The 243,793-nt window shown below is 36.0% G+C and overlaps 1 protein-coding gene across 2 annotated transcripts; it reads right to left on the bottom strand.

The window, feature by feature from the left end:
• Positions 1 to 478: 478 nt before the first annotated feature.
• On the bottom strand, positions 479 to 220,487 carry ACYP2 (acylphosphatase 2). Of its 2 annotated transcripts, none has more exons than XM_020996282.1 (4): positions 220,397 to 220,487; positions 196,668 to 196,684; positions 189,308 to 189,417; positions 479 to 951 (listed from the first exon to the last, which is right to left on the bottom strand). In XM_020996282.1, the coding sequence occupies exons 2-4, from the start codon at positions 196,668 to 196,670 to the stop codon at positions 837 to 839; spliced, it is 228 nt and encodes a 75-aa protein (XP_020851941.1). In that variant the 5' UTR covers positions 196,671 to 196,684; positions 220,397 to 220,487; the 3' UTR covers positions 479 to 836. The 2 variants fall into 2 exon arrangements, with proteins under 2 accessions (XP_020851941.1, XP_020851940.1); XM_020996281.2 differs by lacking the exon at positions 220,397 to 220,487 and adding an exon at positions 220,147 to 220,356.
• Between the last annotated feature and the right edge of the window lie 23,306 nt (positions 220,488 to 243,793).

Below are 243,793 nucleotides of genomic sequence, written 5' to 3'. Positions count from 1 at the left end.
TATGTACCACTGATCTACGGGGAATTCTGTAGTTTATGTTGCCAATTTTGTTTTCAAATTAACATAGCATATTTCAGGAGGTATTCTAGATTCTATCAGAAAAGTCTAATAAATTACCCTTATTTAGCCTTTTCACTTCAGACAGATCCAGTGACAGCTCCTTTTCTAGTACTATGGAAGTTTTGCCAGACAAACATGGTCTGGAGTTTGTGACTTGGACTAATGCCTCCCAGGAATTTTATGAAGAGCTCTTTATTCCACAAACAATATCAAATAGCTATAAAACTAGATGGTTTTAATCAGTATTCATATTTAGCTGGATTTTGTTATGGATGTTGAACAAAACCAGAAATAAGTATATACTGAGCTTCACATAAATTTATTTGAAAACTTTGGATTTTCTACTAGGATATCACTAACATCCAGGGGATTATTATTGAAGATTTTAGAATGCAAAAGGATCAACAGCATATACAAGTTTCATTTTTAAATAGTTAACTTTATTATGTGATGAATAGTGAAACAATATTCATATTGTCACATTCATTCAACTCCCAGGCCTTGCGGGCCAAAGTTAAACTAGATACTCATACTATACATTACAGATATTTTCTCATTTTACATTCTACTTTCATTTTTGTAAAAATATTCAAGTTAAATTATTTCAGTGCCAGGCATTTTTAATAACATTACAGTTTTACATTTTTTTAGAACAAATTTCCATTGTTCAAATGGAAATACAAAGCACTACTATTCCCTTTTATGGATTTAATACAGTATGGAAGCTATTATGGCACATAAGCATTATAATTTTATTCTAAGAACTTCTTTCTCCACTAGTATTTAACGCTAAAATTAGTGTACTCAAGTTCAGAGATGGTCTTTTCATTGGAAAAGTCAGCCCGATCAATACGAGAACTGGGGCTCCCAACTTTGCTTAGCCAGGTCTTCCTGTGGATTAAAAGAAGAAAAAAAAAGAAAAGTCTTTTTTAGCATGTAAAGTCCATTTTAGTGGCTGAAATGACATTACAATAAATATTAATAGGATTTTAAACAAAACATTTTCATAAAAAACCTTTTAAAAAGTTATATTTCCTATATCATTCTAATAATAGGGTAGATATGTATTATATCATTAAATCTGGATAAAATAAAGATACTGAAAACTTGAGTATGGCCAGTTCTTGATTATTTATTTGAGAATTTCCCATGGCAGTCTATTAATACCAAATTTTCTTTTTAGCAGTATTAATGTACTTAGAATCTCAGAATCTGAATTGGAAGAGACCGCAAAGTGATTCAGTCCAATTTGTACCTGAAAACAATTCCCTTTTCAATATACCCAGGTTGTCATCTAGCCTTTGTTTTTGGAAGACATCTGTCTATCTCACTTTGGGACAGCTCCAATTGTTGAAAAGTTTTTCTGTACATCAAGCAACTTTGACTCATTGCTCTTAGCTATGCCTTCAGGGGGCATGCAAAACAAGTCTAATCCTTTCCCTCCATGACAGCCCTTCAAATACTTGAAAATACTCATCATGTATAAACATCTCTGGCTCCTTTAATTTATTCCCATATGGCATGATATCAAAGTCCTGCATCATCCTTGTCGCCTTTGTCTGGACATTCTCCAGCTTATTAATATTCTTTGTGTAATGTGGAACTAAGAATGGAATACAATATCCTAGATGTCATGTGACCAGGGAAGAGGATGGTAGGACTACTGGGTTATCTCTCCTTTTCATCTACTGTAGGTACATTAAGGAATTAAAATTAATTTAATATTGGGCTAATGTATCAATTCTCAAATTTTTTTGGTCTCAGGACCTCCACAGAAGCTTAAAAATTATTGAAGGTCCCTCAAAGAATTTTTGTTTATATATGTTACATCAACTGACTCTATATACACTTAGATAAGTGTATTATAAATTTTACTGATATAAAGGATGTATAGCACACAATTTACAATAAAAGATATAATACTTCTTATTGTAAATTCCTGCTTCTGTTTTTTTCTGACAAACTCTTGTATCTATAATCAATCTATGGCTACAATATAACCATGATTTAACAAGTGAAATTTCACTTTAATCCATTAACTCTTTTCTCAATGAATTTATTGCTATTAAATTTGTTCTGTGATCTACAATTCAACTATTTCTCACCCTCATACAAATTACATTTATTAAACTGAAACCTCTTTCAGCTTCAGCACTCCTGACTACAATAGGGATAATTATCTTTTTAACTTCTTGAATAGCGGCAAGGATTGGAACACTGTTTGATACTATATCATTATCTAAAAAGAAAAATCTCCAAAATCATTCAAATCAATTTCACGTTTTAAAATTTCACTTAAATGATGCTATTTTTTAAAACCAGCTAACCATGATGAAGTTAGTTCTTCCTAAGGCCAAGTAGATGGTTCTATAAATAAAAATAATTAATTTTTTCTGTCTAATAAAAGACCCAAGTTCATGTGTTTAATTATATTTTCTAGTAACATATTCCTAGGAAAAGCATTACATTTATTATTTTTATTAAATGAAATATCTTTTAACTTCTTAGCCTTAATCAAATTTTCAACAGGAGATTCCTGCTTCCAGTATGAATCTTTAAATTTTCCAAAGATCTTACATAATCCCTGAAAATAGACAATCATGTGTTGATTAATTTTTGTGTTTTCTGAATGTTAATTAAACTTGATTGTAATAAAGTAATGAAAGTTCTTCAAGAATATAAATCATTAAAACAAGGTCTTGCAAGAAATTAATGTTAGCTAGTCTCCTTGCCAAACCAGAATAAGAAGAATGGAGAAAAATGCATGTATGACATAGAATATGTGTGCCATATAGGAATAACAGTACATAAACTATATGCTGTTTGTTTTGGTTTCAGTACTTCACCAATTTTAATAATTTCAATTTCAAATTCTTTAGCCACAGTCTCTAGCTTGATTTTTATTTAATTGGTGATAAGAATATATTTTATCTAGGAATATTTTAAATATTAACTTTTTATTTCAGATATTTCAGATGTTAAATTGTCAAGTGATAATTTTAATCAATGATTTAAACAATGCCAAATGATGATTTTAGGAACATTTTTACACCTTCATAGCTACTCTAGACTTTATTACCAGTTTTATTAACACCACCAGAACAAAAATGCCATTAAATCAGTGTTTAAATCTTTATTATTAAAAACATCATCATTGAAAATAGACAATAATGTATTGAAAATATATTTTCCTATGCTTGACACCAATTCTTTTTACTTTGAAAACCAGATTTTTTTAACTGCTACCTTTTGTTTTTAACATCATCAAGATTTCCTCCTGTATTGCTTCTCCCAGGGAGTCATCCCTTATAATAAAGAATTAAAATGGAAAAAAAAATCCTGCAAAACCAATCAATCAACTCATAGAAGAAATTGAACTTTATTTGCAATTGTCCACACCCATAAAACTCCCACCTCTGAAAAGGGGTGGGAAGGTGTTTTCTCATATATCTTGGGGGGGGGCAAGCTTGCTCTTTATTTTTGCGACACTAATTTTCAACTGGTTTTATGATTGTTTTTCTTTCCTCTTACATTGTTGCAGGCATTATGTACATTGTTTTCCTGGCTCTGCTTTCTTCACTTTGCATTAGTTCATCAGTTTTTCCATGTTTCTCTTTATTTAACATGTTCAATTTTTTTTCTTTTTAACTAAATTTTGATTGATGTCTTCTGCTTTTCATATCATCACAGTTATCATCATAGTTATCCTTCCCCCATCCCTCCCAGATAGCCATCCCATATAACAAATAGTATTTTTTAAAGACAAAAAAAGGAAAAAAAATTATCAGAATTGACCAATTCGTTGAAAAAGTCAGAAAACATGTGCAACATGTAACACCTGTGGACATCCCACCTCTTCAAAGGGATGAGGTTGGGGATATCTTCTCGTATCTCTTCATTTATGTCATACTTGATCTTCATAATTTTGTTATTCTTTATAATTCTTTTAAAGCAACAAATAACATTACTGGTGTAGGAGCTGACTGAACTTCACACTAGCTATGTTTAACAACCATTTTGGAGAATTCCTGAAGATTTAATAATAGGCTCTCATGAGCCAGTAGGAGCTGGCTCCAATTTATCATTAGTTATATCTATCAAATATTTACCATATTAAAAATTAAACATCTTAGTACTAATATGAACACAGTTTTGACCTCCTTGACCCCCTGAAAAGATTTCAGAAACCCCTAGGGGTCCTTGGAACTCACTTTGAGAACCACTGGGCTAAAACAAAACACAGATAAATTTTGCTACAATCAGCACAAATGGTTATGTGATCTTTTTGATCTGGATGTTTCTTCTAGTAATGAAAATCACATCCTATCCAGTCCAGCACAACCCAAAGGACACTTGACTATGTTTCCCCATAAGTCTGCTATGGGAACACCCACCACCATCTTTACATTCTTCTGCCAGCACAAGGGTAACTGCATAGCGGTTGGATTGGCCACTTGTCATTCTTTGATTTCAGCACAGCTTTTTCAATCACACATTTTATTCCTGATCTCCTAATTTATTTATTGTTTGCAAACTATAGCCCGCTCACTCACACCCATTATATACCTCCCCAGTGTTCACATTATGTTAATAATTTTCCATTTTTTTTAGAGTTTATTGTATGGCTTGCAGCCATACAATAATATCAGCAGGCTATTATATAAAAATACAGTCCTTTATTTCCAGGAGAATACTGAAGTTATTAAAAGAACTCTGTGGGGCACCTAGTGGTGTAGTGGATAGAGTGCCAGGCTTGAAGCCAGGAAGACCTTAATTCACATCCAGCCTCAGACATCTCTATCAGTGACCCGGGGCAAGTCACTTAACCTTGTTTGCCTCAGTTTCCTCATCTGTAAAATGAACTGTAGAAAGAAATGGCAAACCACTTCAATATCTTTCCCAAGAAAACCCCAAATGGGGTTACAAAGAATTGGTCATGACTGAACAACCCAACAAAAAGAACTTTGTAATTTTCTGAAGGCAATCCTGGAGATATTCCAGGACTCTGAACCCAACCCCTTTAAGAATAGCAGTGTTCCCTCAACCCATCAGAAATATTTCCAGCCCAGCCCCAGTAGTCATCATGATAGGGAGGGCAAATCAAACTACCACCACCACCACCTTGTTCACCATCTTCCCTCAGATTCTAATTGAGACAGCTCAACTAAGTCTTGGGAAGAACATCTTGGGAAGCTACCCCTGTGAAGCAGCCTGGAAACTGCTTGGGCAGGTACTATAGCCATGTCAATTGAAGATCCAGAAGAGAAAGTTCTTGCCACCAAAGTCCTTGGCAAAATGGTTTACCATCAGAAATGGCTATGATTTTATCAATGGAAATGACATAAAAAAGAGGCATTACCAACAGCTGTGCTGCTGTATCCAAAGGACCAAGGGACCTTTTTTATCTGATTTGCAGAAGAAATGTCCCATATCTATTTTCTCACTCATTAGACTACAAGCTGCTTGAGAGCAGGAATGTTTTACTTTTCTATTTGTATACCTAATGCTTAGCATAGTGCTTTGCACATAGTTAAGTGCTTCATAAATGTTTCCTACATTCATTCATTTAATCCAGTCCAATTTCTTCTTCATATATAATTCTGGGCCCAATTTTTCTATTTATATTGTCTGTCCTAGATGCATTTGTCCACACTGATGACGTTCTAAATGTCAGAATCTGGGCAACAGACCCTGTGCCCCCCCCTTAAATTTTATTTTTATTTATTTATTTTTTTTACTGATTTGGTCTTTCCTTATAGCTGGTCAAAGTCTTTTGTGCGCTTACAAATCTCTTCCAGGAGAATCTACAATGTTTTAGGTCAATTGTATGTTAGTAAAGATGTGCTCCCTTGTAGGATATCACTTGTGAAAGCCTCCCTGTTCCCTACTAATACTCTCATTGAGGAAAACCTTAAGGCATGTAGAGGAAAGTCTTAGAAAGATTTTGTAGAGATGTCACAGTAGTAATAGAGGTCAGTAGTTGTTGATACTCTCTTGGTCATCTTTTTTTTGGTATTGATAAGGTTTGAGATTTTTCCACACCTTTGGTATCTTACTCTCCCTTCAGATACTTTGTTACTTGGCCTATTAACATGCCCACAATTGTGTCACCTCTAGGAAGCATCTTCTCAATATCCACTTGGCCCAATCTGTATGCTTTTGCTTTCTTTGTTTTCTTCAGTGCCGCTTCTGCTACATGTATGAATACATTTTGTACTTAGTGATTTTGTTCTTGAGCATGAAAGTGGTTGGTATAAAATCTTTGCAGACCTTTTCTATTTTTCTTCTTTGTTTTCCTTTCCATTTTCAACTTTGAATGCCCTCAATGTGATTTTGCTTAAATGTATCTCTTGCCCTCACTTCCACTACTCTGTTTTTTCCTGCTTCTCTTTGCTCTAGTGGGTGATACTGCTTATAATCCTTCATCGTAATTCTTCCCACAAGTTTCTAATCTAACACAGTGTCTCTGGTAAATAAACCTGGTGTTTGATGAATCAGGTACTTACATGGATGGCTCTTTGGTCTCTTTGTTTTGTTTATGGATTTGTAACTCCCATAAAATAATGTTTCCTGTTGTCAAACCAAAATTTCAGTGTGAGCATTTACAACTCAGAAATTGGCAAACACTACAAATCAGGGCTTGATTTTTTTGCTTTGTTGGTAGTCTAGACAAGGGCCAGGAACCTGTGGCCTCGAGGCCACATGGGGCCCTCTACGTCCTCAAGTGTGGCCCTTTGATGGAATCCAAACGTCAGAGAACAAATGCCCTTAATAGAAGGATTTGGACTCAGTCAAAAGACCTCACCCAAGGACCTAGAAGGCCACATATGGCTTCGAGGTCAAAGGTTCCCCACCCCTGACATTCTAGACTTAGGAAACCAATAGAGAAAGCGCTAATAATGCAGATTAAACTTAAAAGTGTGTGATGTACACATTTCCTCTCAGGCAGCTGGTTGTTAAACATTCCCCCAGCATTCTAGACTTAGGAAACCAATAGAGAAAGCGTTAATAATGCAGATTAAACTTAAAAGTGTGTGATGTACACATTTTCCTCTCAGGCAGCTGGTTGTTAAACATTCCCCCAGCACACTCTTGGATTAAATCTATTCAGTCAACTTCTTTCTTTTCTTCTCAAAGGAATATTTTTGAATGGTTCTTATACTTAACCACAATTTCCATCTTCTGATTTTATTTATATCAAGAATGTCAAGATGGATAGACTTCATCTCTTCCAATAGTGTGCATGCTTGTTGCAAAGATATCACATCTCAAGAACCAACAGCCAGGTTAAAGGAGCCTCAGAGATAAGGATATGAATTGATGCTAAACTGTTATCTACCACTTGATTCACAGTTTCTGGATTCCTGACTCAGCTACTGATTAGGGTAGGTAATTCAAATACTAATTCTGCCTCTTCTTATCATACCTTCTTCAGCTCTTGTTTAGGGCAGTTTAACTGGATGTAGTTGGTTTTGCTCTCTATTCATGCTCAGTGGGATAACCACGTTGACAAAGTGACATTGCCACATTCCCTGCATTTCCCAGCACCATGCCTTTACTTGTACTCATCCCAATAACTGAAATAGCCTCCTTTCCCCTTCTTATCTGTTGAATTCCTATCCATCTTTTAAAGTCTAATTCACATCTTCCAAGAAGCCTTCAGCTGGTAAAAACCTCCCCCTCCAATCTCCTAAAGCACTTTGCTTTAAATTTCTCTAATGCATTTTATAATCTTTGTTTGAGTCATACCTATACTAGTTGTAAGCTCCTTGAAGGTAGGGGTTTGTTTATCTCAATTTTTTATCTCCCTATTGCCTAACATGGCAATCTGTACACAGTGAACACTTAACATTTATAAAATAAATGAATGAATTCCATTAATCAAGAAAAGGAATATTATGACTGTAATTATTCACATCTCTCTAACTTTTGTTCCTCTTTACCTGCTTAGACATGGGCTAAAATAGCTTGATGAATTTCTGAAGTAAGGCTCTATTTGAAAATAATGACTTTAATGATGTTACCTTTGCAAAGAGACCCATAAAATATACTGTTTGTTCACATGAACTGAAAGAGCTTCTCAAATTATTGCATTAAAAGTGAGATGGGTAAGAATACTATCTACATATCTGCCCATGACTAATGTGAGCTCAAAAGTTTTAGGTAGGCAGGAAGCTCCATGCTTCCCAGAATCATGACATTCAGTAGCAGGCTTCCACCTTCTGTTTTTCCTATGCACTCTACATATTACAAGCACGCTTCAGATGATATTCAAAGTGATTATGGCTATCATGTTTAGTTACAGGAAATAGCATTGCCATGAATCATTAATAGCACTAATTTCCTAATGCTTGCTTTTCTACTCTTACAAAGAAGGGTGAAAGCTAAAGAATATTGGAAACAACAACTGCTCTTGGTTATAGACCTGTCAGAACTCTGTCAATTTTAATTTCTGAAATTCCATTACATTCTATCAGGAATATTCCATCTCATGACAGTGTAAGACAAAAATTACATAGAGAGGTAGCTGCAGGTTTTTAGGTCCTTCAGGCTGAGATGTCAAAAAAGCAAGTAAAACTGATGCCTTACAGGAATGTTAATAAAAAATATTGTCACACACAGAAAATAACTGACTGAAATCTTCTTATAAATTATACTTAATTTCAGAAGTTAAGAGTACCAGTAATTTCATGTAAAAACCCAAACAAAGCTGTTCTTTCATCTCTGGCTCACATAATTCCAACTTTCACATAAAAAAAAAAGACTAAGAAGTCCTTGTGTATAGAAAGTGTTTGTACCAAAGTTAGAAATGTCAAAAACTTTGTGAATTTTTGCTCTGTTTAAAATGGTTCAAGAAACACATCATTCTCTTGGATCCCAACGTCTATGCTATCATGTTGCATATCTGTGCCTGGGAAGTAGAAATAATTTGCCATTGGTTAAAAGGTACAGAACATTCAATATATATTCTGTAGAACTTTTGTTATCTCAGTACTATTATGTTCATATGCCAGTAGTTTTATCTTTCCCAGCTGTATTTCCACATGATGCTTTCTCTTAGGCACACAAGAAAGGTTATTCCTAATGAAAAATTCTTTTTTTCCTTTTCCAGCCAACAAACATTTATTATGTGCTCACTATTTACAGGTAGGCACTGGGAATGGGAGAGGAAATACAAAGATTATTATCATTATCATTTTTACTGGTAATGCTTCATTTCAAGGTTTAGAAAGGGCTTTCCCCTCAATCTAAAGCAATAATTATTCTGTTTGCTGATGGGGAAATTAGCTAAATTTCTATAGTCTTGTACGCTGCTCTAAAGGGAGCAGTTTCTTTTTTCAAGTGAATAGCTTGTTGCATTGGGTTTTTGGTTCACATCACTTTGTCATTTCTTCTTCAACTGGGATATCTCACATTTGATCATGTTTATTTGATTGTCAAGTTTTGTCATTTTACTTTGACTACCAAAGTTTTCCTTAAAACTTCTTCTTTTGGTTTAAACTTTTGAAAACAAACATGGGCCTTAAAATCATCACTGGAGCTACTTGACCATGTCCTAAACCCAAATCACTCTAGCTCTCACTGACTGACCAATAATAGGTTCCAGCCCAAGCCTCACTTGGTCACTGTTTGGTTTTTGATGACTCAGAGTGAGTGTAAATAGCAATTGTTTCTCTTCTGGCTAGAACCCTGAAGTTCTTCTCCTCCAAGTTTGATTTTTTTTTTTGAGTAGGCAAACTAGGTTATCTTTTTCTTCATTTCTTACCTACCCTAAAATAACTGAATGGGTCTTGCCTCGGACAAAATTAACCTGAGAAAGACCTTAGCTTAAAAAGGTTGAGGTCTTCAATTGCATCTGGGGTTGTCTTCAGTCATCCTGATCTATGTCTTACCACTAGACTCAGATGACCCTGGAAGACACTTTGAGACTGTGCCTCAGGTAAATCCAATTCACTTACAAGTCAAGACATTACCCTCCTAATGTCATTGGTTCTCTTTGAGAACAAAGAACAATAAGAACAACAAAAAACATTTTTCCCATAAAAGTCCTTTGAGTATCAACTTCTTTAAACCAAGTTGTGATTTTCCTTTGAGTACATATGACATATTTATGGACATTTATGAATGTTGAATAATAAAGCATTAATTGTTACTATGTGCTAAGAGTTACAGCTACAAACATAAACAAGTGAGAGATCCCTGACCTCAAGGAATTTACATTATAACTGGTGAAGACAATACAAAATTGAGAGTAAAAAGGGGTGGAGACGTGTCAGTGGCAGCATGATCTGGAAATGTTCTGGTTCTGGGCAACATAATACGAAAGTTCACCAATCAAAGTCCAAGATCTTGGCAGGCAAAATCCACATGATGCTAGCAGTATGTGGTTAAGGAGGAGGGCTGGAATGGAGGCAGCGTGGTTTGAATGGTCAGGAAGTGACATGGACATTTAGTTACAAGTAAGAGAAGACTAAAGTTCACCTATTAGATCCCATGGTCCCAGAGGCAAAGTACAGGTGGTTCTAGTGGGATGGGGTGAAAGAGAAGAGCCAGACTGGAGGTGGCATAGTCTGATTTCTTGATGGTACTTTGGTACTAGTACTCCTGTATTGAATCATGGTGACTAAATTGATAATGAGGTTCTTTTCACTGTCTTAGGGATCTAGGACAAGCTCTACTCCTGCCTCTATCCCTATTTCCCCAAGCTGATTCTTCAGATTTTGGCTTCTTGCACTCCAAAAAAATGCATTCTCTTTCTAGTAAACACATCTCTCACGTGCATCCATGCTACAGTTATAACAATAGATAAGGGCATTTCTTGCCCTAAATGTCCAAAGACTTTACACCTAAAGTTATTAACTAAAACAAGCAATTGTTAAGTGTATTCTACGAGCTAAGAACTGTTCTAATATTGGGGATACCAAGACAAAAAAATCCTTCCCTTAAAGAGCTTACATTCTAACAGGCAGGATAACATATATAAGCATACAGAGAATATTTATTAAATGAGTTGATGGTAGAGTTTTTGTAAGGAAGGGTACTAGCATTAGAAAGAATTAGGGCCTGGAGTCAGAAGACTCATCTTCCTGAGTTCAAATCTGGCCTCAGACACTTACAAGCTGTATGACCCTGGGAAGGTCACTTAATCCTCATCTATAAAATGAGCTGGAGAAGGAGATGGCAAACCATTCTAGTATCTTGCCATGAAAACCCCAAATGGGGTCACAAAGAGTCAGACATGACTGAAAATGACTAAACAACAACAAGGAAAGGCCCCATGTAGAAAGTGGTGCTTGAACCGAGCCTTGAAGAAAACAAAGAATTCCAAGAGGCAGGAGTGAGGAGGGAACGCATTCTGGTCTTGAGGGGCAGCCGATACAAAGGCATGAAGATGAGACTGAGTGTAGTGTATACAGAATAGCAAGTTTTGGTTTGTATGGCTGGGCTGGAGTGTATAGAAAGGAGCGATGTGTGCCTAAGACTCTAAAAGTAGAAAGGGGTCAGAACATCAGGGGTGGGGAATTTGTGGCCTGGAGGCTACATGTGGCCCTCTAGGTCCTCAAGTGCAACCCACTGACTGAATCCAAACTTCACAGAACAAATTCCCTCAATAAAAGGATTTATTCTGTGAAGTTTGGATTCAGGTAAAAGGCCACACCCAAGGACCTAGAGGACCACATGTGGCCTTGAGGCTGCAGGGTCGCCACTCTCAGTCAGGTTGTGAAGAGCTTTAAATTCTGTAGAGAGTTTATATTTGATAATGGAGGTCATAAGAAGCCACTGATGTTTGTTAAGTGGAAAGGAGGTATGATATGGTCAGATTTCCATTTAGGAAAAATTACCTTGGGGACTGAGTGGAGGATGTACTGTAGTAGGGAGAAAATTGAGTTAGGAAGACCAAATAGGAGGCCATTGTAGGAGACCAGGCAAGAGGTGATGGGGCAAGAATGAAGGTGGTAGCTGTGTGAGCGGAGAGAAAGGGATATCATGAGAGATGTAGTGACAAGAACCAGCAACAGAATAGATATGCACGGTGGGGAGTTAAGGATGATACTGAGATTACAAACTTGGGTAATCAGAAGAGATGGTAATATTAAAGGCATGGTGGGATTTACCTTTTCTTTCTTTTTTAAAGGATGGAGGACACTAGAGCCTCATCATAAGCAGCAGAGAAGGAACTAGTAGATAGGCTTCAATTTATTTTCTGACAAATAAGAAGCTAGTGAGGATTTTTTCCAAAGGGCTATGAAACTGGAAAATATTTAAATGACTTATCAGTTGAAATCATTGCTAACTAGTGAGTCTTCAGAAGAATCTTTTTCTCATAAGCATATTACGGATGAAACCCAAGTTCTATCCAGACAGGACAACATATAGAGTGTTTAAAGACCTGCTAAGGACTGTTTTGTAACATTCTCATATGTTAAATTTTAAATGAACACAAGGTATCAGAGAAAGAGACACTTTCAAATCTTGTTTTTCAGGGATGGAGGTTTCAGACGTGTAATTACACTGTGCAGGGCATTCCCAGGTGTAAGGATTTCTTCAATTAGTACCAGAGCAATAACTGGTCTATAAATAATAGTGGTAGTTGCCTGGGGGCACTGAGAAGTTCAGTCAAATCAAATCAGTGAATGTTTATTAAGTGCCTACTATGTACTAGGCATTGTGCAAGGTGCTGGGGATACAAAAAGTCAGTCTTTGCCCTCAAGGAACTTACAATCTAATGGGGGAGACAATATGAAAACAAATCAATTCAAAGCAAGCTATATATGGGATAAACAGGAAATAATTAATAGATGGAAGGTGCCAGAGTTAAGAGGGCCTGGGGAAGGCTTCCAGTAAAAGATGGGCTTTTTGGTTGGCACTTAAAGGAAGCCAACAAGGTCAGTAGATAGAATGGAGAAGGAAGAGTGTTCCAGGCCTGGGGGACAGCAAGAGAAAATGCCCAGAGTCAAGAGATGGAATGTCTTTTTTTTTGTGGAATAGCCAGGAGGTCAATGTCATTGAATTAAATAATACATGATAAGGAGTAAGGTGTAAGAAGACTGTAAAGGTCGGAGGGGGCTAGGTTATGAAGGGCTTTGAAAAAAGAGCATTTTTTATTTTATCCTGGGAACCACTGGAGTTAATTGAATGGGGGGAAAGAAAGAAAAGGGAAGTAATATGGTTGAACCTGAGCTTTAGGAAAATCACTTTACTAGCTGAATATAAGATGGATTGGAGAAGGAAGGCAGACCCACACCAGGCTATTACAATAGTCTAGATAAGAGGTGATGAGAGCTTGTACTAGAGTCATGGCAGTGTCAGAAGAGAGAAGGGGACATATGTACATAGATGTTGCAAAGGTGAAATTGATAGGCCTTGGCAACAGCTTGGATATGGAAGATGCAAGACCGTGAGCAATCCAGGATGACTCTGAGCCTGAGAGACTCAGAGGATATTAGTACCTCTACAGTTAATAAGGAAGATAAGAGGAAGGGAAGGTTTAGGGGGAAAGATAACGAGTCTTGTTTTGGACATATTAAGTTGAAGATTCTACAAGACATCTAGTTCAAGATGTCTGAAAGGCAGTTGGAGATGTAAGATTCCTCCAATTTGAGGCAGGATAGGTAGATTTGAGAACCATCAACAAAGAGATGATAATTAAAACCAAAAGAGCTGATAAGGTCACCAAGTAAAGTGTAGAGGGAGAAAAGATGAGGGCCCAGGACAGAGCCCTGCGGGACCCCTACAGTTAGAAAACATGATCTGTAGGAGGATACAGCAAAGGAGAAAAAGAAACAGTACTCAGACAGGTAGAAAAAAAACCAGGAGACAGTGGTGTCCCAAAAATCTAGAGAGAAGACAGTATTGAGGAGGAGAGAGTGATCAACAGTGTCAAAGGCTACAAAAGGTCAAGAAGAATGAGAACAGGGAAAAGGTCATTGAATGTAGCAACTAAAAGATAACTAGTAACTTTGGACAAAGCAGTTTTAGTGAAATGACAAGGTTGGAAGATAGATTGTAAGGAAGAATTGTTGGGGCAGCTGGGTGGTGCAGTGGATAGAGCATTGGCCCTGCAGTCATTGAGTTCAAATTCAGCCTTGCACCATCCACTTGACACTTGCTTGCTAGCTGTGTGTCCCTGGGCAAGTCACTTAGCCCCAGTTGCTTACAAATTTTTTTTTAAAAAGGAAGAATTGTTAAGAAGAGAGTTATGGAAGAGAAAGTGGAGGATTTGCCTAGGGTCTCACAGATAGTGTGTATCAAAGTTAAGATTTGAACTTGGGTCTTCCTGACTCTAAAACTAAGCCACTTTTCACTATGCTATCCAGACTCTTTACTCTTTCAACTCTTAAGATAGAAAAATCATATTGAGCTTAGTAACTCACTCAAAGTTTTTGCTCCATGTAAAAATACAGAAAGACTTGCTACAAATCCTGATTTCCTGTATAGAGGGAATATATCCTAATTGAATCAAATAGATTTGTTGGCTACAAAGGAATTTCAAAAAAACAGAAAAAGATGGCCCTCCAATGGTTGTGCTATCCATGATGAAGCACTGTAGTGAGGTTGGAGCCATGCCTTGGATTCATTCATCTCCTGGAACTGCTTTGCAAACTTTAAAGCACTCTATAAATGTCGATTATTATTGTTAATATTATTCAAGATGGAATACTTTGAAATTACTCTCTCTGACTATAACCTCTTTACATCTACTTGTTTGTGATTTCATTATGACTATTTTCCCATGCTCTTGCAGCCCTTCAATCCCTTTCTAGTTTCTTGTGTCTCCTTACCAAGGTTTGGGTCTATGACAAGTATACAATAACATAAGGTAGAACATGATTAAGTGCCATGTGGATGATACAAAATGTCATAGACATACAGTGGAGAAAGAGGTTTTTTATTCTGGCTAAGATGTCTAGCTTTTTGTCCCCCATACTCCTATCAAGCCTGATTTTCATCCTTATTATGACCTCTTACAACAACAGCCTTTTACTCTATTCTGTCTTATCCATCTGGCTTTTTACTTTGATGAACTTGTGATTTTATTGGAATGGCTACTCCCACCAAAGTTGCAGCCACAATCTTTCCATACCTTCTCTTAGAGTCCAGTTCTTTTCTATGTCCTTCCATAAATCCTCCTTAAAGGACCCACCCAGTACACTAAAGAGATTTTTCTCATTCTTTGAATATCTCAGGGGTACTCATGTTCCAGTTAGCCTGCCCATTTGTTACCTGTTATTCTTGGTACATTACTAGTCCACTCTTTGTTAGTCCTAAATATATGCATGTGTATAATATATATGTATATGCACACATATAAACATATATATATATATATATCACATGTCAGAAAAAATATCTATGTAGATATATAGGCTGTCCCCAAAGTCTTTAATAGTTTAAAACTGTACTAAGACTTTCAGTATACCCTGTATATCTATCCATCTGACATGTAGATATAGATATGTCATGTATAACTTTTGTGTCAGAGACTTTCATGACCCATAGAGGTCCAAAATACTTTGAAGGATTTTCTAATTTTCTAGCTCTTAACACCTACATGGGAAACCTAGGAAAATGTATATATACATGGTCTCCCCTCTTCCCTTTTGTGCATCAAGTGTATTAAAGTCAACTTCCACTTTGAAAGAAAAGAATGTAGTTCACGATGTTAGATAGATAGATATACAGATATGGCTATGCAGATATGGATACAAAGACACATATATCAGGTCAGATCCTATTTGGAAAATTAAGCAATCCTTTAAATGATTCCATACTTGCAATAGGGGCAGTTAAATGGTGCAGTGGATAAAGTGTTGGGCCTGGAGTTAGGAAGACCTAAGTTGAAATCTGACCTCAGATACTTACTGGCTGTGTGACCCTGGGCAAGTCACTTAATCCTGTTTGTGTCAGTTTCCTCATATGTAAAATGAGTTGGAGAAGGAAATGGAAAACCATTTCAATATGTTTGCCAAGAAAACCGCAAATGGGGTCACAAAGAGTCAGACATGACTGAAATGACTGAACAACAACAAAAATGTGCCAGGTACTGTGCTAAACTTTTGGGCAGCTAGATGACACAATGGATAGAGTGCTGGGTTTGAAGTTAGGAAGACTCATCTTCCTCAGTTCAAATCTGGCCTCAGATACTTACAAGCTGTGCGACTGTGGGCAAGTCACTTAATCCTGTTTGCATCAGTTTCCTCATCTGTAAAACAAGCTTGAGAAAGAAATGGCAAACCGCTCCTGTACCTTTGCCAAGAAAAGCCCAGATGGGGTCATGAAGCATCAGGCACGATCAAAATGACTCAAAAACAATAATACTGGCCCTTTAACCCAGCAATACTACTGCTAGGTCTGTATCCCCAAGAGATCATAAAAATGGGAAAAGGACCCACATGTACAAAAGTATTTATAGCAGCTCTTTTTGTGGTGGCCAAGAATTGGAAATTGAGGAATGGCTGAACAAGTTGTGGTACACGAATTTAATGGAATATTATTGTGCTATAAGAAATGATGAACAGGCAGACTTCAGACTTCACAGACTTGGCTCTTCTCAGCAATGGATCTAAGACAACTCCAAAAGACCCATGATGGAAAATGCTGTCCACATCCAGAGAAAGAACTATGGAGTCTGAATGCAGATCAAAGCATAATATTTGCTTTTTCTCTCTTCTTCTTTTTTTTTTTGTTTATTCTTTCTCTTGGTTCGTCCCATTGGTTTTAATTTGTCTTTACAACATGACTAATGTGAAAATATGTTTAATATGAATGTATATGTGGAGTCTATATCGGATTACACACTGTCTTGGGGAAGGGGGAGAGGAAGGAAGGAGGGGGAGAAAATTTAAAACTCAAAAGCTTATGAAAGTGAATATTGAAAACTAAAAATAAATAAATAAATAAATTTAAAAATAAATAAAAAGAAAGCAATGTCTGGAGATAAAAAAAACCCCAACAATAATACTTCCATTACTGCATCTCTATAATACAAATATTCTTATAGTGCTGCTATATGGCTATTAATCATGACACATCATCTTGAAACCAAAAATGCAAATAACCTAAATGGCAATGAAAAAATGAATGGTGGACACATTATCAACAATAACTTGTATATGAGAAATATGTGTGTGTGTATGTGTATATATACACATATACGCAGGTTGTCTCAAAAGTTTTATATATAGATATCTGCATATCTATATAAAATACATATATATGAATATACACATATGTTATTGTAGATAGATATACAGGTATAGAGATAGCTATATATGCCAAATATTTGTCCCAAAAATGTTATATATAGATGTACAAACATCTATATATAGATCTATATCTAGCTAGCTAGCTAGCTACTCTTCTCACATGTGAATCATTGTTGGTAATATGCCCAACATTCATTTTTCCATTGCTGTTTGGGTTGTTTGCATTTTGGGTTCTTTCATGATCATGTTCCATGACTATAGCCACACAGCATCACTTGATAATATTTATATTGCAGAGATGCAGTAATGCAAGTACAGGATCATTTAAAGAACTGCACAGGAGGTAGATGGGTGGCCCAGTGGATAGAGCACTGGGCCTGCAGTCAGGAAGACCTGAGTTCAAATCTGGCCTCAGACATTTACTAGCTGTGTGACCTTGGGAAAGTCACTTAACCTCTGTTTACCTTAATCCACTGGAAGAAGGAAATGGCAAATCACTCCAATATCTTTGCCAAGAAAACCCCATAGACAGGGTAATGGAATGGGGTCATAAAGAATTGGACACGACTGAACAACAACAATAAAAGAATTGTATAGTTTCCCAAATGGGATTTGACAAGACCCCTTTTTCTTATGAATTTATGGGCCCATCTCACTATGTTCCTATTTAAAATATACATATTCTTATGCTAACTGATTGGTTTCTTGTCCAGCTGCACTTTTCATCTTGGCAGTAATAATTTTAAAAATCCACTCTGCTATTCTAGTTTGGGTGGCTAGTTCAATCTCTTATGCACTGCACATATTTCATTAAAAAGGTTTTATAGCATTATTGCATTCCATGCAATTAACAAAATATCATCTACTAACAGGAGCATTAGGAGAATCTTGGCATGAGTCAGAAATTCTTTTGTTTGCATTTTTTTTGCAGGCTTTCAGCCATGAAACTGCCTGCCAACACCCTTGGTGAACAACACTCCATGTTTTACACCTTACTTGAAGACTGGAACTTGAGGACTGGCCTGCAGAATAACATTACCATCATAGTCATGTCACAGATTTTCACAATTTTAAAGTATGGGTGGAATGAACCTGAGCCAAGGAGAATTTTCAAGCCTGAATTTTGTTCCACCGAGTCAAAAATAAATGAAAAAAATGCAGAGGTGTTTTATATTCTATAGAAATCTCAATTAGTTGTTATACTACAAAGATGTAATCAGTCATAGAAGATTATATGATAAAGCTATTTCCTTGAAGATATGGTTATCATTTGCATAGACCATTCTCATAAAGATTTTATATCAGTTCATCAATAAACATTCATGAAATGCCTACTATATGTAGGAACTGTGCTATACAAAGACAAAATGAAAAGTCCCTGCCCTTAAGTAAGCTACATTTTATTGCAGGCAACAATATGTACTATAAACAATCAACTATAAGTATAAGAATGGGGGAAGATTGGTTATTCAGTGTTTGTTCTAAAAAAGTTCAATGGCTTAAAATCTTAAGATGAGTCCACTGTATGATGTGGCTGCCAAAAAGCTAATGCCCTCTGGTGTGCTGTGTTAAGAGAGGCACAGTTCTCTGGAGGAGGAGGTGAGAGCACCAGCATACTCTGCTCTGGTCAGGCTTCAGATGTTTGGAGCACCATATTCAGATCTTGGCACCTGGGTTTAAGAAAGGCATTGTTAAGATGGAGAGGGTCTGAAGGAGGACCTTGAGTCCATGTCATATGAGGTTCAGTTGAAAAAACTGAGGATGTTGATCTGGGAGAAGAAATCTCCAGGTGCAGAGGTGGGGATCATAACCGTCTTCAAGTACCTGAAGGGCTGCAATGTGGAGGAAATACATACTGGCTCTCTTTTGCCCCAAAGGGCACATACAAGAACAATGCGTAGAACATGCAAAGAGGCAAATTCAGGCTTGATGTCAAGAAAAAAATGTCCTAACAATTAGAGATGTCCAACAATGGAAGAGGGTGCCTCCCTCTCCTGAGGGCTTTAAGCAGGAGCTGGATGACCCCTTCTTGGGTATGTTATAATGGGCATTCTTTTGGTTTTATTAGGTGACTATTGAGGTTCCTTCCAAGTCTTAAATTCTTTAATTCTCTGAAGCATGCCTGGAGATATAGATAAAATAAATACGAAGTAATTGTTTCTTGGGAGGGAAGCCTACAGGGGAGGTAGCAGCTGGGGGGATCAACAAAGATCTCAGATTCAAGGTGGTATTTGAGCTAAATTTTGAAGGAAACCAGGGATTCTACAAGGTAGAGGTGAGAAGTGAAGGCACTGTAGTGCGTGTGCCACAGTAAGGCCAGCGTGGCTAAAACACATAATTTGTGAAGGGAGAGTAACGTATATCATAAGTCTAGAAAATTTAGATCCAGGTTGTAAAGGGCTTTGATGTCAGAGGAGTTTGTGTTATACCTTAGTGGTACTAAGGAATCACTGAAGATTATTGGGCAGGGGAGTAACATGGTCAGCTCTCTGCTTCTGGAAAATCCCTTTGGCAGCTGTGTGGAGGATTGGATTGGAGAAAGGTAGGGAGACCAACTAGAAGACTACTGAAATAGTCCAACAGAAAAGTGATGATGAAAGACTAAACTAGGGTGGTGCTTGTTGAAGTAGAGAAAAAGTAATACATTCTGTTTTGAACAGATTGAGTTTGAGGTGTCTAAAGGACATCCAATTGATGATGTCTGAGATTCGCTTCATTGGAGGTCTTCAAACAAATCATAAGTGAACACTTTGGGGTACACTGCATACTGTGTTTGTTGTTTAGGTATGGGTTAAGCTAGGTGGCCTCTCAGTTCTCTTCTAACTCTGATACTCTGTGCTTCTGTGAAAGTTTCTGTTCTTTGAACCTTGGAAAACTGAAATGGTTAAGTACCATTGCTGGCAAATGCATACAATCACTCCATTTAACTTGGGGGACTTTAAACTTTGGCCATTTCCAAACCAAGTACCCTGCATTCTAGCCCTCCTCTTTCCCCACCAGAAGCTAGACTCCTGCTCTTGGGCCTCTGATCCCTATAGGTGAGCTTTCAATTATCTTACCCAGAACCAGGTCGCCATGCCACTTTCTAGCCATTTCCCAACCCTCATCATACCTCTACTCCATGCTTTCTAACTCTAACTCCCCTTTATATTTTGTCTTCTCCTCACAAATAACAGGGACTGTCTTGCCTGCTTGTATTTGTATCTTCATCACTTAGCAACCTGCCTGGCACATGGTAAATACTTAAAAATTTCTTTTTCATTCACTAGCGCTTTTCATTTAAACTGCTATACTTACTATTGACAAAGAACTTCAATCTCACATCACCACATGCCTTTTGGACAGTTCCACTCAGATGTTCTATATATGCAACTCAAATTCAATACGTTTGAAAAAGAACTCATTATCTTTCCCTTTGATTGTACCTCCTCCTTCCTAACTTTCCTATTTCAGCTGAAGGCCCTGCCATCCTTCTGTCATCTACATTCATATGATGAGTCATCCTTGACTCTTCACTCTCCTTAACAACTACATGTCTGTTCAGTTGCCAAGATTTGTGGTTTTTACCTTCACAACATTTCTTAAATCTGTCCTATTCTCTATATTTAAATGGCCACCATGTTATCACTTCTTTCCCGGACTATTACAACAACCTCATAATTCCTTTCCCTACCTACAGTTCACACTCCAAATCAAGTCAAGTCAAAAAGAATTTATTAAGTGCTGACTGTGCACCAAGCACTATATTAAGTGCTAGGAATACAAATATAAGTAAAAAGAATGACATCCCCTGCCCTCAAGGAGCTTTCATTCTGAGGGAAGAAGCAACACACATAAGGAAGCTGAAGAGCAGGGAGGCAGATAAGGTAGCCATGCAGGCAACATGGCGGAGAAAGAAGTCTGAAGGGAGAAGTAGAAGTCATCGAGACTTATGAAGGGGTGAATATGGCTGGCTCAGCTCTCCTTAAAATGGAGGTTCCAAGAGAAAAAGGAGCTGAAGGGGAAGAGTGATCTTCCAGGGTAAGAAGGATGCTGAGTCATGGTGGAGAAAGAAATTTGGAGTTAGGAGTGGAACCCAGAAAAGAATAGAGGGAATACTGCTCCCAAAGTGGTTTTCCTAATGCACAGGTCTCAGGCAAAATTTCTACATAACAGTTTTACTTGAAGGGCTGTTTCTTTTGTTTGTCAATTATTTTTGGATAGGGACCCTTCCACTATATTATAACCAAGCTAATTTTAGGATTCAGCTTCTGCTTCTGAAACAAAAGTGATCATGTCACTTCTTTACTCAGTAAATTCTGGTGGCTCTCTCTTGCCTCTAAGGCCAAATACAAATGTCTCTGTTCAACATTTAAGGCTATTCACAATCTGGCTATAACCTACCTTTCCATCCGTATTACATATTCCCCTACTTCATGCAGGCACTTCTGGGTCCAGGCAAACTGGCCTTTCTGTTTTTTCAGGCTGTCCCTCATCTCTGTAATGCACTCCTTTCTCCCCTCTGCCATTCAGAATCTCTAGTTCCCTTCAAAGTTCAGGTCAAATGTTAAAATACAAATTCCTTTTTTGGCATTTAAAGCCCTTCAAGGTCCTGCTCCAACCTGTCTTTACAGATTAATTTCACATCAGTCCCCTTAACACATTCTACATTCTAGCCAATATTTGACATTCTATCTCCCACCTCCATAACTTTGCACAGGTGTTTCTCCATTCCTGTAATGTTCTCTTCACCTCTGTCTTTTGAAATCTCTTGATCCTTTCAAGACCCAGCTAATGTCACCTCATGCAATACATCTATTTGGATTTCCCCGGCTGTTGGGCTCTCTCCCATATGTCCTCAAATTATTTCATGTTTATTTTTCATATATTTTTAAAAATTTATATCTCACATTTTCCCCGTTAGTAGGATTTAACCTCCTGAAAAGCAAGGGCTATTTTTGTGTCCCAAGCATCTAGCACAGGGCCTGGTACATATTAGATACTTCATAAATATCTGCTGTTGTTATTGTTTTATTAGCAAAAATATTAGTGGAAAATATGCTAGACAAATACAATGACTTTATCAATTTGTGGTTTTATCTAGTAGAAAATGGCAAAATAAGAGGATGAGAGAAGAGAAGCAAAAAAGGAAGAAAGGAAGGATAACAAGAGGAGAGAGAAGAAAAATACATCTTGGAGATGAAATACTGCTCAAATTTAAAATATTTCAAGGCATGTTCTTATTCTACATGTTCTACCACTAACAGAGGTACAAAATTTCCTCTGGTGACAGCATCAGCAATTTGAGGAAACAAAGCCATATAGAAATAGAAGTAGCTATGTCCTCATGACAGTAAAGAGGTCTGTCAATGTATAAAGCAATTATAAAAATGCAGAAGGTGGGCAAAGCCAGCAGTTTTGAAATAACTGCCTTAAATTATGGCCTCATAGCAATGACTGGAAGTATCATTAAGAGAAAAAGTTTCAGCATCGCTTTGATGGTTATCTAAGACTAGCCATATTCTTCTAGGAGAGCCAAGGTAAAATGCATCATCACCCAAGGTACATTTCAAAGACAGCAGGTTCAACAAGATACATACTTAGGTGAGTTCAGGTTACTATTTCTTAATTCGCCTCCTGTGTAAACTTGTGCAGGTTTTTGTGTTTTCTCTTGTGAAATTCAAATCTCATGAACTTAATCTTGCCTATATGTCTTGGGGAGAGTGGAGATCTTTGCAAGAATCATTAGCCTTTATCTGTGGGTATCAGGACTGGAGTGGTAACATGACCTGGGCTTGTCAGATTACAATGGCAAAAAAGTTTCTGACAAACTCCAGGCCCATACTCTGCCGGCTAAGAGATTGCCTGAAAGTGTCTAGCTGAGGTGGGTGTTCTCACTGCTGACAATCATAGCAGAGTAGAAAGGATGAAGGCAGTTAGCTAAGAGAACAAAATAAAAACATATATGTTGGAAATAAGCTATACTGTACTAGTACTACAGGGTGACCCTGTTATATAATAGTTTCCCTTGAAAGGTTTTTTCTTTCCTTTCTCAGCTATTTTTGGATAGGGACCCTTCCATTATACTACAACCAAGCCAAGTCGAGGAGTTAGCTTTTACTTCTGAATCAGGAATTCCTGACATAGGCTCACCATGTTGGATGGTCCAGACACAATTATTCAAGGGAATAACTATATGGTTAAGAACTTTGTTCACTTTCATCTTGCTTTTCAACCCAAAGAGAAGAAGGGGGCTATTATAAGAAGGTGGCTATCATAACTCTAATCCTACCTCTTTCCCTGCAGAAGGCATAGGTATGCCAGAACTAAGTGGTAAGGGTTAAGAGGGAAACAGGAATGGCCAAATGCAATTAGTGGGGTGAATTATACAGGTAAGGTTGGGGGTAGTATTGAGTGGAATCTTATAAAGCTGAAAAGGTATAGGGGAAAATGCTATTCATTCACTGATCAAACCTTATCAAGTAGCTACTGTGCACAAAGTATTAGACTATTTGTTTTGCGCTGTTTTAAAAACTATTCAAGGTTGAGGAAGCCTTCATTTTCACTTGTTTCTATTCCCTTGAGAAGGCTGTATTTTATTCTAGGCCTGAGATACAAAATTGTTTAAACCATCTGGCATGGTAACATACTACTATAATTGCACAGGTTGTCAGCCTCATCAGTATGGCCAAGAAATTTAGTGTCTTTGGAGGCAAATCACCCTTTTAGAGATGTCCCCTCCAGAATAGGATCTGGCTACTTTCAAAGTATGTTTTGTTTTTAACATCAACTGGGAACAAAAGGAAAGAAAATTATACTTTGCTGTATTATTCAGTGATGTTTAAATGTGTTTTCAGTAGTTCATGTGTTTTCAGTAGCTACAAAAGATGGAAAGTACAAGTTTGTCTCTATTAACAGAATAGATGTGTCCTGAGAGAATTAAATTTTATAAAACAAATCTATCTTCCTACTAGCTTTATTATAATTTTAAGGATTGGTTCTCTGAAAAGAAATTAGCTTGTGGTACAATGTGTTCAATAAGTGAGCAGAGATATTCTACCCATCAGACATTACAAAAAACATCCATTGTATGCAGATGAGTCATGGATGAGGGACCTACCTGCTGAACTGATATGAACAGGCTTTCAGGTGTTGATTCTATTTCTGTAAGGGCAGAGTCACTTTCTGACCCCACTGCTGTGAAGAAGAGCTTCTCTCCATAGTTACATGTGTCATAAATGTATCACATTTTCTATTACAGATTAAAAAAATAACCATTTTAAGTACACTGATGGAAGTGAGGGTTTGGGATGTTAATGTGTTAATGGATCAGGAAGCATGAACAAGGAGGACACAACTAGTAAAGAAGAGAATCTTCTTAGAAAAGGTGCCTCAGAGGAACTATTTAGTCATTTAAATCAAGAGGAGAATTATCAGAATATTTAAGGAAAAGTGTAACAACATTGTTAAAGTGAAAGAAGTCTATCATGGACCCTGACAGGGCAATGAATAAAGTATAGTCTCACAATTCAGGGAAACAAACAACTACCTGAGGATTGAGAAAGTAGTTTCAGGTTTTCTGGCGGTGAAGCCAAGATGGCAGAGTAGAGAAATGCTCAGCCAACTTAAGAGAAGCATATGAAACAGAAATTCCTAGGGACTCAATAGAGTTAAACTGTTTACCCTTCTACATGGGAAGATGATATATATATATATATATATACCTATACATATACATACATACACACACATACATATATATATACATATACATACATACACACACATACATATATTATATATATATATATATATATATATATATCTATATATATCTTCTAAGACCTTTATCCTTATTAAGGCAGTTAGAACTACACAGAAAAAGGGTGTGGGAGTGAGTCAATTATGTTGGGATGGTGTAAAAAAATAATAGATGAGAGAGAGATGTCCTGGGAGAAGGGAGAAGAAGAATGAGTAAAATTATCTTAGATAAAAATGAAACTGTGTATAATCTTTGACCCATAAATACTATTACTAGTCTGTATCCCAAAGAGATCAAAGAAAAGGAAAAGGACCTAAATGTACAAAAATATTTACAGCAGCTCTTTTTGTGGTGGCAAAGAATTAGAATTGAGGGGATGCCCTTCAATTGGAGAATGGCTGAACAAGTTGTGGCATACAATTGTGATGGGATACAATTGTTCTATAAGAAATGATGAGCAGGGGTTTCAGAAAAACCTGGTAAAACTTATATGATTTTATGCAAGGTGAAGAGAGCAGATTTGGGAGAACACTGTACACAGCAACAGGAATATTGTAAAGATGACCAACAACGAAAGACTTAGCTACTTTGTTCAAGACAATGACCCAAGACAGCTCGAAGGACCCATAATGAAAAATGCTGTCCACATCCAGAGAGAGAACTGATGAACTCTGAATGCAGATTGAAGCACGCTTTTAAAACTTTTCTTTATTTTTATTATTTTATTTTGTTTGTGCTTTCTTTTATAAAATGGCTAATATGGACATATATTTCGAAATCAGAGAACTTCCTTCTCAAGAAGGGGGGAGGGGCCAAAGTGAAGGAGAGAATTTGGAACTAAAAAGTTTAAAAAAGTGATTTAAAAAAATTTTTACATATAATTGGGAAATATTTAACAAAACATATAAAATAATTTTTTAAAGAAATGACTATCTGTAACCAAAAATGTGAGATGATCCCATATTTAATCTATAGAACAGCTGAGATTTGTTTTCAGCATAATAAAAAAGTTTAAAATAAACAAGGAACCTTCCATACTGATTATAATTCACTGTTCTCTTTGCTGCTATAATCCATTCACATTAAATAAGAAGAAAAAACGCTAATTTTAAACTGAATTATCCCAATGAGTTGAATTCAGAGAATCTCAGCACTAGAAGAAAAGTCAGAAGAGTTTTGGATCAATCTGTATCTGAACAGGAATCACTTCTACATACTCTCAATAAGTGGTTATCTAGCATTTCCTTGAAGAGTTTTAGCAAGGAAAACATAATACCTCCTAAAGCATCCTATTGCACTTTGGAATAACTATTATTGTTGGAAATATTTCTTTGCATTGAGCTGAAATTTGCTTCTCTATAACCTCCATCTATTCCTTTGATTTCTGCCTCTGAGGCTAAGCAGAGTAATGTGAATCCTTTCATATGACAGTTATTCAAATATTTGAAGATAGCCACCATATCTATTCTGTCTTCTTCAAATTAAACCTATCCAGTTCCTTCAATCAGTCTCTTATGGTCTTATTTACAGAACCCACCATCATCCTGGTCATCATCCTCTGTATGTGCTCCCATTTATCAATGCTCTTCCTAAAATGTATCATCTGTAACTACATAATAGTTAACAGAATAGCTAACATTTGTATAGCACTTACTATGTGCCAGGCACTGTGGTTTTCAACTATCTCATTTAGCTTCAACCTTACAAGGTAAGTGCTATTATTATCCTCACTTGAAGATGAGAAAACTGAGGTAGAGGTTAAATGACTTGCCCAGGGTCACATAGGTAGTAAATGTCTGAGGCTGGATTTGAACTCAGGTCTTCCTAAGTCCAGGGCAGCTAGGTGGCACAGTGGATAGAGCACCAAACCTGGAGTCAGGAAGACCTCAGTTCAAATCTAGCCTGAGACACATACTAGCTGTGTAACCCTGGGTAAGTCATTTAACCCTATTTAGCTCAGTGTCCTCATCTGAAAAGGAACTGGAGAAGGAAATGGCAAACCACTCCAATATCTTTGCCAAGAAAATCCCAAATGGGGTTATGAAGAGAATAGCACAATAACAACTGAACAGTAACAGCAACAACTTCCTGAGTCCAGGCCCAGAACTTACTTCATTATACTAGAAACAGTCTGACCAGGCCAGCATACATAAAGATTATCACTTGATCATTCTTCATTCTACATGATGCCTCTTTTAACGTAGCCTAGATTATATTGACTCTCTTGTTTGCCCCCACACACTGTCCATCTAATTTGCTAAGTTCATTTTTGGATGCTGCTTCTGTCATCTAATGTTAGAAATATCACCTAGCCTTTACATTATCTGAACAATTGTTACCTAATTTCTTCATCCAACTCATTGATCAAAAAGGTTGAACAGCCATGGCTAATACAGAAATATGTTTTGCATGAATTCACAGGTTTAATTGATATAATATTGCTTGCCTTCCAACAGATGCAAGAGGAGTGAGAGGGAAGGAGAGAATTTGGGACTCAAAATTCTTTTTAAAAAATAATGATTTAAAATGAAAAAAAAAAAATTTAAAAAGTTGAATGGCACAGGACCAAGGACAGATCTTGAGCACATTAAGTCAAAAGACTTCAACCAAGTTGACACTGATCCATCGATGACTACTGATCATAGAATCAATAGAGTTTTAAGTGACATTGGAAACCAACTAGTCATACTTTTTTTTTAATAGATGAGGAAAGCAGGGCCCAGAGAGGTGTTATATACACACACATTATATTTATATTTATAACCATACAGTTAGGTGAATTCCAAACTGCTTAGTCTTGAGACTAAAGAGCTGCACGGACCTGTGGAAAGGGGCTTTGGAATCAGAAGACCTGGCTTAGAATCTTGGCTTTGCCAAAGGCAAATATACACACATACACACACGTCTGGCCTCAGACAATTACGAGTTGTGTGATCCTGGGCAAGTCACTTAACTTCTATCTGTCTCAACTTCCTCAGCTGCAAAAATTAGAACAATAGCACCTATCTCCCAATGTTGTTGGGAGGATCAGATGAGTATAATGTTTGTAATGTACTTACTACAGTGGCTCTCTGTGATCATATTTCCCTTTCTAAATACTCAAAGACCATCACTTTAACATTTACCTTTCTTCAGTTCCATACAACTTTTCCTGTTTGCTAGTCTTTCAAAGATCATTGATAGCTGATGATGAATCACAAATGCCAGTTCTTTAAATACCCTGGTATCGATATAGTTCATCTCATGCCTTGAACTGGCTGAGGGTAATTAGGGGATCCCTTATGTTATCCTCACTTATCTTGGATTTAAACTAAATGCTAATAGTTTTTATTGTTCTGTATATCAGTATTCTAAGAAAACTCACCTTGGCAGAGAAATCAGAATGAAATTATAAGTATTATTTTTCCTTCTCTTTATCCATCTTGAGAAGTGGTCTTATCCCTTCTTTTGCTGCCAAGGTAGCTGTAAAAACTCTTTTCTTGTCCTAAGCAAGGATGAACTCAACTTGAACCTTTTGTGATCTTGACATTTTTCTTAGAGATCTTAGGGGACCATGCCATACTTTTAGATTTATTACCAGTTCTTCTTCTATCTTCCATAAATATTTTTAATCTAGTTTCATTGATGAATTCCTTGTGCATCCACCTGAGCCTTTTTAGATGGTTTTTACCTTTTCTTCCTAATCATAATTAATCTGATTTTATCTTCAGAAATGTCATTTTTGAGATCTTCCCATTCTTGGACTGTGCCTAGCACACAGTAGGTATATAATAAGTGTTTGTTGATTGATTTCACCTGTAAAATTTTAGGTCAAGTGTTACTATCTGTCCTTTATCTGAACCCTTTGAATTCAGCTCTGAAATCTGGGTTCATGCCAGACTATGCCCAGATTTTCTCTTTCTCTCTCTCACAAATTCTAAGATGAAGTGATCACTTTTCCCCAAGTTTCCCATCAGTGATACTTTAGTGCCTCTTCATGGGTCTAAATTAGGTCCAGAATAACATTTACTTCATTGTTTCCTCTACCTTTTAGATAATTATTTGTTTATTGAATTCTTAGCTATCTAGTGAGGTCACTTCTGTCCTATACCATCGCTTTGCATAATAAATGCCTGTATTGCCCCTTCCTCCACTTACCGCTTTCTAGAGTTTTTTGTTTTGTTTTTGTTTTTTACTTTTTAGGCATTTGGGGTTAAGTGACTTGCCCAGGGTCACACAGCTAGTAAGTGTCAAGTGTTTGGTCTGAGGCCAGATTTGAACTCAGGTCCTTCTGACTTCAGGACCAGTGCTCTCTCCACTGCGCCACCTAGCTGCCCCTTTCTAGGGTTTTTTGGAAGCAGCAATTTATACAGCCAGCTCAAACAGCTCTCAGGTAAGTCAGGGCATAGAGAAACAAGAAAGATGAGTAAGAACACTTCAGGTCTTAATGGGAGGTTCTAAGCAGGTGGGAAATGGTCCTGTCTGAGAAGTGGGAGAGAGGAGATAACTTAGGAAAATTCATCCTCATTCACCTAGGATATAAAATTGAAACTCGTGTGATCAGGATAATTAGAAGGCTGTTCCCATAGTACCAGAAGGGAGTCTTTGTTTATAATGGAAAGGGCCTATGGGACCAGGTGTTAGCAGGAAGAATCAACAGCTTGGTGTCACTAGGCTTGAAAAGCCCTTACACTATTAATCTTTCCCTTAGTTCAGCTACTGAAGAGCTGGCACCATCTCCAAGAAGGAGCAACTGCTAGAGAGCATCTGTGGCAGAGAAAATAGTTCAGATCTGTCCTGACCTTGGGGGTGAATGAATGATAACAGAATTTCTCCTAGACCAGATGCTTAAGAATTGCACCATCTCCTGGGGGAAGGAACAACTGCATCAATGGAAGAGAGCTAAACAGCCCTGAACAAGGTATGGCAGAGCCAGAGTTGTGAGTACTACTAACCTTTCCCCTCTAGGAGTAACATCAAGGACAGTACTATGAACCACAGGGATGGCACATATCTCCACTGGGGTAGAGGTAATAAGGGGAGCTGATGGTCATCCCTTGGGAGAGTGCCATACAATGATATTCTGAGGTTCTACTTGGGAGGCAAATGAATCAGAGAAATAGAGAACGCCAAATTTACTCAGATCCTTCAGGTTAGGAGGAATCTATCAACAAGGATTATATTTAAAGCCTACTTAGCCCCCTCTCAGTATGAAGGTAGGACCTGTGATTCTGTTGGCATGAATACTACCCTGCACTGATAGAGATTTCAATCTCTTTACGGTTTAGTAAAAGATCTTTTTTGGGCTCAAGCAAAAAAATACCATAATAGCTAGGATTTATATATCACCTACTATGTACTAGATACTCTGCTAAGCACTTTTAAAATATTCTTTTATTTGATCCTCATAAGAACCATGGGAGGTAAGCACTATTACAGTCCTCATTTTACAGTTGAGGAAACGGAGACAGAGGATAAGTGACTTATCTAAAGTCACAGAGTTAGTAAGTGGCTAAGGCCATATTTGAACTCAGGTCTTGACTCCAGGCCCACTGTACCACTTAGCTGCCTCTATTATCCTGTAAGCAGTCCAGTGCTGAGTATCTGTGAATTGAGGTGGGTTGGTACTTGGCCAACAGATAGAAATGTTATCATTGGGCCCATACTTGAAGATTTTCTAGTTTTGTATGATCTATATAAGAGCTTGGCAGGATTGGCTTCATTGGCAAAGTCCTCAAGAACAGAGTCACTTCCATACCACATCAGACTAGGACTTCTGTGGAGGTAAACATCAAACTTTCTAAAGCAATCTCTACAACCATCTAGTTCTGTGTTACTATTACTCTCCTCCATTCTCCTTTATCATTATTTTGTACAGATCTCTCTTTGGAATTGATCAAATGGCTCATACCTCCTTTCTGGTTTTAAGATAAGCATGAAAAGCTGTCTCATATCCAAGAACAGGGTTATTTTTTTTTCTATTTTACTCCAATTTAAAACACCTTTTGGTCTATACTGTGATTATATTGGTGTAGAGAGTCCACAATGAGGAAATTACTTTTATCAATGCTAATTATCCAGCGAATTTGCAACATAGAGCTTTTTTGATTGTCTTATTGATATATTATTTTGCATTATATACACTTACAAATTTCTTCCCAAACTCCAAAGGAGATCACTTGTCACAAAGTTAAACAATTAAGAAAAACCAACAATACAGTGACCTCATCAGAGAATTCATGCAATATTCCACATTTGTAGCATCCACCTCTTTATCTTAATTTTTTACTGATTTCTCTATTTTCTCTTCCTCTCATCTTATACCTCACTGAAAAAAAGAGAAAAGAAAAACAAATTCCTTGTAACAAATACGCACAATCAAGCAAAATACATTCCCTCAATGGCTATTTACAAAAATGTGGCATGTTTCATCTTCAATCCTCTGTAATAATAGAAGGCTATTGTATTGGTCGTAATTCTTACAACCTTCAAGGTTGTATGTCTTTATAGTATTGTTGTTATTCTATCAATTACTCTACTAGTTCTGCTCATTTCATTATTCATCATTCAGCCAAAATTGTTTATTTGTATAATCTTGATGTTAGAGTTCTGGTTCTGCTTACTTCACACAAGTCATTCCAAGTCTCTTTGAAATAATCTATTTTCTCATTTCTTACAGCACAATAATCTTCCATCTCATTCATATACAACCATTTATTCAGCCACTCCTCAATTGACGGCCATTCCCTTAGCTTTCAGTTTTTTGCCACCACAAAAAGGACTGTTATAAATATTTTTGTACATATTAGACCTTTTACCATTTCTTTGATCTTTTAATGATACCTGGAACACTAAGAGGTTAAGTGGTTTGCTTAGGGTCACACAGCATGCAGAATGTAAGCTAATTGTGAACAACAATAATTTCATTCTTTGAACTTTCTTTGTACCGGTACTCCAAAGTACCTAGAACAGTACTTGTCACACAGTAAGTTGTTGGTGCAAAGCTCTTTAGTCCTGTCCTACTCTTTGTGACCCAGTAGACCATATCGTTCATGGAATTTTCTTTTCAAGATACTGTGGTTTGCCATTTCTTTCTTCAGGAGATTAAGGCAAATAGAGGGTAAGTGACTTGCCTAGAGTCACACAGGTAGTAAGTGTCAGAGGTTGGATTTGAACTCAGGTCTGCCTGACTCTAGGTCCAGCATTCTATCTTCATTGAACCACCTAGCTACCTCCTTCTCTAGCTCATTTTATAGATGAGGAAACTGAAGCAAACAGGGTTAAGTGACTTGACCAGGGTCACACCACTAATAAGTGTCAGAGACTGGATTTAAACTCAGGTCCTCCTGAGTCTAGGCCTGGCACTCTATCCACTTCATTACCTAGGTGCTCATGTGCCTCCTACCTGCTCCACATAGTAAATATTTACTAACTTTTGTCATTAAGTCATTTCAGTTATGTCTGACTCTTCATGACCCCACATGGGGTTTTCTTGGCAAAGATAATGGACTTGTTGATTAATTGAAAGGAGAAATTTCAACCCGGATTGTTTTATTTCTTGCTGCCTCTCCAATAATATTAATGTTTCAATTTTACTCTACTCCATTAATAGCTAGCATTTACAAAGCACTTGAAGATCTGTAAAGCCTTTTCCATATTCACTCTAGACTCCTGTATTCTAAAAACTGGATTACTTACTGTTTCGTATATACAACATTCCATCCTCTACCTCCACGTCTTTGTACAATCTATCCCCCCATGCTAAGAACATTGTCACTCCTCACCTCCATCTCATGCAATTCCCATTTTCCTTCAAGAAGCAGTCGAGTGCTTCCCAATTTTGCCAGAAATTACTCTGTATCTACCTTGTATGTACTTTTTGTACTTAATTTCTGTGAATGTGTTATTCCCTCCCCATCCCCACACCCAATAAGGCAGGGACTACTTTGTTTTCTTGTCTATATACCCAGCACCCAGACCAGTTCTGTCCACTGTTGTAGATTTTAGTTTCCAAATCATGATATATTTATTAAATTTCTGATTATGGTAATATCTTCTGTTTGCATACTTCCCTATACTGGTATCTTTGCCATATATAGTGTGAAGGTAGGGATTTTTGCTGGAATGTTGTTTGAGGGTGGGCATTTCTAGCTCCCGAATCCAGGACATTTTTTTTAACTTTTCCCAAGTATCACACAGGGTGACCTACTCTGCAATAAACATTCTTGGCTTCAGAAATATTGGTAAGCACACTTCCAATCAATTAAGAGACAGAAGGAAATAGCCAAGAAGCTAAGATAGCTAAGCACTTAAAGGCACAATGGGATCTCACTAAGTGGTGTGTCGGGTTTCAACAGAGAAATAAGAGGTCTAATAAGAGGTCTTTTTTTTGGTTTGTCTGGAAGCTGAATAACTCCAAGAAGGGTATTGTCTATAAAATGTAATCTAATATAAAGACAAAATAGAAAATTGGAAATATCGGTAAATGTTGTTTTTAAAATGTTTCTCTACAGTTTGTTTCATGTTTATTTTTAAATCATGAATATGTTTTTATTTTATTTTGGGATTTAGGGTTTCTCTATCATTCACATACTTGGAATAGACTTAAATACTTAGTACTGAACAGATAAATATATGCTATTCTTACACTTAGAGATAGATACACAGTATGCAAGTGCTAGCTGCTTAAATTTTTTTTCAAACCCACAGAAGATGCTGAAAGGATAAATGTTGATAATCAATACTCCATTAGGGGATAGAAGACATATATTTATCTTTTATTTTTAAGCACCCTCAGCAGATTTAAATGGGAAATAGCTCTAGCAAATTTCCTTAAGGGACTGGCATAGAGTTCTTAGAGGTAACACTGACCTGGGAATCTCAGACTTAGATTTCTAGCACTAACTGCAGCATTGATTTACTATGTTCCAAGGTGGGCTACACTGTGGTATTCCCCTGGGAAAGCACAACACAGAGGTCCTGATAGCCAGGAAATGAGAGCAATGGCAGCTAGAAACATTTAGTTGCTGCCAGAAGCCTTAGGTCACACTCCAGGAAGCATTTTGATTATCTTACACTCCTTATACTTCTGTTTCCTCTGTGATTTTGGGGAATGAGTATAAAAAAATACTCTAGGCATAACCCCTTACTGATACTATTGTTAAAATGATCTTAGAGACACATCCCATTTATTCTGTCTTAAAGATATAATTTCCATTGTGAAGATCAGGAAGGAGAGGCACAAGATAGGATTTTTTTTTAACTCTAAGAAATGTATTCTGTGGGGGCTGTTGCAGAGGGGAGAAATTATCTGAGAGAAGAAAACTGTGAGACACTGAGAAAGAGTTCAATTGGGTTAGTAGAAGACAATTCATCAGAAAGTTTAAGATGACAAAATGCAAAATATTGGCTGCTTTTCTCAACCATATATGTGTGTGTGTACATGTCCTTATTTTCCCCTTCTATTATATACATATATTCACATATATATACATACTATGTGTGAATGCAAGGAAGTATATACATACATATAATATTTAATATATAATTTTTATACACACACACATATATGGTGCAGTGAATAGAGTGCCTGGCCTGGAGTCAGGAGGACCTGAGTTCAAATTAGGCCTCAGACACTTACTAGCTGTGTGACCCTTGGTAAATCACTTAACTTTATTTACTTCAGTTTCCTCATCTGTAAAATGAGCTAGAGAAGGAAGTGGCAAACCACTCTAACATCTTTGCCAAAAAAAAACAACAAATGGGGTCACAAAAAGTCAGACAAGACTAATTGAAAAAAGTAACAACAATGCATATACACACTGGGGACGTTATTACAGTACCTCCTGAGGTTGGGACTAGCTCTGAATATCTCATTTCTGTGTAATGATTGATGGCTGACAAGATGATTCATATCTTGGCAGATGTTAAGGGGAAAAGCTGATAACCACATGGTATCTCCAGTTGTCAAGGGAAGGAGCTTAGGCTCTTACTTCCTGAGATGCTACATGGTTGGGCAAATCGTAGTTAGAGACTAGTTCAGGGTTAAAACACAAAACTATTAAAAGGGAAATCCTGGATTGGCATCAGGTTACCATGCTGGGACTGGAAAAAGATATCTAAGGTGAGGACATAAACAAGATATAGTATCAGGAATTCAGGAGATCTGAGTTAGGTTGAGAAGCCAAAAATAGGAGCTTAGGGTCACACAACCAGTCCACAGTAAAGGCAGCACTTCATCACAGTCCATCTTTACTCCAAGACTAGCTTTCTATCTATTACGCCACGCTGTCTCTCCTATGATTAGCTACCACCATGTCATTAGCAGAAAAATTAAGTTAACCATATTAAGCTCAATGTCAACTAAAACTTCTAATTCTTTTCCTTATGAACTATTGCTAATAGAGGCTTATCTTTTTATAAGTTTGCTGTTTACCTTTTGCATCTAAGTTCTAAACTTCATATTTACTCTTATCAGATTATATCTTGTTAATTCTGTCCAGTGCTGCAACATGTTAAGATTATTTTGGGATTCTAAATCCCTCATTCAATATGTTGGCTATTCCTTAAGTCTTTATGTAATCCACATTTAGTTATGCCTTATAAACCTTCATCCACGGCACTGAAGAAGTATTGTACAGTACAGGATTAAGGCAGAACCCTGTGGGGTGCTACTAGAGACATCCCTTAATGGTATTAATAAATACTCTTTCGTACAGTTGTTTAACCAGCTATTAATTCACAGTGCTTTTCTGTCACTCAGCTAACAACTCTTCTTGTCTTCAAAGATAAAATGAGAAACTTTACCAAGTATCTTAATGAAATCCAGCTATCCTACATCCACAGAATATATCTGATCTCTTCCAGTTTATATTTTTGCCAGAGAAGGAAATCAGCTCATTAGTGAAGCCCAGGCATGGTGTAGCACCCACCATGCTGGCAATATAGCTATAGCTCATGCTCAACAATGTATCCGCTCCCCCCACCTTCAGTCTCGCTGGGCTGGCCCAACACGCACAGGCTAGCAGGCAAGTCGAGGGGTCTTCACGGGGGTAAAGGGTCTTAGCCCTGTCCATTGTCACTCAGCTGCTACTCAACCTGTCTCAGAACACTGGTGGGGCAGCCCTAGGGTAGGGGGAATACATTCCTATTAATCGCTGCTTTCGCTCCTGAGACCTCACTGGTGTGTTATTCATTTATAGAAATACAGTGGTGTCAGTCAACACATCACTACTCAGGGTTAAACATGAAAAATATATTTAATAAAGTCAAAGCAAAAAATCATCACAAGCTTTACTTGTATATAGTAGAAGGCTGAATTAAGAATAATCATAGTTTTTTAAATTAAGTAATATTTCAATTACCTGAAGAGAAGTAATAAAATATTACTGTCTACCCATAAACCTGGGTCTCATTCTACATTATACAATTAATCATGGAGATTTTAATGATTAATGATATTAATTTATCCTTTAAGGTTTTTTAAAAATTTATTTATTTTTAGTTTTCAACATTCACTTCCACAAGATTTTGAGTTTCTAATTTTCTCCCCATCTTGTCCCTCCTCCCACCCCAAGACAGCATGCATTCTGTATACCTCTTCCCCTAATCTGCCCTCACTTCTATCTCTCCCCACCTTCTTTTATCCCCTACCCCTTCTATTTTCCTGTAGGGCAGGATACATGTCAATACCCCATTTCCTGTAATTCTTATTTCCCAGCTGCATATGAAAACAATTTTTTTAACATGTGTTTTTAAAACTTTGGGTTACAAATTTTCTCCCTTCCAACCTCCCCCACCCTCATTGAAAAAGCAAGCAACTCAATACAGGTTATACATGTGTAGTCATGCAAAACACTTCCATAGTAGTCATGTTGTGAAGAACTAAGTATATTTCCCTTCATCCTATCCCACCCCCATTTATTCTATTCTCTTTTGACCCTGTCCCTCCTCAGAAGTATTTGCTTCTGATTGTCCCCTCCCCCAATCTGCCCTCCCCTCTATCATCACCTTTCTCTCTTGTCCCCTTTCCCCCTTACTTTCCTGTAGGGTAAGATAGATTTCCATACCCAATTGTATATGTTATTCCCTCCTTAAGCCAAATCCTATGAGAATAAGATTCACTCATTCCCTCTCACCTTCCCCCATTTCCCCTCCACTGTAAAAGCCTTTTCCTGTCTGTTTCATGTGAGATAATTAACCCCATTCTACCTCTCCCTTTCTCCTTCTCCCAGTATAATCCTCTCTCACCCCTTAATTTTATTTTCCAGATATCACCCCTTCATCTTTAACTCACCCTGTGCCCTCTATTATCTATCTATCTATCTATCTATCTATCTATCTATCTATCTATCTATCTATCTATCTATCTACCTATCTATCTATCTATCTATCTATCTATCTATCTATCATCTATCTATAACATAATTTTTTCCCTCCACTACCCTAATACTGACAAAGGTCTCATGAGTTAAATATATTTTCCATGCAGGAATGTAAACAGTTCAACCTTAATAAGTCTCTTATGCTTTCTCTTTCCTGTTTACCTCTTCAAGTTTCACTTGAGTATTGTATTTGAAAGTCAAATTTTCTATTCAGCTCTGGTATTTTCATCAAGAATGCTTGAAAGTCCTCTATTTCACTGAATGACCATTTTTTACCCTGAAGGAGTACACTCAGTTTTGCTGGCTAGGTGATTCTTGGTTGTAATCCTATCTCCTTTGCCCTAGAGAATATTATATTCTATGCCTTCTGGTCCCTTAATGTACTGGTCCCTTAATGTAGAAGCTTCTAAATCTTGTGTTATCCTGATTGTGTTTCCACAATACTCGAATTGTTTCTTTCTGGCTGCTTGCAATATTTTCTCCTTGACCTGGGAACTCTGGAATTTGGCTACAATATTCCTAAGAGTTTTCCTTTGGGGATCTCGTTCAGGAGGTGATTGGTGGATTCTTTCCATTTCTATTTTGCACTCTGGTTCTACTATATCAGGGCAACTGTACTTGATAATTTCTTGAAAGATGATGTCTATGCTCTTTTTTTGATCATGGCTTTCAGATAGTCCAATAATTTTTAAATTCTCTCTCCTTGATCTATTTTCCAGGTCAGTTGTTTCTCCAATGAGATATTTCACATTCTCTTCTATTTTTTCATTCTTTTTAATTTGTTTTTTGATTTTTCTTGATTTTTCATAAAGTCACTAGCTTCCAATTGCTCCATTCTGATTTTTAAGAAAGTATTTTCTTCAGTAAGCTTTCCTTTTCCATTTGGTCAGTTTTGCTTTTTAGGGCATTCTTCTCCTCATTGGCTTTTTGGGCCTCTTTTGCCATTTGGGTTAGGCTATTTTTTAAGGTGTTATTTTCTTCAGTATTTTTTTGGGTCTCCTTTAGCAAGCAGTTAACATGTTTTTCATGATTTTCTTGCATCACTCTGTTTTTCCTCTACTTCTCTTACTTGCTTCTCAAAATCCTTTTTAAGCTCTTCCATGTCCTGGGACCAATTCATATTTTTCTTGGAGACATTGGATGTAAGAGCTTTGACTTTGCTGTCTTCTTCTGGTTGCATGTTTTGATCTTCTTTGTCACCAAAGTAAGATTCAGTAGTCCAACTCTTTTTGCATTGCTCGTTCATGATCCCAGCCAATTACTTGAGTTATAAACTCTTTATTAAGGTAGGGGTCTATTTCCAGTGTGGAGAATGTGCTGTCCCAAGCTTTGGTGGCTTTGTGCAACTGTTTTCAGAGATACTTCTAGGAACCTGTACATTTTCAGTTCTTCCAAAGTGCTATGATCAAGGGCGAGGTGTTTACTCCTTTTCTGGCCTGTGCTCTGGTCTTTGAGTGACCACCACAAGCACTCTTCTGTCTTGGAACCGTGAGGTTTTCCTCTCCACTGCCACTACTAGCTCCACCACGCCAGTGCTCCTCCTTGCCCCAGGACCACCACCTAGAACTGCGACCCAGATCCAAGCAAGGACAAAGCAAGAGAATCCTGCACCAGCAAAGAGATCTCTGCATTCCCCCTCTGATCAGCCACTCAATTCCCCCTCAATCTGTGGGCTGGAAGCTCTGGAAGCAGCCACTGCCCCTGGGCCAGGCTCAGGGACTGGGGCTGAGACTATCTGCTTTTCTCTCTCACCGCAAACACAGACTTTCCCCACCGACCTTCTATGTTGTCTTTGGCATTTGTGGGTTGAGAGCTGTGGAAACCACCACAGCTGCCTGTGATTCAGTCCTCCGAGGCCTGCTCCAGTTTCATTGAGGCCTGTGTGACCATGTGGAACTGCACTCCTCTTCCCGCCTGGCACAATTTACCTTTCTGATCAACCATCCAGGCTGTCTTGGCCTAGAAATTTGTTTCACTCTGTCTTTTTGTGGGTTCTGCTGTTTTAGAATATGTTTAGAGCCATATTTTATAGGTATTTGGAGGGGTTTGGGGGAGAGCTCAAGCAAGTCACTGCTTTTACTCTGCCATCTTGGCTCTGCTCCCAGTCAGTGTCAATATTAATTTACATTTATATAATTAATCATATTAAAAATAAATCATCACTAACCACATCATCATCTCAATAGATGTAGAAAAACTTGACGATGTTCAAGATTCTTTTATGCTAAAAACCCTATAAAGTATAGGCGTAGAAAGATCTCATTTTAATATCACAAAAACCATCTAAAATCAAAAGTAAAGGAAATATCATATGTAATGATGATACAATAGAACCTTTTTCATAATGTGAGAGTGAAGCACATTCATTTGATATAGTTTTGGAAATGCTAGCATTAGCAATAATACAAGAGAAAGAAATTTAAAGACCAAAGATAGGTAAAGAGGAGATAAAACTAACCCTCTTTGCTGATATGATGATTTTCTTAGAAAATCCTATAGAATCAGCAAAGATACTAATTGACATAATTAATAGCTTCAGCAAAATAGCAGCCTACAAAATAAATCCTTAAATCCTTGTAACAAAATACAAGAAGCAACAAAAGGGAAATTTCATGCCAAATAACTACAAAATATATAAAATATCTGGGGGATCAACATCCCAAAGGTCACAAAAGACTGGTACAGATTCAATTACAAAGTGCTCCTTAAAGAAATTAAGAACAATTTGAACAGCCACAGAAGTATTCAGAGCTCATGGGTAAGCCATGCCAATATAACAAAAATGACAATACTACCAAATTAACTTATACTTTTTAATGTTATGCCAATCAAATTACCAAGTAAGTATATTATAGAACTTGATAAAATTCTTTTTAAAAATTAATTTGGAAAAAAGGTAGACTATCAAGGTATATGAAAAAAAAGATGTAGGCATGAAGGGAAAACCACTTCCAGAATGCAATCTATATTATAAAGCAGCAATCATAAAAACCATCTGATATTGGTTAAAGAATAGAGAGATGGATCAATGGAATGGCTTAGACAAGGAGATTTAGAAATAACAGATATTTGATAAAGTTGAAAACAAAAATCACCTAGACAAAAAAATCCTTATTTGATAAAAACTGCTGGGAAAACTAGAAAGCAGTCTGACAGAAAATACACTTATATCAACACCTTGCATCATATTTTATAATATATTATAAGTGGATATATAGTCTAAATATTAAAGATCATATAAAATAATTAGAAGAGAAACATCATATACTTCTCAAAATTATGGGTAAGAGATGTATTCTTAACCAAATAAGAGATAGAGGCAATTACAAAAAGATAAAATAGATAATTTTGATTATTTAAAACTGAAAAGATTCTACATAGATAAAATCAATGTGTCTGGAATAAGAAGCGAAGTGGCTGAATGGGAAAAAAATCTTTGAATCAAATTTCTCTGATAAGGGTTTGGTATCCAAGATATACAACCAACCTACACACACACACACACACACACACACACACACACACACACACACATACATATAGATATGAATAACAGCCCTCCCCAATAAAGTCAAAACATATGCAGTGCTCAAAAGAAGAACTGCAAAGTATTTACAACCACATGAAAAATATTCCAAATCACTAATGATAAGAGAAATGCAAATCAAAACAACTCTGAAGTTTCATTTCACACCTTGCAAACTGGCAAAAACGGCAACAGCAACAATCAATGCTGGAGGATCGTACAAGAATAGACATACTAATAGATTGTTGGTGGAGCTGTGAAATGGTATAACCATGTGGGAAAGCAATGCAAATAAAGTGACTAAAACGTCCATGCCCTTTGAACCAGAGACTCCGTTACTGGACTTATAACCCAAGGAAGTCATCAATAAGAAGAAAGTCCCCATATACTCTAAAATATTTATTGCAGTACTTTTTGTAACAGCTAAGAACTAGAAACAAAGTAGATGTCTATCAATTGGGGAACAGTTAAACAAATTGTGGTACACAAATATAAAGAAACATTACTGTGCTGTAAGAAATGATGTGTATAATGAACACAGAGAAACATGGAAAGATCTATATACGTTGATGCAGAGTGAAGTAAGCAGAGCCAAGAAAACAATATGCTCAGTAATTACAACAATATGAAAGGAAAGAACTACACACCAAAAATCAAAAGTAAATGTAACAAAATTAAAAAGATCAATTAGGACTCAAACTAAGAGAGATGAGACAACAACTTCCAACCTACTCAAGGAGTAGGGAGGTCCATAGGTGTTACTTATTGAACTTTTTTCATGGAGGTAGGAAACACACAGGTGTTATTTATTGAAGTTTTTCAATGTATCTATTAGTTGTGCTGAATTTTTTTTCCTCTCTGAAAATTACTCTTTGTCACATGGGATGGTTCTCTGGGAGGGCTCAAAGGAATACTTGGGATTACAGAAATAGAAAACATCAATAAAACTTACTTTAAAAAATGAACCTATTGAGGGCAGAGGCAAGATGGCAGAGAAAGTCTGGGACACATCTAAGCTCTCCCCCAAGCCCCTCCAAAGACCTTTAAATAATGTCTCAAAACAAATTCTAGAGCAGCAAAACCCACAAAAAGATGGAATAAAACAATTTTCTAGCCTTCAACAACTAAGGAGGTTAGCAGAAAAGATATGTTGCACTGGAATGAGAGTGGAATGCAATCTAGTGCAGGCCAAGCCCCAGCAAACCAGCAGTAGATCTTGAGGGCAACTGAAACAGTGGTGGCAGTGGCAGTTTTCAGACCTCTCAGCCCACAGATGGTAAGCGGGTCAGACAAGCAGTCAGAGGGAGGTGATAGATTTGCTGCCATCAGGGGCAGGACTCTGTTCCATTGCCTGTACATGGATCTGGTTCTCAGTTCTGGCGGGGGGAGGAGCACCAGCAAACCAGAGCTTGTGGCAGCAGGGGAGATGGGACACTGGTCACAGTTCCAGGGTTGAAAAGAGTGCTTATGGTCATTCACAGAGCAGAGTACAGAACAGGAAAGTAGTAAACACACCTTTCCCTCGATCACACTACCTCAGAAGAATTGAAAACTTACAGGTTCCCAGAATTATCTTTGAAAACAGATGCACAAAAAACCTAAAGCTTTGGGCAGTGCCCCCTCCACTCCAGAAGCAAAGTCCCACTTTAGCATAGAGTTAAAAGTCAAGAAATAGGCTGGAAAAATAAGCAAACAGCGGAAAAAGATCCTGACTATAGAAAGTTACTATGGTGACAGGGAAGATCAAAACACAAACTCAGAAGAAGATAACAAAGTCAAAATGCTACATCTAAAGCCTCAAAGAAAAATATGAATTGGTCTCGGGACATGGAAAAGTTCCAAAACGATTTAAAAAATCAAGAGGTAGAGGAAAAATTGGGAAGAGAAATGAGAGTAATGCAAGAAAATCATGAAAAAAAAGTCAGCAGCCTGGTAAAGAAGACACAAAAAATACTATAGAAAATAACACCTTAAAAAACAGAATATGCCAAATGGTAAAAGAGACATAAAAAACCCAATGTATTCTATAATCTTCTTGAAGATTGAAATTAAACTAGTGGAAGCCATCTTTTTTCTCTTTTTCAAAATGAGATTTACTGATTGATCTAAAGAAACAGTACAGAGTTACCTGACAGCTATGTTTTAACTTTAGGGATAACAGATACAATCATTTTGGCCTAGTTCTATGAATGAATTTTTTAAACCCTGTAATAAGGAAGCCATGACTTACACAAAATATTTTTCTTTCAGCAAGCTCTCATTATTTTTGGCCTAAAAATCAAGTAGTTAATTAATTTAAAGATCATAACTACATATAATAAAGGAAATAACAATTTTATTTTTAGAAAGGCAAGATTGGGTAACAAAAAGATTACTAGAGTTGGCATCAGTATAGACTTTTGTTCAAATTTCAGATCCAAAACTTACTAGCTTTGTGATCCTGGGAAAGTCACTTAACCAAGATAAGCCTCAATCTCATCATCTGTTGGACTTTACAATAATTACAACATTTATTTGGACTAATTACCAGCAAAAATTGGTCTAAGGAAAGTACTTTGCCAACTTTAATGTTACATGAATGTGAGCTGTTATTAATGAGTTTTTAACACACATAAAAATTTATCTTAACTTCTACTGAATTTAAATATATAAACAAGAATATAACGGAATAATAAAAGCAGGCAAAAGAAAACAAAGTCTTGTTAATGACCATATATGTTCATAAGCTTCTATAATTTGCCAATGCCAAAGTAAGAGATGTGTATATTGATATTACTGAATGAAAAAAAACATTATTAAGCACTTGTTATAATGCTAGATACTGTGCTAAGCAATAAGGATAAAAATATTTTAAAAATTAGACTTTCTTCATAGTGAGTTTACATTTTAATAGGGGAACATAATACTTTTAGAGGAGTGAGAGTCAGGGAAAGGAGTTTAGTCTGGGGTTACACAGGGATGGTGAGTTGATTCACAGGGCAAAGGGCTGACATACCTAATTTGATTCATTTTTATAAGCTTTTATTGATGTCTTGTCTTTTACAAGTCATCATAGTTTTGTCCAGTATCCCTCCCTCACAGAAGGCTTACAAATATTACAAAGATTATTTTTAAGGACAAAAAAAAAAGGAAAAGAGGAGAGGAAAACAATCAGCACAAATGATCAATGCATTGGAAAAGTCCCAAACATGGCAATGTACAACCTCCAGAAAGGGATGGGTTGGTGGGTCCTCTCATATCCCTTCATAATTCCTGTTTTTGTAACTATTGAAAATTGTATTGATTAAATGTTTCTTGTATGTGAAATTATTAGGTCTAACCTTTTCATCTGTTCAGTGGCCTTTTTCCATTTTATTGGGTAATAACATCCATTTACACTCAAAGTTATAATGGTTGACTTTTGTTTTCCCTCTATCATACTCTGCTATATTCTCTTTTATCATTAAGAAATACAATCTTCCATAGTTTACTAAAATTAATCCAGTTATTGTATTTATATGTATATATATGTACATATATGTATAAATACATGGAGAGATACATGTAGAATCTTCTATTTCTTCCTCAACAGAATACTAAGTACAATTCCTAAATTTCTATGTTTATCTTTTTAAGTTTTTCAAAGATTCCATTTCTATGATTTTTACTTATCCAGGATGCAGTAGCCTCTAATCACTTAAAAGGAGTTTTTCCTGTAGGTAGGACTTTGAGTCCTATAAAAATAGAAATTTATTCTTGAAATTTTCTGAGACTTCTTTGTTATAACTTTTCCTCTGGGGAAAAAAAAATGAAAGTCCTAAAGGAGGCCCTTTCGATGTTTGCTCTGCTTTTCTATTTTTTGAGCTTGAAATTGAATGAAAAGAATTAATTTATTGGCAATTTGGACACCATAAGATGTAACTTCACTGAGGTTGGCAACTGTTTATCATTTTGTCTTTATATCCCCAGTTCCCTGTGTATAATAAGTGGTTAGTGAATGCTTATTAAATTGAATTGTATAAACGAAGCTTTATATACTAGAATTAAATTATTATAGTAAAACATCATTTAGTGGTTCATATAATCATTTTTTAGGTTGGACTCTACAAATTTTAAATCCTTCTAGACCAGTCTATTGGTGCCTCATTAACATAGCTCATGGAAGTCTATGCAAATTATAGACTGCTAATATTTCAAGGAATTTTAATTACTATGGAACTTAACTGGTATGTCCCATGCTTTTACAACCCTAGCTTAATAGTAATTGATTTCCTCGCCGCACGTAGTCAAACGGAGCTGACCTATGTCGTAGAGCTTGATTCCTACTGCACTATTCCTTGGTATTATGATTAATTAACTCATGGTGCTTTTGATACAAAGGGTGCTTACCAATAATCATTGACTAGGTTGCTCTAGCCGAATGCCATAGATTTCAAACAGGGTTTAGGTATTTCCCAGTTGGTAAAAGTTCTGACATTTATGCTTACCATTTGTCCACCCTAGGGAGTGAGTATGTGAACAAGAAATGGTGTTTGCTTCTATATATAGCCTTTGCTAAATAAATCAGCCAATTTGAACCACTTGGAAGTGAGTATTTCCTATTGGCATAATCCTTGACTCAATCCAGAATTAACTGGCTTTATCAATATTGGCTGAGTAGTTAGCATTTAGCTGATTCAGTCAGACCACATTATGCTTGTTTAAAAAAAATCCAATTTTGTTTGACACGTTCAATCCTTGATTTATTAAGGATTTATTTTTCTTTATTCTCTTAACATTTTTTAAAAAGCAAAGTCAACTGGAGTAACATTGTTTTAGTTAGAGACTTCTAATTTTAGCAAACATTCCATAGAAGTCCTATTCTGCTGACTCATTCGCACATGAAAGTGATTCTAGGCTATCAAAGGTTATGCAGGTGAGTTTTAAGCTTTGAAGGTTCTATGAAGTCCAAAACACTTTGCATATGGTCCTGACGAAAGGTTGTGTCTGTTGTTCAAATACCAGCAGGTTGACCATTAGGCAATTACTCCTCTGACTACAGCAAAATGAATAGATTTCAGTCCTCTGAGGTCTCTTTCTCCTTTTACTATGACAGCATAGAGTAGCGTTGGTAAACTATAGCCCATGGGTCATATTCAACTGCTATTTGTTTGGGTTTTTTTATGGTCTTTAAGCTAAGAATGTTACATCGGTAAATTAAGTTTTATTATTTTTTTGAATGTTAAAACCATCCTAAGCTCTAAGCTTGTACAACAACATAGAGTGGGTTGGATTTGGCCCATGGGAGTATGTATACCTCTGGCGTAGTGCAGTAGAAAACAGGGTATCAAGAATCATACATTTTTAGCTTCTCTATAAACATTAATTTAACCATTATAACTCAGATTATGAAATTCTAAGAGGTGGAGGCAAGGAGGGGATGCATTTTAGGCATAGGGGACAGTCTATGAAAAGGCACCGAGACAGGAAACAAAATGTCATGTATTAGGAACAAAGGATGAAAAAGCAGAGAAATGAGTTCAAGAGTTCAACTGAACCATATCCATATAGACTTTCTTGCTATGTATGAATATAGAAGGCATTAAGTTAGATAAATGTAAGGATAATTCACAGGTTCTTCTTGGGCAATTGGGGGAGCCTCAAGACATGTCAAGGGGGAGGAAGAAGGGAATAAGCAAGCATCTGTTATGTGTCAGGCACTTTGCTAAGTGCTTTATAAATCTTATCTCATTTGATCAACCAAATCAGAAGTGTTTATTAAGTATCTACTATATTTCAAGCATTGTGCTAAATGCCAAAAGTACAAAGAAAGGCAAAAATATTCTCTACCATCAATGAGCTTACAATCTAACGGGAGAGACAACGTGCAAACAACTATGTACAAAAACCAACATATCCAGGATAAATTGGAGATAATCTCAGAGGCATTAGCATTAAAGAGGACCTGGAAAGGCTCCTAGAAGGTAGAATTTTAGCTGGGACTTGAAGGAAGCCAGGGGATCCTAGAAGTGGAGATGAAGAGGCAGAGAATTCCAGGAATATGGGAGAACCAGTGAAAATATAGAGTCAAAAGATGGAGAAACATTTCACAAAACAGTTGGGTCACTTCATACAGCAGTACTTATGATGATCAGAGGCAAGGGGCTCATCATTAAGATAGTTACAGTTTATGTGTCAATATGTGCTAAAAAAAATCAATGAATCTTCAACAAACATTTGCTAATCATCTACTCTTTGCCATGATTATGCTAGGAGCTAGGGATACAAAGACAGAAATGAAACAGGAAAATAGGAGCCTACAAACCAGACCAACCAGATCAACCCAAGAATATTTATAAATGAAACTGAAGGGACGATAAATGTGAAATAGAACAGACTAGTCAGTGTTCCTCTAGTGATCTATTCTCATCATCGACAATAGTCAAACTACTACGTATTGCCCTAACTCAGGGATTCTTTACTTGGGGGTCTATGGATATATTTCAGAGTACTAATAAACTGGGATGGGAAAAATACAAATTTATTTTCAATAACCTCTATCTGAAATTTTGCATTTCCTTCCATTTTGAATGTAGGCAGCAAACCACAGTAATATTAGCAGTAAGTACCTGTGACTTTGTCAACCAAAAGAAAGCACAGATATTTTCTTATCACAGTAGTTATTGTGGATGAGTATAAATATCATTTATACTCATTATGACTTTGTAATCCTATGTATTTTATTTATGCATTTAAAATATTATTCTGAGAAGGGGTACATATCCTGCCAAAGGGGTCCATCATGCAAAAAATGTTAAGAACTCTTGCTATCAAGATTTGATTGATATGTTAAATGAAATGAAAAACGGCATTCAAGATAATTAAGTTGGGAAGATTTGCTGAGCCTATCCAAATATTACACAGAAGAAATCTGTGTTGGAGGTAATGGTGATGCATTTTCAAGATATTTTAAGGAAAGAGAAATTTCAAAGAATAGAAAGGTATTTTTACTCCTCAAAAAGTGATCAAGAAGACATTCTGTCTTACAATAACAGAGAATAAATGCTGATTTTAAATAGCGCTATAAAGTTTGCAAAGTGCTTGCAAGGCCTTATCTCATTTCATCCTAACAACAACTCTGATGCCTCATACTCACAAAATATTAGTCAGAATACTCTATGAATACAAAGGATATCCTTGATAAAAATATGAGCAAAGTATATACTTTGATATGCTGTATATTGATATGTACAAAGTTGATACTTGAAAATAATTTTCTATGGCAGATTGCATTTTCATAATCACATAATTGACTTAGAGGTGTGGAGATTACAAGATTCTACTTTATTTTTACCACCCCAGGGCCCAAAAAAGCCTTTGACTTAATAATACAACCTTAATGCCTCTTCTCCAAGCATATGTCAATATCACATAAGATTTCTTGACAGAAAACTTTGCTCAGTGATCCTCTGGTAAGTAATTTTAAGTAAAACATAAAAACAATGAGAAATATGCTTGCAACCATCACAGATGATGTCTTGCACAAAAGGTAAGTAGAAGAGGTTCTCTTGGTTCTCCTGTTTGTGTATGACAGTGTGCTGTTAATATCAAGTTCCCAAAAGCTACAGGCTCTCTTCAATGAGATCTATGGCCATTTAAAAATATTTACTAGTTTTTTTTTTCTGTGTGGGTTTCTAATTTTAGTTTTTCTTTCTATTGCCTTTGAATCACCAACAATTTTGTTTCTTTGGAGGCTGTGTTGCTCCATGTACAATGGGAATACTGACCAATGAAGAACTAGGCCTTAGGGTATGCTTAGATTTTCCCTTCTTGGAGTGTTATGTAGATCATGCACAGATATTTTAGATTGGAACTTTGAAAGCTAATTTCATCCTTAATGATTCAGAGTTATTCCTATGTGATAATGAAAAGTGTTTTAATTGCCTTCAGGGATGGAAGGACTAATTACTAATGAAAAGTTGAACCAGAACTGAGTGTGCATACAAAAAGTTTGAGTAGATGATTTCTCACTCTTTTCCCTGGTGATTTTTCAGGATGACTCCTGTGAGCTGATAAATGAATAAGGAAGCTAGACTTTTTTTTCTGCCACCTGGATGCCATCTGTGCCTAAACATATGTTTCTGTTGTTTATTCTTTACTGATCTGATGTGAAATGAGGATCCTGAGATCAGAATGCCCAGTAACTGGTGAGTTTCGGGGGTCTTCAGGTTCATCAGTGGTCCTACCACAGAAAGAAATTGGTCAGAGGTCCAACTGATGACCTGTGTCATTAGCAGAGTCAGCTGGAGCAATAGTGGGTCTTTGAAGACAGAGAAAATCATTGAAGATGAAGTTTAAAGATAATCCCCTGAAGAGAGCAGCTGCATCATGGATTCTAAAAAGGTACTAATCCTTGGAGCCCAGCAGAAAGCTACTTTATCAATCAATTAATCAATAAAAATTTATTTTTTAGCTTTAAGAGGATTTTTATTAATTTATTTTTTAGTTTTCAACATTAACTTCCATAAGCTTTTGAGTTTTAAATTTTCTCCCCCTCCCTTCCCAAGATGGTATGCAATCTGATATAGGTTCTATATATACATTCCTATTAAACATATTTTCACATTAGTCATGTTGTGTAGAAAAATTAGAACCAATAGGAGGAACCATTAGAAAGAAGAAACAAAACAAAATAGAAGAGAAAAAAAAGGAGCAAACAGTATGCCTCGATCTGAATTCAAACTCCACAGTTCTTTCTCTGGATGCGGATAATGTTTTCCATCATGAAACTTTTGGAGATGTCTTAGATCCTTGCATTGCTGAGAAGAGCTAAGTCTATCAAAGTTAGTCACTGCACAGTGTGGCTCTTATTGTGTACAACGTTCTCCTGGTTCTGCTCACTTCACTCAGCATCACTCCATACAAGTCTTCCCAGGTTTTTCTGAAGTCTGCTTGCTCATCATTTTTTTTTGTTTTTGTTTTTTCATTTCAGTCCCAAATTTTCTCCCCATCTCGTCCCTCTCCCCACCCCAAGATGGTGTGCATTCTGAATACTCCTTCCCCTAATCTTCCCTCCTTTCTATTCCCCCCCCTCTTATGCCCTTCCTTTCAATTTTTCTGTAGGGCAGGATAGATTTCTATACCCCATGGCCTGTATATCTTATTTCCCAGTTGCATGTGAATACAATTTTTAACATTTGTTTTTAAAACTTTGGGTTCCATTGCTCATCATTTCTTACAGCACAATGGCATTCCATTACATTCATATACCACAACTTGTTCAGTCATTCCCCAATTGATAGGCATCCCCTCAATTTCCAATTCTTTGCCACCACATATAGAACTACTATAAATATTTTTGTACATATGGGTCCTTTTCCCATTTTTATGATCTCTTTGGGACACAGCCTTAGAAGTGCTATTGCTGAGTCAAAGGGTTTGCACATTTTTATAGCCCTTTGGGCATAGTTCCAAATTGCTCTCCAAAATGGCTGGATCAATTCACAACTCTACCAACAATGGATTCATGTTCCAATTTTCCAACATCTTCTCCAACATTTATCATTTTCCTGTTTTGTCATGTTGGCCAATCTGATAGGTGTGATGTGGTACCTGAGTTGTTTTGCATTTCTCTAATCAATAGTGATTTAGAGCATTTTTTCATATGACTATAGATAGCTTTAATTTCTTCATCTGAAAACTGCCTGTTCATATCCTTTGATCATTTCTCAATTGGGGAATGACCTGTATTCTTATAAATTTGACTTAGTTCTCTACATATATTAGAAATGAGGCCCTTATCAGAGACAACGGTTGTAAAAATTCTTTCCCAGTTTTCTGCCTCCCTCCTAATCTTGGTTGCACTGGCTTTTCAATAAACATTTATTAAGCACCTACTATGTGCCAGGCACTGTGCTAAGTGCTGGGAAATATAAAAAGGGGCCTAAGGTTGTCCCAGCCCTTAAAGAGCTCACAATCTAATGGAGGAGACAATAAACAAATAAATACATACAGGCAAGCTATATAGAGGATAAAGAGGAAATAATTAACAGAGGGGAAGTCCTAGACCCCCACACATACACACATACCAACTAGGGGTGGGAAGAAACTTCCTGTAGAACATGGAGTTTTAGTTGAGACTTAAAGGAAGCCAGGGAAGTCAGGAGGTGGAGAGGAGGGAGAGCTTTCCAGACATGGGGGAAAGCCAGAGAATATGTCTGGAGTTGATCATCACACAATATTGCTGTTACTATGCACAATGTTCTCCTGGTTCTGCTCACTTCACTCAGCATCAATTCATGTAAGTCTTTCTAGGTTTTTCTGAAATCCGCCTACTCATCATTTCTTATGGAACGATAATATTCTATTACTTCATATACCATGACTTGTTCAGCCATTCCCCAAACGATGGGTATCCTCTCAATTTCTAATTCTTTGCCACCACAAAAAGAGCTGTTACAAATATTTTTGTACATGTGGGTCCTTTTCCCTTTTTTTATAATCTCTTTTGGATACAGACCTAGGAAGGTATTGTTAGATCAAAGGTATTTTTATAGCCCTTTGGGCATAGTTCTAAATTGCTCTCCAGAATGGTTGGATCAGAATGGTTCACAACTCCACCAACGATGCATTAGTGTTCCAATTTTTCCACATCTTCTCCAATATTTGTGATTTTCCAGACAGGGACTCTCTTTTTCTTTCTTTGTATCCCCAGCACTTAGTATACTGACAGGCACAAAGTAGGTGCTTAATAAATGCTTGCTAATTGATGGACTGACAAAATAGTGAGAGTGAGGGACAATGAGTGGACAGGCAAATGTTTTACTGGTAAATTAAAACTAAATATTAAAAGATTCATTGGAAGGACTTGAATGTGTTGGGTAGATAATCTATGCAGTTTTTTAAAGGATATTGATGAGAGTAACAAAAAGAGGAGAAAGTGCCACTTAATACCAATCAGTATTAGCTTAGGCAAGACAATTAACCTCTTTGGGCCTCAGTTTCTTTATTTGCAAAATGAAGACATGGAATTAGATATCCTTTAAGGTATCTTCCAGATCTAAATCTACAATAATAGTTGTATTATTGACTGCCTTCCAGAGACACCTCTGGAAGTTGTTAGGATTTCATCATAGAGAGGCCAGGTGTTCTTAATAACTTCAGAAAGGTATATGCTTTGACTTCTTTTTAAATGTTAAATTTACTACTATTCTTTTTTTTTTTCAGGATGAAGATTTCCTTTTTAATTATCTGAGACATCTGTCACTGTTTTCCCCCGTGTAACCCACTTATCATCCAACATAAAGTTACATGGTGTTACCTATTGACAGTGTGGGGTCTGCTAACCAGGAGCAGGTGTCTGAGTTTAGACTCCAGCTCTCTCAGTTACTTTTACGTATTCTTCTGATGTTTTCTTTATGTGTCTTTTCCTCATCATCATCTATCGATTTCTATTTATAAAAGGAAAATAACGTAATCTGATTGTCAAAGTATTCTGATGTGCTACGAATTATTTACTCTACAGATAATTTTATTCAGCCCTTTTAATTTTGAGTGATGTAATACTCCCATTGTATCTTTGATGGCTTTTTTACTATTATTCTTCTGTGCCATTTTGTTTTGTTCCTGTCAGAGAAATGCCTTTATCTTATCCATTCCTGTCTATGTTTAAAAAAGGAAAACAAACAGATCACACTTTTTTAAGTGATTGGGGTATGCTTCCCAGCTCCTTACCTTCATATTGACTCAAGTAGGTAGCCATGTTCAACTCTTGTAAAATTATTTTACTTAAACCTGAGATTTTCATGACCTACACATTCATAGTTACTGAAAACTGTCCCTGGCAATATCTAGTGGAGAATAAATAAGAAGGATGAAGGCAGTTGAAACGTCTGTTGTTTAGTAAACTCACTACACCAAAATAAAATGAAGATAAGGACTGGCCCTCAACATCAGAGCTTTGTGTAAAATGATCTATGTGGCTAAATATCTCCAGCTCCAATTCAAGCAGAAGCATTTTTTTCTTTTTCCATTTTACCTGGGTAATTGCAGCTACTAATGAAAACTAAAGATACTCAAGGGAAAAATAGTCAATCATCTCAGCAACTTGAGAAAAGTTCAGGCTTACAAAAACCAAATAAATTCAGGATAAGGGGATGAGGGAAGAGTGATGGAAAAAGTTGAGGGACCCTGAAAAAAGCCAACACATCACTTAATGCAGTTCCATCCTCCACTGTCCGTAAAAGGGCTCCCATTCCATCAAATATTCTATGTGTCTCACCCAGTCTTCTTACCTTTCACCTTCTATTCCTATTCATCTGTCATATTTACTCACTGTCAAGAAGAAAGTCTGTTTTCCTTTCTGAAAACCACTTCCCTTTTGCACAGCTGGTCTCTGTTTCCATTTATGGATCTGCATTAAGGCTGCAGATCTGTCTGTCCCTGCATGTCTGCAAACCCATTAAGGCTTTATCCTTTAAAAAGGATATCCTTTAAAAAATCCACATAGTATGTTTTATGTTTGTTGTACTGAACTCAGGCCAAATAACTCCTAGAAATTGTTTCAGGTCAACAAATAATTCAATCAACATATATAATCTAAGAAAAACATTCTGGTTGTGCCATGAGACTGAAAAAGCAGCAGAGAGGAGGGTGAACAATTCAGTCCTTTGTATGATACTATAGCTACTAGTTTGTATTGACAAAGTGACCTCAAGTATCTTCATAAAATATGTAATCAAGATGTAAAGCTTAATGGTGAAAAGTCCTGAAGTTCAATGACATTTGAAAAAAAAAATGTAGAGACATAAAATCCAATTCATTCAATTCAACAAATATGCAATAAAGTATATATTTATTGTAAGATATTTGAGTCTGCAAAAATGAATCAACTGACAAATTTGCACTGACCCTAACCATATTTACTCATGCCACTACCTCCTCTCACCTATCTTCTTCAGCAGTTTACACTGTTACTTGGAGCCACATGTGGGAGTATCAGGCCCAGCAGCCACATCCCATAAACTGTCTCAGCAGGTGGAGAGTAACTGCCAGGCCTCACATCTGTTGGTGAATTAAGGGAATGCCTACCCTAAGCATGTGAAGACCTTCCCTGGCAGAATGTGCTATGAAGTTCCAATGACCACGAAGGTGCCTGAAGCAGGTGCTGTGGAGCACTTAGAGCTCAGTCAGACATTGAAGACACCAAGGTCATCCACTGCATCCTGAGCCGTCACCAGTTGTCTTGACTTTTGTTCTGCCACTGGACTCAATGACTCAAGAGAGAATGAAACTGACAACTTTGTGCAGCTCTACCTCACTTAAATCCGATTCATGTGCAAATTAAGATATCACCCATGATGTCATTGGACCTCTTTGAAAAAGGATAAAAAATAACATCATTATTACTAAGTTGGGAGAATACTTGCTCCCTTGTCAAAGGAAATTTTCAAAAACGAGTTCTTTCACAAATATATTTTCATAGAAATAACAGATTAACATAGAAGTAATATAAAAAAGATAGGATTCACTCAAATTCTTCCTGAGTTTTTTTTAATCAAGTCTGATTTCTTTTAAGGGTTTGAAATAAAGGATCAGCTATGAGTTGGTTTCTCTGTGTACTGAGCACAGAACAAGTTCTGGGAAAAACGTGGGAGCATGGCTCTGATCCCCAGAGCACAGCACAGCATCCTACACCAATGGGGACCCTGATCCTGCAGACCCTCACAGTGAGCCAAGAGAGGCTGAGTCAAGCAGAAGTCTACTGAAACTCCCAACCAGAAAGAAGTCAATAGACTCAAACCTGAGTCAGAAAATTGCAGAACTCAGAACTCAGTGAACAGGCCTCCCCCTGGACTATACCACTTTAGAGGCACTGAAAGCTTCCAGGTCTATAGTCAGAGCTGTAAAAACAGCAGAAGGATTTAAGAGGACAGAAACTCAGGGCAGACATTCTCCCTCCTACCCTCCAGTAAGCATATATGGCCCAATACTAACATTAAGTCCATAGTCAAGAAGCTGGAAGAATTTAAGAAGCTAGAAGAATGAGCAAACAAAAAAAGAATCTGATCATAAAGAACTATTAAGGCAATAGGGAAATTCAAAACACAACATAGAAAAGAATGACTCCAAAGTATCTACAAGCAAAACTTAAAGAAAAGTTCAGCTTGGATACAGGTACAACATGAATTTCTAGAAGAATTAAAGCAAAAGTTAAAAGAAGGAGCTAAAAATTTATTTTAAAAACCAAGTGAAAGCACTGGGGGAAAGAATAGGAAATGAGACAAGAACTAACGAAGAAAGATATAAAAAGAAAATTAATAGCTTGGAAAAAGAATTACAAAACCTTTTGTTGTTGTTCAGTCAGTCATGTGTGGCTCCTTGTGACCTCGCGGACCAAAGCACGCCAGGTCTTTCTGTCCTCCACTGTCTCCCAAAGTTTGTCCAAGCTCATGTTCATTGCTTCCATGACAGTCTATCCACAGCATCCTCTGCCATCCCCTTCTCCTTTTGTGTTCAATCTTTCCCAACGTCAGAGTCTCTTTCAATGAGCCCCATCTTTTCATTATGTGGCCAAAGTTTTTAAGCTTCAGCATTTGATCTTCCAGTGAATAATCTGAATTAATTTCTTTAAGTATTGACTGATTTGATCTACTTGCTATCCAAGGGACTCTCAAAAGTATTCTCCAGCACCACAATTCAAAAATGTCAATTCTGTGGTGTCCAGCATTCCTTATAGTACAACTCTCACAGACATACATTGATACTGGAAAAATCATAGCTTTGACTATATGGACCTTGGTTGCTAAGGTGAGGTCTGTGCTTTTTAGTATGTGGTCCAGATTTGCCATAACTTTCCTTCTAAGGAGTGAGCATCTTTTAATTTCATGGCTGCAGTCACTGTCTGTAGAGATCTTTGAGCCCAAGAATAGAAAATCAGACACTGCTTCCATTTCTTCTCCCTCTATTTGCCAGGAAGTTATGGGACCAGTTGCCAAGATCTTGGTTTTTTTAGCCATTTCTTTTGTTTAATTTTTTTAATTTTTGGGCAATTGGGGTTAAGTGCCTAGGGTCACACAGCTAGTAAGTGTCAAGTGTTTGTCTGAGGTCACATTTGAACTCAGGTCCTCCTGACATCAGGGCTGGTGCTGTATCCACTGCGCCACCTAGTTGCCCCTTTGGGTTTTTTTTTCTTTGATGTTAAGCTTCAAGTCAGATTTTATAGTCTCCTCTTTCACTCTCATCAAGGAGCTTCTTACTTCTTCACTTTCTGCCATCAGAGTGGTATCATCTGCACATCTGAGATTGTTGATATTACACCTGACAGCCTTAATTCCAACTTTGATTTGTCCAGCCTGGCATTTTGCATGGCATGATGTACTCTGTGTATAAGTTAAATAAAGTAAAAATATAAAGCCCTGTAGTATTATTTTTGCAATCTTACACCAATTAGTTGTTCCAAGTTCGGTTTTAACTAATGCTTCTTGATCTGCATACAGGTTCCTCAGAAGACAAGTAGGATATCTGTACTCCCATCTCTTTGAGGAGTTGCCACATTTTGTTGTGATTCACACAGTCAAAGGCTTTAGTGTAGTCAATGAAGCAGAAGTAGATGTTTTTCTGGAACTCCCTTACTTTCTCCATTATCCAGTGAATGTTGGCAATTTGGTCTCTGGTTCCTCTGCCACTTCAAAAACTAGCCTGTACTTCCGGTAATTTTCTGTTCACATATTGCTGAATCCTAGCTTACAGAATCTTAAGCAAAACCTTGCTGGTGTATAAGATGAGCACAAGTGTTTAGTAATTTGAACATTCTTTGGCATCATCCTTCTTTAGAATAAGGATGAAAACTGATCTTTTCCAATCCAGTTGCCACTGCTGAGTTTTCCAAATTTGCTGGCATGTTGAATGCCGTACTTTAACAGCATCATCTTTTAGAATTTTAAATAGCTCAGCCAGGATTCTGTCACGTCCACTGGCCTTATTGTTAACAGTGCTTCCTAAAGTCCACTTGACTTAATTCTCCAGGGTGTCTGGCTCTAGATCAGTAACCGCACCAACATGGTTATTGGTGATGTTAAGATCTTTCTTGTATAGTTCTTCTGCATATTCTTACTGGAGAAGCTAGGTAGCACAGTGGATAGCATCCATGGCCAAGAATTCAAATCCAGCCCAAAAGCTTACTAGCTGTGTGACCTTGGGCAAGTCATTTAACCCTGTTTGCTTCAGTTTCATTATCTGTAAAATGAGCTAGAGAAGGAAATGACAAACCCCTCTAGTATCTTTGCTAAGGCTTTGATCGTGAAGAGTCAGACATGCCTAAAACAACTGACCAACAACATATCCCTGCTGCTTCTTCTTAATCCAAACTCTCTACTATGTCCTGTTCATCTTGGGTAAACTTGCACAGCATAGCTCATAGTTTTATTGGGCTACACAAGCCCCTCTGCCACAACAAGGCAGTGATCCAGGAGGGTTACAAAGCCTTACTGAAGAAAACTACTAGAAAATTATAAGTTGCTAAATGAAAACTATTGACTCCATGAGACAGCAAGAAATAATAAAGCAAAGTTTAAAAGACTGAACAAATAGAAGAAAATGTGAAATATAGGAAAAAACCAACTGAAACAAGTTTGGCAAAGTTGCAAGATAAAAAATTTAAAAAATAAAAGAATAAAAGCACACAAATCATCAGCATTCCTGTATTTTGCCAACAAAGCACAGCAGGAACAGACAGAAAGAGAAACTCCATTTAATCTAAGTGTGAACAGTGTAAACATTTGGGGATCTACCTGCCAAGACCCATACATGAACTATATGAACACACTTATAAGACACTTCACACAAATAAAGACGTATCTAAATAGTTGGAGAAATATTAATTGCTTACAGGTAGGTAGAACCAATATAATAAAAATGATGAAACTACCTAAATCAATTTACTTATCCAGGGTCATACTATGGAAATTACTAAAATTTTATTTCATAGAGCTAGAAAAGATAATAAGAAAATCCATCTGGAAGAACAAAAGGTCAAGAACTTCAGGGGAATCAATGAAAAAAAAAAGGTAAGAATAGGCCTAGCAGTACAAGATTCCATACTATACTACAAAGCTGTAATCATTAAATAATTTGATACAGTGTAGAAGAAAAAGAGAGGTTTATTAGTGGGTGAGATTGGGTACGCAATGTACAGAAATAAATGAACACAGTAACCTACTATTTAATAATCAAAGATCCCAGCTAGTAGGGCAAAAACTCAAAATTCAATAAATACTACTGGGAAAACTAGAAACTGATCTGCAGAAACTAAGTATAAATCAGTATCTCACACTACAAAGTTCAAAATGCCAAGTGATTTAGAAAAACAGGGTGACAGCATAAACAAATCAGTGGATTATGAAAGAAATTAGTTATTACATCTATGGATAGGGAAGAAGTCATGACCAGACAAGGGAAAGAGAGATTCACAAGAAGTAAAATGGGTTAATTTTTATTACATAAAATTAAAAAAGTTTTTGCACAAACAAAACCAATGCAGCTAAAATTAAAACAAAAACAGGAAACTGGATAAAATCTCTGCAGCAAGTTTCTTGGATGAAGATCTCATTTCTAAGACATATAGGAAATGGAGTCAAATTTACAAGAATAAAAACCACTTCACATTTGATAAAAGGTTAAAAGATAAGAGACAATTATCAGAGGAAGTAATCCAAGCAATAAATAGCTATGAAAAAAATGTTGAATTACTAATTATTAGAAAAACACAAAATAAAATAACTCTGAAGTTCTACCTTATACCCATCAGATTGGCTGAGACACCAAAAAAAGGAAAATAACAAATAGTGATTTCTTGTCCCAAAATCTTGAGTCTTTGGGTTTTTAAAAAACAAGATTACTATAGTCATTTATTACTGAGTATTATGTACTTGATCTATTTCACTGATCCACCACTCTATTTCTTAGCCAGTACTAGAATGTTTTGATGATTACCACTTTGGATACAGCTTGAGATCTCCAAATTGGGTCATGAAGAGTCAGGCACGACTGAAAGGACTGAACAATAACTGCTTAACCACCTTTCTTCAATTTTTTTTTCATTGATTCCTTTGATATTCCTGAGCTTTTGTTCTTCCAGATGAATTGTATTATTTTTCTAGGTCTATAAAATAATTTTTGGCAATTCGATTGGTATGGCAGTGAATAAGTAAATTAGTTTAGGTAGAACTGTCATTTTTATTATATTGGCTTAGCCTACTTATGAGCAATCATGACTATATGTATATATTTAATATAATACATGTTGTATTTTCTTGTTTTCTTAATGGACTGGAAAGAAATAAGAGATGGAGAGAATTTTAAATTGAAAATAAAATTGAATTTAAAAAAGAAATTTTTTTTTGCTTTAGAACTATTTCCTTAAAATTTTTTTTGAGTCACCTTTTAACTCAAAAAACTTTACTACCTCAAAGATGGCTACAGAATGAAACCCAAACTACTTAAGACCGGCAATCAAGGTTTTCCATAATAGGACCAAGTCCCATTTCTCACTATTATCTGACAGAACCTTACATTCAGGGTAAACTGTAGTATTCACCATTCCCTAGATAGGCATTGTATTTTCCCCACCTCTGTGACTTTGCTTATTCTATATGCCCTTTGCTTGTCTTCCCATCCCATTGAAATACTTCGAGAGCTTCCTGGGTCACCTCAGCCAAAAGAGATCCCCTTACTTTGCACTCCCACAGCATTCTGAATCACTCATAGCACTTAATCGCATCCTATTTTGTAGCTACAGCAATTTGGGTAGATGTTATATCTGTCACCATAAACTTTATGCTGGCTGCTTTAGGGCAAGGATCATGACTTTCACATTTGTATTACATTTCAGCACACTGCTTCACACACAGAGAGACTTGATATTTTATGAATGAATCATGGGGAGTATGTGTCATCTGCTTGGCTTGTAATGGAAACACACAAGTGGGTGTTTATGAACTATGACTTTTAGTGGATGTTCACCCCAAATATGATGTTCCTTGAACTTGAAATGATGTTCTAGGGTGTTATATTTGAGAGGCCCTGAGTGCTAAAGAATTATTCAATTCATTCAATGCTCTCAAAGCACAGATTTCCTAAGCAAGAAACAAGCACCTGCCACTATCCTCATAATATTCTCTGCGGTTACACATTTAGTTGGCTCATGGAAGCCTTTGGAAAGGTTGCAGTTGTGCTGAGCCTTTTAATATGAAGATTAGTATAACATTTTCCATCTAGAAAGAAGGAATTTAACAAAGAAAACTAGGAAATCTAGAGGACATTTGGCTGGGAACTTAAATATATAAAGGTCTTTCCTTAGCATAAGCATATTGAAAATTTTTCTCTCTATTGTTGTTGCAAGTAGAAATATGACCAAACTGTAGTCATTCATATTTAATTAAACTAGGGCCTACCAAGAGCCAATTTTGATTAAATGACTGCTATTTGCCTGCCCTACAAAATGTGTGTCTCATTTCCATTTTTGGTTTGTGTGCACAATATGGTACTCTCTATTCACTATATCTCATCTTTAAGAACATAATCGAATGGGATGTTCCAGTGAAGACTCCTCAATGCAATTAAAGTTTGGGATAAGGCTGAGTGGGATGAGGGGTCCCACGAAAACTTCTTAGAAGAATAAATAGAAATTGTATTAGACTCAAGGCAGGTATAGCAGCCCGACAGGCCTAAGTTTTGATTTACTAGAAATCACCTGATTTACGGGAATTCAACCTCAAGTACCTCCCTGCCCCATGCCACTGTTAAGTAGTTAAAGTTTGCCAAGCCTGAAACTCCTGAAGAAGCCCCCCCTGTATTTTGTTGATGCACTTGTTGCTATATTTCGGTCATGGTGACCTGGCTATAGTGTCTAGCTTGACTGCACATCTTTAATTGCTTCTTTGGTATTACTTCAGCAAACTAAGCAATACAGATATGTATATTGTGTTCATTGTTTTGTTTTCAGTTTCTATGGACATTGAGACTGTGAGCCAAATATTGGCCAGTTGGTGGGAGGGGGGAATTTGCCCATTAGGGCTATTTAATCAAGTCCTTTGCTCCCATACTTTGTCTCTCCTCATCAGATCATCCTGGTGGAGGGACACCCAAATCTCGAGATTTGATATGTAATAATAATAATAGATTAACTTTCTGTTTCTCCTTGGATACCTCTGTGTGTTTTTTAATTTGAGTGGCATCCCACACATAATGATCCCACAAATTCCTGCTTATGAGATATGTAAACTGTAATGAGACTTTTTTTTTAATATTGCTACAAAGGAAGGCATAGGATCCTCAAAGCCCAGAATGTATGATTCTATAATGTCAATCTTTGGGGCAAATTAATATCTAAAATAGGTTACAATATATTGTCTTGATACACTAAAGAAGATCACTGCCTCCTCCTACCTCCAGCTCTGTCAAGACTTTTGTATTATCCATAGTTATCAACGGAATGAAAACTGGAATTGGCAGCATTTACAAGAGGCTGGTTTTGTTTTTTATATTAGACAAAGACAAAAATCAGGAAATGAAGCTATAAATATTCTCTTTTCTGAAAATAAAAGAAAATTAGAGGAAAATAAGCATTTTGATCTAAAAATATTTAACCATGAAAAATTTCAAAAATTCATGCAAAGTTTTCCTATAAAAGGAAATACAGAAGAATCTAGTTAGGAGTCAGACTGTTTCTATTAAGCCACAGTATTGCAGTAAGAGGCAACATTACATAAATAAATAAAGGACTACTTCTCCAACATGAATACAAAGGAAAATGATGTAATCAGAGCACCAGGTTTATGCCACAACAATAAAAGATGTCAGCTTGCATTCTAAATGTCTGCTTTATGATTCTTAGAACTAAGCCAAAATGTGTGGATGAGCTTGCAAGCTGACAAACAGGCCATAAGGCAAGAGAGATTTATTTCAGTAAAAGTAAATTATGTGTGTGTATAGATAGATAGATAGATAGATAGATAGATAGATAGATAGATAGATATAGATATAGATATATAAAATAAAATAAAATTTTTTTTACCATTCTGTTGCAAAGTATAGCAACCTGAGTTGTCCTAAAACAGCAAAGGGAAGATCATTTCCATTCAATTTTTAGAAAGGATACATTCATAGTGGGTATAATTATTAAACCTCAAGTGCTATTTTGGGTTGCCAAAGAAGGAACAAGGATCAGTTTTAAAATGCCATAGCAACTTGAGCTTAGAATTTCCCACACTATCTAGATCATTTTTTAGATCCACCACTTTAATTTTTGAATTGCCATACTCAGTAAAATATGACAAAATATAATTTTCAGGAGGCATTCCTTGGTCTAAACTCCCTGGCCCAGAGTCAAATTTGGATATCTTTATTACATCACAAAATCACAGATTTGGAGTTTGAAGGGACCTTAAGGCAATGGAATACTAAGACCTGTAGTCAAGAAGACCTGAGTTCAAGCCCAATCTTAGACATTTAGTAGCTGTTGTGATCCTGGGCAAGTAAATTATCTATCTGCCTTAGTTTCTTCATCTGTAAAATGCGGATAATAACAGCACCTACCTCTCAGGATTATTGTGAGGATAAAATGAGATTATATTTGTAAAGATCTTTGTAAACATTAAAGTACCAAATAAATGCCAGCTGTTATTAGCAATAACTATAATAACAATAATTATCATTTTAATTTCAAACCCCTCATTTTATAGACAAGGAAACTGAGGTCCACAAAGTTAAAGTACTTTGCCCAAGACCACGTAAGTAGGAAGCAGTAGGGCTGGGATTTGAACCCAGGACTGTTAACCCCAATCTGGTGCTCACGTGACTAAATTTAACATGTCTACATTTATTTATTAAAGTTTCTATGGACTTGTATGTATAAGCTCAGATTTAATTTCTAAAAGATGGTCAGACCAATGACTAAACTATATTTACTTTTGGTTATGTGGGGCCTTCACTATTCCTCTTCTCCATGTGTACTGAATATTATTTTTGTCCAACAATTTACCTTCACATCCCCTAGTAGGAGGGCAAGGGATGGGGAAAAACAGGTGAAGCTCAAATGAATCAAGTCAATTTCACTAGGCAGGAAAGGATAAAAAAGTCAGATGAAATGGGCACTCCAATTTATTGGTGGATTCAATTTATCAATCCCATATCTCAGCAATCTAAGTTATCAATTATCAGCTGTATTTGGCTGTCTGGTCTTAGTTGAGAAAAATGTGTTTTTTTAATTTTAATCTTAATTTTGCTTTTTTGGTGAGGCAATCAGAGTCAAGTGACTTGTCCAGAGCCACACAGCTAGCAAGCATCAAGTGTCTGAGTTCAAATTTGAACTCAGGTCCTCCTGACTCTAAGGCTGGAGCTCTAACCACTGCACCACCCAGCTGCCCTGAGAAAACTTTTGAAAAATTATTTCAACAGTTAAAGTTATGGAAGGAAAGACAAAACCAACTGACTCTATCCTGCTTCTTGCACTGAAGCAGGGGTTAAGAGAATTTGTTATTAACTTGTTTTCTAGGTTTTGGAGAAGTAAGTGCATTATGGGGAAGAGATCTTATATTTTTAGCAAGGAGAAAAAAGGATAACTATCAGATTACAGACAATTCCATTTAAAAAAATTCAGGATCTCAAAATTGACAAAAAAGAGCACTGGTTTGTTTGATAAAACCTAAGACCTGAAACTTGACTTTATTTGGGTGACTTCTGAATGACCTAGGCCTTATTTGCCTAACATGGCAATTGAGAAAGGTTAAGCTTTTATTTATAATCCTTTGATCATTATTCAGTTTCATTTTAATATACTTTCTGGTTGATCAGTATTCAGACAAATATTACAATAAGACCTTAAATACGTATCTAGTCGAGGATATTACAGTTACTTGAAATAGAGATTATTATTGCAGCATAGCCTTTTCCACTTAATCCTTTCAGAATAATTCTTTTTTTAGATCTGAAATTCACAGCTTAATATATATCCCTCTTCCCATTTCTGCTGTGTGGAAGTACTCCTCTGACAGAAGGCATCTTAATGTAGCATGAGAGTGGGGGTGGATGGCATAAGAAAAAAGACATCATTGCTGGAAGTCATGCCTAACCATTCTAGCTCTGACTTTAAGATCCTATGATCTAGCAAATTACCATTTTAACGCATACCACTTTCAGGACCAAGGGTTTGTTCTGCTTAGCTTCTAGCAGATAAAATGCCCTCTCTCATCTGGCAGGTAGCCTACGAGGACATAGAGAATAAAGGTAATTTGCAAAGGTCAAAAGTAGCTTGTACATCATTCTGATTGCACAGGTGTTCCACTAATGAGTCGTTTAGAAATTAACAAAGAAAGGAAGTGTTACAGTTCAATGTTACTCAAAGCAATGCCAAACTGACTCACAAAAGGGAGACTATATACATCTAGTATGAAAAAGGGCAGTATATTTAATAAGGAGAGGGACTGGACCTGTGATTTCATTGGTACAGAGAACTCTCAGGTGAGGAAACTTGTCTGCCACAGCAAAGTCAGCACCTTTTTTGCAAAATAGAGTAATCATTAGACTATTGAGAGGTTAAGTGATTTGCCCAGAGGCAGAGGTGGGACTTGTACCCAGGGCTTCCTCATTTCAGGGCCAGCCTTCCTTATAATGACATGCTATTTCTCCAGTAGTTTAATAGAAATAGTTATAACTACAAATGTCAGTTATCAACTCCATCAAAACTGAGGTCATTAGGACAAATGTATTTCAATCTCCCAACCAAAAGTCCTATTTCTCTACGCTGATAATTTGGTTTTATCAGATTCATGCTCCTTTGAATGCTGTGCATTATAAAATACTTTAGGCCAGTGGATCTCAGCATTATAAAAAAGTTTGTATACCATGGAAGAAACTCTGCCTGTATTATTGTTACTAAGTGGCTTAGTCCATTAAAAAGAACTTAATCCTGGATACCTTTGGTAAAATACACCAAAGTACTTTGCTTCTACCTTGCATTAGCTTAAGGGTTTTACTCATACATCTCTCATTTACTCTATATTTCACTTGGTTTAACTCAACTAATGTGACTGACGGTAAAAAGTCAACATGACATTTTTCTACTTGTATAAGACGTCCCCATGGGTGGATAATGTGCTGAAACCAGAACTGGGAATTCTGGTAGTTGTAATCTGAAGATATGGCATTCCTTACCCAGCCCTGTAATACACTGGATTCACTATAAGTCTAGGTAGGGATGGGGAGGGAAAATGCTCCTTCCACAGGCCTGGAAGCTTTTGCATTGCTCTGAGAGTTCAGCAAATGAGAGTCAAAGAGGACTTAAGTCTAAAGTGGATCTATAAGACAGGCAGTTGCTTGGATAGATGGGAGGAGACTGAGAGGTTGGCAGCACCAAGAGAATGGATATTTGGAGTGGGACTAACAAAAGACAGTGATATGGCTAGTCCTTCCCTTGCTCACTGCTCTACCTATTGAAAGAATTCTGCAGAGAAGTGGGGCTGGACTGTTTCTCTTTGACAGGCTGTTGGACTGGTGATATGTTTCAAATCTCTGTCTCCTCTCCCTTTTATCTTTTCCTGAAAAGGGTGAGCATACTCTTTTAAGTATGTTATATGTTCTGATTTAGTTAGTTCCTTTGAAAGTGCTTTTCCTTACATATAATACATGATCAATCTTGACTACTATGTATTGCATGTCTGTATGTTTAATCTGTGCTACACAAAGAGGAATGGAGGATACCAGTGGCTAGTTGGAAATCGCAGAATTTAAATAGGTTAGAGATCTAAACTTCTATTAGAATATTGGAAATTTTCCTAACAGGGGATTCAGAAAACGATATGAAATTACTGTGATTATGATTTTATTAATAACTTTTGGTCTCATATAAGCTCCTGAATTGATAATTGTGAACCAAGGGCCTTTTTACTCCTTGGGTGGAAACATGCTCATTGTTGTAGCTGGGTATGATGGCTCACTGTGAGTCTCAGGAAGACTCTTAAGAGGAGGAAGAGAGAGGTGGAGATAAGGACCAAAAGGAAGACTACACCTTTGGGCTGGCCCAAGGAAAGACAAAGGTATTGTAGGAGATGGAATTTTGTAAACTAAGCTGTTTTGCTTCCACAGATGTTCTTATCTTAACAAAGGGTAAAGTCCCAGGTGGATAGAAGAATGTGCTTGTAGATAAGTATGTCTTGTTTGGCAAACACAATGTTTGCACACATCTTGACCAAGAAAGAATTAGGAAAGCTGAGACATGATAAACAGCTCAAGCTCAAGGGGTCATCCTCCAGTCACAATCCCCCCAATACTGCGCTTGCTCAATAAGGCTCATGGTGGTGGGGGTGGGGGGGTAGAACATACATGTTAGAGAATGTGTAAAGAAAAGTTGTAACCTGGAAGAATCTGGACCAATCCAGATTCCGATGGGAAGAGTAGGACTAATGCACCATTATAAAAGGTCTGTTCTTGCTCCTGTAGGGCGTGTCTGATCCTTGAGAGTAGAGCACCCACTTTTCTCAAGAATCATAATAAATGCCTTCTTCTTTACACTCTACTGTGTGTAGTCTTTACTTGTGAGAGTGTGACTGTAGTAGGAGGAGCCACCTCAGTAAGGCTTGCAACCAGGGAATCAGTAGGCCTCAGCAGCTGGCCAGGGCTAACTCCCTAATCCTGCCTGGAGGTCTGACAGTTATCACACATAGGTTATTTCTCACAGTATGTGCTAGGAATACAAGTCTTCCCCTTTCTCTTGCCGAAAAGAGCAAGAGCCCAGCCAACTCTGCTGTACTATAACACCTACTTTGTTACACTTGTATTGCTTTAACGAAATTACAGCAACAAGAGAAAATTATTCTGTCAATTTATGATTTTGCCTAGGATTGGCATGACTTTTTTTAATCTGGTAGATAATTAATTATATGGTTGTTGCTAGTATATTTGTGTGTGTGTGTGTATGTGTGTGTATGTATATATGTGTGTGTGTGTGTGTGTGTGTGTGTGTGTGTGTGTGTCTGGGGTTATAAAATGCTACCATTCTCATTTATTAAGAGTCACAAGAGAAAGACAACTAGACCAGGATGCCAATATATTGGGGGGGGGGTGCTTCTTCCACAAGGTGAATTAAGACATGCAGTTTTGGCTTGAAGACCTTCACTGAGGGGAACCCACAACAGCCCATTTCTATTTGAGACAGCTCTAATTATTAGAAAGGTTTTTCTAACATAAAGCCAAAAGCTGGCTTTTTGCAATTTCCACCTGTTACTTCTATGAGCATTTTTTTTTAGGCAATTGGGGTTAAGTGACTTGCCCAGAGTCACACAGCCAGTAAGTGACAAGTGTTTGGTCTGAGGCCAGATTTGAACTCAAGTCCTCCTGACTTCAGGGCCAGTGTTCTATCCACTGTGCCACCTAGCTGCCCCGAAGTGATTTTGTTTGTTGTGGATTTTATTTTTTTTGCTTTTTGGTGAGGCAATTGGGGTTAAGTGACTTGCCCAGGGTCACACAACTAGTAAGGGTCAAGTGTCTGAGGTCACATTTGAACTCAGGTCCTCCTGACTCCAAGGCCAGAGCTCTATCCACTATACCACCTAGCTGCCCCTTCCACCTGTTACCAGTACCAGACAGAACAAGTCTAATCCTTCTTTTATATCATAAAATCGTACATTTATAGCTGTAAGGGACCTGTGAGGTCATATATTTCAATTGTATAACTGAAAACAACTTAGTACAGAGAGGTTGCGTCTGGCCCAAGATACTTGCTGCAAGCAAGAGAGCTAGGACTGAAAGTCAAGTCCTCTGAGTCCAAATAATCATTCTTTAGATATCTGAATATATCTATCATATCTCTATCTCAGCAGTTCTGTTCTCCACACTAAATATCTTTAGTTATTTTAACTGATTCTCAACTAATCTATGAAAAAATGGGTAGATGCGATTTCTAAGGCAGGATAAATAATAATATCTGGAAGTCCATCAAAAATGGGAATGGATCATTAAAGAGATAGTTTCCCATAGAAAGGAAAGTAATATTACAAAAAGCCAGCCAGCATTGCTTCAACAAGAACACGTCATGTCAAAATATTTATTTCTTATTTTCATTTTTGATAGGGTTATTGAACTGGTAGATTGGCAAATGTTGCTTTTAACAAAGCATTTGATAAAATATTTCCTTCTATTTTTGTGTAAAAGATGGAAGGATGTGCACTGGACAGTAATAAAGCTAGATAAATTAAAAACTAGTTTGTTGGTTGAACTCAAAAATAGCTGTAAATGATGAAAAACCATGTGGAAGATTGCTACAAATTACTAATAAGGAGATAAATGAAAACAAAAACAACTCTGAGGTTTCATCTCACAAGCAGCAAAAAAGCTTAAGAATTACTTCCATCCCCTTGAAGGACCAATAGAGTTCACCTATTGATGGTATCCACAGAAAAAGAATGAGAGGGCAGGGAAAAAGGGAACAGAGGTAGAAGAGGCTCTGCTTATGGCCTGGAAGGGAAGGGGGTGCAAACATGAACCCAGCCCCTCAATAACGTGTAGGCATGGCAGCCTGTTTGCTTCTCCTCAGTGATGTTCCCTAGAGCCTTATTTGTTTCCCACACAAAACTAGCAAAGTTCCTATCACAGTCCATCCAGGGTACTAAGTTCAGCAGAGTGTATGATGTCTCTGATGCACACCAACAACTGTATGTGATAGGACCTTAAAGTGCAGAGCCTTTAATTGTCTAATTCTGTTCTCTGCAGACCCCAGACCACTCAGCCAAACCCACAGCCACCAGCCAGGGAACAACTGTCCCATTGGCCAAAACTCTCTCACATGCTAGACATGTAGCTTATAGCTCAGACCTTGTCAGGAGCCTCATTCCTCAGGGTGTCCTTGGATTGATGGTCACCAAGGTGCAATTGCATATACTTCTTCATAACAGGAAAAACCATCAGTAAATCTAGCAAATCAATCAAAAAGAATCAAAAGATAGTCCCTGTCCTGAAGGAGTTTACATTCTAATGTGGGGGTTAACAACATGCAAACACATACATACAAAGTAAGCCATATATAGGATAAATAGGAAATAATTAATAGAGGGAAGTTGGGGAAGGCACCCAGTAACATATAGGGTTTTAGTCGGGACTTAAAGGAAGCCAGGGAGGTCAGAAGTCAAAGCAGAAGACGGAGAGCATTCCAGGTTTGAGGGACAGGCAGAGAAAATGCCCTAAACCGAGAGGCAGAATGGCCAGGAAGGTCAGTGTCACTGGATCAAAGTGTACATGTCGGGAAGTACATAAGAAGGCTGGACAGGTAGGAGAGGACTAAGCTATGAAGGGTTTTGAATGCCAAACAGAGCATTTTGATCACGAAGGCAAAAGGGAGCCACTGCAGTCTATCAATTTTGGTGGGGGAGTGTCACACGGTCAGACCCATACTCTCAGAAAATCACTATAATGGCTGAATGGAGGATGGATTGGAGTGGGAAAGAGACTTGAGGCAGATGGATTCACTATTAGGTTATTGCAATAATCCAGTCATGACGTAATGAGAGCCTGCATTAGAGAGGCAGTGTCAAAGGAGAGATGAAGTTATTTTCAAGAGATGTTGCGAAAGTGAAATCAAAAGGCCTTGGCAACAGATTGGACATGTGGAGTGAGAGACGGCAAAGAATCCAGAGTGATTCTTAGGTTGTGAGCCTAAGGGACTGTGGGGAAGGTGTTGCCCTTTACAGTAACAGGGAAGATAGAAATGGGGGAGGGTTTAGGAGGAAAGATAATAAGTTCTGTTTTGGACATATTCAGCTGAAGCTACCTACTAGTCATCTAGTTCAAGATGTCTAAAAGGCAGTTGGAGATGCAAGATTGGCGGTCAACAGAGAGTATGGAACAGGATAGGTAAATTTGAGAATTATCAGCATAGAGATGGTAATTAAATCCATGGGAAATGATAAGACCACCAAATGAAGTAGCACAGAAGGAGAAAAGGGCCCAGGAAAGAACCCTTAAATCTATGGTTAGGAGGAATTATCTGGAATAGGATCTAGCAAGAGAGCCAGGGAAGAAGTTGTCAGGTAGGAGAGAGTAGTACTTGGAAAACCTGAGAAAAGAGAATATCAAGGAGGAGAGAATGATCAACAGTGTCAAAGGCTACAGAGAAGTCAAGGAGAATGAAGATAGAGAAAAGGCCACTGGATTAGGGCAACTAAGAGATCATTAGTAACTTTGGAGAGAGTACTTTGCATGGAATGATAAGGTTGGAACCCAGAATGTAAGGGGTTAAGAAGAGAATGAGAAGACAGATGACTTTACATTATAGATGCCTTTTTGAGTAGTTTTTGGAAGTAAAACAAGAACTTATGAGGGTCTAGGTCCTTGTAGGCATGGGTCCATTGAACTAACATTAAAGGCAAAGCCTTAGAGCCTTGACTGAAGGCCACTGCCTTTTATGTCACTAGATAATCATTAAAAAGAATTAAACTTGGTTTTGAATGTACCATTTCCACTTAACAACAGAAGCCTCTTGTTCTTTACTATCTTGTTAGAAGAACCATCTTGAATCACTCAACTCATAATGGGCAACTCTGAAGAAAGAGTAAAAGTATGACCGTCTATCATCTATTTAGTAGGGGCCTAATAACAGTTAAATAACTATTTTTCACATGTGAGTTGCCATTTGGGAGAACTTATGGCTCTAGAAACCTAATGGTAGTTTAACCTGATTACCCCTTCGTAACTGTCAAAGGTTCTACTCTGCCTGATCCTTATGAACTAAAACTTCCAAAATCATGGGCCCCACAGGATCACAAAGACTCAAAGGGAGAGACTTCAGCCCACTTTAGATCTTCCAAGGCTATATTCTGTTTCAGTTCCCACACATAAAAAGGAACATTTGCAAATAACTTGGTAAATAGAGGCCATCAAAATACATGGGAAATACAAGTTTTCCAAAACCCAAAGAGTCAAGTTTCTAGGCTTCCTTTTTAGTCTGTGGGGGAGCAAATGTCAATAACTTATTATGGTTACATCCAGAATCATCTGGATTTTCACTCATTTCATGCATTCCCACAAAAAATTAACTGAGAATTTTCTTAGTGTTGATCTTCTAACCCTTGTAACTCATACAAGCAAAGAGCTGATCTTTGGTCATTGTCACCATAGTGTCAACATAACATAGTCAACGTAATGTAAGGCCTGCCAACACTACATAGTCAATATAATGATGGATGTTAGGAAGACAGACCTCTTTCAGGTGAGTGCCCACCAAATTATGACAAGGAGAATTTAAATATCTCTGAAGAATGACAACTAAAATCTACTGTACTCCTCAGGTCGAAGCAAACCGCTCCCAATTACACCCAGCCACAGGAATGGAGAAAAAGGTATTAATGATATTAATAACACCATACCACTCACCTGGAACCTGTGTGACTTAGCACATCAGGCTGACAAGGTCATAAATGGCAACAATAATTGGCATAACTTTACTTAGCTCCCAATAATTTGTCTATCACAAGGTATTAATTATCTTTCTCCTTGACTGGCCCAAAGGAGATATCATAAGGGGAGTCTGCCATAACAAAGTACTCCAACTTCTTCATCTCCATCACTAAGGAGGAAAAATATCTTACAATACATTCTCTGACTTGGGATCAATATCACTTAACATTAACTACATGGGATATTTCAGGAAATTCCAAAGCTTTCCATTTGGCCCTGACCACAATAACTGGCATGGAAGCTACAGTAAACAGTCACAAAACTACTGACGCCCAAGAACTCATCAACAGTCATAATATACCTCATCTCACAGAAATACAGAATTGAGAGGTGGAAGAAGGGATGTCAGTGGCTAGCTATTCTAACCTACATCCACTTCCTCTGATCAGATACCACAACCAAGATCTAAACAAAAAGTGTTTCATTCTCCTTCACTTGAGCATGGTTCTCTCAGGAGTCTTCCTTCAAAACACTCCAGAGAAACTGAGGCATCCATGTAAAGTCATTGAGGCAGCCCCGGTATAACAGTAACCTAGCAATTAGTATCTAGCAGCCCTTTATATGTTTGGAATCCCTCACCTCCCTTTCGAAGCCACAGTGATTTGGCATAGGGCTTCCAGTCTTCCTGGTGCTGTTGTTAAAATAGGCTGAGACACCAAGACTTTGCCTTACTCATTCTAACAGTACCTCAAATATGGATACAAAGACTTGGGTAGCTCCAGATAGCCATGTGGCTGGGGGGAGTGACTAGGTGAGTGAAGGAATGACCAAATGGAATAGAATCTTTCAGAGACTGTCTAAGTTTTGGTGGGGCAGAAGGATCCTTATTGTCACAGCCCCAGATGTCCCAGTATAATTTCAGTAAAATCAGTGTTATAGAAGTCTTTTAAAAAATTTCATGCTCTCCCTTGCTGTGCCCCATTAAGGAAGCTGATATAAAGCCAATTCCTCTTTAGAGGATCAAGTATAAAATATTTTCCATTTTATCCACCTAAAAAGAGACAAAGAACAATCCCCCTCTAGAATCTCCAGTTGATTCACTCTCTTTGTAGAAGAAATATCTATAAGCTCTCTCAGGCATGGAACTCTGAAACTGACAAAGACTTTAAATTGTATCCATTATTAGATCACACCTTCATTAGCCATTGTTCTAACAGGTTTGCTGTTTAAACTTCTCCTTCAAATGCCAAAGCTCCTTGATGTTAAAAGCCTGCTCATCCTCACACTCTCCCATAAAGGAATTCAATCCCTGGGAAGTTATGGGGGTTGGGAGAAAGTAGGATAGTGAAAAGGTAAGTCAGAGGCTCTTTTACCATCTGTTATAATTTCCCTTCACCATCAGCCCCACTTCTATTTTCTCGTTCTAATTTTAACATGGTTGAACTTACTCTCTAGAGAAACCTCTGGGTCAGAGATCATGCATTCCACCTGTAGCCTCTTAGTTTCTGCCTTCATTAGCACCATTTAAAAAATTTCTCATTAATCTTTCTTGCACCTTCAAAGTATAGTCTTTATAGATCAAAAGCTCATTTACCTCTGACCCTAATTGCCTACTTTGCAAAGATAATTTATTTTCATTCTCCCTATGTTGGCAATTCAGCCTCTCTAGTGCTGTTAACAAGAGCCAGTGACTATTCAGTTTCTCTTTCCTTAGCAAGGCTCCATCCTACCCACTTACAAGGTGAACAGGAACTTTCTCTTTAAGTCACAGAAAGGGCTCCTTATAAATTCCCTAACAAGATTTGAGCTACTACCAAAACCAGGGTCCTATATCTGACCACCAACTCACATAGGGCTCCCTTTCTTTCACTATATCTTTCTTTCACTTAAAAACTGAATTTCACCACAAAGCCACTGTAAAACAACACTTTTCATTATGCCAAATATTCTGCATCAGAACTAACCTAGGCTAGTCCAGTGATTTAGGCTTGAGGGTTGTAATGCAATGACATATTTATAGACCACTGGGCAATAAATACAACTTTATTAATTAGAGATTAAAAGAACACAACCTCAGAATTAAAAGGACATTAAATACTACTTCCCTCTACTTTCACTTCGTATCAGGAACTCAGGAACAGGCACCTCAGGTAGGTGGAGCTCAGAAATAATCTGACACAATTTTCCCCAGGCTATGCTTCTTATATGCCAAACATGCCCAACTATCTGCTGCCCCTTTGACAGACTAGCCAAGTTACGAGCCAATGGAGGGTCACCTTGTATATAAAATGCTGGCAATGGCTACCCATAGAAAAAGAGGGGAAAAAAGGTTCCAAAAAAGGTGGCCTAGTAAAGAAACAAACATCACCTTGCACAGCTCCCCCTTAGTCATGGCCCCCAGCTTCCCGTTTACTGTCCACACAAAACTAACAAAGCAGAGGACCACAAAAGACCATGAAACTATGTCATATAAGGATTATTTGTGGAACTGCAGATATTTAGCCTGGAAAACAGAAGAGTCAGGGGATATACAACAGGTATCTTTAATGGGTTGTCATGTGAAAGGGAAAATAGACTTGTTCTATTTAGAAAATGCCCCGAACCAGAAGCAATGGGTAGAATTTACAAAGTTAAATATAGGCTAGATACCAGGAAAAATTTCCCAACAAACAGAACTCTTCAACAGTGGAATTACCTATCTACAGGTTCCCCTAAATTAGAAATTTCCCAGCAGATGCTCGATGACCACAGCCGACTTTTTGATTATGACTTCATTTTTGTCACTTTGCCACTATTAAATGCCATCTTATTGGATTTGTATTGTCAATACCAATTATTTTGGAAGCAGACATCAACATCCAAAGGCACTGCAGTGCAAGTGTGCCAAGATACATTCCATTTTGCAGAGACCATGTACGATGAACATTACCAATATGTAGAAACCAAAGAAATTTCTGGATACAGAAAAGAGAATCAGAAGCATACTGTGGCCTAATGATCTGAGGTGATACGGTTCACAAATGAAGCTAGATTAGACTTTCTCAAATGCAACATCAATGGTCAAAAGATGTGAACTAATGGTTTTCAAAAGAAGTACTGCAAATTATCAATGATTACACAAAAGATTGCTCTAAAAATCACTAATAAGAATGAAAATGCCAATGAAAACAACTATGATGTTTTACCATACATTCAAAGAATGAACAAAGCTGAGAAAAGATGGAAAAAGTCAACATAAGAGAGGCTGTGAGAAGACAGGTACATTAATACACTGTTGGTGGAGCTAGGAGTTAGTTCAGCCCTTTTGGAAAACAATCTACAATTATGCACCAAAAAAATCACTGAACTATATATTCTTTGACCCAGAGACACCTATTCCTGGACAAATACCTACGGAGACCAAAGACAGAAATAAAGGTTCTATATATACTAAGATAATAATAAGAGGAACTCTGGTGGTAAAAAAAAAAAAATTGGTGCCCATACAATGAGGAATAGACAAATAAATTGTGATATAAGAAAGTAATGTAACATTATTGCATTGTAAGAAAGGATAAATATGGAGAATTCAGAAAGAATGTGGAAAGATTTGTATAAATTGATGAAGAGTGAAGTAAACATTTATCTGAATGAGCAAGCCAAGACATCCATATGATATTTTATATTCCTAAAAAAGAGTTATTATATTTTTTCTTTAAATTTTTCATTTTTAATATAAGAAATTGGGAGTAGCTTTAAAGTTTCTAGAAATTTTACATCTCATATGAAACACGTTATTCTGAAAAGCTGAGATCCCTTAATAGGGATAAATCTAGTTCTATAAGTACTTACTTCATCTAGAATCTATCTGCCATTCACAGTGGCAGTCTTGAAACATACAGAATCTTAAAATTTTGGAGCTAGAGACGACTTGAGAACACGGGTTCTTAACCCTTTTGTGACATTATCCTCACTTCAGTATAAGGAAATCTATGGCTACTTTCTCATAATGTTTTAAAATGATAATATAAAATATTTAGGATTAAAAAGGAAACCAATTATATTAAACTACAGTTATCAAACATTAAAAAAATTCAAATTCATGTATACCAGGTTAAGTACAATCCTCTCAATTTTAAACATAAATAAATCAAAGAGAAAGTTAAATAACTTGCTGTAGATCATTCAGCTATTTAATAGCAACCTGGGAACAATTCTCCTGCCTGCTAGCTCAGTGCTGTTTCCATTTTCTGTTCACAGCATAGCAGAGCTAAAAGAAATCTTAAGAAATTATTTGATCTAGCCCACCTCCTTTGTGTAGGTGAACATTTAAAACATCCAAAAGAGATACTTGATTTAATCTTTAAAAGACTGTTTCAAAGGAAAGAAAATCTTATTTGACTTATAAACCATTTTATTCATCTTGGCTACTGCTACCAATATTACCTTTGATGGTCCTATCACCTATATTCATTTGTCATTGTTCATTTGTTTTAGTCATGTCACTCTTTGTGACCCCATTTAGAATTTTCTTGAAAAAGATACTGGAGCAGTTTGCCATTTCTTTCTCCAGCTCATTTTGCAGATGAGGAAACTGAGGCAAACAGGGTTAACCAGGTGTGACCCAGGTCACACCGCTAGTATAAGTCTGAGGTAGAATTTGAACTCAGGTCTTCTTGACTCCAGGCCTAGTGCTCTATCCACTTCATCACCTCTCTGGCTTATATGCATTTGTGGAAAGTATTAACTTAATCATACCCTAAAACTTAAATTTTCATGTTAGCTTCCATGAAACCCAAACACCAACCTTTGGTTGATGCCAGGGCCTTTTACAGCAATATACAGAATACTCTTTTTATATATATGTACAGGATACTCTTTATACACACACACACACACACACACACACACACACACACACACACACACAAATACACATTTCAGGCATAATTGAGTCTGTGAGCAGAAATTGGAACACATAAACAGGGAAGGAAATTGGGTGAGAATGAAAGGGATAAGACAAGGCTGAAAATGAAGGTCAGGTGCCAGACCAGAAACAATTCAGACCTGGGGAATTGCCTGGGAGTACAATGATTAAGACAGAGCTTAGGACTGGGCATCAGATCAGCAGTTTAGAATCAGAGTGCACATATGTACCATAGACCTGAACAAGACTGGAATTAGTCAGATGGCCTAGAATCCAGAGAGAGAGAGATATCTAAGGGCAATGAAAGATGGGTAGTCCAAGTAGATCACCAAGAGCTCAAGAGTCCATAGTAGCAAACAGGTGGTTTAAGGTTGGTAAGGGTTCAAAAACCTAGATAAATAATCTGGGCAACAGGGGTGGGGTCCAGGAATCTATAAAGCTATTTGTGTCAGAGGTGTCTGGAAACCAGACAGTCAATTCAGGTACTAGAGAAGTCAAGACCCAGACAAACAATTCAAGCAGCAAAAGGGAGAATGACCCTAGGCATAAACAACAGGAAGATCTTGGTAACTGAAGGCAAGTTATTATAGTTAAGGAGCTTGTCATATACTTCCTGACAAGGCAGAAATAAATCCCAAGGTAGCAGAGAGCCCGCATGTGATAAGTCAATACAGATGGCTAGTGGGTAGAGAAAAGAGTTGATCCTGACAAGTGGCAATGAACCTAGATACACTGTTGAAAAGTTGCACGTAAATGGAATTTTTGAAAACAAAATTATTTTAAATGCAACAGGAGAACTTTTTATTTAAAATGCTATAGTGAGCAGGGGGATTGTTAAATATTATTTAATATGAATAATGGACTGCCCAATATATTTGATAAGCTTGGACTTTTATTATAAGGTTTTCTCTAAAATAAGATCACTTGTGCTTTTTGAATCTTAAAATGTATAGATTAATGTTGCAATTCTCTTTCTACTTATTTTACATGTTTCTAAGGTGCTCTGCCTCCAAAGGTGCTCATACCCTGGTCAGTGCTTTATTAGTATGCAAACTCTGGGAGCTTTTTCAGCTCTAGGTGTAGGCCACACTGATGAACTCACATTTCAGGACCAGCTTGGCTAAGTCTGGAAAGGCTCATTAACAAAAAGTTGCCCACCTGCCTGATTTTTTTTTTTGACTTTTCTAACTCATGAAGGCCATCTATTAAAGTGCAGAGAGAATGTAATCTGCAAAAATGGAGCCCATCCCCACCATGATGATGTCATGGATCCTTCTGAAGTTGAAGAATAACTATGATACAGCCATAATGATACTTCATTGATATCAGTGGCTTCACTAGAATTGAAATTCTTGCATTACTGGTCACAGAGTCCACTTGGTTCAATTAAAAAACAAATATATGTTCAGGGACTGCTAAGGAAATAGTACCCACCCTCAAAGGGCTTAATTCTATAGAGCTATTACCATCCACAATAATTCAATAAATAATGAATAAAAAAGTCATTATGTTTATATGGTTTTATATTCTGCAGGATGATTATTCTAATATCTAATCAGGTCTATGCTCCAAACCTTTCCACATTGATTACATTAATGAGACTAAATTATAAATTTAGATTAGATACTGAGATTACCTGAAAGAAAAGAAAGTAGATTGGAGATGTCAGGAGGAATCATAAGTGTGATGGACTCAGTTTTTAAGCATATTAAGGAGTGTAGATCATATCAAATGAGTGACAGTGGACAACTTTTCATTGAGAATAGGATAAAAGTCAGTGAGTGAGCTTAACTATCAGCAAAAGTGACTTAGGTAAGGCATAAAGATAAATTTAATGACTTCAACAATTTTAAGATACTAGAATATATCTTAATTATCAAGGAGGGTTTTATGGTGATCTCTAGAAACTTAAGGGAAAAAATAATTAACTTTCAGAATGAAGTTCTGCCTGGAGGTAGGGAAATAGATCCGATGGTTTCTCTCTCTCTTTTTTTAATAAGTGGTACCAAAGTACTTAAGCAAGCTTATTTTGATGTTCTACTTAAGTGAAAAATTTCAAACTGAGCATAAACAACTTTTAACAGTATTGTTTCATCTGTTTTTCAATACTGAATAGAATTGAACATTCCAATTCCAAATGGAGACAGGAAATTACTATCTTTAGTTAATTAGAAACAGATCCTTCTCATACTGAGACAATATGTACATCTAAGCCCACTAAAAAGAAAAAAAAAAGCTTTCTCAATCAACATCCATTTTTGGTTATCATGCCTGATTCTTAATTATCTAGGCTAACATTTAACATATAGTTATGTAAATTATAAAAACTATGTAACCCCAAACACTGTGCAGAAACAGAAACAGGATTCAAGTAAAATACACCACATTTTTGACAGCCAAAATAATAATATACCTGACAGCATCCTGGTATGGCCCTCTTCTAATGATGCATTTTTATTGTCTTATCTATGTCTCTACTTCCTCATAAGTAAAAGGGAGAAGTTGAACCAGATGATGTGATCCATTTCAGTTCTAAATTTTATACTTTTTGGCCAGGGAATTGGCCTTGCGGTCAGGAAGAGCTGATTTCAATGTTCTTCCTCAGACATCTTTTGCTGTTTGATCAATTCACTTAACTTCACTAGAACTTAGTTATCTCATGTAAAGTAAAGGGACTGGATTTCATAACCTCTAAGGTTCTTTCCAGCTCTAATCTATGAACCTTTAATTTAGGGAACTTTCCTTCTGGAGTAGGAAAAAGTTTTCAACAGGCTTGATTTAGCACCCTAGCTCTTTAGACTGAAGGAAGGGTCATGTATTCCCTAAGACATCTTATGATGCCATTTAAGCCAACAAAAATCTTGACAGGGCAAGAGGTTGGATATATGACAAAGATATGGTTTAGTGATTTCTGATGCCTACATGGTTTCACAAGAACTATATCAGCCTAGAAGTCAAACAGATATTCAATAATTGGCATTTAGTTTTCTTTGTTGTATCCATTTCCCGCCCTGCCCTCCCCTCCAAGTTCTTAAGCATCTGACATTAACTCACTCATTTTCACAATAATTCTGTGGCTAAAGATGTGTCACAATATCATCATTATTATTACTTACCAATAAAAAAACTGAGGCAGGAAAGATGACAAGTAAGTGTGAGAACATTTATCAAAGTTAGAATCTTCTGAGACCAAAGACTAACTAGTTATTTTTATTATCTTACCGACCCAGTCAAATGTTTGCTTCCTCTTCACAAGATTTACACATGTAGAACTGGAAGACATATTAAAGATTATCTAGTTCAGTTACCCCAGTTTATAGATGAGGACACTGAGGATTGGAGTACTGGAATGATGTGGCTATTGTAGTGCTTATTTTGCAGAACTGTTTCTCTCTCCAGCTCTCTCTTTCATTATTTGTTACAAAAGATGGCTCTCTGGGGAGGGACAGGGAAGGGAAGGGAAATAAAAGTCATGTAAAAACAAATTATACCAATAAAAATACATTCTCTCCAGACTCTCTTTGGTCCCTCCCTCTTCCATATGATTCCTTCATAGAGAGATTTGTTTCAGACACTGTAATGAGCCTTACTTGGACCTTTCTGAATTGAAAGCTAGGTTATTTGAAGACCCTGGAGTTAAAACATTTATTCCTTTTTAAAAAATAATAAATTTATTTATTTTTAGTTTTCAACATTCATTTCCATAATATTTTGAGTTCCAAATTTTCTTCCCATCTCTCCTCTCCTCTCAAGATGGCATGTAAATTGATATAGGCTCAACATATACATTCATATTAAGCCTATTTTCACATTAGTCATGTTGTAGAGAAGAATTAAAACCAATGGGAGAAACCACAAGAAAGAAGAAACAAAAAAATGCTTCAATCTGCATTCAGTTTCCATAGTTCCTTCTCTGGACAGCATTTTCCATCATGAGTCTTTTGGAGTTGTCTTACATCCTTGCATTGCTAAGAAGAGATAAGTCGATCAAAGTTAATCATCATACATCGTGGCTGTTACTGTGTACAATGTTCTCCTGGTTCTGCTCACTTCACTCAGCATCAGTTCATATAAGTCTTTGTCGAGGTTTTTCTGAATTCTATCTGCTCATCATTTCTTATAGCACAGTTGTATTCCATCACAATCATTTACCACAACTTGTTCAGCCATTCCCCAACTGATGGGCATCCCCTCAATTTCCAATTCTTGGCCACCACAAAAAGAGTTGCTATAAATATTTTTGTACATGTGGGTCCTTTTCCCATTTGTATGATTTCTTTGGGATACAGACCTAGAAGTGGTATTGCTGGGTCAAAGGGTATGCACAGTTTTAGAGCCTTTTGTGTATAGTTCCAAATTGCTTTCCAGAAGAGTTGGATCAGTTCACAACTCCAACAATAATACATTAGTGTAAAACACTTATTCGGATCCCTTTAATGGCTTTTGGTGCATACCTTTCTTGTGTGTGTATAGAAGTTGCATATTGCTTTTCATTGAATTGATGAAATAAACAGAAGGGTAAGATATATTCAATTCAACAAACTCTCAGTGAGCACCTGCTGTGTGCAAAGCATTGATCAAAAAGTTCTATGTTTAGTAAAACAAAAGGAAAAATAGTCCTTTCCCTCACAGAGTTTACATTCTATGAGTGTATACAGCACACACAGATTAGCAAGTACAAGATAATTTTGAGGAGAGAGAGAACACTAAAAACTGGGAGGCGAGGTGCAGTTGGATAGCAATGACTTACTGCAGGAAGTGGGACTTGAGCTGACCACTTAAGGAAGAATTCTAGAAGGTGAAGACAAAGAAGGAGTGCATTCCCTGCATAGAAGACAGCCAGCACAAAATTAGGGGTGAGTGAAAAATAGTGAATATAATGTCATTCTATAGATTCCAACTTCTAAACATTTATTTGTACTGATCACTTACTATATACATTATTGACTATTAAGCTAGACTCTGTGGGAAAGATGCAAATATATAATTCAGGGTTTTTTCCCTTAAGGAGAAAAATGAAATTTTCTGAGCTAATGAAAATGATATTGCCTCTGATGACCACTTGGGTAGCCAGCTAGTTATATAGATAATTGAATTAAATGGTTTTTTTAAAAAAGTTTTCTTGATTTTTTTACATCATTGTCATTTCTTAACAATCCTCAATCCATCCTCCGGGCAACACAGAAATATAAAAATATAAAACAAATTAACATTCTGACCAAAAAAGAAAAAAAATCCACTATATTTCGCTCCTGTCACCTGAAAGGACAGAGCAAGGTTTCTCGCCGGCTAAACTACAGCACCAAAGCCAGAGCTTTTGTTATTGTTGCTATTGTTATTGTTACATATTGCCAGATGCATAGAATAATGGAAGGGATGGTAAGCTAAGACAGTAGAATAAAATATCCTTGCCACCTTTCATTAGTTTTTGTTCTGACTCAGATTCAGTTGAGTGCCAAGGTGAAGAGGATCTTGAAAATCTTTCTCCCTATCCCCAAAGAAAAAAATTGTGTATTCATATATTTATTTTTATCTATCTTTTATAGTCTTACATACATAAATGTTATCTTGCCACTATAATGTAAACTCCATGAGGGCAGCAAATGTTTTATTTTTGTCTTTCTTTCTCTGACCCCTAATGCAGTAAAAAGTAGGCACTTAATAAATGCTTGTTGATCAACTGACTGAAGCTTAAGGGACCAGATTCTATACAAGTCCCGTGGAGTTTCCTTGCAATAGCACCATGAATGGGTTTTGAAGGCACAGAATCCCCAAAAATGGTTCTACGGAAAGTACAGAGTTTCTAATGCTGTGTCAGAGAATTGTCTTAGACAACAGGTAGTTCAGCCCCAGACACAGACAGTTTAAAGAAAAGACAATTTTAGTTTGGGTGTACCCTGCTGGATTTTTTTTTCTTGAGGCCCTAAGATGAGAGTAGTAATTCATCAGCTCAATAATGGACAAAAAGAATAGTCAGCCTAACCTTATCAGGGAGAGGTATTCAAGTCATTGCACCTTAGTAAATAGAACTCAAGATGGCCAAGAGGTGGCACTAAAGAGCTAAAGCTCAGAATCAGTTGTAAAAGAGCTGTCCCAGAATCATGAGCTCAGTGGAGACACCACATAGCGATAATAAGATCAATGAATAATAATAGCTAGCATTTAAATAGTGTAAGAAATGAGTATTTTCCCTTATATTTAATAACTAAGTATTGTATTAGGACCAAGGTCTTTTTTTTTTTTACTTTCTTATCCAGAAACCATCCAGCGTGGAAATCTCTCTTAAAGATCTAATTGGACAGTAAAAGAAATTCTAAGTTTGAGATAGGTGGTGCATTCCTGTTTATGATGTTTTCTCAGACAGGTCTGGGAAGTATTGATTCTCCCTTCTGTCAGACAGGTGATATAGAAATTGATATGTCTCTTTGATCAAGATTTGGGTGATTCAAGTCATGTACCCCAAGAACCTCATTGTAATATAGTCTAGTATCTCATTGTACTATTCATTTCTCATTAATTATTAACCAATCAGAGTTGATGGCCACCCCTAAGCAACACCTACTCTTCAAAGAGCATCAAAACTGTGAATTCACCACCATGGGGGTCTTTAGTTTAAGAGAGATGGCCAAATGACCATCCTTTTATCAATAAGCTAGTTGGCCTTATTTAATAAAATGATTAAATTACCCAGAAACAATGTCTCTCAAACTTTTTAATCATCACAATAGTTTTCTTTTTAAATAACTAAAACAATGACATTTAATGGGAGCTGGGGGCATGGTTACAATTACAAAGTCCAACACAAAACAAGGATAGGGAACTAGGTGGGAAGTTTACAAAATAAAGGGACCAACAGTAGGGTCTGGAAGGAAAGATGGTCCAGAGATGCCTGATCCAGGCTAATACTGCCCTTTCCATCTGTCTTGTCTGTGTTCACCCCTTGAGTCCATCTTGCCAGGTCCAAAGCCACCTCTGTCCCCTTCACCCTGGCCCCCTCAGAATTCCCAATGGTCCCACCTCTGCCTTGATACCCTCCACAGTCATAGCCACCTCTGCCATCTCTCTGATCATTTCCAAAATTACCCCCCATATGAGAGCCTCCAGGGCCCTCTCCAGGTCCATCAGGTTTAGGTGCCTTACACTGGTTATACTTGTTTCTCCAAGAAAAGTTCATATTCTCACACATGGGATTAGGACACTTCCAATCTCCAGCTCTCTGCTGCCCTCCACTACCACCTCCTCCACTAGGGAATCCTCCTTGGCTGCCACCACCACTGCCACCACCTCTAAAGCCTCCATGGCCCATGGGTCCTCCATCCCCATGGCCACCATGGCGATTGCCACCTCCTTGATTAAAGTCTGCTCTTCGAATAGCAAAGGGTTTCCACAAAATTCTTTGCCATCAAACCAATCAATGGCTGTCTTGGCAGAGGGCAGATCATCAAATGATACTGTAGCCTCTCCTTTCAGCTTTCCTGTCTCTCTGTCTGTTTACAGGTTGATCATAGGCTACCCTGTCTTCTTAGTAGTCTTAATAATGCCAATTTGCTTGAAGTAATCTGCCACAGACTCAATGGTAACATTTTTACCCAAGCCTTGGACAAAGATGGTATTATTATCAAAATTATCGTGTTCAGAGTCATGGCACATCACAATAGTTTTTTAAGGTTTGCAAAGCACTTTATAAATCTCTCATTTTATGAAATCAATGACCAAAGGAGACTACAATGCACAACATCAACCAAGGGACTGAAGTAGGTATACCCAGCAGAGATGGCGTACCCAGGAGCTCAGCAGAACAAAATGGTGGAGTGACTTCACCAGAGGACAGAAGCATGTAGCATTAGAGGTGTAAGTTGCCCTGGCCATGTGTGTCTTCCACACATGTGTCTTTGCTATATTGGTTCTTAGCACATGTTTCCTAGTCATATTTGTTGGGTTTGGAATCAGAAGACCTCCATTAAAATTCGTGTTCTTCCAATTATTCTCTGCCACCTTGGAAAAGTCAGTTATCCCCTGTAGTTCTTTGTTTTTTCATCTTTAAAATTAGGGGGAGCTGAACTAGATGTCTATGGTCACTTTTAGATCTAAATCTATTATTCTGTGAATTCCTGCATGGGTGCTCTTCTATGAATATTGTGATATATACACTCTTCCCACTGATAGTATGTTTACTTGTAGAAGAGAATATCAAAGGTTTATGGTGAATATGTTCTATTGTTCCTTTTTAAAAACTATGTTATTTTAGTAAATGCCTATGGTTTGGCTGAGTAGTAAGTAAATACATTTGTGGTGGCTCAAGAGCTATGGTTTTGAGTTGACACAGAGTACACTGAATCTGGAACAGCTCTTCTGAGGTGTCCCTGTGTTAGATATAGTGTTTATATGTGAAAGAGTACACTGGGGCTACCTACTAAAATAGGCTATTGACAAAGACATGAATTCAGATTTACAAAAAATTCTATTTGGGAAGCAAAAATTTTGAGTATTTCATTCTAGTCTGGAAAGCATGTCTATTTTAAAGAAGAAAAAATAAGAAGCCAGGCAAAGAAGAGTTCAGCCAAAAGACTTGTCATTTTGAAGATGTGCCACATTAGAAAAGGGCTGGCCACTTAAAAAATTGGATTAAACAAAGCATAGTTATAACATGGATTCATATGAAGTTGACTTTCTTCTTCCTAAGCATAACATTCAATTCTCCAAGGGTAGATCAGCAAGCTTGCAATATTTACAACATCCCTACCACCAAAGCTGGGTTTTGTTTTCTTTTAGCTATTCTTCACTTTTCCACATAACCTCTATCAGAGTCGTTCAGCTGTTACAGAGATCTACTAGTTACAGTTTATAACAGCTTGTTTCAAAGCCAAAGCTCCTGTAGCACTGAAATGCAACTGACATATGACTGAATTTTAGTATTTAGAAATGGAGGTATAATGAGGTTTTATATTAGGCGTACATTTGTTTTTGAAGTTAGTCTACCTTTTACAGTTTTTCCTTTCTTTCTCTAGCTTTCACAAAGCCTAAATGTTTTTGTGGATAATTAAGAGTTAAAAATGGCATTTTAAACCACATCTCTGGTATGTCCTGTGGAAGATCACAGTACTAATGATAGCAGTATCTCTTGTAAAAATGTAATCTAGTGCTTCTACTTGGCTTCTGAAGCACAATCTTTTTTTCATTTCTTTATATAGAAAATATTTAAGAAAATACGAATAATTAAATGTTGAAAACTATTTTTTAAACAAAGAATATATAATACACATCATTGAGTCACTCTGCCTTTGAAAAATAAGGCAAGCTACTGCTTGGTTTTATGGACTATGATTTACAATCAATGGTATTTAAAAATGTGACTTGAAATGGGTTTTACTATAGATAGTCAATGAAAGCTTTCCCTTTTGATGATCACTATAGAACAGTAAAGGTAAAATGATTTACTTTCAACAGATTCTTGAAGTGAAGTTAAAAAATTCTTAATCTTAGCAAAACAGATGCATGACAAATAATAGCGAGTACTTGAAGAGAGGCAGGGGAAAGATCTGACTCATGCCAGTCATTAAATGGTGACATCATCAGCATGGGGTAGTGGAAAGTGGCAGGACAGCCATGTTTTACTTCCTGCTCTGCCACTCCTTAGGGGTGTGTGTGTGTGTGTGTGTGTGTGTGTGTGTGTGTGTGTGTGATATTTTGGTCTAGTCATTTCACTTCCTCCAGGCTATAGTTTCCTCTTCTTGTCAAAGGCAGAAAAGAAGAGTTGGATGATATGTAACCTTCAGTAAATAAAACAATCACCAGTTTTCTCATATTGTCACAAAACGAATCTCAGCTTCTCTATGTGGGCATTGGCCACCTTCTCTGGGATCTCTTCAGCTCCAGGGCAGGGGCAGCAGCTGATGCCAGTAAACACACACATACACACACACACACACACACACACACACACACACACACACACACACACACACACACACCCTGTGCAAAGCAGCATGTGTAATAATAGAGGGCTAGACTTTGAATCAGGAAGACCTACATTCAAATTCTTACTACAGCTCTTATTAACTGGGCAAATCACTTAACCTCAGGCAACTTTCTGGGATTTATCTACTAAGTCAGAGCTTCTCAAAACTTCTTGGTTCATGGTACACTTAATATCTCCAGTCATATCATGATGCCCCTAAAGCCCCCCAAAAAACAAACAAAAAAACCACAAAACACCAAACAGTTCTATTTATCGGGTAGTTAAGTCTAAATAATGTGATTATTATTCACATTCTAAAAGTTTAGGAGTTGTCTATAAAAAAAAAACATAAATTGAAAGAAAAAATTTTTTATTTCATTCTGAAATAACCACAATTACTTACTAAAGCAATGTGTGCACCTTTTCAATACAATACAAATTCTCAAACCTTGCAATCAGATTGGCCACTGCCACCCTCACTTCCTGTTCCACTTTGATTTTTGTGTAGTACTTTGGTTTTAATCATAGCAACAGCTGAAAATTCAGTTTCACCTGGATATGGCATCGCAAACGAGAAAGCTCAAAAAGTTACTGGTGTAGCCAAAAGTATAAGTAAACAAAAACATATCTGAAACATTCCAGGAAATCACTGAAAGGAATTTAACACGATCTAATATATCTCTGGCTAGTAATTTATGGGGTACATAGCCATTTTCCTAGAAAATTTAACATGTCATAGTGCTTTGAGTGGGCTATGTAAAGGGCACACAGTTTGGTAATCACCTTACTAAGTAATAGAACAGTTATATCTATGTGGATGGAGTGAGTTCTAGAGTGGCAAGATTTGCTAGATGTAGCTTACAGTCTAAGCAGGTCCTCCAAAGCTCTGAGGCCCAAAGACTTAAAGGTTTCTCACAGGCTATGCTAAAATCTTCATATGGAGGCTGCAGCAGGAGCTTCCTGCAAACTAAATTAAGGTTCTGCTAATAAGAGACCATTAAAGTTCCATAAACTCTTTACTGTGGTGCAGTGGATAGAATGTTATACTTGGAATCATGAAGACCTGATTTGAATTCAGCCTCATATGGTTGGTGGTTGTTCTTCATTCTACCAAAGGGAACCAAAATGACATCGCTATGTGGGTGTTAAGGTACAGTGTATCTGACTGTGGCTGATCGGACCAATATGAGCTCGGAAAGCTCTACCATAGGTCAGACACAAACAGTCCACATGAATATCTGGAGTGGAATTGTCTCTAAATTTTTGCATTTCACATTTCTTTTAAGCTATTGCAGTTCTGCTTCACTTACAGAGCACAATGCCTTCTTTGATGCAGGCATGCCACGCTAGGCAATCCTTTGTCAGTGTCTCCCTTGTCACATAATTGATTCCAAGGTTCTTCAGAGAAATCTTGAAAATGCTTTTGTGTTGCTTCTGACCTCCATGTGAGCATTTGCCTTGTATGAGTTCTCCACAAAATAGTCTTTTAGGCAAAAGTATATTTGGCATTCCAACAATGTGGCCAGCCCATTGGAATTTACTCTCTGCAGTGGAGTTTGAATGCTTGGCAGTTTAGCTTGAGAAAGGACCTCAGTGTTTGGTACCTTATCTTTCCAGGTGATCTTCAACATCTTTCTACGACAATTCAAATGGAAGCAATTCATTTTCCTAACATGGCAGAGGCACACTGTCCAGGTTTCATAGGTATACATCAATGAAGTCAGCAAAATGGCTCTGCAGACCTTCAGTTTCATAGAAAGTCAAATACCCTTTCTCTCCCAAACTTTCCTTTGGAGCCTCCAAAACACTGAGCTAGCTCTGGCAATGTGTACATCAACCTCATCATCTACGTGAACATCCCTGGAAAGTACACTACCAAGGTAAGTGAACTTATCCACAATATTTAAAATTTCTCCATTTGCTGTAACTGATGGTTTAATGTATGGATAATGTGATGCTTGCTGGTGAAGAACTTGTTTTCTTGGTGTTAATTGTTAGGCCAAAATTAGTACAAGCACCAGATAACTGATCCATACTTTGTTGTACCTCAGCCTGAGAGGCTATGTTGAATGCACAATCATCTGTGAACAAAAAAATTCATCAACCAACTCTCCCTCCACTTTAGTCTTGGCTTGTAGCCTTTTCAAGTTAAATAATTTACTGTCAGTGCTGTAGAGATGACCTTGATACAGTTTTTGTCCTAGTTGAAGACATCTGACAACATTTCTGAAAACATCATGCCAGAAAGGATGGGAGCCAGCACAGAGACCTGCTTTACTTCACTGGTGACTGGTAATGTGACAGCATCATCCATTATCTAGGACCCGTGTAAGTACACCATCATGAAACTGATGTACAATACTAATGTACTTCTCTAAGCAACCAAATTTTGCCATAATTTTCCACAAGCCCTCCTGACTGACAGTATCAAAAGCCTTGGTCAGATCTACAAACATTGTGTATAGACCTCTGTTCTGCTCCTGGCATTTCTCCCAGAGTTGTCAGGCACCAAACACCATATGGACCATTCCTCAGCCCTTTCTGAAACCACAGTGGCTCTCAAGTAGATGACCATCTTCCAGGTGAAGGGTCAGCCTATTAAGGAGGACTCAGACAAAAATCTTATTGGCAATGATTAAGAGAGGGACACCTCTGTGATTGTCACAGGACGATCTATTTTATTTAGCTTTATAGAGTTTAATGGAATACTATTATGTTAAAAAGAAAGGACAAGCGAGATGCTTTCAGAAAAAGCTGGAAAAACTTACATGAACTGATGCAAAGTGAAGTGAGCACAGCCAGAAGAACACCGTACATAGTAATAGCAATATTATATGATGATCAGCTGTGAATGACTTAGCTATTCTCAGCAATACAATGATCTAAGATAATTCCAGAGGACTCATGATGAAAAATGGAATTGAGAAATAAAATAAAATTATTCAATAAAAAGACAAAAAAACCCAAACAAACAAGGATGTTGATAAACTGGAGAGTGTCCAAAGAAAGGCAACTAGGATTGTAAAGGGCCTCAAGTCTATGTTATATGAGGATGGATTGAAAAGAATTGAGTTTTTAGCCTGGAGATAAGACTTGATAAGTACAAGGGCACAGAACACAATATCTATCATATAGAAGAGGGAAGACACTTATTCCATTTTGCCCAGGTCAGAGTTAGGAGACATATACAGAAGTTTCAAAAAGGTAAATTTAGGCTCAACGGCAGGGAAAACTTACTAACCATTAGAGTTGTTCAAAAATGGAATAGGTTGCCTGTAGATGTGGTATGCTCCCCCTCCTTGGAAGCCTTAAAGCAGAGAATGGGTGACCACTAGTCAGACAGTGGGTATTCCTTTGCTGCATGCCTGGGGGAAGACAGCTGCTGAGGACCCTTCCAACTCTCAAATTAAGTGACTAATTTTAGATCTGAGCATGTGGGCATATAGAAAATCATCTTTAAAAGTCTGATTATATAATTTTCATGACTTCTTTAATAATTTCTGGTAAAGAGCAGGCAGGCAGAACAGGGACCTTAACCAAAATCTCAAAAAGTTTAGTTTTATTTTTTGAAACAGATGGCATTTGGGCAAATGAAGTCATTATCAACTGACATCAGAATTTTTTTTTGGTTATCACCAAGACGAATTTGAAAAAGTGATATTCATTTGTTAATTTATCCTTTCTTAATTTAAAATTGACTGAAAAATATACCAGGTTTCGCTAATGCACTGAATTGTTGGTCCACATATGACTACAGTCATAGATATATATTATATGCATATGTATATGGAATACATAATACATACATTTCCACATGTATATACACAGTTTTTTCAAGCCCACAAAATATTCACCAATCCTGATGTCTAATCCTAGCACATAGTAGGTACTTAATAAATTCTTACTGACTTGACAATCTATGTAACCACAAAATGGCAATAACAGCCATTATTTGAAATACTGTGATGTAAATTTTTTTGCTCTATTTCTTATATAGACGATAATGTGGCATGGTCTAATTTCTTTTGGCTCTTTGACACTGCAGACCTATAGTAATTCACACATATGATTGAAATCCACAGCCCTGTGGTACTTATTATGATCCTGTTGCTGGATGAAGACACCTTATTAAAAGGCATAATCATCTCTGAAATACACTCTGAAGGAGATAAATGGATACAACTAATTCTCTGCTTTTAGCTAGCTAGTTAGGTTAGAAACATCCAAAAGACACCATTTTCTACCAGGAAAAAGCAGATAAGAAAAATATCATGTTGGGTGGGGAAGGGATCATATCAGAATATATGGAAATCACCTCAGAAAAAGTTATCACAGCAATGACAACTAGATAAGGAAGCTGAGTCAGTAATGGTGAGACCACTGAAAAAATATATAGATAATGACTGAAATCTTAGGGGTTTCAAGAAGTAGCACAGGAAAGAATATAAACAAGTAACCAACAGGCAAGGCTTGAGAGACAAGGTATCATAGGGAAAAGGCACTAAACTAGTAGTTAAAGGCAGCAGTCTTGCTTCTGCTACTAACCAGGGGAAGTTACTTGGGTAACTATCTCTTGGGACCTCATTTTCTTCATCCATAAGAAGAAGGTGGAATTAGATGATCTTCAAGGTTGCTTCCAGCTCTATGATTCTTTTGGATATGCAGGTATACATCACTGAGACTTTACTTCAGTTCTTTCATATATCTCACTGATGTGGGCAACTCTAGCCATGTAGATAATTAAGCTACTCATGCCTTCTCAACCAGGGTACTTCTAATCAATTTCCTTTAAAACTCCATCAAAGATTCACCCTACATACTAGAGGTCTTCCTATGGATATTTTAATATTTAATATTTCTGGATACCAGGCATAACAATTAGGTCATCCATATGTTATTCTTCATTTTCACTATATAAACAGCCTTCTTCCTTATTGTCTTTTACACCAATTCTAACATGCAAGTGATCTCTGATAATATGCCGTAGTCTACTTATATCCACTTTTCCATTGTCCTTTGCGTCATCTGCAATTTTGATCCCCCAGAGAAGATGGCATTCTATGAGTCACAGTCATATGCATCACCAAGAATTTTATTTTTTGTGGGGTTTTGTACTACGGAGTAGGTTGGAATCAGTGAAGGGACTGTAGTTTTCCAAGCACAATCTAGCTTGCTTGTCTCCTCCTATTCCTTTCTGGGATCACTTATTTTCCATCTGCAGTGACTGTCCAAGAATATGTATTGAACTCAAGGGACTCGTTTCAATCTCAGTAATTTGTGATCTTCATCTTAGTTTTTCTGTATAGATTTCTAAGTTGATCCCTTTTTTTAGTGATTGTGGATCTCACTGAGGAGGCCCTGCAGTATTCCCAAGGTTTAATGTAATCAATACAATGTCATTTGCAAACAGGACACCTAGGGTACCTCACATTAGAGGAAATCCCTCTTCTGGGAGAATACTGTACAACACTTCTACCATAACAAGGATGAATATATTTGGCAAGCATATATCTCCCTGTTTCATGATTCATTTAATATTCATAGTTAGAGGGTTATTGAATAAAGTAATTGCATTTTATATGATCTTCATATATGAATGAGGAAGACCTTGTTGGAGGAGAGCTTTTAAGTCTGCATTTTGCTGTATGCAGTAAAATACTTTAAAAATAATAAAATATACAATCTAGGATCTTTAATTTCCTACACTTCTAATAAAATGTCTAACGGTGAAGTTGCATTTTGCTGCAGAAACTCATCTTCAAAAGCCTGCCTGTTTACTTCTCATTTTTTTTCATCTTCATTCTTTTTTTTTTTTTTTTGGCTGGGCAATGGGGTTAAGTGACTTGCCCAGAGTCACACAGCTAGTAAGTGTTATGTGTCTGAGGCCGGATTTGAACTCAGGTCCTCCTGAATGCTCTATCCTACCCCCTAGTGCCACCTACCTGCCCCCTAGTATATTCTTGATATGTAAAAGTACCCTCATTAAAATATTATTCCCATTCCATAAAGATGGAAAATGCAGTTCTATAGGTCTATATTTAGTGATGTTTTCTTGGTTTTCTTTTTTGGTAATAATATCATACATGATCTTTTCTATCATATTGGAAGTTTCTTCTCTTTGAAATATCTTGAAAGTTGATACCTATGCACCTGTAAATTATTTCACTTCTAGCACAGTTTTTTTTTTTGGGGGGGAGGGTAAGGTCTAGCTATTCTTCCCAATTTTTAAATGCCATTTCCACTATAAGTATGCTGGCAAATGTTTGATTTTTGTCTGTTTTCCTCAGTTCCATACACACACACAAATAAACACATACATACACACACATAAATACATACTACTCTAAGATGATATGTTTTATTTAGGCCTCATACAAAGTTTTCTGCAATTTCCTTTTCCACTTTGCTTTTCTCAAAGTTTTTCCTAAATCTTCTGCCATCTTCTTCCACAATGTTTTATGAACGAGCATGCTCTCCAAATTGGTTGTAATCTAACTGGTTGCCCTCAGCTACCATGTCCCTCTGTTTACCAAAGACATTAAGAGTTTGCTGGCAGAGGCTGTTGCTGGGTTATTTTGACCTCCTTGTTGTATGAATTATTGTAAATTAGTTAAACTTCTCTGACTTGATTGAGGTGACATAGTTTTCAAGAACTAGGGTCATTTTCAAGCTAAAATGAGGCATTCAAGAAAACTTATAGGTAGAGAACTTTACAATTTTTTAAAATTTAGTAAACATACTAGTGGCTATGAAAACAGTCTTTCACAAAATAGAACTGGAAGTCATATTGATGTAATTGTGTTCCTCATCCCCTTCTGAGGGAAATAAATGTATATTATCCTAGTTTGTATGCAAGAAGGTTCACATGTAAACATTTGGACCTGTGAACCCATTTGTAAAAATCTTAGGGAAATGAAAGTTGGAAGATTATGTGGCAATAGTACAGAAGAAAGAATACTGGTTTGAGAGCCAAAGTCCTGGGGCTCAAATTTCCAGTCTTCTAATTACTATCTGTGTGACCTCTGGCAAGACCCCACACCACTCTGGTCCTCAATTTTTTCATCTGTGAAAATGAAGGAGTGGAACTAGTGGGTGTCCAAAGTCCCTTTAATTTTTCCATCTGTGCTCAATCTATTACCAAACACAAATTTTTAGGGTTTTTTTTTTCAGACAACCAAAGTGTATATTTGATACTGACATGCAAACATAAAATATAAATCCCATGTCAACTCTGCATCATACTTTAAATAAAGAAATGGCAAAGTTTGCTAATTATGCAAAATATTAATTTGCTAAAATATTTTACATGATAGTGAAATAATACGAGTAAATATAAAAGTTGACATGAAATGAATAGGGGTATTCATACGAATTTATCACATTTTGGGAATTGTCTTTAGTATGAACATACACACACATACATATATATTTCCTAGTAGATAGAAAAGTTTATCACAGAAAAGAAAAATCCTTAAAAACAAATCTAAAAGGGGATTCTCTAGGTACTTTTTCATCTAAAAGACAAAACAAATACAATTAATCCATCAGAGAAAATTTTGTAATTTTTAAAAGGTTGAACATCATTTTCCCCATTTGAGTATAATTTACAGAACTTTAATGAGGCAAGAAAATTTTTGTGGAAAAAAATGATATGAAATGAAATCAATTAATAATTTATATTTCAAATTCCTGACAGGACAAAAGTGGAGATGGACAGCTGAAACAATGTCTTGTCTTCTAAAACACAGAATTGCACATAAGTTGAAGATTTCAAAAGAACTTTCAAACTGTACAGTTTTGGCTCTTCTGCACATTTTTTATGTTACACATTTTAAATCATATTAGGAATGTAACTAGAGCTGCATTCTACGTCAGTGGGGAAAAAAAAGTTTGACATTGCACAGTTTTCTAGCTCAATTTTTAAAAGTGGCAGTAATCCCTGTGTTTGTTATGTTTCAAACAAGGGTCTGAGAAATATTATCAAAAACAGCAATGAAGGCAGAAATTGGCAGACATCCAGCATCTTGTTTTTATTAAAACAATGTGGGTGACAATTGATTTCATGATTAAAAAATGAATTTTGTTTTAAATAAATACATTTTTTCCTGACATTTGCACTGACAGATTAGATAAATCGCTAAGTAAACAAAGGCTTTACCTATGATTCTTGCAGCCTCAAGCCACTGACACAAGCATTTTTAAGCACTTAGTATTTTAAACACTTTTAAGCACTGTGTTAGGTTCTAAGGATTAAAAAAAAAAAGAAAGAGGAGTCCACATTTCCTTGGAGAAAGGGAGTGAAAACAACACAAAATAAATTCAAATTAAGTTGAGGGAAGGGAAGACACTAACCACAGGAACTAGGAATCAGGACAGGCTTCATGTTGAAGGTGAACTTGAGTTTTGATGGCTATTAGAAGGGAATAGGCAGCATATGAGCCTAATACCAAATAATAAAATACTCAAGTGAATCTGTGATCTCTTGATTTGAATGTTCCCTCCAACAATTAAGATTACAACCTATCCAAACCTACCTATGCAACTCTTATCTATGTCCTCCCAGTCTGAGTTCATCACAGGGCATTGGGATGGGGGATGGGGAGAACCAAACATTTTAGAGGCTTGACTTGCTTTCTCTTAAGGCATCAAAGACACCAAGATTGTCCACCGCATGCTAGGCTGTCACTGGTCGTATTGACTTTTGTCCTGCCACTGGACTTTGATAACTTAGGAAGAGAGAGTGAGATTGACTGACAACTGTGCAACTCTGCCTCACTTAAATCCAAATCACTCAAGAGTCAAGATATCACCTGTGATATCACCAATCCTCTTAAAAAATAAAGGAGGTACAATAACAACATGTAAAAGTGCAGCACTCAGACTCTCTCTCACTGTTGCCATGTAACCAGCTCATCAACATTTCCTAGCATACATTTCCTTAATGACATCTTTTACTCCTGTTCTTCTTCTAAATTCCTCATTAGTTACATGTTGCAGCCTAAATATGCATACCATGAACAACTCCACTGCCCTCTCTGCGCTAATCATTTTCATTTGTTTACATACCATTCTGTTCCATGTCTTTCAGCCATTAGATTGTAAGCTCGTTAAGAGCAGGTACTGCCTTTTGTCTTTCTTTGTATCCCTAGTGACTAGTACAGTGCCTGGCACATAGTAGGTGTTTAATAAATGCTTGTTGACTGATACAATGCACTTGTGGAGAATTGGTATTAAAAAAACAAAACTTTCTTTTTTGGGAAAATCTTGGGGGCTACCGAAAGAACTTTGTAGTTTTCTAAAGGCAATGTAGGCCACTTCTATCCTTTGACCCTAAAACCAGTACTGCTTAATAAAACAGCAAGGCCCAATTAAGCAAAGTCATCCCTAGTGTATTTACAGATGAAGCTAGAAGGAGGAAAACAAAAATGCTGTAGGAGTAAAAAGATCTGAAAAGATTTCTTAAAAAATCAATCCTTCTCACCATTGAGGTTAATAGAATTGTTACATTTGACCTCAAACATCACACTTCCAGCTGTGCAGATAAAGGAAGTGGAAAGGACACTTAGAAAACAAAGATGGGAAAAGCCTTTCTACTGGACCGAGCTTACCTAGAGAAGCAATATGCTGGTGGAAACATAATTTTGGAAATATTAAGGGACTGCTTCTGAAGGTATATGAAGATGGAAAAGACATACCAAAGGTATGGAAAAAACACAAGAGAACATCAATAACTACTAAACCATAATATTTTTATGAGAATAATCTACTCATGCTCAAATTGAGGGAATCTTTGTTTATAGTATTAGAAGGGAACAAGTATGTTTTGCAAGCAGTATTCCACAAGGTTAAATATCTTTACCATAATAAAACTGATTAATAAAACTGACAATATGAGATCCCAATGTGTTTACTAAATCAACCAATTAACAAATATTTATTAAGCACCTACTAGGCACTAGGGATACAAAAACAAAAATTAAAGTCTATCTTGTGGATTCCATTCTAAGAGAGGAAATAACATCTACACATAAAAGTAAATACAAACTATATATAAAGTAAAAGCTATGTGATTTGAGTAGGTGGTGGGGAGGTTCTGGAAAGGGCCTCATATAAAAGGTAGAATTTATGTCAGACTTGAAAGAAATTTGTGATTCTAAGAGGTGAAGAGAAATTGCATTCCAGACATGGAGGATGGCCTGTAAAAAGACACAAAGAGATAAACTTTTATGTGGGAGGAACAGCTCTTAGGACAATTGTGTTAGAACACAGAAAGAATGGAGAGGAACAAAGTACAATAAATCTGGAAAGGCAGCCTGGAATCAGATTATTAAAGGCTTTAACTAGCAAATAGAGGTATTTGTATTTTTCCTTAAGGAAAACAAGACCATTGAAGATCCTTATGCAAGGAAGTGACATGGTCATACCTGTAAATTAGATAAATCTCTTTGGCCTCTGTGAGGAAGATGGATTGGAAAGGGGAGAGAATTGAGGCAGGAACACTAATTCAGAGATTACTACAATAAAACAATGAGGACCTGAATTACAGTGGTGGCCATGTAAGGGGGGAGAAGGGGATGAATATGAGATGATGTGGAGGCAGAAATGACAAAATCTTGCCACTTATTGAATATGAGGTGTTCAGGAGAGTGAGGAGTAAAGGATGACTCCAAGATTGCTAACATGGGTGCCTGAGAGGATGATGGTTCCCTAACAGAAAAAGGAAGTTTAAAAGAGAGGTGGATCAAGGCTGAAAGATGAGTTATGTTTTAGATTTGTTCAGCTAGACATCCAATTAGAAATGTATAGATGGAAGTTGGTGATTCACCACTGGAGGTCAAGAGATAGGATAGAGATTAATATAAGATATGGGAGTCATCTACTAAGAGATGATAACTGAACCCACTGGTTCATGAGGTCACCAAGAGAGAACATAGAGAAAACAGAAGAGGGCCTAGGACAATGTTTTGGGGTACACACACAGTAGGGATATGGATGATGAGCCAACAAGGTAAATAGAGAAGGTGGGACCAGGTAGGTAGGTAGATAGGAGAACCAAGAGAGAGAACTATCACAAAAATCAAGAAGGAAAAGAGTGTACTTAAGAGAAGACAAAAACAAACAAAGGTTAGTCAATAAGGTCAAATGCTTCAGAGAGATCAAGAATGAGGTCTGAGAAAAGGTCATCAAATTATGCACCTGAGACAGTATGGTGAAGTTTGAGGAAGATAGTTTTAGTTGAATGATGCAGTTGGAAGCCATACCCCAAAGAACTGAGAAGTGAGTGACAGGAAAGTGAAGACAAGAAAAAGGCAAAAGCTTTTTCTATGATTTTTGGCTGTGAAAGAGAGAAGAGATGTAGGATAATACCCTGAGGGAATGGTGGGTCCAGTGAATATTTTCTAAGGATGAGAGAGACCAGGGCATAATTGTAGTCAGAATATATGGTTCTAGTAGATAGGGAAAGACTAAAGATTAAGGGAAGGAAAGGGTAATTATTATAAGGACAATTTGCAGGAGGACAAGATAGAAGATGGGATCAAAGGTGCAAATAGCAAAGCTGGCCTAGGGGTAAAGTCCATCTCTTTAGCAGAGACTTGTTTTTTTTTTTAAGTTATTGTGTTCAACACAATCTATAATCCAGACATGCTTACCTACTTACTGTTCCTTGCACACAACACTTCATCTCTCATCTCCATATCCCTGTATTTGTTGTATGTCTACCTGCTAGGAATATTATACAACAGATTTCTGAATTAGGCAGGAAGTTGGATGACCTCTGAAGTCTCTTCCAATTCTAAGACTTGATTCAATTCAATTTAGCAGACATTTACTATGTCTCAGACACTGTGCTAGGTAAACAAGGACAAAAATGAAAGTCCCTTCCTTTAAAATTTATAAATTCTCAACATTCCATGGTCAAAAATAATTCACAGCAGTACTTTCTAACCCTATTTTTGCTACACCAAAAGGTCTTTGTAAACATCTCAAGGGAGTAGGAAGAGGCCCCTACAGTTTTCAAAGAAAGTAAATTTTATTAGCTTAAAATACAAATATATGTCATAAAGTACTTTTAAAATGCAAAACGTGTACTAAGTCTGAGAAACAAAGGAGAGTGTTGCAACTCCAAAAGATTAGTGTATCTATAATTGGTGAGGAAGAAAAATAACATAGTGATAGGAGTGGGGGTTTATAGTATGCCTTTTTCCATAGACACAATGTTTATATTTTGTATTTGTAGCACGCCCCTTTCCAAATATCATCCCATTTTTAAAATTTCAATAAAAAGGCAAAAATGTAATTAGTCATAAAGGTCTATATCCATTATCACACTTATGACAAGCATACCTCCTGGATCTTGCAGGGCAGTGACTCATTCCAAATGTTATTTATCTTCTTGTTCCTATTCGAATAACCCAGAAATTCTAATATTTCACTATGTGGTAACTGAATGAAGCAAGCCAGCAAAAGTTACAGTAACTATATATATAGGCACAAAAGATGAAAAATCCTAGAAACGTAAGATTTGTTTTTGAAAACCCACACATATTCACCTACATTATCACAAAGTAATTATCAGAGTAAATATCAAAGTAAATATTCTAGAGCTAGAAAAGACCTCAAGGATCATCTAATGTACATTTATGGTGATTTATAGAGTTCAAGTTAATTTAATAAATATTTATTAGTTGGGAAATGGCTGAAGAAGTTGTGGTATGTGATTGTTATGGAATACTATTGTGTTATAAGAAATGATGAGAAAAACATAGAAAGATTTATATGAACTGATGCATAGCAAAGTGAGTAGACCCAGGAGGACACCGTACTCAGTAACAGCAATATTGTAATGATGATCCACTATGGAAGACTTACCTACTCTGATCAATACAGTGGTCTAACACAATTCTAAGGGACTTGTGATGAAAAATGTCATTCATCTCCAGTGAGAGAAGTGATAATTCTGAGAACAGATTTAAGTATTATTTTTTCACTTTCTTAATTTTTCTTGCTTTTTTTTGTAACATGATTAATATGAAAATATGTTTTGTATGACTGCATATATGCTACCGACATATTGTTTGCCTTTTCAATGGAGGGGGGGGATTGGAGGAAAGGAGAGAATTTGAAACTCAAAAAAATTTTAAATTAATATTAAAAATAAATAATAAACTTGTTAAATAAAAAAAGCATTTATCAAGTGCCTAATATATACCTTACACAATGCTAGGCAATTACAAGGAACAAAGTTTAAGTAAGATAAAGTCCTCAACTTCATAGAGCTTTAAGTTTAGAAGGTAGATATGATACATAAATGGATAATTATAATACTACACAATAGAATACATGCATTACAGAGATGTAAGGATGTTCAGTATGAAGTGTAAGGATGATAAAAAGCTGTCACAAATTAGGGGATCAGAGAAGAACAGATGAAGGAGGTGACATCTGAGTTGGACTTTAAAGGATTCATAAGGACCAAAGAGTTGGAAAGCAGAAGGGAGAACATTCTAGCCATAAAGAACAGTGTTATCTAAGAAAGGAGATTAGAAAGCACAAGGGTGATCTGGAACAGTTTGGCTAGTGCATACAGTACAAATCGGAGAGTTTCATAAGATAAAGAAGCTGTTTCATAAACCTGAAAGTTTTACAAAAACACAATACTCTTGTTTACACACCATTGACTGTTAAAATGTAACCTCTAATGGTTAGTTCCCCAGGGATCTTTGCTTGTCCATGTGCTATTTAATTTTTATTGAAGCATAACATAATGATGGCAGATTCACCAAGCGAGCAAAGAACACAAAGGTAAAAGGGACAGTTGACACACTGGATGACAGAATCAGATTTCAAAAAGATCATGACACATTAGAACACTGGGACAGATTTAATAACTTAATGAAATCTAACGGTGTCCTTGCTGTCTCTTGAATACGATACTCCATCTCCTGACTCTGTGCATTTTCACCAATGAATGCCTGGAATGCTTTTTCTCCTTATTTCTGCTTCCTGGCTTCTTCAAGTTTCAACTAAAATCTCACCTTCTTCCAGAAGCCTTTCATGTTCCTTTCAATTCTAGTACCTTCTCTTTAATCTCAGTTATATATATAGCAGATATATACACATATGTGTATACATATACATATATATATACACACACACATATGTGTGTGTGTGTGTGTGTGTGTGTGTGTGTGTAGTTTGCATGTTTACAAACAAGGGATGGGAAAAAGAATGAAATGGTTAAGACACAAAGGATACAGACAAAGGCATGATCTGGTCCATTAAGAATTTTAGAGATTCTAAAGCTCAGGATGAGGTGAGATTGATCAAAAAAAAAATCTAAGAACCAAAAAAAAAGTGTCTTGTTTAGCAGTATTGCAGAATAGAAGAGACTTAAAGAGGCAGCTAGGTGAGGCAGTGGATAGAATGCGCTAGGCTGGAATAAGGAAGATTCATCTTCCTGAGTTTAAATATGGCCTCAGACTCTTACTAATTGTGTGACCCTAGGCAAGTCACTTAATCCTATTTGCCTCAGTTTCCTCATCTGTAAAATTAAGCTGGAGAAGGAAAGGGCAAGCTACTCCAGTATCTTTGCCAAGAAAATCCCAAATAGGCTTACAAAGAGTCAGACACAACAGCAAATAACTGAACAACAACAATAACAACAAATGTCTCCCCTACCAATTTGTGAGTACTCTGAGAGTAGGGAATGCTTTTGCCTTTCTGTGTATTCCCCATATTTAGCAGACTGCCTGGTATAGTAAGTGCTTAATAAATGCTGGTTGACCTAAAAACGTGATAGGAAGAAGGAGGAAAAGGTGGAGGAGAAGAAATGAAAAAATCAACTTTACAAATACAAGAAGGAAAGAGGCATTTATTAAGCACCTACTATGTGCAAGGTACTGTGCTAAATACTTTACAAATATTACCTCATTTGATCACCATAATAATCCTGGGAGGTAGGTGCTATTATTATCCCCATTTTATGTTTGAGGAAACTGAAGCATATGAAGGTTAAGTGATTTGCCCAGGGCCACACAGCTAGGAAATGCCTGAGACTGAATTTGAACTTAGATCTTGATTCCAGGCTCAGCATTCTAACCATTGCATTCTAACCATAGTGTGTCTGAAAAAGATCTGGGGGTTTTAGTGAACTGAAAGCTTAATGGAAATAGGCAGTTTATATGTTACCCTACAAAGTAATGTGATTTTGGACATATTAAGACAGGCACAACTTTCCAAAACAGGGAAATGACATATTACTGTGCTTTTCCCTCCTCTTATCACACCTGGAATATTATTTATTATGAAATCAGTTCAAGTTTCTAGGTTCCCCATTTTAGGAGGGATGTAGGTAGTGAGCTAGAGAGTATGCAGGACAGCAACAAGGATAATGAAAAGGCATTAGGATCTTATTATACAAATGACTGGTTGAAGAAGCTGGGGAAGAAAAGTCAGGGGGCATGTGAGAGGGGTATTTGAATATCTGAAGGGCTGCCATATAACCAAGCAATTAGATGGTAGAACTAGGGTGAAATAGGTGAAATTAATAGGTGAAAGTCACAAAGAGTCAAATTTAGGCTTGTTGTCAGGAAATGTTTATTAACCATTAGGGCTTCCAAAAGTATACTAATGGCCTCAGGAAGTAACGGTTTCCTAATTCCTCATTCAAAATTCTGTCAACAAAGATTTATTAACCACTTACAATGTGTAAGGCACATACTTTTCCAGAATGATTACATATCACTTCCTTTCTCAGACTCTACATTCCAGCCAAACTGGGCTCTTTGATGCTTACCTCTTATGACAATTACACCTCCTTTCTCTGTTCTTTTGTAAAGACTGTCCCCTACAACTGACTGTTCTCTTTCCTACTCTCTGCCTCTTGACACCCTGGCTGCCTTCACAACTCAGATCCAGTGCCAACTCCTACAAGATACTTTTCATGGTTTCCCTCCTATCCCATTCTCCTCCGGAAACTATTTTGTATTTATAATGTATAGACTATTATATGTGCCTATACATTCTATTTTTGTCTTTATATCCACAATGCTTATCATATACACAATTAAAAATGTCATCTCCTATTAAAATGTGAGCTGTTGAGAACACAAACTGGCTGGCTTGTCTATTTTATCCCCAGTGCTTACCAAACCATTTGGTAAATAATATGTATTTTAAAATAGTCATTCATTCATTTAACTATCCATTCATTCATCTGCAATCTCATCATTTGGATGTTCCTTCAAACAATAAAGACTGAAACCTTGTCATACATGCCCATCCTACATGACTCTTGTCCATCTCTTACTGTAAGTTCATGAAAATGGGCATTCCCAACATGCTGGGGGCTTTACTTGCTTTCTCTTGATACCGCAGGGTACCAGAGAAACACTCAGATTATCTGGCTGTTATCCCTTTCCCTTGATGTATGACTAGATCATCTTCTCTTACACTTTCTTGATTAAATCTTTTACTCTTGTTTTTCTTTGAAGTTCTTCATTGGTTATATTTTATGGCTTACTCATAACTATCATAGGCCTCTGTATTTTCCCATGTGTAATATCAATTTTCAATTCTTTAGAGACTGTTACAGATTACAATCCTAGCAGAACGCTGCTATTTTTAAAATCTGCATATTTGCTCCTGGGAGATTTAAAGAGATTTGCAGTTTCCTTAAATCAATCACCAAACCAGCACTGTAGCCCACTGGTTCTCCTATCAAATTCTGGGCATCCAAGTCATTGTCCATTTATACTGTCTATCTCAGAGAGTCAATGCAACACAGTGGGACAGAAAGCTGGCCTCAGTGCCAGAAGACCTGGGTTCAATTCTTGACAGGTAACTGGTGTTACCCAGGGCAACTTAAATTCTTAGTGTTCTAGGCAGTTATCTAAGACTATGAGTTGCAGAGAACGTATCAACCTGCATTGGTAAAGGGACTTTCCTCTTCTGGGAGGTCTGTAAATAAATTAAAATGAAAAATAAATTAAAAAGCTTTTATTAACCAGTTGCTATGTGCCAGATTCTGTTTTAATATGAGTAAAATTACAGGTCTAGTCCTCATCCTCACCTTCAATTGACAAACTGTCAGAAAACGCTACAGCTTTTTCATATAGCAATACATCAAAATCTGAGTAACATTCTTCATATACTTGGACTCTCTTGTTTTGATGGTTAGGTCAAATATTTTTTGAGTGAGTGGCTCTCAATTTTTCCAGTAGATCTACAAAGTTCTGGGGCATGATACAGCAATAATTTCATACATAAACAGGAGCATTTGGATAACCTCACCATCTTCATTCTGGATGTATTTCCTTCAACATAGTGGAGGAAACACAACTTTGATGAGCTTGTTCCTCCCTGTTTTATGCCTCACCTGAAGTTATGATCCAAAAATCATTTAACAACATTATTTCTGTTGTTACATTTTTCAAGAAATCTTGAATGATATTAAAGTATGGATAGAAGACACCTTGATGGAAAGGAGCTTTTAAAATGCTATTTGTCCTTATCTGGATCAAATTTTTTTCATAATTGATAAATAATAAGTACAGTGAGATCTTATATTTGCTACATATTTTAGTCAATTATATAATGATAATAATTTGGTTCACTATAGAAATAATAATTATAATAATAATAATAACTTATATTTATACAGGACTTTAAGTTTATAAAGCACTTTATAATATTCCTCATGAAAGCCTATTTCCTCCCAGTCAGCATGCCCTCAATGTATGTAGGAATAAGCCTCATTAGAATATTGTTTAGATGGGAAAATAGCCATATGTCAGGAACTATTGTTTTCTTGGTCATCTGTTTTTAAGTATTGATAAGGTCTGAGATTTTTTTCCCCCATACCTTTGGCATGCTTTAGAAATCTTATGATTTATTCTTTAATGTCTTCACAATTACGTTTCTCCAAGCATTGATCTCCTCTACATATACATGGCCCAATTCTGCTGTTTTTCCTTTCTTCATTCTCTATAGTGCTATTTCTACCTCCACTGCAAATATATCCATGACTCATATTAGAGTGCCAGTGTGGTGGTTCTGCCATCTTGAATGGTAAAAAAAGTTTATTTTTAAAAATCTACAAGTCACTCTCATTTTACTTCTGTTTATTATGCTTCCCTTTTCATTCTTAAATGCCATTGGGATGGTTTAGCTTAGTTAGGTCTCTCACTAACCCTTCTTTAAATTGACTTTTCCCTTCACTGCTTCTTTCTGCCTTATGAGGTGATACTACTTATAATCATCCTATCATCCTTCTTTGTAAGCTTTTATAAATAAGTTTATATTTTAAACTAGTGTTGTATGTGGCCACCATTTCTCATTCTAGGCACTCAAGTCAAATGTCTGAAGAGTGAAGTATTTTTAAGCTCTTTTGGTTGGCTTGTTATGGTAACTGGCTGAAATCCATTAAACTTCTGTATAAAATTATTATAATGGGTGTCAATGTCTTTTCTATTGTCTATTTTTTCACCATTAGTAACTTGTTTAAGTAATTAAGGAGTGAGTTATTTCAATAGCTACTACTCTTCTAGCTTTCCTATTTTTACTATCCTCAGGTTCACCTAATTTCACAATTTCAAAGTTATCTTTTATTTCTTATTCTAATTCACTCCAAATATCCAATGAGTTAATACATCTCGTAATTTCTTTCTTCACAACATCTTGTAGATACAGTCTTTTCTCTTCACTCACACAGCATACACTTTACATCAAGCCCTCATCACCTTTTGCCTGGACTACTGCAATAGCCTTCTAATTGGCTTCCCTACCATGAATTGCCAAAATAAGTTTCCTAAAGCATAGGTCCAACAATGTCATTCCCTCTACTCAATAAACTTCAGTGGCTCTTTATAACCTCCAAGATCAAATACAAACTCCTCTGTTTGGCATTTAAAGCTTTCACAATTTGCTCCTTTCCTTTTTTCCCCAGTATTCTGAAACACAACTCCCCTCCATGTATTCTATGGTCTAGCCATGCTGGCCTACTTACTTTTCCTCACACATATGATGTTCCACCTCCCATCTCTATTCTTTTGCACTAGATGGCCCCAAGGCCTAGAATATATCCCACTCTAAACTTTGCCTTTTAGAATACTTAGCTTCCTGAAAGGGTTGGCTCAAAGACCACCTTCTACCGAAGGCCCTTTCCAATGCCCTCAGCTACTACTATATTTTCCCTCAAGTTATATTACATTTACTCTGTACATATCCATATGCAAAAATATATATAATATAGACACATGCATATATATGTACAAATATATGTACATGCTACATTCCCCATTAGAATGTAAGGTCCTTGATGGCAGACTGGTTTTACTTTTTAATTTTTTTTATCCCTAGCATTTAGCATAGTGCTTAGCACATAATACATGATAATAAACATTTGTCAGTTGATGGATTGCTTGCCAAATTTTTTCCTCATTATTATTCTTTCTTCTAGCTTTTAATCTGATCTTTGCTATAAAAAGTCAGTGGTCTGACTGTACACAGACAGCTGAATCAGGGATAACTCCCACATCAAAGTTTAATAATTTCACTTTTATAATGTTATTTGGTGCTCACTATTTCCAGTGAATGCCATTTAAAAATATTTATTACATAAAGGAGTGAAACTTCTGTGTAGTCTACTAGTTTGGGGTCTTTTCCATTTTTTCTGTCTGTGATTTCTGACATATTTCTTACTATCCTCATCCGTTCCTTCTTTTGTAGTTAATTCACTGAGTATCAAAGTATATATTGATTTAATTTGGAAGATCTTATGGATTTATCCCTAGAATTTTTCTGCCTCTTTATCCTCTTCAAGCAGTTCTAATCCAACACATTTAAAAAGATAAGTAAAAACAAGATAATTTGAGGAAGAAGAGAACATTAATAACTACAAGTATCAGAAAAGGCTTCTCAAAATACTGACACCTGAGATGATACATGAATAAAACTAAGGATCCTAAGAGAAGTAACTGCATTCCAGGCTTGCAGGACAGCTCACATACAAAGGTGGGAAGTGAAATACTGAATTCAGGGAACAGCAAATAAGTCATTTGGGGTGGAAATGAGTGGGGCATAAAAGAGTACATTTTTAGTAATTGTTAAAAGGTAGGCTGCTGGTGACTATGTGAGTGGAAAGAAGGGGACATATGTGAGAAATATCATGGAGGTAGAATTAACAAAATTTGGAAACTGATAAGATTTTAGGGGTGAGTGATAGAAAAGAATCAAAGATGACACTAAAGTTGCAACCATGGTTGGTGACCAGAAGGAGCGTAGCTTTCTTATAACAAAAATAGGAAAGTTTGGAAGATGGGTCGACTTATTGGAGAAGATAATTATTTGGGTTTGGAACTTGTGATGCCTAGAAAATACCTAGGTAGTGATTTCTCTATGATGAGGACTTGATAAAAGGCAATCAGACTTGACAACTTCATAGAATCAGCAAAAGCATTTAACTGGAATAGAAAAAGAAATAGGAAAAAAAAAGGAAACAGATTCAGCAACCATTCTCCACATAAGTACACACCCCACTCTCTAGAGGGGAACCACTCTCTACCCTCCATATTTCTGCCTAAAAACTTGCAAAATAATAAATGATAATAGGTAATAATAGCTAGCATTTATAAAGCACTTTAAAATTTTCATTTGATCCTCACAACAATCCTATGAAGTAGGTGCTTTTATGATCTCCATTTTATAGATAAATAAACTGAGGCACAAAAAGGTTAATGACTCCTTCCACCCACCTAATTCACACAACAACAAGTGCCTAAGGCAGGATTCAAACTCCTGTCTTCCTGATTCCAGTCCCACACTGTATTTACTGCACCATCTAGCCTTCTACAATACAATATTTTGGCAGTTAACAGCCCCATCATTCATAGTGATGGTCATAACTGTGCCTTTGAGCTGCATACAGTTCTTTATATCCCACCAAAAAAACTTTAGTGGTCTTTGTAACCTCTCCAGTTTTTAGGTAGCAACCTAACTAGAAGTCAATGTATGGTCATATGAGCAACAATATGGAGGACTAGACATTTTCATTGATCTCCACAACTTCTCAAACCTCCCCAAAACAGAAATTATGCACCAAAAGTAAAGCAACTTTAGCTGTCTCTATGGTCTAGGACACCCAGAATCCAAAAGAAGGTTAAAAAAAAGCTAACTAAGAACAACCCATGAACTAATACTCACTGACCTCATTGAGCTCACTCAGCACTCTTCCCTTATCTCCCACATTACTGGCAGGAAGGCTACACTAATAAACTTGAGCACATGACAGAGACTTGGGACAAAATCCATCACCATACCCTGTTTCCTTCTCCTTCTTTCCAGTGCTATGGAGACCCCAGCTCCAGGTTGCAACAGACAGTTAAGCAGCTGCAGTACCTTAGAAGCAAAGGCCTGTAAGAGGCCACAACACTGTAGCACCAGCACTGCAAGGCTCTGCACTGTTGGTGCTGGGCCAAAGAACTAAGAAACTGGAGTGGACGGGGCACCAGGACTATATGTGTGTTCATGGGAGGTGGGGGACTATGTACCACTCCCTCAAGCCTGGGAGAAAGAGCATAGCATGTAGGTGGTTGCCAGTTCTGTCCACCCAAAAGTCACTTGGTGCATAGACTTTGGCAGGCAAACTATGAGCTGCCCAGTGTAGAAAGAGACAGACATAGTTTGAGACCCAGCCTCCAAGGAAAGAAATCACAATCAGAGGGAAGGGGGGTTCAGAAGAATAGGGGAAAATCAGGGGCAAGAAACCTAAAATTTACCAAAAATTTCAAGAAGAAGAAAACTCAAGGGAAAAACTAACAATAGAAAGAAATATGACCTCCAGAATTTGTAAAAAGAATCCAGGCACCTACAAATAAGTACCACATAAGAAAGGAAAATGATTCAACCTTTGATGAAACAAAGGGTCCCGTGGAATTTGAGAATATGGGCCACAAACTGTTCTTGATTGGTTCAAAAGAGAAATTAAATTATGAGAGTAGAATTTATGGTCTGCACAGCAAAAATATGGGTAGAATAGAAAAAATGGACTCTGTAATGGCAAGCCTCACCAAGGAAACAAAAACAAAAAAAAAGAAAAACAATGATAGAGTGGGAATGCAAATACACAGAAGTGAAGGACAAACTAGAAGAAGAGAAGCAGGTTGTTAGCCTCCATAGGTATACTCAAAATTCTTTCCATCAACAAAAGGTCATTTTAATACACATATTTAAGGCAGTGAAAACTGAAAAGATTATCTGCTCCAAGAAATCAGTCCAAGAACATACTGTATTATAAGGTTGCTTTGCCCATGTGAATCTGTATAAAGGTCAGTTTGCACATTCCATTATTAATAATTCCTAGTCACACGCCTTAAACTGGGGATTAATGCACCTTTATCCCATAATTAAATACAGTGCTAATTTTAAAATGTTTATTATAAATTTTTAAATCTTGCTTATTTTTCTAGTGCATTTCTTCACTGTGAACCCTTATTCTTATGTCCACTTTCCTTCCAGAAGCAAAAAAGAAAAATTTCCTTTAGCAATCTAAACTAGCAGCTAGTACAGAAAGGAGAAACATTTTAGAGAATGGTTGCCTCTAATTTACTCAATTGTCTCATAATTTTACCAAAAACAAAACAAAACAAAAAAAACCTTATCAAATTAAGGAACTAGATCTTCTCTCCCATGGTTATTTCACCCCATAGCACTGTCTGCCTCAGATGGCCACAGAAAAATAGAATGCTCTAGAGCTGAGCTCTTATGAATTTCCTTTTGATATCAGTTGCTTAGAGCTGCCTATACCCTTTGATCTACAGGGACAGTATGCTTTCTTGTGGGCATTTAACTTTCCTATTGACATGTGGATATGTGAATTTTGATGGTAATACATATTTAAAATTGGTTATTGTCCTTAAGGTCAAGTAGTGAGAATCCGGTATTCCCCAATGGTCAGTCTGTTTGTTTCAGTTCTGTCAATTCCATCTCAAGGACCCTAGATAAAGGCCCTCAGTATGCTGTGTGTAGCCCCTCTGGAAACCGAGAGTCACATAGGATAAGAACATATGAATAGACTGTCAACTTTACTGCTTGAGGGACTATGCACATCGATCACAGATAAATCTGATTATCAAAATCAGTACTGCCCACTTAAGCTACTTTTAGACCACTGCTGTGTGGGCCATGCCTCAAGACAAGAGCATGCTTATGGGATGATAGGAATTAAGTTGGAAAGGATTTGGAGGTCATCTAGTCCAATACCCTACTTTTACAGATGAGGCAACTAAGGCCCAGAAAGGTTAAGGAATTTACCTACAGTTATACATTAAGTGGCAAAGCCAGGATTCAAACCCAGGTCTTCAGGTCCTAAATCTAGTACTCTTTCCACTATGCCAGTATGCTACTTCATTTATTAAATTCATTCATTCCTGCTTTCTTGAAAGCTATGTCAGCTAAAGGCAATCTCTGGCATATCCCATCACACTTAAAAAGCTTCAAGTTCAGATCTGGCAATGGGCCGTATGTCTGTGTCTGGGAACCAGTCAAGCCAAATTCAGAGAGGCTCATCACCAGAAGGCTGGCCACCAGGTAATTCATTATTTGGCCTAAGAAGTCACTGAAGAGTGTATTAGAGGCATAAAAGTATGGGGGGGGGTAATGATGCTGATAAAATTACAGATCCTTAAAGTAATGAAGAGTCAATATTTATGCTATATAAGGCAGAAACAACTAGATATTTATATCTGGGGCAAATACTATAAATACAAACTTTGTTCAGCACAAGAATTATGAAACCATTAGTGGCAGAGGTGTGAAGGATGAACAAGGAGTCAGGAAGGAGTGCATCCTAGCCTACCATTTGGTAGCTTTCTATTTTAACTAATTATTGTCACTAACGAGGTGTTATGCTCTGTTATTTCTAGCTCCTAAGGAACTATGAGTATGTCAATGCACTCTGAATTTGATATCCTCTAAACAAGACACCCAGGCCAAAGCCCTTGTCTTCCTGCCCTGATTACAGAGACAAGAACCTATCGTAGCTGTAGAAGGAAAAACTCAGGAATTAGGCTTCTGACTTCAAGCACCTTATAATCCAAAAGGGGAGCTAAGGCATAGATACAGCCCTGTAAGTATATGAGAAGTACAGTAAAAACAAAGTACCCAGAGAATTCAGAGCAGAAATCACTTCTGGTTGGAGTGATTAGGTCCCTTTGAAGAAATTCCAGTTAGGGCAAGAGAATGAGAAGAATTTTAACAGGCAGAAATAGGGTATAGATTATTTTAAGCAGAAGGCAGTATAAGCAAAAGTACATAGGCAGGACAAGTGTAGGATATATTCAGAAAATATTGAGTAGTTAATTTGGCTGGAGCATAAAATATTTTAAGGGAAATTCTGAGAAAACCTAGAATGGTAGGCTGGAAACAGACTGCGTAGAACTTTGAGTTGTAGACTAAGAGTCTATAAGCATTAGGCCCTGGCGAGACAGGGAAGGTTTTAAGTTAGCAAAGTGAGCAGTACTATGCATTAGGAGTCTAATCCAATGGACTAGGAAAGAGGAAAAACTGGAGGTAGAAAGACCAGGTAGGAGATTATCCCGATAATTTAGGGAAGAGGGATTGAGGACCTGAAATAGGGCAATGGTTGTGGGGAGAAAAAGGAAGGAATACATATTAAAAGACATTATAGGGTTAGATTTGATATGACTTAGCAATTGACTTAGATTGTAGAGACTAAGGTTGAGGGAAGAGGTGGAGATGGCTTCAACTTTGAGAATCGGTTAAAGGTGGTACCCATCAACATAAACAGAAAAGGCAAAACAAAGCATGAGTCTGGAGAAAAAGGTGAGTTAAGTTTAGGATATGCTGCGTTTACAATGCTTGCTTAAAATATATCTAGGTGGAAATGGCTAGTAGAAAGTACAAGATGTGAACCTGGAATTCAGCCTGGAGGTCAGCAGTGGTGATCATTTGGAAATCATCCACATAGAGTTGATAGAGTTAAAGACATGGTGAGCTTGCCAAAAGGGAAAGCAGTGAGAGAAAGAAGAAAAGGCCAAGGACAGAGCCCAAAGGGAGGCTTACAATCAGGGAAAGAATGGAGGGAAAGGAGCCAGTGAAGGAGACAAAGCATCAGCCAGAGCGTTAGAAGGAGAACCAGAAGAAAATAGTCAATAGTGCTCACAGCACAAGAATTCTATGTAATCTGTTAACAATAACAAAAGTATAAAACATTTGGAAATATTTTCTAGTTTCTTCCTCCCTGTCCCATGATTCAAATAACACGTGGGGAGTTAGGGAAGAAGGGGAAGTAGTGTTTGTGTGTGACACACCTATGCCCAAGGCCCTGTAATTAGGGCTTATCAGTCTTGCAACCTGCTTGAGTCACCATGGGGGGAAAGCAAAATGACAAGTATTTTTAGTTCAGCTGTGATAACACTGGACCTTTTACAATTTTGGTAGCTTAGACACCTCCCTGGAGTTTCTTAGTCATTTTAAGCTCGGTGTTTTCAACAGAGCCATATGGAACAGTAGCATCAATCCCAAATCAGATATTTACAATTCAGCTCCAATTCTGTTCTTCAATTTTCTAGTAGGTATTTACAGTATTTTAAATAGATCAGTCCTTTATGAACTATACAAATATGAAGTTGCTGTCTCTGTACAGATATATAATAAATATATCTGTTCCATCTTTGCCTTTAGCCTTGCTAAGTACTGAAGTATTTCTCCAATTCTCTTTATAATCAATAAAATGGCACAATGTATATCTTTTCTTTCAGGCATGACTCCTTTGAGACCTTCCTAGAAAAGCAAAACAGGTCATAGTCATTGGGAAAGTACTGCTGACCTATGGCAACCTAGCAAAAACTGTGGGTACCAGTGAGATAAAAACTTTATTAATAGGGGAGTCTAGTTTCTTTAATAATTCCTATGACCTGGAATATAGACTCTTTCCATGTAACTCCACACACCAAATTAATGCACATCTTGTATAATTGGAAATATTATAACGGAATAAAATGGGTACATTTATGTCTAGTTTTTAGACATTAAAATTTATGTATAAGTTTATTAATAATAATTGAAAGACAATTGGAGTCATCATTCTGGACATAAAATGTGGCTTTGTGCCCACTGAAGTAGTCTGCACATGTATGCAAAAGTATGGATACATGCAATGTGGGAGACATTATAACCCCAAAAAGGATTATGCTTGAATATCAAATTTTAAATGCATAAGGAAGAGTTCAGATCCTGGACAGTTTGGCTCTTTATGCTCATGTGACACAGTAGATAGACAACTGGTCTCAGAGTCAAGAAGATCTAAGTTCGAATTCTATCTCCGACTTAGATATTAGCTGTGTGACCATGAATAAGTCATTCAACCTGGGGCAGCAGGACTTTTGCACAAAATGCAGTGGATAGAGTAGTGGTCTTGGAGTTAAGGAGACCTCAAGTGAAGTTCAGTTTCAGATACTTATTAGCCGTGTGACTCTGGACAAGTCACGTTATTAACGTTCATCACCCTCAGCTTCTTCATTGGTAAAATGGATATAATGATAGCAACTATACCTAGTCTTCTTGTGAGGATAAAATGATATAATATGTGTAAAGTGCCTCGCAAACCTTAAAGTACTAATAAATGCTGTCTATTAACCTCCCAATGTTCCCAGGCAAAAGACCTTAAGTTATAGATGAACTGCTAAAATATATTAGTGGAAGGAACTTCCACACTGGGAGTCCTCCATACATTGAAATTATAAACCCAGAATCCCACTTCAAATGCTCAGTAGCATACAATACCTTTTACAAAAACACATTTATGAATTTTCATAAACTATCACAAGAGTATCACATACATTCAAAGTCATCTCAATCTACTTAGGTACTAATTTCCTAGATAAACATTTCATTGTGTTTGATATTCCAAAGAGTTAAAATTAAACGTTTGTCAATGGAGCCTACAAAAAATCACCTAAATGCTGAGATATTGCTTAATTTAAACTAATAAAAACTTTTTTAATGAAACGCTATTTCATTTTGCTACATGACTCCATAAACAGACTGAAACATTGTTGACAAGACTATCTCAAAATATACAAAGGACAATAAAATATGTAATAATAAATAGTAAGACTTGTTTTCTTCTTACTATGAATAGCTGTATCTTCTTAATTCTATGATAAAAATTAGAATATTTTTATTCAAGATATTTTTTGCTACAATTTCCAACAAATATCCATATAACTCTGCCCACAAAGCACATTCCCTGAAAGGAGTTGAGCAAGACCCCCTAAGAGCTTGTAGTACAATGAAATGTTCTTTTTTGACAAACATGTTTGTATTCATTTATTGTCAAAACAGCAGATGGGCATTTTATGTACCTTTGATTCACTTGAGGAAGAAGAATTTCAGAAGTGAAGCTGTCTGTTGAAGTTCCTAAGGTATGTATAGCCTTACAGCTATTGAATACTCCTTTTCCTACAAAGGGGATGAAATGGATATACTTGATTGTCTATATACTAGATCACATCAATTCCTCTAACATCAGTGTTCTATCTGCTGTTCCAAAGACTTTTTTATTTAACACAGTTTAAAACAATTAATTTAAGCCTTATTGATAAATATTTTTTTGCTTCATCTATAGCAGGCAGAATCATTTATACTGCATCTCTTTTCTTTATTATTTGCTACACTGCTACAGTCAGACAAACTTCTGAACTTTTTCATCTTCTTAAATACTCTACTGTTTTCTGGTCTACCTACCTTCTTAAATACTCTATCATTTTCTTTGTCTACCTACCTTCTTTTCTTCTACCTGTACAAATAATAGTGCCAATACTTTCTTTCAACCACTTAATTGGATATTATAGGATCATTTATTTGGCTAATCAACCTTCTTTCTTAAACAGCAACCATAGCTAAATTATTCCCCAATGATCATCAGCTTTCCAGTAAATAAGATCTTGATGAATGTCAATGATACGGGTACTCCTTCCAATAATAAAAATTATAACCTATGTACACCTTTTACCCTGTGTGACTCATTCATATCCTCTCATAAATTTTCCATGGGGAGGTCTACCAAAAGTAGGCCCCTTTTTAGATCTCTTGACAAATATCAAGAGAGTATGTAGGCTGTCTACTGGTTATGTATCCATTTCTTTTTTTGGTCATACAGCTCTCTAATATTATCCTTTATGCCAATTCTCCAAAACAATTCTTAGTAATATATTGCAGCTTGTGACAGCTTCTAGGCTCTTTGGGTTTCATTATGGCAAAGAATTTATTTCAGTTACACTTCCTTAGGAAATACTGATAGTGTGTGTTAATGTCTACTATTTAATTCATCTTCCATTTTTTAGCATACAATCACATATAAAGTCAGGTCTTAGTTGCTTTAAGTGTAAACCCCTTATTCCCTTCATTTTTATTTTGATCTGATATTTGTTTTGCTCTTGTGCTAACAAATCAGTGGTCTGACAATATAAAGATAGCTAATTTGTAGATGATGTTAATAATCAGATGTGAATTGGACTAGAATAGCCAAAAGAGCAGAATAGACACTCATCATGATCATATAGGAGAAAAGGGTAATGAGTAAGAACAGACAAATAAAGAAACCTGTTGAAGACCTGTAAGGAATGATAGAAAAATTTCTGTATTTAATGAATTAAAATTCATTTATTTGAATATAAATGGGTGAAAAAGAAATGTAGTTGTTTTGATATTCAATATTATAAAGTCTTTAAAAAGTGAAAAAATATGATACGGGGGTACAGAATTCCCCAGAAAGTTGAGATATCTTGGCCAATTTCTATTTTGTGACATATTAGATTCCCCTTCCTTTTTTTTTTCTTTCACATGTTTCTCTGGAATCAGGTTATTGCTCTGATAATAATCAATGACCCACGAAATAACCCAGTGTAATGCCTTTAGTTAATAAATGAAAAACTGAGACTCACAAAGGTCATATGATTTATGCAAGGTCACACAGCTATATAGTAAAAGAATCAGAACTGAGGGACCTTTACACACAGTACCCTATTCTTTTGATTACACTGTGCTACCTCTCAGATAATATTTTCACAGACAGACAGACAGACAGACAGACACACACACACACACACACACACACACACACAAACTTCCATGTGCCATCCAAAAAATCAATGCCAAGCTAATCAATAAAATATATATGGTACTTCCAAATCTCAAACAGTACAAACTTATCAGTCCTCATAAACAGAATCCCAGCAATTATAAGCTTTGGAGCTGAGAGTACGGAAATCATAAAGTCCAATCCATTCAAAACACTTTTAAAAAAAATGTAAATGATTGATCATCAAATTCCTATCCCTTACTCCTCTTATTATAATAGCAAAAGAGTTCTTAAACAGTTCATAAAGGCATGCGGCTTCCTCTGGACCTGAAGGCAAAGACAGACTCCTAAATGCCATTCTCAGTCACAGACATACAATTAACCAACCAACAAATAAAAAATATCTATTAAGCACTTACTAAATTCCAACACAGTTCTTGTCTCTAAGAGTTAAAATACAAAAGTGAGATAATCCTTTCCCTAAAGGAACTTAATGGTTCACAGAGTCACAGGATTTAAGTTGAAAGAGACCTGGGCAGCCATCTAGTTCAACCCAAAGAGAAAAGGAATCATCATTAACATACCTGATATGTAGTATGTTTTCAAATATATCCTCTTAATGACTTTTATATTTGTGTTGGTTATTTCTCATCCTTCTCCAAAATGAACACAATTCTTTATGGCACAGAAAATTAGGCAAAAAATTTAATGCAAAAATCTTGTCTAATTACATACAATATTCTGTTAGAGAACTACCCAACCACTCTGTTTGAAAAAGATGTTTTATCTATTCTCTAGGATCTTCACTAGTTTTCAATTTACTCAGCATTTAATTTACCTGTAGTGATTTTAAAAAAAGCAAACATTTCTGTGGTCATTGTACATATATTCTCTCTTGCTTGTTATTTCACACTATACCAATTCATTCAAACCTTAAAGCACAATATTTATTTTCACGTAATAGTTTTTCAACCATTTTGCATATGACAGACACCTACCTCATTTCCAGTTTTTTGTTACCACAAAGAGTTATAATAGGAATATTTTGGTACTTATTGAATCTTTATTTCATCTTTGAATTTCTCAGAACATAAACCTATATAGGGATTACTGAGTTTAAAGAATATGAACAATTTAGTCATTTTTCTTATCTAATTACAAACTGAATTCAGAATGGCTAGACCCCTTCATGTCTGTGTGACAGTGTGCTTTTCTTTTCATAGACCATCCAACAATAAATGACTGTTCCCATTTTTTCTGATCTTTGCCAATTTTCAAGGAATGAAAACTCAGTTACTTTAATTTGCATTTCTCTTCCTAATTACTGATTTGGAGCACACTTTATATCATCATTTATAGTTTGCAAATAATGTGAAAACTATTCATATCCATTGACCATTCATCTATCAAGAAATGGCTGTTACCTATTTTTGCCAAATCCCTGCCATATTTTGTATATCACACTTTTATTAGTGATATTTTCCCACTCTATTTTTCTTTTTATTTATGCATGTTTTTCATCTTTTCTAGTCAAAATTATCAATTTTAGCTTTTGTAACCTCTTCATCCCGTACATGGTTAAGAATTTACCAATCCCTTAAGCTAAAGGTGTGAAAGTTACAACTAAGTCTCTCTTGGTTCCAATAATGAATCCCCTGAAGTAGTTGCATACATTTGAATTCACACTATTCAAAGTTAAAACTATGCAAAATATTGTAACCGGTTCTATCCTAATGAAAACATACAGTGTTGATTCAAATACTTCTACCATAGTACGGGGGTTCATTATTCACATTAATTGGATTTAGCTGTACTTGATCTTTTCTTCTAATTTTTTTATGGTTAAAACCTTTTATATTCAGGATGCACATTCATTTTGAGATTATGAGTATATGGTATAACTGTTATAAACTATAATCTGATTTTTCCAAACTTTTTTCCAGCTTTTAAAACAGTTTTTGACAAAAAAAGGAATCCTTCCCTAAATAATTTATGTTCTTGGGTTTGTCAAATACTGGACTAGTGCTTTTGATTCCTTCTGTTTCTTGTTTATTTATAGTCACTTACACTGATCTTATTCTACCTGAGTTGGAGGGCTGTGGAGGAGGGAGAGAGGGAATACAACATGTTCACATAGAAGTAAACACAGGATATACACAAAATAAATGAAAGGTTAGCGGAGGCGGTGCTAACAATTGAGGGAATCAAGAAAGGCCTCTTGTAAGAAGTATCCCCTGAGCAGTCTTGAAGAGAGCTGGGGATTCCAAGAAACAGGGATGAGGAAGGAAATCCTATCTGGTACAGGAGGATGGCCTCAAAATGGCACCAATACCCCAAGGAGACACACATACATACATACACATATCCCTACACCATCCCCCTCCCCCCCCACACACCATCTCCTGTTTGCCTTTCAGCAAGAATCAGTGACATAAGGAAAACACAGACGGCAAAGAGCGGACAACCGGAAGAGCCAGACTACCACATCAGTACTGCCATGAACTGCTTCCTCCCTCCTCAGTCTATAGTTCCCTGAAATTTTTTCTTTCATTTGTTTCTAGTTCCATTTTCTGATATACAGACTATGGATAAAAATACAATAAGCATATAGGAGAAAAAAAGATAAAACTTTCTGGAGAGTTAAATATGGCAACTCATCTGGAAAATAGCCTTTCCAAACAAGTGTAACTCAACTGAGTTTTCCAAATGAAGTTTAATTTTCGTAATCCTTCTAAGATATTGCCAGCTTTGATCTTTAAATATAATGACTGTGAACTAAGAGACTACGTAAAAAGTAGCGGCTAGAACGTTATAGGTTTTTTCCTTACTGTTACTGACGATAAAAGAATTACATAGTACAGTAAGGTTTCTATGAATTGATACAAAGTGAAATAAGCAGAAGCAAGAGGATTGGACTGGTAAAAGAATAATTTTACTATAGTTTGTCCAGGAAAATATAGTTGAATAATTTTGCAATGACTCATCTCACTTTCATCCTACAGGCTGAACCTACTTAATCCATATCTATACATTTAGTCCTGCCTTGACTTTTTGACCAATCCTGTTCTGGGTGTGGGAGGGAGAAACATAAGAAGTCTTATGGAGACAGAAGTTTACCACATGGCTGTTGCAACGAGTCATTCTTGTGGCTGGTCTGTTTCACTTTGATATCAATACCCCATTCTCTGTAAATAGGTTACCTCCCTTGTACCACATTCATCCCATGGCTGGGTTCCTGCCTTGTCTCCTTGTTCCTAATGACTGAGCTCCTTGTTTTGTAGGCCAGTTCTCTCAGGATATGAGTATCCTTTGTTATATCCTGCTTAAATGGGCTCCTGAACCTCAGTCTCTCTTTGACTGGGTACTTAACACCAGCTAACAGAGTTCTCTGATCCTAAACTCCCATCCCAAATCACAATTTGGCTGCAGACAATCACAGTGGAAATAAGAGTTTGGATTAGAATTCCAATCAGACAGATTTAGGAAATGGAAAAACAGGGCTCAAGCTGAGAAATCAAACACAAGGGAGTCAATCAACAGGTTCTTAGGAAGTAGGCTCTCATTTTACCAAATGATCAATATGCATGCCCTATACTTAATTTGCAGGTTATTCTTTGGTGAAAGTACCACCCCTAAAGTAGGTAGCTTTCAATGAGTGATGGACTAAATAAATTGTGCCATTCAAATGAAATAGAGTATTATTGTGGCATAACAAATGATGAATATGAAAAATTCAGAGGACTGTGAGAAGACATGAATTAAAACAGAATGAAGTGGGACAAGTAAAATAACATACACAATAGTTGCAACAATGTAAATGGAAAGAACATTTTTAAAAAACTGAATATCATGTAACTGTACTGACCACTCAGCACTCCAGAGAAGAGTTGAGAAAATGCCCTAGGTGTTGATGTGTAGTTTTGCTGAACTGCATGTTTTCTTTTTTTAGATCTTTGTTATTATAAGACATCTCTATCTGGGTAGGAGAGGAGAGGGAGATTTCTGGAAATGAAGGTAATATTTAAAAAAAGATAGAGATTTTTAAAAGCATTTCCCACTCTCTGCCAGGACCTCTAAAATCCTTTTCATCTTTCTAGTGGCAGAGTCTGAAACACCCTGGTTTTTTCTGAAAACTGTAGGATCCTTTCCACAAACTCTTGGATCCTAGACATAGATATTTTCCAGATATGAACCAATAATTTTTTTTTAAATAACAATAACATTTATTTACCTCGATATAGTACTTTGCAACTGTGAAGCACAGAAGTAGCCTTGTGGATTTTGGGGTGGAAGACCTGGCTTCCAACTATGTTTTGTATAAGCTGTGTGACCCTGGACAAGTCACTCAACTTTTCTGGGCCTCAGTTTCCTCTGAGGGGAGAATGTAAAATGGGGATAATAATATTTACACTATCTACCTCAAGGAAATGTTTTGTAAACCTCAGAATACTTAGTATTATCCTATTGCTCTTATAACATTTTTTTCATTTGAGCCTCACAACTCTGTCAGCTAGATAGACAGAACAAGAATTTATTACCTCAATTTTCTGAATAGGAAACTGAGGCTTAGATAAATGATTTTCTCAAAGTCACACAGATTTAAGTAGGGGAGCTGGGACATAAAACTAAGTTTCTGCTTCCAAATATTGTGTTCTTTCTCTTACATCACTTTACCTTAACAAAAGCACATGGATCTTTGTGTTTCACATTATTCTACAGACTGTGAGAAGAAATAGTAACATAACATATATTTGTATGGGTTTGTTCTTAAAAGAAATCATGTTTATGCTACCAATTACAAAATGATAATGAATTATATATTATCTTACTTTTAGAAAGTAACACCATGAGGACTGTTTCACGTAGCCTTATAATAATCATGATAAGTAAAAAAATGGGGTTGGCATCATCATATACATTTAAAGATGGAACAACAGACTTACTCAAAATCATAAAAATGAAAATCTGGGCTGGAACCTAAGTTCATGAATTCATAGTATTAGGTTAGGCAGTATTATTTCCCTTGATAAAAATTAAAACTAACAACCAATTTTTTGAAAAATTAAATTCCTGAATCACTCAAGTTCATCTGACATTTCCTTTGAAAATACCTTTGCAAAAAGATCACAAAAACATATATATCCTCCAAAAATATTTAACTCTGCAGTCACATATGCACAAACAGTTTCTCAGGGGCCAAGCTCATGAACTGTCATTGGCTCTAAATGTGCCCTGAAAATTTTCTTTACATTTAAAAATCAGTCTATACCATCTCAAATGGTGTGCTTCCTTGGAGTTGATGTTGCTTAGTACAGGGCCTAGGAAAATATAGTATAATTTTCCTGATCTTTTTATAAACTTTCATTAGGTAGTCATCTTAATCCTCTGGTTACTGGTTACTGATACACAGTGTTGATTCACTGTGAGCCACAAGAGAAGAGGGAAGTAGAGAATGCCAAATCTGGACTTTGGCATGAACATCAAGTCTAAAAGGACTCTGTGTTCCCCCTCTCACGGCTAAAGTCTATCAGCACTTCTGGTGTTTACTTCACCTTTCTTTGTTTTCATTTGGGGACTGATCGCCCAAAAGGATCTTGTGACCCAGTGCACGTGAATATTCTGCTTTTGCCTTTTCGGGGTGGAAGAACTGTGAAAGTATATGCACAAACCAACAACTATTTGAAATTAACATTTGTTCCTAATCAGAAATGGTTAAGCTCTTTTATTGACATCAACACATTACTGAAAGTACTACAAATTCTTTGTCCTTTCTGACCTGCCCTTTCGGCCCTTCCTACAGCCAGGAATAACAACTGATAGCTTGTTAGAGAAAACTGCAGCAATCCACAAGCAAATAAATCCAACTACTCAATGTCTTTGAAAGACTACTCTGGGTTCATTGGGGAGTCAGTATTTACTGACTTTGGGGTTCAAGTTCAATTGAGTTCAACAAACATTTATTAGGTTCTAGGATAAAAAACAAAAGTCACTGTCCCCAAGTCGCTTACCACCTGGAGGGATACAACATGAAAACAGAAAAGTAAATATAAGATAATTTGAGGAGGAAAAGAGATTTAGAACTGAGCATTCCTTCCCATAGGAGGTGGCTCTTGAGCTGGGCCTTGAAGGAAGATAAGGATTAGGAGAAGGGTGGGGGTTCATTCCTGGCATGGAGGGGGCGACCTTTGTAAGAGCACAGAGAGGCACAAGATGGAATGTCCAATTTGAAGAATAGCTAAAGGTCCAATTTGGCTAGAATGTAGTATTCGTAGAGAGGAACAATGTGAAATGGCGTCAGGAAGGTAGGTTGGAGCCAAATTTTGGAAGGCCTTAAATGTTTTTGTTTGAATCTACATTATGGGATTAGCTGCTGCCCCATAAAGAATGCCAATACATGACATGTCCTTGCAGTAATAATGAGTGCTTTAGTAATACTGGTGCCACTGCAGTGTTTATGCAGCAAAGGAGAGCAAATAATGAGCCAGATGTTTATGCAAGACTTCATTTTCTCACGGGTGTCTGCAATTTTAGTAAGTTATTCCACCTCACCCCTCCCCCAAGCAAACATTTAAATAATTTAAAAGCCTAGCTAATCAGCAACTCTATGATAATATACCAGTAGATATATGTGATAAAGTCAATTCTACTGTAGATTGTCATATTTGCATTATCTGTAGTGAATTTTTTTTTTATCCTGAATTGGTGTCCTATTCTTCAGCACTTTCTTAGGCGGCCTTTTCCTATTAGCTACTAATGTCCTAGCTACCATGTCTTCAAAAAATGAAAACTCATAATATTAGCTTAAAAGAACATAATTAGGAAAGAAATCTGCTATAAGAAAACTGCATAAAATGTTCTAGCGTCAAATAGAGTGACTTTGAATTATCTACCAGTTTGGATTACCTCTGTCATTGTTTCCTCATTAATACTGATGATGGAAAATTGATATCATTCTACAATGCAAGGAGGTAGGTGATATTATTATCCCCATTTTACAGGACAAGAAACTGAGACAGAGATTAAGTGGTTTACCCAGAGTCACATAGCTAGTAAGTATCTGAGGCTGGATCTGAATTCAAGTATTCCTGACTCCAGGTCTAGTGTTTTATCTACTAAGTCACCTAGTTGCCTAATCTATGATCTATGATCTATGATTTTATCAATGTGGGTACTCCCTTCCAGTGATACAAACCAAAACTCATCCATGCCAGCCCATCCTTCTGTACATCTGTCACAGAGGATCCACCCAATGTGGAAACATCTGATCCTTCAAATATAACATATTAAGATTATTTATGGTTAAGATTTTATTCAGAAGAAATTATTAACTGTTGTGTTTCCTAAATTAAGAACTGTTTTAAAATCTGAAATAAAAACTTTCTTTTGAGGAAAAGGTTTACAAACTTCCTCATTTTTTCCTTGGACTTCTTTATTCTGAATAGAAGCATTTAACTAATACCATCTAAGACAAACTATTCCCTCAGTTTTCTGGGCACAGCAGTACTAGGAAACATTGGACATTTACCAAGGATATCTGTCCTTAGATTTTTTTTGGGGGGGGCTAGGCAATTGGGGTTAAGTGACTTGCCCAGGGTCACACAGCTAGTAAGTATCAAGTGTCTAAGGGCAAATTTGAACTCAGGTCCTCCTGACTCCAGGGCCAGTGCTCTATTCACTGTGTCACTTAGCTGCCCCTTGTCCTTAGATTTCTAACACAATGCTGGAGAATCAAGTGATTAAGGTTACATTGTTGTTTAATCATTTCAATCATGTCCGACTCCACTGGGGTTTTCTTAACAAAAAATACTGGAGTGGTTTGCAGTTTCCTTGTCCAGATCATTTTACAGATGAGGAAACTGAGGCAAAGAGGGTTAAGTGACTTGCCAAGGGTCACACAGCTAATGAATGCCTGAGGCTGTATCTGAATTCAAGATCAGTGTTCCTGACTCCAGGTCCAGCCCTCTATGCATTGTACCACCTAGCTGCCCTTAGATTACTTAAGTTTATTATATAAATATCCTAATTTCTCATTTCATAACCAAATCAAAATTCTGGATCTGCTGAAACTTACTCTTTTCTCATAAGTCTATTGAAAATGATATAAGGAAACAATAAAAAATGCATTCACCAAACTGCCTTTTAGAGTAACTTGTTCACCTAGTCTACTCAAATTGTTAAGAATTACTTACAATATCATAAATAGAAGAAACAGTGGTTATAGCTTTCACTAGACATCTTTTTCAGTCAAGGTTATTTTTAAACATTTCACTGTGAAATTAAAATCATAAATTAAAATAGTGGGGAGAAGGAAGGTAACAAAAAGTGATTGGGTTTCACTTGGAGATATCAAACTCCACTATTGCTGAGAGATCCTTGCTATTGATTTTTTAGTCCCATAAATATGATGCAAAACTGTATTAATTATTATCTGTAAATGCTATACTCTCTTGCAGTCTGAACCTTGACCCCCTAAAAGCATAATGAAGATAACATCATATTTTTGGAATCCATGTTATATCAACCATTGTTATAACCTAAGCACTCCAGCGACTTATTCTTTATAGTCCATTACAGGCTTTTTATTGGTTCTAAATTTGCCATGGCCACTAACCAAATAAAATTCTCAACTCATTACTATTGTATTAGACCTTGTGAATTTTTAATGAAGTGAAACCAGAGAGCTTGATATCTAGACTATATAAAAGTACAAAGTTGTCTTTTATGGTTTACTATACAGATCACTGATTTAAAATGATGAATTTTGGTAAATGTCAATAGTGTATCACTGAGAGGATCTGCATTAAGCGATAAATATTTGTATCCCTGTAAGGGACTGGATTTCTTTACACTAGGATTTTTAAAAAAATCTTTATAGTAAGAGACAATTAGTCCCCAGGAGAGACACAATGGTAATGTAGAAAAGTCAATTGATTAGTAACAGATGAAATGATTCAGATAACAGATATTAATATTTTATTATTACAGAAATTGAAAATTTTAAATACATTTTAAAGCATACCCAACTAGGTTGTATTTGCTAAAGTGCCAAGTTTAAAAAATATTGTTATAAGAGTAAGCTTGCTGGTTAGAGGAAAGGTACATATTCAGAAATGAATTGTGATGCAAAAATCAAAAGGCACCAATAAAATTTAAGAGTATACCAAATTAGTAAAAAGAAAAGCCTTTATGCTCAAACTACTTGTGTTAAAACATTATTATAATTATTACTACCATTAACATAAATTTTTAAAGAGTAAAAATAAAATAATGTAGCTACAGTTTTTATAAGATGAATAATTTTTAAATGTCTTTCAGGTGTTATAATTTATATAATTAGATTCTTGGAAAAGTTCTAAAAACTTGTCTTAAAGAAACTTTGTAAAATATAGAATGACTGATTTAAAAAGTGAAAAGAAAATATTAGGTCAACATAAGTCCTTTGAAGTCCAAATGTTTTCAATAAACGTAAAACTGTATGTTGAGAAAAGAACAGATGGCAAAAGCACATTTATCTAAAAGAGCACCAATCTATTTCCAATCTGTAAAGTATCCAGTGGTTGTTTAGAGAAACTATTCAAATTAAAATCCAATAAACTTTAGTATTAATGTGATATCATAATATACAGATGTAGCATCCTAAATCATATAAAAGTTTAAATGTTGATAAAAATTCCTTGAAAATAAAAGCATAATATTAAACAGAAAAATTATTTTTATAGCTTCAAAGTTTTTTAATCCAGAGTCCAAATTTAAGTTGGCTTACTGACAATATTAAGTATTTTGTTCTAGTTACAGTACAGTAACATTCCTTTTAGATTTGTTTCCTGAGCAAATGAACTCATGAACCATCTTAATAATGTTTTTGTACATGAAGAGTTAGATCATAGTTAATTCGAATGAACAAATCTGTTCATTTTTTTTTATTCACTCTTCATTCATGCTAGTCCTTTTTCTTTCTGTTTCATTCCCAATATGGTACTCTCCTATTCAATATGGTACTCCTATTCAAAAACCTTCTATAGCTCCCTGCTGCCAATATTATACAATCTCCTTAACCTGGCATTTAAGGGTGTGCACAATTTGACTCCAGCCTACCTTTCTAATTTTATCTCTCACTGCTCCTCACTATTTCACCTACTTCCTCCAGGCTGGTCTATTCACTATTTTAGAACCACATCTGGTTGATTTCTCTTTTTATGCCTCTTTGGCTACACTGCTCTCCCCACCTTCCCTAATTATTTAAATCCTGCACGTATTTTAAGGCCCAGGTCGTCTCAACTCCTCCATGAAATTTTTCAAGGGCACTTCATCCCACAGTGATCTCTCCCTTTTCTTGTAGCAATTACTGTCTACACTCCTCATTGAGACTTTTATTATATAATACTTTACACCATTAATTGGCTTTTCTAGTATTATTATCCCAACTAGCTATTAAGCAGCTTAAGTGTATGAGATAGGTTTCAAGCCCTTTCTCTTTTTCCACCCCACCTAGCCCAGAGCTTTGCACAAAATTGTTATTGTTCAGTTGTTTTTCAGTCATGTCTGACTTTTTGTGACCCTATTTGGGGTTTTCTTGGCAAAGATAATAGGAATGGTTTGCTATTTTCTTCTCTATCTTATTTTACAGGTAGGAAACTGAGGCAAATAGGGTGATATGACTTGCCCAGGGTCCCACAGTTAGTAAATGCCACGCCAGATTTGAATGCAGGAAGAGAAGTCTTCTCAACTCCAGGCCTGGCAGTCTATCCACTGCAAGGGCTCAGTAAATATTTGTTCAATAACTAATACTTTGAATCATTCATATTACAAAGAATATATAACATTATTTGGGCCATTGCATAATGTATGCAATGTATAGTTTGGCAGTGTGGATCAAAAGAAGTACTAGGTTTTGCATAATAGGACTGGGATTCAAATACTGGCTCAGCTCTTTGTTAGCTGTATGACTTTGGGCAGATCACTTTAATTGTCTGGGCTTTTTTCCTCATCTGTAAAAATGAAGGGCACGAGCATTATGATGTCTGAGCTCCCTTCCAGCTCTCCCAACTAGGCATACCTGTCTGCCTCCAACCTCTAGACCTTTGCAATAATTCTCCCTTATGTCGGGAACGTGTAGTTCCCTCTCCTTAGACTACTTGGTTTCCTTATAAGACTAGGGTGCCCACTTTCTGCATGAGAATTTCTTAATCCTACTCTTCCAGAAATTGTTGTAGCCTTCCCTACAAAATCCCCTAGTATCTATTTTGTATATAGTTATACATGTACATGATGCCTTTCTCGGCTAGACTGTAAACTCCCTGAGGGCAGTGACTATTTGTATTTTTGTCAGGTAGGTGGTGCAAAGGAGAGAGTGTTGGACTAAAGAGTAAGGAAGACCTAAGTTCAAATCCTGCCTCAGAAACTAGCTTGGACAAATCAGTTAACTGCTTTGTGTCTCAGTTTCCCACTTGTAAAATGGGGATAATAATAGCACCTACCTCTCACAGTTGTTGTAAAGCTCAAATGAGTCAATATTTGTGAAGTGCTTTCAAAACCTTAAAGCACTATTATATAAATAATTATTTTTGTCTTTGTATGTTTAGTGTCTCACATAGTGCCTGGCACTGAGTAGCAGGTACTGAATAAGTGAAAGTTCACTGGTTTTAACTAAAAAAATCTAAATATGTATTATCAAAATAATATATTCAGTGAAACTTTTTTTTAGTTTAAAATAGGATCACAGGATTCAGAACTGAAAGGTGTTTCTAAATTTCATAGGCCAATCTCTTCATTTTACAGATAAATTAAGATACAACAGGGTATACTAAGTTGCCCAAGGTAACACAGCTAACAAAGAGCAGGGCTAGAATCTGAATTCTGATTTTCTGCTTCCAAACTCAGTAACAGAACTTTATTCTCTAAGATTATCCTTCATGTCTTCCAGGATTTCTTTTTCTATTTCGTTTGCAATTTTCCTCTCCTTTTCAGCAATGAAAAGTCAGCTCAGTCTTCCTGACTGAACCAAAAACACCTAGTAAAAGCTAGAACCCCCCCCTTTTTTAAACCACTTTCTGATATCATAAATAATTTGTAACAACCTATTTGAGTAGACCAGTTGAATGTGTGAGAACAAAAGTCATCAAGCGTACTAACCGGCCTGGCTATGAGCCATCTCTTAGGTGTCACAGAAGACAACACCAACTTTCTGTGCTCAGAATGACTTCTGTTCCAGTTTAATAAATATCATTTTATCTACACATATTTTAACCCAGATATTTCATGAGATACATTTTTATCGATTGTCAACAATATTAAATTTAAATTAAAATACTACCCTTCATAAATTTAATAGAGATATCAGCAGGTTAAGAAAGATATGAAGAGACTGTTAAGAAAGAATTTTAAACTTTCAGAATAACTTTGACGATTTATGGCAAATAGTGTTTCCTAGACTAGTGTGTGGCCTATGTTTATAATGAAGAAAGGATATTTATGCTTATTATTTAATGGGAAATATACTATTCAGAAAATTGCATTTGACTCCTCTTAAAGGGCACTATCCAGATTTCCTGCAGAATAGAGCTACAGATCACAAAGGTGTTTTTTAAAAAGTGAGAAGAAAATGTGCTGACCAAGTGGGCTGACTAATAGGAACTGCATGTGAGAGTCTCAGCTTGATCCTCTAATTCTCTCTTCCCTTTTCCTACCCATTTCCTTCCCCTACCCCCACCTCCAAGCCCCAGAACTTTTTTTTTAAAACAGGTTATACAATTAACTTCTGAAATGGCTGATTCTTTCAAAACTGTCACTGCAGTTAGTTACAGGCGGGAAGCAGGAAGGAGGAGAATGAGTCCACAAAGCTTGGAAATAATGAGAGTCTACAAGACAGAAATCTAGTGAAATGCTTATTACTGAGCTACTACAGCTCATTACTGGACCAATCCACACTTGATCAGCTTTGCACGCAATAACAACCAAAGGAAGATTACATCTCAGCTCACAGAAAGAACACGAGAACTCTGAAAAGGAGAGCAGGGCAAAACAACCAGGACCCTCAGGCATATTGATGAAGGATGACTACCTCTGAGGTAATGAGTTAACATACACATTATTTCCTGGAACATTGTGTAAAGGTACTATATCCATTTGGTTTTCACAGACCATGCCCAATCTATCTGCAGCATCTAAAAGAATCAGCAAAATTTCTCTGAACCAAATAGTATGAGTATTTGGCTTGTTTTAATTAAATTTGTTTTAATTAAATTTGTTTTTATTAGAAGCAGCATCAAACATCAGTAAAATAAACTAAACTTGTTGGTAACTATATTTTAATTAACTTCAATGAATAAAATATTTATAAACACTTTTTCATTGCTTCCCTCTAAGTTTTCAATATGCATAACATCACAAATTTGGCTCCATTTTAAAAACAACATAATAATTAAAACATGAATGTCTAACAACAAAATCTTGCCCTGCTTAATGAATGCTATTATTAAACCTATAAATATAACTGGGAGAGGAATGTGCAGAATACATCTAGATACAATCGTGTCATAAACAATAAATGCTAAAGATAAAACTTTAAAAAATTTTAAAAGTACAATGAAAAATTGCTACCTTAAGTTCTCTCTTTTGGGACAAGCAGACATTATTCCTCTCCTCATAAAGAAAATTGTGTTGTCTATATGCCCTTTAAACAATTTTTAAAGTTCTGCTTGAGTTCAATACTGCTGTTCTAAGTTTTTCATTATTTTTGTTTTGGGTCTAGACTTGTAATTTCATTGGAGTAGGGAGTTTCAATGTCATATGAAGACTGGCTGAAGGAACTGAGGAGAAAAGAGGAAACTTGGAGAAGAGAAAACTTAGGGAATGTGATAGTGGTCAACAGATATCTAGAGTGACATTTAGCCCCACGGACAGAAACAAGAACAATGGGAAAAAGTTGAAAAGAAAAAAAAATAGGTTTGATTCAGGAAAACTTTCTAACAAGCTATCCAATAGTAGCTTGCTTGAAGACTTTCCCCTAGCTGGAAGCAATTAAGCAGAACCTGGATGACCACTTGTCAAGTGTGTTATAGTGGAGAGACCCTTTGGTTATGGATTACTGAGGTCCCATTCTGTTCAACTCTCTACACTTCAGCATTTGCAACTTAAAGGTGTGGAGAGATCCAAGGCACTTAGAGGTGGCTTACCCAAACTCACACATGATAGCATAGGTCACAGGCAGTAGTTGAATCACATCTTCTTAACAGCAAGAATTTCTATCTAGTCTATCTTTCTACGTCCCACTTAGAAGCAGATGGTCAGCTATGAAATGGACAGAATGAGTCCTTAATTCTTCCAAGTGTGTGACAGGAGCAGGATATGCAACAAGACTCAGAGGCCAACTCCCTACCCTATCTATCACACTGCCTCTTAATATCTGAAATTAATAATTTGTGTAACATTTTCTAATGAAATCTCATGAAAATACAAGTTTTTTTAACACCTTAAATTGCAAAACCCAAATGTTTATTAAGCACTTATTGTGAAAAGAACAATGTGCTAAGGCAAAATACAAAGTTCAGATAAGACATTATCTTTGCCCTCTAAGCATTTACAATCTGGGTAGAAGATAAGACATTATTTCAGATAAACAGATAATATGACATCATAAGTGCATTAGAGAGAGTTACAATTTTTCTTCAAAGGTAGTTGCAACTTTTATTCCAAAACTAATAATATTGCCCATAGTCAGGGCTGTGGTGATGGCACACCAAGATATTGCTTCAATAACTATTACTTAGCAATCATTCTTTCATTTAAGCTAAATTAGAATGCTGTCTCACCTCAGAAAGGACTAATTACAACCTTCAGTGAGTGCCTCACTTTAAAATAACATAGCTACATTGATTATTTTTGCATATATTTAATATGCATCAAGTCTTGAATGGTAGGTTTGAATAGGATTGTAGTGGAAGATATTAATACATTTTCAACTTTAAAAAGGATTTGGGACTTCGGAAAATTATGTACAAATCTATCCAAGTAAGGTTTATTTTTGGAGACTTTTTTTATAATAGGAGCCCTTTTCTCCACCAGTCTTAAACCTCTTTTATATATACTTCCTAATATTTTAAGTCTTATCAGTCCCTTAAAGTAGGAGGAGAGCACTATTCTGGTTCTGTTCTAGCAATTTAAATCCTACTCCCCAACTTTTTTTGTCAGTTTCTCTAGAATATTTCTTTCACCTTCACCTCTATAGCTCTAAGTAGAGGAAAGAGATCTATTTTGTGGAGATAGAAACAACTTTTGGTAACTGTTTAGATAAGCAGTGTGAATGAGAGTGAAGAATTAAGGATGATATAGAGGTTATAAACATAGGTGACTAGAAAGATGGCAGTGCTCTCAACAGCATTAGGGAAGCTTGAGTGGGTAGTATGGTTGAGGATAATGATAATAAGTTCTCTTTTGGAAATTTTGAGTTTGAAATGCCTGTGGGCCATTCATTTCAAAAAGCTGGGGATGGGGGACTGGAGCTCAAAAGATAGGCCAGGTCTAGTAATACAAATCTGATAGTCACCTACAAAGGGATAGTAATGAAGACCATGAAACCTGCTATCTCCAAGTGTTACTGTTATTGTTAACAATTCCATATCCATTTCTTTTCCATTATGATCAGAAGATTTAGAGATAGAAGAGACTATAGAAATAATTTCATCCAACCTCTTCACTTTATGTGTAGCATACTGTTTTGGGTTCATTGGTGGTTGGGTCACCAGAAGGAAGCTCCTTCTCCTCTTGAGGCTTTAGAAGTAACCCTGGGGGCTAATGGAATAATTTTCTAATATTATTACTTATGATTCCACACCAACTGGATCCCCATTAATGACTAGTATGCAAGAATATCACTAGAATACTTGGTCACTAGACTTAATTAGCTATTAGAAACAGGTGTTTGTTAAGGGGATCTAATAAGAACAGCTGGACCAGAGACCTTTGGAGCCTTCATGAGGAGCCTTCTAGATGAGAGCTTGAAGTTGAGCTTACAAGGCAATGTTCTGAGGCAAAAAGTAGTCATGGGTCCATCAAAAACTAGGTCTGACACTATGAATAGTGCACAAAGCAGGAAGAGGAGGAAGCCAGCAGCTGTGTCACTCTTACTGCTTATCTGGGTAACGAGTAAAGAGAGACCTGTAGTTAGGCATAGAAGTGGTCAGAGATCCAGCTCAGACTTGTCCTGAGGTTATATACTGGACAAGGAGCAGGAACAAAAGAAGGTAATGGGAGTAGTGTGGCTCTAACACCAGGGTAGATTCAATTCATAAACCCATTTAGAACATACAGAAGATTTTAAGATATCCTCCTTCAGCTTCTTCAATCTCCCTGAGATTCTTCAAGGACACAGGAATCAGTGCCCAGAGAAAGCCGCATAAGGACTTCAGGGAAAACAAATTAGGATCAAGCAAGGTTCAGATATTCCCTCTAGAAGTACACAGAGCCTGGCCCAAATTCAACATCCCTACTTAGAAAGTAAGTCTGGAAGAATGAATTTTTTAAAAAGGCTCCCATAATAAAAACCTATTATTGAGATAGGCTCACCTAAGACAAATGTAGAGAAGACATTCTCATCTTCTAGAAGAAAAGAATAACTTGAAAAGTGTACAAGAAAAACCCTAAAGAAAAATACAGCTTCTATTACAGTTGCTAGAAGGAATAAAGTAAAAATGTGTATATGTGTGGGTGTGTATACACACACATATATATACACATGCATATATGTATATATGTACACAGATATTGATAAAGATATATAATATAAATGAAATGAGAGTGCCAGAGGAAAGTTTTGAAAAAGAAATGAGAGCATCAAAGGTGCCAGCTGTCTCTTCAGTGGCAACATTCCTGCCCTCTGTGAAACCTAAAAGAGTCAAGAGAAACAAAAAGTTAATTCAACGCTAGTCAGATCATATGTTAAGAATAATTAAAACTGATTTAAGTCTAGAGGCACTGACAACATGGTGTAAAGATGAGCCAAAGGCCAAATCTTGATGCCCAATATTGGTTAAAGAAGAAATAACAAGATAAAACACATGCTACCCAGTGGATCCAGGAAATTTTTGGTGCATAATGTCAAAAAGTTGGAAATGGTCCTAACATGCCACAAATCTTACTGTACAGAAATTGTTCACAATATTACTTCTAAAAACTGTAAACTAATTGTTGAGAGAGACTCAGCTAGCCATCAAGATCACCAATCCATATGCTAAACCAGGGGTGGGGAACCTGCAGCCTTAAGGCCACATGGGGCCTTCTAGGTCCTTAAGTGTGTCCTTTTAACCAAATCCAAATTTTACAGAACAAATCCTTTTATTTTTATTAATATGTTTTTGTTCATCTTTTATATATATTTTTTACTTTTAAAATGAGCATATTTAAAATACCAAAGAATAAAATAAGTTTCAATGAAATAATCCTCCCAGATTGACTGGCACAATTAGAACATTAGTAAGCCATAAGCACTAAATTGATGGCTGCTACACTAATTATTTAATTCTAACTTCCCCCTGCCTGACCGGAGCCACTACTGCACAAGGCTGGTTGGTGAGAGTCTATGGGGGTCAAGTACACCAGTTTGTTATCAGCTTTTGACAATGGTACACTGTGTTTCTGTTTGAAGTAGAATTTATGAATAGCTGTATAGCTCAACAGTATTTTTTAATTCTGTCTGCTTAACAGCCCATCATGTCAAAGAAGACCAAGAGAATGCTGAAGGAACAAAACAGATTTTTGTTTTAACGAGGATTGGGAATTGTAATATTATCTTGTTTCTGCTAAAGATAAGATGATTTGCTTGCTTTATGATACTACAATCTTAACATTAAAGAAATTCAATGCTCATCAGCATTAGAACCCTCATAAAGACCACAAATATTTTAAATTTAGAGAGAGAGGCGTGAAAGTTTGTATTGCAGAAATTAAAAGATGAAAAGCAAAAGCAAAGACAATTTTTTCAAGCATCAATAAAACCTGTAAATAATGGCACTGAAGCAACTTATCAGTTTGTATACTCAAGAAAAAAGGGAAGCCATTCAGTGATAAAGAAACTGTGAAAGAATGCATTGTCAAAGTTGTAGGATGCTTAGACCCCAATAACATTTCAAAGTACAAACAACTGCCTCTTTCAAGGAGAACTATAACTGATTGGCAGCCTAAACTACCTTTCACATAACCATAATTTCACACAATACTTCCAAAGGTAAATATATATTATTCAATAGCTTTGGATGAATCAAATGATACTACTAATGGCACAGGTTTTATACTTCATGGGGCATAACAGAAGATTTTCTTTGCTATGAAGAGTTCCTCACTTTGGGCACTCTTGCAAATAGAACACAAGGAATAGATATCTTCAACAACTTTCAAGATAAATGTCGTGAAGTTGGACTGAATTTGGTAAATTTAGTGATTGTATGTACAGACAGTGCACCTTCCATGACAGGGAAACATGAAGGGTTTATTGTACAAACGAAAAAAACTATTAAGAAATCCAGATGCTCTCATTTCTTTTCATTGTATCTTGCATAAGCAAAATCTCTGTGCTAAAGCTATTTTTAAATGACAATTTGCAACAAGTTATAAGTATTGTTAAGCATATTCATGCAAATGCAACACAGCATAATCAGTTTCATAACATGCTAAAGTTGAATGATGAGGTATTCAGTGTGGATTTGCCATATCATTCTAAAGTACACTGGCTCTCACAGAGACAGGTGTTAGCCAAAATTTTATCTCCATGAGAACAGATAGTTAAATTTTATGAAGAACAGAATCAGCAATGTGAATTATTGAAATAGGAATGCTGCATTTCTATGTGATATCATGTCAAAATGATTTGATCATTTTTTTGCAAGGTATAACTAAATCTATACATGATATGTGGCAAAAAATCCAAGCATTTAAAAAAAGCTATCTTTTTTCAAAATACTTCTTCAAAAGAAAATTTCAGATGAACGTTTTCCCTAGTTAGAAAAGGTCCTTGGTGAGCAGGATGATCTATGTGAATCATATGAAGAATATGCAGCTTTGTATAGACCTATTAATTGGAGAATACAATAAAAGTTTCATTGACTTTGAGAATCATGACATCACACTCAAAGTAGCATTTCAGCCTCACCTAGTTGATATCACCCAGGCACCTAAGGAACTACAGATGGAATTAACTGAGCTCTCAGTAGGTAACATTTTAAAGTCATTGCTTGATGCTAAGAAAGAGCCAATTTAAATATGGAAAAATGCAGTAGCATACCCATGCCTTTGGCAACATACCTAGTAAATGTTTTCTTGCTTTCCAACCACTTATTGCTACAAATCTACATTCTCCTACCTAACTCAAATCAAGATGCCCTCAAGGCAAATGACTAATAGCTATCTACAGGATCAACTGAAACTGCGGTCCTCCATTCTGCAACTAAATACTAAATGCTTTCCAACAAAAAGCAGACCCAACAAAGTCATTAAAAGGTTAGTTAGCTTTAAAATTAAAAAACAGTTTTCATTTATTGAAATTATTAAGTTTTTTATTATTAAGTATGGATTTTTACAAAATAATGTACATTTTTAAGCATATTTAATTGAAGTTTCTTGAATATGGCCTTATTCGATTACAGCTAAATATTAATGCGGCCTTCCAACATGAAAAGGTTCCCCTCCTCTGTGATACACTAAGGAGTAAAGAAAATGAATAAATTGCTTTGCACTTTTTGTGTTAAAGAAAGTAACAAAAAAGGAAATGAGAGTTATGAAGAAAAGGCTTGGAAGGGCAAGAAATAAGAACTATAAGAAATACAAAAATGTATCCAAACGACAGACTCCCTGGAAAATCAGGAGGGACCAAAAAAAGCTTATGAATCTATGAGACAACAAATATTGAAAGTCAGAAAGAAAAAAAAAGAATATAGGTACCTCAGAGAAAAAACAATTGGCCTGAAAAACAGATCAAGGAGAGATAACTTAAGAATCGATGGGCTGGGGGTAGCTAAGTGGCTCAGTGGATAAAGCACTGGCCCTGGAGTCAGGAGGACCTGAGTTCAAATATGATCTCAGACCAGATACTTCACACTAACTAGCTATGTAACCCCAAACAAGTCACTTAACCCCAATTGCCTCACCAAAAATTTAAAAAAAAATCAATGGATTACTGAAAACCTATGACAAAAAAAACCTTGTTATGATATTTCAAGAAATCATGAAAGAGAACTGTCAACAGGTATTAGAAACAAAAAGCAATAAAAAAAATAGAAAGAATCCACTTAGCATTTTCTGAAAGAAAACTCCAAAATGAAAACTCCTCGGAGTGTCATAGCCAAAATCCAATGCTTCTAGGTCAAAGAGAAAATACAAAAAGCTGTGAGAAAAAGAAAAAAAGAATTCAACTATTGAGAAGCCACAGTCAGGATCACACAAGATTTATAAGCTACCACAATAAAGAAGTGGAGACCTTAGAAAAGGATATTATTCAAAAGGACAAAATATATAGGCTTACAATGAAAAATAACTTATTCAGAAAAACAAAAATAATCCCATGAGGTGAAAATAGATCTTTAATGAAATAAAGGACTTCCAAGTGAGAAATGAACTTATAATTTTCATATTAATCAATATGATATGTGTAATGAATTTACTAATAATTTAGTTTTCTCAAGAGCTGCCTTTCCCAGCTGGTGAGTCAGACTCATGATGCAGCTTGAATTGACCAATCAAACTTTGACAAGGCTCACAATCACTGGCATCCTTCTGCCTATATACCTGCAGTGAAGCAAATCAAAGTCTGTAGAACCTGTTCCCATCACAGAACTCTGGTTCTGTACTTTAGGGTAGATGGTCACAATCCCCAAAGACTTGACTCCAGAATTATCATATTAGGGGACTTACGGGTTTCTCGTGGAAAACCACTGAATGATTGTAATCCACCTTCCCCAGTTGTGATTTAAGTATATAACCTGTGCTTTTACTTCAGCAAAGAAAATATTCCTCACTCTGAAGGTAATTAATTAAACTACTTGATTACTGGCACTTCCATCTCTAGGCCTGCTTTTTGTGGCTCCAAGCATTCTCAGGTTAGAAACTGGCTCAGTAAAAATCCTGTTAACACAAGAAAGTCCAAAGAAAAGCCCAGAGCAGAGTAGAAATTTTGAAAGCAAGCATGGGAGACAAAAGAAACATCAAGAGATAAATGTAAGTGAGCATTCTTTTTTTCATTTTATTTTACTTTTTTGTTTTGTTTTGTTTTTGGTGAGGCAATCGGGGTTAAGTGGCTTGCCCAGGGTCACAGAGCTAGTAAGTATCAAATGTCTGAGGTCACATTTGTACTCAGGTCCTCCTAACTCCAAGGCCAGAGCTCTATTCACTGCGCCTCCTAGCTGCTCCCTGAGTGAGCATTCCTAAGGGACTAAATAGTTTTTAGATTTTTACGTACTAATAGAGAGAGATGACATAAGTATCTTCTTAGAAACCTGATGTAGTCAAGCTTCAAAGAGACAGTATAAAGACCAGCATCCTGGGAGTGATTCTGTTATACTTTGATGAACTTGAAGAAAGGAAAGGAAGAGAAAAAGGAATATCGTAGGGAAGAAAGGGGGAGGAAGAGTTTTTCAGAACTTTTCTCACATAATGGGGAACTCTTAGTAGAAGACTATAAAAGACAAGGAGAAAGGGGTAGGAAGGGCAGGCATCACTTGAACTTCACTCATCTGAAAGTCAAAGGGAAACAGAACATATATGCACACAAACACATACACACACACACGAATATGTTAAACTCAACAGAGATACAGAAAAGAACAGAGAAGCAAATAAGAGGAAGGGTAGATTCAGGGAGGGATTAATAAGAAGCACAAGTAAACCCTAAGCTCATAAAATGGATCTTAAGAGGGTTTTAAAAGGGTAGAAAGGGTAAGGATCTGTGATTGGGATTTGGGCTAGTATAAGAGAAGAGGATCAGGGGAGGGGAAGCTGATTGCATTAAGCAAAAAAAAAAACACTTCTCTCTCACCACTCTCCTCTTTGTAAATAATCTCTTTCACACTTCCCCATATTTAAGGTGGGGTGGAGAATAACAGAGGAAAAAGCATAAGAAAGTAAAATATAGGGAAACATCCAATTAACAATTATAATTATGAATGTAAATGAAATGGAGTTACCCATAAAACAGAAGAGAAGAGCAGAAAGGAACAGAAAGCAGAATTGAATAATATGTTACAAAAAACACACTTGAAAAATAAGCGTTCACAAAATCTAATTTTTTTTAGCTGAACATAAAAAAAATCAAGAGTAGCAACTATGATCCCACATAAGGCAACACTGTAAATAGAACTGAATAAAAGAGACAAAGAGGAAAAATACTTTATGCTAAAATATACAAGAAATAATAAATTCATATCAATATCTAACACACATGCACCAATTTTAAACACATCTAAGTATTAAAGGAAAAATTTGATGAGTTACAACAAAACCATAATAGTGAGGGACATCAATGTCTATATCTCCAGATCTAGACAAATCTAACAAAAAATAAATCAGAAGGATTATAAAGACCTGAACAGAACTTTAGAAAAGTTAAATAGTGGTACTTCAAGTGAATGGGAATAGAAAGGAATATGCATATTTCTAAGAACTTTGCTGCATATTTACAAAATTTGATTATGCTTCAGCACATAAAAGCTTCACAAATGCATAAAAATAATGAACACATCTTTTACAGACCAAAATGCAATAAAATTACATTCAATAAAGGGTCTTGGGAAAAGGGGTTGAAATTAATTGGAGACTAAGTAGTTTAATGAATTGATGGGTCAAAGAATAAATCACAGAAGCAACTGATCATTTCATCAAAGAAAGGAAGAATAATGATATTAAAATTTATGGGATATAGCCAAAGCAATGCTTACAGTAAAACGTTTATCACCACTTTTATCTACAATTTAGAGAGAGGATAGAGAAAGGAAGTGGGCATGCCACTTTTTAAAAACTAGAAAACCAATAAACTAAATTCCCACAGTTAAATGCAAAAATAGAAATTCTTAAAAATCAAAAAATAAATTAAAAATTGAAAGTAAAAATTGAATTAATAAGTAAAGCCAGTAGTGGTTTAATTAAATTAATTAATTAAATTAATAAGTAAAACTGGTCATGAAAAAAGGTGATTAAATAATTTGATTTTTAAAAAGAAAAAGGGAAATCAAATTTCCAGTATCAAAAAATGAAAAAGTCAATTCCCAACAAATTAAGAAGAAATAAAGAAAATTATTAGAAATTATTTTGCCCAACTATATGCCAATAAAACAACGTAAATCAAATAATTATATATTTACAAGAATGTAAAATGCATAGATTAATAGAACAGAAAATACGGAATTTTAAAAACCCAATCTCAGAAAAATAAACTGAAAAATATAAATGAACTCTCAAAGAAAAACCTCTGAGATCAAAGAGATTTATAAATTAATTCTTTCAAACATCCAAAAAACAATTAATTCCATTATTACATAATCTGTCTGCAAAAATGGGCAAAGAAGAAGTCCTGCCATATATGGTTTTGATACCTAAACCAGGGAGACTCAGAACCAAGGGAGAAAAATTCAGAATAATATATCTAATGAACATTAATGTAAAATTTTTAAATAAAATATTAGCAAAGACATTAAGTACTATATCAAAAACATTATCCACTCTGATCAGGTTTGATTTATATCAGGAACATAGAATTGGTACAATATTGGGAAAATTATAAATAATATAGACTACAAAAATAGTGAGAACAACAAAAATTGAAAAAGCCTTTGACAAATCATAATACCAACCCATTAAAAAAGAATGATAACAACGTTAGAAAAAAGGAATAAACGGACCTTTCCTTAATATGGTTAATAGTATTATTTAAAACCATTTCTGCATGTTACTAACAAAACCCAGAAGGAAGAGTTAGAAAAAGAAATTCCATTCAAAATAACTACAGAATGTATAAAATAGTTCAGAGTTTACCTTCCAAGAAACATTCAGGAATTTTAAGAATACAACTACAAAACATTCTTTATAGATATAAAGAAAAACAGATAAAAATGATTAGAGAAATGCTAATTGCTTATGTAGGCCAAGCCAAGATAATAAAAATGGCAACATTACCTAAACTGATTTATTTATTCAGAAATATATCGATCAAACTACTTTTGAGAGGGAAGATCCAGTAGAGTGCTAAAGTCAGGATCTTAGACTGCAACACTTGAGAAATGAGGGAATGGAAATTAAGCCAGACATTGAAGACAATATATCTAGGAGTTTGTAAATGAAAGGGAAGAGAGAAATAGAATGTAAGCCTGAGGGGACGGCAGGGTTAAGTGAGTAAGGGAGTGAGTGAGTAAGGTTACATATAGCTTATAAGGCTATAAGAAAAGTTAGAGAGAAAATTAAGATGACAGACAGAAAAGTAAAGATCAAGCATCCACGCTCCCAAAAGATATTTCCTTTGTTGAAGGCAAGAAACTGGTTCCTAAGATGTCATTTTAAACTATTTAAATGTACTACTTTAAAAAAAAATCAAATATGAACAACTTTTTCCCCCCTCCATATGACAGGTGATAAAGCAACCAATTGCATCATTATCCCAAAACAAGGAGCAAAAAACCATGAGAAACTTGTTAAGTAGCATGGTATCTTGTGTTTAAAAATTAAAAAACAAAGTAAATTTTCCTTTAAAGGCATAATGAACATTGCATGAAAAAAGAAAATGTTATTGTTCCCCTTGATGAGGATGAAAGAATTTCTAGTGGGCTTTACAAAATTCAATACTAGAAATCAATACTCTTAAAGAAAAAAAGAGGAAAAAATAACTCTCTACGGCAATAACATCAACAAATTTTAAGAGAAGGAATTTTTTTCATTTTTTTCTGGGTGGTGCTAACCTGAAAGCCAACAAACATTCCAATCTTCATTCTTAAGAACTGATGAAATACATCTGCAAAAATACCACAGCTAGAAAATGGGTAAACTTGCCAAGGAAAAAAAAAAGCAAAAGATTGCTTTTGCTGTTATTCCAAAAGAAAGATGAAATTCAAAGTTAAAAAATGAAACAAAACACTAGCTATGCTGAGCTATATGTTTGTAAATGTCTGTATACCTAGACACATATATACAGACAACAGATACATATTCTTTTTTGGCAAATTACTCATACTGTGGAGTTTGGGTTATTTATGATGTAGAATACTTCTCAATGCCTACTGCAGATGTGAACTTTTTGTTTCCCCATGGCTGTGGGCTTGTAATCTGATACTGTGCTTTGAAAAATATTTCCTTTCTCCTTAAAACTTAAAAATGAATTCCTATCAGCAGGTTTTTTGCTGAGTGAAGTCAGTCATTAAGCCAATAATCAATTTTAGTTTGTCCCTCTACACCAGAAACTCTTGGAGCTAGGCAAATCACTTCTGTTGTCTCCTGCTGATCTGGACAAAACTAATTTCCTGTGTTGAAAAAGACCAACCTTGGGGTCACATGATGCCAAGTTAATAAAAGTAATATGGAGCTCAAACATCTAGTGAAAAACTTAAATTACAAACCTCCACTGGTCATGATAAAGATTATTTTAATCATTAAAATTTTTTTTAAAAACATGGAACATAGATTGGAATTGAGATACAGAATAGAAAATAAGAAATTTAAAGAATAAATACAGCATTTGGGGAAGGTCAGAAGTAGAACTGGAAAAATTTAGAAGATTGGTAGACCTATATTTGAATTATAGCAGCTTGTAAGCAAAGAAAATATGAAATGAACTACATGGAATATATGAACACTTGGAAATAGAAAACAAGAAGCTGAGCATTTTTGAAAAACCTGCAACTGAATCTGTGTAGGGCCAGAGGAAAAACAGGCCAAAGAGCCTGATGAGTTGACAAAGTATGGAAATAACTCAAGGGACAACAACTAAAAAGAGACATGGTCAACAGACGTGTGTGAGGTCTTGAAAAAACTGTGCTGTAAGAATGATAAGATTTCAGAAATTCCATGGGCACTAAATTGGACAGCATTCTAAAACACAGTATTGAGCGGACTGATTCTTAGTCTGTTCTATAAGCTGCTTGATATTGAATACACAAAGAGAGGTAGAAAACTAATGTTTCAAGAACCAGGACAGTGACTATGTCATGAAGATACGCAAATAATGCTTCAATAATGGGATATTATTTATTATTTATTTATTACAACAATAACAGGTTAATGTTATGAAAAAAATCTTGATAAAGAATACAGTCTGGTTTTGTCATAAATCAAAGTTACTTGGCAGTTATTTGTATATTTTAAATTCATTATCCCAATCAACTTTAGAGTATTATCTGTACAAAAATCAAATGGAAATAAGAATATTAAAATACACAGATAAAATTTTTCTTTTCAAAACATAGACAAGTATAGAATCTCTGAGTTGAAAAAGGCCTTGGAAGTCATCTACTGTAGCCCCACTTGCTCCTAAACAAGAATCCCTTCTACAACATTCCCAATAAGAAAATCTCTAATTTCTTTCTGAAGCGCCCCCTTCAGAAAGAACTCCCTACTTCCCAAGGTAGTCAATTATACTTTTGCATAGCTCTGTTAGGAATATTTTTCCCTTATAGGCCTAAATCTGTTTCTCTGCAACTTTCACTGACCCTTACTTCTACACTTTGAAATCAAGCAGAATAAGTCTGGTCCCATTTCTATATGACTGTCCTAAAAGTACTTGAAGGTAACCATCACATTCTCCTTCTCTGGGGGAATTCTCTGGGATAAACACCCTCATTTCCTTGAAACAATTTTCATATATCATGCTCTCAAGGCCCTTCACCCATCCTGATTGCCCTCCTCTGGATACCCTCTAACTTATATGTCTCTTTCCTATCATGTGTCCCCTAATACTTCCCTTCTATAGGCTAAATACTTCCAGTTACTTCAACCAATCCTCATATGTCAGGACCTCTCTACAGTCTCATATCTCCAATTAGGACTGGACCTTTCAAACTGTATATCCTATAGACATTTTAAACACTAAAACTAAATTCATTGTTCTCCCCCCACCACCCTCCTTTTCCTAACCTTCCCAGTGCTGACAAAGGCATTACTGTTCCCCCAGTCATTCAGACTTATGACCTACCTGTCGTCCTCAATTCCTCATTCTCTCTCACCTTCCATATCCAGTCAGTTGGCAAGTCCTGCTGATTCTACTTCAAACAATCTCTCATGGATTCCCCGTCCTTTCCTATGACATTCACACCACCCTTGCACAGGCCCTCATCACCTCATACCTGGTCTACTGAGGTAGAATTATGGTTGGTCTTGCTGCCTCAAGTCTCTCTCTACTCCAAACCATTCTCTACTCAACTGTCAAAATGATCCTCCTATGAAATCCACACCTTATTCTGTAAACTGCAGTCATTCCCTATTACCTCCAAGATCAAATTTAATTCCTTCATAACCTGGTCCTTTCACATCTTCTTACATCTTACTCCTCTCCACATATGTGGCACTCTAGTAACTCTGGCCTCCTTACTATTCCTTGCAAAGGATACTTCATATCCTGACTGGGCATTTTCCCAAGCTATCCCCCCCAGGTCTGGGATACTCCTCCTCATCTCTGCCTCCTAGCTTTCCTGGCTTCCTTGATCTCAGATCAAGTCCTACTTCTACAAGAAACCTTTCCCAGTACTCCTTAAATTCCCAGTACTTCCCAGTTCCCTCCTTCTGAAACTACTTCCAATTTATCTTGTATATATCTTATTTGAACATAATTGTTTACATTTTGTCTCCCCAATTAAACTGTGAATTACTTGAGAGCAGGGACTTTTTTTGCCTGTTTTCATGTCCCCAGCATTTAACACAGTGCCTGCCACATTGTAGATGCTTAATTAAATGCTAGTTGACTGACAGTAGATGCTTAAAAAAATGTTTGTTGACAACTTCTTACCAACCTGGTGAGAATATTCTCACTTTCTTACAATGCATTGTAGCATGCATATGTCTTTCATAAGTGTGGTGCTGAAAAATTAACAGTAGTAGGGCAGCTAGAGCTGGAGCACTGGCCCTGGAGTCAGGAGGACCTGAGTTCAAAACCGGCCTCAGACACATAATACTCACTAGCTATGTGACTCTGGGCAAGTCACTTTACCGCAATTGCCTCACCAAAACAAAACAAAATGAACAGTAGTACTCCAGATCCAGGACAGAGCATCATAAAAAAACAAACAAACATTACTTTCCTCATTCTGGATACTACATGTCTCTTAATGGAGTTTAGGATAGCTGTAACTATTTTGATTAATATATGCATTATTGATACATAATGAACCTGCAGTTCCTACAATTTGTTTTTGAAGACAGAAATAGAGGCATAGTCTGACATGCACCCTAGATTTTGGGATTTTGAAATTTATCAAAAGATTCAGAGGAGGGATTCCATCAATTAAAATGTTCCAAGGGAAGTCAACTCAAGAGGGATGAGAAATACTCAAGATAGAAATTGTGAAGATATAAAGGGAAACAATTCCAATGCAGAGGAAAAATGAGAGTTATCTGAAAAGACCCACGTGGATTCACAGGGAACTCACCAACCAACTCATATTTTAAAACCACATGTACAGCGATGGAAGCTAAGAGAGAAGAGGATGAATCTAAGAGTATGGAATCATACTGAAAAAAGAGTCAGGACTATTAAAGCTCAGAACTGAGTGAAGCTGGCAGTGGAAGCTAAGAACAATAAAAAGAGTGAACATACTGGTGGAAAATTAAGATTAAATAAGAGATAGAAACATTGCTTGAGGGGTTGGGGTGGAATTACGATAATTGACAATGGAGAAAAGGCAGACCTGCTCAATTGTTATTTTGCTTGTTTTTTCTGATAAGGAAAACTACTTTTACATTAGATATAATAACAAAAATAGCTAAAAGGAGCTGATTATTAAGATAAGGAGACAGTAAGAGAGCTCCTAATTACCCTTCAAGAATTCAAACAGCTTCTGATGTATATGATTCCTGAGGTACTATTAGTAATATGCAAAAAGTTTTGGGAAACAGATAAGGTACCCCAAGATTGGAAAAGGGCAAATGTACCAATATTTTTAAAAGGATGAGTGAACAGAGTCTGCACTATATGTCAGAGAAATGAACAACAATTGCTGAAAAAAATTGAGACTAGTTCATTTAAAAAACAGGTAGGTGCTTCCAGACAAGACTGAGGTATAAGAGGATCTAGAAGAAACCAGATCCCCACAAAACAGTAAAGCTTTTAAAATGCATGAAAAGGAGTGATGATAAAGAAAAGCAAGGAGTGCCAAAAACCTTTGGAGGCTCTGAGTAGAGACAAGCCAGGGTAAATAGAAGCCATGGTGACAAATAGCCCAGGACAACAGCAGAAGATAAGGCCAGACCGAGGCTCAACATCGGATCTAAGAAGCCTACCCCCAAGCACACTACAGCAGAAAATAGGTTCAGACAAGTACTGAGGCAGCCCACATGTGAACTACAGCAAGACAAAACCAGATCAAACCCAGCACAGGCATGTGGCCACCCTCTGAGCCAGAGTAGGAAACAGAGCCATTAGAGAAATGCAAATTATAACTCTTACCGATCAGATTAACAAAAAGGACAAAAAAAAGTAAAATGACAATTGTTGCAAGTAACTGAAAGGGGAATAAGAGGCATATTAATTTTCTATCAGTGGAGTTATGAATTGATCCAACTCTAAAAAGCAATTTTTATTTATGTCCCCAAAGTTACTAAGCCATGTTATACCCTTTGACCCAGTGCTACCACCACTATACTATGCCTATACCCCAAAAGTATTTTTTTAAAAAGAGGAAAAGAAACCGTAGGCACAATAATAAACATAGCAACTCTTTATTTTAGCCATAGAATTTGAAACAAGGAGGCAACCATACACTGGTCAATGGCTAAACAAATTATGCTGTATGATTATAATGGAATATTATTGTGCTATAAGAAATAATGAAAGAGACATTTTCAGAGAAATATAGAAAGACTTTTATGAACGGATATAAAGTAAAATGAACAGAAACAAGAGAACAATCCAAACAACCTAACAATATAAGAAAAAATTTTCAAACCTGTAAGTACTCTAATCAATGAGATGAGCAACAAGGATTCCAGAGATCAAAGATGAAGTATGCTACCTGTTTCTTGATTAGAGTGCAATGGATTCAAGGTATGGAATGAGACGTACAGTTTTCACACATATCTAATTCGAGAACTTGTTTTAATTAACACATTTGTTACAAGGCTTTTTCTTTCTCAACAGCCGGGGAGAATTTCAGAAGGTGAGAAACTAGTAATTGGACTGCCTCCCAAATTAATAAATAAAAGCAAAGATAGTCATTGAAACATTTTTTAAATTCACATAAGAAAACAGAAGGAAGGCCAGAAGAAAACACTGATAAGATGGAAAGTTTAAAAGTTGTCAAGTTTCTCTTCCTGTTCTGCTTATATATAGAAATGCTCATTTTACTTGGTAGTTGTTAAATCTTGAATTAAAAATGTTAAAAGATGAATGGGGGGAAAAGAAACAGTGAACATTTGAAAAGGAATCAGTGATTACAAAACGCCAGTGCAGTTTTATCAAAAACAAGTTATGCCAAACTTACCTTATTTCCTTTCTCTTTTTTGAAAGGGTTACTAAACTTCTAATTCATGAGAATGTCACAGATAGTTCACCTATTTAAGGAGTGTGTGATTTGAATCCCACCTATCCCCACTCCCAGCTTAGTCTTGATTTTGTAAGCAGATGACAAAGTATTAATTCTATATCATCATTTGATTAGAATCCAGAGTTAACACTTTCTCATCTTGTGATTATATAATATAAGGGGGTGATTTGATTCTTCTCAGCTCAGTTGATGATTTGGTTTGTAATTATAAGATTACAAGGTATTAATATCTCAGGATGTATTCATAAGACAACAGTGTTATCACTTTTGGATAAAATATTTCATTGAATTAGAGGGGCAGCTCCTCATTTGCTGGCTGAAGATGGACATGCCCCAAATGATACTGAGACACAATCTAGTCAGGTCATGGAAGTTTATGCAACAGCCAACAGTCAAAGATGAAACCAGACCCAGGAAAGGTAGTCATTTATGGAACAGACAAGGAGGGAGGGTGAAGAGGGAATTTTTTTCTTTCTTCCTTCCACCCCTCCCACCTCCACAAAACAGCTAGCAGGAGAGTTACCAGCATTAGGCAGGTCATTTTGAGAAAGTCTGAGGTTCAACTAAAAGAGATGCATTCTCTAATCACAGACTCAGAGAAGCAGTCACTCAAGGATAAGAAGACTCTATGAAGAGCATGACCCCTTGCAGCAGGGAAGAGAGTCAACTATGGACTCAAGAAAAAGCTAGTACTTGCAATCAAGAACTGAATTTCAGAGAGAAGTCCAAAGAGAGAGAAAGGACCTTAAGGCTCCACAATATTGAAGGAAAGAGGTGCCTCAGCTACACGTATTCCCTACATGTCTGTGACCATATACTCCAAATGTGTTCTAACTCCTTCCATGGATACCGTGTGTATTTGTAGGAAAGTATACTCCAATTTCATGGCAGGAATGTTTTTATATATATATATATATATATATATATATGTATATATATATATATATATATATATATATATATATATATATATATACATATATATATATATATATATATATATATAGTTTTCTCTATATCACCTTGGTAAATACTTGCTTTGAGATAACTGTGTCTATTGGTACTACTATTAAAGGGAAGCAAACTAGAGGTGGCTCAAACATGAGCTATAGTTTAGGAGCACAACCCCAGAGGGTCACTCTAGAACTTATGAGAGTAGTAGCCACCCTCTGTATATCCAACACACAAGTACTAATACCAGTAGGAGTATCCCAAAGGGGGTGTAATAGCTATATTTTTAGCAAAGCATTTCATAAAGTATCTTATATTACTCTTGTGAAAAAGATGGAAATAAAGACTAGAAAACAATATGATTAGATGATTTAGAACTGGATTAATAACTAGATTCAGAGGGATTGTTAATGAGTCAATTTTGGTATGGAAGACTCTATACCATATGTCCTTGGTAGCTATGCTTGGCCCTATGTTGCTTAATACTTTTATCAATAACTTGAGTAAAGGCATAGATGGAATTCTCATCAAATTTGCACATGATACAAGCTGGTAAATGAGGTAGTTAACACAGTAGACGAAAGAGTCAGCATCCCAAAATCTCTTGATAGGCTAGAGTACTGAGATGAATCTCATGAGATTAAATTTAATAGAAATAAACAAAGTCTTAACAGTTCAAAATATCAATTTCAAAAGTACAGGATGGGGGCAGCTAGGTGGCGCAGTGGATAGAGCACTGGCCCTGGATTCAGGAGGACCTAAGTTCAAATCCGGCCTCAGACACATAACACTTACTAGCTGTGTGATCCTGGGCAAGTCACTTAACCCCATTGCTTAGCCAAAAAAAAAAAAAGTACAGGATGTGAGAGGCATGGTTAGAAAGCAGCTTCTCTGGGGGAAAAAAAGTGAAGGCTTTAGTAGACAGCAGATTCAATATCAGTCAGAAATGTGATGTAGCAGCCAAAAAAACTAAAGTGATCTTGGGCTACACTGAGAGGCATAACTTCTAAGAAAAAGGAAAAGACAAGTTTCTCTATAGTCTGGCCTAGTCAGACCATATATGTAGTAAGATATTTAGATTATGACACAGTTTAAGAAGGAATTAAAAATTAAAGATTAATAAACTGGAGAGTATCCAGAGGAAGACAACCAAGATGCCCGTGTCATGTGAGAATGAACTGAAGCAACTGGAGATGTTTATCCTAGAGAAAAGAATACTTGGGGGGGTGGGGAGTAGGAATAGGACAGTACATGTTAGCTATCTTCAAGTATTTGAAAGATCATCATACGGAAGAGGGATTAAATTTATTCTTTCTTTCTTTCTTTTTTTTTTAGGCAATTGGGGTTAAGTGACTTGCCCAGGGTCACACAGCTAGTTAAGTGTCAAGTGTTTGGTCTGAGGCCGGATTTGAACTGAGGTCCTCCTGACTTCAGGGCCGGCGCTCTATCCACTGCACCACCTAGCTGCCCCTAAATTTTTTCTTTCTGATCCCAAGAGGGCAGAACCAAGAGCAACGGGTAGAAGTTACAAAGAGGTTAATTGAAGCTTGATGTCAGGAAAACCATTAAAATAATTAGAGCTGCTGAAATTTAGGATGGACTGCTTGAAAAAAAGGTGATGTGTTTATCTTCATTTGAGGCCTTACACTTCTCAAATACATCACAGAAGACACGCCCTTCCAATTCAAAACTTCAAAGATTTTTTTCATCAGAACTGTTGTCAATCAATACAATTTTTTAAATCCAAATGTAGAATTCTACATTCATCCTAAGTAAATTAATTTTTATTTGATACAAACCATAATTCTAACCTATAGAGAACATTTTGGATCCTCACTGTGTCATCCAATATATTATCCATGTGCTCCTAGCCTGATGTCATCAGCAGATTTGATGAGCATACTATTTCCAGCTTCATTCAAGTCACTGATAAAAATCTTGAACAGTTCCCAGTTTTCCCAGGGGCATTATGTTGCCTTCACTGCTAGGAGACCTAAAGCCAGAATCTGATCCCAACTTTTCCCGAGATTTTTCTCTGTATGCTATAATCCCTACTCTGTAGTACATTCATGGGTAGTGAGGGGCCAAGTCCCAAATATTTGGAGATTTTATCTCCAAAAAGGAGACCAACCTAGGAAGGAAAAAAATTATGCATTCAGTATAATTACATAATATGAATTTAAAGTTAAAATTTTAAAACTATTATCTTGAATTTTATTCTTGAGATTAGAGCCACACATAGAAATTGGCAAGGCTACTTTTATGTCATGCCTATACTTGATTTCAAATTCAAACTGGAATATAAGAATGTGACCAAATGTATGTAGGAGTCACAAAAACGATTTAAAACTGTAATAGCACCTGTGAAAACATTATATAAATTTCAAATTCATTATAAAGAGAAAGGGGCAAACCAAAGTGATTTTCAAACCATTTTAAAAACAGTAAAATGTTGTTCTAAACAGAATGGGTATAATCTTAAAACTTGGGTTATGATGGTTTATGTAGCTTTTATCCATTCTTTCAGAGAAAAATATTACCTTTATGTTGAGGGAGAGCCTATATTAAATGTACAAAATATATTAGTACTGCCTACATGGTGACATTTAATTTGCATTTCTGATTCAAATTATAGAGTTAGTGAACTCTATTTAGCACATAATTACAGAATGGGTCACAAATGAGATTAAAATGAAATAGACCAAAAATATACTGGTGCGCATTTCAGGAAAAGAAGGAAAATAAACTGCACAGGGAAACTGTAAACAGCCAATGGGTCCCTGATACAAATAAATGGTGTGATGTAGGGTTACTAAAATAGTGCTAAATATAGTAGAAATAGGAGGTATGTTATTGTGCTCTTGCAAATGCCTTTGAGGCCATGGGGTTGCTATTAAATTATTAAATACACTAGAGAAGTCTGGAGCCAAGATGATGGAGTATCAGGAAGAAGTACATAGTCAAGTTCCTCCAACACACTTCCACCATAAAAATCTAGAAAATACACTAGGTCAAGTGGGGGAAAAAATGACAGTGAGTCATATTTCCAGCTCAGGTCAGCATAGAGAAACAGACAAAGAAGTCTGTGCTCACAAAGGATGGAGTCTAGACAGGACTGCATAGGTGGAGGAACTGAAAGAGGACTAAGGCTGTGCACAAGACAAAAGGAGGTCCTGGACCCATACAGAAAGACCCCAACCTTGTGTGTGGTGAAGTAAAAGGTACTACCTGCCAGTTCTGTCATTCATTACTCAGTTTCAGGTCACAGATCTAATGCAGATGAAGAAGGGACCCGTGTCTCACTTCCATTAGAGCATTAATTTGCATAATTTTCCTCTCTCCCACTCTTACCTGAACATATAAATATGGCAAAAAAAGGTTTCCAAAATAACACATTTTTTCACCAAGGATATCAAGTATCACAGCTGCCAATCAAGTCAGTATTTGTCAAGCTGCTACTGTATGTTGGGCATAATAAATTATTTTGAGGGTGGGGGGCTATTAAAAAAATTTTAAAGTAGTTCCTAATCTGAAAGTGATCACAACATAGGTGAGAGTTACAAAGATAGACAGTTATATTTAAATATATTTCAAGAACATTTAGCAACATACAATTGAAGGAAGTAATTGAAAAATACTTTGGGGAGCAGGAATTAGTAGCATTTCTCAATGGATCGACTGAAGGGAACATAGAAGTTGCAAAGTTTTTTAAAAGACTCAAAATTTAAAGCAGATGGAATTAGAAGATAGGCAATGAAAGCAAAATTAGACCTAGTTAAAAAGAGATAATCAGGGAAACTACATTTTGCAAAAAGGTAACATAGAAAATGAAGTAATATCAATGGTAAGCACATGAGCACCAAATGGCATCCAAATTTTTAAAGGAAAAGTTAAATGAGTTACAGGAGGAAACTAAGAGTAAAAACTATTATAGTAAGGGACCTAAATTTATTCCTTTCAGAACCACATAAATCTAAATATCAGATAAGTAAGAAAGAAGTTAAGGAGATGAACAGAGTTTTAGAAAAGTTAGATATGATAGACTTCTGGAGAAAACTGAATGTGAATAGAAAGGAGTATACCTGTTTCTCAGCTGTATATGGCACCTTCACAAAAAAATGACCATATATTAGTGCACAAAACCTCACAATAAAGCAGAAATATTAAATGTACCCTTTTCAGACTATAATACAACAAAAATTATATTCCATAAAGTACCTTATAAGCATAGATTAAAATTTAATTGGAAACTAAATAATCTAATCTTAAAGAATGAATAGGTCAAAGAACAGATCACAGAAACAATCAATAATTTCATTAAAGATAGTGACATCAATGAGGCAACATACCAAAATCTGTGGGATGTAGCAGTACTTAGGGGAATTTTTATTTGTAAATACTTATATCAGTAAAAGAGAGAAAGAAAAGACCAATGAATTGGATTTAGAAAAATAAATTTAGAAATGGATTTAGAAAACCAGAAAACAAACATTAAATCCCCAATTAAATACCAAAATGTAAATCCTGAAAATCAAAGGAGAGATTTTAAAAATTGAGAGTAAGAAAAACATTGAACTAATAAATAAAACCAGGAGCTGGTTTAGATAAATCATTAGTTTATCTGATTAAAAGAAAACAGGAAGAACACCAAATTACCAGTATCAAAAATGAAAAGAGTGAATGCAGCATCAATGAAGAGTGAATTAAAACAATTATTAAGAGCTATTTGGTCTAATTATATGCCAATAAAATTAACAATGTAAGTGAAATGGATGAATATTTACAAAAACATAAATTGCCCAGATTAACAGAAGTGGAAATAGAATATTTAAATAACCCTCTTAGAAAAAGAAATTGGGGCAGCTAGGTGGTGCAGTGGACAAGCTCCCGCCTTAGAGTCAGGAGGACCTGAGTTCAAATCTGACCTCAGACACATGACACTTATTAGCTGTGTGGCCCTGGGCAAGTCACTTAACCCCGACTTCCAAGAAAGAAAGAAGGAAAGGAAGGAAGGAAGGAAAGAAGGAAGGAAGGAAGGAAGGAAGGAAGGAAGGAAGGAAGGAAGGAAGGAAGGAAGGAAGGAAGGAAGGAAGGAAGGAAGAAAAGGTATTGAACTGGTCATAAATGTGCTCCCTAAGAAAAATCTGCAAGACCAAATGGATTTATAAGTGAATTCTACCAAATGTTTAAAGAACAATAAATGCTAATACTACATACAAACTATGTGGAAAAAAAAGATAAAGGAGTCTTACCAAATTCTGTGGTTTTGATACTTAAACCAGTTAGATTAAAAATAGGAAGAAAATTATAGACCAGTTTTCCTAATGAATATTGACAAAAAAAAATGTAAATAAAATACTAGCAAGGAGACTATAGCAATATATTACAAAGACCATACAATATGACCAGATGGGATTTATATCAGGAACATAAGGCTGATTCAATATGAGGAAAAGTATAAGCATATTTAACTATATCAATAACAAAAACAACAAAAGTCGTATGATTATATCAATTGATGTAAAAAAGGTTTTGATAAAATACAATACCCTTTCCTATTAAAACATTAGCAAACAAAAACAAATGGAGTGCTTCTTGAAATACTAAGTATGATCCATCTAAAACGAAGAGCAAGCATTATCTATAGAAGAGACAAACTTGAAGCCTTCCCAGTAAGATCAGAGATGAAGCAAGTATGTCTGTTATCACCACTATAATTCAATATTGTACTAGAAATGCTAGCTATAACAATGACAAGAAAAAGAAATTGGAGGAATAAGAATAGGCAACAAGGAAATAAAACTATAACTCTTTGCAGATTATATGATAGTATAATTAGAGAACACTAAAGAATCAACTAAAAAACTAGTTAAAACAACATTAGCAAAGTTACAGGATATGAAATAAATTCACATAAGTCATTAACATTTCTAAATATTACCAACAAAACCCAGCAGGAAGAGTAGAAAGAGAAATTCCATTTTAAATAACTGCAGACAGTATGACATACTTGGAAGTCTACTTGCCAAGACATATCCAAGAACTATATGAATACAATTACAAAACACTATTCGCATAAACAAAGATAAACATAAACAATTGAAAAAATATTAATTGCTCATGGGTAGGCTGAGTTATATGATAAAAATGATAATACCTAAATTAATGTACTTATTCAATGTCATACCAATCAAAAGTCAAAGAATTATTTCATAGAGCTAGAAAAAATAACAAAATTCATCCGAAAGGACAAAAGGTCAAAAATATCAAAGGAATCAATGGAAAAGAATGTGAAGGAAGATGGTCCAGCAATGCTAGATTTCAAACTATATTACAAAGTGGCAATCATCAAAACAATCTAGTACTGCACTGGAATAAATTAGATATATAATATACTGCAGTAAGTGACCATAGTCATCTACTGTTTGATTAACCCAAAGGTTCAAGCTTTTGAAACAATAATTCATTATTTGACAAAAACTATTGGTGAAACTAGAAAGCAGTCAAACAGAAACTAGGCATAGACCAACATTTCACATCATACACCAAGATAAGGTCAAAACAGGTACATCAATTTAGACATAAATGGTAATACCATAAACAAATCAGGGGAACGTAGAAAATTTTAATTCTTAGATCAATGGATAAGGGAAAAGTTTATGACCAAACAAAAGACAGAGAGAATAACAGAAGTGAAATGGGTAATTTTGATTATATGAAATGTGAAAGGTTTTACACAAATAAGAACAATGCAGCCAAAACTGAAAGGAAAACAGGAAACTGGGGGGAGAAGGAAAATTACAGCAAATTTCTCTGATAAAAGCCTCATTTCTCAAATACGTAAGGAACTGGACCAGATTTATAAAAATAAGAGTCTTTTTCCAACTGATAAATGGTCCAAGGATATGAACAGGGAGTTTTCAGAAAAAGAAATCAAATCTATGAATAGTCATATGAATAAATGCTCTAAATCACTAATAGAGAAATGCAAATTAAAACAACTCTGAGGTACTGCTTCATATCTATCAGACTGGCTAACATGACAGAAAAAGAAAATGATAAATGCTGGAAGAGATGTGAAAAAATAAGTACACTAATGCATTGTTGGTGGAGTTGTGAACTGATACAATCATTCTGTAGAACAATTTGGAATTCTGCCCAAAGGGTTGTTAAACTGTGTATACCCCTTTGATCTAGCAATACCCCTATTAGGTCTGTGTCCCAAAGAGATCATAAAAAAGAGAAAAGGACCAACATGTACAAAAATATTTACAGCAGCTCTTTTTTGTGATAGCAAAGAATTGGAAATTGAGGAGATACCCATCAATTGGGAAATGGCTGAACAAGTTTGGCATATGATTGTGATGGAATACTCTCGTCCTATAAGAAATGATGAGGGAGATGGCTTCAGAAGTAAAGTGGGCAAAAGCAGGGGAACATTGTACACAGAAACAGCAAGATTGTGAGGATGATTTGCTGTGAAAGATGTACCTAGTCTAACCAATACAATGATCCAAGACAATTCCAAGGGATGAAAATGCTATCCATCTCCAGAGAGAGAACTGATGAACTGAGTGCACATTGAAGCAAATTGTTTTTCACTTTTTTTGCAGCTTGGTTAATATGTAAATATTGTTTGCATGACTTCACATGTAAAATAGGTATCATACTTCTTACTTTCTCAATGGGTGAGAGAGGACTTAAGGCAAGGGGAGTATTTAGAACTCAAAACTTAGAAAATGAATGTTAGAAAATTTAAAAAAAAAATAGTATGTAAACTCCATGGTCAAATATACAAGCTAGTCAATTAAATGACTTATAAAGTATGAAAATTATAGCACACTGATAAAAAACATTTTTTGTAAAAAAAGCAAGTTAAAAGTCAACCTGTATTCTGTCAACCTGTGGCATACACAACTTGAAATATTACAACCCAAAAAAAGATATACAGCTAAAGTTTTTGCTCTTGAAAGTAATGATTCACTCTCAGCCACTTCACATCCACCCTTCTGTAGCCCTCTTTGTCCCAGGAGGCTCCTATATATGGATTTCCAGACTCTTGCCTACTCACTAGATGCAAATGATTCCCAAACTATTCATTGGACAATTTGGTTGTTGGGGAAATAAAGCACAGTAATTCTTCTATTAAAAAAAAAGATAGGCAATGACATTCATGGTTATGGCTTTCAATATATCATAAATATATTTTTGTGGAATTTTAGCCTAATATCAAACTGTTATCATATGACCTTGTTGATAGATGTTATTACAAATTGCCTTTTCTTTTAAGATGTGACTCAGATATGCCTTAGAGACTAAAAATAACAATTTAACTCATCAAAAATATGCATCTAATATATTTCATTTCCAATTACTGAAGTTTCATTTTCTCTAATATCAACCACAATCCATTACAAAATGTTCCCAATAGAAAATTCTGATAGAGTAAAAGATAATCAGTTTTGACATATCATTTATCACATCCATTTGAAACATGGATTTTGAAAAAATACTTTTCAAACAGCTTATTACAGAAAAAACAATATCTGTATATTTGCCACTGTTATACAATTGAGAATAAATTTAAAATCAGTGCAGCAGATGTAATGTTTTGTCTTCCCCAATGCAATAATTAATCAACAAATTATTCAGCATTGTCTAATATCTATTAGTATTTAGCATTTACAAAGACAGAAATTGCTTAAAGCTACACAAATTTATTGCCATTTTTTAAAAAAATGATGAATATCTGTCAATGAAATAAATCATCTACTGAAGGACTTAACTCTCAACCCAAGAACTCCTACCTGGGATCCCTGATCTCCTAATTGGGGAGGGCTTCAAAATGCCCGGCATGTCTAGGTGGTCCCAGGCATGCTTACTTTACTTTCCAAATATCTTCTCATAGCTGCCCTGATAGTTATACTATACTCTATGTCCTAACTCTCCAATTTTAGAAACAGGATCAAGTCAATACTGTCTTTGCTACCAGAATATGTCTCAATCTACTTCCCAGTGGATCTACTTACCATCTCTATAACTTTCTAAACCAAAATTCTCTCCCTCGTTACCACTCCCTTTTATTTACTGTCTCTTCCACTAGAATATGAGTCCTGTGAGGGCAAGGACTGCCTTCTTTTTATATTTTTGTCTTCGGTATGTAACACAGTAGTTGGCACATAAAAAGTACTTAATAAACGCTTTTTCATTTAATAGCTATCAAATAGTTATATTAATGGTACCATTTTGAAGCTTAAATATGTATAGTGACCTTCATACATTTCCTCGCTGAAAATTTGCTGCTTTAATAAAATATGCAAATAATTGGGGGAAAATTAGTTTTTGTTAACAAACTAAAGATTATAAAGTTGATTCTATATATTATTTCAATACCACATTAGTATGTTACTATACTATATTTAATCTGTCTATACATAGGGTGCTATTTGTAAATTTTAATATATGGCTTTTGGGGTTTTTTCACTTCTCAATCCCAAATGTCTATAGCTTATCAATTATACTGCCCAAAATATATTCAAGTCCCTCTTAATTCTACTACCTGTCCTCTGTTAATTATTTCCTATTTATCATGTATATAGCTTGTCTATATGTAGTTTGTTTATTGCTTCCCCCATTATTGTGAGCTCTTGGAGGGCAAGAACTGTCTTTTGCCCCCAGTGCTTATCACAGTGCCAGGCACATAGTAGGAGCTTAATAAATGCTTATCAACTGACTGATTAATTATATTAACACCAAACTTTTCAGAGACGAAGAAAAGAAACTAATAACCCAGATAACTAAAACAAACTTCCTTCGTACCTCATCCCTTTCAGCCCAAGAATGAACACATCATGTTACTGTATAATAGCATTCTTTATAGTAGCTCTGTAGAAGTAAATCTAAGACATATAATTGGCCCAAATGATGGTAGTGTGACATAATGAACAGAGCACTAAACTTTGAGTCAGAAAGACCTGGGTTCAAATTCTGCCTGTAATACTCAACAGCTATTTGACTCATCAGCAAGTCACTGAACCTTCCTGAGCCTTAGGTTACTCTAAAAATTCAAGTTACAGAGTGGTAGCAACCTTTGTTATATTTGTCCAAATACTATCCACTCCCCTAAAATTTTAAAAGGTCCTTTTAAAAAAAGGAAAAAATTAAGGTATAAACTAAAGCTGCTTACCAGCAGACTGTTTTGGGGCAAGATCTTGGACCCCAGAACTGAAACACATTTTTCTAAGAAGTAGCTAACATATAGAAGCCAATCTCATTTGGCCTCTCCCTCTCCCATTCTACTACATGTCCCTCCTCTAATTCTATTCCATTCCATTCCATTGCTAGGGACTTCTTTCTCTTCAAATGCCAAGCTTGGAAACTCAAGAACTCTGTAGAATGCACTACCCTACCTCTCTCTCTGCTTACTTTTCCATTCAGAGACACTTAATTCCATAGGGGCAGTCTCAGCAACTGCGAACAGCAACCCCAGAATCATCTATAATTGGGAAGTGGAAATTGAGCCTCAGAACAAGTACAGACAATGTGATGTAGTAAAAAGAGCACTAGATTTGGAGTACGAGAATTTGAGTTTGACTCTCTAATCAACTATTTATTACTTATTATGTTGGACAAGTCACTTGAACTCTGAGTCTGTTTCTTCATCTGTAACATGAAGGGGTGAGAATAGCTGATCTTTAAGGTCAGACACTATGATCCTATGCAGTGGTGCTGCAGCCAGCGGTTATCAGCTTGTAAGAGCTGATAGTTAAATTTTCAGGAATTTTGCAAGCCAGCGTACAATTCAGTTGGCTCCTAGCAACTACCTCTTAGGGTTGCTGTGAGAATCAAATGTGATATTTTAAAAATGCTTAGCACATTCATGGCACATAGTAGGTGCTTAATAAACGCTTGTTTCCTTCCTTCCTTTTTGGACAAGTAATGTTATTTGTTGTTCTAAAAGAACTGGAGGCAATCACAGCAGAGTGTATTTAATATCTATTACTGTCTACTTTAGTGTGTGTGTGTGTGTGTGTGTGTGTGTGTGTGTGTATACATTAGGCAATTGGGGTTAATTGACTTACCTAGGGTCACACAGGTAGTAAGTATCAACTATTGGTCTGAGTTCACATTTGAACTCAGGTACTCCTGACTTCAGGGCTGAAGCTCTATCTGCTGTGCCACCTAGCTGCCCCTTACTGTCTACTTTAAATGACTGTGGCTTTAATAATGGATATTTGAAGGCTAACTTAATTGCATTTTGTTCTGATGGTGCTATTACAATGCTGATAAGAAAGTCTGGAGAAGCTATGAAATTTTTAGGAAAATTTCCTAAAATGCTCATTTGGCACTGTTTAAATCATCGTATGTAAATTTTTTTAGCCATTTTCAATCATGTCCTACTCTGTCACCCTATTTGGGGTTTTCTTGGCAGAGTGGTTTGCCATTTCCTTCTCCGGCTCATTTTACAGATGAGGAAATAAGCAAACAGGGTTAACTGATTTTTAGGGTCACAAAGCTAGTAAGTGCCTAAGGGAGATTTGGACTCAAGAAGATGAGTTCCTGACCCCTGGTCCAGTATTCTATTCACAGTATTCTATGCCACCTAGCTGCCCTAAAATATAATTATCACTTGACAATTCAATGTCTGAAATAAAACAAGTTAATCATTTAAAAATGTTTCTGGATAAAGTTCATTTTACTTATCACCAATACAGTAAAAATTAAACCAAACTATGGCTAAGAAACTTGAAATTGAAACTATTAAAATTGGCCAAATAGTAGGACTGAGATGGGAAACATATAATTTATGAGGTGCTACAGTGGTATGGTGCTAATCTACTTTATTTATGCATTCTTCATTCTTATTCTGGTTTGGCAAAGAGATTAGCTAATGTTAATTTTTTGCAAGATCCTAATTGACATTCTTGAAGAATTTTCATTATTTTCAACTGCACTGCAGTCAAGATCAACTACCATTCAGAAAATACAGAAATTAAATGTACCCTCAGAGATTTTGAAATTTTAAAGACTGGTACTGGAAAGCATCAATCTCAAGGTGAAGCTTTATTTAAGTCTGATAGCTTTAAAGACATTCCACTTAATAAAAATAATAAATAATGGTTTTCCTAGGATTATGTTACTGAAAATATAATTCAATACATGAACTTATATCTTTTATCAGATAGAAACAACAATAAAAACATTTTAAATTATTTAGATTTATTAAAATCATCTATTTGGTCTTACGAAGAATTAATTTCACCATATGTAACTTATAAAAATACATAATTTAAGTGAAATTTTAAATTATTATAGTGACTTCAACTATTTTTTGGATTTTGTATATAATAGAGTCAAACAATGTTCTAATCCTTGCAACCACACAAAAACCTAAAAAAAAGTTAGAACTATTGCAACTGGTAGTATTGTAACTGAAAGAGGTTTCAGTTTAATGAATATAATTTGTATAAGGGTGAGAAATAATTCAACAGTACATTACATTAATCTACAGTAATCTACAGCAGATTACAGGTTTAATGGCAATAAATATATTTGGAGGAGATTTAGCATATTTAGATGCAAATCTATTTCTCAAATTATAGCTGAATTACAACCATAGGTTGGCTACAGATACACCAATTTGGCAAATTGATGGAATTTATGATAAAAGGTATCGTAGATTTATTACTATTTGTAAAATGTGTGTAATGCATCCTTTATATTAGTAAAATATATAATAAATTTGCGTTAATACACAATAAATACATACTTTTTTCCCCTAGAGAGGCAGTTGTTAAACATTTACTAGCATACCTATGTGTGTAAACCTATGTAATCCTACGTAAACCCCTAGAGGGGGGACTCCTAGGAGCTCTTTCTATCATTTACACATTGTGGTTCAGCCTCAGGCTATGGAAGAGGGAAAGAAAAAGGGAGAGTAGGGTTACTAGACCTTGCCATGAAAATGGGGCATGGATACAGATCATCACTGAAACAAGTGAGATGAATCCGCCTCTCAGCTTCAACAGCAAGAGCTTCCAACAACAGGCTCCTCCAGGATGTGTCTGAGCTGTTACAGAAACTGCTGCTATTGCTGTTTGAGTGACCAGTGTAGCTTTTGTTGTGTTATTATTACCAAGTGTGATTATAAATTGCATTTTATAAAAGACAGATTTGTAGAAAACGTATGAGTAGTACAATTATTATTTAGGTTGATTTTTTTCCGTAGTAGAGTAGGAAGAACTGAAAGAATGTCCAGCATGATTTGAGGGCTGAGGGTACAACAGTGGTGAATGAGTATAATTCTGTCCTTGTCTCATAAAGTAACAGATTCTCCACTCCTGAGTAGCCCAAGTTTGTTGATATCAAGGATGAACATGACTGATAGGAGATGGTGGTGAGACCTGTGGCTACCCTGTACCTGTTAATGGTACCATTGTTCTCCTAGTTACAGCGTACCTGAACCTAAAAGTTACTTTTAGTTTCTATTGTTTGTTTCCCCTCACAATATCTTTTCCTTTCCAATACTGCTTTCAGCAACCTCGTTTAAACCCATATTGCCTTGTTCCTGAACTAGGGTAACAGCCTCCTAAATGGATCCCTGTCTCTAATCTCAGCCCTCCCCAATCCATCCTGCATACCACCACCATATAAACTGAACTAAAGCACCATTTTGTTCATGCTTTTTTTCCTGTCTACCATTTCATAGAGTCTATAGTTGTTATGGGAGATAATCAGAGTAGTAGAAGTTGAAAGGAATTCCATGGAAGATAGAAGGCAAAAGCTCACGAGAACCGACTGTTAAATTTTCAATGTGAGCATTTATACCTCAGAAATTGATAAATGCTACTAATCAGGGCTTCATTTATTATTTTTTATTGATTTATTGTTGGTTGTTGATTATACTTAAGAAAGTGATGGAGAAAATGTTAATGATGCAGATTAAAACTTAAAAGTGTATCATATGTACATTTTTCCCTTAGAGAGTTGGTTGTTAAACATCTTCTAAAACATCCCAGATACAGGGCCCACCTGCTTTACGGCTAGGCTTAAAATTTCACATGTGCCTATTAAATGGTGTTTGTCTAGCTCAACATTCCATTGTTTACCTGATACTAAAGCCTTGATTCCTGAACCACACATCTCATTTCTCACTAGAATCTGAGGATTTAGTTGTACTCTTGACTTTGACCTAGCTCCTTCTTCAAGCAACCCTGTTGATAGGCCACATTCAGCACCAAGATAGTCCACACTAGCTATTAACCTTATTTTACATTCAAATATTTTTTTAAAAGACCTGGCCTTTTTGTGCTCTTATTAGAGATATAGCTAGCAATTTTGCTAGATTAAAGAGCACAAAAAATGTCCTCAATTCAGCTGGGAGTGGGGGTAGATGGCAGCACAAAGACCCTGGGACACTGCAAAGATGCCACAGGGGTGGGATGAATTAGCAGAGTATGAGAGGCTAACCTGGGGTGTGGTAACACGGCTGCCATCTGGTAGCTTCTTACTTTAATTATTCTTGTCAATTAGTTACTCAGCTAAGATGTTTCTAGACTGGTAAAAGGCTGAAAGTACTCCTAAATATCAGCACCCTTATATAAATGCCCTGTTGCCCCACTCTGACTGTGCCCCATCCCTGGCTCTTCACTGTGGCTTGCTCATTGTATGATTCTGCCAGGACATTCACTCCAGGGTCTACACTGGAACTCATTAGCTGTAATTCCTTCAAAGTAGGGCAGCTTCCATCAATACCATGAAGTTTGTACAGCAGCAATCCTAGCTGGGTCCTATACTTCAGTAGAGTTAGGGAGAACTGTATATTCTGCCTGCTCAAAAACTATTAAAGGCTCCTGAACATCTATAAAATAAAGTACAAACTCCTTATATCCCAGCATTGGTGGCCCTCTACTTTACAGTCCCAAATCATATTTCCAGTTCTATCAGTAGTCCCCTACACAATCCCTACCTATACAATCAAGATGTCTTACATGGCATTCCCTCAAATGTCTTGTGCTTGCCCACCTATATGCCTCTGCTCCCAATATTCACCCCCACCCAATGATGGCTTGATGCCAACTTGACAGGCAGTCTTTAGTGGAGTGCCCAAGGCATTTGTGCTTGACCTTCCTTGTGCTAGTTAACATTTTTATCAATGTCTTGTAAAAAGCATAGAGGACATGCCTATTCGATTTTCAGATAATACAATGTCAGGTGGGATAACTTGAATACTGGATGACAATAATGATTCAACTGAAGTAAAAAAAAAGGCAGGGGTAGTGATCATGACCTCAGACAAAGCAAAAGCAAAAACAGATCTAATTACAAGAGAAAATCAGGGACAGGGCAACTAAGTGGCACAGTGGATAGAGCATCTTGCCTGAAGTCAGGAAGATTCATCTTCATAATTTCAAATCTGGACTTAGACATTTATCAGCTGTGTGACCCTGGGCAAGTCACTTAACCCTGTTTGTCACAGTTCCTCAGCTGTAAAATGAGCTGGAAAAAAAAACCCAACCATACACCTTAAATGGAGTCACAAAGAGTCAGACACAATTAAACAAGAAAAGTCAGAGAAACTACATTTTGCTAAAAGGTACCATAGACAATGAAATAACATAAAAATTTTTTACAGGTTTCTCTTATAAAGGCTTCATTTCTCAAACATAGAGGGAACTGAGTTAAATTTATAAAAATAAGATCCATTCCCTAATCGATAAATGGTCAAAGTATATGAAGAGGCAATTTTCAAAAGAAGAAATTAAAGCTATCTACAATCTTATGAAAAAATGCTCTAAATCAGTATTGATTACAGAAAGGCATATTAAAACAACTCTTAAGAACCACCTCACACCTGTCAGAAATGACAAGTGCTAGAGGGAATGAGGAAAAATAGGTACGTTAATGAACTATTGGTAGAGCAGTGAACTGCTCCATTCTGGAGAACAATCTGGAACTATGCCCAAAGGGCTATAAAACTGTGCACACCCCTTTGATCTAACAATACCACTACTAGGTCTGTACCCTAAAGAGATCAAAGGAAAAGGAAAAGGATCTATATGTACAAAAATATTTATAGCAGCTCTTTTTTGTGGTAGCAAAGAATTGGAAAATTGAGGGTATACTCATTAACGGGGGAACAACTGAACAAGTTGTGGCATATTTGAAGAGGACCAATGACATCACAATATTGAGGTTAAGGTACAGTGTGTTCAACTATGGATGATCAATCCCATACAAGCTCTGAAGGTTCTACCACAGGTTGGGCACTAATAGTTTCTTTGAACATTTGGGGTGGAGATGTTTCTAGATTTGAACATCTCACATTTCCCTTGTGCTACTATGATTCTGCTTTCTTCTTTGATGTGGGAACGCCATGCTGAGCACTCCTGTGCCAGTGTCTCCCATGTCTCACAATAGATTCTAAAGCTCTACAGAGAGAACTTAAGAGTGTTCTTGTATCACTTCTTCTGACCATCTGAGTGCTTGCCTTGCATGAATTCTCCACAAAATAGTCTTTTGGGTAAATGTGCATTTGGCATTCAGGTTATGTGGCCAGCCCATCAGAGCTGCACACTCTGCAACAGAGTTTGAATGCTTGGCAATTCAGTTTAAGAAAGGACCTCAGCGTTCAGTACCTTAGTAAATGAACTTATCCACAGTGTTCAAAATTTCTCTATTTGCTGTAACCAATGGTTCCATGTATGGATGGTATGGTGTTGGCTAATGGAAAACCTCATTTTCTTGATGTCAATTGTCAGGCCAAAATTAGCACAGGTGGCAGAGAATCAATCCATAATTCTGTTGCGTCTCAGCCTCAAAGACTGTATTGAGTACAAAATCATCTGTGAACAAAAAAGTTGTGCAACAGCTCTCCCTTTGCTTTAGTCTTGACTTGTATGGCTTTTTCAAGTTAAACAGTTTAGCATCTCTACACATTTATTGACCTGACCCAAGGCCTTTGATACTGTCAGTCAAAAGGGCTTGTGGAAGATCATAGCGAAATCTGGTTGCCTGGAGAAGTTCCACAGTATCATACTCCAGTTTCGTGATGGTATGCTTGCATGAGTTCTGGATAAAGGATGGTGCTCTCATGCTTTCCCAGTCACCAATGGAACAAAGTAGGGCTGTGTGCTTACTCATATGTGTTTTAGCATAATGTTTTCCTTAAGGTTGTTAGATGCCTTCAACAAGGATGAAAACAGCACTGTGGCATATGACTGTGATGGAGTACTCATGTAATAAGAAATGATGAGAGAGATGGTTTTAGAAAAACATGGTAAGACCAATATGAACTGATGCAAAGCCAAGTGAGAAGAAGCAGAATATCACTGTGCGTAATAACAGCAATGTTGTAATGACGATCAATTGTGAAAGAACTGACTACTCTGCTCCAATGATATAAGACAATTCCAAAGGACACATGATGAAAAAAATGGTATTCACCTTCAGAGAGAGAACTGATGAACTCTGAGTGCAAACCAAAGTATAATTTCCTTTCTTTCTTTCTTTTTGCTTGTTTTGTGATATGGCTAATATGGAAATATATTTAATTGAGATATATATATATATAATTGATAAGATATTGTTTTGCCTTCTCAGTGGAGCAGGGGAGCAGGTGGGGAGGGGAGGGAGAGAACCTGGAACTTAGAATTTAAAAAGAAAAGAAGGCTAAAATATAAACAAATAATAAATTAAGGGAAAAAAGAAAAAGGGTGACTGAAATTATGTGAATAATAAATGAATCATTCACAAAAATAAGTAATATATTGCATAAAATAAAGAAAAGCTATAAAACAAGGGGAGTTGGTCAAATGAGATAACAAAATTATAGATCAAAAATCTTACATGTATTTATCTTCGTAATAAATAATTATAGCATAGTTATACTTAAACCACCCTCAAAAGAGTAAAAGACATCATGTTCCAGTGAAAGGCTTGCTGTTGGTGATTGCTTAGCACTGTTATTTAGAGAATCAGGAAGTCAACAAACATTCATTAAATGCTTACTATGTTCCAGGTGTTGTGCTAAGCCCTGAGATACAAAGAAAGGGAAAAGACAGTCTATGCTTTTAAGAAGCTCACATTTTCATGGAGGAAGACAAAATGAAATAATTATGTAAAAACAAGCTATATATATAAGATAAATTGGAGGTAATCAACAGAAGGAAGGCACTGGAATTAAGGGGCATTGGGAAAGGCTTCCAGTAGAAGTTGAGGTTTTATTGTTGTCTGTCTTTCATCCTCACAAGAGGACCATAACATCATGGATGTGATGCCATGACATGCAAGTGAATTGGACTTAAGTGAGCGAGGGCTGCGCAAAGCCACCAGCCTCACTTTTTCCTCTGGAGCCATCTGGGTCCAGTGGCCAGATACACATTAGGATGACTGGTGAGGTTTTAGCAGAGACTTGAAGGAAGCTAGAAAAGCCAGGAGGTGGAGATGAGATGGGAGAGCATACCAGACATAGGTGACAGCCAAGGCCAGAGTTGGGGGGTGAAGTGTCTTGTTTGAGGAACAGCAAGGGAGACAGTGTCACTAGAGAAAAGAGTACATGGGGGCTGAGGAGATATAAGGTGTAAAAAAGACTTGAAAGATGGGGGCAAAGGGTGGGGGTAGAGAGGAATTATAGTAACAGAACTATGCTTGTAATTTTAGTCTCTAAACCCCAGTCGAGTATCATTCTGTTCCTGGTCATAGACAAAAGCCAAAAATCAAATCCACCTCCCTAACTCACTTGACAAAAGAGAGTAGATGGATAAGTGAAAATCTATCATTACTACTGAAAAAACAGTGAGATAGGCACACAGACAGACAGATAGACAGGAAGTTACTACTGTCATCTTGGGACTCGAAGTACAGAACATTTAAGAGACTGATAGAGTGAAATGACTGGTACTCCACTATAGTTATGACTTCAGTAAAAGTGAATAGCAAAATTATACAGTTTATTTACTGATGAAGCCACAAAGTAACTCCAAAATTTATCTAGCAATCTAGGAGGTAAGCTGAATGGGCTTTTTGATAAAAAGCACCCATTCTCCCACTCATTTAAAGGAAATCTTAAAACTCAGAAATTTCAGTTTATTATAAGATCAGGACTTAGAAGCCAGATTGAAGACGTCTACATGCTAAAATGTATTTATTTTCATGCTGCTCAAAATTGTCAAGTATTTTCTTAGAAGCAGACTCGTGTTAGGTTACAGTTATTTTCTTTGTGGTAACTGCTAAATATAGATAGGTTCATGGCCAAAAATCACATCTTCCCCCTTTATATCTTCTCCAGTTATGCCAATTGTGTATAAAGGAAAAAGAGATGCCCTACTAGGGGAGCTGGTTGCACAGACACTGAATTGAACTTAAAGCAATTACACTACTACACTCTGGTTGCCCTTATATATACTAACAGCAGTCAATCCTATGGCATGTAAAGTATTGAAACTGTCTAGAAAACTGGATATTGGTTGTTAGGGGGGAGCCTGACTTAGGCTAGTATCCTGTTAATTTGAGTTTGATTTGGGGAGGAAGTAAGGCACTTGTATGTAATTCAACACTTAACAAAAGGAAGTTTATTTAGCTATTGCACAGAAAGGATATTCAACAAGGATGCTCTAGCACCTGAGTAGAAATGCTCCTATTTATTTCCATATGGAAACAAATACAGCCAGCAGGGTAGGCTGTGATGACTCCTGTGTTCTTGGGACATCCCTTAAATTTGAAGGACCCTAACCTCACATAGGTGGGCCTTTTTATGACCTTATGTGATTAGGAAATGATGTCAATATTGCCAGAAACTGCATCATGTGATGACACAGCTTGAATCCTTGCCCCCTGGGAACAGCTTTCTTTTCTTTTGGTGAAAAACTAGCCAAGCCCATGCTGCAGGGGAAAGGAGGAATTATGGTCAAAATTGTTCCTACCACAGCAGTGTAATGGGAGGATTGGCCAATAATTAGAGTACACACAGATATTCTCCGTCTGCTTTAACACAACCATGTGGAAATTTTGGTGAGCCTACTTCCAGGCATGACTGGCTGAGAGGTTGATAATGTGTAATGACAGCAAATTAGCTGTAAAGCCAGAAGAAACAATGGCTCAGAAGGTGCAGAGCCAGAACTAAGTATGCATACAAAAGGTTCAAACCACTCGTCTCTCAGTCTTTCCCAGACTGCTTGGAATAAGGACTGCTTTGAACTGATGAGAGGGGGATGGGGATCCTGGCTACCATGTATCCATGAGCACATAATGTCCCTGTTTATTTCCAGATCTTAGGTGGATTCACAGACCACATCAGAAGTTCATCCCACTGGCAGAGGCAGTAGCAACGATTGCCGGAGAAATAACTGCTGATGAAATTACGAGGTGCTTACAGATGGCTGCAGAAAGATAGCAGATTGAGGATGGTGATCCTTCAGGCTGCATGACCCTTGAAGAGAAAGGGACCAGCTTTGAACTTTAGAAAAACATTGTCCCTACAAGCTTAGCAGAATCCCGTACCTAAGGAAATGTCATGAAGACTCCATGAAGGAAGGAAAAAACTTAAAGGACCAGGAATCCAGAGGTACCCCTGGCCCAAATGTGCTCTCTATTCCTGTACCTCACTACCACTATACTCTACATTTGAGCCCAGTCTCTCCAGGGACTTTGTGTAGTAAGGGGAGAGTCCTCCTAGTTTGGGCGTAATGCTTTGTATCAGCTGTCCTTGCCAAGTGTTCAGAAGACATGAAAAAAATGGATAGAGTGGATAGAGTGCCAGGCTGAGCATCAGGAAGATTCACCTGGCCTTCAACACTTACTAGCTGTGTTACCCCCAGCAAGTCACTTAGCTCTTTGCTTCAATTTCTTCATCTGTAAAATGAGCTGGAGAAGAATATGGCAAACTACTCCAGTATCTTTGTGAAGAAACCCTCAAATGGGGTCACGAAGAGTCAGACAAGACTGAAATAACTGAACAACAACAAATAATAAGATAAATGCAAACCAACAACACTGAGGCTTTACCTCACATCCAGAAAACTGAAAAAGATAGAAATGATCAAAGTTGGTTAGTTGTGAGGAGACAGACTAATAGATTATTAGTGGAGTTGTGAATTGATCCAGTCATTCTGGAAAGCAATTTGGAATTATGCTACAAAAGTGATGAAAATGTTCACACCCTCTGATAGAAGATTATCTTTCTAGTCATATATTCCAAAGAGTTTATGGATAGAAAGAGAAGTACCATACATCAAAATGTTCAGAGCAACACTTTTTGTGGTAGCCACTAACTGGAAACAAAGCAGATACCCACAGCTGGAGAATGGATAAGCAAATCATGTGGTGAAATATTATTGTACCATAGAAATGAGGAACGGGATGAATTCAAACCAAGGGAACTAATGAAGAGCAAAATGAGCTGAAGCAGAAAAACAATATATACAACTATAGCAATAAAACTGGAAAAGACCAGACATGCAGAAATGACACTGAATGCCATGTAATTATGATGAAAAAGCCCAACCCATGTCTTAGGTTGAGTCTTGACTCAATCTTGACTCAAGAGAAGAAATGAGAAAATGTACTTTCTTTCTTTTTTTGCAAAGGTGAGGATGACACGTTATATATGTTGTTAGATTCCATAACTTGTTAGTTTTGCCAAACTTTTTTTGTCTTTTTTTATTTATTCTATATTCAAAGGGATAGCTCACTAGGTGGGGAAGAAGAGATATTCAAAAATGAAGGTAATGTAAAAACAAAAGATATCAACAAAAAGGGTTTAAACACTTTAGAAGAAAGAAGTATAAAATGGATAAGTGTAAAGTTTTATACTTAGGTTCAAAAGTCAGCTTCACAAGTATAGAAATGTTTGGTTAGTTTGGGTTCTAAAAAAGATCTAGGGCAGAGGTTCTTAATCTGGGATCCATGAAGTTTTAAAAATGTATATTTTAATAACTATATTTGAATATAATGGGCTTCCTTTGTAATCTTTTGTATTTTACTTTATGCATTTAAAAATATTATTCTGATAGGTTTTACCAGACTGCCAAAGAGTTTCATCACACACACAAAAAAGTTAACAAGCTCTGATATGGGTCTTAGTAGACTACAGGTTCAATGTGAGTCAATATGAGTTTTGCTGGCAAAATCTTAGGCTACATTAAAAAAAGCATTATGTGAAGGACTAGAGTAGCAAGTCCTGTACTCTTTCCTGGTCAGATAATTTCTAGAGTATTAGTTTCTAATAAAGAAAACACAGAATATTTCCAGAGGAAAGCAGAAACAATGCCATGGGAAGAATGACTGAAGCAACTGGGGATGTTTAGCCTTGAGAAGACTTAGGGAGAACATGGCACCTGTCTTCAAATACTTAGAGCTGTTCTGTAAAAGAGGGATTCAAGGGGCAGCTAGGTGGTGCAGTGAATAGAGCTCTGGCCTTGGAGACAGGAGGACCTGAGTTCAAATCCAGCCTCAGATACTTAACACTTACTAGCTGCATGACCTTGGGCAAGTCACTTAACCCTGATTGCCTCACCAAAAAAAAAAAAAGAAGAAGAAAAAAGAGGGATTCAATTTCTATTGAACGTCTGTCTCTATACACTAATACTGAGAAAGGGCAATGGATAAAATTGAAAAGAGATGGATTTCAGTTCTATCTAAGGAAAACTTTCCAAGAATTAGAGCTGTGTCAAAGTTGAACATTCTGAAACAAGTGTAGTTACTCCTGATCACTGAAGGTGTTTTAAGTGGTAGAGATGACATGAAGGGGAATATTGTCTAGTTTCAGGTCGTACTAGATCACTTCTGAGGGCCTTTCCAACTCTGAGAATCTGAGATTGTATGACATAAACAGACAGGATAGGAACTGTTTTGTTTTCATCTTTGTATTCCCTTATACACAAATATTGAGTTGAATGTAATACACATCATTAATAATCAACTGAAATACAACTGGAACTTTAATAATCAAAGAAATGCAAATGAAACAACTTTAAGACATCACCTTATAGCCATCATCTTGACAAAACAATTTTTAAAATTCTTCAATTAAAGTCCTTCTTGGATACCTCATCTTGGCATGAATGTGACCCTGAGCTCCCAAAGGCTTTGCTAAAAGAACACAAGCTCTGGGAGGTTCTAATAAACTGGAAAGATTGTGACAGACTGAGTCTTTTGTCCAAGGATACAGAAAGACTGAATAGAGTGTCTCATCACTAGCAGGCTGGCTATCAGGTAATGATACTTCATGAAAGTCAGAAATTATAAAATGAAATATTGGAAGGACCTTTTGGGGAAACCACTACATTGTTGTGGTTATTGTTTTTCCTTAGTTTTCAAAGAGGACCAGTGCCATCACAGGCTCTGCCCATCTGCCAAGATGGTTTTTCTGGGTGTAGCTGCTGTACTTGTTACAACTTCTTGGAGCCACAGGTGAGAGTTGGGTGAATCAGGTGGACATCAAAGGTGGAAAGCAGCCCTGAAAAAGGGCCTGGCAAACCCTCACACCAGAGGTGCTAGCCCTCCCTAAACACCCCAAGGGAAATCACCACATTATTACAATGTGGGAGGAGCTGCAAGGTATAATTTTTTTCAAAAGCAATTTGGCAATAAACACCAAGACTTATTGAACTAACCACTGTCTTTGATCTAGTGATGCTATTACTAAGACTATATCTGAATGCTATTAAAAGAGGGAAAAATTTGTCTGTACAAAATTCTTTCTGGTTAATTTACTTATAATAGCAAAAAACCTGTAAATGATTATAGGCTGAATAAATTATGGTATTTTTTCCAGACATGTGATTTTGTTGACATAGGGAACTTTGGAGAAGGAAATTCCCCTCATCAATGCAGAGCTACAACTACTGTGTAACCTATGATCTGAGAGAATTACTTGGGGCATTGAAACTTTATATGATTTGATCAGCGACACATATTTAGTATGTATTAGAGGTGAGATTTAAAGCCTGGTTTTCCTGACTCCGTGGCTAGCTTTATATCCACCACGGATATATGCCTCTCAAATTATGATATATTAATAAAAAAATATTAATATACTATAAAAGTCATAAAGATATAAAAGTATATGGAAAAATTGATACAAGGTCATGAATATATTCAGTAGAATTAGAACATCATACATATTGACTACCTCTATTTACAAACTTAAGAATTTCAACAAAACTTCAGAAGTACTCAGAAGAGTGATTAGAAAGAGACCTAAAACAAGGACAACAAAAAGCTGTCATTATTATTTTGACAAAGTTTATATTTTCATCAAAACAATTAAATGGGAATGGTTTTGGGGAGCTTACAATTTAGTTGTTAAAACAAGATACACTGTATTGTATATTTTCACCAACATATAAATATATCATAGTTTTCATGTTCACCATTTTCTCTTTGATAGGGCTTCAAGAGTCACAGAACATTCTCCAGAAGTTTGGTGAAAGCAACAAAAGAGGCTCTATTTGCTTAAAGAGGAATGAACAATAACATCTCTTCAATAACTATTTCCAAATCTTCAGTGAGGAATGAGTTGCAATGGTCCTAGAGTCTTTCTGAGTTCATACTGTTAGAAGCAGAAACAATTAATTTTCTCTACCTCTTTCCACTTTTTAATTAGTAAAATACCTGAGTATAGATGTGAGACTTTAGAAAATGCTGGCTAAGTCACTACAATAGTTGAGAACAATTTCAAAGTAACAACAGAGATGAGAACGTGGCATCACAGCATGGTAGATCAATATGCTCTGTTTCTTGTAACCTTAGCCCTTCTTACCTATGCATAAGTATGGGTCAGTCACTCTAACAAACACCCAACTTCTGCCACAGATGCCAAATACACATTTATCTCTCTACAATGCTTTGCATGCTAATTTATTTATCATAATCTGATTTCAAAACAATGAAGTGAACTCAATTCTGGGACACCCTTTAATTGCTACAAATTCCTTTATAAACCTAATCACACTAAAAAGCTTTCAAATAAAAGACTTCTTCAAGCACCAGATTTTTTGGTAACCCATTTTTCGCACTTACGTTATTTTTTTAATGATAAGGAACAAGCACTTGAAAATTGATGTTTAGGTCAAAGAAGCCAACATCTTTTTAAAATTCAGACAAACAACTACCACCAAAAGAGGAGAAAAAAATAAAGAAGAAATATATCAGAAGTAAATAGCTGTTTCTTATACTGGCTTCCTAAAGAACTAAAAACAGACTTAACAAGCACAACTTGCAGAGAAGTCTGGATATACTACTATATTATTAAATTTACCAATATAAAATTACAGATTCTCTACTTTGAGATTAAAAATCTCCAAAATGAGTCAAAATTGCTCCAGTTTATTTAGAAAATTGACCTTTATGAACAAAGAAAATGCATGGGTTTGTCTCTAAGAGGATAATTGCACTCAGCAAATTGGTCATTCATTCAGTAAGTATGTATTCAGTGCCTGCTAGATGCTGTGCTATGCCAGGAACTGGGGATAAAACACAAACATGAAACAGTCCCTACCCTCAAGGAACTTTCTTTCTTTTGGGACACGGGTGAGAGGAGTAGGAAAAAAAATGAACACTTAAAATACACACAGAATAAATATAAAATATCTCTTGGGAAGGAAAGATAGTACACACAAGTGGGAAGTTCAGAATGGGTTTCCAGTAGGAAGTGATAACAGTAACACTTCATTTAATTGTGTGCAAAGGATAAAGTTTGATAAGATCAGGAGTGAAACCTGCCCTCCTTCATTCCCAATCTTCTTACACCTTATACTCTGTTGTTCCCCCCACTTATTCCAGTGAAACTAGCTTCCTTGTTGTTCCTTACACAAGACACTCTGTTTCCCAACTCTGGGCATCTTCATTGTCTCCCATGCCTGGAATGTTCTCTCTCTTCATCTCTACCTCTTGGTTTTCATGGCTTCCTTGGAGTCCCAACTAAAATCCCACTTGCTACAGGAAGCCTTTCCCTATGACCTTTAATTTTAATATCTCCCCTGTTGATTTTTCCAGTTTATAGCATATATAGCTTGTCTGTATATAGATTTTTACATATTGTCTCTCCCATTAGACTGTAAGCTCCATGAGAATAGGAATGATCTTTTGCCTTTCTTTGTATCTTCAGTATTCAGCATAGGGCCTGGCACATAGTAAGCACATAATAAATGTTTATTGGCTGACAAAAATGTTAATTGATTGACTGACCTTTCCCTCTTAGTTTCTCTGGCGTCCTTCAAGACTTAGCTCAAGTCCACAGCCCTTTCCAGGCTCCCCAGCTGCTACTGATTTCCCCTCAGAGAGTAGTTAAATGACTTGCTCAAGGATATAGAGTTAATAAGTACCTAAATGAGGGAGTTGAGGGGATTAGGACAGCAAATGGTTAATTGTGGGAATTGAGTGAACCACACTGACTATTTTGTGACTCAGTTCTGGAGTTAGCTCATTTACCTTCCTATTCAATTATGGGTCTAGTCCAAATTCTGTCTCATGAGAAAAGTTTATTCAATTGTGGGATTGGAAGAAAACATTACTGTGTTGTTTGGCCCCCCGCCCTGCACGGCAGGGAAACTGGACAAACTCTCCCTGCTACTGAGAGACCCTTAACTAAGGACATAGGTTATGCTGACCAGAAACCCTGTCAGATCCAAAGAATGACGCAAGGGATTTTCTCACAATTGTACATCTCAAGTAACCTATATGTCTTATCTGAAAACTGGCCAGTTATTGTTTGTATGCTCCTTTGATTGTTTACAGGCACTTGGGAGGAGTGGGACCTCTTTTTTTAATTCAGGGAACTGCACCTATTCATCCTCCTCTCTCAACTTGGAAAGTCCCTAATCTTTCATCTAGTTAGAAATGAGACTATATAATGTTGTATTGTTTCCTTTTAATTAATTGGTCTTATTTGATTAACTGTTTTTCATGTATAAAAGTCTGTTTCTTCCTGTATTTGAAGTCCAGCCCTAAACTAAGGAAGGGACCTGGTCCTGATTTGTTAGGCAATTGGCTCGCATTGCTTAATAAGTGGATATGTTTGGAAGATTGAACCTTTGTTTTCCTTAGTCATTTCATCTTTTACTCACCACATAAGGAAGGATTTCTGACTCAGGTCTTTCTGATTCCAAGTACAGTACTCTTTCTACTATGCCATGCCATATCACAAGATAGAAAGTTCTCAGGGATAAAATTTTAATGCAGTCACAATTGCTATCAATGAAGGGACAGGGGGGAAGTGTTTAAAGAAGCCAATGTGGTTATGCCGGGAACTTGATTATCAAGAAGCTCAGATCTTTAAAATTCATGTAAAAAAAAAAGACAAGTTGTTAGAAAGAATGAAGAGAATAGCAAGATTTTATAAAAAATATTGTCACTAAGGTTATTTGCAATGTTGGAAGCAACAGAGAAAGCAAAAAAATTGAAGAGAACCTTTTTTGGAGTAATGAGAAAATTATCACAACCTCTAGACCAGCTGTAAATGAAGGGGTTGCATTAGGGGACCTCTAAGCTCTAGCTCTAGAAATCCTATCATCAATCAATCAATCAATCAATCAATACTTCTTAAATACATTATATACAAATATACAAAGACAAAAATGAAGCATTCTTACTTTTTATCAAGGGAAAATGACCTATGTGATAGGACCACCAGAAGATAGAACTATTCTCCATCTATTTGGACATTTTCTACTACAAGACAAAAGATATTTATAGATAATTCTTTATCATTACATATTTAGAACTGTAAGATCTCCTCATTTTTCGTATGAGGAAATTTAGGTCAAAAGAAGTTGAATGACTTGTGAGTAAATTAAAACCCAAGAAATGATGAGATACTAAGAGAGGATTTAGCTATTCTCCATGAGTTAAACACAACCAGCTAAGACAAATACATCTCAGGGTACTGAAAAAACATGTAGATGTAATTCTTGAATAAGTGTTGATAATTTTCCAGAAAGTGTAGAGAATGGTCATGAGGTCAGAAGAAGGGAAATTTTTAATTCTTATTTTCATAAAGGGAAAAATGTTAGACATTTCAAACTAGGGGTCAATGAGCTTGATGTCAATTCATGGTAAAATTCTAGAATGGAGTATTAAAAGAATGGTTTATGAATATTCAGATAAGCCATAATCATCCAGAACCAATATGGATTCATCAAGAACAAGTCACATCAGACTAACCTCATTACCTTTTTGGACATTTACTAGACCAGTAGCAGATCAGAGAAATGCTATAAATGGAGCATTTCTGGACTTTAGTAAGGTATTTTGTAAAGTCTCTCATTACACAGAGATAATATGGATAAAATTTTAATCATTAAAACTGTTTCACAAGTAATTCACAGACTGGACACAAATCATATTTCAAAGTGAGGAAAAATGGATCAATGTCAATCTGAAGGGAGAGCTCCTATGGAGTGTCATTTTCTCAATGACTTAGGAGACAGTAGAGATGGCATGCTTATCAATTTTTTGTGACACAAAGCTAACAGGGATAGTTACTACTTTGGATAACAGAACTGGAATCCAAAACAACCTTGACTTTATGGGATACAAAATTACCTCAAAAGTATGGAACAATTGGTTGAAGTCAGTAAGATCACATTTAATGATACAAGAAATCTAGTTCAATAAGTTCAAAAAATAAAATTTTGTGAGGAAAAAAAAATAAAGTATACTTTTATTGGGGAAAAGACCTTGGGGATTTTAGTGGACTGAAAGTTCAATATGAGTCAACAGTATGACAAAGACAATAAAAAAGTCAATGCAATCTTGAGTGCATTGGGAGTAGCACAGTATTCAGAGCAATGTAGGGAATGATAGATAGTCCTGTTGTACTCAAAGATAGTCAGACTACATATGGGATATTCTGTCCAGTTTGGGGGATCAATTTCAGAAGGGATAATAAGTTGGAACATTTGTACTCTCTTCCTTCCATGCTTTTTATTCATGCTTTTCCTAGACAATGTCCTCCCTATTCCCCATTCCACAAATTTAGATTTATACCCAGAAGTTACCCTAGAGATTATCTAGTATAGCTTCTTCATTCTACAGATAAAGAAACTGAGGTCCAGAGAGAAGTGACTTGTCTAAGGTAGCCAGGATTCAAACCCAGATCCTCTGACTCCAAAACTAATCATCTTGACACTGTAGCAGACAGCCTTTCATTCCTATCTATCTATACTCAAATAGCCCAATTCAAATATCAATTACCTGTCTGATACCACCCCTAAGTAAAGACTATTGCCTCACACATCACACAAAATTTTATTTGTGCCTCTCACGCACATTGTATATTTTTTATTATTATCATACGTTATATGTCTGCTCCCTACCAGAATATAAGCTCTACAAGGACAAAGATCATCCTGTAGCTCACCTGCATATGCTCCAAAACGTAGCACATGATAAGTACCCTGTAGGTGCTTATATATTTGTTGAATAAGCAAGCTGATTAATGCATAAAGGATACTAAAGCCAATGTCCACTATCACCCAACTCTCCATTATTTGTCTTAACTCTTGAAAAAGACCTGCCCAAGCAAATAAGAAATGTGTCCAAAGGTACCATCACGAATGTAACAGTCACTCACCCTATGGCAAGAACTATTATCATTCACATTCCAATATTTTCTGTGGCCATAGCAATGGAAGCTTGCAGCTTGTCTTGGAACACAGGACTTGCACAGGAACACACATAACACATAAACACAAAAAGAAAACCACTTGGGAAGACCAGTTCTTTCCCCCACCAAACGCTTTTTTCATTTGAAAGGTCCTTTACCACTACAGACAGACTTTGGACAACTGTCAATAGTTAAGATCAATCGACAGACCCAAAGTAAAAAAAACACACTGGGAAGCACAAAAATATTTTTTGTGGTACATACCACAAGCCAAAAGGGTAACCAGAATGCCATGTTGGGGTTAATTCAAAGATTTCACTGGAGCAAACCTATCCAAAGAATGAGGTTGGGGTAACAAAATAGGTTGGTGTAGCTGCCTAAAGCCAGGGAGAGACTAAGACAGTCTATGCAGACAACAGGAGGAATCACTGAATGACAGCCGACTTCCTACAAAGCCCCCAGCTGAGAGAGCTCCCTTTTTTTCTGCTAGGGTACTGACCAGGTCCTGACCGGGTCCTGACCTTCCTCGGCTAAACCTTTAGCACTGTGAGCGAACAGCTCTGTCATCAATTCTGCCAGGCTGTGCAACAGTGATCTCTCCCTCTTTTCAGCACAATTACCTTTGCAACAGCAGTGAAAACAAACCAGCAACCAAAAAGCTCCCAGCCCAGACATTCTGGTTCTCATTGCTCTTATCTGTCCCCTGCAGGCATGCTCAGGAGAGAAGAGCCTGGCAGAAAGGCCATCTCCCGACCGTGCTTACCACTCTCCCAGCGCAGGCGCCTGCCCTGGTTTCATTATGTGAAAATATCGTCTTCCCTAATCTAGCATGGCAAGGATGTGCCAGCATGGACTGAGAAGAGTGCTGGGTTTAGGCACAACATGGTATGGATTCAAATTCCACCTTTGACATTGACGAGCTTCGTGACAATTGGCAAGTCACTGAACATATTGGAACATGAATTTCCCCATCTGTAAAATGGGAACAATTATATGTACAGTTACCACCTCACAGGGTTATTCTAAAACTCAAATGAAATAATGTATGTAAATGTTAGCTATTATCAATCAACAAGTATATTTTGAACACCAGGCACCATGCTAGATGCTGAAAATATAAATATAAAAATGAAACCGAACCTATCTTTGAGGTGTTTATAATTTAGCCAAAGGAGACAATGTGTATACAAGTATTCATGTGTGCCTGTACATGTGTACATGTATAAGTACAAAACAGATCTATGTATGTATATAAAAACTACATAGGCACAAGATACTTTATGAGGGAAATTACTACTGACGGAATGGGTATGAGGAAAGGCTCCATGAAAAGGAGCTGAGCCTTGAAGGAAACTAGGGGTTCTAAGAAAAGGAGAAAACAAAGCTTATTCCCAAGCCTGGGGTAAAGCTGACATAAAGACAAAGAAGTGGAAGATGGAACAATAAGAAGGCTAATTTTATATGATTTTAGTGTATGTGCAATAGGGCTAGAAAGGTAGGTTGTGGCCAGGTTATAAAGGGCTTTACATTAAAATGCCTGACATGTCAAACAGAGGAAATTATACTTGATCCTAGAGAGAACAGGGAGCCACTAAAGTTTACTGAGTGGGAAGTGACAGGATCAAACTGGTACTTTAGGAAAATTATTTTGGTGGATTTATGGAGGATGTATTGAAATGGAGAGAGACTTGAGACTGGGAAATTCATTAAGAAGATATTACAATAGTCAAGGAGAGAAATTATGAGAATACAAATTAGGGTGATCATTGTATGAATAGAGAGAAGGTGATGGATGAAAAACATGTCTTGAAGGTATAAATGACAAGATTTGGCAACTGATTGAATATGTGAGGTAAGGGAGAGTGAGGACTGGAAGATGATATTGAGGTTGAGAACCTAAGTGACTGAAAGAACGGTGGTTCTCTCAATAGAAATAGGAAAGTTTGGAAGAGAGGTGCATTTTAGGGGGAGATAATGAGTTTTGTTTTGGACGAGTTGAGTTTGAGATACCTAGTCTGTAATGTCCATGGTAATGTGATGGTAATAGGGAACTGCAGCTCAAGAAAGAGACTCAGACTGAACACACACACACACACACACACACACACACTTAAGGTATGTGTATATTTGTGTGTATACATGCATACACACACACACACACATACTGGCATTATCTTCATAGAGATGACAATTAAACCCATGTGAGCTAATAAGGTTACTGAGAGTATAAAAAGAGAAAGAAGTCTAGGAAAGAAGCTTCAGGCATCCCAGAAGTATGAAAGGCACAGTATGGATGATGATCCAGCAAGGGATATTACGAAGGAATCATCATATATAATAATAGCCATTAACAAAAATAGCTGACATTTATATAATGCTATGGGCAATCACTGTGCTAAGCTCTTTACAATTAGCTCATCTGATCCTCCCAACAACCCTGTAAGATGCTATCATTATTACTATTTTACAAAGAAGGAAACTAAGACTGAGAAAGATTGAGGGACTTGCTCAGGGTCACACATTTAATAAATGTCTAAAATAGTACTTGACCTCAGAACTTCTTAACTCCAACTCTAGTGATCTATCCGTGATACCACTGAGCTGAGGCTGGCAGGAATGCTAAAGGAGACCAAAGGGATGGAGTTTTTTGGTTTGTCTCACTGGTTGTTTTTGTGGTGGTGGTGGAGGTGATGGTAATTATACAGGTAAAAAGATCAAAGAAAGGGGGAAAACCCCACTACCTAGAGGTGAATCGTAACAGGTGACAAAGAAAACAGCTGAATAATTATTTTACTTGCATTTTCTCTGACAAATGGAATATCTTTGGGCTGGAAAGGCAAACAAAAAATAGCTCAGAGAGAACAGATCAACATAAGTAAGAAGAAGACCTAGGTGCCTTTGGTTAGTTTAAATTGACAGGTCCAGATGAACTATATTTCAGGGTAATGAAAAAACAGAAGGATGTGAGTGGATAATCCATTTTGTCTCTCAAAGACTGTGGAGCATAGAAGAGGTGCCCCAGTATGCAGAGCAAATGTCCTGATTTTCAAAAAAAAAAAAAAAGGAAAAGTGGCATCTATAAACTATAGGCTAGTGATCTCTACTTAAAACCCTGCCAAAAATCTAAAATCTATTATTTTATATATTTAGATGGTTAGTGGACATCTAGAAAGGAAAAGTGATGCTTCACCAAGAATAGCACCTGCCCAACTAACCTCATTTCTTTTTCCAATTTTTACTAAACTAGTAAATCAATGGAATGCTATAAATATGGTTTATTTAGATTTCTGTTATTAACTTTTTGTGTAGATAAGTCTTATATCAGCAATTAAGTCCTCCAGAGATTCTTCAGAGCCTAGGTTGTGTGTGGCATATACATCAGGATATGTCTCACAGTCTTTAGTACTACAGCTTCTTGAAGCAGAAGATTAATATTTTGTGAATGATGAATAAGTTTATTATTCACTATATTAAGTAATAGCACTTCCTAATATGACTTTTTTTTTCAAGTTTCAGGCAATGGTCCTTAAGATTTAATACTTCAAAGTTTAGTGAATAAATTAGTTTTCGTTTTGGGAGTTGTTTTATTTTGAAGCAAGAAAACATCAACAGGATGCCGTCTAGTGACTGCAATGGAAGGCTGGTTTCGGAGAGATCTCCAGGCAAATTATACTCTCTTGCTGAATTTCAAGGTGTGATTTACTTTGAAGAGGACAAGACAGTATTATAAGCTAGGACCTCACTCTCATCTTTGCAATCCTCAGAGAATACATTTAGTTGATGTCATTTTTTTATTAGAAGAATTCTGACCTTTGAGCTTCCACACAGAAATCCTAGGTTTGGGTGTGGCCTTGCCATGCTGTTTTTCTCATGTCACTGGGTTCAGTGTGCAGCCCCCCGACAGGCTATGGCTAAAGACACAGCAAAAGGACCTGCAGAAGTATAGCTGTCCAGGAGGCTCTAGTAGGTTTTATCTTGTCAAAACAACTTATTCTGACATGACCCCAAATATTACACCTGGTCCAGTATTCTTTTCTCCAGATGTAATCCTGACTGCAGAGAAAAAAAGGATAAGTTGATAAGGGAGGGAGAAGAAATAGCAACTGCAATATCTCGTCTGTGTTCATAACAAGACACAAAGCTAGCACCCCCTTGCGCACGAAGGGGAGAGCAGTACTGAATCAGTTGCTATAGCAACAGCTAATAATAACTGTAAGAGTTTTATCTCTCGCTCTTATTCATAAAATAAAACCCGTCACTGAGGAGGAAGATCATAGCTCCATGAATCCTTTTTCAGGAATGAGGGTTATAGGAAATGAAAGTGATAAATAACATTTTCCATTTTTGAAACACCATGGAAACTGCATCACATTGACTCATGACAATATGCTGTTCTGTTGCTATAGAAACAGATTTAAGTTAGATTCAAAATAACTAAGGTTTGAGTTCCGTAGGTCCGTTACAAAATAAATGACCTTTTTTTCTATAATCTATATCATTGTACGTAGCTATACAACAAGGAGAAAAGAAGCCATTGGAAAGTGCAGTAAGGGAAAAGATTATGAGAGATGTTTTCAGAAGTATCCAAAAATAGCTAGCTTTGAAAACAAAGCATCCAATTTAACAAGGTAACAACATACAAAAAAAAACAACCAAAGAGCTCCACCTAGAGTTGGAAAACTTAGGCTTATTACATTTTTCAAAAGGCCAATTCACAATGATGGACACATCAACTTCTTATCCATATTTTATTTTTTACTGGGGTTGAAAATAAACATCCTTACAAAAATCTTGGTCAGCAAGAAGCATAACTTTCTAATGTGAAATACTGTTTATCAAAAGAAGAATGAAATGCAAATGATTTTGCTTTAATAATGCCTTTTGCTATTCTTTTGACTGAATATTTTTGGCAGTTAAAACTGCCACTGGAGAAATTATTTCAAAGCTTCTCCACCTTCAAAAAAATTAAAAATTGAAACTTTGTTCAGTTTCACCCACTGCAATAAAAATACATTTCCCAAAAGTCCATCCTATCCTATTAAGCTGAGAGCACCCCCTATCCTCCTCCACACCTCCCACTGCTCATGTATCTTCACCCAGTAAATCCTCCTTTGCCCATTTCACCCAAAGAGGTAGCTTTTCTCCTGGCCAATGCAAAGCTCAGCTATACACACCCTTAATTGGATTCTGCCGCATCTTTTCCAGCAGATAACACCCACTATTATTTCCAAATCTCTCCCTACTAGATGCTTCCTAGCCGCCTACAAAAGAAATCCATGTCTCTCCCATCCTGAAAAAAAAAAACCCTTCATTTCATCTGACCATGCCCACTACCTATTGTCTTAAAGCTTTCCTGTTTGTATAAACTGGAGAAACCATCTATAATGTCTCCACTTCTCATTCTCTTCTTAACTCTCTGCAATCTGGTTTACCAATGATTTGTTTATTGTCAAATCTAATGGCCTTTTCTCAATCTTTATCTTTCTTGAACTCTTAGCAGTCCTTCTCCTTGATAACTCTCTTCTCCCTAGGGTTTTGTACCCCTGCTGTCTCTTGGTCTTCCTCTTACTAGACTGACCATTCTTTCTTAGTCTTCTTTATTGGATCTTTATGATCACTAATTGTGGGTATCCCCCAAAGCGCTGTCCTGGGTCCTCTTTTCTTCATCCTGCATCGTTATCTTGCTTAGTTATCTCATCAGCTTCCATGGATTCCAGTCAGACATACCAAAACTTGACTCTAGTATAGTGATGTCATTTTGTTCCGCTTCAAGAACGAAGGACAACAACCAACCATGCAAATAACTCTCAGATACAGCCCTATCCTCTCTCCTAACTTCTAGTCTTACATCTCCAGATGCCTATTGTATATCTTGATGTCCTCTAGACATCTTAAATTCAACATATCCAAAACTGAAATTATCTTTTCCAAACTATCCTCTCTATTCCCCACTATTGTCTGGTGTACGTACACCACCATCCTCCTAGTCAACCAGATCTACAACCTAGATGTTATCCTCGACTCCTCACTCTCACTTGCCCTATGTAACTAATTTGTTACCAATTTGTTATTTCTAACTTCATAGCATCTCTTGCATTCATTCAATTCTCTCCTCTGACATTGCCACAACATTGGTGCAGATCTTCATTATCTCATTCCTGTACCACTGCAATAGCCTTCTGGGTAGTGTCTCTTCCTCCAGTCTCTCCCTACTGTAATCCATTCTCCACTCAGTTGTCAAATTAATCTTCCTAAAGGCAGGTCTGACCACATCACTCCCCTATTCAGTACACTACAGTGGCTCCTAATCATGTCCAATATGAAATAGAATAAAGCCCTTTATAGCCTGGCCCTTCCTTACCCTTCCTGTATTTTTACACTTTACTCTCATCCACGTATTCTATGATTTAGCAAAACTAGCCTTACTATTTCTCACATGACACTCCATCTCCAGACTGACCCTTTTAACTAGGTGTTTTCCCATGTCTGGAAAGTCTCTTCCTACTCATCCAAAACTCCTGGCTTTTTTTAAGTGTTAGGTCAAATCCTACCTTCTTCATGTGGCCTTTCCAACTCTCCCTTAATGCTAGTACATTCTCCAATTTACTATACACACACACACACACATACACACACACATACATATACATACACATATACACATATGTATGTACCTAATTGCTTGTGTGTTATCTCCCCCATTAGAACAAGAGTTGCTTGATGGCAGGATGTGGTTTTGTCTTTCTTTGTATCTCAGTGCTTAGCACAATGCCTGGAACACAGTAAGAGTTTAACAAATGCTTACTGACTTCTTGTTAAGTTCTTTGTAAAGCCCTGAATATGCTTCCCTCATTGCATCCAATGTGTCTTTGGCTCCCAATGAAGACACTACCATTAGTGGTTCCAGAGATGCTTCTGTGATGTTGTTGGGAAGAACGGAAATCCCAAATCCTCCAATTTGCCAAAGTTCACAAGGTCTTCCTCCAGTTGGGAGGTAAGGTAGGAAGGGAAAGAGAAGATCTAGACCAAGGTTATCTCTTTCTCTTCCCACCTTGTAAGGAAGAGCTCTCTCTTCTTTCCACCACCAGATATTCAAATCCCTTGAACCAAACTGGCAGCTCAGTATACTACATTACAAGGCATAACCAAGTTTCCTAAGCCAATCCAAACAATTTCCTGTAATGGTCATTCGAGTTCATCAAGGACTTTTTCACACTTAGTCTAAACCTATGACTGACTGGTTAACTGATTGAATAATGAGTGTTCTTATTTGGTCAAGAAAAGTATCTTGAAACTTACTTTGAACTGGGTTGAGTAATTTGATTGAACAACTCACTCCCTAGTGTTTTAACTGCTGAGATTTTAAAAAATAAAATTATTGAAAACAAAAAAGCATACATATTAAAGTTATGACTTTGAATCATAAAGTATGTATTTAAGTGGTTAATGCTACAGATTTGAAATATTTATAAGGAGGGCAAAAGAATAGTTTTGAAGTATAAAATCTTATGTATTTATTACAATAAGGAACTCCAACACACTTATCCATAAAACATCTTATCAAGTTACCCTTTAAATATTTTAATATAATTATGGTCTTCAATATTTTCTCATTCTACTAAAACATATTTAAGCCATCCTAATGGAGCATCTCATAGAATTTTTCTTTAAGAATTTCATCTCTTCTATTTGTTTAACTGGGAAACTGGATGCTATCATAATGTTGTTAAGAAATGTGTCCAAACTGCTCTGAGATCATTATATGAAAAGTACTAACTAAAGGAAAAGCTAGGACTCCATTCTGGTCACACAGAAATCACTGGGTAGGACCCAGAAGCCAAAATTTTAAAATATTAAATAACTTTGAATCTGAAACTGACTAATTGTTCAACATAGGAATTTTAGTCTTCACAAAATCCAGTGCTTCATTATAATCTATTCTCACTATATCTGGAAATTCAAAACAATATGATTTCATAGCTAAATCAGTATATTATTGCTAAGAATTCAAGATTTGTTCAAATGTCATTAAATGAATAGTAGTTCTGAAAATGTCACATAAATAGGAACCAAGTAAAGAATATGTCAATTCTGCCAGTCAACTTTTAAACTTTATATATATAGAGAGAGATATAGATATATATCTATATCTCTATATAGATATATATCTATGTAGGTATCCAACCTCTGTTTGAATAAATCCACTGATAGATAACTCCTTACTTCATTAAAATACTTCACTCTATTTTGATGCAGGTTATAAATTGTCAGAAAATTCTTCTTTTTGTTAAACCAAAATCTGCCTTCTTATTATGTCTATTCACTGTTCTTAAATTAGCCCTCTGGGGTACATCAAAGGAATATTATTCCCCTTCTACACAGGACCATAGACATAGAATTGGCATGGACCTTAGATACCTCCTACTTCAACCCTTTCATTTCACAAAGAAATGGAGGCCCAGGGAGATTTAGTAACTTGCCCAAGGTCACAGAAGTGAATAAGACAGGATTTGAACCAGGTTCTCTTGACTCCAGAGTTAATATTCTTACCACTAAGTCATGCTCTTCCCATGGCAGTTCTTTCAAAAAACTGAAAATAGATATATTATCCCCATAATTATGTCTTCTGGGGAATCAGCCCCAGTTCTTCATGGCAGTTTCTAGGCCCCTTGCATCTTGATGCCCTTCTTTGGAAGTATTCCAGTTTTCCAATTAGTTTCTTAAAATGTGATACTTATATTTGAACATAAAAACCTCAGAGGCAGTTAGCTTCTAAATGTTAGTAAATGAGTAAAAATACAAATATAACAACTAGGGCACAACTTCAATTTTAGCATTTTGCTGATGGGCCCAATTTGCCAACAAAGATTTTTAGACTATCAAGTTATTTTGTTCAGACTATGGGGAAAAAATACATTCAATGTAATATAACCAAAGATTATTTCTTGCTGTTCTTCCCTATCTGTTCCCTTCTATCAAATGAAAGTAATATAGGAGGAAATCATGCTTTGTTTACACATAGTCTAATCATAATTGATATATATTATAAATGGATTTGAAGATATTATCCAGGAATATAAAATACTTTTCCTGTTTTATTTTGCAAAATGTCGTGCTGTAGTTTAATAAAAAATAGTTTGGAAATCGTTCCTCTACCAAAAAAGGTTGGCAGAACTTAACCCTAAAACTGGATATGTGTAGTACAATTTTCAAAAGAAAGCCATCAGTCATCCAAACAGAAAATGAGACACAGAAGAAGAAAACACACATACATCTCTGCAAAATGTCCTTGGATGTTGTTGGCCTGGTAACCATAACTGAACTGTTTGTTGCATTTTCAGCTAATACCTCATCTAAATCACAGTCACTGTTATATCCCATATTTTCATAATTTTAGATGAAACCATACCCATGTCCTTAAAAATAATTTAACTCTGTAGTTTTCTTTCTTGGTTTTCATATGACACCCTAAGAAGATATAAAACCTCTTATTTTAAAGTTAAAAGGGAAAAATAATATAGCATAGTTGTAGTTGAAATGGGCACTGGGTTCTGGGTCTGAAATCTTGGATTGAAAGCCCAGCTCTTACTAGCTTCAGGACTGGGGGCAAGTCACTTGACCTATACAGGCTTATTTGCCATAGGAAAAATGGGATACTCTTTGAATATCAAAATATCAAAATACTTAATTTACAAGGCTGTTCTAAGGAAAGCACTTTATAAACTATCAAACTACTCTATAAGTTATGAAATGCTATACAAATATGTTATATCAAATCTAATCTATGGAACTTGTTTCTAAATTTACCATTGCCCCTAACTTCTGCCTTGTAGAATCCCTCTCTTCCTTCAATATGTAACTCAGATGCCATCCTCTAAACATAAACTTTTCTGATTCCCCCCAAATGCTAGGGTCCCATCTTGTGAACTACCTAGCATTTATTTTATATTTATTCTATATGTATGTAGGGTTTGGTACAAGGGTATAAAAAGTTCATCAACAATACCTATTGCACTAAGAAGAGGCAAACATTCACAATATAAAGTAGAAGTAGAACTCTCTAAGAGTCTACAATCCAGGAAAGGAGATAGTAAATAAATATATAAGTATAAAAAAAGGAAGATTTATAAAACTGCTACACCAGGGAAATTTTTTAAAAATAGAGCATACATAGATTTTAGCAAAATAATTAACAAAGTCTCTCATGCCTCCTTGAAAAAGATGGAGAGGAAAAAAAAAAGAAAAAGATGGAGAGATATGGACTAAATATCAATATCGGTAGGTGGAATTAGGTCTAGTAGAATGGCCCAAGCAAAATTTAATCATTAATAGTTTGATGTCATCTTGGAATGAGAAAAAAGACACATTGATGCACTTTGGTAGACCTGTAGATGGTTTCCATTCTGGAAAAAATAATTTGGAATTATATCCAAAAGTTACTAAATAGTGCGCACCCTGACACATATAAGGACTATACCAAAAAGGAATCAAAGAACAAAAGGCACTTCAGAAACAAAACAATAATAGTAGCTATTTTTGTGGTGGCAAAAAGCTGAAATGTCCAAGGGAATGTCTAAGAACTGAAAATGGATGAACAAATTGTAGCATATGAATGTGATGAAATACTATAATGCTGAAAGAAATGAGGAAATAGATGATTTCAAAAAGATATTGAAAGATTTATATGAATTGATGAAGAACAAAGTAGGCAAAATTAATAAGAACAATTTATACTGACATCAATATTATAAAAACAATTTTGAGGACTTTTTTACAAAAGGATGATGAACAGAGAACAATTTACACAATAATACTATAAAAAATTCTAAAGTTATAACTCTACGATTGATACAATTTACCATTAACGATTCCAGAGAAATGATAATGAAACATGCTATCCATTACAGAGAAGTCATATATATGTATATACACTTATACATCTATATTTATATATAGACATCAAGGGAATTTGCTTTGCTTGACTAGGCATATTTGTTACAAGAAACTTTTTTTCAATAGGATGGGGAGTGGGAGGGAGAGAAAATAGATCTCTTATTTTTTTGAAAATAGAGATATCATATGTTATGTGCACTTTCAGATGAAGTCAGTGTATTATTAATTTTACTTTGTTAAAAAAGACTTCCTGAAATGAGAGTGATCTATAAATGCTTATAATGTTAAAACAAAAATATCAACAAAACTATTTTTAAAAGAGGTCTATTGGAATGTGTCAAGGGGAACTGTACTTGTATAAAGGTAAGAACTGCATGTTTATCCAATTTGCAAATGACATGGAGCTAAAAGGTATAACCAACTAACACTGTGAATAACAGAGACAATATCCAAAAAGCTCTCAACAATCTAAAATAATAGTCCAAATAAAATAAGATGTAATTTAACAGAGACAGATATCTGTTAAGCCTTACACTTGGGTTTTAAAAATTAATTTCACAAATATAAGATGGGAGAAGTTGTGTCTAGATAGAATTTTTTCTGAAATACTTTTAGTGGAATACAAGTTCATTGTTAATCTTAAGTGTGAAATAGAAGCCAAAGAAGGTAATGCTGTAAGAGGTAGCAATTAGAGAAGCAAAATGTACCAGTCTAGGGAGGTAACTGACAGTCTCTATGTACTATTACTCCCTGATAAGACCACATAGAAGGCTTTTGATAAGATGAAAAGCAGCAAAACGAGGGTGAACAGGAACGTAATGAACCTAAAGATTATATCATACGAGGACTGGTTTAAGGAACTAGGATTTGCTTCACCTAAAGAAAAGGAGATGTTGTGAACCATAACAGCTGTCTTCAAGTACTTAAAGGGCTATAACATGACATAATGATTAGGAGTGTTCTGTTGACCCTAGAAAGCAGAATTAAGAACAATGGGTGAAGGTTACAGAGAGAGAGAGAGATTTAGGCTTAATGCAAGAAAATAAATTATTAACAATTAGAGCTATACAAAAGTATAATGGGCCACCTCAAAAGGTATCAGGTTCCCCTTCACTGCAGGTCTTTAAGTAGAGACCAGATAACTATTTGTCAGTGATGCTGTAGAGAGGAGTCAGTAAATCATCCTCTAAAGTCCCCTAAAGCTCTTGGATTATATGTTAATGGAGAAGAAAGAATGAACAGGCCCAATAGAAATTGGAAAAGAATGTCTATGAGTTCCCTAAAGTTTCATGGAATTTTACCAAGGAGATATCTTCTAGGCCCTCAGAAGTAGCTGATGCTCCTGGAGACATCACTGCCGTCAAAGTTTCAAGCTAAATCCTATCTCTTCTGCTTGCTCCTATGTATTAAAACATCATTTTTTGGTTTTGTTATACCATACAAACTAAAACTGTTGCATCATGATTCAGGCATTCCCCACGTAACATCGCCCTGACCAACACAATTTCACAATAATTGCATTAGCATATTATTACCAAATTCTACCATAACATCATGAAACCTCACTGTAAACCGTGTTCATTTGATCACCAGAGATATAACTCAAGCATTTAACACTGATAGGAATTATCACTTGAACCCCAGCAATGGTAACTATCCAACAGTATTGAGTATTTTATTTTAGCTAATCTGTTTTTGTGGAACTGATGAACAACATTAAGCAAGTATACTTCTGACAACAATGTGACAAGCTTTTAGGAAAAGACTAACTTTTAATTTTTGGAAATAAATACCTTTATAAACATTTTACTGACTGCCTTTATATTTTCATTTATTAATCTTGCTATTTCAAGTGGTAAGTATTGAAGATATTTTTATTACTTACATGGAGTTGACTTTATCTTCAGGACCTTGAACTTGGCCTGTTACCGTTCCTTGTCTAGTATTCTTAACCCAGCCAACAACTCCCATCTTCTTAGCTTCACCTTCTGCGTACTACACAAACAGGAAAACAAGAGAGAGGACAGTCCACTTGGCATCAAAAGTCTAGATTTATAGTAAATTTGGCTCTAAAAATTTAAAGAACACTAACTTAAGGATTGTCATTTCTTTTCTTAAGGTATATAGCGACGAACATTACATATCTCAACTATAGTGAAACTTGGTATTTGTTCTAGATTCCATCTAAAGCTGACAGGGCTCTCAGATGCCCTCTAGTCTAACTCTCACATTTTACAGAAGAAGGAACTGAAAGCCAGGGGAGTTAAGTTATCCAAGGTCTCATAGGTAGTAAGCATCACAATTGGGATTTAAAATTGTCTCCAGAGTCAGTCTCTCTCTCTGCCTCCAAACATGGTAATTATGAATTTATTTAAAAAGCAACTTCCACACTATTTCTAGAATAAATACATATCCAGCTTTATATTACAAATTACATTTATATTACCAGATAATGATCCTTCACATTCAGAAAGACAATTTGGAGGTACTACAAGATCCTCAGTCAAAGAAAGCTAAAATTCAGTATACACTGCCTACCAAGGCAGGAAAGTAAATTTATACACACACACACACACACACACACACACACACACACACACACATATTTTAAATGTTATCAACTATTAATTACTTCAGCAACTTAGTATATTTGGGCATTACCATAGTAGGACGCTATTCTGACATTTTCTTGTTTCTGGACTTGCAAAAAAGGCATACTAGCCAACTTTCATTTCTACCTGCTCAAGATTTTCTGGTAGAGGATTAATATGGTCAGATTTTTTTTAGGGTTATCAATCTGGTAGTTTTGTAGGATATGACTAGAAGATGGGAGAGACTAGAAACATGTGATAATTGGACAATTCACTGGTGACCATTGTATTTTGTTATCCTTGCATCTTAATAACTGGATCTGGGGTATAATTTTAATTTGTATGGAGGGAAGGCAGACATTAAGGTTCAATAACTTTTGAAAAACACTGTGTTCCAATACGACTATTACAGATATGTTTTGCATGATTACACATGTATAACCTATATCAAATGGTTTGCCTTCTCAATGAGTGCGAGTGGGGATAGAAGGGAGAGAATTTGGACCTCGAAGTTTTAAAAACAAATGTTAAAAACTCTTTTTATATGTAACTGGGGAAAATAAAATATTAAATAAATACAAAGAAAAAGAAAAAAAGAAAGGTGGCTAAATTCTGACAGCAGATTGAGTCTTGAAGTAGCAATGGGGAATAAATAGTAAAAAGACAAAAAAAGAATAACATTGTATCCTATTTAGAGTTCAAGGTACTGCAGGGCATAAGTTCCATAACATTCCTAATTAAATAAACTAATATAGACCAACAAAGTTCTATAGCAAAAATCCTATAGACCTGTAAAGAATCTTAGAAGTCATTGAGTCCAAACCTGTCCTTTACAGATGAGGAAACTAAGGCCCAAAAAGTTAGATCACTTTCCCCAGGATCACACAATAACTAAAGTGTCTGCAGCAGAATTTGAATCCATGTTTTCTTGATTCCATATCCAGCTTTCATCAGCATCGCACTGCCTCTCAGATTTGCAATTTAATATAATAAAGCCTTCTTTATTATGCTTAGGCATTAGAGAGCTGTCAGGGTGTCAAAAAAGAAAGTAATAAACTACATAAGCAAGTTCTGTCTACAGACCAATGAAAAAGGAATAACAGTTGGTAAGAGGTAAGCTAATATGAAGTACAAAATGAGCAGAATCAAGAGAACAGTGTATACAGTAACAGCAGTATTGTTTTAAGAACAACTTTGAAGGACCAAGTCATTCTGACTAACACAAATACCCAAATTAACTGCAAGGATTGTATGAAGGAAGATGCTGCTTGCATCCAGAGAAAACAACTTGTGTTTAATGGCAGCCAACCACAGGTTGGGAGTGGGGGGAAGGGGGAAAGTTACATGATAACTTTGTAGTACATTTTTAAGGAATAGCAAGTTGTACATAATAGATCTTCAATTGCAGGTGCAATCCTCTGTTTTTCTATTCCACTTTGTTATAGAAATGTTTGTTTTATTTCTTAAGTTGGTATAAAATAAATAAATTTAATTTTTAAAAAAGAGGCTAGCTAATATTAGGACATAAAGCTTTTGGAAACTAGCTATTTTTTGTTTCCAATTAGGTTTGTTAAAGTATTTCAATTATATTTTACATGACTACTACATATGTATAACCTATATAAAATTGCTTGCCCTCTCAGGGAAGGGTTGGGGAAGGAAAAAAATCTGGAACTCAAAAATTTTAAAAATTAATGTTAAAACTGTTTTTATATGTAATTGGGAAAAAATAAAATATTAAGAAATAACAAAAAACAAAGTACTTCAATGGCTCCTGCCATTACCAGTTTACTTATTCACTTCCCATATCTGAATAACAAACTTTGAATTATATTTTTAAAATATCACATTGTCTCAGATCAAAATGCCATAGTTCGAGTCAGCCCTAAACACTGAATAAGTAAGAGTTCACCTGCACATAATTTGGGGGACAGAGAGACATGATACATCTCTGAACTTCCCCCATTAGGTATTAAATTGTGTTAAGCACTGCCCTTCCCTGTAGCTGACTTTAAGAAATTTACTGATTAAAACTTATTGTCTTTTGTTTTCACATTTTTCAGTGTATCTTTCCCCCTTCCCAAGAGCCATCTAGCTGCTTCTAGTACTCTGCCATTATATATAATGCTAATTTTTGGTCATAGATATTTTTATCATGTTAACATATATACATATAAATGTATTAGATGATATAGTGTCTATATTCATAAACGAAAATTCTATCGCATCACAAAAAAAGATAAGATTAAGTAATGCAATAATATATGTACACATACATTTATGTATCCACATACATATGTAAATACACATATTTTTAAAGATTGGTTCCCCCTATCTTGCCCAGGCTTTAAACGCAGTGGCCACTCATGGACCCACTATTGACTGGCAGGAAAGTTTTGAACTGTTCTATTTTGGACCCCTTGCCCAAATAGGGGCTCATTTAGTGTAGGACTTAGTGTGGACTTAGTGTGGGCTTAGTGTGGACATCTATAGCTCAAACTTCTGACCTCAAGCAATCCAATAGTTTCAGCCTCACCAGTTGCAGGGATTACAGGCATGCACTACTATGCCAAGTTGCATGTATGTTTATTACTGCTATTGGTTCAGCATCTACAGTTCCTTTCAAAATAATGTAGTTTCCTTTTTTCCTTGCTTTATTCTCTTTATGGATCATTTTCTAATCTATTTTGAAATTTTATTTTCAGATTTATGAGCTCTGCCTTTATTTTCTTCCTTATTTACTCTGTTATTCATGAGGTTAAAGTTTCTGAATTATGAATTTCCCCTTCTAACAAATTTCTGTTACTGCCTTTATTAATCTTGTCTTATAATGCCTTTTTTATCTGTACTTCACCCATCCTCATACTTTCCTCAATTTCAGAGGGAAGCAATGTTGGATAGAAGCACTGCCATGTCACAGTCATTGCCATAGATAGATAGATAGATAGATAGATAGATAGATAGATAGATAGATAGATAGATAGATATGTATATATAAAAAGTCATGAAGTCCAGTCTTATCTGGAGTTCTTCCCATTATCATTCTCCTTCTCAGTGGCCTTTCCCTTCTCCTAGGCCAAGATGCTGCCCATGGAGGTACGATGTTTTCTCAGAATAAGTTGCATCCAATGCACCAAATTCTCCCCTCAAATCAGATTCCTCCAGGAATGAGTATGAGGAGGTTCTAACAGATCTAGGAAAAGGAAAAGGGATCCCACAGTTGCCACCAGGCACTGGAAAAGGCTGGTGAGGGATGGGTGTTCAATGATCACTTTGACTATTACAGTTCTCCTGTCTTAACTCCTAAGGATTTTAATTTGTTGGGGTTCTGTCTTCTTTATTTTATGGACTTAACTGTAATTATTCTCCATGAGGAATGTAATTTTTTCCCCTCTTTTTTCCTTTTGTGAGGGTTAGAAATTTAAGGCATATAAAATTATCAAGTATATAAAGTAACAAATCTTGCTAGTCATGTGACCCAGAAACTTTTGAAATACAATTTTAAAAAAACAAAATCCCTAATACTTTCCATAATTTAATTTAGTAAGTTTGCTTTTCTGATAATAGAAACTGAGAAAGCATGAGAATTTTGGATACTTTAGGAAAAGGAAAGGATGCTGAAAGGCTGATCCTTCTACTTGCACCACTGATCCCATTCCCTTTTGCCTCCATAGCACCTTATTCCAACATTATTGTTCTCTCTCTTTCTCCCTTCGCTATCAAACTTGTTGAAAAAAAATGTTCTACACCTGATGCCTCCACTTCCTGACTACTTTCTTCAACTCCTTCCAATTAGGTCCACTCCCATAACTGTATTGAAATTTAACAAAGGTCACTAATAATCACCTAATCACAAAATCCAACAGCCTTTTTTCAGTCTTCATGCTCTTTAAAGTCTCTACACCTTCTGACTCTGCTGACCAGCCTCTCCTACTTGAAATTCTATCCTACCTTTGTTCCAGAGATACCACCACATTAACTACATCTCCTGTGTTGGCTCTTCATCTTCTTCCTGATCCCTCTGTCAAGGACATGGTTGTCATCATTATTTTAAAAATTACCGAATGCCTAAAATTATTATGGCACTCCGTAATGTTGCAAAGAAGAAAAGCACACAAACAAGGAAAAGAAATCATATGAATAGAACAGGGATACAATATTCAACTAAATTCAATAAACATTTCTCTAGCACTGACATAAGAGAAAAAGTAAAATATTCCTAAAGAGCTCAATGGTGTTTTGAAAAACAAGACAACAAAACAACAATACCAATTGCCAAAATTTATTCCCTACAATATTTTGTTTTATAGGATCTAAATGTTAATTCCTCTCAAATTGCCTAAAATCAAGTTTAAGCGGATATCAATTATACTTCCAAGAGAAACCAAATAAAGATTGTTTCCATGTAGTATACATAATACCTTTTCCCTCTATTAATACCTAATATAGCCATAACTTTATTAATGCATTTGAATACCTTCTTCTGGTATTTAAATGTGTGCAAAAGTTCACTGCTTTCTAACTAAAGACAGCTAAAAATGGGCATGTGCAGAAGGGAGAAAAGGGACTTGGACTTTAATAATTCCCCCTTTTTACCATTTAAATGTACAACATATGCTGGAAAATAGTAGCTATAAGAACAAGTTAGAAACTAGAATTATTTAGTCTGCAGGAAAGAATGAAAAATGAATATCTTTAGCTCTATGAAAATAGTGACCAGTTTTTTCTCTATCTCTACTGAGGCAGAATAAAGGGGAATGTTAGATTTTAATCTAACATGAGAGTAGAATTTTTTTCAAATTCCCTGTTACAAATGGAACATTTGTAATTTCTCCACTATTATAGATGTAGTTTACTTAGCAATGTATTTGGCAAAGTCACACTACTCTTGTGGAAAAGACGGTGATATATGGGCTAATTCATAATAAAATTAGACTGGTTGCTGGTATTCTAAATGTAAATGACCCATGAATGGACATGAGGCAGCTAGCTGGCACAGTGGATAGAGTGCCAGGCTTGGAATCAGGAAAATTCATTGTCATGAGTTCAAATCCTGCCTTGGCCATTCACTAGCTATGTGACCCTGGGCAAACCACAACCCTGTTTGCCTCAATTCCTCATCTGTAAAATGAGCTGGAGAAAGAAATGGCACACCACTATAGTATTTTTTCCAAGAAAACCCCAAATGGAGTCACAAAGAGTAGGACACAACTGAAATAACCAAACAACAAGTGGACATACTACTGAAAGTACTGAACTGTTATCAATCTCAACATTATCATTAGAAATTCAGGAAATTAGAAATTGGAAGAAAGAAGGAAATAGAAGATAAATGGAAAAATGACTCACAAGTTTTCTTAGAGATATAAAAGAATCAGTAAATTTGGTTTTATTGTACTTCAAAGACAACAAGAATCATCATTTTGTAGGACACTTGGTAAACTCATTTGAAATATTCAACTAAATATGTGCAAAAAGTTTACCATGAAAATGTAGGCTATGCACCAACCACTAGTTGCAGAAGATCAAGAGGAGAGAAATTTTAAGAATGTCATTAAAACCCTCCAAATGAAACCATTATGCATTTTGATACTCAGTTATTTCAGTGAAAAGATATTAACATGGGATAGTGGTAAAGAAGAAACTGGAAAATCTGAGGTAAGAATAGGGACTGAGGAACTGTCTTGTTTGACTATACTTAATAGCTACAAGGGATAACTTTTATTTGGGAGAAGCAGGTATTTGGTCATAGTAGTTTAAAAATATACAGAAGAGAGTATGAAGAATTTCAGGAGACACAGAAGCGGGATGGTATTGATGCTATCATATTAAATTTAATATATACTTAAAAAACAAGTTACACACAATATTAACATTTTCTCATACAATCCTCTTTTCTATATTATTTGTCTATGCAAGTGTTCATACTTGATGATCTTTTAATTTAAAAATAAAAAATTAAGATATATGTGTGCATATATTTATATACATGCATGCACACACATACAATATTGTGTTATAATATATGTGTGTATATATCTATATTATATATATGTATATATCTTATCTAAAAATATATGGCATACAGAACTTTTTGAAAGTTTGTAACTCAACAGAATGACAAAATCCAACTCCAGAAGAGATGGAAATTCCTGAAACATTATTCTTGGTTTTACACGATTCATGCTTTGTTCAGAGGGTTTATTTTGTTTCCTCAGTGATCTTGCATTGTTTACACTGCATATCTAGTCAAAGTGAAAAAAGCCACATTTCATGTTTGATATTTAAAACTAAATTTTTTTAAAGAGAATTTGCTATAAGTACAAAGGACATCTTGAAATTCATAGCAAGGATAAAAAAAATACTCATCATATTTGTTACTATTGAGAATATTTTAATGTTTCTAAATCACAGCAAAACTCTGAGGAGAAAAATTATTTTTGAAGAGACTATTTTAATCTTAACATTCTGCATTTATGTATAATGAGAATAGTCCAGAAACAAAGTATATTAGTTAAATACTACAGGCTGTCAATGGAACATGTGGTGAAACTTTCTGATTTTGAACACTATTAGGATAGTATAATGTTCTGTCACCAGAACATTAGTACTTTTGAAAACAGGGAGGGGAAAAAAGACTGTGTACTGACTTACCATTCTGAAGCAGACACCTGTTAGGAAAAAAAAGATAAAAAAGAAATATCAGTTAATCTTACTATAACAGAATGTTACCAGTTTATAAATGATTATACTTTGAATTATTATACTTTGAATAAATTATTATATTTGATTAAATTTGCTTACTGACAAACTAAAATTTTTAAATAATATACTTTATTTAAGAGACAATTATAAATAAAAGCTGGTGATATTCATTTAGAATATGGATAATGTTTGATTCTTCAAATTATATTTGATTCTTTTAATATGAAAACAGAAGGGGAAGACAATTTTAAGACAGAATACTAATGTTTGATCCTAAGGTATTTTTAAAGTGCTAAATAACACACCATATATGTTTTACACAAAAAGCAAGGAATCAAAAGACACAAAGAACTTCCAGTAAAATTCACTTATCTTCAAATTATACTTCTTATATTTAAAAAAGACCAAATATAGTAAAAATGTCCATTTGAATTGTATGTTCATATAAATTCTAGAACCAAACACAATTATTAACAATAACTATGACCAAATAAGAAATAGAATCACAGGAAATAACATGGATAATTTTGATTACATGAAATTTAAAAGTTTTTGCTCAAACAAAACAGTGCAGCCAAAATTTGGAGGAAAGTGGAAATAGGGATAAAAAAATTATATCAAATTTCTCTAAGAAAGGCCTCATTTTTTAAATGTATAGGGAACTAGGTCAAATTTATAAAAATAAGAGCCATTCTCCAATTGATAAATGGTCAAAGGATGTGAACAGGCAATTTTCAGAAGAAAACAAAGCTATCAATAGTCACATGAAAAAATATTCTAAATCACTACAAATTAAAGAAATGCAAATTAAAACTCTGAGGTACCAACTCATAACCTCCCAGATTAGCTACTATGACAGAAAAGGAAAATGACAAATGCTAGAGGGAATGTGGATTCTTTGATCCATTAATGCCACTACTAGGTCTATATCACAAAGAGATCAAAGAAAAGGGAAAAGGAGCTATTTGTACAAAAATATTTATAGCAGCTCTTTTTATGGGGGAAAAGAATTGGAAATTGAGAGGATGTTAATCAGTTAGGAAATGCCTAAATAAGTTGTGTTATATGAATATGGTGGAATACTATTGTGGTATAACAAATGATGAGGCAAATGGTTTCAGAAAAACCTGAGACTTATATTAACTGATACAAAGGAATGAGCAGAACCAAGAGAACATTGTATACAGTAACAATAATATTATTGTTGATGATGAGCTATGAAAGACATAGCTACTCTGATCACTACAATGATCTAAGATAACTCCAAAGGATCCATGATGAAAAATGGTATCTACATCCAGAGTGAGGACTGATGAACAGACTGAAGAATCCTTTTTCAAATTTTCTTTGGGTTTCTTGCTTCTTGTTGTTGTTGTGGTTGTTTTTGCAACATGGATACTATGCAAATATGTTTTTCATGACTTCACATATATAATTGCTATCATATTGTTTTCAAGAGGGAGAGAGAAAATTTGGAACTCAATTTTTTAAAAAATTAATGGTAAAATAAATAAATTTTTAAAAATAGACATGACTAACGTGGCTATTGAAACCTTAGTACTAGTGGTAATTAGTTCAACTGCAGTGAAAAACTTTTAATCTTTCTGGTTCAGATTACATGAAATTGGCATTTTTAGTCATGCATATACCTCAGTAGGGCTACTAATATAACATCCAGGCCCTTCTGACATTTATGAATGCCACAACTATTTAAACCATTTACTCACAATGATGACAGAGAAATCATTTGCTCTAAGGTGGTAAGTTAATATGTTCTGAAGGATTTTTAAAGGGATTTCTACTCACAGGCAAGCTTCTAAGCCTGTCCTTTGAAGTTAAATTCTTCACTCTGGTGAATTTATTTTTGCATTGAGATATCCTATGAAATCAATGTATCAGGCAAATTTAAACCCAATTCAGCATATTAAATAACAAATATGATTGAGTTATTGAAAATAATTTGACAATGCAATCACTTTATAAATTACCTGTAGAGCCCAAAGAAGAGATAGATATATACGTATATACATATATATATATATATGCAAGTGTGTATTTATTAAATATATATTATGCACATAAATTAGTGGAGTTTTGGAACTCTGCTCAAATGACTGTAAAACTATAGGCCACCATTGTACACACAATGATTTGATTGAATTGAAAAGAAATTTGCCTTGTAACATGGCTAAACCATGATACAGAATGGCATATCCATGCTAAGCACAAATTTTTCACCATATCCCCAAACTCTAGAATTATGAGATAACCCTTAAAGTTTAAAAAAAAATCACCTCACTTCAGTGGGTCTCAGTTTCATTTGTAAAATGAAAGGAATGAAGTGGATGATGCCTTAAGGTTGTTTCTAGCTCTAAATTCTATGATCCTATTAGATAATTATGGGGAACATAAATGGAAGTACTACTTTATAAAATGGCTAGTCTGGGCTTCACTATGCCCTCCAGGAACCTCACCATCCTGCAAGATTATATCAACTCTAGAATTCACACTTCATCAGTAACCTTTCCCTCCCACTGACTGGAAAAAGTGGAAAGTGAAGAGTGGAAAACTCCTCTCACATCCTCCATTTTAAGGAGGGCACCCAGGCTAACTATCTCTTCATTTCTCACCTGCCTGTATTCCTCTGTCCTTCCTCATTCCTACAGCTGGGTACCTTCCCTCCCCTTTTCAGCTTCCTTTTTATTTACTGTCTTCCCATATTCAATTGTGAGTTGAGGGCAAAAACTGTCTTTTTTTAAACCTTACTTTGTATACTCAGATTAGCACAGTATCTGGCATACAGCGCGCACTTAAAAATGTTTATTGACTAATTGATAGGTATGTGGTAAGCACTCAGTACTTTTTTGATTCATCCTTCTAAGCTATCCACTCATTCATATAAATTGTGGCTAAACTTGAGAAGGTGGTATAAAATATATGTCTCCACTTAAAAGCAGATTTGAGAATCATTAGCATAGAGACGGTAGATACCTATAATATCTATATTTCCTGATCTCCAGTCTCACATCGTCAACTGCCTACTGGACATTATAACCTAGATATCCCATAGAAATCTTCAATTCAGCAAGTCTAAAACTGAACTCATTATATTTTCTCTTAACCCCTCATTTCTTTTCAACTTCCCAGTTACTATAGAAGACACCACCATCCTCTCAGTCATCCAGGCTTGCAACCTAGATATCATCCTTGACTCTTCTATCTCGCTCTCCATATCCAATTTGTTGTCAAGACCTGCTGATTTTACCTTTGTAACATCTCTCAAATATACCCCCTTCTCTCCTCTGACATGGTCACCAGTCTGGTGGAGACCCTTATCACCTCACACCTGGACTACTGTAGGACTACTCAAGCCTGTTGGTTAGTCTCTGCTGCCACAAGTCTCTCCTACTCCAGTCTCATCTCCACTTAGCTACCAAAGTGATTTTCATAAAGGGCAGGTCTGCTATGGCACCTTCCTATTCAATAAACTCCAGTGGTTCCCTAACATCAGAAGAATCAAATATAAAATCTTTTATTTGGTGTTCAAAGCCCAGGTTATGAATAATCTGCTTTTCCCACCTTTATAGTCTTCTTACACCTTATACCTACTTCCTCCTCTCCCCATCATATACTCTGATATTTATTGACACTGACCTCCTTGCTGTTCTTCACATAAGAAACTCCATCTTCCAACTTTGGACATTTTTCACTAATTACCTACCATGCCAGAATGTTCTCCTTCCTCATCTCTATTTCCTGGCTTCACTAGATTCTTTGAAGTTCCAGCTAAAATCTCACCTTCTACAAGAACCTTTTCTCAATCTCTCTTAATTACAGTAGCTCTCTCTATTCCAAATTTATCCTGTATGTAGTTTATTTGTAGAAAGGTTTTTTTGCATGTTGTCTCCCACATTAGACTGTGAGCTTCTTAAGAGCAAGAACTGCCTTTTGCCTTTCTTTTTATTTCTAGAGCTTAGAACAGGGTCTGACACAGTAGATGCTTAATAAATGTTAATGGACTAACTAGTTCCAGCAGGACTCTGACAAATTCATAAAACAAAGCATTCCATAAAGATTATTGATGTAATGGAGTGCTTAGGAGTAAAGGCCTAACTTTTGAGTTTCCCCTAATGTATAACCTGCCTTCTCACAGAACACTCCTTGGCATGACTCTGAGACAGAATTCAAAATTCCAATATTCTTTTGTTGTTATGTTTATATCTATCAGTTTATCTTTGTGTAGCTGAACTGTGTTGCCTGGGGAATTATTTGCTATTCCTATGTACTATATCTCCCACAAGGTTGTGAATGCTAAGTATACATGAAAGTTAATTTTCCAGTAGCCTCTGGGAAATGAAGACATCACTGGGCACAGAACACAATGGAATCGGGGGCTGTACTGCTCCATACTACTGCTGTCATTAGTTTTGTGCATCATGAACCACATGTGCATCAGCCTCTGAAGGCACTTGACTGAGTCCAAATCTCAGCTCTGGCTTTAGGCAAGTTATTTAACTTCTATGAGCTTCAGTCTTCTAAGGCCCTGTCTAATCTATTCATGGGATCCCCAAGAAATCTGTAGATCTCAGCTTAAGAACCCCTGCTCTAAAGAGGGAAGCCTGATCAGATCAGGAAATAATAAGACTAATGATCAGACTAAAAGAAGGAATAGGTCTGACTGACTCAATTAATAGTAGTTTCTCTTGAATTAACCTTTGACCAGATAGAAAAGAGACTCTTTAGATGAAGTGGTTAAGGAGAGATTAAATGGCTTTAGGAAAATGATTCTCAAGGGTGTACCAATTTTGTTGTTCAGTTTCAGTCATATCCAACTCTTCACGCCCCGTTTGGAGTTTTCTTGGCAAAGACACTAGCATGATTTGTCATTTCCTTCTCTACTTCATTTTACAGATGAGGAAACCAAGGCAAACAGGATTAAGTAACTTGCTCAGGATCATACTGATATGTGAGGTTGGATTTGGACTCAGGCCTTCCTGACTTCAGGCCCTGCACTATATCTACTACACCACCTAGCTGCCTTAGGGAGTGCCAATGTAGTGACTATTACTATTCCATAAAGGAAATTGTTGCCTAGACTTTCCACACCCTTCTCCTGTCCCTGTTTTGTATTGATTATGGAATTTATAACTGTTATTGAACCCTATCCACTGTAACTTGGAAATGCTTGGGCAGAGGGATTTTTAAAGGCAGGATAAATTTCTGTCCCTTTGTTTCTTCTCTCTAAGCAGAGATGCTTTGAAATATTTAATTAGCAAATTTGTCTCTGGCAGAGTTATCCCTAAAACATAGAGTACAGAATTTTTCTTCCATAGTTAAATGGTGCCTTTGGACTTAGATATGCCACACTTGACAAAAACCAGCATGACTTCGGACTCCCTACTCTGAAAGACTTCCATAGCCAACTAAATAGAGGTAAGGAAACTTTTAAATTCCTATAAGAATGCTTTATTTGTTTGAGGGTTTTTTAAGGGTATAGTGTCCCAGTCTTATTGATTCTTATAGTGTCACAGAATCAGATCAATTAAGAAAAGGCTAAGTCTGTCAGGCACACTAAGAAATATTTGCTCACGTTTCTATTCATAACCATGCCTGTCAGACCCGACTTTATTCGTGTATGTGGATTTATTCTGAATTTAGATATGTAGTTCAGTAATGAGTAAGATCAATTACACAGAAAAACTGGGAAGCTGCTGAAAAATACCCAGCGGAGCTGGAATAAGAGGCATTTAGGCAGCAATAAGCTACAAAACTATTCAGGTTGTGGCTGAGGCCAGAATTCTGTTGGCCAGTGAGGTCTAAAGTTATGTTCCTAGTTGGGTGAGCCTTTAATTGAGTTTCATTGGTTGGTGGGATTTGTTTTTTGTTGGTTTTTTTGTTGTTGTTGTTGGATGGTTTTTTCTTTGATTTTTTTTGGGGTCACATTCCCCATTACTAATAAGAGAGTATCCAGAGGTATGCTGGTAAATGTTTAACATGTGGCTCTCTAGAAAAATGCACACATGAAACATCTTTAAGTTTAACCAGCATTATTTCCTCCATCACTTCCTTAAATCCAGACAATAAACAAAAGAATAAATTAAACCATGATTTGTAGCATTTTCCAGTGCCAGAATGAGCTGGCTTCAGCATACTCAAGTAGCCAACAAGGTCAGGAGTCCTCCAGCATAAGAAATGAGGCATCTAAAGATAGAGATGCCTTTGTATCAGAAATGACTGTAAAAATGCAGAGCAACACTAAGGGCTACAGAAACAAGACCAGATTTCCTGTTTTATGGATGAAGATTAGACCCACCGGCCAGTGAAATACAGAATTATGTTTCTCCTGTCACTGAGATCTAAAGCCAGAGAACCCAGGTGGATGAGAATGGAATTAGGCTCTTTTACAGGTTTGACAGGCTTTGAGAACAGGTCCTTCACGATATAAGTTAGGTCAGACTTGGGTATCCAACTTTGGAAAAGGATGGATAGGCCCTCAGCGTAGAGATTAGAACATATAAAAATACAACTGCTCCAGGAAACGGCAGCATTTATATCTCAATTACTTCAGAAATGAAACTTGCAAATTCGTAGACAAACTGAATTGGTATTTCAGGCTAACATTTTTCAGAGGAAGCATCCTTTAATCTAAAATAATAGTCCACTCAATAGATTTTAAGGAAGCTACACGAATGGTTGTTTGCAACAAAATATTTATTTTTACTGTTTATGTGAGTCTATTGTTATTTGTTCCATAAAACAGTGTTTAATTCCTAAAGACAAAAAAATAAAGTTAATTTAAAAGCTTTTCTCTCCAATGAATCCAAAAACAGATAAAACCCCCTAAAACTGTTTTTGCAATTTTCAGCTGCTTAAGAAACCCATCCTGTAGGTATTGTCCTTTTAACTTTTTCTCTTTTCTCCAACTTGAAGGGGGGCTTCTTTAACTCTTAGAAAAATAGCCTTAAGGAGAGGTGTGCTTTAAGGAAGAAAGGCCAAAAAAAATTTTTTTTAAAGGTCATATTTCTTTTTTTGTAGAGGAAAAAAAGATTTGCCGGACCCCAGTGGGATTCTCTGAATGATTTGGCAGGATTTGATTGCCTATTATATTAAAAGCAAAGTCAACTAATAGGAATAGAACAGCCTATGAAGTTGACAAGTTATAAAAAAGCAAATTGAAAATACTAAGGGGGAAAGGGTGGGGGGAGGGAGGGAGAGAAAGAGAGAGAAAGAGGGAGAGAGGGAGAAAGGGAAGGAGATGGGGGAGAAAGAGAGAGACAGAGACAGACAGAGAGAAAGAGAGATTGATTAGGTCAATAAATCTGGAAGTTTCACCTCTGATCACCCAGGAGTGAAGTTATGCAATGGATTTGAGATGCATAAGAAAATTGTGCTAGTTCATTGACAGATTCAGTGGAGGAATAAATGTATAGGACTAGCAAAGCAATTGGAATATTTGAAAGCAGTGAAGTATAAGGTAAAGAAATTATGTTTTAAAGTGAAAAACTGAAACAATACAAAGAAATGCAATTCTGTGATTTACAAGAATCATTCTAGGTCAACCAGAGTCAGTAACAGGGAAAAAAGACTTAAAAGTAGCTTAAATTGACAGTCTAATCTTGAAGCTGAATTTAAAAATGCAATAAGAAAAATATGAAGATACGCTTGACACTAGTACATTTGAAAAAGCAACAATGACTATAACAAATACACAAAAGAATAGGCACTGTTTATAAACAGCAGGGAAGAAGACAGTAATAGGCAGGGAGAGACTAAAGCCTGCTGAGAAAGAAGGTAACATGAAGGAAACAATCTCCTGGCTAAGGGGGAATCAAATGGGGGATAATCGGTGTTACGGACAGTAACGACAGCACATTTTATAGCTATGAGGTCAAAGTGATAATTATTCTATACTGCAACCAGAACAGAAAAACAAAATTAGAGATACAATCATAGAATGCTTTTCTGTATAGATAATTTAAAGATGTACTCAACTGTATTGATTTTATTAGATTGGTAATAATTTTTGTTTCATATTTTATATTTTATTTCATTAGATTGTTATATTCTATGTATATAAGTTTTTTGCACTATAATTTTGGAAAACAGACATACAAAAGGGCTGCTAATATTTGAGAATGATACCTAGAATGGGGTATATTTATTCAAGTAATCAATCTCTTCTGCTGACCTTTGACCAAGAAGAAAGGAGAATCCTTACAAGAGGTTACAGAGATTGAAAGATTTTAGGGAAATGACTTTTCAGGGTGCACAAAAAATTAAGTGAATACTATTCTATTTGATGAACTAAAACTATTGCCTAGACTTTGTTCATATTTGATCTTGGTTGTGGAATCTGTCTTTGTCCTTAAACTCTATAAATTTTAATTTGAAAATTACTTGGATAGAGAAATTTTAAAAGGCAGAATGGATTTCTTTCCTTTTTGATTTTCTCTAAGAAGAGATACTTAGAATTAATTTGTCTTTAGTAGATTTGTGTCTAAAACACAGCACAAAATTTTTCTTCCATACTATGCAATTATATTTAGTGTGTATATATTCAGAGGGAAAGGAATATTTGAGCTGAGCCTCAAGGAAAATCAGGATTCTAAAAGATGGTATAATGAAAGAAAGAGCACTACAAGAATGGTGAAAAGATAAGAAATGGAATGTCATGTGTAAGGAGCTGCAAGCAAGCTAATATGGCTGGACCACAAAGTATATAGAGAAGAGAAATATATAATACTAGAAAAGGTGCCATGTTATGAAGAGCTTTAAATGCTAGACAGAGGAATTTATATTTGATCCTAGAGGACATAGACATTCGATGATTCATAGCAATACAACATTCCTGGGAGAATTCTGGTGTTTAAAAATAAATTGTGTGTCAGAGAGTAGTTTACAGTTGTTGACATTGAAGCACAATTTCTAATCATAAAATCCAAGTTACTCTTCCCCATTTATTCAATTCTGAATTGTCCATTTGCAGTGATAGTCCAAGATAGATTTTCTGATAAATTAGCCTAATGAACTTTCTATCCAACTGAATATTATAACGTGGGCAAGATAGTCTACATGCCTCACTATGGAGGCTCTGGGGTTTGATGTAATCAGAATGCCATAAATAAACAAGAGCATGTGGACTACCTCCTGACATATAAGGAATCCCCTCTGCATTTTGGTCTCTACATGAAACATATTCCAAAACTGTGATGAACACACATACCCCTATTTTATCCCTCACTTAATATTGATAATCAGAGGGTCACTAAAGAATACTATTTCTGCAGTTACATCTATTACTATGTATATGGGCCACATACTTCATTGGAGGAGGGTCTCAAGGTAAAAACTATTGTCATTAACAAATCTTGCAGGCTCTTGCTTTCTCTATACCTTTCAGTAAATTACGTGGCTGAAGTTCTGATATGCCATAAAATATCATTTGTGAAAGGCTGACTATTCTGTTCTCACAGTTTAGATACCCTTGATACACGTTTAGCAAATTCTCATAGTGATAAGGAAGTATGTATGTGGATCAATAGTTGCTGATGTTTTCTCAATAAGCTTTCTGGGTAACAATACTGTCTGACTTTTCCTAGTGTTTGATATTTTCATCTCTTTGAAACGTCTCTTAAAAATCAACCCCTCAATGCTTTCAAAATTGTGTCACTTCTAGCAGAAATCTCTTCTATTGGTGCTTGATTTGGTCCAACTTCATCTTCTTCAGTGTCATTTCCATTTCTTCATATAGTACATTAGCTATAGAGATGATGAGTCTAAACTTCCACTGTAATCCATGCGGAGACTAGACTGCAAGAGAAATACTGACAAATCATTTTCATTTTCTACCTAATTGCTATCCTTCCAGTTTTATATATAAATGATCTTAGATCAATTTGGCTTAGCTGTATCTCATGGTAAGCTTTTTTCAGGTTCAATTTCCCCTCTATTTAGTTTTTTCCCCACATTTACTTATTTTATTTTTAATTTACAGAATAAAACTAACATTTCCATAACATAATATGATAAAAAGATGACTGCACATGAAACAACAAATCTATTACGTACAACTTGCTATTCCTTTTAAATATATAATAAAGTTATCATATAAATTTCTTTCTTTTCATTTTTTCCTTATTTTTTTCTTCCCTCCTCCCTCCTGCCCTAGAGATGGCTACCATTAGACACAAATAGATATATATATATATAGATATAGATATAGATATAGATATAGATATATAAAATTATTTTATACATACTTCTATTCATCAGTTCTTTTTCTGGATGCAGATAGTGCCTTTCTTCATATGTCCTTTATAGTTATTTTGGATATTTATAGCAGTCAAAAAGACATTCATTTAAAAAAATTGCTATTACTGTATAAAACATTATCTTCTGCTCATTTCATTCTTCATTATTTTGTGCAAGTCTATCCATGTTTCTCTAAGATCATCAAGTCCATCACTTATTATAGCACAGTAATGTTCCATCACAATCATATACTACAACTTGTTCAGCCATTCCCCAATTGATGAGCATCCCTGCAATTTCCAGTTCTTTGACACCACAAAAAGAGTTGCTATAAACATTTCAGAACATATAGGCTCTTTTCTTTTTTTCCTAGTCATCTTTGGAAACAGACCTAGTAGTAGTATTGCTGAGTCAAAAGGTATAGGCAATTTAATAACTCTTTGGACATAATTCCAGATTGCTCGCCAAAATGGCTGGATCAGTTCACAATTCTACCAACAATGAATTAGTGTCCCAATTTTTCCACATCCCCTCCAACATCCATCACTTTCCCTTCAACCATTTTAGCCAGTGTGGTAGGCATAAAATGATATCTCATGGTTGTTTTAGTTGCATTTCTCTAATCGATGATTTACAGTATTTTTCATATGACTACAAATTGCTTTTATTTCTTCACTGGAAACCTTCCTGTTTCATAACCTTTGACCATTTATCAACTGCAGAATGACTCATACTCTTACAGATTTAACAAAGTTCTTTATATATTTGAGAAGTGAGACTTTTATATAGAAACTATAAGAATTTTTCCCAATTTTCTGCTTTCCTTTTGATCTTCGTGACATGTTTTATCTGTCCAAAAACTTTTTAATTTGATGTAATCAAAAATACTCATGTTACACCTGAGTTTACTCTCTATCTCTTGCTTATTCATAAACTGCTCTCCCCTCCATAAGGCTGATAAGTAATATGTTTAATTTCTTTTATGAGGCAATAGCATTTACAATTTTCTGCTGTCCTCGTTTTACAAAAGTGGATTTTTTTTCCCACTACATCAGATATACCCTTGGCTTCCAGGGCTCTCTATTTAGTAAGGACAGCAACTGTTTGCTGCCTGAGGTAGTTTCTGAGCTCTTTTGGTTTTCTCATTATAGTGTCAGCTTTATAAGAGCTAGCACTTATCAATAATCTATATCTTTACCTTTGTAGAGTACTATGAAAACCTTAAAGAGCTATATAAATGTGAGTTATTTCTATTATTATTATTATTATTATTATTTACCTTTGGCCATTCCCATTTTTCAAGGTCCACAGCTTATTTTAGTAGGTCAGGTTGGAGTTGGAGTTGGAGTTATATGCAATGTTAAATCGTCACCTATATAGTTTTTTCTAATTTGCAGTTGAGTTTGACTTCAGAACTGATTATTCTATGGCTGATTCTAAAATAATTCCTGCATTAGTACCTAGTTATTTCCTATTTGTTAAGATATAGTAAATTTCATTTTTTAAAGTGGTCCATACCATGTCTAATGCCTTCCACATCTCCTCTTGACAAATATACTCAGAATATGTACGTGTGAGGCTTCTGAATAGTCTATAATAATCCTTTGGCTTCTTCCATTTCTTAGATGGAATCCAAATTTTCCAACACACTTACCAAAGTCCTCCCCTGTGTGTACCTTTCCACAGAAGCCACTAAGTATCAATGTATGTATTGACTTGATTTGGGGAAAATCTTACTAAAAACTTTGTAGAATTTATTTATTTTCTGTAACACTTGTTGCTACATATCTTGCAATTATGCAATCATGATATTCCTTGAGTATGTATATATGCTAATCATGCCTGATGCAAGGTAAGATGGACAGGGCAAGATGAACATGAAAGGATAATTCTTATTGCCCTTACAATCCCTAAAGAAACAAACTTCACCAACTTACATGGTTTCATTTATATATCATTATAAAAATTCAGTTCTTCTATTAGTATTTTGGTTAGCTGATCTGTCATTTGGAGTAACAATAGTTAAACTAAGGTTTATATGCAATACAGAAATAATGTCATTCTTAACACCATCTGCACCCTTTAACTGCCACTCTACAAATGAAGAGCTGAGTCGGGTAGAAAGGAATCCAAGTGTTGACCAGAATGGAGCAATAACATGATTTTGGGCTACATTGAGAGGCATACTGTCCAGAACAAAAGGGACAGTAAGTCTTACTTATACTTTATCCTTATCAGGCCATATCTGAAGTATTATGCTCAGTTCTGAGCATCACATTTTAGGAAGAACATTAGTAAATTAGAGAGCATCCAGAATTAGGTGACTAAGATTGTGAGAAGACTAAAGATCAATGTCATACAAGTATCTGTTAAAGGAATTTGGCCTAGAGAAGAGAAAAATTATCGAAAATGTTAGCTATCTGTAAATATTTGGAAGATCTTCATATGAAAGAGGGGTTAAACATATTCTGCTTAGTCCTAAAGGCAAAATTAACAATAATGCTAAAGAGGGGCAGATTTTGGCTTGGTATAAGCATAAATTTGTTAAGAATTAGAGTAATCCAAAAGTAGAATGGGCTATCTTGAGATGAAGTAGGTCCCCTTCCTTACTACTAGCTAGGTATGCTATAAAGGATTTTTTTAAATTAGGGGTTTGATTAAATGGTTTTTGAGGTCCCTATCATGATTCTACATTTTTTTCCTTGATAAATTACAATGACTAAAAAATGTATCACTTAATCACCAATCTGCTAGTGACCTACATGTAAACCCAGTCTATATTTAGATATTCTAATCAGAGGACACAACTGTATTGCTGGAACTACACTCAAATCTTTTCCAGTTTAGAAGAACCTACCAGAGCTTGTATTACAATGGCACATCCTTTAATAATCCAGGATCATCTCAAATATTTAATGAACACCGTCAAATTTATAAGAATGAGTCATTCCTCAATTGGTAAACGGTCAAAGGATATGAACAGGCAGTTTTTAGATGAAGAAATCATGAAAAACGCTCCAAATAATTACCTATTAGAAAAATGTAAATTAAAATAATTTTGAGATCTCACACTTATCAGATTGGCAAAAGTTACAGAAGGGGAAAATGACAAATGTTGGAAGGGATGTAGAAAAATTAGGACACTGATACACTGTTGGTGGAACTGAGAACTGACACAACCATTTTGGAGAGCAATTTGGAATGACACCCAATTATACACTTTGACCCAGGAATACCACTATTAGGATCAGCGGAAAAGGAAAAGAACATATATGTTCTAAAATATTTATAGCAGTTCTCTTTGTGGTGGCAAAAAACTGGAAACTGAGGGGATGCCCATCAATTGGAGAATGACTAAACAAGTTGTAGCATATGATTGTGATGAAATACTATTGTGCTATAAGAAATGATATGCTCAATGATCTTAGAAAAACATACGACTTGCATGAAATAATGAAAAGTAAAATGAGCACAACTAAGATAACATTGTATACAGTAATAGCAATACTGCTCATACAATAATCATGAAAGACCAAATCATTCTGAGTATTATGAATATTCAAATCAGCTACAAAGCATCTATTAAGGAAGATGCTATCCACTTCTAGAGAAAGAACTAATAAAACAGAAGTATGCACAGTATAATTTTACATATATTTATAAATCTGTATAAAATGGTGAACTTCTCTAGCTTAGGGTGGGTGGGGGAGAGAGACAGTTCGAAACTTCAAATGTAACAAAAATTAATTTAAATTTTTTTAAAATGTAAATTATATAATAAATTCTACACATTGCTAAAAAAAAGAATCTAGGGTCACCTCTATGGCAAAGACACATTAAAGTAGGTCTTTTGTGGAGGGATAAAAATGCAAAATAAAAATATAAAGCAATCTGTAAATAAATACAAAATCACATTTCAAAGCTAACTACGAAGGATTTTTGCCTTTTATCTTTTGTCAAATTCACAGATATTGATCTGAAAGGGATCTCAGAAGAGATCCAACCCACCTTAATTTAAAGATGAGGAAACTGAGGCTGAAAGAAATTAAGCAATTTGTCTAAGGTCACACAGCTAGTCATTATCTTAGCTGGCACTCAAACTCAAGTCCTCTGACTTCATAGCAAGAACCAGTGTTCATCAACTCAGCAAAAAAATGGCAGGTCAGAAATGCACAACTGAGCAAATGTTATCTAAAATGGGCAATGTGTTGGTTTGTTTTGCTTCTTTTAACAGAAGGGCTTTATTGAAAGAATAGGAAATTAACTTTCATATACAAGCAATGAATGCCTCTGGAATGTAGTAACCCTTGCCAATTTGCTAGATGTAAGGTCAAATCTCAGAGTTGTTTTAATTTGCATTTCTCTTATTATTAGTGATCGGAGCATTCCTTCATATGATTGTTAATTGTTTGGAATTCTTTTGAGAACTCTTTATATCCTTTGATCACTTACCTACTTAGAAACGGCTTGTCATTCTGCCAAATGCTCCTCTGAGAAATGTGACAGAAAGATTTTTTTCCCCATTCAACTGTTTCCCTTCTTATTCCACATGTATTAATTTTGTTTGTGCAGAAGCTTCTCAATTTCATGTAATCAAAATTATCTACTTCACATATTTATAATCTGCTTCTATCTCTTATATGGTTAAGAATATGTATTCTTAAAAAAAAAAAAGAATATGTAACCTCCCCATAGCAGTCAAAGGCATATGATCTATTTCTCTTCTAATTTTTAGGGTACTTTCTTTAACATTAAGGTCATGTAACTAATTTTGAATTTATTTGAAATATGGTATGAGAAGTTGGTCTAAGCTGAATTTTTGCTGGACAGCTTTCTAATTTTCTCAGTTCTTATTAAATAAGGAGTTCTTTCTTAACTTTCTGGTTTAAAGAATACTATGCCATTGAATTACATAAATTTATGATTTCCCCTTTTTTTAGTATGTTCCATTGATCTACTTCTCTGTTTTAAACCAATACCAGATTATTTTTATTAGCACAATTTTATAATTAACTTTGAATTCTGGAAGTACACTTTCCCCATCATACTTACTTTTTTAAAAACTTCACTTGATATTCTAGATCTTTTGTTTCTCCAAATGAATTTTCAAATTCATTTCAAATGAAGTTCCATAAAATATCTATTTGATAGTTTGGCTCATTTAACATTAATACTATAAATTAACTTTGGAAAGACTGTCATTTCTATTATATTGGCCCAGTGATAAACACTGAATATTCCTCCAGATAGTTAAAGTATTCTGTATTTCTTTAAGAAGCATTCTCTAATTGAATCTATGGACAAATTTTGTATGCTTTGGAAGACTGACTCCCTGATATTTTATGCATTTTGTAGTTATTTTGAATAGGATTTCCTCTTGAGTTTTGTTATTATTATATAGAAAGGTTTTTTTCTGGGTTTATTTTGTAGCCTGCTACTACCAAACCTTTGTCTCAATTGTATCTTTCTAATTGACTAGTGTTCTAAGTAAACCATTGGATCATCAGCAAAAAGGGATAGTTTTATCTCTTCTATGCCTATCTTTACATCTTAATCTCTTTCTCTTCTCATATTACAACTTCTAGTAATTGCTATTTCTATTTCTACTGATTATTTCTAAAACTACAAGAAATAACAGCATAGAGAGTGGACATCTTTACTTTACTCCTGTGTTTAGTGGAAAAGCTTCTAGTATATCCCTATTTCATATAATGCTTGTTTTTCATCTTACATACATACTTTTAATGATATTTTAATAAGATCTTTCTAAGGCTACATATTGAAAGATGTTTAGCATAAATAGATGTTGTATTATATCAGATTTTTGTGTGTTTATTGAGATAATCATGTTGTTGTGGATGTTTTTGCTTCAACACGATATTATTGATTGGTTTCCTAACACTGACCCATTCTTGCATCCTTGGTATAAATTCAACTTAGTTATAATGAATGATTCTTAGATAAATTGTTGTAGTCTGACAGAATTTTATTTGGATTTTTTAAAATTGATTTCATCAATGACATTGGTCTATATTTCTCCTTCTTTACTTTATCCTTCCCTGGTATGATTAGTAGGACTATATTTGTCTCACAAAAAGGAGTTTGATATTGCTTTCTCAATTTTTAAGAATAATTTATGTAGTGTTTCTATCAATTTTCTTTAAAAGTTAGAAAGAATTCTCCTGTCAACCCATCAGATTCAAGAGGTTATTTTTCCTTTTGTTAGGTTCTTCAAAATTACTTCTATATCTTTTTCTGAGGTTGGATTATTTAAGATCTTTATTTGGACTTCTGTTAATTTGTGTATTTTATATTTTTGGAGGTAATCTTTTTCTTCTGTACTCTTGGTTTTGTTAGCATATAACTATGCGTAATAAGGTCTGCCGTTTTTAAAAATTCTTTCTAGTTTTGCTGTGATTTTTACCTTATTCATTTCCTACTTTGTTAAGTTGATTTTTTTTCCTCTTTTTAAAAATCAGATTAGCTAAAGGTCTATCAATTTTGTTAGCCTTTTTAAGGAACCAGCTTTTAGTTTTATTTATCGTTTCAATAATATTTTTGGTTTCTAATTTATTCATTTCTCTAATTTTTAAATATACCCTCTTTTGTGCTCATTTTATGCTGGTTAACTTGCTGGGATTCTAGTTTTCACATCCATATTTATTTGAATCTCCTCTATTTTATTAACATATGGCTTTAGGGACACAATTTTTCCCTTGGGAACTGCTTTAGCTGTATCCCACAAATTTGAGAAAAGTTTCATCATTGTCATAGTCTTTCACGTAATTATTGTTTCTATTATTTGTTTTTTGGCCCATTCATTATTTAGAATTTAATTGTTAAGTCTCCATCTAGGTCCATTTTGTTTGTGTACCCTGAACTTTGTGGTCCCTAAACTGAAATAGTATTTTTATTATATTATGATCTATAAAGGATGTTTAATCATTTTGCCTCTTTATATATATTTGAAAAATCTCTGTAACCTAATACATGGTCAATTTTTATAAAATATGTACAGTTATCCCTTCCACATCACAAGGGTTAAGGATGTGGCACCCCCACAATTTGGAAAATCCATGTAAAATTTTTTGGACCTCCCTTGGTGCCAGACAAAAAGTCAGAATTACTACAGTATTAAAAGACAAAATGTTGATACTATACAATACTCTACATATATCTTATGCATTTCTGAGTTTCTAAAGTTTTTCTGTGTCATCTGCTGGCCTTTCCATGTCATCTACGGCTTCTCCAAAAGTCCTCAAAAATTCTCATTTAATTTTTTTGTGCCCATCTGCAATATAGCAAAACCATGAAGGGAAAAGTCATGATGTAGAAGGGGTATAACTGTATGTTGTTCAGGAATCACATTCTGAATGTAACATAAATCTTTTAGCTCTATTTCCCCCAGAAATTTGTTAAATTCTATACTTTTATTTTTACCTGTTAGATCTTATCAAATTTAAGCAAGAGACATTAAAGTCCCCTACTATTTCTGTACTGTCTATATCTTCTTATAATTCAGTTAATTTTTCCTTTATGAATTTAGATGTTAGGGTATTTGTAACACATGTTTAAATATTTATATTGGTTTGTTGTCTATGGTTTCTTTCAAGGCAATATAATTACTTTATCTCTTATTATGTTGTAAATTTTTGTTTTTGCTTTGTTTAAAAGTATGATTGCAACACCTGCTTTTTTTTTTTTTAGATATCCCTGGAGCCTAGTAAATGTTTCAGCCTCTCATTTTTATGATGGAAGTGTCTATTTTTTTTAGTCTGTTTCTTGTAATTAACAATTTGTTAAGTTTTATTTTCTTATCTAATCCTTCACTTGTATTTTACTGAATTTAATCACTGTCACTTAAAATTAAGTGATTTAGGTTTATATTTTCCTCCATTTGTGTTTCTAGTACTGCTTTTTACTTTGAATTAATTATTGTTTTGTTCTCGATCTTTTAAGATAATATTATCTTTTCAGTTATTTTAATATACCTTTATGCAACCTATTGATTTGAAATCTCTCACTCTTTCCCCCATTTCAATCTTTTCCTTTGCCTCTTCACTCATTCTTCTATAGTCACTCTTCTTAGTGAAAGACAACAAGAGTTATTTTCCTTTACTGTTTACTGCTAATTTGATTAGGGTATATCTCTCATTTTCCTCTATCTTCTACATCCCCACTCTTCTTTTATGTACTCTCCTATTCTGCAGTCTAGTTGCAGAAATGGCATTGATTCACATTCATCTGTTGGTGGGAAAGCGTATGTTGTGAGGTTTAGTCCAGAGTGTTTCAGGCCTATTCTTCCACCTTTATTTCTTCTATTTCTTTGAGTATTACTTTCACTTATACTTTGTGCATTACTTTCAGCTTGTGTATTTTTAGAATGAAATTTCTACATAGTCCCTGTTATTTCTTTTTTTAATCCTATAAATGTTCTTCTCTTTCTTGTTTCTTTTTTTCCCCTTTCAATAGTTTCTAGAGATGGAGTGATTTATTTTATTATTTGTACATTCCCTGGAAGTTTACTTACTTTCCTTGTGTTTCTATCCATTGAGGTGTTTTCAAGTCAAATAATCTACTTATATGTTGTTGTTTTTTAAGGATTTCTTCAAATATCTCTCTAATTGAAAATCTTTTTTCATTGTTGATTAGGTAGAGATGTGCAGATTTTTCATTTTGGATTACATCTTGAGCTCCTTTGATTCTTGGAATATATCATTCCATTCCCTTCTATGATTTCTGGTGGATTCAGAATACTCTTGTCCTTAGAATTTCTATTTCTTTATGTTTAACATAAAGACAGGTAGGTGGCATAGTGGATAGAGTACTGGTCCTATTTCATCATTTTGATTCAAATTCCTTTTTTTTGTAATACTGATTTAGAAACATATTCAATCAATTAACTATCCTTGTATCCACCATCCCTTCTGTTTTAATGTCCTCCCTACTGATTTTTCTGCTTGTGCTCAAGGTTTCTAACTGAGCTTTCTTCCTCCTAAGACTGATGTTTTTGTCTTTTTTCTCCTTTATTTCCCTACTGCTACTTCCTCTTTGATGATAGATCCCCTGAGGGCTGGACCCCAAAGTTTTCTCATCTTCCTCCCACACTGGAGAATTCATTTTTCACTGGTTTCAGTACCAAAGTGAAATCTTGGGAGACAGGATGATTCCAGATAGAATACAGTCCCTTTTCCTTGAGGCCTGGTGCAGCACCCTATGCCAGTTCCCTCTATTTTTTAGTTCTGTAGTTAAATGCTGCAATGCCAGGAAGGACCTGCTCCCACCTTCCTATACTTTCCCCTTCTCTGAAAATGGGTGGGCAGTTACACCTGCCACTTGTTGCCACAGAATGGTATAGAAAGATCAGGGACAGAGGATACCAACAAACACTATAGCAGCATCAGGGAAATTGTTGAGTAGTAGGTTGGACTGGCATTCTGCCAGAATATAAGGGCTGATTGGTGAGGGAGAGGGTATATTGAGTGTACACATTAGAGATTCAATTTCTCTTCTGTTAATTCATAAGACTATTATCTTGTTAGGCTTCTTGGTGTCTTGGCTATTGGAGACCATTTTTTGGTTATCTGACTTAGGCTCATAATTCCCTTTTTGGTGAGTTTTTGAGTTAATAGGGTATGGAGAAAATGTCTAGTCCTCCTTATTGGTCATGTAATCCATACTTTCCATCAATATTTTTCTATGATGCTGTGTGGCCAAGTCATGAAATAATATATTCTTCAAAGACATAAAGTTATAGACAGTAAAGAAGTACTTGGTAAGAGTAGGCAGACAGCAGCCCATTTACCAGTAGGAGAAGCAGAATAAAGGATATCACCAAAGAGATATGGTACTGGAATAGAAAGTAGACTAATTAGGTAACAACAAGGGACACATATGGTTGACTAGAATCCATACTACATTAAGAAATCTAGAGGAAGGCTTTAGCATGTTGTCTCATAAGCTGAGAAGGTATGAACAAATTGTGATCTGCACCATTAGGAAGAGTACCCACGATGATGAGAACAAAAATCCATCAAAGTGAGAAGTAATAATAATAAACAATTCATTTATGTAAGGCCTTCAGATGTACAAAACATTTTCTTTACAACAATCCTGTGAAGTTAAAGTATTATTAATATTAAGACAGGTATCCCAGGGGTTTTAGAGAAAAGATGCAAAGAGGAAGATACAGATGGAAACAATGCTGCATAGACCTGGAGGAAGCTGGAAACACAGACTGGAGGAAGAACAAGGGGCTGAAATATCAAACTGTCTCCCCTAAGGGGTTACCCTTTGATCCTTTCCTCTCCCAATTGCTTTTAAATGTTTACTGAAATCTTTTGGTTTTATATCACTTTCATTTCCCAGTGTATCCACCACCACTGAAAAAAAAAACTATTTCATTTAACAAATAAAAAGGGATTGGGAGAGAAAGCAGTAAAACTAACCAACACATTAATTAAGTCTTATAGTGTACTCAAGTTACATATCCATGGTCTGCCTCCTCGGTAAAGAAGAGAAGAGGGTGCATCCACATCTTATTCAGGATTGACATTGGTCATTAAAATTACACAACATTCAGTTTTAATTTTTGATGTATCTGTTGCTATTCCATTTACATTTTGAAGTCACTATATATTATTTTCATGATTCTACTGCACTTGTCATCAGTTACCTATATCATTCAGTCTCTGTATATTATTCAAATATTTTCATAGTCATTGTTTCTTATGGTACAATACTATTCTATCACATTTAACTACTACAATTATTTAGCTACTCCCCAGTTAATGGCATCTACTTAATTTCCAGCTATTTGCTACTACAAAAAGTTAAAGCTATTTGGACATGAACATAAAAACAAAAAGCACCAACATTTTTAAAAAATTATATTCATGGTTACAAAATTGTCATGAACAAGTATGGCTCCAAAGAAGAGATATGAGAAGACACCCAACCCCACTCCACTGAAGTGGAGGGAGGTCCACAGGTATGGCACATTGCATATATTTTCAAACTTTGTTAATGTATTGTTCAGTTTTGCTGATTTTTTTGGTCTATTTTTTCTCTTTTCTTTAATAAAAATATTGAGATATATGAGATGGATTTTGGGAAGAGAGATAATAGGAGAAATTCTGGTGATGTAAGTATAAAAGAAATCAATTAAAATTTATTTTAAAAATTTAAAAATCTAAAAAATTCTATTCATAAGATTTATTTTTCCACCATGACCTTATGTTTAATAATGTATATTCTCTTCAGGAAAGCTTTCCATCAATCACTACACTCACCAAGTTTTTCTCCTTCGAATGTGCAGATGCTGAAATGGGGGTAAGAGACACCATGGATAAGGATCACATGGCTAGGTTACATTTGTTGTGTGTGTGTGTGTGTGTGTGTGTGTGTGTGTGTGGTGTGTGTGTGTGGTTTAAATAAGCCCTTTTCCATGTGTAAGATCATTATTAGCCTAAGTGCTTGCAGGGAAGTTGAGGGCCCTTTGCAGGGGATCTGAAAGACCCTTTGAGGGAAATAAAACAAGACAGTCAATAGAATTCCTAGAATTTTCTTGGATGAAGGGAAACAAGCCAAAGAGATTTTTGCCACACCCAAAATTATACCCAGGTCCTCATAACATTAAGACGCTCCAAAACAGATTATGTAAGCAACACAAAAATCTCAAATCTGTTTCACATTTTCTTATGCTATATCTAATAGAAGATACATCTTAATGTGTAAAACGTATCTTTGTAACTCTCCTAGCACCCAGCACAGTGATCTGAACACAGCAGCTGCTTGATAAACAGTTGTCTCAGAATGAATAAAATATTGATATTTTACAAAAAGCTCTCTTTCACATAACATATCCCCAACCAGCAGCTATATAACCCTCCCCAAAAAAGGCCTCTGTATATTGCATGATGCTTCTTTCTCATATCATGGTGCTACCCATAAGTATGCCTGTATATTATATGTCCAAGAAACGCATGGAAAAAAAAAAGGAAAAAAATCTTCAACACTGCCAAATCTCTCCCTGTAGACACAGAAGTAATTCATCCTAAGGGCTCAGATTTTTCAGTTGGCAGTGTTTTAAAAGCTCTCCCTAGGGCCATTTTTAGATTTTGCTGAATATACTTCACTGAGGTATTTAGGTCTTTCCAGTCTCTTTACCCTCAGCAAGCAGGGGGTCTGAAAATCAAAGGCTCCGTAGTTCAAACAAAGAGAATAAAATAAAACAATCCCTTTCTCTTTCCTTTCTCTTCTTCTCCCCTTCTTGATCCTATCTCCTGCCTCTTTACTTCTCTCTTCACATTCATCTTCCCTATTTCCCTTCTCACTTTTCTCTCCTTCTCCCACCACCTTCCTCTCTCCCCCTCCCCATTCTCTACCTTCCTCCTTTTCTTCTCTTTTCTCTTCTCTCTCCCTTTCCACTTCTCCCCTTTCTTCTCTCCTCCTCTTTCTACTCTCCTCTCTCTCCTTCCCCACCTTCCATTCTCTCCCTCCTCCACTTTCCTCTCCCTTCTCCTCTACCCTTCCTCTCTCTCTTTTCCCCCTCTCTCCACTCCTCTCTCTCCCTTCTCCACTTTCCTCTTCTTTTCCTCTCCTCTCTTTTTCTTTTCCTCTTTCCATTCTGCTCCTCCCCACTTTTTTCCTCCCTCTTTTCCTTTCTCCCCTCCCTCCACTTTCTACTTCCCCTTCCTGTCTTCCCCTCCCCCACTCTCCACCTTTCTCTCCCTTCTCCACTTTCCTCTCCCCTTTTCTTCTTTCCTCTCTCCTCCCTTCCACACTCTCCACCTTCCTCTCCCTTCACCACTTTCCTCTCTGTTTTCCTCTCTTCCCCCCCAACTTTCTCCTCTCCTCCCTCCACTCCCCACCTACCCTCCCTCTCCCTCTCCCCCTCCCCTCCCTCTCCCTCTCCCCCTCCCCCTCCCTCTCCCTCACCCCTTCCTCCATCTTCCCCCTCCCGGGGGAGGGGCGCGCCTGTTTTTCTGCGCATGCGTGCCTAGCCTCCTTCCCGCAGCGACTGGATGCGGTGTCAGGCGGGGTAACGGGACGACTACCCTCGGCCAGGAGTATCTTACACTGGCCTTCTCTCCTCCCCCCCCTCCCCTTCTGACTTTGACCTTTTCCGCTTTAAAGGCAAAGGTGAGGCTGAGGGAGGAGGAGCGTCGCGTCCTACCCTGTACTCTGCCGAACACCTCGTAATCCACAGATTTGAGGGTCCTGGCGGTCGACATAGCGGCGGCGGCGGCGGATCCCCGTCCGTGGAGCCGCGGCAGGAGCCGGGAGACTGAGGCGCCCAGCAGGGGGAGGGGGAGGAGGAGAGGGAGGGGAGCCATCGGTCACGGTCGCCGCCGCCGGCGCGCCTCCTTCGGCATAACCAGGACGGGATCGCGCAGGGATCATGCTTCTGGGAAAAGCAAACGCACCTGGGGCGGCTGGCAGGGGCAGGAGAGTAAACTGAAGATCATGGAAAGAAGTAATGGAGAACAGGAACGCACGCTCTCCCAATGTTTGTCCAACATTAGTTGGGTGCTACACGTCATGCCCAGGAAGTGAAAGATCAGACTGCTGAGGATAGAGGGGTTTTACTGCTTTGGCTATGGCCAAATCTTGCTTCCCACCTCAGCCCCTTAGATGAGCCAGTTGCAGGCTCCTTGTTAAACTAGGGAGTTGATTTTTTGATAGTTATGTGAATTTAAAGATGGACTCGAAATGGACCAGTTTGTGGACTAAGGAGTTAAAGGAAAGCTTTACCTACTCCCATTTTACGGATAAGGAAAATGAAACCCAGAGCGATTAAGTGAGTTGCCCAAGGTTGCATGGCTAGTAAATTAACAGAGGTGGTATTTAAATCCAGATGCACTGATGCCAAAGCAAAGGACCTGAGTTCAAATGCCACCGCTGTTAGTACCAACTCTATTATGGAACAGCAATTTTTTTAACGTGATGGATCACCCATTCAACTCCATAAGTATCGACTATATGCAGAATGCTAGTTAAGGCTCCAGGAAATATGCAGTGGAAAGCCAAAGTAGCTACTCTCACGGATTTTAAAGTTTGGTAGAAATAAGATGCACTTGGTGACTATAACATACAAATAAGATAGGTTCAAGCAAAGTACAGTGTCAGGTCCAAGAAGATAAAGTTAGGATAGGCTTTTTTTTTAAGGCAGTTGGGGTTAAGTGACTTGCCCAGGGTCACACAGCTAGTAAGTGTCAAGTGTTTGGTCTGAGGCTGTATTTGAACTCAGGTCCTCCCTACTTCAGGGTCGGTGCTCTATCCACTAAGCCACCTAGCTGCGCTGAGATAGGCTTTTTGGAAGACAAAATTCTAGCAGGTGAATACAACCTGTTAGTGTATATTCTTTATATTCTAAAATTTAGAATTATATCACATTCAATAGCACTTCAAGGCTTACAGATCACTTTCCTTAAGAAAGTCCTGTAATTGATAATATTAGAATCACACGGGATTCTAAGACATGCTAAAATGACCCCTACTGGCAAGGATCTTGGGAGTAAGAGGGTAGAAAGGAGGAGAGAGACAAATGCATTTTATATAAATGTATATAAAATAGATATAAGGCAGTAGGGGTGGGAGTGCTGAGGCTATGCAAAGGCCTCATGTAAAAGATGGTGCTTGAGGTGACCCTTGAAGGAATCCAAGGATTTCTGAGAGAGTGAGGAAATTCAAGGCATAAGATAACCAATACAAAGGCATGGAAGTGAGACTCCATAGGACAAGACCAGTTTGGCTTGACTGCAGTCTGCATGGAAGTGGAGGTGGTGGTGGAATAATGCGCTGGGAAGTTATATCATATTATTTACCCAGAGTCACACACATATAGTAGCAGGCAAGGTCTTCTGATTCTAAAACCAATGAGCTTTCATTATAATTATAATTCCATTGTATTTTAGAAATTTCCCTCCCAATCTCTCCATTCTTCTTCCCCCTTCTCCCTCAAATAAAAGACAGAATTAAAAGCTTGGAAACTGCCCCCAAAAAAGTATTTAAATCATCTTTGAAATAAACCACATTTCTCATATTAGGAATCATCAGCTTCCTTAACTTTACAAACAGAATCAGAATTTGAGAGTTGGAAGGTACCTCAATGGCCTTCTGGTTTAACTCTTAGAGAAAAGGAATCCCTCACTAAAATATCTGACATGACTTATCTAGCCTCTGCTTGAAGACCTTGAAAAAGGGAGACCCTACCACCTGTTGAGGCAGCCTATTGCACTTTTTGATAGCTCTAATTGTTAGGAATTTTTTCCTAATATAAGTCTAAATTTGTCTCTTTGTATCTTCTACCCAGTGCTCCTGGTTCTTTCCACTGAGACCAAACCAACTCTAATGCTTTTATTCAATAGCCCTTCCCATACCTGAATATAGCTATCATGTGCATCTGAGTCTTTTCCAAACTGAACATCTCTGGTTCCTTCAATTGATTCTCATATCATTGATTCAAGGCCTTTTAATATCCTTATTGCTGTCCCCTGGATATCTCCAGTTTATCAATATAATTCCCAAACTGTGGGTCCCAGGACTGAACATGGTACCAGAGATGAGTTCTGAAAATGGCAGAGTATAGTGGGACCATTACTTCTCTACTGGAAGCTATGCCCCTCTTAATGCAGCTGAAGGCACCATTAGCTTTTTGGCTGCCACATCATACTATTGATTCATATTGAACTTGTAGTCCACTAAAACCTCAAGCTGTTTTCCAAAACTGTTGCTGTTTAACAATGCTTCTCCATCTTATTCTTGTTAAATTTTTTTGTGTCCAAGTACAACATTTTACATTCATGCTTACTGAAGTTCATGTTGTTAGATTCAATGTCAATAAACATTTATTATATGCTTACTCTGTGCTAGGTACTATGCTAAGAGCTAGAGATATAAAGAAAAAAAAATCAATCCCTGTTTTCAGTTCATATTTTGATGATGTGACAACATGCAAAAAGTTATATATATAAGAAATGGAATGTGATTTCAGAATAAAAGGACTTATAGTTAGAGGGACCATGAAAGGCCTCCTGGCATAAGACAGGATTTTAGCTGAGTCTTCACCAAGGAGGCAGAGTCAAGAAGGGAGAGCATTCTAGGCATGTATCAAGTCAGTGTGATGAGGCACAGTTTGGAGATGGAGGTCATGTTCTAAGGCTAACACTAGGTGGTAGAGTACATGTTGAAGAGTAAAGTATAAGAAGATTGAAAATACAGGAAGAATCTACGTTTTCAAGAATTTTGAGTATAAAAGAAGCCTTTATTTTTTATCCTAGAAGTATTAGAGAAACAGGAGAGTTTATTAAGAGAGTGACATGATCAGATCTTTACTTTAGGAAAATCACTTTGGCAGCTAATTGGAAGATAGATTGGAACAAGGAGAGATGAAGTAGGAAAACCAATAGTCTAGGAATGAGATGGTGAGTGCCTGTGCCAGTATGGTAGCTGTGTGAGTAGGGATTAACAGACACATATGGGAGATGTTGTGAAGGTAGAAATGACAAGACTTGGAAATAGGTTGGATATATGGGTTAGGAAAAATGAGGACGTGATGCTATAAATACTGAGGTCACATACCTGCATGACTGAGAGAATAGTGGTGACCTAGACAATAATAAGGAAGTTTAGTAGTGGGGAGTGTTTGGGGGAAAAGATAAGGGGTTCTTTTTTGAGTATGTTGCATTTGAGAGGCCTGTGGCATATCCTGTTCAAGATGTTGGTGTTTAGAAATTGAAGCTCGAGAGAAAGATTTGGGTTGTATAAGTAGACGTGAGAATCATATGAATAAAGATGATAATTAAACCTCTGGGAGCTTATAATATCACCAAATAAGATAATACAGATGGAGAAGAGAAGAGAACCACAGACACAGTCATGGGGAAATACCACAGTTAGAGTACATGATTTGAATGATGATCCAGCAAAGGAGGCTGAAAAGGAGTGATCAGACAGGAGAACCAAGAGAGAGCAATGCCACAAAAACTTAGAGAGGATAGAATATCCTGGGGACAAGGGTAGCTCTAGAATGCCATCAAGATTCTCTTAGATTATGATACTGTCATCTGGTCTGTTAGCTGTCCTTATAATTTTTGTGTCATTGACAAATCTTACAAACATATTTTCTGTCTTCAAGCCATTCATGTGAAAGAAAAAATTCTGTATTCTGCTATATTTAGGCTCAAAGTCTATCAGATACAATTTAAATAATGCTATTAGTATATAAGTATTGCTGCTTGGGAGAGGAGATTCAAAAAGCAAAGTTACCTCTGCCAATTAAAATTCTCTCCCCTCAGGCAAAGTCTTCATACATTTTATAACATTTGGAAGCAAAAGTAAATTTGTTAATATTAAGTAAGTTAATATTAAGGGTTCAGAGTTTAGGTCAATCAATAAACCAATCAACATACATTTATTAAGTACCTACTTTTTGCCAGACACTATGCTAAACGCTGAGGATACAAAAGAGGCACAAAAAGTCTCTGCCCCTAAGAAACTTAAAATATATTGGGGGCGGGGCAACATGCAAACAAATATATGCAAATCAATATATGTACACGATAAATAGAAAATAATTAAAAGACAAATAGGAAAAGATTAAAGGCCTGTAATTAAAAGGGGTTTAGGGAAGGCTTCCTGTAAAAGGTGGGATTTTTGCTGGGACTTAAAGGAAGCCAAGGAGTTGATGGTCTAGTGGAGGAGGGAAAGCCAGGCATGAAGGACAGCCAGAGAAAATTACCCGAGCAGAGAGATAGAGTGTCTTGTTCCCGCAACAGGCAAGAGACCTGTGTTACTGGATCAAAGATTTAAGTGTAGGGGAAGAAGGTATAAGAGTATTGGAAAGGTAGGAAGGGGCTAGCTAATGAAGGATTTTGACTGCCGAACAGAGCATTTTATATTTGCTCCTGTAGGCAAACAGGAAGCCACTGAAGTTTATTGAGAGTGGGGGGGGGGGTGGGAGGGGGAAGGAGGGATGGTATGACATGATGAGACCTGCGTTTGCCATTTTCTTCTCTCCAGCTCATTTTACAGATGAGGAAACTGGCAAACAGGGTTAAGTGATTTGCCCAGGGTCACACAGCTAGTAAGTCTCTGAGGCCAGATTTGAACTCAGGAAGATGAGTTTTTCTGACTCCAGGCCTGGCACTCTATCCACTGTGCCACCTTGCTGTTCTCTTTCTGCATTACAACACAATGCACAATTTTATAGTATAAAATCCTGATATTAAACAGCCTATAACATAGATATTTCCTCTGTACCTAAGTTATAAAGAAGTCCTACTGTATTTATTACCATCTTACAACCATCTATTGATTTTATAGTCCAAAACTTAACTGCTAAGGAACATGTCCCAAAGAAAAAGAACAGTTCACAATGTGCCAGAGGTGGGGAACCTGTGGTCTCGAGGCCCCTGGTTTAGACTATTGTAGGCCAACACTTTTAGGCTTCACTGTCAGTGTTAAGGACTACTTCCCCTCTACCCCAACTGTATTGCAAGAAAGCTGTTTGCCAAGATATGGTTAGAGCAGAAGGCAGGAAGAGATAAAAGAACAAATATGGAAAGTGAAAATTATTCTTTCCTAGTGTAAAAAACAAAGAAATAAAGATTAGAGGCCTTATAAATGAAACAAGACAGGTTGGTCACAAAATTATTACAAAATTGGAGCTTTTGAAATTGTACTTGAAAGATCATACCAAACCACTTATGTTATCTTCTGCTATATAAGCTATTTGTACCTTGAACATATATTTTTATTTTTTGCTTTTTTTGTTGATACATGCATGCCATTTTATTGGCATTATGAGGGGAAGTAGAGCAAAGAATCTATCTGCAGGCTATCATTTTTCTTTTCTAGAACATCTTTAGAAAGTGAATGTCCCTTTATGGTAACACAGACTCCTGGAGGAACAAGCATCCTGCAGCATCCAGTTCAGTAAATATTTTAGCAACTTGGACAACCTTCAATAGACCAGTGTTACACTGCTGAAACAATCCTCTGTTCAGTTAGCTAATTGAAAAAGTATGGACACTAGAAAATATACTTTAATAGCCCATGGTTCTACATCCTGAAGCAGAGGAAAGAAAATATTTAAAGTATGCCACTAATGATACGTTTGCCCCAGCCACCTGCAGGTAATGAAGTCAAAGTCATGCCTAACATACTGGTGAGTCAGTAGACCAATTTCTTAGATAGACCAGTCTATGAATCTTCCAGGTGTTGCATTTACTTCAAAGCATCTCCAACAGATTTTAGTATGGCACACCTATCAGTATTTTGGGTAATATGACTCAAACTCTGGGAGGGGAAGGCAACTTTCCACAGCTTCTTTAGGACTCTCTTCAGCAGCACATGCTTGACACTGAGCTGTTTGTTCTCAAATAAGGAATGAGTAAAAATGTTTCCATAGCAGCCTAGCATATAGGCAAATAGCAGTCTACCTGTCTCTGAAGATGTAATACACAGAAGTTAAATTCAATGTATGATGCTCTTGGTTTAGTTTCAACATATAGAAAATGAAAGTGTTGGACTGGTACATGTCTAAGGAGCTTCCAGCTCTAAATTTATGATCCTATGATTTGAGATTCTTATGTTTTTGAAATCACAAGATCAACTCAGAAGTATGTTATTTGTTAAGGTGAGATTGCCTTCTTGAAGTGGTGCTTGGTATAACTAATTTTTTTCATAAAGTTCATGCTTTGCATATAGTATTCAGAATTTTCAACTGTGTAACAATAGCTGACATTTATAGCACTTTAAGGTTTGCAAAGTGCTTTGCATAAATATCTAACTTAAGCTTTGCAACTACCTTATACAGTATGTATTACTGGTATTATCTTCATTTGATAGATAAGACAGGTTCACAGAGATTAAATGACTTGCTAGTAGTCCAGTTGCTAATAAGTGTCAGAGGCAAAATATAGACCTTTGACTCCAAGCCCAGCATTTATGCAATATTCCACAGTGTCTTTTATCTTACGTAGCTTAGTTTTACAATAAAATATAATAAAAACTTGACTAAGAATACAACTTAGTTGAAGAAAATTCTTTTTTGGCTTGAATTTGCCGTCCATGAGTTTCTGTTTTACAAAAATGTGATAAGGATGCAAAAGGTAATGAAACTAATATTCTGAATTGGCATTTTAGAGCCTGATGATGAACTATTAAAAATGTTTTGGAATAAATACAAAATTTTCCCTTCTTACAGTGACAACTCTTTCTCAGATGCCAGGTGAAAGACTGCTTGGGGGGAATTATTCAATGTTTAGGAAAGAAAAAAGGACTTTTGATCTTATCTGCTAACTCAGTTTAACTTATTAGAATTCAAACCAAATGACTGTCAGATGATTCTCAGAGGTAGCTTCTAAATAGTTCAGAAAGTATTTGTTAATACTAGGTACTAGAGTTCTTATTGTTGAGTCGTTTAAGTCATGTCTGACCTTTTGTGACCCTATTTTGGGATTTTCTTGGCAGAGACACTGGAGTAGCTTGCCATTTCCTCTCCAGCTCATTTTATAGATGGGTCCTAAGGCAAACAAGGTAAAGTGACTTGCCCAGGGTCACACAGCTAGTAAATGCCTGAGGCCAGATTTGAATTCATGAAGATGGGTCTTCCTGATTCCAAGCCCAGGGCTCTATCCACTATACTATCTAGCTGCCCCAGGTACTGGGGAGACAAGTACAAAAAATGAAACAATCCTGACTCACAAGAAGCTTATATTCTAATAGAGGAGATGAGTACATGTATATGTATATGTATATGTATATGTATATGTATATGTATATGTATATGTATATGTATATGTATATGTATATGTATATGTATATGTATATGTATATGTATATGTATATGTATATGTATATGTATATGTACATGTACATGTATATGTATATGTATATGTATATGTATGTACATGTATATGTATATGTGTATATGTATATGTGTATGTGTATGTATATGTATATGTGCATGTGTATGTGTATGTATATGTATGTACATGTATATGTATATGTATGTATATGTATATGTATATGTATATGTATGTGTATGTGTATGTGTATGTGTATGTGTATGTGTATGTGTATGTGTATGTGTATGTGTATGTATATGTATGTACATGTATATGTATATGTGTGTATATGTATATGTGTATGTGTATGTATATGTGTATGTGTATGTGTATGTATATGTATGTACATGTATATGTATATGTATATGTATGTGTATGTGTATGTGTATGTGTATGTGTATGTGTATGTATGTACATGTATATGTATATGTGTGTATATGTATATGTGTATGTGTATGTATATGTGTATGTGTATGTGTATGTATGTATATGTATATGTATGTACATGTACATGTACATGTACATGTATATGTATATGTATATGTATATGTATATGTATATGTATATGTATATGTATATGTATATGTATATGTATATGTATATGTATATGTAGGTGTATGTGTATATGTATGTGTATATGTATGTGTGTATGTGTATGTGTATGTGTATGTATATGTATATATACACACACATACATATATATGAATAGGTACAGAATATATATAAAATGAATAATTATAAATATAGAAAGTAGTTAAATATGAGGTAGTTTGGGAGGGAGGGCACAAGTATCTGAAAAAAAACAGGAAAAGCTTCATGAAGAATATGATGCTTGTGCTGCTGTTGAAATAGGTGGAATGTGGAATAAAGAGAAACACAGAAGAAGAATGTGAAGAATTTGAGATGGTCAGAACTATTTTGAAAAGAATGGAGGAAAGGATTCTGGGAAGGTGGTGGAGTAGGTCAGAAAACTTTCAGGTCTCCAGATTTCCTCCACAGAAAAGAAAAAAGAGCATCATTGCCTCAGAGCAGCAGAAATAAACATGGAGTAACACAGTTGTCCTCGTAAGACAATTTGAGAAAACCTCAGGAAAGACCCAACTTCCAGGGGCAGAGGTTTGGCCTAAGTGAAGTGCAAACACCTCCAGACCAATTGTGCAGAGTCAACAACCAAGCCTTGGAGGCAGGTTGGCTGAGAGACAGCCTCAGGCTTAGAAACTTTCATTTTGCTGACAGTGTGGGGGTTTAATGGATGAATAGAAGAATATTGAAGGACCTTCCACTGTTGAGGGACACAAAGCATAGCTGTGCTGACCAGATGCATCCTGGGCTGTAGCTGTGGGGAGAAGGAGTTAGCACACACCTGGTGAGTGCAGTAGTGAGCGGTGCGGACCCCATTGGCTGTGGTTACTTGCCCCAAAGCAGAATCCCTGGTTTCAGTTCCAGGACAGAGAGGACAGCTGTAGTTTGCAGTCACCGGAGGGACCACAGGGAACATAATCATTTGCAGGACAATGTAGCTGGAGGCCCCAGCCATTGCTTAGGAGTGGAGAGGAGAACCCAAGGTTGGGCCCTGAGACAGACCTCAGAAATAATAGTAAAAAGGACCTGGGTCTTGGGGCATCATTCCCCATACTTCCAAACTACAACTTGATTACACTAATAGCTGCTAAAAACAAAAACTAAATAAATAAAAATGAATAAACAAAGGAGAAAGAACCCAACCATAGATAGCTACTATGGGAATAGAGAAGATCTGGGTTCATATTCAGAGGAAGATAATAGAGCTAAAAAAGCCACTTCTTTTCAATGAGAAATGTCAAATGGTTCCAAGCACAAAAAGAGTTCTTGGAAGAACTTAAAAAGACCTTTAAAAAACAAATCAGAGAGATTGTGAAAAAATTTTTTTAAAAAAAAGTAAGAGCAATCCAAGAAAATCAAGAAAATTATGAAAAGAAAGTCAGCTAACTTGAAATAGAGAATGAAAACCTTAAGGAAGAAAATAATTCCTTGAAAACTAGAATTGGGCAAGGGGAAGCTAATGATGTTCTACAACACTAAGAAATCATAAAACAAAATCAAAAGAATGAAAAAATAGAAGAGAAAGTGAAACATCCCATCAGAAAAACAACTGATCTGGAGAACAGATCAAGGAGAAATAATATAAGAATAGTTGGACTACCTGAAAATTACAATAAAAAATGAATCTTGATACATGAAATTATAAGGAATTATCTAGGAAAATTGCCCTGACATTCTAGAACAAGACAGCAAAGCAGAAATAGAAAAAAATCCACCAATCACCACCTGAAAGAGAACCCAGGAGGAAAACTTACAGAAATATCATAACCAAGTTTAAAGCTCCCAGCTTAAGGAGAAAATATTGCAAGCAACAACAACAACAAAAACAATTTAAATATCATGGAGCTACAGTAAGGATTACACAAGACCTAGCAGCTGCTATATTGAAGGAGTGTGAGTCTTGGAATACTATATTCCATAGTGCAAAAGAGCTGGGGTTGCAACCAAGGGTAACCTACCCAGCAAAGTTAAATATAATGCTGAATGGAAAAAAATGGATATTTAATGAACTGAAAGACTTTCAGGTTTTTGTGACAAACACCCCAGAACTTAAGGGAAAATTCAACATATATCATCCAGGAGAAATATCAGGTAAAAATTAAAGACTGATTAAAACGGACTCAGTAAGGTCAAACTGTTTACTTTGTATATGTGAAAATAGTGGCAGTACTCTTATGATTGGCATTATTATTTGGAAAGTTTGGGTTTTCTTGTTTGTTTTTAGTGAGGGGATTAGGGTTAAGTGACTTGCCCAGAGTCACACAGCTAGCGAGTGTTATGTGTCTGAGGCCAGATTTGAACTCAGGTCCTCCTGACTCCAGGGCCAGCACTCTATCCACTGAGCCACCAGCTGCCCTCATTATTTGGGTAGTTTGAAAGAAAGGCTTGGCTGAGTTGAGTATGACAGGATGATTCTAAAAAAAGAAAACTTAGAAAAACATAGAAAGACTTGGACTTTATCCAAGAGAGACATTATCACACTTCAGAGAAACAGGTGACAGGTGGAAATAAGCATAATGCAGTGTGACAGATATGTGTATGAATGTATATGTGTATATAGGTGTATATTTATAGATATCTATGTATATGTATATACCTACACTTGATTATAGCTTTCTTTAGGGTGGAATGGGGAGGGAGAGAGAAAAAAGTGAAATAAAAAATACATAGCAGAGAACAAAAGGAGATCAACAAGGAAGCAAAAAAAACTGGGCAGCTTTGAAAACAATGTGTAGTATTTAATATGTAGATTTTCTTGAAATGGAAATTTATTGTTTTATATTGAATCCTCTTTTGTGGTATGCTGTGTATATTGCAATGGTGTTTTTTCTTTTCTCATTTTGTATTTAAGTTTAAAATTAAAAAAGAAAAGAAAAGAATGGAGAGGGTCATAATTCCTTTTTCCAGTCTATGTTATATCTTAATTCTATTTCCAAGATTGTATACTTGACAAACTATAGGTCTGATTCCAATAGCCCTAGTTTCAGCAGCACAATTAAGTGAAATTAAATCCACAGGTAATTTGGTGACAACTTAACACTTTATTTATAGGACCCTTTAAAATATCCTTGATAGAAAGGAGAAGGGCTCACTGAAAGGTAAAAAGGCTTGAGTAAAGAAAATAAATAATAGGATTATTAAGAACAAAAAAACCTGCATCAGTTCTAAAATAATTTAGATGTTTATACTGGATCATTTGACAAGTCAGCTTTTGATGTTTAAAAATTACAAAATTTTAAACGTGAACATGTTTCTGTTTGGTGTATATTTGCACTTTTCGTTGGTAGGGTATTTTTTTTCTTAACCTTTCTGTAGATCTCCTTCCTATTCCCTCCCCCAACCCCAACACTTGTAGCAGTAGAGTTAAATAAAACAAACCAGTACATTGGCCGTATGTGTCAACATATGCTTCATTCCCTATTTATAATGTATAGTCTACCATTTCTTTCCCAATTAATTTTTATGTGCATAAATACTTTTAAGGAATAAATTAGGCAAACTCTCTAATTAAGAAACATTTAGAAACAAAAGATAAAAGCAACTGTATTTATTTTATATTATACCATTCATCACTTTTAATTGGCATCAGAAAAGATATTTCCTTGAATCTAAATGTTGCAGAAATTTCTGGCATGGTAAGTCAAGGAATTATTTCACTATATTCAATAAATGCTACTTTGCATTTACAATAATATGAAATATACATTAGTGACCAAGTACTTTTCATTAAAACATTCAATTAATAACCACAATTTTTATTCAAATAAAACTTAGCTCTGAAGCTTCAGGTCCTTTTTTTTTTTTAATATAAATCCCATGCAACTAGTGTTTGTTATATGCATACTATGTACAAGCCATTGGCTAAATTCTAGGGTTGCAAAGGTAAAATAAAAAACAATCTGTTTCTCACAGTTTAAGAAAATTAGATATAAATGAAGCTGAACTTACATTATGAATGAATTATTTGTTTTCTCTAAAGAAAAGAATCTTTTTTGTGAAGGGCCTTACTGTGGATTTCCTCTAAATCGAGAATTCTTAGCCTGGAGTCTGTAAACTGTGAAAAAATATATTTTGGTAATTGTAAATCAATATAATTGATTTTCTTTGAAACCATACATATTTTATTTTATGCGTCTACAAGTTTTATTCTGAAAAAACAATTCACAGGCTTCACCAGACTACCACCAACAGGGTTCAGTACATAAAAAAACGTAAAAAACCCAGTTCTAAATTATCAGCTCTTTAAGATTATTCATATTGATCTGATTTACAAAAATAATCTATTTAAATATAATTTCAAGAAAATGTCTATGGCTTAAAGAAGTATGGCCATACTTTATTTTATTTTTTTTCCGTTAGATGTTCAAACAATTTTCAAAGTTTTTAAAAAAAGTTTTGAGTTCCAAATTTTATTCTTCCCTTCCTCCCTTTTTTCCCCTGTCCCTGAGAAGATAAGAAATCTGATATAGGTTATACATGTGCAATCATGTAGAATATTTCCATACGAGTCATTTTCTACAAGAACACTTGAATTTAAAAAAAAATGAAACAAAGAAAGTGAAAAATAGCATGGTTCAGTCTATATCCAGACAGCATCAGTTCTTTCTTTGGAGGCAGATAGCGTGCTTCACTATGAGTCCTTTGGCGTTGTCTTGAATTGTCTCTTGCTGAGAACAGCTAAGTCTTTCACATCTCTTCATTGTACAATATTGCTACTACTTTTTATATTGTTCTCCTGGTTCTGCTCACTTCACTTTGCATCCGTTCATGTCTTTCCAGGTTTTTCTGAAGCCATCCTGCTCATCATTTCTTATTTCACATACCACAGCTTGTTTAGCCATTTATGGGCATCCTCTCAATTTCCAATTCTTAACCACCACAAAAAGAGCTGCTATAAATATTTTCGTACAAATAGATCCTTTTCCCTTGTTTTTGATGTATTTTGGATTTAGACCTAGCAGTGGCATTGCTGGATCAAAGGGTATAGTTGCAAATTGCTCTCCAGAATGGTTGAATAAGTTCACAACTCTGCCAACCATTGTGCATTAGTGCCCCAGTTTTCCCACATCCGCACCATCATTTATCATTTTCCTTTTCTGTCATATTAGTCAATCTGATAGGTGTGAGATAGTGCCTCAGTTGTTTTAATTTGTATTTTTCTAATCAATAGTTATTTAGAGCATTTTGCCATACTTTATACCTGTCTAGGATAGATGAATCTTTTTGACAATTTTCTAAATTTAGAAACATGACAAATCTATGTTTTATAAAACTAACACCCTATTTCCCATCAGTTCATGATGTCTTCAAATTTTAAAGGTCCTATTGCTACTAAAGTAAACCTCTGGTTTGAAAAAATAATTTTTTTTTGCTTTTATAATTCTGTAGAAAATTTGAAGCTAAATTCTTCATGCAATGCCATTAATTCAAGAAGCAGGAGTAGGAGAAATAAGAAATGGTGATTGGGTAGATTGATGGAAATAGGAATAGGGAATGGTATAATCCACTGAGGTGGCGCAGTAGATAGAGTTCTGGGCCTGAAGTCAGGAAGACTCCCATTTGTGAATTCAAATCTGACCTCAGACACTTATTTGCTGTGTGACCCTCTTTGCAGTTTCCTTATCTGTAAAATGAGCTGGAGAAGAAAATGGAAAACCAGTCCCATATCTCTGCAAGGAAACCCCAAAAGGAGTCATGGAGAGTCAGATACAACTGAAAAACAACATGTTGGTTGATCAAGAGTGGTGCTTTTAAAAAATGTCTTGGGAGTAGAAGTGGATGACAATGTCTTCATAGGAAGCTTAGGGACACATTGAGCACAAACCAGACACACTGAGGAAAGGCAGCTTCAGGATTCTAAAAGACATTGACCCTATGGGCTCAGCAGAAAGGAAATTAGGGATCATTGAAGGAGAAAAAAGAGTTGAAGGGTAAAGAGAAAGCTATAGGTGCACTTTACACATGATTAGGTAAGTAAGCAACCATGAGGATATCTGTGCATGCTCTTAAGAACTGAAACCAAGCAGGGAATTATTGTTCCTGCTTCTATGACTGCCCCCACATTGACCAGTCCCTCATTACACATACATCTCTAATTTTTAAAAGTTAACAGAATTTTCTGGTCTGTTGCTGCCACCTACCAACTGTCCAAAGCAAGGCAAATAACATTTTGATATAAATAAAGTATTCCAAGAGTATTAGTGCAGATAACTTGGCTGTCACATTTCTAACATACTTCTAAGTGTTTATTGACCTTAACACTGGATTCATGGTTTCTTTTGATCCCATCCCCACCTACCTACCTCTGTGGGGACTTCACTTTTTATGTTGATGATTGTTCTAATACCTAGTGTACTTTAAAACCAGGTCATCTGACTCTAAATCCAGCACGCTTTCCTTTATATCATGCTGTTCCCTCTATTACTTATCTCCAAACTTTTCTTATCGACTCGCTGCTTTCCTAATGCCTACAAACACACTCATGTCTCCCCCATCCTCAAAAAAATCCTTACTGGATCCTGCTATCTCCCCTATCATTCTATATCTCTCTTACCTTTAGTATTTAAACTTGAGTGTCTGAGGTCAGATTTGAATTCACAAATAGGAGTCTTCCTGACTTCAGGCCCAGAACTCTGTCTACTGTGCCACCTCAGTGGATTATACCATTCCCTATTCCTATTTCCATCAATCTACCCAATCACCATTTCTTATTTCTCCTGCTCCTGCTTCTTGAATTAATGGCATTGCATGAAGAATTTAGCTTCAAATTTTCTACAGAATTATAAAAGCAAAAAAAAAAATTACTGTCTTCTTAATTGTCTTCAGACTGGCTTCCAACCTTATTATTCTACCAAAACTGCTCTATCAGAGTTATTAATGATCTCTTAATTGTCAAATCCAATGGCTTTTTCTCACCCCCCCCTTGACTTCTCTGAAGACTTTGACACTATCATTCACCTTCTTCTACTTGAAACTTTCTTCTTTCTAGGTTTTTGTGACACTGCTTTCTCCTAGTTCCCCACCTCCCTGTCTGAGCACTCCTTTTCACTCCTTTTTGCTGGATCTTCATCCAGGTCGCACCTGCTAACTAACCATGGGTGTCCTATTGGGCACTGTCCTAGGCTCTCTTCTTTTTCTTTGCTATTTCATTCATTGACCTCAAGAGCTCTCATGGATTCAAATATCTCTATGTTGATGATTCTCAAATCTATTTATCCTGTTCTAACCTCTCACCTAATGTCCAGTCTCACATCTTCATCTTCCTATTAGGCATCTCGAACTAGATACAGTAGAACTAGATACAGCAGAACTAGATACAGCAGAACTAGATACAGCATAGCTTTCTTAAACTCTTGTCCAAAACTGAACTCAAAACTGAAGGAACTCCTTTCTGCCTTTCTCGTCTTTTACCTGTATATGACCACTCTTCCCCATTCTCCCTATACTCTGATTCAGTGACACTGACCTCCTCCTTGCTGTTTCATGAACATGATACTCTATCTCTGAACTCCTGGCATTTTCAATGACTGTCCCCAGTCTCTGACTCTCCCCTCTCATCTCCACCTCCTGGCTTTCTTCAAATCTCAGTTAAAATCCCACCTCTATCAAATTTCTCTAGTTGCTTTTTCTAACATTTTTGTTGGTTTCTTTTCCTGACCCCTTAATGTCAGCATCCTCAAAAGACTATTTCTTTGCCCTTTTCTCATTATATACTTTCTTAGGAATCTTGTAATTTGAGCTGTCTTCTCTATACAGCTGATTCTCAAATCATTTATTCATTCTTCTGAACTTTAGACCTACATTTCAGACTACCTATCAGACATTATGCCCTTAATATCTCACTAGCACTTTTAAATTAAAATAACATTTATTATCTTTACTCCCAAAATCTGCTTTGTTTTCAAAGAGGACCAATGACATCATGAGTAGTGTCTTGACTTGCGGGTGAATTGGATTTAAGTGAGGCAGAGTTAATATGTTTAAAATGATCGTACATGTATAACCTATATCAGATTGCTTGCTGTCTTGGAGAGGGAAAGGGAAGGGAGGGAGGGAGAAAAAAATTGGAACTCAAAATCTTATAAAAGTGAATGTTGAAAGCTATCTTTGCATGTAATTGGAAAAAATAAAATACTATTAGTGAGGCAGAGTTGCACAAAGTCATCAGCCTCACTCTCTCTTCCAAAGTCATTGAAGTTCATTGGCAACACAAAAGTCAAGCAATGGCCAGAGATGTTGGGGATGACCTTGGTGTCTTCAGCATCTGACCAAACTCTTAAGTGCTCTGCAGCCCTTGCTTTAGCTTCAGCCTTCATGGCTATTGAAACAAATTGTTTTCATCTGCCCATTCCACCAGAGGAAATCTTCAGATGCTTGGGGGAGACATTCCCTTAATTCACCGGCAGGTTTGAGTGACATTCATTACCCTAAACCTGGTTTAGCCTGTCTGCTGAGACAGTTTTACTGGGTGTGGACACTGTGCACATTATAGTTTCTTGGACCCACAGGTGAGAGTTGGGTGACAGGTGGACACCTAAAGTGGAGGGGCATCCCTGAAAAGAGTTTGGCAAAACCTCACACCAGAGGTGCTGGTCCTTCTTCAACACCTCATATAGCCTGCTACTTATGACCCATATTCAAAACCTTTATGTTTCCTTTGATTTGTCCTTTTGACTCCCCATATCCAATCATGGTTAAATTCTGTCATTTCTATCTTTGTCATCTTTTCAGTCTGTTATACACTCTTCATTAACACAGTACAACACCTTAGTACAGACCTTCTTCACTGCACACCTACACTATATTGCAATTATCTTGTACCTAGCTATCGTGCTTTTACTTTCTCACTTCTGGTCCAACCTTCACAGTACTACCAGATTATTTTTCTTTATGCACAAGATCTCACCATGTCACTCTTCTGCTTAAAACTTCATTGGATCCCTATTATCAACTAAATAAAGTTTAAGCTCCTTAGTCTGTAAGGTTCTTCACCTTCTGGTACCACTCTACTTTTCTGGCCTAATGTACAATATCTCCATCTTTATCATCTACACTTCAACCATACTGAATTATTCACATTCTCCATCCTTGTCCCACACTAACCTTTCCTTCAAACCTTTTTCATTCTGTTTCCTATGTCATACCTCCTGTTGAAATTCTGTATCTTTTAACACCCAGATAAAATATTTCCCCCAAAGACTTTTCCAATTCTTAATGATTCTTCTTTTATGTATCAGGAGCTTAGGACATTGTGAGATGGAGAGGAGAAATAAAGTATATTTTATATAGGTGTGCTCTATAATAGGAGATATCCTCCCTAGCAAGTTTTTGCAGTTCTATAAGGCCATCTAGAAATATTAGTTAGAGGTTATATATGTATGTCAGTTGGTGGTTTGAGAAGCCAGTCTGGGAACCATGAGTGTTCAACAATTATAGTATAAATGCTGAGCTTGTCTATTTTGATGAAAATTGGGAGTAGACAAGAGAGATTCGGAGTGAGTTGCAATTACATGTTTGGGATTGACTAGAATCAGTTTGTGCTAGTTTGAGTGTGAGGTTTGTTTGCTGCAGCATTGTGTTTGAGTCTTAGTAAGAATAGAGTGCTGCATTTGGGAATGACCTGAAAAGGGAAGGAGAGAAAAGAGAGGAAAATGGTGACCAGGTTGCCAGTTAATCCCTGTCTCCAGGCACATTTGGTTTATGAAGTATATTTCAATTAAAAGGCTATTGAATTATAGTCTATTCCAAGCAGAAGTGAGTTGTGGGCTTCTGAGTCCTTTCTGAGATCTATTTCAAAGATTATTCATGGTTACAGGGTGACCTAGGACATTAGTTTACATTTTCATACATTTATGTATCATTTTACCTTATAGTTATAGTCTTGTTTGATCTTAATAAATTGTGAAATCCATTCAGAGGTCTGTGAGAGTCACAGATTAACCTTTGTCTCTCCACTCATGCCTATGTGCTGTTCTGCCTATAAGAAGGAACTTGATCTTATTCCCTTTGTTGCTATTCTAGATACTTCAATAAGGTGGAATGTTTTTCAGCTTCTTTATTCAGTTGATCATCAACTAGGAAAATGCCTTTAAAAAAGAAGATTAAAATTAGAGGGTGGTTTTTTGAAGTTCCCTACAAGGAAACAGATTCAAAATAAATTCACTTCCTTTATCTATTTCTTATTTAATGTATAAGAAACATTCCATTCTAAGTAATTCAGAAGGATTATGCAAATTCTTTTGTTGTAATGGAATTGTGTTATATCAATAAGTAGGGTTTAGAAAGGTTTTTTTTTTCATCAAAGTAATTTTTGTTGCCAGAACTATTTGTCCTAATGTTTTGGTCTATATTTCTCAAACATCATAGTTGCATTTCTATGAAGAATTTATTTTCAAAATAACAAAATATTTTTATGGTGCAATTTATATTCCAGTATAATTTAACAGTTGTTATCTTAAAAGACAAGAAATTATTCCAGAGCTTATGCCTTTCCTTATGTATCATACAGCATTAGCTTCCTTATCTGGGCTAATGCTATTAATACATTTCCTTTTATTTGAATAGTTATAATTTTTGAAATGCTTTGACAAGTAGTAATCTCATTTGATTTTCTCAATATTCCTACAAAGTACGAAGGACTGATGTACATCTCCATTTTAGATGAGAAAACAACCTGAAAGGTTGATATGCCTAAAAATCATTCAGCTAATTAATGACAGAGCCAAGATGAGAACCCAAGATCAGAAATCTAGCCCCAGGCTATTTCTACTATCTTCCCTTTTTATATTATTGCAGTCTACATAATGGAATGAAACCAAATTATAGCCTGTAATTTTCACTAAAATTACTCACCTCCCAACTTTTAGCTCTTAAGCAAACAAATAACTCTTAAAGAAGCCTTGTAAGGCAAGAAATAGGAGGCCTGAAAGACCTGCCATCAGGGGTGTTAAGCTGCAAGACCCCACTTAACAGCCTTCATTGACACTTTAGCTACTGGAGACCTAAGGAAATTTAAGAAAAATACCTTGCCTCATTTCAGTTTGTGAATGCTATGTTTTAACAAAGAATCCAGATGTCAGCTTAGATGTTTCTGTGTAAATGAAAATCCACATCTTTATGCAAAACCAAGTAAGAAGCCCAGTAATACTGGAGAAGAGCAGGGACTGAGAATAAGGAGGCCTTGGCCATGTCACTAATCAAAAAACTTTAGGTAAGTGATTTAATCGCTCTGAGCTTCAGTCTCTGCATCTTCAAAATGAAGAGAAGGATGAAATATCCCTTCCTGCTCTATGAAACTAAATCATTGACACAGGAGCATAGGTAAAATTTATATAGCAATTTGCCAATGCCTGGCAGCTAATAAATGCTTGATAAGTTCCTGTTAATTGGTTGATGTAGAGCAGCAGGGTACTATGGAAAGAGTACTAGATTTGAATTGGTGGGACCTGGTTTGGATCCCTACCTCTAACCATTTATGACTTTTGTGACTAATACCAGGTCATAAGTAAGATGAGAGATTTAGATTAGAGGACTTGTATAGTTCTTTCCAGCTCTAAATGTATGATTATATAATCTAATAGCAAAATTTGGTGCAAAGACTGAAATAACTGGGCCCTTAATCTTGGGGCAGTTCTCAATTCGCATATAGGTCTCTCTCAAGAAAGATATCCCATGTTCAAGGGACACCATGGGTCCAAAAAATGCTAAGTCATAGCTTAAAATGCCCCACCATTGTGGCGCTGTTACTTTTAGTAGCCAGCCTACTATCCCATAAATATAACCACCCTCAGTGGAAAAAAAGGATACACATAGGGAACATTTACAAAAGGATACACACTTCGGGGAACATGTATGACTGTAGATGTAAGGGCAACTTAACACCTCTGAAGCTATAGGGCTGATACTGTTGTATTCTTGTGATGTTCTTACACTTTCCTCACCAGACCTGCTCCCTACTGATCTCTCTAGTATATTGTCTCAACCAGATACTGATCTAGTGAACATGTGGTCATTGAACATATACTCCTCCAGAGAGAGGAAAGCATAGCAGGACTAACTACCTTCCTAACCTTTCTTATATATTCGCATTCATCCAAAAACTAAAGATACCTTGAACTTAGCTTCATTCTTTTAAAGGATTAACAGAACTTTGGCATTCAGTAACTTAGTTGGAGGTTAAGAGGGCTAAGAGAAGTAACTAGATTGCATAATTTCCCCCTTAGCTTTCAGTGTTTTGGGAGGATCTTTTATTCCTGTGATCAGTTTAATTCAACAGACATTTATTATTTACTGCGTGTAAGGCTCTGTTCAGGGTCCTAGAGTTATATAAAAGGACAAACAAATGGGAAACAATCTCTACCCTGAAAAGATTCACTTTCTGGAGGAGAGAGTAAGGTATGGCTCAATATATACATAGATGAACAAAAACAAAGTCAACAAACATTTATTAAGTGCCTGCTATGTGTCAGGAACTATGCAAAAGCACTACAGATATAAAGAAACGCAAAAACAAACAAACAAACAAAAAAAAACCAGTCCTTGATCTCAAGAAGCTCGCAGTCTAATGGGGGAAACGACATGCAAACAACTGTCCAAACAAGATATAAGCAAGCCTTGGAGATTTGCGGGTTTTATTCCAGATTACCACAATAAAGTGAATATGGCAACAAAGGGAGTCACACAAATTTTTTGGTTTCCCAGAGCATATAAAAGTTATGTTTACACTATACTATAGTCTATTAAGCGTGCAATAGTATTATGACTGAAAAAAGTACATACCTTAAAAATGCTTTATTGGAAAAAAGTGCTAACCAGCATCCTAGACTTCAGCAAGAAATAATCTTTGTGCTAGTAATTCTTGCTTTGATGTTGATGGCTGCTAACTAATCAGTGTGGTGATTGCTGAAGGTTCAGGTGACTGTAGCAATTTCTTAAAATAAGACAACAATGAAGTTTGCTACATTGATTTCATGAAAAATTTCTCTGTGCCATGCAATGATGTTTGATAGCATTTCACTCAGTAGAATTTCTTTCTAAATTGGAGTCAATCCTCTCAAACTTGCCACTACCAAATCAACTTAGACTTGTGTAATATTCTCAATATTGTTCTGTCTTAGGGAATAGGAAGCTCAAGGAAAGAGAGAGAGATGAAGGAACAGCTGGTCAGTGGAACTCATAAAACACACATTTATCAGTTAAGTTCTCTGTCTTGTATGGATATGGTTCATGGTACCCCAAAACACTTACAATGATAACATCAAAGATCATTGATCATAGCTTACCATAACAAATATAATACTAAAAAAGTTTGAAATATTGTGGGAATTGGACTCATTAGGGTCAAATTGTTTATTATTGATTATTTATTGTTTCTTATATCTAAAAATGTTATCTGTATTCTTAAAACTGTCGTCATTACTAGGGTAGTTTGAAAGAAAGGTTGGGGCTGAATTGTGTAAGTTGGGGTGATTCTAAAAAACAAAATTGGGCACAAAAGACAAAAACAAGCAATTATCTCATAAAAAGAGGGTGTGAAAGGAAGAACTGATACAGAGGAAGTAGGTGGGGATGGAGGACTAGTAATGTTGGAACTTTACTCTCATTAGATCTGGGGTGAAGAGGAAACAACATGTACATATTGGAGGAGTGTAAAAATCTTCTGGACTTGCAGAGAGGTGAAAGAATTGGGGGTCAGGGTATGGAAGGGACTTTTAGAAGGGTGTGCAGGTTAAGATTTAGGAGGGTGGGGAGAGAAGATAAGGGAGGGACTTTTAGCGGGGGAGTTAAATAAGGAATAAGAGAGTAAGGGGAAAAGATAAGGTAACAGGGATAGGGTAAAAAGAGAGGCCATGAAGGAAAATAGTAAAAATAAGATGGAAGAAAATTCACAAAAAATAATTGTGACTTTGAATGTGAATGGGATGAACTCACCCATAATATGGAAATGGGATAGCATAATGGATTAGGATCAGAATCCAACAATATGTTGTTTACCCAAAAAAAAAACCATTTAAGAATGAGAGATATACACAGAGTTAAAATGGAGGGTTGGAGTAGAATTTATTATGCTTCAGTTAATGCAAAAAAGTCAAGGGCAGCAATTAGGATCTCAGACAAAAGTTATAAATAAAATAGATTTAATTAAAAGAGATAAATAGGGTAACTACATTTTGATAAAAAGTATGATAGACAATGAACCGATAGACAATGTTGAACCTATATGCACCAAATGCTCTAGCATCTAAATTTTTAAAAGAAAAATTAAATGAATTACAGGTACAGAAAAGTAGTAGTGCTATAATAGTGGGGGATTTTAATCTTCAACTCTCAGAACTAGATAAATCTAACCAATAAAATAAATAAGAAAGAAGTCAAAGCAGTGAATCGAATTTTAGATAAACTAGATATGATAGATATCTGGAAAGAATTGAATGGAAATAGAAAGTAGTACACCTTTTTCTCAGTGGTTTGTGATACCTTTACAAAGACTGATCATATATTAGGCCATAAAAATTTTATAGTTAAAAACCACAAAAACAGAAATATTAAAAGTATCCTTTTCATATCACAATGCAATAAAATTATATTTAATAAGGGACCACAGAATCTTAAATTAAAAACTAATTGGAGATTCAACAACCTAATCTTAAACAATGAGTGGATTAAAGAACAAATCATAGAAACAATAATTTCATTGAAGAAAATTACAATAATGCAACAATATATCAAAACCTATGGGACACAGCAAAAGCTGTGATCAGAGGAAAATTTATTTCTCTAAATGTTTGTATCAATACAGTAGAGAAAGAGCTGGAAAGCAGTATGGCAGAAATTGGGTATAAACCAATATCTTACACCATTCACAAAATAAAGTCAAAATGGATACGTTTTGAAGAGCATGAAACATTACCTTTCAGACATATGGATAGGTGAATGATTTATGAATAAAAAAGAGATATAGACCAAAGGAGGTACAAAATTGATAATTTTGATTACATTAAATTGAAAAGGTTTTGTACAAATAAAACAAATGTAGCCAAGATCAGAAGGAAAGCAGAAAAGTAGGAAAAAAAATTTTTATAAACTCAGATAAAGGTCTCATATTTCAACTATATAAAGAACTTGTCAAGTCTATAAGAATACGAATCAATCCCCAGTTGATAAATGGTCAAAGGATGTGAACAGGCAGTTTTCCAATGAAGAAATCAAAATAATTTATAGTCATATGAAAAATGCTCTAAATCATTATTGATTAGAGAAATGCAAACTAAAACAACCTTGACATATCATTTAACACCTATCATATTGGCTAAAATGATTGAAAGAGAAAATGACAAGTGTTGGAAGGAATGTGGAAAAATTGGGACACTAATTCATTGTTGGTTGAAT

The sequence above is a fragment of the Phascolarctos cinereus genome, unplaced genomic scaffold, assembly GCF_003287225.1.
Source record: "Phascolarctos cinereus isolate Bilbo 61053 unplaced genomic scaffold, phaCin_HiC Scaffold_2;HRSCAF=192, whole genome shotgun sequence".
NCBI classification, from domain to species: Eukaryota; Metazoa; Chordata; class Mammalia; order Diprotodontia; family Phascolarctidae; genus Phascolarctos; species Phascolarctos cinereus.
This window is presented reverse-complemented; position numbering and strand designations above follow the sequence as displayed.

What these genes read in the sequence shown, in the direction of transcription:
- ACYP2 (XM_020996281.2), bottom strand. Translation starts at nt 220,306, where the DNA reads ATGGCTCCCCTCCCTCTCCTCCTCCCCCTCCCCCTGCTGGGCGCCTCA. An exon ending in GAAGATAAAGTCAACTCCAT is followed by an intron (nt 952 to 189,307) that starts GTAAGTAATAAA and finishes TTTAATCCACAG; the next exon opens with GAAGACCTGGCTAAGCAAAG.